The sequence below is a fragment of the Molothrus aeneus genome, chromosome 6 (genome assembly GCF_037042795.1).
Source record: "Molothrus aeneus isolate 106 chromosome 6, BPBGC_Maene_1.0, whole genome shotgun sequence".
Classification (NCBI taxonomy): Eukaryota; Metazoa; Chordata; class Aves; order Passeriformes; family Icteridae; genus Molothrus; species Molothrus aeneus.
Genome location: NC_089651.1, coordinates 25,429,942 through 25,666,034, shown reverse-complemented (window position 1 = coordinate 25,666,034; position 236,093 = coordinate 25,429,942). Strand labels below are relative to the sequence as shown.

Here is a 236,093-nt window from a genome sequence, read left to right as displayed (position 1 = left end):
GCTGAGACCTGAGGCATTAGTTGATGATTAAGGCTGGAGGAAAGTTTTGTGGAACAGTCTGGGTACTGGGACCCCGTCCTGAGGGGCAGCAGCTGTGGGGCTGGGCAGGTAACAGGGAACACCTGGGCCCAGCACTGGCCCTCAGGGAGTGTGGGGAGGGGCCAGCAGCAGCATCCACGGTGGGTAAATGCTGTGATTCGTGCCTTTTATCTGCTTCTCTGGAGCGTGGGTGCCTGGCCAAGGGCTGTGGAGAACATGGATCAGGTTGGTAAAGTTAAACTACGTGTGTCTTGAGCTAGGACTGATTTGGTTGTTGTCTTTTTGGGTCTGTGCTGACAGCACTGCCTCACGTTTTCCCTAGGGAAGGAGGGAGGCCTGCCCGAGTCCTGAGCCTGGTGGCCATCCTGCCCTCAGCAAGGGCTCTCTTTGGAGTGGTTTGGGGGCCCTGGGTGCAATGAGGGGGCTCTGGCAGGATTGTTTGCTATGGAAAAAGGAGGCAGGAGAAGCCCAACCCTTGTGGTAACTGAGGGCACAGGAGTGCAGGTGCTGGAGGTCCTGCCACAGCACAGTCTTGTTCCCTGACCATGGTGACCGGTCTGAAACTTTGGGCAGGGCCAAAGAGAAGGACCGAGAGAAGGTGGGCTTGTAGGGTGACTTGGCATTTGCTTCTGGGTCTCTCAGGTTGAGAGGAGTTTTGTGGTTCCTCTTCTCTCTTCAGTTTCCTTCAGTACTCCACAGTGTTCCATTTTTCTTGTCCTTCACTAGACTCTCCTTCCCTTGGTTTGCCTTTTTATTTTTAATTTTCCACTGTTATAGCAACTCCTAGTTCCCTGTTGGCTTTTCTCACTCTTTTGGCTCTTTGCAGAAGCAATCAGTAATTCAACAGTTAAACTGGAGAACTGAGATGTTGTTACTGAGTTTGAGGTAGAAGCTCACATCTCTTGAGTTGTTCATCTGAAGGTCTGGGCAGATGTCCATAAATAACATGCACAACATGCCCACTTGGAAACCTCACAGCAAAGAAGTCTATAACTTTACTTTAAGACTCAAATTGCCATCTGGTATAAGCACAGCACACCATTTGGGTCTGATCTGTCAGATATTTGATGACACTTTAGCAATTAATGTACTGGATTTGTCTTCTGAAAGGGAGACTGACACTTGTGTATCAAGTGACTATTTACTTTACTGCTTCAACCATGGTAAACTTTTGCCTCAAAAAATGATTACATCCAAAACAGTATTCCAGGTTTCCTCATTGCATTTTCTTAGCAGCTTTCAGCGCAATGCATGTTCGGGGAGAGTCTTTAATATCTTCCAAGGAGCAGGAAGTGCAAAGAGCTCTGAATAAAATTCAGGTATCGCATTGCTGGCAGTGAATTGTAGTTTAAGAGGGATGTAACACACCATGATGATACAATGACAATCACTAGGAAGGTATGTTGTTAGCATCTTTCACAAAAAAGCAGCTTGCCAGTCCTGGCATCAATGTATCTTTCAATATAGATTATAAAAAAACAAATTTAGAATGATACAAAAGTTTCCTAAAACCATCATGCATCTCTTGTCTCTGACATGAGTGTCAGCTCACTCAGAAAATGCTAGTTGTGCTGCCACTCAGAAGACACCACAGATGGTGGCTCATTTTTGTTCCTCTTGTCTGCTGTAAGATTGATCATGTTTGGATTGATGAAATTATTTGGGCAGGAGCTGCCATTGCTGTCCTCCTGTCTGTCCACTGTTAAGAGAAGTGGGAGGAAAGGGGATATAAAATATACTTTTTAGTGTCTTTCTCTCTTTGGTAATGTTCTATTAACACTTAAAATATTTATGGAGGAGAGTGTGGGCTTGCTGACCATGCTGCCTTGCAATGAGCTCTTATCAGCAAGCTTTATATTTTATAGCCTTCTCTGGGCTTGTTTTTTTTTTTTTTTTTTTTTTTTTTTTTTTTTTTTTTTGTAGTGCTACAATTTGCAAGTTAAACTTAGGATGCAGAACTCTGGATATTTGTATTCAGCAGTGGCTAAATAACTGCTCCTGTGCAATGCAAGTCAGAGGTTTTCATTCTCACTGCACACTGGTGCCATGAAGACCAACCATTGCATTGTTGGAAAAGTTAGCAGGTGCCTACCTGCATTTTGCAGAGCTTCTCTAGAGTTAGTATCTTACTGCCAACATTGTTTTAGGGAAAACAAATTTTCTTCTTGTATGAGTCTCTTTTGCTACCAAGATGTGATTATGCAACCTCTCAATTTTGTAACTTAACTTTCCCTTTGAAAAAACAACTTTTGCTTACTGCTTTCTGTAGTTACTTATTTTAGTGATTCCTATGCTAGCTGCAAATGGAAGAAAGAAACAATAAGTCTACAGCTAGCATGGGATTTTTGGCCTCTATTTAAACAGAAAATGCAATTTTATAGTCATACTAAACCCTTGCCGTGAACAGATCCTCCTGGGAACAATGTTAAGGTGCATGGGATATAAGTAGGTGATTAGTGACAGCCAGCACATCTTCACTAAAGGCAGATGGTGTCTGATGAATTTGGAGGTCTACGATGGGGTTATGGCATTGGTAGATTAAGAGAAGAGCACTGACATCATCCGCTTGGGCTTGTGCAAAGCATTTGACACTGTCCCAGATGACATCCTTGTCTCTAAACTGGAGAGACATGGGTTTGATGGATGGACCATTTGGTGGATAAGAAATTGCCTGGATGGTCATGGAGAAAATATGATACACTCCAGAAAGACAAATAGCCTGAGGTTAAGGTAATTTTTCATTATGTGGGAGACCCCAATCACTGTGTTAACAGCTCTTCTAATGTGAAAGCTTTCCCAGATTTTCTGAGGTTTTCACTTTTCATGTCACTGACAAAATTGTATCCAAAATGGAATTCTTATTTTCTGGTTCATCCTCACCAGACTGTTTATGAAAAATTAATTGTTATAGGAAAAATGTTCTCAGAGTGTGATGAATGTATTTTGTGGCTTAGTTCAGGCTTGTTTTTTATTAACCACATACTCTTCCAACAAACTGTACTAAATCAGTGACTGGAGGATATTCCCACAGTCTCATTACAGCATGCTATAAGCTAAACTTTACCAGTGCCTTTTTGGCTTGTGAGCCTTTCCCCAGTGTGAGAGGAACAAGAAAGAGTGAGCATGAGAGTCCTGTTGGGGTGATGATCTCTTGATTTTGGTGGGGTTGTGTTCTCTTGACTCCAGTGCACAACTGTTTTACCAGAAAAATATTGAATGCATTAAAAAAGCTGCTGGTGCTCCTGTTCTGTAGGCTCATCAAAGAATCAAGTGTCACTGTGAGTAATGACTTGTTCTTGAATCCTTTTGTATAAATTGGGCTTGGCTTTTGGTTACATAGTCAGACTGCTGAGGAAAATAGATAGTGAAGATCAGGAAAATGGTAATCTAGTACACTTTTTTGGGGAGGAAACCTTAGGTGTTTTTCTCTGACAAGATGGAGGTGAGAGCATCTCTGTAATCATCTGCATATAAGCCTTGATCTCTTTCCCAGGGAATCCAGTCTTAGTTCTTAGTGGGAGTGGAATCATGGCCTCTGTTTAGTAAACCAAAGGATTGTGCGAGGTACCTGCTGTAAGTTCAGGTAACTGTAATTGAGTGATGCTTTGATAACAAGCTTTCATTTTCATTTGCAAAATAATAACATAGTTGCCTTGACAGATAGGTGGGAACAGATAGCTCCATTCGAAATAAACCTTGACTGAGGCACCCTGACACAGGCACTCTTATGTGTGTGCATGCGTGCTTGTGTTAAAACACTATGTCTCTCAAAGCTTAATCTTTCTGGTGACAGATGTGATGTCTTCTTACATTTTTATTACAGTAAAAATCCACACTATTTTACTACATCCATATTTCAAGTCTTCCATAGCTTGAGCTGTATGCCCTCAGGATTTTATTGCTGCTTTATTCCTCTAAGAGATAATTATTGACTGTTTTGGCTAACTCCTTACTGAATAGCACAGTTGATGTGTGTGATCTTGGTTTTGTCTGCTCTCTCATCCACTCTGGATGGATGGATTTCCATATGGAATGCACTCTGAGAAGTTTGGGGCATCTTGTGGTGCTACTTGTAAAGAGTTTTTGAAAACAGGGAATGGTACAAATCCTCCTGGGTGGAAGCTGGAAGCTCTACTTGGAAAGGACTTGTGTTTCCCTTAAATGCCTATCAAAGAGCCCTATATTTAGGTTTTGAAAATTTAGTGGTTTGGACCTCCTATAGTTTCATCTGCTGCCCATTGGTGTGTTCAGTAGCCATAACTGAGGCAATATCCAACTGTCTCAGTCTTGCCCCTTTGAATCTTATTATTCAGTGGCATAGGTATAAAAACATTCTGCTCTTCTGCTTTTTTCATTTATTTGTTAGCTCTCACAATTTGGGAACATCTAATTTCTGGCTACTCTAGTGTGAAAAGGGTTTCATGGAAACTGAATTATGCTGAACATGGTAATAAATGCCTTTTCCATTTGTTGTGGTTTAGGAATGGTACTCCAACATTTAGTGCTCCCACTGAGACTCTCCCAAACCAGATGCTGCTTATTCCCCTTCCTCCCCACTCTGATTGAAAGCACAAAAGGCAGAGATCATGTTTGAGATAAGAGCAATGCTGGAAACAGCCATGAGATAAGAAAACAAACAGGAGCAGCAGCAATATTAATAACAAGAGGTATAGGACAAAGAAATGACAAATACCAACTGGCTCTTCCCTACTACTCAGAGTCCCTTTCTCCACCCTACTAATGATGTGAGGTGGTATCAAATAATATTAGGGTCTGGCCACACCATGCTCCTGGCTACTGTAAAAAATTAACCCTGTTCTGGCTGAAACTAGGACACCAGGGCACTTTGCATGTCCAAGTTCCTTAACACATACTGAGGTTCATAACCCCCATGTAGGAGTGGCACTGAGTGCATATAAAAAGATCACTTTATCTAATGCTGAGATAGGGAGGACTCTTTTAGTATATTATAGCACACAGAAATGCCACAAACTATTTTAGCCTGTAGAACAGAGTGCTGTATTTAGATAAATCTGTAAGATTGATTTAGGTGGTTACCTAAATTGGATTGTCTCCAGGCCAGTTGGATTAAGAACCCGCTCTTTGCAGAAAGTGTTATGAGGCCTTTAATGATCGTACAAGGTCAGGACCCGGTTTTATGTCTCATCTGAAAGACCATGAACTTAAAACTACTGATCTGTCACTGTCTGATCTGACTATCTGTTCTAGAGACTGCTTTATTTTAGAAGAGATTTGTGTAGCCAGGAGTCTAAATGCCGTCAAAGCTTTTAGTCTTTGCTCTGTTCCTTGCCTGAGGAGTTTTCTAACAAGTTTTTTGTTATGAAATATTGTCTTGGATTGTTTTTCCCTTTCCATGGCAGGCCAAAATGAGGCTGCAAAAAATATTTTGCAGTTTGTATGTCTGTCATTTGCTGTACTGTGCACAGAACTGCTTACTGATCTGTGCCTGAAAATTAGTTAATTTCTGGTTGTTCAGGAGGGTATGCAGCTCTCAATACTTTTTCTGGCTAAGTTCATCTTTCTGTCTACATGGCCACCTCTCTGTAAGGCCACTTGTTCCCCCTTACTGTAAAACTGCAGCCACAGCAAACTGCATAAATGTAGCAGGAATGTGTAGACTATGCCAGTCCTGCTTTAGGCATGTCACAGGTAACTGGATTCTATGTTTGTGTCCCATGTTAAAAAACCCTCTACTTATCATATAAGCAAAATTTTTCAGCACAGTAGCTGCACTCTGAAGAGGCATGTGGGAGGAGGTTAAAGAAGCTCTCCTTCCCCACTTTTCTCATCATATTATATGTAACTTAACCAGTATTTTCCTTTATGTCAGCACCCAGCTCATAACCTAATTGTTTATGTGGTGTGGCCATCTGATTCCCACCCTCTCCCATACACTTTACCTGTGCCCATACAATTTCCACGTTGCCCTCAAAGACACACTCACTGTAGTGCTGCTTGATAGCACAGGAGTGTGTGTTCCTGTGGTTCCTGTCAAGAGCCTGTTTGGCCTGCAGCAGGGAAATGTGTCTGTGCCAGATCTTACCTGAGATGGGAGAAAACGGACAGAAGATAATGCTTTCCTCTTCCAGAGTGTCCAACGAATGAGCTGTGCCAAGTTTTTCCATCGATACAACATTTTGCCTACGTCAAAAAAGACGTTGCTTCGTGTCATCTTCACTTTTAGCAGCTTCATTTTAGCAGCAGCAGAGGAGATGAAATTGAAATCAGAAGGTCTTAATTTCAGAGAGAAGTAAATTTGTTCAGAAACAAAAGGCTTTTCTCTCTTGAGTCACCAATATATTACAACTCTTGATTGGATTTGGAAGCTAATTAGGATGCTTCAGTTATGTGGCTGGCTGGCAGTCTGGGTAACCTCATCACTGATGTGCCCATGAATGGCAGACTGTGAGTTGGTCACACCATACTGTTTGACTCATGAATTCTGAAGGTCAAATGCAACAGCCTTGTTTGACGGACTTGGTTGGCACCAGCAGTGAAAAGGGACACACTACAGGAGTTCATAGTGAAATGTAGCAGCAAATCAGTCCTTTCTGAAGAGGTGGGTGGAGAAGGAAGCCAAGTACACAAAATGAAAATATAACTGGTGGTATTGTACATTAGTCAGAGTTTCTGAATCATCTGGGGAAGTTATGCCAGCCAAGCCTACTTGTCTAGAGGAAACTTCTTGTCTCAGAGCTGAGGTCGTAGAGCAAACCTGAAGGGCTTGTTCAAGATTTTGGGACCTGTGCATTCTGCTGTTTGGAACAGAACAGAGTAATCAAATTTCCTGACCAATTCTGGGCTGACCAAAGTAAAGCAGTTTATTAAGGGCATTGTCCAAAGGCCTTTTGAACACTGTCAGGCTGTGGAATTGAACACTTCTCTAGGAAGCTTGTTCCAGGGGTTGACCAAACTCTCTTGGTAAATCAGTGTTTTCTAATGTCCAGTCTAGATCTCCTCCGGTACAGTTTTGAGCCATATTCACATGTCCCTGTCTCTGCATCATAGGGAGAAGAGCTCAGCACTTCCCCCCTGTCCCTTCCTCAGGAAGCTGTAGAGAGCAATGTTGTCACCCTTTGGCCTCTTTTCTCCAAACCAGATAAACCCAAACTCCTCAGCTGCTCCTCAGGACATTCCAGCCCCTTCACCAACTTTGCTGTCATGCCCTGGACATGTTTAAGGATCTTCACTTTCTTCTTAAATTATGAAGCCTAAACTATGCACAATATTCAAGGTGAGGCTGCACCAGTGCTGAATACAGCAGGGCATCTATGTATATTCCCCTGCAAGGCCTCTTGTCCTCCAGGAGTCAACAGCACCTCTCAGTTTGGTACCATTAGCAAACTTTCTAATGGCACATTCAACTCCTGAATCCACATTATTGATAAATATATTGAGCAAAAGGGGGCCTGGAATGAACCCTGAGAAACACCTTTAAAGCTGATGCCTCAAAATTTGATCCTTGACTTGCCCACCCTCCCCAAGTTTTTGTTTCCCCCTGTGCTCAGCATATCTTGAGGCAGACTATAAACACTAATACACTGAGTAACTTGTTGCCTGTTTGGAATGGTTTGCTTCTTTCTCTTGTTTGACAGATGAGAAAATACAGCACAAAATGCAGGGACTGCTCTTGTTCAGTCTTTAGGATCCTGATGAGGTGCATCTGCCACCATGACTGACCCTCAAGTCACGATTGCTGCAAGTGCACACAAGTGCATTCCAGCTCAAGTATGTTGAAAGACTAGTTCCTTCAGGAAGGAGTTCTGGGGACTCCTGCAATCCAGTCAAATTGAAACTGTGTGACAGAACAGAAAGCAAATGTATGGAGTGCTTGTGTGTTCCATGGGAAGTGGGGAGTGAGTAGAAGAGAAGTGGGCCTCTATTTGTGTCTCTGCTGAGACAATAGCTCTGCTATTTCTGCCATGTCTGCTCAGTCTGGTTGGAGCCAGCTGGCCAGTTACACATCCCTACTGGCCACGGAGCATCCTGCTCTTCTGGTGTGCCCCTCCATAAAACAGGAAAAGGCATGGGAGCCTGAAATTGACAAGTGGGGGATGTCTGTGTAGGGAAATGGTAAATAGCAGCAATGTGGCTGAGGAGCAGAGTCCTGGACAGGCACAAGTATTGCTGAAGGGCTTGTTCTGTGCAAGGCCTTGACTAATGACTGGGGAAACAACAAATAGCCCATTAGTTCACTGATGCTGCTAATGTGGAAAGTGGTGTTGAATACCACATAAATACAAAGGCAACTAAAATGTTGAGATCTGGACAGAAGTCAATACAACAGGATTCTAACAGGGGAGATCATATGAAACGTGGCTTAACTAAAACAATAAATCTGTTCGAAAAGGGGTTGAGAGTGGTCAGCCTGGTCTCCTTAGGAACAAAATGCCAGCTGAAGCCATTGGGCTTGGGTGTGCACACTGGCCTCTTCCCAGGGATTGAGGTAACAATAAGATATGTTATTTTATGCAATTTGGAGCTTCCATCCAAATGGCATTCCATGACAAAACTCCCCTGAGCAAAATTGCTCTCTGATTGAGTAGAGAGAGCTTCAAGTACAGAGTCCAGTGCAATATTTCAAATGTGATGATGTGGTCTTTTGGGTAGAGTTCAGAAAAGAGTCAGAGAGACTGTAGAACAGTGAGGACCAATTTTGAAATGCTGAAAGGAGTAAAGTAGGTAATTGCTAGGCTGTACACAAATAATGAAAATAAAATGAGCAATTTTGTAATAGCTTGTAGCCAAAAGAAGAGGAGAAATAATAAAGACAAACTGTTTCGAGAGAAGTGTTCCCAGAAGAGTAGTGGGGATTACTGGGAGCAAAATTTGCACAGAAATCATCCCTACTGTTTGTTGTTTTGTTTTGAATAAAGGACTTGCACAAAGAAGGCCTAAGGCATCTTACACTACAGCAGTCAAAGTTCCAGAAATTCTCTGATTAGTTAGAGAGACTAGAAGTAAACTTGAAGATGTAATTTCATTGTGTGGAATGTGCTTGGAGGCATTCCTCTCTTCTGCTTGAGAATAAAAAAGCCTTAAAGAGCAGTGACTCCTCTTGGATCCTTCCCATTTCCACTTTGATTGTGTTTGTTTTCATTCTTTTTTGCTGGAATGATACCTCCCCTTCAGTGTATATTTTGATGAGGTGTTCAGGTACAAATGTATTTTCCCAGAAAACCTCAGGCACATCAAACTGCAGCAAAGGGACATGTTGTGGCACTAGATTGTGTGGCACTGCCAATCCTCTCTGGACTGAAGTGCACAGTTCATGCTGATTTGCCTGAGTGGTTCCTGGAGGCAGTCCATACACTTCAGAGGCTGTGCTGGTAAATAACACCACTTCATCTCTTCAAAGGATCATGGACATATTTGTTTTCTTAACAAGTTATTTTCTCTGACTAGGAAGGGCAATGCTTTCTTTCCTTTCAAATGTCCCCGAGCTTTTGGTTGATTTTTTGGCCATCTGTTTTTCCAGAGGTGATCTTACAGCATTTGGCCTCTCCCATTTTTCTCTGTTCTCTGTAACCTGCTCTGTGGAGTGCCAGGATGCAGGGGTTGTGTCCTTGTGCCCCAAACACCTTTATGTCAGTCTATTCCACCTAATTGGTGCAGTTGGTTTTGTTTGATGGAATAATTGCAAACTCACTTACTATGCCTAGGGCAGGGGCAGGAAGAAATCCATCTTTTATGTCATTAGAAGTACAGACAAAAAAACCCAATCCAAACCAGATTCCCTTGAGGGTATCTGTGGCTTTTAATGTCATTTACATGTAGCTTGATTTTTGCTAATCAACAAACTGTTTGTTTAGGGCTCTTAAATGAACCTTCAGCTTCAAGGGCTGCTGCTGAAAGAAGGGAGAAAGGAAAAGGGCAGAAGAAGAATGTGTAATGCCATGAGGATATTCATGTGAATTGTTCTTTTTTTTTTTAGCTAGAGGAGCTGCTCTACTTTGTACTCCTCAAGCAGCTCCTCTGTCATTTGCAAGGTCAGGATTTTCTGGCTCACTTGGAGAGGATGCTCTCTGACCAATGAGGCATGAAATAGCAGTTGGAGAAGGGCTTGATAAATATTGATTCAGAAATTGCCATGGCTGCTGACTTTGCGATTGGCTTGTTTACCCAGCAAAAGGAAGAGGAATGGAAAGAAGTTGTCTATTTCTCAGTGATGGTGGCACATGCATTTTTAACACCACCCTAGATATTTGAGGGGAAAGGGTTTGAAAGCTCAGCCCAGTAAGTTTTTTTAGGACGGCATAAATCCATCACAGCAGATTAGACTTTGGAATCCTTCCTGCTGCCAGGAGCCTTCCCTTCTTAGTTTCATTAGACTCTGTGTAGATGGCTACACTGTCCCTCCAGGAGGAGGAAAGTTTTCCAATGCAAGCAGGACAGGCATTTTGCTGCTTTGGGGAATACCTGTACAGTGTTCGGACTAAAATGGGTACACACTATCTGTGCTCTAAATTGAATGAATTATGTCTCTCTTAGCCAGCTCTGAGCCTGAATCTGTGGTTCCCCTTCGAGTGGTTTATGTCTCTTACCCTGCTGGGTCTCAGCAGTATGAAATGTGAACCAGCAGAGTGTTATCAGACCATTTCAGTGTTCTGCATTTTGCTGTTGTGCCACTGCTAACCTGCTATGAGGGACCCAACATTCAGGTTTCCTGTATTTCCAACCAAAACCTGAACTGAAAGGCAGAATTATGGTAATTAATTCAAGCTCTGCGCTATGGCAATGCTATTGCCAGGTTGTTGGAATGTCTCAGAGTACAGGTGAAAATGAACTCAACATCTGATAGCTGTACTCAGCAGAGGCATCCCCTGGGTGAGCTGTTTCCAAATGCCACCTGAGCTTATGGCAACCCTGGCCAGTGTTACAGGGTAGCCCCTTTCCCACACACTTGAAAGGAATCCTATGCTTCTGCAGTGCTTCCTATCCATACTTTTCCTGTTAAATATTAAACTCACACACAAATTGTAAGAGGCTATCACTGAGTCTCTTCTGCCACAGGAATTTTAACACCTTCTAATCCCTCTGGTCTATACTTTCGGTGTGTTCAAACCTCTGAAAGATTAATGGGTATGATTTTGTTTCCATTTAATTTCTGCTTCTTGATAAAGATGCTTCGATTAGAGAGGTGGCTGGGGACTTTTGTCAGAATCAGGAGTTCTCCAGATTAAGTGTGTTGAATGCATGTAGTGGTACAGAGAAGGCTGGAAAAAGAAAACTTTTGTTCTGAGGGGCTTGTGGTCTAGGCAAACAAAAATGAGAAGGAGAAACCAAGCACTGAGTTCAACTGAGGGGAATCTTTTTGTAAATAATGAGCCAATCAAAAAAAAAAACAAACATTTTTTGTAGTATTTTCATTAGTCAGTTTGAATTTTCTGATGTGTTTTGACTAGATGTGTTGTTTGAAAGCCCTAAATTCACAAATAACTTACAGTGATGAGATGGAGAGCTTGTTCCTCAGCACTTTCCTGTCTGGTAGCTCAGTTGTCCTATGACAGTGTTAGATTCTGTTCCCCAGCTCTTCATATTTGTGTTCTCAACACCAGAGCTCAGGACCCAGAGGAAAAGGTCATCACTAAGCTCTGTGTAGCCTGTCCTATGACAGCTCCCAGGCCCAGAATCACCATCATTTGACACACCAATCCACCAGTGTCCTCCTAAGCCAGCCCTGCCCCTTCACAGCTGGGACAGCCCTGCCCCACAGGGACAGAAACTGATGTCAGTTCCTTTCAGCACGAGGTATCACTGTGGTCTGGTCACAGAGTTCCCTTTGCTTAGCCCCTCTCACCTGGCACACAGGTGTTTCCTACTGCTCCTGTATCCTTGATGTTGTCAGCAAGGGCTGCCAGTCTTTCTGGCCATGCACCTTGCCTTTTGCTGCCTCTGGGGAATTAACCCTTTTGTACCCTGCTGCTGTGTGCTGTGGGACACCCCTCACAGGCCAGGAGGTAACTGCATCCTGACCCTCTGGGGAAGGAAGGGAATTGAGGAACAGAAGTATATGAAAGCTGGTATAGGCTGCATAGTGACAGGGCTCTGCTCTGCCACAGGCACCTTCTCTTGCACTCGCTCCTCATGACTGCTCTTCTTGGATTAATAACCTTCACAGGTCACTGTGCAGTAATACCTAAATCCTGATAACCTCCTTCAACCTGCTTGGGTAGTGAGCTGCTTCTAGAGAAGGACACCTTTTTATTAACATCCAGCTATAAAGAAATATGGCTGTGGGTTGGGGCAGGGCTGAGAGGGAGCGGGGCAATGGCGTATGGTGAAAACATTCCAGAGGCTTATGGATGTCTCTTTAAGGAAGGGAAGGGCATACAGAATTACCACTGGAATAAATTACACTGATACATTTTTGGAAACCTAAGCTGTTAAAACATTGATACAGTGACACTGCCTGTCTTTTTCTTGCTAAGAGAATTGGTTTAGAAAAAAAAAAGTCTATTTAGCATTGCCCAGAGGTCAGAGCATGAAGATTTTCAACTGAGTTATCAGTTTTATTCGAGCTTCATATTTAAGAAGGAATGATTCTAGCCAACATATTGTACTCAGCTGTGAGAAAAATGCATACAGTACTGGCCTCTAAGATGACTTGTCAGTGCAGGCTGAGTTTTCAGGTGGTTTAAAATTACTTTATGTTTTTTTAAAAAAAAGAAAGTCTAATGTAGAAACAAATTTACTTTCAATGAACCAGCAATAATGTAGTGGTGTATTGCTTTTGAAATTGCATAGCTGTTTTTTTTTTTTTTTGTAGTTGCACTAATGCAGGTTTTCCACAGTTAGTGGGTTTTGTACACCAGCCTGTTATTACAGGAGAGACATCTCTTAACTGGATATTTCTGCAAACCAGCTTGGTGGTGTTTTACAGCTTTGTAACATTGCTTATCAGATACTGTAATATTAAGAAACAACTTCCTATCCAAAAAATGAATTCTCTGAAATTGAAAAGAGGGGTTTGTCAGCCTGGCTGATATGATGTTATGATCATACAAGAGTGGTAGGAATAGATTAGTCTATTTAAGACTTTCTGTTGCAAGGCTTTGAAACTACAGACTAAGCAGTAAAAAAAGCTGAAGAAATGGCCTCTGTCAGAAAGATGTTACAGGTGAAATGTAAGACTGTAAGATAAATATGGTAATACAAGAAGTGATAGAACTTTTCTAATATCTTAAAACAGGGGACTAGGTGGTTCTTGTCTTCATAGCTGTGACATTGTCATATTTATTCTCAGAATCTTAATTTTTTCCCAAGAAGTCCCTGTCCCTTAGGCTAAAGATTCACTGGAGTTAGGAAGTCCTGGCTACTGCCTTTCATTCCCATCTTTGGAGTTGTTAGTTCATTATGAACAATGTGCTGCTGTTTCCTTGGCAGATGAGAAGTGGCCACATCTGGTTTGTCTCAGAGGACTCTCAGTATTGGGACCTTGCTCAGGCTTTTAGTATTAGCAAAGATCAGCAACGCAAGGCTGAAATGGTCACCTCCAAGCAAGACATGCTACAGGAGAGTGAGGGGGTCTCTCTTCTCTCAGTTCTAGCTCAAAATCTCATCAAGGCACTTGATTGTTCCACATTTTGAGCTCATTTTAAAACCTGGTATTTATTGTCTGGCCTTAGGGCAGTTTGAAACACCAGGTTTCCCATCACTTGCATAGGAGCACTGCTGTGGTGTATACTCAGTGCCAGTTCTGCATCCACAGTGAGTCCTGTCTGAAGGGTCTCAGCAACTGCACTGGCTCTGAATGCATAATGTGCTGATTGGATGCAGATGCAGCTACTGTGTGCTCCTCATGTGCTGCTGTGCATTCCTGAATACTACCTACCTTCCACCCTTAGTATATACACATGAAGAACACTATACATCTGAAGGGAGACTGTCCTGGATGTATTTCCCAGGAGTACTGTTATTGGCCCTTTATTATAAAATACTGGTTTTGAATGTAATTCAAAGCATTTTACAGAGAAGATCAGTTTCATCATATTTTACAAATGTTAATTCCCAAAGGTAAGTGCAGGAAAAAGACGTACCTATGGTTACAGAGGTAGAGGCCTAGATTTCCAGTTTTCCACATGCAAGAATGCCACTTGATCCAGCAGGCCTTGCGGCAATGGATGGTGTTTTCTATAGATCAGGGTTTTTTGGGATCATCTGATTGTTGTGATGAAGATGTTACATTAAAAGGAAACACTAATTAATCTAGCTCCAAGTTCTAGATGTTGTTCACATCAAGGATTTCATAGCTCCAGCATTTCTGATGCAGCTGTGACATGTGCCTGTGCAGTGCTTCTGTCTGTACTTTGAAGGACTAAGAAACCAAGGCAAGGAATAACAAAGTGACTTCCAGAAGTCAGGTGTGGAGGAAGTAACAAGTCAGTGGATTTGTTTGGAACGGTTTGTAGATGTAGTACGATGATGTGCTTCTTCAAGCCCTGCATACACACATATCTCCACGTACCAGAGAACAAAAACTGGCAGATGGTGATGGAGAACACATGCATCCAGGCTGTGACAGTGTTTCCCAATTGTTCTTAACACACAGTGAAGAGGAAATGGTGGAAGGACAATGAGAACAAAGGCAAAAGACCCTGACCCATGTGTGTATCAGAATAACCCTCTCCATGTGTCCAGTGGGAGGGGACTGCTTGTGGCTGTACTTTGGGACAAGATGGGATGGGGGTTCCCAGTGTTCATCAATAGTGTACAGCAGCTGGTTCAATGTGGATCTTTGATTGCCTGTAGCCCTGGAGCCCTTCAAGCGTGTGTATGTTTGCATGCAGCCTAATTAGCGCCATTATCATTGTCATTAAAGGCTTTTAATGAAGAACAGATGGTCCTGTCAAGGTTTCAAGCTGTGAAGTTCACTGACCCATTTGTGCTAAAAGGAGGGGAAAGAAAACAAAAAACCCTCTCTGGTTCCAAACTGATGGTGGTAGACTGAAAATGAAGATCACCCAAACATAAACCTTATGTTTTCCTATACAGCATGATTTGAAGGCATATGCAGATGCTGACCAAAACCCTGCTTTCTCTGGGGAAAACAGGATTTCCTGGCACTTATCTTCACGAGGCTTTGGCACATCAGTTATCTTTGTAATGTTTGAACTGAGACTTCACCATAAAAATATGGAGGAAGGAAGGGATTGAAATGATACACTCAGGCCTAGGAAAGGGTCATTAAGCTTGGTCAGTACTATGGAGGTAAGGAAACAGAGAAAGGGAACATAAATTTGGAATGATTCTCACTAGTGTTCAAGTAACCTAAGTGAAGACTCCTAAAGAATTTTCACTTTATTCTCTTATTCTCTTTAAATTTTTCTAAGGCTTGATTATCACTGGCTGTGAATGACATTTCTCTTCAGGGCTATAGTTAGAAGGTTTTCTTCCAGAAGATGGAATGCTGCTGTTCTTCGTTAGGAACTCAGATGGTCAGCAGTAAGTATGGGATCTTGGTGGAGAAAAATTGGAAAAGATGAATCCCAAGTGCAGATCGTTTGCTAGGATGTAACTGTCTACCCAGGTAGCAGCTTTTCTTGTCTTCTAATTTGCTTAATCATTATTGAGCAAAAAGGGATGTGTAAATTATAAACTTATATTGATCAGTGCAAGGTCTGGCTTAATGAAAAGAAACTCCTTTTCTCTTTTAATTGTGAAGGAAGTTTTTAGTCTGCCTATGATTCAGGATTAGCTATCTGCTTTTGGCACGGTGCTCTTGATCTGAATAAACAGCATGCAGATAGTATGGAGTGTGCTCTTGGTGTTTACTTTTGTCTTCTGTTACTGGACCCACCCCATTTATATGGATCATTCAAGAGTATCTGCAGAGCACAGGAAGGGCCCGATCAAAAATCTTATTATCCTGATCATGTTCAAAAGCTTTCCTATCATAATTCCAGTTAGAATTGCCAGTGTGTTGAATGCAAGTTGTGTTATCACTTTGTAGAGGAGTTTCACACAGGATCATGTGTTTATCGCTTCAGATCCATGTAGGTCCTACTCTTCAGTGTGGACAGGTGAGATTTGGAGCTTGAAATAATTATTGGCTCAATTGCAATGTCCTCAATTTGAACTTGCAATGTGCTCATTTCTTAAAAAATTTAGAAACATTTAAAGACATTGGTGAAAAGTATTGTAAGTAAGAGTAATAAATAATTTTATCCTGGTGTTGGAGGAACACACCATAAGAGTAAACGGTAGATGTAAATACATCTTCTCCCCTGCCAGCCCTCTCTTCTTTCCCCTCCCCTGGCTTCTTGTTTTTACTTCATACTTTCATTTGGAAAAAGGAAGACATTAAATCCATTAGCACTGATCCAGTGCCATATTTAATTAGCTGCACTATGGGGCACTCCTGTAATCTTGTATACTGAGTTCTGTGAGTTAAGAGGTTCTGTTTAGTTTGGGTTTTTTCTCTTTCCCCTGCACTAGCATCTATTAAGGATTAAGTAGTGATATATCTGATTAAGTTACATTGCCTTTATCAGGCAGCAGAAATAATTATCTCTCACTGTGAGAGTTTTCAAACAAACTCAGTCATATCCATGAAGTAATTTCCCAAGGAGTCTTTCTGGAGCTGCGAAAGAAGACTTAGAGCATTAACAATCAAAAATTCTACTGTTCTTCCCTGAGTCCTCCCCAGCTGTTTTACAAAGCTTCACTGCCTTCCTGCCTGGTTCATGCCTATCAGGAAGAGCTTAGGCTCATAGAAATGAAGACCTCTTATTTCATGAGATGATTTCAAGAGCTGTCTTGCCACAATCCCTTAAGTTGTGTTTTAGATGTGTGCCTGGGAGTAATGCACTTTTTGTTATACTCTGTCCTGTGGAATTTTAGAGAGGAGGGATTGGGAAGGCCTATGGAAGTGGCTTCAGCAGAGCATCCATATGCAATGGCTTTAGGTGCTTAAGCTTTCCTACATAATGTGCAGAGGAAAGGCTTTTTCATTAACTCCAATACCAGGCAGCAGCTGAAGACCAAGGGTGAAGAGGAAGCATGGCAAGCTTCACTAGATTGAGTGGAAACATTTTCACAGGGATTTATGGAGAGTGAAAATGTCACGCTGGTGATCAGTAGAAAGTTTAAAAGCTGCAAATGTCTGCCCTAATTCCATCTCAAGCCAGGCTGGAGGATCCTTTTTTTCCTTCCTTCTCTTTAGTTAATACTTCATTATTTACATATACAGCAAAGCTGTTTAAGGGTTCTTTTTAGTATTTTCTTTATCTTAATTTCAGTTTTCCTGGGTTTTGAGGTGGGTCAGGTGTGTGTGTGATTTTTTTTTTTCAAGGTCTGTAACCCATATGGGAAAGTGAAACATTTTCCAGGTAGGAGCCTGCAGGAGAGACAGGGATGAGGAGAGCTTGACTGGCTGCAGCAGCAGCCAGCTGTTGAAAAAAACACTGACCACCAATAGCAAGTTGAAGCTTGGCAGAAGGAAGGGTGCAAGTCCAAAGAGAAGGTCTTGTCTATGCAGATGGGAAAATACTCTAGAGGCTGCTGAGAGACAAAGTAGGAAAACACTCAGGTATGAGCCAGTTTTGAGAATCATCTACTTGGATGCTTTGGAAAGTTCAAAGAGATTAAAAGAAAGAGCAATCTCTGAGCAACAGCAAAAGATGTGGAGGCCTTCTAGGAGGGTGGCTTGGGAAGCACAAGAGTGAGAGAGATGACTGAAAAGGGATTTAAGGAAAGAAATGAGGGGAGAGTCAGGACAGGGAAGGCTCTTGCATGGGGCAGTCTAGTGCTTGGAAACTAAAGTATTTCCTGAACAGGTTTGGATGTATCAGGGTAGGAGTCTGAACATTTGTTTTTGAGAAATAGGGTAGCTCTGTTCACTGGCATTGATGCGCTTCTTTATTTCCAACTTGGATGCTTTTGCCAGGCCTTTTAATGTACTAACAACTTTCTTTTGGAAGGCTTTCTCACCCCTGATTAATACCTGTATAAAAAAAGCACAATTCTAGTACACTCAGATTTGGTCCAAAATGTGGTTTTCAGGTTTAATGTTAATTAGTGCATCAACACCTGTTGCAGTCTTAATTGGTTTCTATCTGTCCTTTAGTACCTAAACATTTAGACAAGGGTGTAAATACAGGATCTTCACAACTTGCTCTTCCAAGAATTAGTCACTTTTCAGTGCTGGCAAATCGCTGTTCCAAAGTATATCCTGGGGCAACAATTGTCAGTTAAGATCTAGCTAAGTTAAGCCATTTATTATTTTAGATCTTTGATTTCTTTCAAAACTATGCCATCACCACTGTTTTCCACACTTCAAAAAGTATTCAAATACATAATTGCCTGAATGAAATCTCTCACTTGTATTTTTCTCCTGTTCTGAGATGCACCACATCATTAATTTTAGAGGGGGAAAAAAATTCATGAAAAATTTGTGGCTGTATAGCAGTTTCCATGGGAACCAAGTATGTGATACAAAGGCTGGGCACATGGCTCATCCACCAGCTCTGCCCAGGGAACCTGTGCAGGTGACAATGAACAGATGATGCCATGTGACTGTCCTCACATCATGATTTAAGTTATAACTGGGCACATGCAATATTTACAGAGAAATTTGAACCCTGAACCAGTTCAGTTGGCTTTGTATTCTGTTACAATTTAAATCACCAGTTTAAACTTGCCAGTACAAAAATGTCAGGTTACAGCCATGTTTGCAGAATTGCAATAGGAAATGGCACAAATAGAGCAGATACCGAGGGTGTGTAACTGCAAATATTACTTGATATGTTTAAGACACTTGACATTTTTTTAAGCCATCTGTAAAGTGCATCTGAATGTTCACTTAAATTTCAGTAATCTCTGGAGAGTCCTAGACTCAGTTTTCAATGCAGTCCTATTTTAGGGTGTTGTACCCTAATTTACATGCAAATAGTATCCGCATACTATTTTGAAGCAAAACCCAGGGAGGATCTGGTAGAGGTCAGAAAGGTTGAGCATATGGCTTGTATTTAGAAATCCCTGAAGTTTCATTTAGCTGTACTTGGTGCCTCATATGACTGTGAAGTGGGTAAATACAAATACAAATGTACTTGTAAAAGTGATACTTAAGGTTGTGATGTCAAGGTTATTCCACAGTGAAGAACAAGGTGTACAATGAAAGAAATTTTCCTTTTTTTTTTTTTTTCTTTCAAGAGGGAATATATATATTTGTGGAGAGTCTTGTTTGTCAGCCCCCTAAATATCCTTGGTTTCAGCTGCTCCTCTTTGGAGTGCTGTATTTGTTGAAATTTGTTGAAAATCACCTGCAAGGCAGATGATATTCAACAACACTACAACAAACAAGCTTTGTGGGCACCTAACTCCAAATTCCCACGTTTCAAAGTAGGAGCCCTGAGTTCAAAGTGGGAGCCCAGAGTTTGCCCATTACTAGAAAATTGAAGTATGTGGGATACAACAAATAGTGAGTGTCCAGTATGGGGAGGAAGAAAACAGGTCTAAGGCAGGATTCCTCCCTGCTGGGCACAGGCTGAAATTATGGCAAAAATGTTGCAGGGCATTTTGCTGACCAGCTGAACCCGTGGGTACCTGTGTGACTGATCATTTCTGATCAGCTTGATATTCAAACTGATTTCTGTTACAACTTAATTACTACCAAAGCTTTGAACCAGCAGTGTTCATGCTGTCAGCCCACAGGACAAGTAGACATGGCAGCTGTTATGTCTTGATTTTAAGTAAGGCTTGGCACAGTGCTGCGTGGCACTCTTGTATGAAAACTCAGGAAGCAAAACCCACACAAGATTGGCACAACCAGTGGAAAAACTAGACTGAGTAATCTATCAATAGTTCCTTGTCAAGCTGAGAGAACATTCAAGTGTGGTCATCAGAAATCTGTCCTGAGTCCAGAACTATTCAATATTTTAATTTGTTATTTTGACAATGGGAGGACAAGCATGCTTATGGGATTTGCACATAATACGAAGCCAAAAAGGATTGTCAGCCTTTTGGAGGACAGAATTAAAATTCATAATGACCTTTGTAGACTGAAGAAACTATGTAAAATTCAATGAGTTAAAATTCAGTAAAGACAAGTGGTTAGAAAAAGGAAAAATCAAATATACAAATACAGAAGTATCCAGTTTTGGCACCATGCTTTGAGAGTGATAGACAAATGTGAGAGAGATCAGAGTTGTAGAAAATATAGAAAGGTGAAAGGAAACTGTGTGAAAAAGAAAGGAATAATATATATATATAATTAATATAATAAATAACACATAATAATGTGTTATCTAACAATATAGTAATAAATATAGTTAATAAATATATATTATTATGATTGTTGATATATGCCAGGTAGTTGCAGTGAAGATTAGATATTCTCAGTATCTAACAAGGTAAGAATATGATGAGTTTTATTTGCAAGGAGAGTTTAGGATTAGATTTTAAGGTAAAGCTGTTTGTACCTTTAGGAGATAAGAGTGTAAGAAGAGCTGCCTTGAGAGGTTGTGAAATCTGAATTTTTCAAGTATTGGTGAGATGAAAATCTGTTAATGATGGTTTTTGTATACCAGTTCTACCTCATGTGAGGGAATGTAAATGTATTAGGTGGAAGCTTTTCAATGAATCTGTGCTAGACAAGGATGTAAAGGAGAATGTGTAGGTATGAGTGTGTGAAAAATTGAAGTATCTGTCTTTTTGTTCTGTAGTATAGCTTTACCTTTGTATTCTTGCTGGTCCTCATGGGAGACCATCTTATGTCTGTGGTCTTCAAATAACATGGGCAAAACCCTGTGCAATTTTATTTAGCTTCAGAGTTATTTCTGCTATGGGAAGACTGGCAGAGTTGACTCCAGAATTGTCTTTCACCTTCAGTTAATCTGTGAATCTGTTTTATATGGCCTAAGATTATCAAAGCTCTTGTTGCAAAAATTTTAAGGAAAAAGGTTTGACAATTTCTACAACCAAATAGATAGGAACTTCTGAAAATGTTGGTCTTTCTTGGGGTTGATAGAACAGCAAAAGAAAGATTAATAGATGCTTAGTGTTTATCTCCTTTGTATTGTATGCTAAATTGATACATTTTAAAATATGTAGCTAACTCCATTAGGAAATTATAATAAACATTCTCTAAATATCACAATCCAGAAGCTGTATGCCATATTTGCATAAAAATGGGCAGGTTCAAATTAATTCAAAGATCTTTTAAATATTTGGTAACTTTGCCAGTATAGAGAGAGCATGGCAGTGGAAACTATGAGTAAAGCATGTCTACTTGCAGGTATAAGAAATTCGATGGCATTCACTTGCTTCTATGTGCAGCAGGTCAGGCAACTATGACAACTCTATGATAATCATTGTACTCTGCAGCAACTTTTTCCATTTAATTACTTGAAGCTGATCCCAGAACAAGAGGATGTATATTGCTGTGTTGGTGGACAGCTAAGTGTCTCCCATTCAAATGTAAATACAGAGATTAAATTTATAGCAGGATATGGCACAGTAGACTGTGTCATGAGTCAGAGTGAGATAATGTATGAATAGCTTCAAGGTCAAGAGACAAAATGTGATGGGCTGATCTTCGTGTTTAGCTTATAGATAGAGAAACTTGAAACATTTGTGAACATGGCTTTTGTTTCTAAAAAGCTGTTTCATGGAGCTGGTTGAATGCCAGCTTTGCTTGTTGCTTCAGAAAGAAAATCGAGTTGCCTGGTGACCTGTGTGTTGTGCATTCTCGCACTGGTCTTCTGGCCTGTCTTTGGTGGGGCAACTGGCTGATTTCCTGGACAGCCTCATGACTTCTGTGATTGTCTGGTTCCTTCTTACCAAGGTACAAGCATTGAAGGTTTACTAGCATGTTGATCCAGTTGCTTAAGATTTTGAAGTTCTGAACAATGACCAACTGAGTGATTGTCTCACAGTACAGAATGGCTGCCTTCTTATGCTTCCATTGGGGAAGCTCCACTGTAGTTTCCTGGGAAAGTTCAGATATTGGATAACAATATGATCCTTATGAAGGCTGGAATGAACACATCAGTTAGTGGACTACACACCCAGGTGCATAGGCTGGGCAAAGGAGACTTCATGAATTCTATTGTCACCCAGCATTTGCACACTGGTAGACAGCACAGCCTGAAAGAACAGTGGAGCTGGAAATGCAAGGCAGACTGTGAGGTACAGAGAACATGGACCACAGGAGCACTGAAAAGCTATGTTTGCCTTATCATATACAACCACACACTAGTTTCCTCTTCCCACCCCCATCTTTTTTCCTTCAAGGCAGATTTTAGATTCTCAAAGACCTTTTCAAGCAGGATATGACTGAATTTCAAATCTTTTCTTTATTGTGCATTGTGAGAAGGGAAACTGATGGTAACCTCCCTACATGACTTAGTTCAAGCAATACTTTTCTCTGGCTCTGTGTGATATTTCCTGCTCCAGTTCTCTATATGAGCTTTAATTAAGCTGTAGCAAGTGGGACAAGGCATGGGTCCTTTATTTTCTTGAACAAATGGCTGGCCTCTAAGACAGTCTTCACTGTCCTTTAGCTGTGCTGCTCTAAATGTCTGTTAAATGTGGAAGTGGCATGTACAGTGTACATTGAAGTTAAAAATTTACTAAAAAGGTAAGAGGACTGTATTTATTTAGTCTGCTGGTCCACTTTCAAAAACTTGCAGTGCTTCCTTCACCCTGACACACTCATGCATCTCACATGAGCGTCAGGACTGTTAATCAATGCAGACTGACTTTTTGAAATTACAGACAGCTTCTTTGTATTGTTTTTGCAGGCAGTGACAAGCATCTCTTTATTGATTTCACAAATGCTATGTACAGTACCCAACATAAAGACAAGAATAAATCAGTGAGGGATTTGCCCCAGCTTAAGGGCTCAAAGTTATGAGAAGGACATTGCCTTCACAGTCTGCCCTACCCATGCTGTGGTCTACTGCCTGCTGGTAAGTTTGCCAAATCTCTGTATCCCAGTTACTATTGCTATTGTTTGCCTGTGGGAAGTTGGTGATTTCAATGGCTGACCTGTGAACTGCAGTGATTAGAATAATAGAAATGTAGAATGGCCTGGATGGAAAGGGACTTTATATAGATCAACTAGTTCCAACTGCCCTGCCCTGGGCAGGGACACCTTTCATTAGGTCAGATTGCTCAGAGCCTCATCCAGCTTGGTCTTAAATACCTCCAGGATTGAGGCATCTCCAGCTTCTCTGGGCAACCTGTTCCAGTCCTCACCACCCTCATAGTAAAAAATTCAATTCTACTATCTAATCTAAACACACCCTTCAGTTTAAAGCCATTCCCCCTCATCCTGTCACTATATGCTCTTGTAAAAGTCTCTCACCATCTTTCTTGTAGACTCCTTTCAGGAACTGGAAGGCTGCCATATGGATAGCTTGAGGCCTTGTCTTCTCCGGGATGAACAATCCAATTTCTCTTCACCTTTTCTTGTAGGAGAGCTGCTCTATCCCTCTAAACACCTTAGTGACTCTCCTTTGGACCCACTCCAACAGGTCCCTGTCCTTCCTGTGCTGAGGACCCTAGATCTGGATGCAACACTGCAGGTGGGGTCTCATGAGGGAGGATTAGAGAGGTGGAATCCCCTCCCTTGCTCTGCTGGCCATGCTGCCTTCAATGCAGCCCAGAACATGGTTGGCTTCCTGGGCTGCAAGTATAAGTTGCCAGGTCATTGCAAGGTAAATTGTTTAGCCCCTCATTCACCAGAACCCCCAAGTATTTCTTGATAGGGTTGCTCTTGATCTGCTCACGACTGAGAACAGAAGGATACACTAAACATTTTGTGGACTCTCCTGTGGGAAAGGTAATCACAGGTAGGAGCCCAAGAACTGCTGTCTTTGTCCTCACAAGTGATCTCTAGATCAGTGAAGGTTTGTGAATCAAAGCCCTGTGCTACCTAAAAGGCAGTTCAGTTTTCTCGTGTAGCAGAATGTGTAGGATTGCTCACTTAAAGGCATTCATGACAGCTTTCAGTTGAAGGTGTTCATTGCAGGAAACTGAATCCACTCTTGGATTTGCTAATTCAGTGCTAATTTACACGCCAGTCAGTCCAGCCTAAGTAATTCTTTACTACACAGCCTTAATCCTGTGGGATACTTCAGCTCATGAACTGTCTGTCCACTTTATACAGAACACATTATGCCACAGCTTCCAGTGGTACTGCTGATTGCATTCACTTGTTTGCATTGCTGTAATAAGAAAATATGACTTCTCTCCAGGACTCTAGGTAAAGACATGCATTGTTAACAACTCTGGAAATCAGCTAAAATAGGTTTGGTGGGTGGGTTTCTTTTTAATTCTTTTCATGTCTACCGAAGCTGAGATGTAATACTGCCCCTGTGTAACAGAGTGAACTTGAGGGCACAGATTCCCACTATGGCTTCTCTTGCATTTGCTACGTCAGGTTTGAAACCCAGTTTCTGTGGGAAACATAAAAAGTGCTGAGGTGATATGCTGTCAGAATGCTGGGGCTGGTACAGATACACAAATTCCCAGCTTTGCTGCTGCCTGGGTAGTCTCTGACATGTCATGCAAACTCTGTGTCTGCTTTGTAAAGCTGTGCAACAAAGCTACTGTTTCCATGCCCCCCGTTGTGTGCTTGTTCCACTTGTTTGGCTGTTGCCTTTTGAGATTCTTTCAGTTCAGCTGAAATGCAGTTCAACTTACTGTGTTCTTTCTGACTTTGCGTCTCGCTGACGTTGATTGGTCATCTTCTTTCCTCCTTTGCATGTCAGTATGTACATAGTATCACATCACAAGAGGATTGGCTGCTCAAGGTAATAGCAAATGTTTTTCAAAATATGCAGCTAGGTAACAATTTTTTAATGCATCTCTGCTTCTATTATGCTTCACAAAGCAAGCTGAATTTCAAAATGCGCATGCAGTTACTCTGATATTTTCTGGTGATGGTGAAAAGAAGTTTTTCTATCCCACTGACAGCAAGTGCTTCAATTTGTCAAATACTGTATTATGGATAGACAAGTTGGGTGCTCAGCTTCTCCCAGGAAGAAACTAGTTTGGAAGAGGTTAATAGTTGTTGCCATAGATATCTCTCTCAGTGATTCCTCACAATTGAATAAAGGTGTGTTTTTCCTTTGAAGTTCAGGTGAGGATACATTTTACAAGTAAGGAAACAAAAGGACAAAGAGGGTTTTCTTTCAAAGATCACATTTTGATCAGGAAATGAAATTAAATCAGAAACCTGAAAGCAAGTTAAACTCCCAAACTCTCAAAGGTTTCAATTGATGCTAATTATAAACTAATTTTAAAAATTTTTTTTAGGTCCAAGGGTATTTTAGGGATTAAAAGTTAAGACTTGGGGTCAGGGGGTGGGAGTTCTGCTCCTGCTTTGATCATAGTTGAAAAAAGGGTTTATGTACAATTCTGTCTAGAATTCGTGTTAGAAATACTACTTGGCTTCTTCATGTGGAGAAAAGAACTGCCACTCATCCAATGTTTCAATTCCGTGTAGAAGCCTTACATGTAACCACATATTTCTGTGGTTTTTCAGCATTGCTTTGTGATTTTCTTTGGGAAGTATTTTGAGATTATTGAAAGAAGAAAGACACCAAAGGGAGGCAGATGCAAAGCTGTGAATTTAACTTTCACAAAGGCCAGTTTTTGTTTGGTCACTCTCTGGGGATGACTGGATAGAACTCCTATTGGGTTTAGTTCGTAACAATCCAACTGAATCAGTAGTATGATGTTTCAGCACCTTTCCTTCCTCTGTCTCCAGAACGTAGATGTGCTACTTAATTCAGTAGACCTATGCTTGTTACCGGCAGGAGGATGGGACAGACCCAGGAGCAAAACATGGCTGGACAGAGGTTACAAAAGTTATTTTGAACAACTCTTAGTGATGTGTCTTGGTTGTAGGGGAAATACACACATCACCATTGCTTGCTATTCAAGACAGCAGAAGTGAATCTTTTATTTAGCTTAGTCCAATGTGCAACTCTGAATGGGCTCTCTCATTAGAAGTGAGTGACTTAGTAATGACATTGTACAAATTAGGAAGAAGGATGGATCACAGGTGCTGGAGGCCAAGGCTGCTAGGAAGTGAGGGAGTGTGATTGGTGTGGAAAAGGGCAGGCTGTCAGCATCCTGGTGTCTGGCTTAATACCTTGTCCAACAGTGATTTCTGGCAGGCTGCCAGGTTTCAGTGAAAATGAACATCAAGTTGGTGATTCATAGCCAGTGCCTTTAAAAGAGCCTGTTTGCTTCCAGATGGAGTTTGAGTCATGGTTCCTCTATGCTTCCCTACCTTGCTTGCAGTCGTGTGCTTCTGAACTTCTCTCTGCTGGTGCCCGCTGACAGTGCAGTACTTCAGTCCCAGTTCTTTAAGCCATTTACTGCCCCTTCTCCTCCTGTGTTCCTTCCTTAGCCAGCTCCCAAGCTGCAGGCAATGCTTCCTGCAGAGATCTTGCTCTTTGAGTACTGTGGCACTTCCAGAGTTCAGGTTCTGGCTGTTTTTAACTTTGTTTTGGAGAGGGACTCCACAGCTGGACAACACTAATCTTTCCTTCCTGCTCAGTTGGGGTGAGACGTGTTTTCTGGTAATGGACCAACAGATTACTAAGGGATGCATCTATCACACAGACAGAGAGAAAAGCTGCAGGTTTTCTTACAGGGCTGAAGATTTCAAAGGATGCTGAATGCGTCAATGCTAATCCTGCACTGGGCAGAATGCCAGAGTCTGCCTAATGCCTTTGCTGGTCTGACATTTGAGCCTCCATCCTAATGGATGCCAAAGCGGATCCCTCCACCTCGCAGAGCCATTAATTAGAGCTTAATGACTTTCTGAGAGAAAGGCCTCGGAAATGAGATTCAGAGAATTTCCTACTGATAATGTGTGGCGTAAGTTCCAGGTTGGCTTGCTTTGGTCAGACTCTGAGGTCTTTTAAGTCGAATGGTCTGTGCTTCTGTTTACAGTATCCACCTTTTTTTCTGTCACTGTCACATAAAACACAAAATCTATTCTGTGTAGAATGCCACCTTCTCTTACTTCTGAAGCCATTTTAGGTCTTCTCTGGGCATTAAATGAGTTTTAAGCTCTGCTGATACTGGCATGGTTTTTGGAATGACAACTCTGTTTACACCCAGAACTCCTTTCAGTCCCAGGTTCCTGCAATTGTGGTTTCTATAGATTTTTGCTTTATCTGAAGTTGGGTCTAAATGTACAAAGATCCCGTTTTGGTTTTTTTTGTTTTTTTTTGGTTTTTTTTTTAGATAACATTACTGCTTTTTTTTCCCCCTAGACATTGAATTCAGTGTCCATTTTCCATCAGTTTAATTTTGAAATTCCCATTTTCTTAACAGAACCAAAATGTGAGCTCTCCAAGGACAGGAAGCAGTTTCCCTTCCTAAATATTAATGCTTTATGTATATTCTAAGATTCTTAGGCTTTAACCTCTGGCTATGAACTGTACTTGTGTGTTGATGGTAGAGTATATGAATATGAGGTGTCTGTTTTTTGAGAAGTCTGGTCACAATTATGAGGGCTGGACGTATCAATATTTTCTATCAGTCTCTTTGTAAGGTGACTGGAAGTTCTGAGAAGTTCAATTCATACTGGTAGCAATCAAATATATTTTCCCAGTAATTTTCTTAGAAGTACTTGTGTAGTCTGCACAATCTACACAATGCTTTTGTCAGATACTCATTTGGTGTTGCTACTGTGGGATTATTGTGCAAGGATTGGCTTGCACAAGAGTTGGAGGAAAAAAGCTCTCTGAATTTTGACTTGAAGGCACAATCATGTAATTTTTCCAGTGTCACCAGCAGCTACCCTGACGTCAAAATGGCTTTCCAAGAATTTGGTTTCAGTTAATGCAATCAAGTTTTAACAGAGACTTGGTTCTGAAGACAAGCCTCTCCCATTTTGTTTTTCTCTGTTGGATACATGTATCTAAGAGCTTGGATCCCTTCTAGAAGGTTATTTAGGACATATTACATGTCAACTGCTATACCTCTTATATAAGCCTTATACAAGAATTTTGAAGTATAAGGCTTTTTTTATTTTTTTATACTTCAGTGCTTCTACCTGTTTTATTTTTGCCAAGTCAGGATCTTTAATTTCATTATAAAGTGAACCAAAGCTGAAGAAAAGTTGAATGAGTATGGCTTTTTATTTCTTCATCATTGTATTTTTTAATGTGTAAATTAACTGTTTTCAGATTTTCAAACTTATATTGAGAGTAAAATGTATATTTAGCTATATTTAAAATCCTAGTATAATCTTACAGTTGAAAATGCAGGAGAAAAGAAATGCCAGAAAACATTGCCCTTCTACTGTGCACTTTACATTACAGGGTGGTGCTAAACTTCAACTCATAAAAGGGAGAAAAGCTGTGTGGGAGCCATGGGATGTGCATGTGGGTACCTGTGCAAGTATGAGGCAGGGGGCTGATTTAGTTAGAAGCAGGATGGGAGATATTAACTATGGATGGAAGAAGAGAGGGGTTCTGGGATGTTTCTGAGGAGGTCTGCACACCAAATCCTCATGGAAGGACATGGGAGTTGTGCCTTCTGTAGCTGAATGGTTCACAGTGTGTAGTGCCAGGAGCACCCTTCTGTCCCAATACTGCTTCATTATCTCAAGGCTCAGTTTTACTGTCATCTTTGTTTCTCTCACCCACTTATTTCCTCTTTTTTGCATGAATTATCTTTTCTCTTTTGAGCTCAGGATGCCATAAATTTACCAGTGTGACTCACAGAAATAATGTCCCTCTCAATGCTCTAAGGAAGAGATTGGCACCCTTAGCTCCAAGGCAAAAGTCCAGTTGGACATGACTTCATGGTGTCAGGACATTGTGACCAACCCACTGTGTGATGGCCCAGCACATGACTGACTGGGGAGGGGGCTGGTTCAGAGAGGCCTTTGGCTCAGGCTTGGGAGGGAACACGGGATGTCCAGGCTGTGCTGGGATGTCCAGGCTGTGCTCACTGGCTGCTTTAGCCATTTTGTTGTCTGCTGCATTTGGTAGCAGGTGCACTCACTGTTTCTTTCAGTTAAGATAGCTTGGTGCTGGAACAAGAACACTGTTGGTTTTTTGGACTCTGAACTGATTTCTAGGATGGGGAACTGTAAATTTTATTTTGGTATGTAGATTTGATAAGGACAGGGGACTGATTATTTGAGAGGCATGGTAGTTTACCTCTTACTGTGTACCTACAGACCTTTCAGCTATGTAAGCATAACATACGTAACAGCCTGAGTTGTTCTCATCAGAATCTAAGGAATCACTGGGCTCAATTTTACCAGATTGATACTGTGTCTATCCAAAATGCAGTCGTAAGCTGTGTCTGACCTGTGGACTCTGAATTTCTCAGCCACACAATGTGAAAACAAGAAAACATTCAAATTTGATTTTTGAGGGCTCAGATCTATTTTACTCCAGTGATAGCAGTAGTGGCTGTTGCTGTGCAACATTTTGTTTGGACATGCAGAAGTCAAAATCTTTAAATTATATCTTCTGGCAGAGGGGAGGGAAGAAGGAAGAACAGATTGTTTAAATGTATGCTTTTAATCATGTAGGAAAGTGGCAGGAGAGGAGGTTTCGTAAAACCCCTAACTTTCACATGGCTTCATTTAAAGATTGTAGATTTGACCAGACTTCTCCTTCTTCCTTTTCTCTTATGTCCTAAAAAAAAAAAAAAAAAAACTTGCCTCCTTTTCATAGCTATTTCCCAGCAAAAAATTTGAAAAATTCTCTGGTTTTGTTTAAAAATAATTGCCTAATATTTTCACTTTGCTGCATGATTACAAAACCACAGATAATGATTTAAGTCGTATCACTTGCAGGGATTGATGTCAGAATGGAATTGTCTAGTACCTCGGATACAGATGGGAGCCTGGGTCTGGCCTCAAGGCTGGTGCCTTGTAAGAATATGGCTGCAGCACAAAGGCTTTCTTTGGGTAACATTAAATTATTAGAACGTGAATAAAATACATGAAACACATATGTGTTCCTTTGGTGTGGGGTAGGAATGATGGGAGCATATAACTGCATACATACAAGGCCCTAATTCTTGGACTTCCATATCCCTTAACCTTGAGGAAGCTAGGGTAGATATAATTTTGGAGGAGCATATAAGGGAGCATTCACCAAGGACAATTTATACAAAAAATTCAAAGGAGACAGGTTGCTGGTTCCCCTTTGAACAGGAGGGGCTGGGGATGGGGAGAAAAGTTGAGAGAGAATGGCATGAGAATAAGGTGAAAGAGGCCAATTCAGCAGTCAGCACTTTCCCATCTCCGGAGGCTTGCATTTAAGCACATCCATCCAGTGCAGCTGCAGCTTCATTTTAGGAATCAGGAAATAAGCTGAGTGGCAAAGAAAGATAGGAGCTGACAGCTCTCAGTGTTCAGGCTCTCCCCTTCGCACTGGGAGAGCAAGTAGAGAAGAGCTTTTCTCCTGCGGAAGCGTGTACCATTCAGCAGTGGGATCATTGCTTAGTGGAGAAAATGGGATAGAGAGAGAAGGACTTGGGAAGTATATGGTCCCAGCTGCCTGGGTGAATTAAGCACGGTGCCTGTGTGAGTTTTGCTGACTCTGTGCCTCCACAGGATCGGGATGGGGAGATATGGGCTGGGAGAGCAAATGACAGGTGTGAATCTGCTGACATTTTGTTTCCAGTGGCTTCACCATTAACAGCTAAGCTCATGCTCTCTGCTCTAACAAAACCCTTTTAGAGCCCCATTAGCGCTGTCTTTGTTTCTTCTAGCCTGTTTCATATATAATCGTATCTTGTTTATGGAAAATCCTGAGGTGAAGTGGAAGCAATTTCTCTTCATTCCAGGTGGCAGCAGAGTGGAAGCCAAATCCTGCTGATGCCAAAGACCAGTGCATTCCTGAGCCTTAATGCTTCTTCCCTTTTCCCCCCCTCTCATTATATTTATTCCAGGACCAAAAAACCACCAGCGTGGTGAGCTGTTTTTCTTGGAATTATTGAAGATGGCCTATGGGCCCTTTCACACCATATTGAATTTCACTGCCTTTTGTGGAGCCTGGGGTGTATGCAGGCAGATTGTGTCCTTGACTGTGTCGCAGCAGGGTGCTTCCATCACATCTCTTATGGTAGTGCTTTTGGCAACTGTACTTTCCAATAACAGAGTGTCTCTCCCAGCAGCTTCTGGTGTTTCATGATTGTCTGCCAGAGGCTTTTAAAAACTACTTCTCCTATCAGAAACCAAGACTAATTATGAATTATGTCCCCAGTGGGTAGCAAGTAGAAGTTAGCAGTCAGTGGTATCTGCAGATGTGGTGGGTAGCACTAACTACCCATCCAGCTGTCAGCTAGTCCATAAATAATACACATGTGTAGGGCACTGAATGAGACACTGAATAAGGAAGCTGCCTGAAGTGTAACCCCTGCCCTAAAAATGTTTGGTCACAGAAGTAGCAGAAGAAATACTAGATTGAACATATTTTTTTCCTTGTGATTCTTTTGGTCACTTAGTTGGCTTCTTTTCAGGGGTGCTTGTGTAACTTGTGAGTTAAAAGATCACAAGAGGCCAAAGTAATGTAGCCTGCTCATCATTTCTATAGTGCAGTGGGCTGTATGTGGTGCTTTAAAAATAAACCTACATAAACTTGTAATTTGTAAGAGGTGTATAGAAATTGGCCAATTGATTTACACTTTTTTCAAATCCTAGGTCTCATTAAGCAAAACACTGGATTGAAATAACTTTTATTTTTGGTTCTCCCTCTACCCCCAAACTAGAACTAGAAATATTTTAATTTGACTTCAATTTAATGTTTCATTTAGAATTAAGTATTTTCATTTCCAGGTAATTACAGTAAAAGCCAGTGAAAAGTAAACTTAACATGTCAAAGAATTGCCTGATACCCAATTTTTTCATGTTTGGTATTTGAATTGTTCAGGTATTTTCTCAGAATATGGGAAAGAGAAGTTCAACTTGCTCTTCTGGATCAAGACCCGGACTCTAAATTACATTCTCTTTCTGTCACCAGGATTGTGTTTTTAAGTTTGCTTGAATTACTATTGCAGTATTTTGTTTGTAAGTCTCATCTTCATTCAAATGTGATGTGTTCTGCGAAGAGGTTTGCTGAGCCCATCCTAATGGCTTGTGAAAGCCACAGTACTCTGCCTTGCTTTTGTGCTGCTGTTCTTGTTTCTTATAGATAGTCCATCAAGAACATTTTCTCTTGTGACTTCAGTGAAGGTAAAATCAGAAATGGAAAGTGACTGAGGAAGAGTGATGGAATATGCTGCAGTTGTTAATCTACTTTAAAAAACAAATAGTCCTTCCATACAGACTCACTGCAACTATACCAACATCTACTTATCACCAATTCTCTGCAGTTCCTTCAGTCCTGTTTGTTTCTTATTCTCTTAGACTTTAGGAGCACCTAAAGTCAAAGAAAATACCCTGGAAGGTGTGCCTTCTTTTTTTGCATCATTTACTCATACCTCACCACCTCCTGTTGCTGATTAACTTAATATCATCTCAGTAGATCTTGTTGCGGGGCAGGTTACCCTGAAAGGTGGCCTGATACCACATATCAAGTTGTTAAAACTACTTGAATGAGAAACAAGGAACCTTTCCTGTCTTTGAAGGAGATCTCTGCAAGGGCTTCAAAGCATGGACTGAATAACAAACAATTTCCAGAGAGAAACCATGTGTAGAGACTTAAACATTTTGCCATATTATGGAGGCTACAATTCATAAAAAATTGCAGATAGGATGCATAAATACATATGTAAGTATATGCAATTGCAGAGTATTTGAATGAGAGAAGAATTAACTTCCTTAGGCCAAGTGAAGTGCTGGTGTGTGGGCAAGAGCACATTCCCACGTTCCTCAGCTGCGACAGTAGCAGAAGAAAGCTGTCATGCAATGATTTTAAATTTCTTTGTGTGAGAAAGCTATCTAAATTATTGATGTTTCACCTTGCCACCAGCAGCTTGTGTTATGGAGATGTAATAACAGCTTCTGCTGTAGGTCACAGAGATCAAGTAACTTCATCCTCGAGAGATGACTTTATTGGTTCTTTCTTTTCCACGTTATGTACAGATTGTTCAGTTCATGTGGATGGCTGTTGTGTCCCTTTGATTATGTGTCTGATTTTTGAGGGCTACCTTTACCTGAATTTTCTTTTTTTTTGTGAGGCACGTATGAGAGTGTATGAATGAGAGTTGTGGCTTTGCAATTGTGGATTTTCCTGGGTTGGTTTTCCAGTGCGTATGTGTGCCTCTTTCTATAGCTTACAACTATACTGCTGTTTGGCTTGCAATTTTCTTTTACTGAGCTTTTCTTCAGTTTTACCTTTTTTATGTAACTTCTGGAACAGTCCTTTCCTTGACCTCTCATCCCACTTTGTATTCTTCCATGCCTATGTCTGCTTTGCACAGTCTCCCATCAGTTTCATCTCCCACCAGATTCTCCTGCTCTTGAAGGATATAATTTCTGCTCACGTTTTTGCTCCTGTCCACTGATTTTAACTTAAAATTACTCTTCCCCCTCTGCCAATAATTTTTGTCTTGATTTCTTGATTCGTATTTTTATGACTTTACTTTGGATTTACGTTGTGTTTGCTGGAGTGTTTATTTTCAGTCTGTAATTATATTTAAGGCAGAAAATATGTCTGCATTTAAACCCAACATGTAAATCCATGGTGCAATGTATATCTGACTTCAAGAGTTACACAGAATGCATATCTGACTTCAAGAGTTACACAGAATAATCCATGGATTCAACGAAGGGAGGCAGCACAACCAGTGGGGTAAGAGTTGCAAAAGAAGTATTCTACTTCCAAGGCATATGGGCCTAGGAAAGGGACAAACTTAGTACTTCTGTGCTTCTTTCTAATTTTCATTTATGTTCCTTAAAAGATGTTCAGATTCATGGTACAGCTGGTTAAGGGAAGGATTCAGATATAATATTGGTGATAGAAAAGAAAAGGTGGTTCTCAGATACTTCTTTTGCTGTCTTCTTTACTAATTCATCATGGAGCATCCTGCTGATGGCAGCTAAGACCCTACACATATACCCTGTGCATTGGGTAAACCTAGAGACAGACCTGTGCTTTGTTAGTGAGCAGAAATTTCTTCCTATCAAAGTTGAAGAGTACTGAGGACAGCTCAGACACCATCACAGGACCAGACCACTTGACCTCATTTGGTGACTGATACTCCCGCAATTGTAGTCCCTAGACTCCCTAAGAATCTCCTACAATTGGCAGTAAATAATTCATGACACAGGTTTTCATAGCTGAAAGTCTGGAGCGTGAACTGGCTTATTTAGGATTTAGATTCTACTGTAGTTCCCATTTAAAGTGTCTTTTTTGTATTGTGGCTCTTTGTACTTTGGGTAACTCATCGGTGCTGTTCCCCCAAGGCCAGATAGAGAGGGCTTTCGATTGTCATTAACCTATCCTAGATGTCAACTCAAAATGAAAAGTGAAAGCCTGATAGCCTGTTAATGGTCTCCTGGGATGTCCATTTATTCCATGTGTCATTTTCTAGTCCTTAAACACTTGAGTATCACAGAACAAGTCTTGAATGTGTCACTGGCACCACTCAGAGAGGATGCAGCAAGAGACAATTCTGACAAGCACTGTGGCATTTACAGCCCTGCTATTGTGACCTAATCCTGTGGTAACATGAATCACTTTAATGGAGATGCCATCTGCAATTTGAGTCCTCAGAATCCAGTCTGACCCATCATTACATCCACCAAATACAGCAACATAACTTAATGATGCTGCTCAATTTATACCAACAAAAATGCAAGGCATTCATCCTGCAGAATACACAGTTACAGCCAGAAATGTTTAATTAAGAGCTGGTGCTAAAGAGTTGAAAACTATTTCACACACCTTGTTGTGATCGTGTTGGAATGAATTAAAATTTCTGTCCTTGCGTGCACATTTTCTGATTTATATTCCTCGTCGCAAATAAATCTCTGATTCTCTTAAATGCATGGTCAGTAATGTCAGAAAAATATTTTAATGGCATTGAAGTAAAAAAAGAAGGCTTTTTCTAAAGCCTGCTTTCCTTTAGGGTAGGCATGTGTGAAGTCTTAAACAGCTATTTTGTTATTACCATTAGCTGTTTTTTCTGTATGTTTAGCATAGAATAGCCTAAAAGATATCTATTCAAAGGCAAAGCATGTGGCTTTTTGTTGAGGTATTTTACCTATACTAGTTTGTGTTAATAATAGAATTCATGTTTGTTCACATTATCTTGGAATAAAATTCCCCCATTAGTTCCCATAACTTAAAAGAGCATAAAAGACTTAAAAACTTAAAAGACTGCATGGGTGCTGTGGACTGGCACTGGTATTGAGTGAGACATGGCTTTAGGCTGAGTTGGAGCTGGTGTAGGTCCCTCAGATGTCATTTCGGCCACTCTAACTTAATGTTAACTTGCATCCCAGCTGTAGAAGAAACTGTTCTGTATCCTAAAGCAAAGTCTACTTCAGGATTCTGACAGTGGCCTGAAATTTAGAAACATTCTTTTCTTTAAATCAGGTTATTCTTATTTTGTGTCCTCAACTGCTGGTGAACTAAAGTTTGGAAAACCTTGAATCCTAGAGATACTTGAAATGGGGTAACTTACATAAATTGCTTCTGAATTCTTCTCCAACAGCTTGAAAACAATTATAATTTAGAGAGTATATCAGAGGGCTTTCAACTGTATTTGTATTTTCCTTCTATTTGATGCATTGTCAACAGAGAGGAAAGTAATAGAATTTGTTAATGTAAGTATTAAATTATTAGGAAATGTTCTCCAGTTTTCAGGAGTTAACTGTGCTCAGGTTGTTTCATTTATGTCAATGGGATTATTTAAATCAGTAATAGTTTCAGATCTAGATAGTCTTCGAAGGATAAAAGATAAAAAGAAAAAAGATAAAAAGAAGAGGTTAGGAATAGACGAGAGTGGTCTCACACTGCGATTAGCAGTGAATGGGCCAATCATCCTGAAATGTGGATGTAAAGGATCTGTTTCTTAGAATGCAGAAGAGAGGGCTTTTAGCACTCACACGTGTGCACACACAGACAGGGAAGAAATAATGATAAATAGAGTGGAAGCAGCAGAAATGTGAGACAGAAAGTGAGAAAGTCAAGCTGGCTGTTCTGTGTACTCCTTATGGCTCCTCCTGTCTGTGGATAGCCAAGAGAGAATGAGACAAGTGGTGTAGCTGAAGACTTGGGGGAACTGCCTGAGCATTGCAATGTGCAGAGCTTTGTAGGATTTACCTCTCCTTGTGTATCCTTATCTGTTCATGCAAGACACTATTTTGAGCTGTGGAGTCCTTTGGAGCAGTAGTGTGTTGAAAATGTCCCATTGCTAAATGTCATCTCTAAAGCAGGGAAGATGGGGTTGATTTAACCCAAACTTCTTTACCTGTGTGTTGCTTATTAGTGAACCTTTTAAAGGAGATGTTAAGGGTAAATAAGGATCTTGAAATATGCTATTGAATTTTTAGATGACCTCTCTTTTTATGGCCCCTCTCTGGGGAGAGTAAGAGAATGAGAAGTCACAAAGTTTTCATCAGTCTTAGTTTCTTTCTGTGATAAGAGGGTAAAATTCTGATGCTAACAGAGACAGAAACCTTTAGCTGATAATGAGGTTTATATTTACCTGTAGTCTTCCTCAGGTTCCTAAGGTATATATCCTGAAGGCTAGATGTTTGGCATACCTACTCCTGAGTGCAGCCATGGTTTTAGATCTTACTGGAAAACGACAAATGAGTTTTAGCACCATAAAATTAAGGAGGGAAAAAAAAGCTAGCAATGTCTTTAGCTGTACCGCTATCTTTGTCCAGAAGGTTGCAAAAAGGCAGTTTGGTTCAGCCCCTGCAGGAGCTGGCACCTGTATTTAAACATTTCTGCACTTCTGTCTCTTGATACAAAGCTAGGCCTTGAGCAGCTTCTGTACAAACAACACCATAAATTCTGCTCTTACACTGCTCATGTAAACTAATTGAGACTGTGAGGTGGTGCCAGCTTGGCTCAGGTACTGCTGGCATTGAGGTGGCTGTGTGGATGGGTAGAATTTCAGGTTGGTGGGCAAACTGCATGCCTGAGTAAATCCTGGACTTCCTGGACACAAGAAGGACCACCCAGGTTATCAGGGTGCATCGATTCACAGGCATTTTGTTCCTGTCTAGCCATATTTCTATGGTGATGTGTCCAGGACATGCATCTTTTCTTCCCATAGACTCCCATGTGGACAATGCTGCTCAAAAAGTCTAGCAATAAATGGGGTCTAACTTCCACTGATGCTGATAACAAAAGCTGATCAGGTAAGATTAGAGTCACTATAATTATATGAGGCAGTGTGGGACCATCCATCTCAGTTAAGGCTGAGAAGCTCTCTTTCATTAAACTCAAAGGCTGGCACTATTGATCCTGATAATTTTTTTTTCAAAACATTTATTATGACAAAGCTTTCTCACAGATGTTTTCACTTGCATGGTAGGGAAAACAAGACAAAACAGGATGGTATTCTGCAAAAAAGAAAACGTCAGGAAGAATAGCTCCCTATTATCTTTGCTAATTTACATGCTCATCAACATCCAGTTTGGCCTTACTTCTCAAACCAGGGTAGTGAGAAATGACACAGCATGTGGAAGGCACAGCTCTTCACCTCAGCTGCTGGCTCCAATTTCTCTGTCAGCTCTTGTTATAGCTTGGATTAGGTGCTAAAGGTTTACCTTGACAGTATGTCTGTCCTTTTTCATTCACTGAGCCTCTTGAGAATGAGCAGCAAGTGATGTTTGTGGTGCTTGTGTGATTCAAGGCCAGTAGAAGAATTGCTCTTTACAAGATATTATTCCAACAACACAGGAAATACAGAAGCAGTGGAAGGGAGAGTGGAAACCATTCTCTGTTTCCTGGATACATTAATCTCAGGGAAAGGAATCAAGAGAATAGCTGTTTCTACATCTGTATAGAAAATGGTCCACTGATTTGCAGTGATGTGCTTTCAGCTGTCTGCTTCCTGCCTTGGACCTCTTGTGTTAGTGGAGTGGTTTTATTCTCTGCACTCCCACTTCAGCTCACAGATGGAAGAATCTGCCTCTGCTGGCACTGAGGCCATGTTTGGGCTAAGAGAGAAATTTGCACCTCCTACACCAGGAGCATGTTCTGCCTTGTCTAATGCACTGCTGCTTAGAAGATCTTGCCACTGGTTGTCATGCTTGACTTTGTAACTGGTACCATTGGAGGGATATTTGGAAAGCATTCCTGCCTTAATTGCTTTGGATGCATGCAACTGGACAATTGCATCAAACACTAATCTTCTTCACAAAGTTTCACAGAGGTCACATCAGTTTTAATTTTTGTTTAATTTGATTTTTTTGAAGATCATTAGATGCTCTGATTTCCTTCTAATTCACTAAGCTTAACTGTGATTATTTGTGTGATTTAGCTTAATTGCTTTTTGCAGGGTGTGTCTATATGGATAGAAAGAGGGGTCAGTATGTAGTGTGAGCTGAGGCTTGCTTCAGTTTTTACATTTTCCACATTTCAATTTCCTAATATTGTTCAGTTGCCAAGAAAACAAAGGAAACTGGGTTGTGCCTGAATGAAAAAAAAAATAAATTAGTAATTGATGTGTGGCTTGGGCTCTTATTTAATGGGTTAAAGATCTCCATGAAGGATTTAACAATTGATATAGCCAATATTAAATAAAGCCTATGTTTGAAGAAAGCTCCATTACTTATAATGGAATATAACCACTGAGAAATGTCACTGCTCACTTCTATTTGTCATGAAGATGCCTCTAGGGACTTGGACAAATAGCAGAAATGTCTTCTAAAGGGTGAAGTCATACACATGCCAATGAGAATGTGCCTCTCTGAAGGCAATTTTAACTGCAATGTGTAGTAACTGGTTAATTTTAAACCTTGCTAAAGAGTAACTTTGAAATGAGTATATAAAAGAAACAATATTTTGATATTTGCTAGAAAGAGTTGACATTTCAAACCCACAGGACACAGTCTTTTATGATTAAGAGCTAAAATAACAGCATGGATAGCTTTTCAGGTAACAAGATAATTGAGCATAGCATCAACTTAGATATACATTTTTTAGGGAGAACCCTATTTGAAAAAGAGCTTTCTTAAGAAGCCTTTCATGATAGCTTTTGTCTTTTTTGTGTGTGCAGATCCACTGTCAAACCAGGCATGATACTCAGGGTACAAGATAATATACTGGTTTTAGCCAGTCCTGCAGCAGAAACACACAGTGCTGGTTTAGTCTCAAAATGATAAACAAATCAGAGATAGAAAAATTCTCCTTCACTGAATTTATGGTTGGGAGAATTTTGCTTCCTGGAAGTGCATTTGAGATATGCACTCCTCATGGCAAATCTCTGCTATATATAACAAGTACTTTTATCAGGGTTTCTTTTTTTCCTCAAGGTCCACAGAACTACCCTGTACTTAAACTGTGCAAAAGATGCAATAGTCAGCATGACAAGAAGCTCAAAAAGTAGCTGTCTGGAAAATCCATGTTTTATATGAGCAGATGAGGATCCTGTGATTGATTGTTAGGTTATGGGTATCCAAGGGTAAATATCAACAGGTTAGACTGTGCAGCAGCTTAGAAGATGGAAGACCTAATTTATTTGTGTTCTGGACACCAATTTTCCATGTGCCTTTGGGACAAATGTCAAACTGTGTTGCCTGAACATGTCCATTGCTCTGAGTCAAACTTGACTTTGTACCAGCTAAAGCATTTCCAATTCAGAAACTGATATTACTGAGCACGGGGGAAATATCAGAGTTGAAGTGTAACTTTCTGCAGGCAGTTTTCCATTGTTGGAACACCCTTAAGAGGTTTGGGTTTTTTGAGGACTGGTTATTGTATTTGTTCAGTTTGTGTGGTGTACTTTATTTGATGTCTGCAAGCTATTGAGCTGTCTGGAGTTTCAGCCTCTTCTACAGACACATCTGCTAGTGGAAAATAATTTAGTGGAACTCCCTCTTCTGTTGTTTGTATTTTGAACTATGACTGGTTTCTGGTATTAGAATAGCAGCACTGTGCTCACCACTCTGTGTATCAGAGAATTGTTTTTTCATAACCGCTTCAACTGTAGTTGGCTTTGGAAGTTGGTAGCTTGTGGAAAGCCTTAGATTTTGTACATTACATGTAGACATTTCTTTGTTTGTTTATTTTACTTGAGTGATAGGAACTTTCATTTTTGATGTGTCTTTTAAAAAAAGTTGATACAGACAAAATGTTAAAAATTAATTAGACCTGGTCACAAATGTTTACTAAGAAAACAGAAATAATGCCACAACTTCAAAATTGAATGACCTTCATTGTTGTGTTGTTGTAAAGAAAGAAGAATAGACTGTATCTCACTTTGATTAATTGTGGTTAACTGGATTTTTAAATGTTAGCAGTGAGGTTGCATTGATTTTTTGAGCTTCACTAAGTGAACATGTTGGCCAGTTTTAACAGTTGTCCTGAAGATAACAGTAGATTTTTAAATTAAAGAGATTTGTAAGTCGTAATTCCCTACAGTTGTTTAAATGAAAGCATCTTATTTCATTAGGACTGCTTTTGTAAGTGGGGATTTACAATTGTGTCTAACATACCTGTGGCTGAAAAATGTGTCCTCAGGTAGAAACATTGTTTTCAGCTCACAAACTTGGTTTGCAACTTAGTTTGATGTTGAACCTCCGTAGTCTCAGAATTCTCCTAAAAACCGCGTGTCTCTGGAGCACAGACTTTCTGCAAAGTATTCCCCCGAGAGTTTTGTTGTACAAATGTGTTAATAACTTAAATGAATAACAGATGAAGTTTTTGGAACTACCACTTAATGCAGATTGATACTGGGGTGAAAAAGGAGAATTTATTTGCTTGAGAAACCATGTCAGTATGTTGTTAAAGCTCCATAAAGCTCCATTAAGTTTTTTTTCAGAGCAATGACATAACTGAAACAGCATTTCTGCCTTAGAGATTAATTTCAAGTAGAAGGAGGACCTGTGAGGTAACAATAACTAAAGCCGCGCAAATTCTTTGCAATTTAACAGAGTTTTAAAGAACTGCAAAAATTTGTAAAGTTTGATGACAAAAATAATTCTTTAATGAGTGGGATAATCTGTAAATACCTTATATGAGGAGAGAGCTATGCTTTCATGTAATTGTCACAAAGTTAAGTGATTTCATTTGTCCCTTCTGAGCTCATAATTGCACATTTCACATGCAAATACTACCCTACAGCAGAAGTAATTGGAAAAGGTATGCATTAAAAGAAAAAGGTTGGAGGATTGTTTAGAATGATTGATTAAATTTTTTGCTTATCTCCTGCTTATTATGAATGATAATGCTTGCCCTACGCTTTTCACCTGCAGGTGTCTTCACCTCTGTAAAGCCCATTTAAAGGGAAGAGATACCTTAAGTTGCAGGCACAATAAAGTCAAACCTTCAAACTTGGACCCCAAAGGTTGATTCAAGTGCTTAACAGCTATAGTTCTCTTGTATACGTGGCCTTAAAATGGAATTTGCAGTCAGTGGGGGCTCTGTTGGCTTCTTTTCTCAGAATAATGCTATTTTATTTATTTTTCCCCACACCTGGCACTGGCTGTACACATGCGCTTTGCAGAGGGTCTGTCTGGAGGTGTATGAAGCACCTGGCAATTCCACCAGTTCCCAGAGGCTTACACAGACTCTTGTAAGTTGCAACACAGTCTTACAGCCCTTTGACCCCAGCAGTTTTCCCTCCTGCCACCCCTTGAACTCTGCCACTTAGGACTGCTCTGCCCTGTTTGCCAGCACTGTCAGGAGCACACACAGCACCCACAGCTGTGATTTCTGTCTCTCAGGGCTGATGAATGCAGTGCTGCTGTTACCTCTGCCTCCTTCTTTGGGTGGCTGATTTCAGCAGTGTTTGTGTGCAGCCTGCACTGCTCTGCTGGGGTTCGTGACAGGCTGCTGGGGAGCCTGGGCTTTCAGTGGCCACAAGTCCATTCTATCTTTCTCAATTTCTCAGGCAAATCGACAAGGTCTGACTTGGGAAACTCTACAGCCTCCAGTGCATGCGACCCATGAATATTTGCATGCTGTAGGTTTCTAAGCCCCTTCCCATGGATTCAGGATCTTCCTTTTTGGACATGGTTATGTGAGCCCAAACTCGAAGTTTTTGGGGATTCTATTCTAACTGCAGGTCCCAGGGCCATAATTGAGGTCTTGGCTCCAAATGTGATTTGAAATTAAGAAAGATGTTAGAAAAACAGCTGTAGGGTTGGTAATGTTTTTCACATCTATAAAACGAAGGATTTTAAGTCCACAAAGATGGAAGACTGTTTTGTGTTTCTAATATATTTTCCAGTGCCTATTGATGCTAGAGTGATCTGTGAAATTCTTCATCACCTGTACTAGCCACAGCCCTCTTTTTTAGGTTCATCTTTGAGATTGTTGTCATACATCATTTCAGGGTAGTGTTAGTGGTTCTAGGGGCTCACCCTGTGTTTGCCGCAGAACTTCATTTAAAGAAATGGTCCTAAACTTGTGTTCTGGGGATTGCACTGTGGTGTCAGGAAAAGTTACAGGCTCCAGTGTCTATGTCATGGAGTCAAAGCTGTCAGTGTAGCTTTCTTTGCAAACAGGTGTGTTTGCAAATCTGAGACCTGAGAAAATAAATGAGTTAAGGCTCTCTAGAGAGATTTCCTCAGTCCTTTCCTTTATTCTGTTATTTTTTGATGCCTATTTTCAGTGCAATTAAAAGTGAAAAAATTTTCTGGGAAACTGAGGCACAAGCACACTTCTCCGTGTCTTGAACTTTCCAGAGGGGAAATCTGGAGGGGAGAAGGGAGATGTTATCAAGGGACCCTTCCCAGCCATATTGATTGACTCTAACACCAACCCTTTCAGAATGTCTTTACCCTCCTTGAGAAGAATATTGTATACATTTAAAAGCTTTATTTTTCTTTTATATTTCTTGACAGTGTCTGCACTATTATATTTTACTTTCTCTGTGGACTAATAAAACCATACAAAACTGGGCACTAGAGTGTTAATTACTTCTTAATTAGGTTGATTAATAATGTATTGAATGATGAAAGCTTTCCATATTCCTTCTCAGGCCTGTTTCCCACTTACCCATTCTTTTTTAATTGGCTATGGTTAATTTTCTCTCCTTTCATTAGCTAGAGTGATTTTATTTTTAGCAAGTATTTTGTTCAACTGGGAATATGTCTTAGGTTTCCATAAATAGCAGCTTAGCTTCCTAATTATCTTTAATCTATAAAGAGAGATTAAAAAACAAAGGTTGAACCAGTCATAAAAAATGAAATCAGGCAGTCTGGAGGAAGAAATAGATACTAGAGGTGGTGGTATTGCCTCTCCCCTTTGAGACATTGGAGACCCAAGTCCAAACCCTGTATTTGCCTTTGAAAGTGTGACTCTGTTTCCCACATGATTGTTTTGACAACCAGACTACAAAATATTTGGCTTTCTTTCTCTCATTGTTTCTCTGATACTGCTGGTATCTAGAGGAGGAGGGAAGCTGTTGCCTCCTCAGAGATTCTGTGGCTATTATGAAAGATAACACGAAGTACACAGAGTTAAGAGAGGGCTAAAATCAGAGCAAAATGCTTTTGGAGCTAGTTGTGCAAAATGTTTTATTTTTCATAAAACAAAAATGCTTAAGTTCACTGCTCTCCAGCACTGATGTTTTCTTTGATGGTGAGAAATGGGGGGGATTTTCTTTCAAACAAAGGTTATTCAATATGATCCACTCTTAGAAACACCATGCTGTGTTTTTTTATATTACTGCAACCCACTAACTTCTGGAACCATGGTGATACTCTGGTTTGTCCCTCAGTGCTGTCTGGAGAAGCTTGGCATTAGACTGGAACCTCAGAGCTGCACTCCTTCCCCCTGGATGATTAGCCCTAGGCACCAAACCCAGATGTTTCTGCAGTCTGGGAAAATGCTGATAGCTGCATCTGAATGCTGTAGCAATGAAAAGAGCCCTAGTATGCCATAAGGGTGCATTTGTGGACTTGTTACACTTGAGAATCCAGCTGAAAGAGAAACAATATTTGCCAAGAAAGTTGTCTCACATGCTGCTGGTCTGTTCCTACCCAATGATATTGGAAGCAAATTGTCACAGGTGAACCTCTTTGATGAAAAGTTGACAGACCTGATCCTAAGACCAGGTTTTCCAGGAAGCTAGCCACTACTTCTTGGTGCAGGAAAAATCACAAGTCAAACATTTCTGACAGGTGTTTGGCATTTTTTTCTTCTTAATGCAAAAGTACGTAGAAATAAAATTAGCTCATTTGCAGAGATTAATGGAATTCATCAAAACTGCTACAACTTGTTTATGTAGGATTTGAGCAAATAAACAGCCTAAGTTCGTTCTACTGAGGATATAGAAGACAGTACTGTACTTGCTTCTTAATGCACATGTTTCCTCACCTGGCTACCTACATCAGATAATTTTTTGAGGTAAAGTTATTGTTTGTGGTTCCTCTGTATGAATTGATGGTCTGTTGCTTCCTGCTAATCAGATGGTCACCTTTAACAACTATTATTAGTGTGCACCTAAATCCAGTGTAACTACACTTGTAATATCAGAACCCTGTAATGGCTGTGAGTATACAGAAACTTGCTTTTTAAAAATTGGAGTTGGAGCGGGCTTTCCTTTGTGAGAGAATTCCAGGGAGGCAGCGGGGTGGTAGTGTATGGTCCTCAAAAGAGAACACATAGTAACCCTATTATAAAATCAAGGTTATGCAAATTTGAAAAATAATTTTTGTTTGCTGTAGCCAGAATCTGTGCCAAAGCATTTCTTATGCAAGGCATCTTGCTCTTTGAGGAGAAAGACCTGTTGAGCATTTGACGCTTGGCCAAATGATTTCTTGCTTTATATTCACAGCTTTTGGGAAAGACTCTGGCTGATTATTCTGTGCAAAGTACAAACCAGTCTTAGCACTCATTTTCTACAATATATCTGAAAATGAAGCTGAATAGAAAATCATGAAAAAACAGACGTTATAACAGAAGTTGGCCTTATGGCCAGCTACATTTTCTTTTTGACACTTAAGTCTTTTCCTGGTGTGATAGAAAATTCTGGAATTTATTTAATGAGCTTGAGAATCTCATTTTGGTAAAATAAGTACGTAGAATACAAATGTATGTCATTATGTTCACCAGGCTTCTGAAATCTAACAGTAATTACTGGTGACTCTTGTAATTCAGGAGAGATGGCAGGTTGCTGTAATGATTTACCTAAAGAATATGTTACAATAATCTACACTAATAGCTGATTTTCCATGCATTTCCTGGTTTTTCCTCTGGTTTGGGAGCGATATACAGACAATGTCATTATCTCTGAAAACTGGAGGCCTACAATGGAGAACAACAGTCATCAGTATTTGCAGCCCACTTGGAGGATGATGGTAAGTAGCTTTTGACAAACTGGAAAGTTGCTGAAGAAAAGAGAGTAATTATAGAGAAGAAAGTAGATCCCTGAAACTTGCCACTATATGATTTGTGTGTATAAATAGTGACAGATACATCAACTGTCAGTCATTTATATTGCATTTCAATATCTATTTTTGTTGTCAAGAACATCTATATTGTGCTATGCACACTTGAACTCGAGAATTGGAGTCCATAGGGAATGTGTGCTCACATAGGATTATTTCTTCCAATGGGAGTATTGGAAGGGGGCCAGGATGAGATCTCTAACACAGCACAAAGCTTTGGGAGAGCTTTGACAATGCTGAAGTAAGGATCAACTGAGAAAAGATGTAGAAATTCAGTCTTGAAATAGAATATCTTGCTCTTTCTTGACAGCATATTTAGCATGGAGTCATGTGATGCAGCCTGTAGTTTACTAGCTGTGTATCCAGAGAGTACTGCTATGAAGTTGCTCCTTATCAAAGGGAAATACAGAGTCCTCAGCAGCTATGAAAACATCTATTGTACATCAGACTGAATTTCTGCATGGTTCAGTGTAACATTAATGAAACATTGACAGCTCTGTAACAACAAACCAGCAGAAATGCAGTGCAACTCAGTGTAATAGAGGCATAAATGACAAGCTGTAGCGTAACCTTCAGGCCTTTGTTTATGTAGCCTAAATTTTTTTGCCTCTTTCTTGCCTATCCTTTCACCATCCTGATTTATCACAGCATTGCTTGGTGGTGGCTTTCCCATTTGCACCTCTATAAACCAAAGTGTTTCAGCCTACCTGTGTGCTGCATAGAACATGGACAGATGGAGTGATGGCAGCTGTTATTGCTTTTGGATGTCTTCCTTAACTTGAATTTATCCTGCTGCCCTACATAATTTCATTCTGTGGAAAGTTTCTTTAATCCATTTCTCTGGATGCACTTTCATGCTGGTATATCACAATATTCAAAATGGGGTTGTCTCTGTGTTATGTTTGTTTCTGCAGTTCTTAAAAGACTTCACACTTCAACCAAAAGTATTCTGTCTAGTTTGCTTTTCTATGCAATCCTATTCAGGGTTGCAGGTGCCACTGTATTGAGATGAGAACATCAAAGGCTCTGTGTAAGTCATTATGATTGCATTCATGATGATCACGGTGCTTATGTTCACGGTATTTGGATTAATCTTGATCAGTAGTATTTTGGGATCTAATGCTTGTATTCATTGTTGTTTACCTGCTCACAAAGCCTAGATATGCAGCTGGGCCCAAAGAGGTCTTGTGAAGCCGAGGCCACAGACAGTAAGATCCAAGACCATTTCTGCAGGGATTAATTCTGATTGTAGATGAGAGCATTTCCATAACCATACCAAGCTGTGAAGTTCACCAGGAACCTCTACAGTCCTTCTAAGCCCCCATGTGATTGTTGTACTTGTAGCAGATGCTTTAGGAACTAAAAAATGACTCAGTGCTACAAGGGGCAAGTGAGAGTGTACACTAAGAAATCAGTAGTTTTAAAGGCAACATTGCCAGAATCAAGTGTAAAGCTGCACTCACAGGCTGCAAAAATAGCCCTGTGTCTAGAATACTATCTTATGGAAATTCTGTAGGAAATGAGATGTATTCTCTGTAGCGGTGTCTCTCAGAGGTAACACAAACAACTTAAAGGAAGATGTACAGAAGATGGCTTTGAACTGACTTGAGGACTGACTGAAATCTATTGACATCTGATGTCTGCTCAGTGCAAATAGACTCACACTTTTCTATCCCTTACCCTGAACCAGGAGATGAACTGGACACGTCATGTAATGGCATGGCTGGGTAGGATTTTATTCCTCACCCCTAAATGTGCATATTTCCCTGTATTTAATTTCAGGTTGCAGAGTTTCAGGTGCCTTACATTTAAGATGGAAAGTATAAAACATATCTATGGCTGATTAACAACAACACAAACAACTCAATATGATACTAAAGACAACAAATTTACAGAGCAGGCAGAGAGAGAGAGACCAGTGGCTGGATGGACGTAGAGACTACCAGTCATTCTTAACAGCTGTGCCTTATTGTCACAAAAATTGTAAGATGCTAGTGTTGTTCAAGTATGTCTAGGAGGCTACATCCTTTTTCAGGATTTCCAGAGCTACTCTTTCTCAGGCTACCAATCCACCATCCTTCAGTTCAAGATCTGGCAGAAGCTGGAAGAAATCTAGAAGTCCTTCCCTTAACTGACAATAGCAATATCTGAAGGTACCATTTTCATTGCTTGCCTTTTCTAAGGCCTAAGTCCTTTTGATATTAAAGAGACTAGTTGTGTATCTGTCTGCCTAGGTATCTAAATGCCTTTAAGACTTGCTTGTTCATATCTTTGTGCTTCAAGTTTCTATTTCTTTTAAGAAAGAACAATAAGCACTTTCCTACCACACATATAAAAACCAAAGTTCCGGAGGACTGTGAATATTTATTCTCAGTGGTGGTATGAGGGGAAAAAGGAACAAGGGAGAAAACAAAAGATTTTGAAGGAATCTGCAGAGCTAGTAAATCTCTGCCTATGCAGATACTAGGTTTATGATATCATGAGGAGGTGACTGATGAGCAATCTGAGGTAGAAACTGTTATGATGAAAGCCTAATATAATAATAGATGCATTAACAGTCTCTAGAGGAAAAAGGTTGTAAGGCCTGAGATATTTGTGTGTAACCACACACACATTACCAAAGCTGATGAAGGAATTTGTTTGAGACAGGGTGTTCTAGAGATCTCCAGGAGTCACCTGAAAGGCACCCTTGAAAGTCTCAGTAGTAACAGGCAGGCACCACTGTTAGACATGTTGCCCTAGCTCAAGAGGTGGGAGTGACATGGAGAAGGCAAGGGCATAACTAATCCTTGCCCTCACTGCTTTCTGCTGGGCTTTGTGTTTATCCTCAGCAAAGCAAACTGTGAATGCTGATCATCTGCAACATCTGTCTCTTGGCACGATCATGTGCATGATGATGATGCAGCAGATTGAGTGCTAATGACTCAACTAATTGAGCCACATACCTAAGAATGAAGCAGCTAGTTGCCTCCTCATAACCCAGAAATGAAATATTAGAAGAATTTCTGGAGCAATTCAGATATGACAGAAATTTATAGTGGTTCTTCAAGAAAACTTTGGTCTTGATTCCTTAGAACGGTGCACAATTACACACCACTTAGCCACATGATCAGTTCAGAACAGCAAGTATATAAAATCCTTTCTCTCTTCCTGCCCTTTTTCCTACCATCTTTTGAAAGTGCTTTTCTATCTTTCAGTCCCCAATTACCAGAAGCAAGTGAGAAGAGCTTTTCCTTAAACTCCAATGTGTAAATGTCAGTCACACTCATAGTTTTATTTTTCAACCAGGGGAGGCAGACAGACAGGTGAACTCATAATCAAATGGGCTAGAGGGAAAAGACTTTTTCTGCCTTCAAGCTGGGCTTGTACAATTCATTCTTCCATGGCACTCTGAATTCAGGCATAGCTACTGCATGTCTGCATTAATTCTGGTACTTTGTTATAGATATTCTCACCAAGAAAGTCGGAACTGGTGAAGTTTGGTTTGATCAACTGCTTGGACTTTGTCAGTGCTATCCACCTGTAATGCATAATTTTGTGGGCTTTTCAGTATAGAAGCTGAATCTTGTATGTGTTGTTAGACCTAAAGGAATATATTAAGATTAAAACCATGGGCTTTAATAAGACATTAAAGGGGCCTGGAAGGCCACACATTGAATACTGTGCTCAGTTTTGGTCCCTGGCATGCAAAAAAGATGTGAACAGGCTAGAGAGGGTCCAGAGAAGGTCCAGAAAGATTATCAAAGGACTGAGAAGCCTACTGTGTGAGGAAAGGCTAAGAAAGATGGGTTTGTTCAACCTTGAAAAAAGAAGTCTTAAGGGAGACCTTATCAGCATATTCCAGTATTTAAAGGCTGGCTAAAAGAAGAGACTCTTTTTACAAGGCAGCACACAGAGAAGATGAGGGGTAATTGGTACAAGTTATTCCAAGAGAGTCTCATTAGACACTAGAGCAAAATTTTTCACAAGAACAGTCAGCCATTGGAAAGTGGTATATTCCCCAGCACTGGAAACTTTTTAGATTTGTCTGGACAGGGTGTTGGTCCATCTTGTCTACACAGTGCATTTTCCAATAAAGTTTGGGCCAGGTGATCCTTAAGGTCCCTTCCATTTGGTATTCCATGATTCACTTACCTGCATAAGTAGTAACATATGGAATCAACTCAAGAGTATCCAAAGCTGGAACAATAGAAAAGCATGCTGGAATGTTAAAAATATGCATGAAACATGAATAAATTATTATCTTAGGAGGGTGATGGCACCACATCATCTGAAACTGTCAAAAAAATATATTACTTGGACAGTAATATGGCTGATTATAGAAATGACTGACTCTGAATTTGAATAAAATTTTGTGGCTATATTATAGAAAATAAAAATGCAACACACATTCTCTTTGAACTCATTTAACCTGCCTAATCCACACTATCAATCAACAAGACCACTTGAATAATGTTTCTATTAAAATGCCAGTGTTGTTTATAATCACTCTCTTCTTATTTAAATGTTTTTACAGCACATCTTGACAGTTTCTTTAAAAAAACCTAAGGCAGGTAGTGAAAACATCAGGTGAAGTGGTCTCTTGGTTTAAGAAAAGGTTGCATATTGATTCTCATGCCACTCTTTGAATCCCCTTACAGATCAATGAAGAGTTGCTGTGTGGCTGGGCTGTAGTACTTTACTGAGATTCAGCTATCCCTCATACCTGGTTTCTGTACTAGATAACATCAGGCCCTACTAGGAAACACTAAGTGCCTTCTGTGATGTTGCTGCAAGAGCAGAGGGTTCAGCCATTACTGTGGAGAATGACTTGTGATTTAAACTCAGGATCTCAGTAAGAAATTGTGAGTCATTCAGGTATCTATGAGCTTAAGGTGCTATTGAAAGAAGAATGCTTTTGCATCCATAGGTGCTTAGGAACTTCTGGTCATATGTGTTGCCAGACAGCATCAGTAATTCTAAATGTATGTAGCAGGGTCTTCAGAAAATGCAATTTCCTGGGAATGTTACACAGCAACTGATTCGCAGGGTGGCCTTCCTTGTGTGATGCACTCCTGTGACTTTTGAACTGTCTTGGCATCCATTCTGTTGTTTTGCCTGTTACGCTTTTGCATGTGTAAGTTTGCTGTCTTGGGCAAATGGCATGGGCTCCAGGTACTTCAAGTAATTTTTTTCGATTGCTGTTTTTCCTCATCTGTCTCCTTAGATAGCTACAAGTCCTCAGGGGCTCTTGACATCCATTCCTGTTAGCGCAGGCACTCTTGTTTTCAATTTTCCATTGAATGAAATGTCAGCAAATGACACGCCATGTTTTGCTGGCGCCATGCTCTGATTTAACAGGGCTGAATATAGCCTCTATCATCTTTCATTAGTAGGTGCTTTCTTATTTTGACACTGCTTTCTACTGACTTGTTGTGCTGGAAATAATGGGGACTTATAGAGACATGCCTCATATGTACTTCGCTGCAAACTGCTAAATCTCATGTTCATTAAAGGTGTCTTGTTGTCAGACATTACTAGCACAGGTACTGTAAAATGCAGCAAGGATAGCACTTTGTCCATGACATTTGTCATGGACAAATGACTTAGCTTTTCTTCTATGTAGGAATGAATTTGACAGTTGAGGATGCAAATAAGTTTGTTTTCTCCCTGCAGCAGTGAAAAATCTATGCTGCCTTTGCTCTGGGGTATTATTAGGTAAATATCAGGATATTTTTGCCTTTTTCCACAACCTACATCTTTACCTCTCTTTCTGTCCTGTGCAACAAGCATAACAACAATATCTTCAAATTTGCTGTTCATCTGAGGCTAGTGTAAAATATCATTGGTCCTATTTTTAGATTTTAAATCCATAAATAGTTCTGTGCATGTCCTTTTAAAAACTTTTGTTTTGCCTGATGTCTGAGGATTTAATTTGCATTGAAATAAAATCATACTTAACAGTTAAATTTAATCCTTTTTTTGCCTATTATAATTTTAAGGGGTAAAGCCTGACTTTTAGCTATTATGCACCACTTGGAGCACTGGTGTTATCTGTGGCACTAGCCCCAATCACTTTTTGTAGGGGTACGCCCCCAGCGATGTCTGTAGCACTCAAAGTTCACATTTTTTCTGACCCTAGATAGATATTTTTTCTTTAAGAGCTTGTGTGTGCAACAGATATAAAATCTGTTACTGGGTATATTTTCTTCATAGTTCCTTTGTAAAGTACTCCAGAGATCATGTGTCTAACCATCATCAGATCTTGCTTAGTTTTTATGGAACATTGAAATCATATATTTGAAACCAAAATACTTTTGTAGCTTTTTTGCTTGTGGGAAAGGTTAGGCTGAGAATTTCCAGGTCCCTTAGGTTGTAAAGAGTTTTATGATCAGTTTCAGCTCACAAAGTTCTTCCATGCATGAAGACATGAAGCTTTAATGGCTATGGAGTAAAGCCAAATGTTTTTTTCTTTATTCATTTACACTAACACCAAGTTTATTTTATGGATAAGTGACTGGTTTCAAAATCTGACTATGCAATTTAAAAAAAAAAACCACAATATTCTCAGTAGAAGAATACAAGGACAAATTAGTCTTGTGCTTAGATACCATCTCTGTAGCTTTGGTCTTCAGGTTTCCAGATGTTTTTGTAGTAGTCAAATCCTATGTCTGTCAAAGAGTTTTGTGGACCAGTATTCAGGATGTTAAGGCAGGCTGACTGAGCACAAATTTCTTTACATTCTTTGTGTTTGTTTCAAACAAATCTGTACTCTTTCATTTTAGTGTGCCCAGTCTGTACCATCTCACCCCAATCACCTTGCTCTGCTGGATATTATTTCCATCGTAAGGAATATTTTTTAGCTTTTGCCCTACAGCTTTTTTCTCATACAGGATTATGAAATCTCTGACTGCATTTTTCTCATATTTTTCTCAGATTAATTTATCATGATACAGACTTTTGTCCTGGCTATGCTATCAAAAACATGCTGTATATTTCTATGCACCATGTAGCCCAAGAGAGAACAGTATCTTTCAAAGATGGTGTTGGAGCTATGTGAACATTTGTCTTGCTTGGTGTCCCACGTAGAAATGCATTTTGGAGCAATCACCAATCAATGCTTTTTTCTGTTATATGGGAAATATTTCCCACTGTTTATAATTTTTGTCCCCTGAGTGTACAGGTAAGTGAAAACCTTTTTTATGGCACTGACCAGACCTCCATTGCGGAAGCTCTGCTTGCTTAGCAGCTGAGTGTCTCATCTCCCTTCAGTTCTGAGGCATTTTCTTGGTAGCATGGTTGGAACTTGCCTTGCAACCCTATTCCAAATGTTTTAGTGGATGCCCTCAGATGAATGTAAGAATAGCATAAGCACATCTTCTTCCCTCTCCTGGGCTCCAGTAAGTTGCTCCTGTGCTGCTGAGCCAAAGATGGTATCATTATTTAAGACTAGTGGGTTTTTCAGTTGCCGGTCTCCAGAATTTGGCAGTGCTCTAGTGCATAAGTGCCCAATTTAAAAGCTTGTAATTGTCCCAGTTCCTTCCAGACTGGCAGTTCAGCTCTCTGATGATGCAGCATTGTCCACTGCTCCTAATTACTTCTACAGAGGTTTCCTCTGCAATAGTTGTGTTGCTGCCATTTTCTTGTGCTGTTGTTGGGCTTTTTCCCTTTTGATGCATGCTCTTTTATCACTTGCACACTGATGGTGAGTGGCACTTGCTTTTAATTCCTATCCCACTTCCAAATGCTGGGCATTGTTCTGACTCCTATTGTTTTCATACTCGGTATATCTTGTAATACTTTTCATTGTGAAACATCTGTTTTTCTGTGTTCTGTCCTTTATCATTAAAATCTTTAATTCCCTAAAATATCAGTTTTTGTCTGGTCTGGGTGAATCCTTTGCTTGACAGATGTGGGTCATCTTGCTGAGGATTAATTATGGACCTTCCAGTAGACCAAGGTCTACTTTGCTTATCCAGGGCTCAACCTCTCAAAAGTGTCTAATGAGGCAGTTTGTCAGAGATTAGTCACCTTATTTTCTGCTTTTGCCCTCTGCTTAAAAGCATCACATGCATCTATCTATTTTTTATAGAATGCCTCACATTTCTGTAATGAGCCTCAGAATTCATCTGTCTTTGCCAAACTAAATGAAAACCAGTTCCATAACCATGGAAAATACAAATTTACTTAAAACAGTATTAACAGAAACAGTGTCTGCTGCTGCTATGTGTTCCTTGAAGATGCAGACTGTTTACATTTCTGTTCATGGGAGGGTTTAGGTAAGTATGGAAATTTCCTGAGGTGCCCCTACTTTTTACCAATTGGGAGTAAAAAATATCTGCTTTGTAATCCCAGAGCTTCAGCCAAGATATTTATTTATGAAGAGATGGAAAGCTGGCAGCTTTTTTTTTTTTTCTCTCTCTCTCCCTCTTTTTTTTCTTTTCTTTTCTTTTCTTTTTTATTTCTGGTCTTGGTCTGTTACTTTGCTTAGGAGACATTTTATATAAATTTAACTAGTAAGCAACTAATAATGTCTGTCCTCTTGCTACCATACTTTTGTAATTGATGTGGCCATAGAGGAAAGCCTCAGAATGATGTTTGCTTCCAAATCGTCCAGGTTGTGTTAAAAATATGTTTCTCTAAATCTGCTGAAAGTAGCAATATGTTGCTGAACAAAAAGCAATTTTCTAGATCCAGATAAATTATTAAGATACAAAAATAAAATCTACCCTTCAGGGCTGCATAGATATTGGTAGGAAGACCCAGAGAAAGTTAAGTAAATTAAATAAATTTTTAGTCTGTTCTGTGAACCAGAATTAAACATGGCATGCACGCTTCTGCCTTGTAAGTGCCAGCCCCACCAGACATATAAGGGCTTTAACTCAGGTCAGCTCCAAATCTCTCCAGTTCCTACAATTTTGAATGGTATTTCATTCAAGACTCAGGTACTACCTGTTAAATTCACAACAACCACAATGAATTATGCTAATTTGGACTAAAGCACCCCTATTTCAGAGTAAAAGTATCCACCTGGAGAATTAGTCATAAAGAATGCATTCTGATTATAAAAAGAACATCAATTTTAGAATAAACTCCCCATGAAGGAAAGACACACCTGCAAAGAGATTGAAGGTGGAATGAGCTAGGGCAGTTGAAATGCTGATGGTCCTGAAGAAAACGGAGTTTGGAGTGAAGTGTTTAAAGAGCAAATGCCCAAGCTCGCAAGGGGAGAGCCCACACTTGGCTGTGCTGCGTGTCCTCACTGTGTGTCTCCAACAAGGGGCTGTCTTGCTCGGGAGCTAAGAGGTTATAAGTGACCCTAGGGGAAGAAAGGTGGGAATCTAGGTTGTGTATATAGCTCCAATTTCTCTTTCAGGTCAGTCGGTGAACACACTTCCAGGCCGTGGGAATCCTCTCTATCATCTTAAATATGAGGTGAGCAAGTCCGGGGGGATGCATGAGTCTCGTGTGTGTCATTGGGCCAGCCGCAAGGGAAGACGGAGAGAGGGGAACGACCCACTTAGATTATGAATTCATCTTGTCCTGATGAATACTAATGCCTCAGAATTTATAGATGGATGTGTTCGTGTCTGAAGCAACTGCCTTGTGAATTTGCTGATCGTGCAGGAACGGTATGCAAAACGGGAGGAGGAGGAGGCAAGGAAGAGAGGGTGGCTCTAGGACCCATACGAGCCTTCCCGAGCAGGAGGTGGGAATTTTCCTCCAAGGCAGCAGGAGCCCGAGCCCGGTCTCAGAGCTCCAGCGGAGCCCGCAGGAAGAGCCTGGCACGTCCCCTCCACAGCCGCGCACCCGGGTGGGACCAGCCCGCACCCCGCAGAGCCATGAACCGGCTACCACAGCTGCTGCTGTGGGTCACTGCAGTGGGTAAGGAACTTATTTTTCATCCCTATCATCTCCTTATTTTGCAAAGTCTATCTTCTACCCAGAGGCTCAGACTTATTTCATTGCCCCTTCTCTTTTACCTTTAAAACCAGAAAATCATTATTTTCAGAGCAGTAGGGAAAAAAGGAGGGTTGGGGTTTGAAAGTGCTGGCATGAAACATATGTGAAGCGGGTGACATGGAGGAAAATAAATCTTGATTGTAAGTAAATTTTGTTCACTGAAACGAATAGGCAATCTGTAGTTTTAGAAAAGCTGCTGCTCTCGAGGCTCTGAGGCTGGATGCAGGCAGTCGCTGTACAAGGGTTTGGCATGAAGCTAACAGCTATACCCCAGGACCATTTTGCTTCTCTGGCTGCGGGATTGTTTTCTTAGGGGCTGTTTTGGAGAGGGGGATAAGAGTAATGCTCCAGGAGCAGTGGAGGTTGCTTACAGGAAAAGGTGCAGTTTGGAGAGGATGCTTTGTCTAAGCAGAGAGATTAGGGACATGGATAAAGAGAGGAGTAAGTACTGGGACTATGAAAGGGGGACTTATGAGCTCCCACCTAGAAAGTGGTTCTCAGGCTAAGTTTTGAAAGGAATCTTTGTGCTGCTCTGCTTGTCACTGTCAGCTTTGGTTCTGAAGTACAACAGAAGAAAAGAAGTGACAGTAGGAGAGAAGAAGAGGGATATTAGGAGGGAAGCTGCAGGAATAGGAGAGAAGTTGGGGGGTGGCAGTATGCAGGCGACCAATGATGGGAGAAAAAGGTAGGAGTGGGACACATATACTTGATGTGTACAGCGGCAAGAAAATTTGTTATGAATATTAGGAAAGAAATGCCTCTATCAGGACATGCTGAACTTCTCAGAGAGCTGCAGTTACAGTAGTACCCCCAGTGTAGATACAGTGACTACAACGTGACCCTTAGACAGGACCAGGATACACTTTGTATTTCTCAGTGTAACAGAGAAATGTAACTCATGTAACTTCCAGGCAGGAAAGGAAGAAAGGCAAACAGGTTGTTGGGTGCTCTTGCTAGAGCAGTGCACTTCCTCTCTCTGGCTAAATGATGAACTTGTATATATTTACTTTTATATGCAGACACACTGCGATGTCAGTTTCTAAGCAGGTTTTATAATTTATTTCTATTTACAATTGCATGCCAAGGCACAGCACAGAGTTTTTGAGTCCAGGCTTTTTCTGGCCTTTTATTTCTGTTGGGAGGAAGGAGGTTGTTTTACTGTCGAAGGGTCCCAGGACAAGTGTACCTCATGCAAGCAGATCTGTATGTCCCTACCTCAGCTTTCATGGCATGTGGTCTCATCAAGAATTGCTGAGTATCTTTCCAGTGCTTTTGGTGGAGTGGCTTTCAACATACAAGAAATGTTAATGTAAGGAATAATAGTTATATTTGCTGCATATCCAAGTCTGTGACATGAAGCATGTCTGTATTAGGAAAGAGATTTTAAAAAGGGTGTGTTACAGAGAGAGTAAGTAAGTCAAGAGCTACATGAAAATAAACGTACATTTTACAATCTCTGCCCAAACTTCTGCCAAAAATAATCTCAATCTCTCGAGGAGATTTCAATGCATGAGCATTTAACTATGTAGCTACTGTCATAATCTTCACATGGAGGTTGCTTGCCTCGCTATGGGGGCTATTGTAGTCAGCTCTCAGACTCTATAGTCTATTAGTTTAAAAACCACTTGTATTTCCACTGTACAATTTTTACTGGAGTGGCTTTACATTTCCTTCTTTATTTGGAAAGTCCAAGATCTAAGTGATGAAGGATTTTGCAGGTCTTCTTCTCACTCTTTTATTTTCCTGGCTGGCATACATATTTCTAATGAGCTCTATAATAAAAGGATGATTTCAGAGTTTCTATCCACCAACAATTTTTGGCACATGGAAACACTGGAGAATGTTGCAAGTTCCTCTTGGTGCAAAAATTAAGACACTATGAGAAAATTCAGAAGGTTGTAGAGAACAATAGCAGGAAAAAACCCTCTGAAAAAGAAGCACCAAACCAAAGGTAACAAAAACAGGAAAATACTTAATCCACAGGTATACATTGTTCAATGTCAAAGCAACTTCACAATCTTTTTGAGGCTGAAGTTGCACACTAGCCTCAGGTCTCAGGAGGTGGTTGGGAAGAAGGTGATAAAAGCCACCAGATCAATGTCTGGGAGAATTTCCTTTTCATTTTAAGCACAAGTATTACTTTGAACCTTCATAATGGACTATATTCTTTTGATTGCTTGAGCTTGGTAAGGGGTGGGTAGGTCAGTCCTTTTCTGCTCTGTGAGAAACCAGGCTGTGCTTGGCTAGATGTCATAGTCTTGACTTTGAATGTGGAGAGCCAACTATCTGCAAAATTACAGCACAGCATACATCCTGAGCAAACCTCAAACACCTTTCCAAATGTGTGGTCATGTTTATGTCATTGCTCAGAGTGTAGCTATTGAGTATAACCACAGTCCATGAGATAATATTAGTAGAGGCACTTTGACAGGATTTCTTTGCAGTCCCTTCCAACACTTGCAGTGCAGCCATCACAGAATAGGGTAACTTAGGTTTAATTTCAGCCCAGTGAATAGTTATGGTTTTGGGTTTTGTTGAATCCTTTCTGAGGCAGAGAAGCATAGGAAGGTTGATGGCAGGTTTAGGAGTAAGACAGTCAGCTTCTCTTTTGTTTGTGGAATGGTATATCAGCATGGCAATGAAGAACGCCTCATTCCCGGGTGCGTGCATTTGTCTAACTACCGGTTTTCAGAAACCCCAAACATTTTGTTTCTCTCCCTGGATTTATATACCTGTCTGGACTGAGTTTGCCTGTTTTGTAGAAGGAGTATAAAATGGCTTAAGTTTAGTCAGTCCACATTGTACAGGAAGATACAGGAGTACCTTATTTTGTTGTAAGCCAGCTTAAGATAAACCAGTGCATCTATTTCACTTAGACAAACCTTTAGAGCTTTGTGTATCCCTTTGTTGGAGGAGAGCATGCCAAGCATTGGAAGGGATGAGACCCTGTGTTCACTTTTGTCTCTTCATTGAAGAACTTTTTTCTTATTTTCTTCTTCTTGTGCCTATCTCTGCTCAGGTAAAGTAGCACACAGGTACAGTAGTGATTTCACTTAAATGGTTCCAACCAGAACATCGAATGATCCTTGAAATTTGTCTTAGGAGTTCTATCCACAGTCCTTTATTGTGCAAATGACAGCATGTCTCCATATACTGTGCCTAGTCTGAATATCCAATTCAAGGCACTATGGCTGTCACTGAAAGTCAAATATGGGGCGGATGCCTTGAAAGGAAAATAAGACAGTTCTTTTTAAGTTACAGACATTACAAAGTTATGGACTCTTTGAAATACAGTGGAAAAGGATATGATAAATTTATGGGAATCCCACCGTAAGGGAGCACATGCAGAGAAACACCAGTGATTTCTAAACTGCATCAGGAGGGAGGACTAAGCTGGAGGAGGTAAAAATCAGATAGTTGTGGAAGGATAGAATATAAGAAAATAAAGGTAGTGCAGAAGGTAGTCTCACACCTGAGGAGTTGCAGCTGTACTAATCACCAAAGATTAGGAACAGGCATGCCCTTAATAGGCCACAGCTGTGTCCAATAAGAAGATGAGTCCTACAAAAGAGTGGGTTAGCTAGGTGAGAAGAGAGTTGGAGTTTGTTCGTTGTGCTGTGAAGGGGGCTGGAGTTTGTTGGCTGTGCTGTGAAGAAGAAGGAATCACCCAGAAGGTATGGAACTTTTGCAATAAGATGACAACAGATAGTGAGTCATGTGTAGTGTTACTTTAGTGCTGAAGTCAATGTCTTATGAGCAGCCATAGAATAAATCAATCTTTCTATCCATGCTATGTAGCTACATAAATTCTAATTAGCCCATAGGATTAAAGTCAGAGAAAAGGATGCCTCACTTCAGTGAAGTTTCTAAAGCATTCTCCTACTCCCTGGAGTCCCAAACAGATCCACAGGAGGGTCCCTGTCTTCAGCCTGCTTGTATATATAAAGGAGCTCATGCTGGCTGTGCTGGTGTGTAGAAATGCATCAGCGATATCTGTGACAAGAGCAGAGAGAAATTTTCACCTTGAATTAATTTTATGAAGACTGCTGATGTTTGACACTAAGGTGCTTCATAAAGTGCTCTAGGCTTTGAGCTGTTACATTTGGTCATTTTTTTTGTGTGTGTACCAGTTAGTTTATACTGAGACATTCAAACAAACCTACACATTTAAATTTTTTTAATTTCAAACTTTTGCTCAGAAAAGCCTTGCATTCAGAAATCTGGCATATTTATTTAAAAAGCATAAAACATGATTTAATATCACATGCTTAGTTTTTACATTAACTGTTCTAGTCCCGTACTCCCTGAAATGGGTTGGTCTTTGCGATTTTATAAAACTTTTGATTCAGAAGATTTTTAGGTTAACCTGCGACAGGTTTTTGTTTGTTTTGATTTTTTTAAAATTTCTTTCGGCTTGCCAATGACTTGGAAAATCCTGTATTAAAACTTCCCAGTTATCTTATAATACCACATTCCAGTTTGTACTTAGATTTGTGCATGCAGGTGGTTGTCCTTGGGCTGATGCTCTTTACTCTACATGCACACTGTTTGTAGCTTGGTATTGGATCAAATTACTCAGAAATAAAAGAAACAAAAATAACTTTTTACAAGTCTTTAGTAAAAGAAAAAAGAGCAGCTGCTGAGAGGAGAGGCAGGTGAGCTCCTTCCAGAAATAAATGGAGAGGAAGGAACCCACAGAGTTCATAGTTAACATAATATGATGGATATCTATGGGAATACAGTTACAGCTATGCAACATCTTGTCTTCTGTATCTGGAGACTTTTATCTGAGACTCCTATGAGTAAGCATGATTCCTGTATTGAATCCTTAAATCAGAGGAGGAAAATAATGACATTAATTATGTTAATTAATTGGATCAGGCTTATAGTCTTTTCCTGCCTCTCAGCATCAGTCCTTCCTCTTACAATTCCTCTTCCTCCCATTCCATTATAATTGCTCCTCTGCCTCTCTCCTCTACCGGCATGTAACAAACCCAGTGCTTTGATGTAGCCTGCTAACAGCACGCACAAAGGTGAAATCCATGGCAGGTAGGCGAGCAGGCCAGCTTGGAAAAGGGGGAATTGTAGTGTTTGGTGAGGGGTGACTTGTAGCTGACAGGTATGCTCTGAGTGTGTAGGGACAGCAGGTCCCTTAGGTCAGTGGTGACAGGTCACGCTGGTGAGCAGGAGGAACATGTAGCGCTTTTGTTTCAGGTTGTGACTCGTTCAGCACCACTAGGTTATGGAGGGCTTGTGCCTGGAGAATGTCAGGTTCCTGACTTTTTATGCTGCATGCACAAGAGGGAAGTCAAGGTGTAGAACCTTCATGATTCAGTAAATGCCGTGTCAGGACCTCCTCGGACCTCTGCAGTGCTTAGAGGATTACAGCTCCCAAACAATTGGCAGGGTATCACTGAAGCATTTTGCTTCCCTCAGGTGTGCTGTTTCCAAGAGCTTTCCTCAAGGTGCTGTAGCTCCATGTGCTTTCTCCCAGTTATGTCATACCAACACAGCTGGACCCATAAGGAGAAATGGAAACAGAGGGAAATGACATAAAAGGAATCAGAGGTGACATTCCAGTTGTCTTCACCTAGAAAAAGCAACTCAGCCATATGCACTGAGTAAATAAAGAGCTCAGAATTTCAGTGAGTTGTAGAGTCACGGGCCAAATGTTACCTTTTTAGGAGAATTTCGGGTTGGTCTTCTATACGTTTTCTTTAACGCAAAGCTGGCTGTAAAAACATGAGACTTTACACAATTCTCCACTTGTTGGTGTAAAACTTCTTAAGATTTCCAGTTGGCTTTTTGTTTATTTTAATTATTTTGACTATATTATTGTTGTAGATCCCTTCCAACTGAACTATTCTATTCTCTGTGAAGGTATAAACATCCCTGGCATCGGCACTGATTGAATTAAAAAATCTATTGTACAGCAGCCTCATCAGAGTTAGTCAAGAATGAGAGTGAAATATGGAATTATAATATAGAATTATAGAATTAAATGCTGAAGTCTTTTCAAAAAGCACAGATTTATCCTTGCAATTCAGATGAACTTTTGCCCTGTCTAATTGGAGAACTCTGTCTTTTAATACGGCATCACAGATTTTCAGTTAATTGGTATCTGAAATCCCATAAGATTTGGCTTATCAGCCAAGAATGATGCATTTATTCATGCATTTCAATTGCTCAGTTAGGTTTTTTTTCCCCAGTTTGTAGCACAGCATGTGTTTGAGGGCATAAACAGCCAAACTTTCTGGAGTTAGAGCATCCACACCTCTCCTCTGTGTCTATGTTTGTGGTGATACATATTTATATATTAAAAATATAGGAGTTATAAAGTAACTGAATGTGACAGTAGGAAGTGACATGGAAGGATGTGATGGTGTTCTGCTGCACAGAATTAAGTACAGGAGGTGAGAAGAACCTATTCCTATATTGTTCTGGTGAAGAGTTTTTGTGTTATTCAGGAGCCAGTAGAAAACCCAACTGCAAGATTTTCCTGCCTTGAAGCAGAACTGACCATCACATTGGAACCTCAATGAGAATGGAACCAGACCAGTTACTGGTTCAGAGTCACAGTTTGCTGGAATCACAATTTTCACATCAGAGGTGCTGTTGGAAGCACCTGCTTCCCTGCAGTGGTGCAGGGATGTTTTGAGTGGCTCTGCAGCTGGGACCAAGCCCTTTTGCTATTTGCTGAGGGTGAACTCAGCCCTTGCACTTTCCCCCTTGTAGCTCTGCCTTACAATATCTGCTCTGCTCTCCTGGCCTTAGGGAGGCAGGAGGAAACTCTGGGGATGCACAGAGAGGATAGGAGGTGGCCAAGGCTGGGTGGTGAAGCAGGATGAAGGAATTCTGTTCCAATGGAGATGAGGAGCCCAGCCAGTGTGGTTTTGGATTACCAAAAGAAGGGTTAGCAGCTGTCAGCCTGAACTCAAGCAACCTCAGGCAAAGCTGAATTCACTCTGGAACAGAACTGAAAAATGGCTTTTCTTGTCTCAATAACTAATTTGGTGGTTTTGCAGATCCATGTGCCTTGACTAATATTTTAGACAATGTAAGGGGCATGGATGATTATGCTTAGGCACTTTTAATAACTTGGATGTCATGATATTTTTTTTTAATTTTCTGTTTCTGTTGTTATATTTAACTGCAGTTTAGATTTTCCAAGTATTTTCTGTTTATATTTTTTTTCCTACCAAGCTCTGAGTGATTAAAGACTTATTTATTACTTTGACTTCAGCAAACAGAATCTCAGAAAAGCATGACTGCTTAAAATTTCCATGTTTTTTAGCATGTTTTCAGAGTTTTCTCTGTGGCATTTTGATGTGTACTGTGCTGGAGTTCAGATCTCTTCACATGAGTAACACTTTTAAAGTATGTAGTTCACAACGGGAGTATTTTCTGTGTTTATAGTCACGGCAGGAACCCAAATAGTATTTAAAACCTCTGAAGGAAGCTTTCTTTAACCCCATGCAGGCAAACAGTTCAGCCTAGAGCTTAGTGGGACACTGGACTTTATGAATCTTTTAAGCCCTGATAGCATAGTAATCACTATCACTAACTTTTTTCAGCTTTCCTGAAGTCCCACATACCTCCTGGCCCTTCAAGATCTATCAGGTTCTTAGAAGAGTTTAAACTTTCCCAGAGTTTGACATTGTGTTTGTCAGTCTGTTGCAGACCTAGAGACAAAAGTTAGTAAAATTTGCAAAAATAAACTTGTGAATTAACTATAAGAAAAACAAGGTGAGTAAACCAAGCTGGGGTTTATTTAGCTGCGTTAAAAGGGCTTGTGTTCCAGCTATTCAGAGGGACATAAAACTGGGAGATATATGCAAATCTAGCTCTTTTCACCTCATTTAGGGCTGTGCTAGGTTAGTCTGATGAGACTCAAATATTTAGCTTCCCTTCCAAAAGCTATTTTCATTTTTCATTTGCAAAATTTTGGAAAGGGCATAGGTTTTTTATTTCTTACCTTCGTATTTTTGATTCCCACAGAATTTTTTTCCTCTCTTATGTGCCTTCCTGCATGCATATATATATATGTGTGTATGTGTGAAAATTAATGGAAGGAAAAATAAATGGAAAACGTCTTTGCTTTAAACATGTTGTCTTCCCTCAGTGGATACAGTTATCCAAAACTGTACACTACTCGGGGGTTGCTTGTTATTTTGTGTGATAATATTTTAATTACTTATTTTATATAGAGATTACCATTGTTCAGGGATTTGTGCTGCATGTGGGTGCACGGGTTATCAGCTTTGGTAAATCTAGCCAATAGTTATTTTTCAATAAAATTTCAGAAGAAATTACATTCATTTTTGTACTAAGAAATATGTAGAGTAAGCTGGAGAAGTTATTTTATTATTGGTAGGAATTGCTTTGTGGCTGCAAAAAAAAGGATTGATGAGAAGCAACATCCCAATTAATACTATTATTGATATTCTTCCACTGAGAAAGGTGAGGGGAAACTTATATCAAGTTGTTGAACTTTATTCCCACCCAGCAAAAATGTCCCATGCAGCCATTCACTCCCCCACCAGTCAGAGTGGGGGGAGAATCAGAAGGGTGAAAGTCAGAAAACTCATGGGTGGGATAAAGACAGATTGACAGGAAAACAAAAGCTGTGCACACAAACAAAACAAAGAATTTGTGCACTGCTTCCCGTAGGCAGACGGGTGGTCACCCATCTCCAGGAGAGCAGGGCCCCATAACATGTAAGGCTTACTTGGGAAGAAAAACATCATCACTCCAAACATCTTCCACTTACTTTTTCTTCCTCCCACTTTATATGCTGAGCATGATGCCATATGGTCTGGAATATCCCTTTGGTCAGCTGCGGTCACCTGTCCTGGCTGTGTCTCCTTTCAACCTCCCATGCACCCCCAGTCCCCTCACCTCTGTGGCAGCATGGAAAGCAGAAAAGGCTTCTACTCTGTAAGTCCTGCTCAGCAAAAACCAAAACCATCTCTATATTATCAACCCTGTATTCAGCACCTATCCAAAATACAGCCCCTACCAGCTGCTGTGAAGAAAATTAACTCTGCCCCAGCCAAAACCAGCACACAATTAAGTGCAGAATTTCAGAGATAGAAGTGCTGATTCTTCTGCTGGTTTCTTAGGGCTCTTGAGACAGAGTGAACATGGAGGTCAATATCTGGGTGATGTTTAGCTTGTGTCTCCAGCTTGTATGCCCCTCTCAACCTCTCTAGGCAACCCCCAAGTAGTAGCATGGTCTCATCTCAGCTGTCAGTCGTACTGCAGGGATGCTTTGCGATGATCTAGAATAAAAGCTAGCTTTCTTGGTTTGTACATCATTTTAATGTTTCAGTTATGATGTGACCCTTTTCAGCTTGTGTTCAGTACAACTGAGGATATGGTGATTGCTGCACAAGGACAAGAAGGGCATCAGTCTCAGAGTGGGGTTGAAAGGACAAGAAGGGTCAGTCTCAGAGTGGGGTTGAAAGGAAGGCCAGCTGGGGCAGAAGGAATTGTTCTGGGAAACACTTAGTCTGCTGGGTTTTTTCTAAATTTCTCCCAACAGTCACTGAAACAAGTATCTTGTGAAACCAGCCTGTAGGATTAGACACCTGAATTCAGACTATGTGAATACACCCCGATCTAGCTTAGGGATGCCTGCTTTCCAATCTCTGCAAGGGAGCAAGTGCTCAACGCCAGCCTTGTCAGCTTGGAATCAGTGAGTTGGCAACTGCCTTATGAATTTGTACTACTGTGAAAACACCTACGATCCCATTGTACTAACTAAAAAATATTTGGTTTAGCTGTCATTTAGTTCTGCTTTTGACGGTTTCTTATTTTTGGAACCTGTTAGTGTTTTTGCATATAGTTAACAGAACTTGTAACAGTTTTAGAGGACAAATTTGGGCTGATAGTCTGAATCCTATCATTGATGCTATGATGCTGAGGAATAAGAGATACACCATGATGTTGTATGGTGTTCAAGTCTCCCCTTTAGCCCTTCAGGTAAAATAGTCTGTTTTCAACTTTGACCCCTACGATTTACAGAGTGTTCTTAAGAGGAGGTGCTCTTAAACATTTATGGATAGGACTGAATCTGTTCTGAAGGTGAAGAGTGGGGGTTTACCTTTGTCATCTTAAAGGTAGACAGTAAAAAATGTTTTGAACCCCGGCGTAAATTTTGTGCACAAAATATTTCATACTCTCTAGTATACACAAAGTGCTCCCATGAGCTTTTAAAGAAACATCAGCTACATATAAGATTATTCTTCAGTGTGTCTTTTCATTCTTTGTGACACTAATACACAAAGGGGTAGGAAATAGAGCTGGCTAAAGCACCTTTGCATAGTGTTTCTGAGATTTGCAAAGGGAAAACGTATAGCAAGCACCATTTTCCTGGTTTTTAAATTCTCCAAGCTCAGGTTTCACAGATAGGGTTAAAAATCATCAAATTAAACATATTTATGAGCCATCTGGTTTCTGAGTCTTTCCAGTTTGTGTTTGCTATCCTGGGTAACTATTAAGTCATTTTTGTTGCTGTAATTTTCATGTCATTACATGGCTCCAGAAACTGCATGTTTAAGAAAAACACTGTAGAGAACTGAATTCAGAGTAAAATTATAAGCACTGGCAGCACTGGAGACATTTGTCATTCTTTCAGTCAACCTAACATACTACTAAAAGTAAATGTACAAATTAAATCAATTTTTTCTTTTAACGTTTATCTAAGTTAGGCAATGCAATCTTTCAGCTCTCTTTGCATACCTTTCTTACAATATGGTAATGAGAGTCAGATTTTCTAGGGCTAGTTTTCAGCCACAAGTTTTCCCTATGATTTCAGGAAGATTCCTGAGCCTTGGTGCTGTAATCCTTGTCCTAATTTACCTATTTTATCTCCCTTATTCAGATGTGGTGAGATATAAAGCAGTATATGTTCTAGTTCCTTCAATTAGGTCCAGTGCACAGAATTACAGAATTTTTTTCCGTTTTATAGTAAAATAGAATTAAGAAGACTCTATAACTCCATTTCAGTGGAAATTTGCTTTGAAAAAAAAATACTCTTTCACATTGAATGTTGGGTTATTGATTAAGTTTTCTAACAGCATTGGCTTTTCTGTTGGTAGAGGGACAAAAGTGTTTTCCTTAAAAGGTGTACATTGGTATTATTCTTCCATAAAATATCCTTATCTGCTCCTGAGAAGGCACAGCACTGATGCATAGTTGCAAAATACCTTCTTTTTTTCTCTGGTGACCTGGTTGATATTCTTCATGCCAGCTTTGTCATTTGTGACACTGAGTCAATTTTCAGAGTATGGTTTCATCTTACGACGAAAGAGAAGGGAGGAGATGTCTGTAATTGCTGGTGTTTGTTTTCTACGTGCAACCAAATGCTTATGCTATTTGAAGAAATTTTGTGAATGCTACTAAAATACACTAACCAAGTTCTCTTTCTCACTCTGCCTTATCATTTTGACAGTGCTGTGTTCTGTTATCAGTTTTCCAAAGTCAAATTCCGTTTTATGGGTTTTGGAACCTTTCTGGCTATTTTGTGTGCTGTGCAAAGCATTCCCAATTCCCTGCACTTTATTATCCCTGATGTTTGTCTTGCTCTTTTGCATGTGTCTTGGTAACCCTTAGACACAGTGGATAGCAGTACCTGGCGTGCTGATCTCAGTGAAGGATGGACTGGCATCTTTAGGTCTTGTAAGATGTACACAGCTTATTTATCTCATTTTCTTACTTGCACCTGGCATGAGCTTTAAAAAAATGCAAAACAATCACCTCATGACTCTATGCTTTTACTTTCAAAGCCCAAATTCCCAGATGCACAAAGAGGAAGGAATAAGCATATGCAAAATAGAGCACACATTACTCTGGCTCTGTGTGCTTTGGAGCCAGGAGTTCCTTACAGGAGCAGAAGGTGCCATGATGCAGAGAAGGCATTTGAAATCTTGGCTGACAAACTGTTTAATACACTGCTTAAACTTGTGCTCAGTTTCACATTCCACCTCTGAGTGTTTGTTTGACTGCTTTCCTCTTCTGGAGTCCAGCTGGCATTGAGAGGCTCAGGTACTAGGAAGCACATTTGGGAGTCTCATCTGGCACTGGCAGACTCCACATGCTGCTGGAGTACTTGCTGGCAAAGCTGTGGTCCCTACCTTGGAAGCTGTCAACAATTTCTAGCTGAGGCTGTGAGAGAGATGTCAGAAAGGTGTTTGACTCTAGAGCTGCAAGGCTGGGGAGCTAATAGGAGGGGAAGGTGTTTGTCCACCTTCACTGGCACAGCAATGGCACTCTCTTCAGACACACAAGCCTGGGCACTGCACTGTGTGCTCTCAACATGTTGGTGTGCAGATACAGCAGTGTCCATGACTGCCTTCAAAGCCAGGTGCAGGCCTCCCTGTGCCCTGCATGCTTCAGCCTGCTCCTTCACAAGGTTGTACCAATGAGGCCTGTCTTTGTAGTGTCCTGGGAATGGAGATGGCTTCCCACTATCCCTGAGAGTAACTTCAAAAGCTAGTCTTCTCTCAGAAGGCTCTGAGTGTAGAAGACAGTGAAGTAGATATTCAGTGTCCCAACAAAAACTACTTCTACCCAGACATCCAAAAATACCGAGATATAGGAGGATAAGGTAACAGATTCTAGCTTGGATTTTTCAGATATGGTTATGACATAGGGCAGGGTATGCAGCAGTTTTTTCTAACATGAGATGGAATTACTTCCTTTGTGGAGGAACACATGTAGATATAGATGTATACATTTCTTTGCCTGTGTCCATGTGTGTGCCTTGATTATGTATGAATGTTGTTAATGTAAATAATTAAGTCACTCTTACAATTATTGTAAACCCTATTGAATTGATTACTTTATATTTTTTAAATCAGTTAATGATTAAATGCTGCTAAACTCTTCTGCACCCTTATCTTTTGTGTTTATAAATTTGATTTGATTTTCCTTTTTTTTGTTTCATTCATTTGGTAAGTAATAGAGTGAAGCTTGTCACTGAACTCTGTTAAAAGTTACAAATTCATATAAGAACTTGCTTTTTGCCAAAAGATTTAACTCTGATTTTTTAAACATCACAAACCACTTACTTGCAACAGAAGGCAATGCAAACAGAATCACAGAATTATTTAGATTGGAAAATATCTTTGAATCCAGTTGTTAATCCAGCACTGCTAAGTCTACCACTAAACCATGTCCATGAGTGCCAAATCTACACATCATTTGAACACTTTCACGGACGGTGATTCCACCACTTTGCTGCACAGCCTGTTCCACCCTTTCAGCAAAGAAACTTTCCTAATGTCCAGTCTAAACTTCCCCTGGCACAACTTGAGGACATATTTTCTTGTCCTGTCACTTGTTATCTATCAGAAGAGGCCAACCCCACCTGACTAGAATCTCTTTTCAGGTAGTTGTAGACAGAGATAAGGTCTCCCCTCAGCCTCCTCCAGGCTAAAACCCCAGCTACCTCAGCCTCTCCTTGTAAGACTTTTGCTCCAGAGCCTTCACCAGCTCCATTGCCCTTCTCTGGACATGCTTCAGCACCTCAATGTCTTTCTTGTCTTGCAAGGCATCAACACGTGCTTCCAAAAGAATATACTGTTTACTCTTGACTGTGCAGTTCCCTTAGAGTGCATATGTTGTGCTCTGTCACACCTCATTACTGTAAATAAAGTGAGGTTTGTACTCTGGTTGCAAAGAAGCAATAGCTTTTATTGCAATACCAGGTAACTGGCTATTGTGGCAACAGGGATTCTTGGAAGTTCTTGGGACACTTCTGGTATTTACAGTGTCATTTGCAACTTCCTGACCCAGAGATGTTGAGGCTTTTTCAGGAGAAGCTGGTACAGAAAGGATGTTTTGAAATGTGTGACTCTGTGAGAGATCTGGAAGAAGTTCTGTTGAACACTCTCTCCTCTGTTGGGAAGATATCTAGTTGAGTACCAAGTGGCCAATGAGAACACTTGACAAACATACACAGAAAAAAACAGTACTACTCAAATATGTATTTGATCTTTTCGTATGGGTTATAATCTGCCAATTACAGCTACAATTTCAGGCTGTTTAGAACTGAAAAGGTTAAATTATATGCTGGATGAGTAGTCTATGTGTGGTCTGAATGTACAGAAACTGACAGGTGTGCTGCATTTGGTGGGCATAAATCAAGAAACCCATCCTTGGTCTGGTAGTGCCTTTCTGGATATCAGAAGAGTGTGCACTGGAAATGTAGGAATTGTGTGGAATTAAAGAGCCTTTCAAGCAGTGTCTGTGTTAACTGTTATAAACTATGTTCTGCTGTGAGTAAAGGACTTAAGTCTTTTATTAAGGACTCCATGTTGATATACTGCACTGGGGGCAGATTAACTTTAGGACTTGTGATTCAGGCTTTTAATGAGGATGAACAGAGAAGGAAAACTGCACAAACTCTTGACCTCATGTTGTTTGTTTTCCTCATTGTGCTGGCTGGTGTCCAGGGAGCAAAGAACAAAGGCTGTCTGCTGTTCTTATGTTGTTCATTTGAGGACTGAAGAATAGAAATCTCATTTTTCTCCCTTGCATGGACAGCTCTGGACTAACCCTTTGCCAGTGAGGAAACTGGCAGCCCTAGGCCAGCAGTAGTCAGACATTGATCTTTAGGGACACTCTACTGGAATATATAATATCCTCCATAATTCTCTGATAAAAGCCTGGCTAAAGCTGAAAGGAGCTGATGATCTCCTACCGTTTCCTCTCCTATCACCTCCAGAGACTGAGCGCTCTTCTCGTGAACCCAAAAGAACTTAGTACATCACAAGGTAAGTGGTGGTGAAAGTGGTCTGGCCTCCAGCAGTCACAGTGTTTCATGGATTCACTCCAATAGAATACAGTTTTATTTTCTCTTGCACAAACCTAAGAGCTTGATATGAGATATCCAGAGAATTCAATATTTATGTGTTCTGTTTGTATCTAGTGGGTTTTATGTTCTTGTTTCTCATGCAAATAAGCACTTTCTAGATATATCCAGAAATGCATCCAATTATGTTTCCTTACTGCCTGTAAATTAAATAGCTCAGGACTGTCCCCAGTCATTTTCTTTCAGGCACTACTTTTTTCATTAGTGCTTAATCAAATTACCCATGGTCTGAAAGGAAGTCAGAAATTTTTCCAAGAATCTTTGTTTCTTTGCAGACACCCATTCTGGTTTCTCTTGTTTTGTTATATTATTGCACTGATTTCTCACTGAGGTGGTGGGTTTTTTGTGACATTCTCATCTCCATGATGAAGCTTGAGATAAACTGAAACATCATTGAAAGCAATGAAGGACAGAGACCCCCTTGTCTTAAAATGGATCAGATCAGTGCTTGTGTTGTCTATGACCTATCAGCCATTTGGATTTTCTACTACTCATTCCCTTCCATGAAACCATCTGAATGTAAGAACTGGAGGATATTTTCAAAGCAGTTCATGGGTGTTAAAAGTATCAGAATAGCCACAATATTGTTGGCTGTGCCACCCTCTTGAGTAATGCATAAAGGTGTCAAACCCTTAAGCTCACGCTCGCAGTAATGAGAGACAGTAATCTGAGGTCCTCTTCCTTGGCAGGATAGACATTCTCAACTTCACTGTTTTTGTTTTGGGACTGATTCTGAAGGGCTCCTTTAAAGAAAAGGAGGAGCTCGTTATATTCAAGGATTTTGTGTCAGAAATAAAGTAAAAGCCTTTATAGGAAATATCCCTGCTTAGCTGCATTCCAGTCAGAAGTGTGATATTGTAGCCCAAAGATTTAGTCTCTAAATCACATTTCCCTCCCTAAACTACACCTTACTCTCTTGGAAGCCAAAAATAAAACGAAATGTAAAGGATGCTTTCAGTCCTAGTCATTATTTACAACACAACTGTCTGTCTTTTGTTTTGTATGTTCTGAGAGCAGTGGAAACATCTGGCTTATCATCTTCACTGCCTTCTACATTTCTTTACTAGGGGAAAACAAATGATAAAACTGAAATACAGGTGATTGCTTTTCTGTTTGCAGAGTCAGTTTCCTACCAAACACAGAGTGGTACAATCCATGCATCTTGGTTATTTTGTTTTAGGCCACGAGCAAAAGCTGTCTTATTTTTTCAACACAAGGGTGACTTTTTTGGATCAAAAAAAAAAGTTCAGGTCTTGGCACAAATTACAGAAGTGCCTTTAAAAATAAGGAAATAGTTTGCCAAAAAACAATAAGGTAGTCTAAGTCATCCCTGACTTTTAGATCTTTCAGGAAGTTCTGAATTCCAGGGCTGTCCCACCCACTTGAATTCTGTTACACAAAGTTCATTGCTCACAGCAGTAATTCCAATTGTAGTTTGAAAAAAGATTCTGCACCTCTTTCATTGTACTGGCTGTGAGTGAAGACACTAATACTGGAGAGTCATCTTTCAGATGGTAAATGCTTTGAATGGTGCTAATGAGCTTTGTCCTAATATTTTCCATAAGAGAGCTGTACAGATCTTAGGAGACTGCCCAGACTCGCTTTCTTCAGGCTTGACTTTCTGAAGCAGTGGACAATGAAACCATCCCTCTTTTTAATGTTCAGCATACCGTCAAGACTCCATGCTTATTAAACTGTCTCACTATTAAGAGGACTGTTTATATTGGTGCTGAGACTCACATTAACATCCCAGCCCTGTCTGCACAGATTGATTTCCTGATGACTACTCCAAGTCTTACCTTTTTTTCTCAGGTCCCTGCTAGTTCACAGTTTTTCTTGCCAAAAGTGGTTTCACCAACCTCATAAGTACTATGCCCTATAGCCTGCCAGGCCTCTCATTGACAATGGCCATCTACCCCTTTCTGTACTTCTTGTCCTGTTGCTGTTGAGGAGGGCCTTCTTGGTCTCTGATGTCCTTCCTTGACATATTCATCTTTCTTTTCCTTTACCTTCTTAATTTTTTGACCTCCTTGGACTGGAACTGGTGTCTGTCTGCCCCAGCATGTCCTTGTCCTCAGCTTTGCCTGCACTGCTGAGTCTGAGGTTACCCGTAACTTGGTTTTCCTGTAGTTGCCACCTTTTGCCACTGATTTCTGTAGCTGTGCATGGGCCTGCTCCCCTACATGCAGTGCACTTGTGTCCAAGGCCACAGCAGCATGGCCTTGGGCAGCTTGTGTACCCTGGCACTTCCCTTTGTTACACTCTGCTCAGCTCATCTTTTTCCCTTTTGGGCTGTGGCACATTATGACCATGTGGAGCTGTCTAAATACTTTGAGTGCACTGATTTCTGCTCTCTACTTCTGAAAGTGTCTATTGTGATGATACAAAACTGCCAACTAATAGTTCATCCTCATATCTCTTTTTGCCCTATGGTCATTGCTTTCTGGTGTTTTTAGTTATTTGTTGCCTTTCAAGTATCTTTTTCTACCTCTCTCTTGCAGTTAAATCTGTGGCACTTAAGACAAATGTGACATGGTCTGTAATTTATCCATGGTGCTTTTTTCATTAGTTGTGCTGGACTGTGCAAAATATTCCTCCAGTTTCTTAATTATAATTCATGTAAACATGCCCACTTCTGGAGAATGGCTGAAGTGGCGGGCCATGGTGCTAAGATAATTTCTGTCATTAAAGAAAAAAATCCATTCTTACTTTGCCAAGCATTGGGTTGGGATTTAAAAATTGTGATCTGTCCTCTTGTTTGAGAGGTATATTGTTTGCATGTCTTGCATTGTTTCATTTGCACCTCTAATTAAGTACATGCTTTTACGTATAAATAAAACTGGAAAATTAGTAATTCTTGTTGAACTTCAAACAGCTCCTCTCACTCTTCTTTAATTGTATCTTTACACCCTCCTTCTCAATTCGCATATTTTGGTTTAGTCATAGCCTACCTTGCAGTGTTCCTTCAGAAATCAAGAGATGTCTGATGCATGGAGTCTTTATTCTGACTCTCTTCTGATTTTCATCTTATGCACATGTACTTAACAATTACTTTTTTATGTCTCTTTGTTAATTGTCATGACTGGGTCTCATGATACAGGTTTGTCTCCTCCTTGACATGATTTCTGTTCTCTTATTTCCATTCAATAAGCAGGAATGTCCTCGGCATTAGCTGGTTAGGGGTCAGTGCAGATTAAGTGGAAACACTTTTCACTGCAGTTAGCCTAGTCACAGTTGAATGGACATTATGAGAGCTCTTTTTCTTCCACATTTGCTCATTTCTTTGCTGGGGACTGTGCCAGTGCTGATAAAATTCTGCATTTCCCTGGGCTGCATGTAGAAATCTTTTTTTAACTTCAAATTGCTCCCTAGAGATCCATTTTTTTTGTAAACCATTCTTTTTATGCCATGTGACTGCTTGACTGGTTCTAGCCCTTCATCTGTATCTTTTATCTTCAGGATTATTCTTCAAAGTTACTAGTTGATGCCAAAGTTCTTCACAGTATAATATAAACATCCTCTCCCTTTCTGACGTCCTGACTCTTTTTGTGGGGGAGGGGAATGCAAGGAGTAAAAGAATAGAACGTGATCCTAAAGAATTTACAGGAGACATCAAAGGATGAGCAGGATTATAAGTTCTTCTGCCCTCTTCTTACAGTAGTCTGGACACTAACAGATGAAACCCCAGGTAACAAGTGTTGGGAATTTAATCTGTGGTCTTGATCATGAAGAATGCAAGGGATATTGACAGAAGATTCAGTTTTTAGTCTTGTACTTTCCTGCAACCTAGTTTAGCCATTGAGGGGCTTTTTCAGGCATCTGTCTTTTATTGTCATGTCAGAGGTTCTTAACACGTGTTAAGAGGTATGCAGTGAATGTGTGACAAATCCATTCACTGCATGGCACTGACAATAGAGGTCCTTTGGGCCAACTTGAGCCATTCAGAAGTGAGTAGTTTAAGTCAGTCTTCTCTATGAACTGGCTTAGTGTTAACACCCAAGTAGTAGATGCCTGAAGTTATAAATCCCACTCTCATGTATTTGCTGGACAATTTATGGTAAGACGTAGTTTAATCTCTTACCAGTATTCTTGTGCATCCTACATTTTAACAATTTATGCCTATGAAAGCTAAGTTTTGGCATGGAGCAGTTGGAGCCTCTCCTTCTGGAAAGGAATTTGGCAGATACTGAGAGGAGGCTTGTGGCAGTGCTTCCATATTTTCCTGGCGGTATTGCAGAGAAATTATGGAGGATGGAATCTGTGCTGCTCCACATAGCTGCTGCCAAGGTGCTGCTGGTAGGCATACTGCAAAGTATGAAGTTTAGCAAAAAAATCCTGTATTCATAGTCTCATATAAAAATATAATTTGAGAAATACAGTGCTTTCTGATGAAGGAAAACCACAAGACTACAAGATCTTATACAGCTTGTAAATCAGATATGTTAACTGGAAAGTTAAGCTGAAAGTTGAAATACTTGTGTTATAAGGGAAAAGTTACTGGGGAAAATATATTGGGCACCTGTAGGAAATTAGTTGTTTGTAAGGTTATATGAGCAGCATTTCCCTGGTATTAGAATCCATTGGACACCTATTAGTAACCTGTGTCTGGCACAGAGTGTAAACAAGAGTACATAAATGTCAGTGGTCAGATCAAATTGTTTCTGATATGATGACAAAGAATTCTCTTATAAAATTAGGAAACAGAAAATGCAAAGTCTGTACGCTTCTGAAACCCGCTGTCCATGAACAGAGCTGGAAGGTCCCTATCAAAGGACATCAGTTTATTATTTGTTTCTATTACATGAAAAGCTTCTGAATATCATTGTGAAAGGCAGGAGCTTGCTACCTTAACACTTCCTGATCTATTCCCTGGAGACCTAACATGTTCTTTAATATCTGTACCAGACAGTGGATCATAAAGAATGCAATACCAACAAATGAACTAATAAATGCCGTTAAAAAGAAAATTCACAAAGTAATCAAGAATGTGTTTTCATATAGGTTTAGCCCAAAAGATCTCAGAAGCAATTTCTTTGCCATATTTGGAAAGCTGGTGGAGTAAGTCCCTAAAATCACCAACTGCAGATGTGGTTTTAAATTGATGGTTTGTTGCAACTTTAGGGGATGGGAAGACCGCAAAGAGTCTAGGATCTGTAGGATATGTTCATGTGGACAACACCATTATAGTCTCCAAAGATTAGGGTGGGTTTAAAAGAAATTTTTATTCCATGAAACATTGTGTTTTTATCCATATTTCTGTTGTTAATTAGTCAAACATAATACAATATTCCCATTATTTTCTTCAAGATTGTGATCAGGATCTGGCAAATCATTTGGCTCCCCTTTTACCCTTTTTTAAATGTCAAGCAAATATTCTCTTTCTTTGCATACTGTGATACTTTCAGCATTTTGAGACTTTCTAAATTGAGTGTTAATGCAGAAGCACCACCAGCCAGTTTGCGAAGAACTTTTGAGTTCAAGCTCTGGATTTTTAATCTGTTTATGCCTAAGGAAGTAGTGCTCTTACATTCTCATATGGCATTGATGTACTGTGGGTTTTTATCCCCTTTTATACAGAATCTTCTGTTAATAGAACATTTGCCTTTTCAGCATGATTGAGAATTTTATAATTTCTGTTTAGTAAATATTCATATCTTTACTTCCTCTTGTGCTCTGTGCTACCTAATACTAAACCAAGTACATTCAAGTCTCCCAGCTCTGAGGCACCAGTGATGTAACATAGCATGTCACTGATTCATCTCTTCTCTAATAGAACCTTTCCTTCCTATGCAGGTTTATAATCTCACAGCAGCAGCTTCCCTAATATCTCAAGGGTTCTGGAAAGATGTGTACCCAGGAGCTAATTACAGAGACAGACACACCAGTTGCTGGTTCACTGGATATCTGTTAAGAATTTGATACTTCTGACCTTGTTGAATGACCTCAGAGTCTCTTTCTCCTCTGCATTGGAGAACATGTATTCACTTCTTTTATTTCTGTACTGTGGTTATTTTACTGCTCATCTATATCCTTGTGGTTATCTGATATACATCACTGTCATATGAGAATAAAAGCATCAACCATGACTTCTTAAAATCAGTCAAGGAAGATTTGTGCATGCATCAGCAAAGAAAAGAGAATAGAAAAAATGTTAGTAGATATGTCAGATAGTACTTACAGCTGTTGTATATGTGATCACACAGATCTTGGAGTTGTGTCTGTCACTAAGGTGCATAAAACACCAGGTGTCTGATCACTACAAACTGTGCAACACAGAAATGAATGTTAATTTTTGACTGGGAAGAATGATGGGAAGAGGATGAATGTTGAATTCTGTGCTGCAACATGTCGCCAAAAAAGCTTGAAAATGACCAGGTATGGTTAGACATCATCTGCTATATTTTGTGGCAGAAATATTGCAAAAAATACACAGTTTATGTGGAAGCAGATGAATCAGCAGTAAATGGAAAAGACAGCAATACAGAGCATGTTAACATCTAAGCATATTAATTTTTAGGTTAACATAATCAAAATTATATAAAAAGAAGTTCTGGTAGTGCAACAGGGCTTTGATGTGCCTGATGAAAGAATAAATTAAGCAAGGTTTTTAATTATTTTTCACAAAACCTGTGGAATTGGGGTAACTTTGAAATTAATGGAAAGCATTGAGTGGAACATAGAGTATTAACTGCTGGATTCATGAGGATAGATTCATTGAGGACAGCAAAATAGAATTGCGACCAGATTGAGGAAAGACAACGTTAGACTAAGTGATACATGTTTGTTTATGGGTAGAAATCACTGAGTACTCAAAGCCTGTGTTACAGATACTGTAACAGCATCTATGTTTCAGGAAACAAACATAATGTTGCAAAAGTACTTGCTGAGGATAGAGATCACAGGCTGTCTTAGAAGCATGCTTGGAAACAAACAAGCTATAACATAATGGAAGGGTTCACGTGAATTTAAAGTTTGGGGTTAATTAGGCTGATGTCTAGTTCCAGGAGCATCATGTAATGAGGACTGCCCCCTCCTGTCCTTCTCAAGCCCTAGGCCTGCCTCTCCCTCCCAAAATAAATCTGTGTCAGAAAGATGGGAACAAGTTTAAATATAAGACTTTGAAGACTATTTCCAGCAGCACCCGTTTCCGGAGGAAATGGCAGCATTAAGAAAACCAAATGATCTAATATATACATTTAAGAGTATTTTATGCAACTGGCCAAACTTCCGAGCATAAAAATGTACTGTGTATAATAATATAAAATTGCTGAATATTTAATGACAATGTACATATGATTATATGAAAACATAATATAGCATGCAATCAGAGATTTCAGATCTTAGCTTCAGCATACAACTTACTACTGAGAAAAAGAAAGAAACCTCTAAATTTCATCAGTGTCAGTTCTGTTGATGTTACAAGTAAATATCAAGGTTAAGAAATATGTAGCCAATTCAGGAAGCTACAATAAATTCCTAGCAGTGTTAATCCATGGCTGGTGTTAGTCTACTCGGAAGAAACAGGAAAGGTTTCCTTTTATTAGCTGTTACTCCAGTTTATTTTCAACTGAGTTGGAGCAATTCCTATCCAAATGCATCTGGATAAACTTTAATTTACATAAATTAAATGACATACTGAAAAAGTTGAGAGCAAAATTTATTCTCTCTTAATTCAGATGAGGCTTTCTCTACTTCCCTCATTTTCTCAGTGCAGTGATGGGGTAGTGGTTAAGAAGTGTGTGAATATGCATATGAGATTTTTGGAAAGTTGTTTTATTTATTTTCAGAGCTGCTAGTAGGCTGTATGAATTTAGGTAAGGAATTGAAAGCAATGGTTCAGCTGTGAGTTGTAGCTATGAACATTCTGGGATCCTTTTAAATCAAGTTCATGCTGTCTGTACTGTCCAACTCTTACTCCAAAGAAAGAAGAAAAAGAGCATCCTTGATATTATTTTCTGTTCACCCTAGCTGAATAATGCTTTAGTCACATTCATGGTGCTGTGGGCTCTTTTGACAGTGTCATTGGGGTTCTCTGTGGAGAGCCAGGCCAAGCTTTGACAGGCAAGTGCCAAGGTACCGTGGGTTTGTTTGTTTTAGATGTGTTTTAAAACTCCGGCTAATGTAGCCAAAAGCAGGATCTTACAAGAAAATTAGATCACACCACCTCTTTCTAGGGTGTGAAAGTCACTTAGCTGTCCCTGGATTTGATATAACAAGGTTCCTAAATCCCTTAGCAAGTGGGAGTCCATCGCAGTATTGATAATTTTTGTTTATTTTTATTCTTCAAAGAAAAATTATGCTTATTAGGCAGAGGGCTCCTTCTCATGATTGACCACTTGTATCAGCAGAAAAATATCTCCAGTTCACTTTTGTTGGCTGGGACGTTAAGACACTTGTCCTTGGCTATATCAGTGAAACATTTCAGTCCTGAAACACTGAGAAACACTTCATCCCACCTAGCCTGTCCAGAGAGAATTCAATTCTGTCACTAACCCACAGCTGGCAGACATGCAATGAACTGCTTTTTTTTTTAGAGAGACTGTTCTCTGCCCAATATGTGTACAGGGGGCCTGTAGATAGACCAGGTGCTTTGGACACTTCTCTGTCTATAGAAAAGAAATCTCATTTTATTTCTAGTTCTTTTTCATCACAAGCTGCTGTACTGTTTGCTGCTGTCATCTGCATCTAAGCTTTCAAGGCAAAGAAAAACCCTCCAAACCTAAGTCTCATTTTCCCTTTGTTTAACCTTGAAGGATAGAAACTTTCTTGTTCATTACCCTACAGAAATATGTGGAGTGTCAGGATGGTTGAAGTGGTGGGAAAAAATGTTGTTAATAGTTCCCTGCATGTAAATGAGAACTGGATAGGACTTTTGGAAACACATGAGGAGGTGAAGGATTGTTATTCAGAGCTAGTACTGTGAGCTAATGGCCTGTTTCAATAATGACTTCCATTAAACGTTCAGGGTTTTGTATACAACATCAGAAGTAAGGCCAGAGGAGTAAGTCTGTGTAACAACAATGTAATACAAGAAAAAAAGCTTGCTGCTCTCTCTTAAACTTGTTTGACAGTTTAAATTCATCCTGGAATGTTGTGTTCCACAGCAGCTGCACCATGACCACTGTGCTAGAACAGAACCAAGGTGCAGCTTCAGATCAAAGAAAAACAGCCATCACTTCCAATCTCCTGGTGGAGGATTGATGAAAAGCAATTCTATGTGTGTTAATTTTGTGATTTGATTTGATTAGCTGATGCATTCATTCGGTGATTTCAGAATTTGATTATCTAAGACACCAACATTAACCTATTTGATTTACTGATCCATATTCTTTGTGACATGGCTATAGTTAGATTTTAATTTACAAAATTTAAACTAGTTTTGGCCTAGTAATATCTTTGTTTGTTCCTAATATTTCCTTACTAATTTTTAGAGAGAAAATCTCTGCAGAGTGCATAGGTCTATGTTTTGTGTATTATTTGTTCTTTAAAACCCAGAAGCCTTCAGGGAAAAAATGTAATTTAGTTCTGGTGTTTGAAAGATATGGCTTTCTTTAAATTAGATTCTTTGTTCCCACATATTGCACAATATTTCAAGCAGCAGGGAAGCAATACCCTGTAAGTTGCAGTTTGCTCATTATAAAATCTGAAATTAACTAATAGCTGGTAATTATCCACAAACTGTCAGTCATTCATTTCAGTAAATCTCTTAAATACATCAGTTCATATGCATAAATCCCAATCCTTACTGTCCTGTGAACTGACTTAGCAGAAATATAATTAGCTAAAGAAAATAGCATCCAAAATCTCAGCATTTAGTTCCACTGAAATATCATAATGATGCTCAAAATGAATCATCAAATTCACTTATTTGGAGACCTGGTTGGAGGTCAAAAGCTTTTATATTTAACAGGCTTCTTTAGTGAAAGTCAATTAATCCTGAGATGGTTGTGAGCGAATGCAGTGTGCAAAGGAGCCAGAACAGAGGGAGAAAGCCACAAAAATGTCATCTGTGGGTGGGAATTGATACTGGATTTCAGTGGAGAGGTGAAAGGCTCCTACAGATGAGGGCTGGCTCTGTAGGAAGTGAGAATATGTTCTATGTCTAGGAGGACACCTTGACTGTCTATTGCTTGGAAATATGAAGAATTGCAAAGTGTAGTTGTGTCACTAATGCTGAAGCAACCTTACAGCTTGATTTCTTTGTGGCTCTGTTTGGTTTGGTGTTCATGCCAGACTACATGGTCTTATGTAATTGTGCTGTAGCCTGCCAAGGCAAGGAGTCCTCAAGTGTGTGACTTACTGATAGCAGATTTACTTGAGCAGCCAAGCCTTCTGCAAAAAAAACCAGAGGACTACAGGACCCACTGAGTCCCTTGGGTTACTGAGTACGAAGTGCCGGAGATCCAGGCAGTCCTGTCATGAGAATTTAGATGAGAAAGGACCACAAAACATTCAACCTATGCCAAGAGTGCTGAAAATTAAAAAAAAAAAAAAAAAAAAAAGGGGCAAGAGCTGGCTGAGACACTAAACTCAAATCTGAGGCAATGGAGCACAGCTGCCTGATGGGTTTTCTGACCCAGGCCAAGTGTCAGAGCCAAAGATTAAATCTGATTTCATTTTCATGTGCCAGTTGCAGCATTCCACCTGAAAAAGATGGTTGCTTCATTAAATAGTGATTTGAATTGTTGCAAGGACTGCTGTAGTATTGCAGCAGTGTCAAATTAGGTAAGAGGACATGCTCTGATAGTGGGAATAAGAAAAAATAATTATAATAGAATGAGTTCTTTTCACTAGCTTGATTTTTCTAGACATCTGAAAACAATTTTGGGAAGCTTAAGTAAGAGTACCCCACAAGCTAAGATTCTTCCTGTTTAGTGGAATATGCTGAAAGGAGATTTCTTTGCTTAATTTCTAAAAAACTGGTTTAAAACATCTCAAGAAAATTGTTCTATATACCAGTCCTACCAGGAAGGAAACTAAGTACTAACTGTGCAGCATGCCTGCTACCTTGGTTTTTAAGATAATAAAGAAATTAGGGTCATCAGTCTTTGTTCCTCTGTAACTCAGTTATTAGACTGATTTCTAAAGAAAGAGCAGGCTTAGGATCTAATACCAGTAGCAATATTTTCCATTAATGTCTGTGCTAATGGCATAATACAATGAAAAAGATGAGCTTTTGTTTTGCTGATCCCCATCCTCTGAGCTGCACGTTCAATTGGATGTTCACTGATCTGCCTCTTACCTTCCCAGGGTCAAATAGCCATATTACAGGAAATAGCAGAAGCAGCATGAGCAGAAGAACCTTTATTCAGTCTTGGTTTATATGTTGAATGCAAAAACCATCAAGACGGGTTAGAGAAAATTGATCACATGAATAAAATTAGCCTCTGCCTAACTACATGTTTTCGTTACTTTCTGTTTTGCAAAAAGCAGAAGTGATAGGATCTCAGTCACTAGTAGTGCTGACCCACACATAGTTATATTTACAGGTGTGCTCAGTGATACCTCTAAGTGAAGGCTAGGAAATGTATGAGCTGCAAGTAACAATACATACTCAGATACTGCCTTCTTGTATGGAAGCCCACCATAATTACAGTGTGGTGTATTTTTCCCTCACCAGTGGGTTAATTAAAGAGTGGTGGGTAGGGCTTCTGAGACAAAGAATTCTGAGGAAGTCAGTATGGCAAAAAGCAGATGCTGCTGTTCTAAAAAGGCATAGGTCTTGTACTCCTTTACGTGGTTCCCAAGGTCTAGCAGCTACAGCCTTTGGCTGCCTGAAAATGAGATCCTGATGAGTGCCTGCTTGTGAATGAGAACATAGCTTTGCTATCATACAGCAGTTTTATTAAGTACACTTTGCCACTAACACTCCTGGTATGTTCTGTAATTTTCAGCAGGTATCATATCTTCTGCTTGGCAAAACAGGATGGCACAGCTTGTGACAGTTGGAGACTATTCACTTTGGGGCTCCAGTGATGTATTCTTAAAACAATGGGCATTACCTGAGGTCATTGCTCCAGGTTCTTAAAATCAAAACAAAGCAACTCCAAACAAAGACCACAACAACAACAAAACAACCCACAAAACCCAACCAAACAAACAAACCCCAAAACCAAAACACAAAAAACCCAACTCCCCCCAAAAACCAAAAGAGAAACAATGTTTTAAATATTTGAATGCAATTCAGTTGGGTATGCTTCTTTTCTCATATGAGTTTATTCTTCTTCTCTCTATGCAACTTTATTTGCGGTGCTAGTTCTTCATTGTTACTTATCTAAGAATGTGAGGTGTGAGCTGGGAAGTTGGCTTCCTCTACATAGATAGAGCCTGATTCTAATTATCTGTGTTATCTCTGTGGAGTGTATTGTTGATCAGAGCTTCTGCCTATGCCTAGACTGTCAATAATCCATGGAAGAGCTGAGATTGGGACCCAGTTCTTCAGGTCTTAAGAGTTTCTCTTCCCATCCTGAATTTCATAACAGATGTTTCATACAGCTCTAAGAGACCACAGTCTCATATAGCTTAAAAAGAGGTGGCCAGCAGCCAACTTCCAAATAAACAACCTCTGCTCTTTCATTAAAAGAAAACATTATCATAATATTAAATTACATGTCAAATGGTGAAGGTATCTTTCCTTGTGTACAAGATGTTATGCTTTGAAGTCACAGAGCCCAGAGTGATTTTCACATGAGGGTGACCAGATAGGAAAGAGGGAAAAAATAAATAAAACAGTAACACTGGCTGCTTTTCACATTCTTCTTCTGGTTATAGAAACACATGTGTTTGGATAACAAGTTTCTTGTTACCCACATCATCTTCTTCCCCTGAACTTTAATGCCCAATATTCTTTATTTTTTTATCTAGGGTGTGTTACCTTTCTGGTATGCTTCTCCTTATTGACAGAAAAGGTTTACTTTGCAGCTGTACCTTGGTGAAATATTTTGAAGTCAGGTATTCTATCCAAACTCTAGTTGCTGTTGGGGGAAAGAGTAGGAAGCTTGCCAATGAATCTAGCTGAGATAAAGGAGAAATTTCATGAAAGAGCTGATGAAAGGCTAATTTTTATCCTGGTGCTAGGTAGCAAGCTTTTAGATGAAAGAGATGACTAGCAGCTAACCCTACTGACTATTACTATTTTTCTTTCTTTTCAAACGATGCAAATAAAACTTCTCACTCATAACACACCAGTTCTTTGTAGAATACAGGAAAGTCAGGAAAGTGACCTGGCAAAGCAGTGTGAGAATCTGCCTCATTCTTCATTTGCACCAATAACTTATTTGAACTTTGGTTTCACACAGTTTTTTGTCCCCTGACCCCTTCCAGCTCAGTTGGGGACTATTTCTGGGGCTGACAAGTGTTTTTGTTGGCAGCTACTGATTGACAGTCTGGATCACCAAGTATTACAATGTATTTAGCATTCTAGATGCTACAAGAAAAACAAATCTGGTTGTCCTTGAGTTTATTTTGTCTTTTTTGGTGCCAAATGATCTCTTAAAAACTCTGAACACCTGCTTTTAATCCGATTGTACGGTTGCTGCCCTTTAAAGTTTGCTATTGACTGTGTCTTTAGAATTCTGATACTCACTTCTGCTAACTGGGAAACTGAGTGACATTCTTAGTGAAGTCTTGCTGTTCTGGTTTCCCAGCACATTAATATTTTAACTGCCTCCCAGTTCATTTTTCTTCAGAGGTAAAGACATGAAGTATAAGCAGTAACAACTGCATTCTCCTTTGTTTTGTGAGTTTGAATTGGTAAGTCATGAATGATATATTGCAATAACTATCATGTCAAAATAGTTGTTATTTGTTCAACTAACCTTGGCACATTTGAAATTATTGTTCAAATTAATTAACTAAAATGAGAGTGTAGATATAACTATAGTAATCAAAATGTAGTTTACAGTCTTTTGCTCTCTTAATAATATGAAACTTCACTACAGAAAACTAATTAATCAGACTAGCTCAGTAATAATAGGTACCATTTCTTAACAGATCTCTATTCGAATCAGACCAAAGACAATCAATAATGTCATGGTTCTAGCATGTCTCTCATTCTACACCCCATGGTCTGTACATACTGCTGACTCCTCCTGTGGATGGTTTTTTAACAATAACACAATATTTGTGTTATTGTTATGATAAGAGTTTTAAGCCTCATTCTTACACTTTCATACTCAGATCAGTACTTTAAATCACACATCGTGCTTCTGATACCAGACTACATTTCAGTACTGTCAGGAGGATTGTAGCTGTGAGCTTTTCCCATTGCAAGATTTTCTGCCTTCTTTACAGAAGTTCATGTACCAGCACAACATCAGGTGTAACCATTTAAGTATTGTTAGAGAGTTGATAGTTTAACAGCATTTTCCACAGTCTCCTAAGAAAAAAATCAAGTATCTGGCAGCTCTACATCTCCTCCCCGTTTATTAACCACTCTGCCCAAGCTGAGTGTGGAGGGGTGGGCTGTTGGCTTCTTTTTTGTTTTAAAGTTGCTTTTGGGGAGGGAAGGGGTTTCTTGAGTTTGATTAATTTATTTGCTTAATGTTGAATTGCAATACCTATGAGTTATGCTTTTGCTAGGTTTATTTAGATCCATCATAAGCAGTTGTTCCTTCTTGGATTGAGATGAACATCATCTCTGGGTCAGTCTCTGGAGTGATTAAATAAAGATGAGTAGAAGCAAATAATTAGCAGGCTCTTTCAGTCTTTGGTCTTTCTATAGGGGTGGTATAACTCTTTGTTCTTCTTCCCTCTTTGTTTCTGTTCTTCAGCAGTGAGTGGATTTTATTAAGTCTTAATGAAACTAGGAGATGATGATGTTTCTGATACAAAACGGATGGATTTATCTGCTACATACAAATTAGTTTCTGATCCTTCAGCAATCTCCAAACAGATTCATCAGAAATTGAATGTTGGAGAAAAGGTTGTAGGTTTTATTGACCAAAAGACCTGGAGAAGGAAATTAGTGTTGGCTGCGCTAGTTGGTTCCTTGTCCAGGTGAACCAGGAGAGCTGATAGGACAACAGCAACGAAGTCTTTGCTTCACAGTTTTCCTTTTTTTTTGCTAAAAGCACCTTCCCCAAGAGTTTGATCCCATCATCTGTATTATTGCACACAGTGGCTCAGAGCATTAATAGTAGGATGGGAATGGGGACTCTTCTCTTGAGTAGTGTCTGCTCAACAATGCTGTACCTTGAGAGCCTCTGTTCCTGTCTGGGAAGAGTTACCAGACAAAGGAATGTACCAAAAAAAAAATCTTTTAATGATATATGGGCATCTTTGTAGCTGTCCTGCACTGCTGTGCAAGGGTTAAGTACTCAAAAGGGAATCCTTAGATGATGAAGAGCTGTTGACAGTCATCCTTGTGTAAAAAGTAGATCAAGGAAAAAGAAATGCAGGAAATGTGCCTTTATGCTAGGATAGCCTCTGTGAGCAAAGCAGCCCCTGAGGGATTCTTAAAGCAGTGCATGCATTTTGAGCATTCCTGAGGTTCTTACCAGTAAAACAAGGATGGAAAGGGACATTAAGTAACCTCGAAGATCAATGGAGCTCAAGGACAGATTAAAGTCACTTTTGTCCTCTCCACTTATGTTGTGTGAAATCAAGTAATTGAAAATAATTTTATTTTTACTAAACTTAATTCTGCAGGATCAATTGCATATTCATTGTAATAATTTAATCAAGACCTGGATCTGAAAATCATATTTCTTTCACTTTCTTGCTGGCACACAATTCCTCTTTTTCTGTGAAATGTTGCAGTGCTGTTATGTGGAAGTTGAAGAGTGGGGAGACAGAGCTCCTGTACACACACTACAAAGTGCAGAGGCATCCTGAAGCTGGAAGCTGAGCATCTCCTGAAGGACAGATCTCTAGCAATTTCTCTCTCACCTATTTTTGCTGGTTGCTCTGGGCAACTTGCAGATTTTTTTTTTTTTTTTTTTTTTTATCTTAGCATACGAGGTTGTTAAAAACTAGATATTCTCTTTCATGGGAAACTGATTTTAGAAATCTTTTTTCATTCTAATGATGATGAAGACTCATAATCGTAACATTTTTCACAAAACAAATTGTTGCATTGACTTTATTAAAAGTAGTCTTTCAGTATGGCAGTCTGTTTTGAGAACATTATTTTCCTTTAGCTAGATATCCTTTTACTGTATTAATGTTAACTCTAAACTCAGAGCATATTACAGAATGAAGATGACATGCTTCAACCTTAACAAAATGATGTAATATTTTCCACTTGATTATTTGGAAGATAGTAGTATTTCCTATTAAGTAATGGAACTGACATTTCCATACAAAAACATACCATGAGAAAATGGTCACTCAGCATTTTGCTATCATCAGCAGAGAGGGAGGCTTCAGGTAACCTTTTGAGGGATCCCATCCCTTCTGCTTTTGTCTCTGCATCCACAGGCTTCATATCTTCCTTCACCTTCTATTGTGCCTGTCACCCCTGCATGTGTGAATTCATGCATGCCTCCTTTTAAGCTGCAATTGAAAAACCCTAGAGTGCTGTTCTAAAGGAATAAACCAATTACATTTCTTCCTCTACATTTATGTGCAAGAGCACATCAGTTTGGAAGTGCTGTTCCCTTGGAAGGTAAAATGTATTTCAATTGTGTATTCTTGGTTATTTGTAGCTGCTTGAAGTGCTTCATTAGGAGTTGGACACATTCCCTTACATTTTATTCATTTCAGTGTAATACGTTACGTAAGTCAGTCATCTAAGTTGCATTCTCTCTGGGAGGATGGGTCTTTGGCAATTTGCTGTAAAACAGGTGTCTTAGGGTGAAATTTCTTATCTCTTTTCTCAAATGACAAAGGCAGATTGAAAGGCTTGAGTCCTTCCACTCTCCCCATCTTGTCATCCTTCTGATTTTGGCAACAGCCAGTGTGGCCTGATGTGAACAAGACTGAAAATATTGAAAGTTAATCTAAAACATTTAACCAATGAGAAAGGAAAATTTTCCTTAAGAATGGATAGTATTTTTATTGCAGAAAAATGAAAAAGTATTTTGAGGTTTGGAAAAGAAAGAAAAGTTCTTGAAGAATCAAAGAATTTCATGGTTTTTGTTCATTTAACACTTTTGATTTTTTTCTTTTTACTTTTCTTCTATTTCCCATTTCTGTTTTTGGTCAGTTTTCAAGAACCCAAGAAAATCCGTATTCCTTTCAGGGAAAGCACAGTTATGCATCTCTTAAATGAATTTTTTCCCCCATTAATGTGAGTGGAGGAGGAAGGGAGGAAGAGGTACCAGATTAAGAGCTCAGGATGTGGAATTCTGCTGTCCCTGACACAGGTGTGCCTTATACACGATTTCATCCCAGCAATGTCCAATTTTCAAATGCAAGTCTGTAGTAATGGCAATGGAATCCTACCAAGAAGAACAGAAGTTGGTTGACAGTGAAGCTGTAGGTGATATGGAGAAATCCCTCTTTTTCAGAACTGACATTGATACAGCCTTTGATAGCTGTCAGGATCAAATCTGGACACAGGTAGCAGGAGGGCAGTAGGTGCTTCTTCTACCACTCACCCCAGCCTGAACAGAGGAGAGAAAATAAGTGGAGCAAAATGAAGTTCCAAACACTACATCTCAAATATCCTTAGAAAACCTTTGTGCTGTCGTGCAGCACATGATTGACTCTGGGCAGCCTAAAAAGAGGTGAGACACAGTGCAAAATCCAGCCCTTATTACCTGTAGTGGTAATGAGTAGTGAACAGTTACTATTATAAAAATAGACATTTCAGTATTGAGCAGCTTAGCTATAAAAAGAGAAATCTTTCCAAGTTAATGTGGCAATATGTGCACACATAAGTATGTGCATGTGTACAACACACAACCAGTAGGATGAAGTAGATGCCGTATTTTTGGATTTCAAGAAGTGGTTTTGGCATCCTATTTCTCAATAGTAATTAAAATAGTAATTCAAATCTAATTCAGGAGGTTTAGATATACACTGAAAACTGAGTAAGAAATCATAATTAGCAAGTTGCTATTCAAAGGCAATATGCCAAGTTAGGGAAGTATTGAGAGGAGGACCCAGGAATTTCACCTTGCATCCTATTCAATAGGTGAGGTTTGTGAGAAAAATACAGATGGCATGGGCAAAATTTTTTCTGGGTGAGTTCTGTCTAGTGGCTGTAGCACAAGGGTGGAAACCTGCAACGTACTGTACTTAGTGCCAGAGCTTCACAAATCTTTGCTTTTGAAGGGAGACACAGTGATTTTGTTAGAAACAAGTATTTGATGCACGAAGGGATGAGGATGCACTCTACAAAGTGTTGGGGAGAATAAAGAGTCGTTGCACAAAATGATTCAGGAAACACCACTATCCAGGGAAGGAACTGGCCACTGAGTGACCGAATAAAGAAAGCGAGGAAATGTGAGACAAAGCAGCATTTTGTGTATCCAGGGGCAGCCAGGAAGTAGCTTGCTGTGAACAGCAGGAGAGGGGACTGGAGGAATTTCATACAACCCTAAGTGTCTAGTCATTCAGTATATCATGGAAACTGCATATAATCTTTGGCAATCCAAGTGAAAATTATAACAGGGACTTACTGGTTGTGAAAATCCCTTTGGATGGATTCACTTACCACCCCTCATGGAAGATTCTAGTCAGCAGGTGGGCAAGGAGGTGGTGCTCTGTCTCTTGGGATTGCAGCATCTGAGAAAGTTCTCTGAAGAAAATATCTACCAAGGCAGCTACCAAGTATAGTCCATAGCATAAGTGACTTGGTTTAGTTTTGCAGAATACAACTAACTTTTAGAAATTTTGTAATGGTGCCAAAGAAGGATGGACAAGGTATGTTTTTAGATACTATTCATGTTCTGCATATAAAGCAGGAAGAAAGTTAAAAACAGACCAAATAAATAAAGGTCTTCAAGTATTCTTCTAGTCAGATAAGTTGTATAAGACTCGGGTCAATGAAATGCATGTCTATACTCTCCAGTGAGAAGAGATTGTGCAGTTTGACTGGCCTCCAGCTCACTGGAGAGGAAGCCAACTTCCAGACTTGTTAGGACAGACTTTTTCACATGGTTAAATTAACAGCCAAGGGAAATGATAGAAAAGGAAAAAATAAAAACACTTGCTTAACAGAGAGGCAAGATATTGAGAATAAAATTAAACAAGACCCTAAGGACTAAAAGAGGAGTTCTCCAACTGCCTGTGATCAACGTGATGAGGCTGGCTAGTAAGCAAGTAGCAGTGAAATGCAATTAATAATTTCTAAACCTACAGTGATGATAAACTGGAATTTCTCAAGCTAGGAGGAAGAATTCCTGTAATTCAAAGGACAGAAGTAAATTTGGAACAGTGTTGTATGTAAAATGACATTGCCTCTTTCCCCAGCCATTGAACAAAATGATCTTGAAAGTCAATTAATACCTAAACTAAATGTCAATGGGATTGCTGATGATTGCTATACACTGTCAAACCAAACTAAAGATCTGGATAAGATAATGACTAGCCTGATGTGTATAAGGGGAGGGAAAAAAGTATTTTTTTTCCTTGTGTGTGCATGTGCATGTGAAGCCATCAACAAAAGTGGCATATTGGTGGTTTCATTCTGCTAGCGTGGGAGCAGATTTGCAGACATTGAATAGATGACACTATCAGAATGAATTCCATTGTCACTTGTTGGGATAATACCTTCCATCCATTCTAAGCAGATTAAGAATTGAGGTAAGAATTGAGTTCAGAACCAAACTCAGATGTTCAACAAGTGGAAGTGGTTGTGGCTTGAGTACACCTTTCTTGGAAATAGAATAAAAATCTTAAGTGATCTGATGTGTACCTCAGATGAGGTATTCAAATAAAGGGACTTCTGTGCCTAAATAACATCTGAAAGTGGTATATCTTGATAGTTCCAGAAGAGCTAAATCTCTCAGAATTTAAAACAGTGCCAAAGGAAAGTGCTCAGTTGAAAGAAAGTTCATGGACAGAAAGATTCAGATAATAATTGAGTTGCTTGTTTAAAGAACTAGAAAGCTACAAGCCTATAGCTGACAGGGGAGGCTATGCTGTTATAAAAAATAAGGAAAATACTACATTGCTTGCACTAGAAGGAAGTTGAAAAGTTCAAAGTTTAGCTATAGATTAAAAAAAGCAAAAGAAATTAAGAAGAAATCAGCAGGAAGTCTAAGGAAATTTTCCAAGTACATTAGTAGCAAAAATATTTTAGCAATTATGTGAATCTGTCATAAATGTGTGTGGTAGGTTTGTCAATAATAGAGACACAAAGAAAGATTATTCAGTAAACATTAGTATTCTAGGAAAAAATAAAACAATTGATTTTTCACTGTCACATAGAAATTGTGCAATGGCTTTCTTAACAATGAAAAAAATATTGTGACGAAAACTGTTATTAAAATGCCTACTTTGTAAAACAACTGGTTGAGACAGCTTGTGTTCAAGAATTTTGAAAGAACTAGTTAAGAAACTTTGAAACACTTCCATGTGTTGATATTTACAACAAGTGTGTCAGGATACTGAGGAAATTCTGCAGAACTGGAAGAAAACTAATGCTGCATTAGTACTTTAAAAGGGTAAATGGAATAAGCTGGATGACAATACTTAATTACATCTGCTCTACTCCTGCAAAGTAGGACTGCTTGGTAATATGAAGATTGCTGCCTTAACATCAGTCTGAGTAAAAATACCATAATAATATATATAGGATCAAAGAGCTAGAAGAGGGTTTATAAATACTTGTCAATCTAAAGGGCTTATTTGAAGAGTCATCTTGTTGAAGCATCAGTTTGTCAAATGCATTTACCAGTGTGACAAAAGTCCTGTAGGACATTGTACCTTCAGTCACATTCTTAAATTGATAACTCCACATGTGTACTTAAGTGAGTGTCTGGTGCAAATTGCTGTGTCATGTTTTTGGTTTAAAACACAAGTATCAACCAGAATTATTGTCAATTAACTCTACCTGTAAGTTTCCTGTAAATGTAAGTTCTGGATTATGTTCTATTTGGGAGTTTAAGAATAAGTCAGAAGACAACATTAAAACTGTACTGCTGATCTGCTGATAACTTACAGGTTAAGGCAGGAAAAAAAAGGCAGTGTTCAATGGAACTCACCCATGGAATTAGGTATCTCAAAGAGAACTACAGTAGAGGTTGGGAATACTTATCGTAGAAGGAAATATGTCACAGGACACTTGATGTCATGGTAGACAATCAGCTACAATAATTTATTTTGGCCAAAATGTTTTATGAGATTGGTGCATGGATTAATAGGGAGATCTCAGGAGAGAGAGAATGGCCATTCTGCATAGCATGACATTAGTGTGCACTGATGTCTGCCTTTCTACCTTTTTCCCTGAAAAACTGGAGAGGCCTCTAGAAAATTCTGAAGTAGCATCTTGTAAGCCTTGGGAAAATTGTATTTTGTTGTGTTGCTCCCTTTTGACCATTACCTGCAATCTGTCCAGACAGAGTACAACAAGAGTGATCAAGTAAGCAAGGGACTTGGGGTAGAACCAACTAATGAGCAAAGAATAAGAGAGATTAATAACAAGCAATAGGAGATCCCAGTGATATTTTCAAAGAGCAAGGTTAATAACTTCAGGCTGTAAACGCTCATGAACAAGAGAGACTATTTATTGAGCTGAAAGTGGAAGTTTTAGGATCATTAAAAAATGCTTGAATTTTTAGCATAGCAAGCAAAGAGTCTTCTTCAGGCTTAGTGTGACTTTCTGACAGAGCTATTAGTCTGTATATTAATCTTCTCAGAGAAACAGTGAGAAACATTAAGTGGCTATTTTGACATTAGATGGAGAATACAACTAGAAAGTGCTCTAAAGGAAATTCCTGTTTTGTCAGAAAGATGCCTTGGCTCGTCTAGAATTGATTTCCCATCAGGAGTTCTATAAGTATTTTCTGGAATTTTCTTCTCTTCTGCAAGGTAACAGCAGGATGCAGGATAAAAATCACCCCTGCAGCTATCTTATTGTTTTTTTTTTTTGTAAGATAGTGAAAGAAATGGAATTACCTTCTCAGCACTGGAGGTTTCTTATTTTACTGAAAAAGAGATGGATTTGTGATGGATCTTTTAACAAAAAGATCCCGTCTTTTTCCTGCGTCAGTTGAATATGTTATACTGTTTCTTCCTGATCATTTTATGTCCCTTAATTACAGACTTAGCTTAAAATCATTAATCTCCTTCCTCTCCATTTTATATTTCTTTTCACTTAAACAATTGACTTTTGCTGATCAAGGTAGAGAAATCATAGAGGTGAAAAGTAATAGTCATTATTTTTTTCAGGCTAAAATTTATGTAATACAAAAATTACATGCAAATATGTGTGAGAGGACATGATGTGGGATTATCAGAAGCATCTTAGCGACTATGTATGCTAGATTTTTCAATTCAATCAAAGAAGTTGAAAAAATTAGAATGAAAAATAATTGGGAGATAAAGTAAGAGCATATGCTGGACTAGAGGCTGCTAAGCTGCTACTGTGAGTCTTCTTCTGCTCAGCCATAGCCAGACATTCTTTGCTCTGATGAAATGAATTAATGGGGACCTATTTCTGTGGGTGCATTGTCTATCACTGAGTCTAGGCTCCTCTGTCCAAGTATACTTTGTCAGTGAATTTGGCTGTAATGACTGCCCTTCCTTCCTCTCAGATGTCCAGTTAGGTAAGTGGCATCTTCCCAGGACAGGTAAATATGGTTGTTACACTCATTAGAATGAACTCTTGCAGTTTTTTGCCAAATTGAGTAGGGTGTTACCATTGTTTTGTATCTTATTTGTCTCAACTATCACCAATGGCAATGGAGGTATTTTCCACACTGAGGGAGTAAATTCATGTTTCAAATAGCTTAGGGCTTCTTTGCTGGTAATATGCCACTGGATCTTGTGCTTGTTAATGAAAAACAAGAGGAACATCCCAAAGGTGCTTCTAGGGGAGGGGGGTGGGGGTGTGACTGAGTCAAATATTTTGTGTAAGTTTTAGTTGTATCAGGAAAATTGTCTCTAGCAGAACTTCTGCTATGACTGTACTATGTTTGTGGGTCCCATGATACTCAGGCTATTTCCAAAGTATACAAGCAGCTTGGAGTGTGTGAGGAGACGAGTGGGTGGAACAGACTTTACATAAAACCCTGAGGGAAGTAAATACTGAAGCTATAGCAGTGCTGAGTGAAGACTGGGAGATAGAAAACTGAGCAGTATCTCAAAACACACAGAACGTAAGTTGGGAGGAGCAGACTTCAGTTGTCAAATGCCCTTTACATAGCAGAATTTCTTTTCATATAATGAAATAGATTTGTTTGCAATATATGATTGTTCATAAGCATGGATTTTTCATAAGGCTGGCTAAACTTTGGCCACATAATTCCCATTCTTTCTGAGGATTTCATCCTGTTATTGAAGATACTTTGCTTATCAGGGCAGCGCCTGTGTCATATATGCAGTACAAAGTCAACTTTTCCTATTTTAATGTCCCTAAATATTTGGAAACAGGAAAAAAATATAGTGTTTGACAATTGATCTGTGGAGACCCCAAATCTGTCACCAGTAGAGCATGTGTCTGCTGCAGCATAATGCTGTTCTGTTCTAAAATTGCTCTTCCTTGGAACCCCTTGAATTACTACTGTCTTTAGTAACATAGTAAAAAATGGAAGGATGCAGCATTTTCGTGCTATGAAACATTTCACAGCATTTTACTCACTGTGTGATGCATTGTCATATATACTAAAATTAAAATTGTAACAGCAATTCAAAATCAGAGCAGATATTTCTGAAAACTTATATGGAATAGTGAGTGAACATATGGACATATGTTCAAGTTTGAGGGGTTTTTCTTTTTATAGATATTGATGCAAGTGAATTCTTATTCATGTGAATAAGATTCCTGTCCCCTCTGACATGATTTGACATTTTTATATTGCTGAACTCATAACCCAAATGGCCAAGGTTTGAAAGTAATTAATTTTGCTTTCTGCCTGTGAACACCTTTTGGCAACAAATATGTTTGTTTTTGCCAACTTGTTTATGACTTCTAGAAAAGACCAGAGATAATCTTAGACACAAACTATTGCAAGCTTAGCTCAGGACTTGTGTATTTTCACATGTACAGGTTAAATAAATAAAAGAGCTGCTCTTGGTATGAATTGTTCTGGAGACATCAGGATGGTACTGCCCCAATGCACTGCAATGAAGGTGAGAGTGATGTAGCAGGGCTTTGTTATATATATGCACATGCTTTATAACATGGGAGCAGAGTTTTGTAAAGCAACATCAAACACATCCCTTCCTCTTTTTATTTTGTTATAGCTGTTGCCTTCTGCTCTGGATCACAAGAAGAAAACTCTTCTTCACCAAATCGAACTCAGAAGCTCTCCCTGACAAAAAATAGGATGGTTTCATTACATCAGCCTTCTACACCAGGTACCACACATCCTCTTCCTTACATCCTCCTTATTTCTCCTTCAGAATCTAGGTGTAAGATAGGTCACAAGCAGTCACAAGCACCTCTTACCAGAAAGCTATGGCACTGTATTTTTGACTGGAACTAGAGCAATGACTCAGAAAGGCCAGTGTAAACTGAAAGGAATTACTTATTTCTGTATTAAACCAAAACAAAAACCCCCACCAAACCCAAAACCTAGCAAGCAAACCAAACCACAAAGAACCCGAAACAACCCTCCACAGAAGAAACTTACTGCCTCCCCCCTCAATAAACCAAAACAATCCCCAACACAGCAGGAAAAGGGAAAAGAAAGAAAAAGGAAAGAAAAATACAACCATGTCGATCAGCACACTGAAATCCACCAGATTTGAGACTGGGCATTCTTGAAATAAAAGCTAATTAGTAGAGCTGCTTTCCCACTACTATAGAATAATTTTATTTTTTTTAATACTGAATGAAGCTTTTTTCCAAATGGACTTTTATTTTCAAGGCATTGTGAAAACCAAGTGAGCTGTGAGGTTTTTTAGCATGTGTTCACTGCCTCTTGTCCTGTCATTGGACACTACTGAGAATGCCTAGCTTCTGCTTCATTCCCTGTCATCAAAGTGTTTGTACACATTGATAAAATCCCCCATACCATACTTTTCTACAGACTTAACAATCCCAGCTGTGCCAGACTCTCCTCTTATGTAAGATGCTCCCGTCCCTCAGTCAGGACCTGTGCTGGACTTGTTCCTGTAGGTCAGTATGTCTCTTGCATTAAGGAGCCCAGAGTTGAGCACAGATCTCCAGCTGTGGTCTCACCAATGCTGAATAGAGAGGAAGGATCACCTCTCTTGATCTACTGGCAGTGCTCTTCCTGATGCTACCCAGAAAGCTGTTGGCTGCCTTTGTTGCATGGGTGCATTCCTTGCTCACAGAGAGCTTGCTGTTCACCACGCTCTCCAAGCCCTTCTCTTTAGCTGCTGTCCAGCCACTCAGCCCCCAGTACATACTGCTGCACGAGCTTATCCCCTCGAGGTGCAGCACTGGGCTTTTCCTTCAAGGAAAAGCCCATTGAGATCCCCAACCTGCTGAGGCTGCTCTTCGTGGCAACACAGCCCTGTGATGTGTCAGCTGCTCCTCTCTTTTGCAACCTCTGTGAACTTGCTGAGAGTGCACTCTGTCTCCTTGTTCAGGTTGTTAATGAAGATGCTAAACAATAAAGAAAGGCCTCTGGGTGTCAGAAAAGGCACACATTCCTCCCAGGGGTGGCAAGGTGACGTAGCCTTGCCAGATGAATGTTCCTTACAGTAACCTCCTCCAGATGGTATCTAATTCTTTAAAGTCCTTTCTGACAAACCCTGGACTGTCCATGAGCTTTATTCAATCCAATCTTTGGAGCATTTTTGTAATATCTTAAAATATGTTCTTTGCTGATTGTAGTAATACAGATCTATTTCTCTATTATACCTTTTTTTTTTTGCTTTTAATTTGTCATATTCTTCCTTTTGCTGACTTGTACTTGAGGTTCTACAAGTTCATAAGCAAAGCTGGATAAGAAACACCTGTAAGGTGGTACATTAGTGGTGTTAGAGGTTTCAGTTTTCAGTGTTTCTTTCACTGTAACCACGAGTGTACCCAGTTCTCTTACTCTGTGATTTGTGCTAAAAACCAGCTTATTGTTAATCCATCACAATGGAATGCATATAATCTCTTCCCAGAGAAAACAGTCTTTTTTCTACTGGATGTCAAAAACTTTCCAGATCAGTTTCAGACTCTTACAGGTATTCAGATTTCTTCAGTGTCAGGTTGTGGCAGACAGACATTATAAAGCTCAGAGAACTGGGAATTAGGTGCTTTTCAAGGGAAAAGTTGTGTTCACCTATCTCAGCTGGGAACCACCTTGTCATGTATGACACACCCAAAGGACTAAGTCTGCATCGTTACAGTCCTTGCCACTGCAAGCTGAGGTATTAGTAAGGTTTGATGAAATGATTTTGTCATAAACAGTAGTTTCAAGTAACTGTCTACTTGAGAAAGGAAATTTTTCTTTCCTGAGCTTTCACTTTGGTCTCTTTCACTGTTATTCTCTTGTGAGAGAAATTGCTTTCTGGGTTTAACCACCAACTAAAAAAAATTATCTGATAAAAATATTATTTCTACTAACAATAAGTCTGTAGGTACTGACTTAACCTGTCAAACCTCAATAAATTTGAAACAGCACAACAGGTTTGGGTCAGGACTCTGCTTTGTTTCACATATCTATGGAGTTTCTGAGCTACTGAGATCCCTTAAGTTTTTTTATTGGATCATCAAACCATAGCCCAGAGCTGTGCACAGACATTTCTCCCTAGATCCAATAGAGCCAGGAGTCCTCATTCCTGTGTGCTGCTGGTATCTAGCATTGCATACACACAGGCATACACAGTTTGCCAGTTCATCTGCTTGTGGCTTCCACGTAAAAATGATGGGCTGAACAGTGCCCAGGCCTTTCCTAAGCTGTATGCATTTCATGAACTGGGCAAGGAAGGCATTTGGATGGTTGGCCCAGGTGACAGTTTGAGAGAGGCAGCAAACTCCAGTATGAGCAGTCCAGAAAGAGTTGGGGAATATCCAAAGCAAGGGAGGAGAAGTGTTTGGGCGGGAGACCACATTCTATGCCAACCCAAAGTTATGTGCAACTCTGTAGCATCTGTGTTTATTTTTCCCCTGCTTACTGGATGTTGTTTTATAAAAATGAAGTTAGAATTAACTTCAATAATTAGGAGAAAGCTTGTCTGCTTTTGTTGTCACATTCAAAGTTTCCTTTTCTCCTTTGTCTAAAAGTTTAGTTGAAATATAGGCAATCTTCTGGAGGCTCTTATGTTTTTATTTTTGCCATACCTGTGCAGCCACACTTCCTTGTTATATCTCTCACCTTAATTCTGTCCTTCCTACCTGCCTGTTCTCCTCCACAGGAATAGGACTACAAAAGCATTTCTTTGTGTCATTTGTGTTTGCAAGGTTTAAATACCCTCTGAACATCAGGTTCCTCAACATGAATGTTTAGTCTCTTAATATTTCTTACTTGGCCTGGGGACACTCCAGTTATTATCGTAATATTATTATTACTACTGAAAAATATCATGCAAATTAATATCAGCTCTATTCAGCTCCACTCTGTGTGGGAGAGCTTTGTGCAGCTAACATCCCTCTAGGGAGTTTATATTAGATTGATGAGAGAACAGTGAATTACTTCTTGTCTGGTTTATAATATGCTGATCATGAAAAATTCTGGCCAAGATGATCTAGTGTTTTTAGTACTGCGAGCGAACTCTGGAGTTTGTTGAGAAGGTATTCTTATCTATCCTGCTAGAGGAAAGTAAAACTATTTTAAAAAGACAAAAATAAAAAAAATGTGTAAAGCTTGCATTGCTCATCTATTTAGCTTGAGACCCTGTCAGGCTCTTTCTATTGCTAGGAGAGGGTTGCCCTCAGAGTATCAGTTCTTTCTTTCTGCCAAAATGCTAAATCCATAGAGTTTCAATATCCTTGTTGATATTATTGGTATTATTCTCATTTGGGACTTTGAATACTTGTGGTCTAGACCTTCAACTGATATAAATTCATTGTTGATACCAGTGGGAGGAATGACTGACATTCTGTCAAGAATTTGCAGGTTAGTTTTTCATTCTTATATGTTCCTTGACCTGCTCTGGGGGAGATTCTGTTGCTATAGCTCAGGACAAAATTTTCTTTTTCTCTTCAATTCTTCTATTTCTTGGGAGATACAGCCCCCATACACTGTACATTCAGTCACTCATGTGCCCCTTGAGCTGGGATAGGCCTCACTGAAACCTTTGGTTTCTCACAACAGAAATCTCTTGTGTCATCGGCTCAAGCTGTTCATGGGTGACGTCCACAGACAGTTTTGGAAAGCCAGACTGGGTGTTATCTTCCATTGGTGTCCTGGCATCCCAGGAGAGGCAGCAGATGCTTCTGGAAAACAGTTCCTCCCATGGAGATGTTGAAGGTAGGCAGAGCTACAGTTCCCCTTGAATGGATCCTGGCTGCAGCAGGAGTCAGCAGGCTGAGGGCTCAGGCCCATGTCACTAGAAGTGCCACCATGTGCTGCTTCTGGTGCGAGGCTCCCAAAGGCACAGTCAGTGCCCAAGAGTCAATGAGAAATTACCTTGTAATGCATGTGTGCTACCTTGGTTGTGTATGAATGTACCCTCTAAGGAGCCAGCCCCTTTATACACTTATTTCCTGTCTCCCCATTTCGGGATAAGCTGCTTTTATTTATGGGGTCTGCATTTTTCTTTGGAAATTCAATCCTATACAAGCCAGTGCTGGCTTCACTTGTCTGCTGTCTGACTGGCAAAGTCTTTGGCTTTTGGTCTGTTGGACATGTCTTCAAGCTTTTTTTGGTTTCATTTTCCTCGTATTATGTCTCTTCCATCCATGCTGTGTGTCTCTTGTTTTGTTCTGTTTTTTTTTTTTTTTCCTCTTCACAGGGGCCATTTTCCTCCTGAACACCAGTAGACTTCCAGATAGATGTGAGTTCAGCCTGCAAAGCCCCATCCTGCCTGGGAGCTTGGATTCTTGCTTGCTGGAGCTGTCCATAGGTTCACAGGATGCTGTTCCTCTTCTCCAGAGATTCACAGTTGAAATCAAATATTCAGAGACAAACAAAAACACAGTACCTTCTCTGAGAGCTGGCCATGAGGAGAATGCCGGGTAAGACAATCAATTTTCAACTGTTGAGCCTTTGAATTGCAAGGCAGAGTTCCTCCAGGCTGCTGTTTATCAGTGTCTTTTGCCTTCTTGAGATCATTACTGCTATTACAGCAGAAAATAAAGGTATGACTTTCAGGACTAGAGCACACAGCCTCTTGACAGGATGCCTGTAATAGACACAGGTTTTGTGTGTCCCCTTTGCAAAGAACACACTAGCTTAGGTCTTACTCTGCTTCTCTCACATTTGGAAGGGTGAAGAGTGATTAATTTTTTCACTGATTCTAGGACTGCAGCTGTAAAATGCATTCAGTCCAAAAACTGCCTTGGTAACATGACTGATATCTCTATAGATTCAGTGGATTCTACCAATGCTACAAGGGTCCCAATTATCATTTTGAGGTGGGGTTAATTTTAGTTCTTTATTGATTTCCTCCCTTCTAGTAGGTTCAGTAGTATCCACTTCTGCTCCAATTGTAGAGTTCAGGGAGGGAAAAAACTGAGGTAAGAAGAGGTGAAGGAAAACAAAAGAAAGTGTAACAACCACAGATCTTGTCCTGTATTCCCTTTGATGTGCCAATGTTTTACTTCTTTATCCCTGTGTGTACCAGAATGCAGTAAGGAAGAGAAATGGGTAAAGGGAACAAATCACAACGGAAAAGAAAGAGAAAAGTCGACATCTCATCTAATTTTTCCATTTTCCATGTGCTTGTTTTTCCTTTGCTGCAGTCCAACTTGTAAGAACCTGGGTCAGACACATAATAGAGTTTTTTATTTCCATCACCTGACTGACTCTCAGGGAGAACTTAAGCAAGAGATCCCAGTTCTTGTTTTCTTTGAATTCTTTGGCACTCCCCAGGCTGCCATGGAGATCTGTAGCGAAGAGTCCCCGTCAGCCAAAGATAGCAGAGTTTGACTAAAAAACCTTTTTTTTTCCCCCAGATCTCTCTCTCCCTCTTTCTCTCTCATTTTCAGCTGTTGCTCAGTTCCTTCCTGGCTATTCCTTTCCCATCTTCTTGCCAATTTCACTGGGAATGTGTTGTGTTTTCTGGAATTAATTTCCAATATCCTTTTTTTACTTACTCAAAGCTGCCCTTGCTGCTTTTTGAATATTTGACAGGCCTCTGCAGCTGCAGCTCCATTCCACAAAGTAAACTCATAAAATACCCTTTTGCTACACCTTACTGGTCAGACCAGGCTTTGCTGGTAGTCACTGCAGCATCTCTGGAACAGATCATAGATGTTGTTTAGCAGCTTATTTGAGCACTGCAAAACAATTCTATGTGAAGTCAAGATTATCATCTCTCTAAAAGTGATGGCATTTAGATTTATTAGAATGAAGTTAGCTTTATTGGAAGCTGGCACAGACACTGGTATTACTTTTTCTTACTGAATGAAATGAAGCACTGGTAAGTTCAGAGAATTTACTCTTAAGATTTTAAATAGGGGAGGAGACCAAGTCCTGTTTGAAATCAAGATAGAAAGGAGGATAGAATAGAGATAAAACAAAGTTAGGAACTATCAAATACCCTTCCTTTCCTCCCTCATTACCGGGGAACTTTAAAATCTTGGTACAATTAAAAAAAACCTGACCATGTAGGCAGAACAGAATTTATTTCTAACACAGTGATTGACTTGCTTCTTGCTAGGCAGGTAGCCTGAAATGAGTATTCTCTCTATGATTAAGATTTTAACAACATGAGGTGTTAAGGAGAGATTACCCTGAAGGGTTCCCACCTTACAGGGACTTTCCACAGGGAGTAGGAGTTCTACAAGCTTTTCTGTCTTAACCAAACCCTGCTGCACAATTTAGAGCAGAACACGGGGGCACAAAGAGCAGATGACCTTGAGATAGATGCCTATGTGTAGTACCTAGTGTAACCAGTGAAAATTACTACCAAGGGTTTGCCTTCAGATCAGAATAGAAACCTGGACATAGAAAAAAAGTCTAGGCGGCACTTTTTTCAGATAATCAGACACACCAGGAAATCCTGCTTCAGACCCTTTTGTCACCTCTCAATTCCATGACCAGGCTATACTACATCATAAACTCCAGCTGCACCAGATACTTCAGTGAATTCTCTTTCTGGACCTAGAAATATTCTCCTGATGGTGTTTTCTCCTTCAGGATCCATCAGCTACACAGTTCCCAAAAGCTTAGATATATGTCACATGTAAGAGAAAGTTTCCTGTTCACCTCACCAACTAGTAGGACTTATAATTAAATTGGTAGTATTGAAGCTTTTTCGCACATAAGCCTTAATGAAAGAAGAAGAAGCAGATAGACTTTTGGTACCATGTTCTCTGAACAAGTAGGGCAAGGTCACAAAGTCATGTTGTTTATTTTTAAATACCACACCTATAGATCATGGGTGTTCTGAGCTATTACTGTTAGAAGGAGAACTGCTGAGGGAGTGAGGTGTTTGAGATTCTATGTATTTACAAAAAATATATAACATTTAATTTCTCATTATATCAGTAAAGCTCAAACATCAGGACCCTGTAGCCTTGCTTGCAAGGCCAAGCCTTCTTTGTCTGGCACCTAACTCAGAAAACTATTTTCACTTCCTCAGGGTTATGGTTATGGTGCTTATTCAGGTCACATCTAATATATGTTTTCTATTTTTTTAAAAAACCTTTTTTTTCTTAAATGCTTTTACTATTTTGCTTATCCCACCTTTTCATCTTTACCACACAGACCCAGAATCAGCCACAGTTGAAAATTCTTGAGTCCTGTGTAGTTTTGAGTGTTTTCACATGCTTGTGTTTGTTGTGGACCACAATTATTTCAGTGTTCTTAGCCAAAACTGTTTCAGTAAGAAGCTAGTTTCTTTCAGCTCTAAGTACTCACACTTCATTTAAAATAAAAAAGCATCATTTGGGGCAGGGATGATATTTTCACTTTCTGTAGTCAATAAGCTTAGCTAATTTTGTTCTGTTTTCATTCTGGAATGACCATGGTAGTCTCAGTAGATCAGAAAACAAAGTTCATGGCCATGTGCACACATGGGTTTTCAGTTAGCCAACCTCACAAAACTGTTTTGTGTTTTCTGGGTTGCTTAGTTTTTTGTGTCTTCCTCCTTTTTCTTGAAGGGATGGTGATAAAATGCTCCACCAACTTCTGAGACACTAAAAAAAAAATTTGCTGTCTTTGACACTTCTACTAATGTGGTTGTTTTTTTCCACAAAAGTTATTTAACTTCTCCTACTGTATGGATGACAAGGGAGTAGCCTGGTAAGTCTTCTCAGATAATGTCTAAATGTGTGCTGACAACAATGAGCAGGACTCTTTTGATTAAAAAATGTATCTAGAAAGGGTGGGTCTGTCCAGCTGCTATACACGACTATGAATTTTGAACACCAAGCTGGGAGTATGATTCAGTTAGTGCCTCTTGTGCCTCTCTTGAACTTGCACCCAAAAATATACTGTGTCAAAGAATAACCCCCTAAGAGTTTGGTGAAGGCTGGAGTGGTGGGCATGTGTTTTGCACTCTCTATTTCCTTTTAAGTCCAGTGGTTAGCACTGGATGTATGTGAGGACATGCAGAAAACAACTTCCTGTGTGTATAAAAGTAAAGTACAACATCTAATCTTTATATTCACTGATTGAGTCTAGAAGCATCTAGCATACAGAGCTTTGTGCAAAAACCCATGCAGTGGGACCCCCTAATTTAGAAAATATTTCAGCTTTCATATTCTGCTTTATTGCATTTTTCAGTCCTAATGAAGAAATCGTTATTCTTTACATAAAATATTTCCTAAAATTAATCATCAATTACCTTTGTTGGATATTAAAAAATCACATCATAGAAAGGATTGGTAGGAAGAGGGTGGAAAACATCTGTTCAGCAGAGAAGATTGAGAGGCTAATGAAAACCCGAAGTAAACCCTACAAAAGAAGATTTGGAATTAAATTTTTCAGGTGAATCTTGAATTTTCTTGCATTAAGCATTAGATAGCTTGCAGCACTAAACTTTCTATCCATGCAAATTTCTCCAAATTATATCAGACCCTAATAGTTCTTCCATGCATACAGATGAATTTTAACATCTCTTTTTAGGAGAAGAGTAATATTGCCTCAATACTTAAGATCTGGTTTGACATAAAATCAATAGTGAAGTTATTGCCAAGTCTGGTTTATCTGGAAGCCTGCTGCAATGACCCATCTTCTGCTGGATCAACACTGGGCTTCGTTCCTGATTCCATTAAGAAAATTACATTGGCTCTGACGAGCTTCCGTTTCAATGGTGGGACCAAGCAAAGAGGTGTAATTATTTACAGTGTTAGAAATCTTGCTGCAGTTGGATCTAGTGGAGGAGGCTTTCTCTGAAGGGGAATACCTTGATGATGAAGAGACTTTATATACAAAAGCACTCTATGTAATGCAAAGCCACTTGTCATTTTTGCACCCTTTGAATGCTAGACAGCTTCTTCTGGCATGTTATAAATGGAGAAAATTTCAGTAGCAGAGATAGTTCAGAACTGGGATGTTTCGTGGGAACTTAGCAGCTCTTCTGAGCCAGTGCACTAATTCACAGAAGTAGTGGCTTAAGATGGTGGCCTTGTTCTTCCACCAGATACCACAGCTCTCCCAGCAAAGATGGCAGAATGGGCAATCTGTCTTCCTAAGTCATGGCATTTCAGAGCTTGCTTGATTGACTTAGATGGCTAGTTTTATTTTGATGTACCAGTCTATAAACAGCGAGTTCCAAAGTGTCTGGCTCATAAAGCATATAGTATTAAGGTGCAGCAGCTGAAATAGTCATTGTTTTCAGCTGTGGGGCTCTTCAGTTGCTACTGCTAAATGTACCACTGGCTGTGAATCAGAGGCTGTGTGCCACAGGTTCTGCACTGAGTGTTGTATTAACACTGGCAATACTGTGGTGTCTCAGCTGGAGTGTGGGTTGTAACTTGGTAGAGGTACTAGAACTGTGCCTTATAGCTAAATTTGAAAGATTGTCCTTACCTTTATTGGCTTATTGCACCAATTTGATTATGGCTTGTTCATTCTTGTGGTCAACAGGATGCAATGGAGTGATGAACAAAGCTGTGTCATGTAGCAGAAGTGACTCAGTTCTGGGTCAGTGCTGGATGGTCTTGGATGTTGTCCTACAGTGTGGCAGGGGGAATATTTATAAGAATATTTATGAGATATTAGGTGCTGGATGTTCTAGAATATTTATAAGAATATTTATAAGAATATTTATGAGATATATAGGTGCTGGATGTTCCTGAAGCTGCACTGCAATACAAATTGAAAGCAAAGCAGTTTTCTTCCATGTTGGGAAGTAGAGATTGTGCTGTTGCAATTCAGGGCTGTACCTTTCTGAAGATGAATTAAATTATAATGAGCTATTGAATATATTATGATGGGACAGGAAATAGAGGAAACAGGGTCATCTTCATGTAAGAAGAGCTCAGTTTCATATGAGTTCAGAATATCTGTGGGTATTTATGTGTGTGTACAATTGTGAAGTGAGAGGTCGGTGGATGCCATAGAAGGGATAGTAAAAAATTGTCCAGACAAAATTATATAATTATGAAGGGAAAATGCAAGAGAGGGTGATAAAAAATTAAAGTTGCTCTGGATTTTTTGCAAGTGACAAATACAGTCCTGTGATTTTTATACTGAGTCCAGAAGAGATGTGCTTATACTCTAGTGTTGCCTTCTAAGGTGTTTCTGGTGCAGGACTAAGGCTACATGACCACTTCAAGGCAGCTGAAGGCATTTCCTACATGAAAAAATAATCCTAGGAGCAGAGCTGATCAACATGTCTTAACACTGTGGCCTGGCCTTCTTATTACTCCATTGGCAACCACTTCAGTCACTTGTCCAGAGTAACATCAGCAATGTGTAGGATGTGGGTAAAATTATCTCTGTCTGATACTATTTTCAGAAAAAGAACTTAGAGCAAGGATTCCTTTCTCACCAGCCTTGCTCCAATCTATTTACAAAAAAATAACACATATATTTAACTGTGCTTTGCTGTCTTGCTAACATAAGATATAGGAACATATTTGGAAACAAAAATAAAGTAAAAAATATTTTTAAGAATTCTGCTGTAGTTTTTAAATGATACCTGGATACCCTGACTTCCATCAGACTTAATCTGAGTGAGGTACTTCAAAAAGCCCCTTTTGATATCTCTCTCTAGCTTGTGACGTCTGACAACCATCTTTAAAATTAGGGTACAGGGATCATTTGTTTTTCTCCAAACTGCCACAACTGCTGCACAACTGAGAAACCTTTGCAGTCTAGATTTGCAGGTTATGGCATTTGGTCTGTAGTGAAATGTAAATGGCACAAGTAATGTGCATTTCCTGGAACAGCACTTCTCTTCTATCCCTTGCTTTATGGGTGCACTGTGGTTTGCTAAGGTGGAAAATCAGACAGGCAACACACAGAGGTTTTCATTCAACACCTAAAGGTTTTCATTCTTGACACAACCAAGAAACATTCAGGGTCAGACATTTGCTTCCAGAACACACAATGTCAGTGTTGGCTCGAGGAGATCCAGAGTCTTGTGCAGCTGCTTGGTTGATCTGTACTTTAAAGAGTAAACAGAACACAATTATATGTGAAAAGCACATATTGGGGTAGTGTGTCACCAAAATTGGAGATAATTTAGGATCCGTTTAAGAATCATTGGGAATGGTTGGATCTCTTCATCATTGGCAATAGGCTCTGCAGCAAAGATAACCTTACATGAGCTTGCTAGGCTGAACATCACTTGTTTTATATTAACACCCATTTGTTATCTTGCTATTTGCATTCATTGATCCATATCCCACATGGATACTATTACTTCTCTTTGGTACAGTGCAGAATCATTATGCTGGAGACTCCATGGAATCCGATGTGCTGTGTGTATGTCTGATAACATTCTGTTGTCCTCTAGGATGAAATGGAAACACCTGGTGGCCCAGATTGGACGAATAGAAAGACCTTTCAAAATCACCCTGGTGTATTCAAACTGTGGAGCACAGGAGGTTGGAGTACTGGCAGTGGGCTCCTTGCAACTCAGGAACTGCTTTCATGGTATGCTGCAACACAGACAGGTTTGGAATAACGAAACACATTCTCACCAAAATGGGGGACAGGATAGGATTTAGAAGAAAGATGAGTAACTCAGAATTATAGAACTAATTCTAGTGATCCTCTCTGCTTTTGAACTTTCTTTGCTTTGTTTGATCTTTATATGGGAAAAAACCAAAAACAACTGGACTTATGCTGAATCCAAAAACAAGGATGAAAAAGTCTTTATCTAGATTATTTTAGCATTTAGTATTTTTCTCTCTTAAATAATCAAGAACAGTCTACCTTGTGTAACCAAAGCCTTTTCCATACTTGGGCTTTATCGAACAAATCTATGAAGAAAAGAAACAGTTATCTGCCCCTGATGGGATCTGTTTGTTACTGCTAGGCTGAGAATTTCTATCTAAAATGAAAAGAATCGGAATGCAATTATTTTCTTTATTGTCCTTAGTGTTCAGCTAAGACCTCAGTTTTACCTGGAGCTTACAGTTTTGTTCTGAATGTCATGCAAATGATCCTCAGCGGCAGTGCAGAACCTAGCTAATGTCATTTAGGCTTCTTGGAAGTGCAGGAGTCTGTCAGCACAGGCAGTCTTAGGTTGGGGACATAATCATCTTCAGTTCCTGAATTTCATGAATTAATATAATGTTATTGTTTCCATTTTGCAGACTCTGTAGAAATTGCCTGGAATGTAATGTAAAAAGAAAACACTATTGTGAGCATGGGTTTGATCATATTAGAGCTTTAATTCTAGTCATTATTCTTTTAATTTAACATGCTATATTTTTTATGTAATTTTTTTGACAGTCCTAGAGTTTTGAGGGGATGCATACAGCCTGAAGCACTGTGCTCTCAGTCTCTAAATAACCTGGTGCATGTATCTGGCACAAAACAGTGTCATGAAAAATTATTATTTCAGAGTGTGTACCTGGATTGCTGCAGAGGTGTTCTTTTCTCTTTCTCCTGCAATTGGTTCCCTAACTTTTGCATTTTTTCCAGAGTAGTAGCGGTCCCAATGTAACTTCTGTGCAGAGCTCTGCTAAAGGGCAGCATGTCCCTAACAGGCCTGGGCACAGGCCTGCATCCACAGAACAGGCTGGGTGCATTGAGAGTTATGCTTTTGGGAAATATCAGACTTAAAAATCATGTTCAGCCTGGTTGATGGGTACCTGTGAAGTCAGTCTAATGCTCCCAGACTAGAACTGACTAGACTAGTTAGGGTGCATGTATAAAATTTGTGTACAGCAAGCCAGCTTGCTGGGGAAGCAGCTTCTTCATGGGCTGGATGCCACAGCTGGAAACTGGCACAGAAATGAGTCAACAGCCCAAGTGCTGGTTAAACTTGAGCTTCAACAGGGCATAGCAATGTATCTGGAGATAAGTGGGTGTCCCTGCCTCCAGCAGCAGGGTGCCATGCAGCATGTCACAGCTGCCTGGCAGGTGCACAGTCATGTGCGCAGAACTGAGGAGCGCATCACAGTAGGAAACTGCTAGGCCCTTCATTAAAAAAACCTAAAAATTATCTAAAGATAGAACAAACACAGCAAAAGCAGTACATCAGAAAGAGGAGGGCAAAAAATTTGGTCCAGGAATCTCACGCTGGATAGAAACCTACATGAAAATAGCAGAGATTTATCGTACAAAGGGCAAGGTCCTACATGTGAAAACTAGTACACACAAAGGGTCATACATGTTCTGTCAACTCATCTCTAGATTTAGTTCTCTTTTTTTTTCCCCATTAGATAAAGAAAATCAAGACCTTTTTGTATATGACAAAGGCTCAACCTTCCCCTGCTTTCATGGAGGCTGTGTCAGCCACCTACAGATCTGTGAGTTCGTCAGTGATTGCCCTACCAAAGAGGAAGGAGTGAGGTGTGGTGAGTATGTGGCATGACATTTCATGGGAACCTTCATTCCATTAGAAGAAATAATTTAGAATGCAAAATAAGTTAAATTGATTCCATCTTTAGATTAATTCAGTATTTCACCTCCTGAATTAATTTGTCCCATTTACATTAATTGGATACCAACATTCTCTTTGAAAATTCACCCTATAAAGAACAAAATGGATTTCTTTTTTAAAATTGGTTTGGTTTCTTAAGTATTGGTGGTAAGGAGCTCAATGACCTTCCCTTCACAGTTACTGCTATTTCAGAGAAAGGCAAAATTTTATTTACATGTCTGCAGGTGGGTGAAAATTTCCTTCTGGACCCAAGATCTAAGCCTTCCCTTCAGGGAAAGGTATTAATCATCTTTCTACTCTTAGTTACCTACAGTGTCATAAATCTGTTCTTCCAAGATCCCAGTTCAGGAGTTCTTGCACACCAGGACAGAAAAATCCACTAACAGTGTATGAGCTGCTAAGAAGTAATTTTAGCTTTAGCAAGTACAGTGGTGTTTTAAAATAATCTGTTGATTTTCCTTCCTTTAAGTGGACACAAAACTTTGTGATGCCTGCAATTTCATATGTAGCAAGACCTTTGCCAAATTTGTGGCTGTGATTTGCCATTCCTGAGGTTACAGGGGCTGCAGTTTTGCCCAGAATTTAGAGTATGACAGCACAAAAAAGTCTCAAATGTTTACAGAGGCAAAGCGTTGGCTTTCTAACGGTGACCCTTGAAATAAACAAATGAGACCTATTTTGATAGTGTAGCATATGTTGGATAACTTGGACAACAATGGATTTTAAATTTTGGTTTTGTTTGTGTTCTTCCATAATCAAGTTGCTCCTATTTTCCTACTTTTTCTTGTTCTCAATTGTAGACAGTCTCCCAGAGGGTTCACATTGCTCATTTGAAGAAGGTCTGTGTGGCTGGACACTGAATGAAACTGCAGCATCTCCTTGGTCTATTCGGGGCTTTTCCAAAATGATTCAAGAGGACTCATTTATAGGGTCTACTTTGCAAGCCACTGGTGGTAGGTTCTTCATTGCTCTCTCTCCCACTCTCTGCATGCATGTACACAATAGCCTTGAACTTAAGTTTATTTAAATTGGTTTAAAAATTTTGGCATCATTGCCAAATGAACTTCAGCATCAGTATTATGTGTAACAACTTCAAATGTAGCTAAAATTAACTTTTGAACATGACTCAAAACTTTATAATAAACAAATTCTGCAAAAAAGTTAACTCAAAACTCTCAGAGATAAGGATTCTCCTTCACCTTTAAAACATTGTATAAAGCATATTCTTCCCTCCTCCTTCCTGTTATGAGCTGTGCAGTTGCAGAGCACCTCAGCAGCAAAATGATAACTGCTGCATCACAAGGTAAAAACTGCCCGACAGAACTGCAGAACTGTCAACTTGCTAAATAAGAAGGGGGGAGGCCAGACCCTCAACTGTTCAGGCTGAAAATCAGAAGTGTTAGCACATATGAGTCTTGCCTCAAAGTTCCCTGCCAAAATGAAGGGCTTCCACACAAGTATCCTGTTTGTCTCCTGAGAGCTTATGTAATCTCTCCCTGGAAACAAAGACTGCAAACAAACTCTTCCAGCCCAGTGTTTTACTCAGCAAGAGTCATTGATGCTAATGGTGTAGGAATTAGGAGTGTAGATTGGTGTGCACCTCTGTATGGGAAGACCTTGAGTGGTCTCTGAAGTTTATCCACTCACATTCCAATAGGGGGTTTGGGATGATGGCTTTTGTGCTGCTGAAATCTACCAGAGTGTTTACTACAACCTCACCAACACACCTACATATGCTTACATACCTAGAGAAACATTAATGTTAAATTGTTTCAAGTGATTACACAAAAAATCAAGAGATCATTTTGTCTTTTTCACTTTTGTGTTGACAGGACACTTCCTCTACCTGCGAGCAGACAGCACTCAGACAAGTGGTATGGCTAAAGCTTACAGTACCAGCTTGCCAGCCAGTCTTGCCACTGAAGACTACCAGGTGTGTCACTCTAAGCACCTCTGTGGAGTAAATCATCAGGCTGTACCTGACTGTACCACATAGGAAGAGTTACTGAGAGGTAACTCTGAGAGGTGCCAACAGCTAAATTGTATGGGGCAGCCAGTGTTTGCAGAAAAGGGAGCTGTCTGGCTGGGCCATTCAGTCTTTTAGTATATCTGCTGCTGAGATTTTTCTTCATAAATTCTGCAATACTTGTGCAGGAGTTAATAAACTTGATAGTTTCACTGAGAACAGGAGTGTGAAGTTAGAATGCATTGGATTTTCCAGAAATAGATGAATATAATAAACTTCTGTTCATATTTTTCAGGAATTTCATAAGGTTAATGCAACCTGGCCTTGATAAAATCACACAACTTGCCTTGCAGCTCTGAGATGCTGGAATTGAAAGTAATAAGTAATATTGTAATCACAACACTTAGGAAAATTAAGTTGCAAGTTTGAGCTGGAGTCCAGTCTTGCTAGGGGAAAAAGAGAAAGTTTGATGCCTCCTAATTAGAGCTGGGAAAATAAATACAGTGCTGATGCCAGAAATGTAACTTTGGCATTTATATTTATTTATAAATCCAGCTAAAATATGCTGGGTACAACATAAAGAACAAAATAAAATGTGATTGGAGATAGGTTTACAAAACCAGGAGAGGAGAAGCAGTAGCTGTTGGATATTGTGCAGAAGCCACAGGAGATTTGGATCCATTCTTTCCTCCACTGGCAAGGATTTGAGGCCACATTGAAGGATCAAGGAACATCTGTGGTTGTTCTTTGCAGAACACGTGTGTGTTCCCTTTCCTGCTGGTACCGGAGCTCTCTCTAACATTAAGAACAGCTGAATATTCACAGTGGAGGTAGAAATGACAACTTTCTCTTGCTCTGTGGCAAACTGGAAGTGGTTGCTTCAAAGAAAGAGGAATAAGTCCTGCTTCAAAACATTCTTTGGCCTGCTGATTTTGCTGTTCACTTGTCTTAGAGGTGCTACAATTCAGGTGGTGCCTATAAATTCGAGCAGGTAGATGGACTGAGGTTTCCTGCCTCTAGAGATAGTCCTTGTTTTAAAGGTATTCAGGGTAGGACAGCTCTCCCCTCAGAGAAGGCAGTAACAAGGAAACCACTCCTCTCACGCAGATGGTATGAGAGGCTGTAGATATTGTCATCCGTGGTTGAAGAACAGCTGCCCAACAGAAGTGTCGTCAGTTCGGGTCTTTCCTGAGAGAATTCTGTGCTAGTAACGGTGCTGAGTCAAATACAGTCAGTGAGTGGGGGCTTAGTGATTTCTGTCATTAAAGAATTTGACCCAGACTCGGAGGTTTGGTGTCTCAAATTCCCAGGGAAGGGAGAAGTGACTACCTTTCCCTTTTGTCACATTACCATTCTTTTTCTTCTCTTCCTCTGTTACAGATTCAATTTTCAGTGCATGTTTTTGGAAGCTACAATGGTACAGTCTCCTTCTCTCTCAGGGAAGAGATAAAGGGAGCTCCAATCACCTTGCCAATGTGGGAAAGGGCAGGGAGCTGGAGCGACCACTGGTTCCTCATCACCTTACCGATGCCAGTGCTTCAGAACCGGTAAGAGCTCCACTGTCAGCAGCCAGGGTTATCCCTATAGATTTAGTAAATTGTTCCTATCTTTGTTGTGAAGTGTCACTTTCATTCCTGCCTTCTTTCAGAGCTGTTTTTAAGTGACTCTGCTTGCTCAGGAAGTATTCTGCCATAAGTGTATATCTTTGTGCACATGCACAGCTTAGCTCAACACAAGCCCACACCATGTGACTGCACTTCTGTGCAGCCTCAAACAGTACTTAGGTTTTGGGAACAGCAAGCATCCATACTAAAAACCTTTTAGCAATCTGAGCAAGCCAGTGTACTTACAGGGGCAAAGTGCTCCCAGCAGAGAAACAGCTGCATTAGCATAGCTGCACTTCATACTCCCACAGTAGAAAACACTCACATGAGTCAAAGGGATGGTAATCCCACAATTCAGCCAATAGAGCTGTCCAGTTTAGGATCTATGTCAGTGTAGCCTGGGCAGCTGGAAATCCTTCATTGCCACTTACTGATGCAATGATTTCAGAAAAAGACTGTTGCCCAAATGAGCTTTACACTAAAGTTTTCATGGGTTTAAATGTAGAAATGCAGTGCAACATTGGTTTTCAGATGAAGTGAAATATTGAAGATTTAAAGAATTTCAATGCAATCAAATTTAATTCATGTATTTCTTCTCCCTTACTTAGTGCCACTCAATCTCAAGCCATGTAGCTGGTGTTGGTAGCTGGTTTTTTTTTTTGCATGTTCCTGATGAAGGCCTGTTTCACATGAAACTTAAGGAAAAAAAAACCCTCCAAAGTTATACAGTGAATATTGTAAATGTTGCTCTACCCGCTTTCTGGTTTAATTTCCTGATTACTATCTTTGGTGTCAGTATTATCACGTGTTCACCATGCACACATTTGCCATGAATGATTCCTTTAGGGTAGGATTGGTCTGTCTGCTAGCACTGCGTTTAAAATTCTTGTCTGACACAATCTGAAGCCCTGTGGATTAGTATCTGTTAGTTATGAATATGTAAAGTATGGCCAATATGTAAAGAATTAGTGCAGAATAGCTCATTTCTCTGGGCACTCTACTGTGGACCTGTCTGCAGCAGAGACCAAGGGGCTCTTCAGAGCCATTTAAGACCTTCTGCCTCCTTGATATACAGTCCCTTATGCTTGTTCCTTGAAGCCTCCAATTTCTGTATTGGCCCTTAATTCCAAAGCAAAATGGATCTTATGTGGCAGAAGGGAATGGACAGCAAGACATTTTTTTTGAGCACTAGCCAGGATGGCATGAAAAACAAATTGATATTCAAATGTTCAAATATGGTAAAGTTTGAAAAAGTTGAGCACTTAGGCAAAATGAAAGATGTAGTTAGGTTATGCATGCATTAATTATTACAGTCTGTTTCAAGTAGCTCTGTCTTGTTTTACTTCATGTAACCTTTCTGCATGACATTTTCAAATTTAAAACTGAGTGGCATAACAGCGATGATCACAGTGAGTAAGGATGGGACTGTTCAGTCCAGAAGGCAAATCTGTACCAGCTGTGATAGCCAGGTAAATGGCAGAAGTAATAAGTTGCCATTTGCTACATTGATCAGTAACAGACACAGAACAAGCACACACTGAGTTGAAGGTGCTGAAGCTATTTCCCTAAGGGAGGAAACCCTGGTCTTTGTGCTCCTAGGACACAGTCTCCATCCCAGTCCTCTTGTCTTTCTGTTTCCATGCTCTATTCCTGTCCTGTTTTATCTGCTACTGTGGGCACTTGTTGTCTTTCTTCCTTGTTTTCATATACTTGGTCTCTCTTTCTTTTGCTTCAGCCTCCCATTTGGGAAACCATTTTATCTATCTCATGCCTCTGGTTGTAATTTCCTTTCTGAAACCCTCCCTGCTTCTTGTTTCCATCTCTCTTCTAGCAGCTGCTGTCTCTGTGTGTTGTTTAGTTTTTTTTTTTTTAATTAAGAAGTCTGAATCCCTTCCCTGCACTTCCCTTCTCCTTCTAGCTATCTCTTGTGTGCTTTCATTTCAATGCTCCCTACAGTAAAGGTTTATTCCCAGTACTCCTGTTTGATTGGCTATTTAATTCTCTCTGTAGATCTTGGGCCCAAATCCCCTGCACACCAAGTCTAAGCCCCTCTGCTGTAAAATTCCCTCCTGCAGTGAGCTCCCACAGTGAGCTCCCAGCCTCTCTCCAGGTTAACACCTTGTTAATGCTGGATTCAGTTTAGGCAGCTTTTTTTTTTTCTTCTGTTTGGCCAAAATCAGCAACAGAAAGAAAGGCTGGGGAAGAAAATGTTTATCCATTAATTTGGAAGGGTAGTTCTCACCTCATGTAGCTGAAGCAGGACTGACATGGATCATAATAGCACTGCGTGGAAAGTACCATTTTGCCTGAGACTTTCAGATATCCAGGGAAGAGGAAACTGCAGGATTAAAAAAAATACCAGTCATGGAAATGTCAGAGATTTAAAAATTTCAAAGATATTTTCTTAAAATTTTAATTGATTCTCATTCATGTGAAAAAAAACCACCTCAGGCCTGCCATTTGACTCTCTTCCTCCCAAATTTCAGATCCCACTTCCAACACCTAGTAGCAGAGAGTGCTTAAAAAGTTACCAGCATTTTTGAGCATGGTCAGAATCATGAATCTCTGCATTGCCTCATCCTCAACACTCAGAAAATGTTTTGACTGCTAGAAAAGCCATACCAAGTCATCCAAAATAGAAAAGTTCAGTCTAAGTGACTTTAATGTTAGTGAAGTTGAAAACAATTGTGAACATAGGTGTGTGATAAACATTGCTGGACAATTTTACTACAGTTTGGTATATAACTTCATGAATGACTATTCTGTGTATTTATGGATGTTGTCAGCTTTCCTTGGTAATGCAAGCTCTAGCAATGCTGTGCTTGGGTTCATTTTTAGTGCAGATTTTGAGCTGGGATGCTGTTTTTCTGTATCCCAAATCTTTGGGAAACTCCTGTTCTTCTCTTGCTATAGGAAAGTGCTGTACTTTTCCCTGGTTCCTTAAGGGGATGGTAGGCAGTAGTAAAGTGGGCAAGAAGGGGACAGACCACACAGGGGGAAGAGTAGGCATGAATTGAGACATAACAAGTTGCAGGCCATGAGCTGCTTCATGGGGCCAGAAGTAGAGAAACCTCAGCAAAAAGAACAAGAAGGACACAAAGGCTCTATTTAGGTAGTTTTAAGCAACACCTTCATCCAATAAATTTATTTCTTAGGAGAGAAGGAAGACACAGTTTGCTGATCAGCCTCCCAGCTGGGCATCTTGCTACTTTGAAAAAATGCTTCTGGTGATTGGCTGGCAAGTTTACTTACTTGTTTCACACACACAAGGAGAAATAATGCTACCAGAAGAAAACCAAACAGGCAGAAGACCAGACAACAGGGAGCTGGAGAACATAAATTGTTGGGGTCAGCAAAAAGAGATCAATGAATAGGATATCTGGAAACCCCTCAGGCTAAGACAGACTGAGTTCAAAAGACAAATTCCTCCCCATTTTCTGAAGTTAAGAGGAAGGGGAGGCATACAGAGCCTAGAGGTTATGAAATGTCAATTCTCATGCACTGGGGATGGGGAGGGGCTGTCATTCCTCAAGGTCCCCCTTGTACTGTTCTGCTCCTGTTTGTGGAGCAGAAACCTACCTTGTAGTGCAGTGCCAGGGACCCTTGTCTGCTCTATCTCCATGGACCAGACACAGCAGACTGACCTGACCAAGGGTATAATGCCATATGAGTGCTGTAAGTAAGGGGTAGGATGTGGTGCTGTGCCCGTGCCTGTGGGTCCTGCAAGTGCCCTGGTTCTGGGGTCAGGGTGCTCTGATTCTCTTCCATCAGACAAATTGGGGAATTATTGTCATTTGTCAGTGGACTTATATACAAGGTTTGAAAATGCTCTTGCTAAGCCTACTGTTGAAGAGGAGGGTTTCTGTAGGAAGGGGTCTAATGAAAAATTCCTCCTCTAACACCACAGATAAAAGGTCTTTCAAGAGACCCTTGATCTGCATTTGCTGCACTTACTCTGAGTGCTCAGATCCTGAAGGTGTGGATGCTTTCATTTAAGCACAAGGGGTCATTCTTGAGTTGGTGTAAAAGCAGTTTATCCCTAAAGATTTTTGTGCAGCCATGCAACTAACTGTGGATATCAACCAACATTTGGTTGGTAGGTGGAATGCACACACATATTTTACTGCCACTAATTTGGGACAAGTGTGTTTCTAGGCTGAATGATTAATGTGTTAGGCAGGTCAGTGCTTGATCTCTCATAAATCATCATTGAGCTTTACCAGAGACAGCAATAGAGGTCTTGCCCATATGCTTTTAATAAGCTCTAAATGGACTGGACATCAGACATCTGTTTATTATTGAAATGTAATGAAAAACAATTCAGCTCTATCCATTAGAAGGAGATCCTTCAGCTCATTTTCTTTCTTCCTTGTGAATTCAGAAGGTAGCAATACACATGGACATGACTGAGCTCCTAGATAAGGAACACCTGGTCATAGTGGAAAGAGATGAGACAGCCCAGGGAGTTAAATCTTCAAGGAATTATGGCTGAAATTTATAATGTCCTACCCTTCTGAAATAAACTCATATCACCTTCTGAGTTAACTGGCTGAGGAACAGGTCCAAGACATTTGGATATTCTGCTCAGTGTTTACTCTATCTCTTTGGAGGTGGAAAGAAGGAGATATTTTTTCCCTCAGTCTGACTCTCTGACTGTTTCTGGTAATGAATATGGATGGTTGTTTGTGTATAAAAATTAGTGGGGGTCAGTTGCTTGTATGTATGTGCGGATAGCAAGGGAAGTAGGGCTCTCATTCTTGTTCCCCATGAAATGTGAAATTGTATGAATGTTGTGGCACTTACAAGGGGTTTATATGTGTCTAAGACTTAGAGCAAGCCCTTTTGGCTGCTCAGCTGGACTTGTCTGGAGGAAAAATTCTAAACAGCAATGATGTTTTTTCCATCATAAAGGAACATTGTATTTTTAGGGAGGTTGTTTGTTTGTTTGTTTTGTTTTTCCCTCTCCTTAGTCCTTTGTCAGTCTTTAAAACATCTGTCTTATTGCAAAGGTTTCAACTGGAACTCCTGGCAACCTGGGGCTGGAATTCCCAAGCTGACATTGCTATCGACAACATTACATTTGGCCTGGACTGCTTCACTGACGGTGAGCCACAAATGTCACAGAATCCCCCAAAAATTTAGGTAGTGTAATCAGCATCCCACAGGTCCAGGACATATGTTCTGTTCTCCCCACAGAGTGTGTATGGATCATTTGTGTCAGCTTTGTCAGCACAATGCAATTTTATCTCAGACCTACTGAAGATTGCAAGTAGAGGCAATTTTACTCTGTGTCAGTCTCCCAGTACTCTTTCTTTTTTCTCTAAGCTGGGATATTCTGTATCACATAGTTGAGACTTGTCTGTGTGTCTTGGCAAGAAACACTAAACTTATTCCTCAGCCCTAAATGGAGGGATTACATCACACTCTTTTTCCACAGTCCCTGCTGATCTATGCACCCTGGTAATTGATACCTGAAACAAATCTGTTGAAGTCAAAGGCAAAAGTCACCATATTTTTGTGCAGAAAAGGAAGAAAATGAAGGAGTAAATTGACTCTCTGACAATAAAATTTAGATTACTCCAACAAGTTTGTTTTAGTCTGTAAGGAGGTGCGTTAGCTATCACTGCCAGATATATAACAGCTTTCCTTTGCTTCATTACTGTGAACGTGACTGACAACTATTGCAGAGAAAAATGGAGCCAGTGCTACCCTTTGAAACATGTTAGCAGGAGCTGTAGTGGATTTTCTTAGCAGACAAGGGGAAAGAATTTAGGTACTTGGACTACTTGCAAATATTAGAAACTGCCTTCTTTTGTCCCTGGGGAAAAAAATGCTTGGTTGCAAAGGAACTGGAAGATATGCAACACTTGAATGGTGAATTCTGTTGCAGACAAAATGTGGATTGGTGATATGGTGCCACTCTACGTGTCACCACGCTCAATATGTCAGCATTTAGGGTCATAGCATGTCCCTGCAGTCGCTACCTGTAGCCTAACATAACATGTGGGAAGGCTTATGTCAAAACAGATGTGTTAAAAGCTCATCAACAGAAGCTACTATTTCTTCCCATCTTTTTCTGGTTCAGTGTCCTGTTCTCTGTCCCTTTGTTCTATGGGCACTGAAACCACTCTTCTATAAAATGCTGAGTATGCACAGTTTCACTTGAAATTAAGAGGAAAAGCTGATCCTTTATGGTAATTTCATTTTTTCACTCCAGCTCTTTACAGTCCTCTCTCCCAACTTCCATGCTAACAGCTAGTTTTGGAATCTTGAGAAAGATGGAGTGACTCCAGATGCACTTGGGCCAGCTGATGGGCACCCAGCTGCTGGAGTTTACTGCTCTCAGATAGACCCTCCAGTTTATCCACAGACATTTTGCTGGGAGTGGTCCAGGTATGCATCCTTTGGCAAACAGGTGGGGTGTAAATGCCCCTGCAGCAATTTTATCAGAGCTTGTCCATTAGACCACCCAGGCTACTCCTTATTTTCAATTGGGATGAATTGCACTGATGTCCAGGAGCAACTGGACTTAGCCGATCTGAAGGCACAACCCAGGGATGTGTGAGTCACAGAGATGAAACATAGCACAAAGGAAACATTTCTCAGAAGCCTTGCACTTGCCCCTCTTCCTTGAATCCTCTTTGCGAATTGACGTTTTCTCGCCTCTGAGAGCAGCCCCCTTGTATTTGTCTTCTCATGACTTTAATTCAGTTAGGTTACAGAGAAGCCCAGCAGCTCTGCTGTGTTTCCAGTAATGAAATTACTTTTCCCTGGCAGGGACAGGTTTCAGATGTCAGAGACAGAGCCAATTAAAATCCAAGCAGTGAATTCTTTTCATGAGGGCAGCAGGAAGGATGTATGGCAGGAAGGAAGGATTTGCTGCTTGCTAGGATGTAAATATTATTTTCTTCATCTATTTAAATTTTGTAGTTCAACTCTCTACAAAATCCAGTGCTGAATGAAAGCACTGTTTCTGTATGCAAGATGGGAAAGAAGGTGAGATTTTCCACAGACCTTAAAATTGAGAGGAAAGGTTCAGTAAGATTAAAGTGAACAACTGAGTAGTGAGGGCAGCTCAAGAGACATCAATAAGGACAAAATCCAAACAGCCCATTCTTTGGATGGCAGCTCCTGGGTATTGACAGATGTTTTTCCCTGTGGAAAGGGTGAGGTGAAACCACATTTTGGCTTATACCATCACCTTGTGTAAGACAGTGTCACAGACTGGATGGCATGTCTGGTTCATTGTGAGAACTTCAGGCAGGCAAGCATAAAGATACTTCATAGTTTTAGTGAAACAGTGCTTATATAAGAAGAGGTCTGAATTTTGAGTGTTTTAACATGAAAATGTGGAGTAGCACAGCAAATAGAATACTGATAGTTGAGTTGCCCTTCTCACTGCCTTACTATTATGTTTTGGTGCTCTAAGCATCTAATTGTTCCAATTAAGATCACAGGTCTGTGGTCTGTCAAACTATACTGCCCTGGCCTAGAAATTTCAGTCTGTGCATCATTTTCGATTTCCCAGAAGATTGCTTTATAAATGGCAAGACTGTCCAAAGAGAGCTTTTGTACAGATTACCTCTACTTCTTGATTTTAGAGTCCCTGATCCAGCAAAATCTGATTTTCAGAAGTATTGCAATCATCATTAGTGAGGTGAGATCTCTGAGGAGACCATTCACACCTTGAGGATCCTGTGAGGCATCTCACTCTGATTAATCTCAGCCACCAGATCTCTATCTCCATTTTCACTACAGTCACAGAGATATTGAAGCAGTGAATGAATGAATTACTTTAGCTCTCTGCTTGCAGAAGATGTCTCTTTCTCCTTTACACTTCCCTCTGTCTCATTTCAGTGGGGAAATCAGTGTTAGCTAAAACCTGGAAAGAGGAAGTCTGTGCTTTTTGCATTTTTTTTATATAGATACACCTTAATATGGATTAATTCTTGTTCCCTTCCATTCACTCTACAGTCAACATGTTGGCTGTTAGAAGAGGAAGTGGAAACTAAAATAGACTGAAGCACCAGCCCTTGGGTCCCAGGCTACACTAGGTCTGTAGAAAATGCCACCTTACAAGTTTGTGTCTCACAGTGCATAAATCAGCCTTTAAAGCCTTAGCAGCTGGTGTGGACAGGGCCATGCTCAGCCTGTGGTGGAGCTGATCTGCTGCTTAGCACGGAGGAGACAGAAAGTTTCTTCTGGAGAGCAAGGGTTTGAGAATGTTTGGAAAAGGAGGAAAGACTGTTTGTTTGGAAATGAGGCATTGCCTTAGGATACTCATTGGGATGGGATGCCACAAAAAAATCCATGCAGACACAAAGATCAACTCTCTGTTTCCGTGACTGATTTACATTCCTTTGCTCTGGCAAACATAACCAGGCTTCTGGTACATCGCTAAGTGCCTGAAACTGTTGTGACCTTTGGAATTTGCAATTCAGTGCAGGCCTTGGGGAGCATCTTTTCTGGCCATGCATTGTATTTTTCATTCTCTTTCCTCCTTGCATTTGATTAATTTCATTTGTTTTGGGTTAATTTCATTTTTCACTGGCTTGACAACTTCATCCATTGAAGTTCTCCCTCTCAGTATGAGCAGAGTGTGTTAGTACAAAGCTTTCTTTTGTTTGCATGCATCAATGTGCTTTCAGTCAGACCTGGGGGGAATATTCTCAGGAGTAAAAGCTCAGCAAGGTCTCCATGCTTCAATTAGTTATTTGGCCTTTCTGACACAGCTAACAAGGGTGTTAATTATTGCTATTTAGAGCAATGGCTTTGTGGCAGAGATAATTGTCCATCTGGAACTGAGTGAGTCTCTTTTCAGTAGAGCACCAGACAGCTGTTAGATTCTCACAACTGGAACAAATTGAAATATTTGTAATGTTTTTCCACTGATGAAAAATGTTCAATATTAAATTAACTGAGGGCTCACAAAAAAGAAAGAAGCCTGCCCTTTTTCTTAGACATTTTCCAATCAAAAAATTTGCATAAAAATGGGTAATTTAACTCTTGATACAGGATGCTTGCAGATTATGAGGCAAGGGTTCATTATTACTTTTTCCTGCTGTAAGGCAGCATTGGTGTTGCAGTGTTCTCAGTGCATTCAGATTATTTGGATCAGCAATTGATTTTAAATTCCTCCTCTCTGAGAAAGGGCTGGTTTTCAAAGGCCTATCTCAGTGGTCAGAAGTGTACGGTTTTGCTCTGTGATTTTCAAAAATGTTTGTCCAAAGATTAACAGTTTGTGACAAGGGTATTTTTCTGTTACTTAACTGTGTATGTTAGTGAGGCATGTGATTTTATTTAGTTATTTATTCTCTAAGTGAGCTCTCAGGGGCTCAGAGTTGGTTGCTGAGGTGGGAGTGATCTGTTAAGCTGGGTTACTTGCCATGACACTATTCAGAACCAAAGACAGTGATTTATGTCACCACTTTCCTTTACACCTCCAATCATTTGACTGTCCAGAATTGTCACCTGCCTGTTTGACCAGCAGAACATCAATACCTGGTATCTGTTCTCCCACACTACATTTTTCCTAAAATCTCCTGTAATCACAGCTATGGGAAATTGCAGACCAAGGAGCTTATCCTGCATGGAATAACGTGGAGGGTCTGTGTTCATGTGAAGACCCACTGCCTTCAGCATAGATACAAGTAGCTTACCTAAGACAAGGGCTCAAAAGAGTAATACAAAATTATGATTGTTGAAAACACCTTTTCTACCCAAGGTAATATTTACTTATCTTAACCATACTGTTGTATTTAATTAATTCATGTAATCTTTAATTTTCCATCACTCTCTTCTATCATCCTCCCACCTCTTTCTCTGTTCTACAAACTATTACAGGAAAACAACTGAATCATTTTGGTGGGAAACGCCAGTACCCACGTGAGATTAGTATCCTGGATGAGCATCTTCTGAACCCCCTGGAAGAGCCCTCCCTCCCAGGTACATGATTCAGTACTGAAAACCTGTCTCTTGGCCATAAAAGGTGGCTCCCTTCCTGACTCCTGTGTGTGATCTGCCTGCCTACAGCAATGAAGCAACTATATATAATCCAAAGATGTTTGGCTATAGGCAAGCAGTTTGCTGGAGCCCAGCTCACCAGCCCTGAGATGGCAGGTCCTCTTTAAAGAAAAGCAGAATCTCTTCAAGTGAAAACTGCATGAAGTTTGTATGAAGCTGCATGGCTCAGATTTGTAGTACATGGAAAGGCAGCTTAGGAACAAAAGGCATAACTCTGTACAGAAAGTTGGGAATAGAAAGAGTGCTGAGCACTGAAGCTGAATAAAATGAGTGTAGAAAAGTGGTGCAAAGATGAAAATCCAGAGAGAAGAAAGTAAGCATGAGGAAATACACTGAAGAGAAAAATTGGATGAAAAAGCAGGAGGACAAGAGAACACTGACGACTAATTTACTGGTAGTGGTAGAGATTGCTACTCTGGAGGACAGATAAGGATTGTGTGGGTGAGAAGAGCTGTCTAAAGGAGAAGGTCAGGAGGTGAGCTTTTCTTGAGGCTGTTTTTTCAGCCAACAAATACCAGCATGTGACTGTCCCATCTCCTGAAGGCTGTGTCCACCTAGAATGTGACAATCTGTACTGCTGTCTGTTCCCATTAGCTCAGGGGAGTGCTGTAATGCAGCTGAAACTCATACTGCATTGATCCATCTGCATGTTCACAGGATGATGTCTGTTGGGGATAGTTTTGCTTGCCTTTTCCTTTAAACAAGATTGGAATTTTTCTTTTAAAAGTTTTTAATTTTTACTTCTATTTTAATAATTCATCTCTTAAACAGTTCTACTTTTGACTCTGGCTTTTGTGCACAAACTGTATCACACATTTTTTCAATATATTACTGAAAAGTTTTATTCTTAGGCCTCATCTAATTCAGCGGAGGAGATGGATTTGTTTGGGTCTTAGAAAATGGTTGTGAAATAGAAAGCATCCTTATCTGCTGCACTGTTGTAGAAACAAAAGAATAATGCTAAATGAGAACCAGGATAGAAATTTCCCGGGGAAGAAGGGTCCCTACAGATGGTAGCAAGAGGCTGTTCCCTGGCAGTTTCTGCTGCCACAGGCTTCTTGTGCAAGCCTGAGAAAAGTCTCTTCAAATGTTCACTGTGTTTCATAAATGGTCACTAGGTGTAATGACAGATATTTTCAACCCTTGTCTCTGTGTACATGGTTTAGTTCTCATTTGGAATGTTGAACATCTTCTTGCTTCAGACTGGCACTGAGAAGAGGAATTTGATCATATCTGTGAGACACTCCGATAAACCCCCTCTTAGAAGTTCAGTCTCTCTTCCCTTTTCCCTTCCCCCCTCACACCCAACTGATAAAGTTTATCTTCAGCCTATGATTTATCAAATAGTGTGCAGGAAATAAGGGGAGAGAGGAGAAAAGCAAACAGTAACCATATGAAAGCAGTAGTTGTGCTATGACGAGAGGAAAGTAGGTATAATCTAAGTTCTGAGAAATGCAGGCAAGCTCACATCTGACTCAACTCTTGCTGTTTTGCTCACAGGGGACACAACTGTTGTTCTGTGGTGGTTCTCAACATGTGGTGCCAGTGGTCCCCATGGGCCAACTCAAGCTCAGTGTGACAGTGCCTACAAGAACAGCAATGTGTCGGTGACTGTGGAGAAGGAGGGCAGGCTCCGGGGAGTGCAAGTCTGGAGAGTGCCAGCCACAAACAGATACAGGTGAGGATCAGTGTGTGCTGGGGGGCAGCCACCCTAACTGCTTTTTGTTTGTGGAGTTCCAACAAGCACGAGTGTGGGACCACCTGTACTGAGAAGGTGGAGGGGACAGTGAAGAAATAGGAGCAGTAGATATAAGGATATATATCTGAGCTACTGTGAAGCATGGAAGGGTGAGCAGAGATGTAGAAGAGATCAGAAGAGGAGTGAGAGTGGGCATGCAGCCAAGGAGTGCTGCCATAATCTCAGTCCTGTAGCCTTAGACTTCTGGCTGTACCAGCTCACGCTATTTGTTCCTGCAGTCTATGTTTCCAGTACTCAGGTGAGGGTTGGTCTGTCCTCTTGTGCCGCCTACCTACATGGGACTCAGACAAAGAATAGTCACAAGCTGCTACAGCAGGGGAGCCTCCTTGGGAGAAATGTCTGTTTGGAAGTGAAGGCTGGGAGACGTGGCAGAGGGATTTATTTTGTGGATGAGAATTGTGAGAGCTGTGTCTTCATTTATTTACTTTGTCTTGCAGGATTTCTGCCTATGGAGCAGCCGGGGGGAAGGGAGCCAAAAACCACAACAAGAGGTCCCATGGGGTCTTCATCTCAGCCACCTTCCACCTGGAGAAAGATGAGCTGCTGTACATCTTAGTGGGGCAGCAGGGGGAGGATGCCTGCCCTGGGGTGAGGGCCATGAAGCACATGTGGGCAGAGACCTTGCAGATTCAGTGGGTGGCTTGGGGTTTGGTGATAAAAGATAGAAATCCCAGAATCTGGACAGGAGACAGGAAAGACCCAATAAAAGAAGTTAGAAAGAATCTCAAAACAGATATAAAGAACACTGAAAAGAAAAACAATCCCAAAATGCACAAACAAACATGAAGCCCACAGAAACTTTGCTTTAAGCTCCTGGTGTTTGAAATAAGTTCTTCATCAGCTCTCTTGTGCTTATTTTAAGCAGGAAGCTCACAGGCAAGAGATGTGCTCCATCTCTTGTTGGATGAGAGAGATTCTCACTCAAGAGAAATGGAAATTGGTGACATGAACACTTAGGTGTGTGTCCTCAAAACACTATACCAAATGATCTGAAAGTAATTTTGTCACTTAGGCTCAAAAACAATCTCTTTTCAGCATCAATTTTTGATACTGCCTTGTTCCAGAGGTGTTGTTAACCCCTGCCCAGGAACCAAGCTGTTTTGTCCTCACAGACTGGTGTGTTTGGGGATGCATAAACTATTCCTGTAGGCATTTGAAGTTACTATTTACTTTCCCAAAGGAGACGATGTCTTACCCAGATGCTCCAATAGACTCCAAACCCACCCTTTCTTCACTTTATATAATAAAAAATCATATCTATTTAAATAAAAGATACATTTGTGTATCTGCAGTTCCCTTTACAGTGCACTCTCTAGTCTTAGGTCATAATCTGAAAAGTTGTCCATTATTCTCTTACATATCATCATTTGTTCTCCAAATTGCAAATCACAACACAGCACTATCTCCCTTTGGCAGGTGCTACTGGAAAAAGTTGCAGTTAATTTTTCCCACTTCCAAAGCCCAACTTTCTTTGGCTTTGAAAATCGTGATGAATCTGTATATTGGGTGACTAATGTTTGTTTTTCTTTCTCTGGAGTTCTGCAGCTCCAAACTTTGATTCTCTCTCCTCAGATTTACCCCAGTTGCTTTTCCCTGGTCTTTATCTACCCTTGCCATCATTTGTTCTCCTGTTTAAATTAAGCAGACAAATTGCTTCACCAACTAAGAAAGGCTATGCACCATCACTAACAGAATTGAGAAAGAGCTCTCCCTCTGTCAATTTTCAATCAATCTCAGTCTCAGTCTTGGGATGAGATGCAATGGGCAGAAAATGGAACATGTTCCACCTGAATGTGATTAAGAGCTTCTTTGCTGTGAGGGTGACTGAGAACTGGAACAGGTTTCCCAGAGGGGTTGTAGAGTCTCCTTCTCTGGAGATAGTCAAAAACCATCTGGACACAATCCTGAGTTACATGTCCCAGCGAAGTCTGCTTGAGCAGGGAGGTTGGGCTGACTAGATGATGTCCAGCCTTTCCCATTCTGTGATTCTGCATGAATGAGAGGACACAGGCAGTAAAACTGGTGCAGGAATAGGAAACTGGATCTCCAAATTACTCTTCTAAGATGTATCAAGAGATTATTCCCAACTATGTGTGGGTCACCTTTGCTCTATGGATTTATCTCCTTGAGAAATAAACAGTAAATGTGTCAGTAAGAAAGTTCTTAGAATTAATCTAGAATCCAAAATATTTAACTGTTTTGGTTACAAGAAGTTCTAAATATGCAAAACATTAATTATTTAATTAATGTGAAATTAACAATGATTTATTACATTTTTGCAAATCAGAAGTTACAGACAGATCTATCCCTCAGCTGTCAGTCCAAGTAGAAAAGGTCACTTTCTACAAAGATAATCTACATACTGGTTTATCTATGTCTAATATGCATGACAAGTATTATCACATAATTATACTGAAATACACAGACAAGTCTCAAGAGTTGGACTTTGCTGATATCTGACTCCATTTTTTTGTCTCCTTTCAGGGCAATCCTGAAACTCAGAAGATCTGCTTAGGGGAGTCATCTCTCATTGAAGAAGATTACAAAAAAAAAAGGGACCTGAAGGAATGGGCTGGAGGAGGTGGGGGTGGAGGAGGAGCAACCTACATCTTTAGAGTAAGTATTTCCTCTTTGCATCCTGCCTGTGCAGTGTCCAGAAGAGCAATTAGCTCTCACTGTCAGTCATGGCATATGATAAACAATTCTTTTAAAAAGGATTATGAAAAATGAATCTTTCTCTTCTGCCTTTTTCTCCCTCTCCTCTTTCTGTCTCTCTACGGGTTTTGTCTTTTTAGTTGTTGATCTCTTTTTTATATACTTGTTTGTATTTATCACCTTCATTAGGCTAGCTGAACTGTTCCTCAGTCCTTAACAGCTCAGATGTGGGAATTACACCAGGATCCCACTTTAATACTGGCAGCAGTCTTTAAAAAATGTATCACAAAACCTTGACTTTCAGTTAAACAGTTACTTTTGTACTCAGGAACATGATGTGAAATATTTTTGTAATGATTCTATGAGACAAGTAGTAGCATTGCCCTGGCCTTAGGCCACTCTTCTTTGGGATGCTTTCACTATCTTTGATAAGTTTGTATGAGTTGGCATATCCAAGGGATGTGAAGTTTTTCTGATATTTGCTGGGGGGTTTTCCAGCAGAAGGATGGGATTTTCGAACCTTTGCTCATCGCAGCAGGAGGAGGAGGAAAGGCCTACCTGAAGGCTCAGGACAATTCCCTGGATGATGTACCCCTGGAGCAATTTGAGAACAGCACCGCAGTACCTGGAGTCAGTGGGAGGACTGGGGCAGCAGGTGAGACACTAAAACCACATCAGGTCTGAGTCAGGTGGCTGAATACACCCATTGACTTGTAGGCATGAAGTGAAGGGCTTCTTTTTCAGTCTTTTGGTATTTTTCTGTGGCAGTAGTTTTTAGAAATACGCTGCTAGTCTGTAAGGGATATCTTCTTATATGTTGTGTCACCAGATAAAAAGAGAATGCACAGGACAGCTGATGAGTGCTCCAGTAGAGGCCATTCCATAGAAGAGAGGAGGACCCCTCTCTTCTGTGAGCTGAATTGGGGAAAATGATGTTTGGGGGATGGAGCCTACTCCTTCACACTGTAGCAATGGCCTTTGAAAAGAAGACATTTTCCCCTTACTACCCTTAAACCCTAACAACAAAATTGTATTATGAGAATTATACCAGAAATGGAACCTTATTTATAATCTTGTGATGGTTGTGCCTAGAATCCATTACTAAGAGATAAAAAAAAAATCTGGTGGTTATCCATCTCCTGCTGTAGTAGGCTTACAGAGAGGCCACTAAAGTGAGATATAGAAATCCAATTTATTTTTATTTCCCTGAGGAACTCCGCATATTACATGGCTGACTGCCCTAACCAGTTATCCTGAAGGGGAGTGGTAGGCTCCTTATTTTCTTAACACCACAAGAAATTGGTGCTGAGGTGTTGGTTTATTCTGCACATACCACAGGCTGTGCATTAGATTTCCTGTTTGTTATTGCCCATGACAGCAAGGAGCTTGTCTGTATATTCTTTTAAACTTAAAGAAAGATTTACCTTGAACTAGGAACTTAAGAAATTAATATGGACTCATCTCCATCTCTCTGCAAAGCATCTCTCCTTGTGCTTCTCTCACCTGTTCTTGTTTTCTTTTCCCACTCTCTGACCGAAGGTGGAGGTGGTGGCTGGCAAGATGAGAGTCTGCTTCCTCAGGCTGGGAAGTCCCTTCTGGAAGGTGGAGAAGGAGGTCAAGCTTGTCCCCAAGCGCTAGCCAAGCTCCAGTGGACCACCTCTGGTGGTTTTGGTGGAGGAGGAGGAGCTTGTACTTCTGGGGGAGGAGGTGGAGGGTACAGAGGTAAGCCTTCTGGGGCAATAGTCATGGTGATTAATTTTGTGCCCTTCAGAGCCCCTGCAGGTCTCTTAGTGCAGAGGTGCACGACCGCAGGAGGTGAGGCACAGATACTTCAAGTTGAACAGTATGAAACCCACCCTCTCTCCACCATCTCTCCATAACTAGAGAAATCAAGGATAAAAGTGTTCCTATGTGATTTAATATTTGGAAGGTGTGATGAATCACCCCTTCACCCATTTCCAAGTTACCCATGGAAAATGTTCCATTTCTTTTTTCTGTTCAAAACAAATACATTTTTACCTTGCTGAACTGAGAAACCTGCATCAGATGAAGTCACTTCACTAACCTTGATACTGGCTGGGTCAAGTGAGGGTTTGACATTATACCATCCAATATCACTGGAAGGTTGCAGAGTGACCCCAGGTGATAATGGGAATGAATGCAGCTTTCAGAGACATCATATTCTTTGCAGCATGCAGCACTGATCAGCTAGCCATACTCTTCTCTCCCCAGGGGGACATGCCTCTGATAGTGATGATATCACAGCTGGTGGGCAGGATGGCATCTCTTTTGTGAACCCCATAGGAGAGATCTTCTTGCATCCCTTGGCAGGTACAATATGGTTCTTAGTCTCATTTCTTTTCTTCCTCCTTTTTCCTTCTTCCTCTCTATTTCCTCTTTCCTCCTCCCTCTTCTTCTGTCTTTGTTTTTCTGTTCATTCCATTAAAGCTTATTTCAAGCTGCAGGTCAGATCTTTAGCTGTGGTCATTTCTTTAAGTATTTTCATGGTGCTCTGGGACCTTTTTTCTCTCAATCTCTAAGCCAGGAGAGACACCAGGTTCAACCACACATCCTCAGTCCCTGACTTTTCCAGGTCAATTCACTTCAAGGCCTCTCTGTTTGCTCAAAGGACCAAATATCTTCTTCCCTACCGATCACCATCAGGCTTCTGACATGTCCACACTGTGTTGGACTATCTGCTCTCCTGCAGAGAAGGAGAGAAGTTGTAGGTAGCTGCTGGGTTTTGTTCTGTTGGCTTTTTTACCTTACTGGAACAAGATAGGAAAAACTGAACTAAGTCCATCTGTTGTGTCTGATTCCTTGTTCAGCCATGGAGAGTCATGGTGAGGTGGAGGTTCAGATCTATCTTAACTGCAGCCACTGCCACTCAGACAACTGCAAGAGGGACCCTGACACCAACCTGCCAGTGTGCCAGTGTGAGATGGGGGCTGTGCTGGCCAACGACAATGTCACCTGCACAGGTAAGTTTTAGCCTCACTGGATAATATCTCTATTCTTTATATCATATCTCCTTCTGGCTTTTTTGATGTTCAGTTCCTGAGCTAGAGCTAGTGGATCCAGTGGACAAGGTGGTGTGAGAAATGTCAGTCAAACACTGGACTGAAAATTCCTGCTGACCTTTGCTTACATGCTGAGTTGCATCTATGCCACCATCTCCAACATTCACATTTGGATTAGGCAGGAGGTAAAATATCTGTAAAGAGACATGGTGTGAATTTCCTGAATGGGCTCAGTGTATCAGATATTTAAGCATAAATACCTCTCCAGGATAATGTACCACCTACTGCTGAGTTATTTAAGCCACAAATTGCTTCCTTCCACAGCAGTTTCCCACTGTGCCTGTCAGCTGATGCCTTGTACTCACAGTAATTTCCTTTCACAGTATCTTGGAGTTCCAAAACATCAAGGCTGTAGACATTTTCAACTTATGAGTAGTGATGTTACCCATTTATAGAAAACTGAAGAATGGATAAGAAATCTGTGTTTTATCAGTTTGTGTTCTATCTTCACAATGATTTAAAAATTGTTTAAGTACTTTTTCAACCTTCAGGATTATAGAGGGATTTGCTGTAATTTTTATAAAACGCTTTGACCATGATCTCTGTACTGTTTTCTGGAATATAAGCAACCTTCAGAGGGATGCTTTTACAGTAGCTCTTGTTGTTTTCTGATTCATGCTGCTGTTTTTATTCTTCCAGTGCCCCAGGGTCCTATACCAGAGGGACAGCTGTCTCTCCCCCTCCTCTTGGCTGTGGTGTCTGTGATTGTGGTGCTTGGAATGATCCTCACCTGTGGCAGCCTGTCCATCAGTAAGATACACTTACTTCTTATCACCCTTTGACCTGGCTTTTTCCAGCTAAATTAGACAAAAGGAGACCACCTGGCCATGTGCCACTGCTTTGAGTACTTGGAGCCAAAGTGTTGCAGTCTCCCAAGTGGATTGGAGGAACAGGGAAAAAGAAGTGATAGGAAACATCACCACCCACAGTTAGTCACAAGGATAGTCCAAAGGGCAAGGACTGCTCTTCCCCACTAATTGCCACAGAACAAAAGAGCTAGGGAAGCCTTCTTAGCAGGTGTTTCTGTAGCAGCCACTGCAATACTAGATGAAATCACAATCTGTGCTTAAATATATAATTCATTCAAGGAGATGGTTTGCTTTTTTGGATTTGATGTCAGCAAGATGTCTTGTGGAGCACTCTTCCTCAGCCAATGCACAAAGCAGCATAGGAAACCTAAGTTGTTCCCAGGTGATTAGGTGTTTGCAGGAATAACACTTTTTACATATCCGATACTAAATCACTGAAGACTGTGAAGAAGAGCAGGATACAGCAAGCCAGAGTTGTTTCTGGACCTTTTATAATTCTGGGATTGGTGTCATTCTGTTCTGTGTGGCCAGCATTATCTCTTCTGTCCAGTTGTAGATCTTGTTTATGCATTTTTATTAATCTCTCCACCCACAGTTTATCACCTGAAGAAGCAGCAGCTGGAGGGATCCAGATCACGACTGCAGAGCCCAGAGTATAAACTGAGCAAAATCCGCACATCTGTCATCATGACCGATTACAACCCCAACTACTGCTTTGCAGGGAAGGCTGCCACTCTGAGCGAGCTGAAGGAGATCCCACGGAAGAACATCTCTCTGCTTCGGTGAGAAAACAAGGCCCACCTCTCTTGCTAACTGCAAAGCACCCAGTCCAAGTCAGCCAAAATACAACAGATGTGATACTAGTTATATTCTCTAAGATAATTTGATTCCGTGAAGTTCTCAAGCAGAAGTGTAAGTTTGTGAGTCTCCTGTTCCATGTTCCCACACATAGGTATTTCACCTCTACTGTGATTGTGGTTTTATTGCACTTGCCTCCTGGCAGCAGCTCCCTTTCAAATCTATAGCAGTATGTCTATTTCAGCATTTCCTATAACAAGGAAATTTCCTGTCACAAAGAGATACATGCTAAGTTGCTCTTCATCATCCATATGATCCTGATAAAAGTTATATAAGCTTTAGAAGGAACAATTTGATCATTCTTATGTCTTATACAATCTCCTGAAGACATCAGTCTGCAGCCACCTTATTCCATTGCTCTCCCTTTTTCTTGTCTTTCTTTTGCCACAGTTGGTGATAGACCCTAGGATTGAGCAGGCCTATTTTTTGTTCAGAACGATCAAGGATCCAACCTCCCTTTTTAAGTGATAGTGACAGAGAATACTGATAAGCTATTTTCAGATGTTTTGAGCTGAAATCAAACTCTCTTTTTGATTTGTATTGGACTGGATGAAAAGAGGAGCTTGGCCAGCTCTTGGATCCAAGGACATATAACATCTGTTACCCCTCTTCTTTTCTTGCAGGGCATTAGGACATGGTGCATTTGGTGAAGTTTATGAGGGAACTGTGGTAGGCATTGCAGGGGACCCCAACCCTCTACAAGTGGCTATCAAGGTTAGTACCCACAAATTTCTTCTACAGCAATAATTACTCATAAGAGCCATGTTATCCCTATTCCAGCTGGAAATGTATGTGTATCACATATATAATGGCATATGCATATGTGTGATGCAGGCTTGGACACATTGCTGCATCCAGGCATTATCAGCTTTGATGAGCACTTTCTCACAAGTTTTTCCACATGATGTATTTAAAAATCTGTGTTGTTTCTCAATTACTTCCCTTTATATTGAGAGTAGTGCTTTTCTACTGTATGTGAAATTTTCAGGTAGTTTTTTGATATTGCCCAGTGTTAAGGATCCTGTTGTGAATATATATTGCAATTTCACAATAATTTCTCTGTCATTAATGGCAAGAGACAATAGGCTGGTTTTCTTGAAATGACTGCTGTTGCATCAGGATTTGTCAATTATTCAGCCCTGAAGTTAATGATGCTCATATTCTGCTTCTGTTATTTTATAAGCCTGTGACTCATAGAAACAAATCTACTTCTATGAGTTCACCTCAAGAACATAACCTTCATTAATTAAAAAAAGTTCTACTGTTATTCATCCTGTCTTTCATGTCATGAACTTCCCTGTGTCACTGTACAAATGTGGGTGAAAACCCAGGACACTAATAAGCAGTTGGAACTGCCAAACTCAGTTTCACTGGAAGAAGCACCAGAGCACAGTGGAAGAAGCAGAAGGAGATCAGCATGTCATTCATTTGTGGTAATCCAGTTCATCTGTATCAGCAGAAGATGTCCAAATCTGCTGGCAGGAAAGAAAGCTACAGGGACATGTGACACAAGTGTTTAAATCAAGTGGCTGTGTGTGTCATATGGCATGCAAGCATGTGCTGCAATGTGGACACAAAGAAAGGAGAGAATAAATAATAGCTGTCATTTAAAAAACCTTCCTAGGTCTGTATGTCCCTATCTAATATTTTTCTTGGTGTGTACCTGAATATATTTTTGTTCCAGAGTTGTGCATAGAGTTCAATTCACACACACACACACAAAAAATTTTCAAGTAGGTCATTTTTTCCTATCGTGACTTATCTAACATATAGGTCAGATGCAGTGCAATAAACTCAGCACTGAAAGGATGAGCCCCTGCTCTTAGGTGCCTGAGGTGATTTATATGTTACATGCTCATTCTTTTATTTTCTTTTTTTTTCCTTTTATCTCTGGTGGTCACACAAATATTCTCAATTCTTTGGTGGGATGGCCCTCACTGCCTCAACAGACCCTGCCAGAAGTCTGCTCTGAGCAGGATGAGATGGATTTCCTGATGGAAGCATTGATTATCAGGTATAGTTTAAGGGGCTTTTTTACTGATAGTGGGCAGGGGGAAAAAGAGTAATGCAGGTAATCATAGAATCCTTTATTCCCTTGCCTGTGTTCAGAAAATAAATTCAGTCTTATTTTTCACCAGATGGCATTTTAGTAGCATATAAGGTACTACTTGTTTATCTCAAACAAGATAACTGAGGTTCTTTTGTTGCCTGTTTCTGGTGCTTTAATGCCAGTAGGCAACTTGGCTGCACACAGCAGAGGGATGGAGAAGAGAATCAGAAGGACAAGAAAGCTCATGGATGAGATAAAAACAGTTTAATAGGTAAAGCAAAATCTGTGTGAGCAAGCTAAGCAGTGCTGAAAAATTCCTTCCCTACTTCCCATGAGCAGGCATGTGTTCAGCCATCCCAGGAAAGCAGGACTCCATCATGCACAGCAGCTACTTGGGAAGACAAATGCCAAACTCTGATTGACCCTTTCCCCTCCTCCTCCTTTCTTCAGCTTTTATAGCTGAGCATGACACCATACAGAATGGGATGTCCCTTTGGTTGGTTGGAGCCAGCTGTCCTGGCTGTGTCCTCTCACAACCTCTTGTCCTCACAGCCTTCTCGCTGTGGGGGAGGTGCGTGTGTGTGAAAAACCTTAATGCTGGGTAAGCACTGCTCAGCAGTAGCTAAAATATCAATCTGTTATCAGCACTGTTTTGATCACAAATACAAAATGTAGCACCATATGAGCTACTGTGAGGAAAATTAACTCTATCCCACCCAAAAATCATTACAATTTAACAAAAACTTTGGTTGATTGGTTCTGCTGATCCTGTTCAAAAGAGTAAGAAAGCGCAACATTTTTGTACAAGCGTGTTCTGCATTTGATTTGATGTCTTTGCAAGCTTGACAGAACCTTTATAAGGTCCTATGTGCATGACCCTCTGACAGTGAATTATAAGATCTATAAAATCTTCTTGGAAAATATAACAGGCAGCCATTCCTCTTATCTCCTGTACTTTAGGTATTCCAGCCTTAGAATTTACTTCATTAACAGAAATCCATAATCTGAAAACAATAGTAGGATCATGGATGACTTTAAAATAGTAGCATAGTCAAGGTTAATTTTAAGTACCTGGAATTTATATATTTTGAATTTGTTCAATGTGAAGTTCCTCTTCTCATTGTCTGGCCCAGCTTATACTTAGATGCTGGTTTTCTGCTATTAAAGCATGAATCTCATGAAATAGTGCCACTCCCTACAGTCTGCAAGAAATGTGGTAGCTGAACAGGAGATAACACTGATGTATGTTTTTTTAAAGAGCAATTTTAATCAATTAAGGAGTGCGTTGATTCACTTAGCACGACTCTTTCTCTTCCCCAACTTCCTTTCTATTTTTAGTTCCTTTATTATCCAGGTAATTATTATCTAAGGGAAGATGCTGCTGTCTAATGACTGAGTCTTACTGTGCTTCGTGACAAGCTCAGCTTCCTTTTATAAAAAGCAGAATCACATAAGCAGCTGCTGCAGTAGGTATTAGCTGAGTCCCTCTGGCAGACTAAACACTGAGTCCCTAGTCCCAAACTAGACAGCACTATGTCTAAAATAACCAACACTGAATTAAAATTCCTACTAGCCAGGACATTGTATCACAAATGCCAATGAAATTTGCATGCTTAACTTTCTTATCCCTCTCATGTCACTCTCATCTTTCAGTCAGTGTGTCCATTAAATTCTGTCTTCACAGACAGAAGACTCTGCTTTGCTTTTAGCTTTTCATACCTTCTGTTGAAGACTTTTCTTGGACAAAGCCAGGCATAACCCTGTTCTTGGGGCTGTCATAACCAGAGAGGTATTTTGATATGGCTGAAGATTTTTTTTGTAACCACATCAGGATTTGCTTCAGTCCAGATTGTCAAATATCAAGGCAGAATGAGAATGGATGGATGTTGGCCAGGTACTAATGCTGTGTTTCTCTTCCATGTGCTGTGACCTTGGCTTTCAGTAAGTTCAATCACCAAAATATTGTGCAGTGCATTGGTGTCAGCCTACAGACATTGCCTCGCTTCATTCTGCTGGAGCTCATGGCTGGAGGAGACATGAAGAGCTTCCTTCGGCAGAACCGACCCAGGATGGTGAGAGAGCTTCCATGTGAGGCTGTGGTTGATTTTAGTATGATTGCTTTTATGTTTTTATCAACTGGATAAAGGCACTGAAGCCAAGCTAGGCTGTGTGTGTGTGTCCCAGCTCCCACAGACTTCTGGATACTTGTGTTGGTTTGCTTGATGCAAGCAGGTGTCAGTGAGACAAAAACCAAGCAGGGCAAGAAACTCCAATAATTGAGGAGGTAAAATCCTGTCCTGCCATTGCAGACTTCACTGACAATTAGACCAATTATAAATAATTGGTCTTCTTTTTTTCAATACCTGCTTTGTTTTCCATGTACTGTGATGGCACGTGAGGAGCTGAAGTTATAATCAGAATTCATAGCACTAAGTCCTCAGCAGGTGTGCGTCGGCACCATATGGAGAGGTACAAATTTATACCAGTTGAAGAGCTGAGCCTAATTTATTTGATATATCTCAGACTTCCATTAGCAGTGTAGTAATTTCTCTTCACCCTTCCTGAGAACAATAAAGAAGTTCCTAGAGAAAAACTGACAAAAATTTCCCTATGGAGAATGATGTAAAGGGAGTGAAAATAAGCAGGGCTCCTGGGAAAAGTTTTCTTTATTGTTCTTAGGGAAGTGAAGATGGTAAAGGGTTAGTACCAGTCCTGGAGTCCTGTAGTAAAGCATTCCTTTTTTGCATACTGCTTCTGAGGGTAATCACTGTTCTTCTACCAGGTACAGATAATCTGATGAATGCTGATGATGGTGTAAAGATGTGCACTTGTGCATTTTTACTCTCTCTCTCGCTCTCTCTTGTTCATGCACTAATTTCTGTTGATAATTTACTGACTCACCCTTTAAAAGTGGGTACTTTTACATTCTCTTCTGTCTCACTTTTTAAACCTGCTTGTCTTTTGACTTCACATAACACAGCAGGGAGTAGTTCTCTCCCACCCCCTTTAACCGGCCATTCACACCAGGCCATAAGTCTCTTGCCAGATTGCACTCATGTACAGTGCTCAAGAGAGGTGAAATCTCCTGAAAGTTTTTGGGATTAAACAAGAGTTTACTCATTTTCTAATTCTTTGCTTTGACCTGCTTTATGTCCCTCTTTGCTCCTGACTCATTTAACCCTTCCCTCATCCTGTATGTATATCTCTCCCTTTCCCTTCTTCTGTCCTCTGACTATACCCTGCCTGAATGATGTTCTTCTGCTTCACTTTCCTTCCCTTACCATTTTGTGTCCTTTTCCAGAATCAGCCATCCACACTAACAATGCAGGACCTGCTGAATATAGCCAGGGATATTGCCTGCGGCTGTAAATATCTGGAAGAGAATCATTTCATCCACAGGTGAGGAGAAACAGTCTCTTCTGATCTGTCTCAAGGTGCATCAGGCTCATATACTTTCTATTTGCAATGGATTAGACAGGACTAATCTCCTCAGGGGAGACAGATTATTTCCTCTACCCCACTGCAGGCTTGTGCTTAGATGACCAAGTGGATCTCCCTGGGTTTTTTTAGGAGTTAGGCTCTGCACTGCTCTTTGCAGTCCTAGAGGGAGGGCAGTGGTCTGTTCCAAATGAGAGGCCTTAAGTACCAGTTTGTGGGTGTCTGCAACGTTGAGACAGTTGAAATTAGCCCTGCAGTCCACTAGATGGTAGTGTCACTCTGTGTTGGCTGATAAGACAATAAGGTATTTACTTCCTTTCTCACCTCCCTATCTTGACTTAAATGCTTTCCCTATCCCACCAGTACAGGACAGTCCATAATATTTGATTCAAAGGCTAGAGAAGGGTAGAGCAAGGGTGACAGGAGATAAAAACACATCTCAGGCTTTCTTCCCAGCTCAGTGTCTGACCTGCTTCCATGGTTTTAGGAAGCCCGTATTTGTTTCTTCAAATTCCTTTTTGCTCATTTGTTGAGCAAAAAATGTTGATATAGCATGCTTCAAATAAGACAAAATTATTATAGAAGGGATAAAGGTTATAGTTACCCTTTTAAAAATTCTGGTCGGGTACTGAAATCCTTCATTTTTTATTTAGAATTATTTCAGCTCATAATGTTCCTAGGCATAGTGGGCAACTGGCTTCCTTACTGTGAATTGCATGCTGTGTTCAGTGCTTATTTGTAAAGGAGAGGAGAGCCCTTGCACACCAGAGGGTCACAGAGGCTCTAAGCAAACCAAGGTGCAGCCTGGAGATGTGCAGGCAGGCAATTGGGCTCACCCACATGTGCAACACATGTGGGGCTGCACAGCACAGAGATAGGAAACAGTGGGCAGGGGCTGGAGAAATCCAGGGAAACAATGGCAAGCAGCCATTGGAGCAAAAAGCCAGGAGGTTGAGATATGGAAATATGTTATATGGCTTTATTATTAGAACATCTGAAACAGATTTCTACTGTTTATATTGCAACAATAAGCAAGTTCTGGTGGAAAAGGATTAGAGATTTCTGTCATTAAAAAAGAGCAGTAAGAATGTGCAACAGGTTGTGGCTCTTAGATCTCTTAGATCAGTATTCTAATTGGAAACCTCTGAGTTAATCACTACAGCATTCTATTTTAGAATCCTTACTGTAATAGTAACAGCAGTGTGTGACTTTAAAAAAACAAACCTCTGAGTCAATCTTTGCACTGTTAGATGTCTAATATAAGCAACCTGGGAATGGATTCATTTTGTCTTAGCCAACAATCCAATAAATCTGAACACAAGGAATTTCCCTCAGGTTTTGTATTAGTATTTGTTAGTGATGTCAGCATTGCTTAGAGTGGGTAGGGAAATGAAGAAGGCTTTCATTACAGATATTAGGAATCCTAGGGGTAGTGTAGTGGGGTTGTAGAGAGGTTTCTACAGAGCAGGAATTGTCATCTAGGAGTCACAGATGATAATAGAAGAGAAAGTTGAACCTGACCTCCAAACCTCAGAGATTTTTCAAGGTTGGCAATGGAAATAAACATATGAGTTGTTCAAGGAGCTTATTTTTCTTGGCAGTTAACAGGACCCCCACAGTGCTATGATTCTAATGACTTTCTTTTCAGAATGCATATTTAAAATGAACAGAAATATTTTAGCCTTGGCCATGAAAGCATCACTTCCATTTCTCACAAGCTAAACTTGCACCCAGCTAACAGCTGCTTCCACGTGGAGCTTTGACTGATTCCATGGGAGATATCCAGAAGTAACAAAGCAACAGATAACCAAATCTGGTTGTACATAGCTTTTCAAGCAGTTTACTAAGACTGTCTAATAGCATCACATCCGTAACTGATGAGGACACTGCTGAGATGTCCCTCTTAAAAAAAAAAAATAGAGCAAGAAAGAAATCTGTCATAATGTGGTTGAAGCAAAAGAGGTTAGGTCTGTGCTGTTTTCTGCCTTAGTGAAAGAAGGTGTGAATGGGGAAAGCTTGGCAGATGCTGGGTAGAAGATATAATTCAAATGCAGTTTAATAATTGTGGTTAACAAAAACGATAATATAACTGGAATTCTTTCATATTTTAACAGAGCTCTTTACATTTGTTTAAAGATTACTCAAGTAAGATTTGTAGGACTGGGTCTAATACTTTTTTTTATTCCTTTAACTACTTGAGAATTTAGAATTATAATTAATTTTAATTTTTTTAAGAGATATAGCTGCAAGGAATTGCCTTTTGACCTGTACTGGAGCAGGACGAATAGCCAAAATTGGTGACTTTGGAATGGCCAGGGATATTTACAGGTAAGTGAAGGGCAATTTCAGTTCTGTGAGTAACTCAGTAATCTGCATAATTTTGACAGGTTTGAACTGTTTTGTTATATGTGAAGCAGTGGATTAATCCATTAGAGATCTGAATTCGATGAGCAGTTAACTAATTTGTGTTAACAGACTGTAAAATAACAGATTTACGCTTATGAGCCAATCCACTTCAACTGTGGTCCCAGGAAACTACAAACACTTGTGGACTCTAAACCAAACATAGGCAAATTTATTAGCTGTTTGATCATAAATAATCTTAAATTAAAATTAAAAACCCCCAGCAACCATACTTATCACTTCATAATGTCAAGAAGACTTGCTGCACCAACACCCTGTGCAAAGCATTGGCAAGTTTGATGCCTTCAGCTGTGCACAAGAACATCCTCTGTTTCCATCTCAGTTGCAAAGAGGATATAAAATCCTGCTTCAATGCACTGTTGTGTTGATGACTTTTCCTTTTTCTCACTTGGCCCCCACTGTTACTTGCAATCCCCAGCTGCTGTTACTGTGGTGATAAGATCTTTTCTGTACCAAAGCCCATTCAGGCTGCGTGACATTCTCTGTGTATTTCATCTTTCCCAGAGCAAGTTACTACCGCAAGGGAGGAAGAGCCATGCTTCCTGTCAAGTGGATGCCACCAGAAGCTTTTCTAGAGGGCATTTTCACCTCCAAGACTGATACCTGGTAATAAATGTCTTTTAATCACTTCTGCTACTCACTGAAAAGCATCAAGAAATGTACTGCTCAAGGAACAAAAGTGTGCTCAGCAGTAACCTTAAAGTCAGAATTTCCCAGAAAAATATGAGAAGTCTTCCCACTGCATTCAGTAGAAGTATGGCTAAAGAATGCAGAATAAGAATTTAAATGTTGAATGTAAATAGAGGTCATAAAAATTTGCTGTTCATAAAAGTAGAATATTACAAAAAGCCAATCAAGAAGTAAAAGGCAAAGCAGATTAGATTCTCAGGATGTCTCAGTTAAACATCCAGACAAATATCATCAAATGCTTCCCTCAGCCTTCAGAAACTTCCAGTTTCCATCAGTGACAGGGTCTGCTTATATCTCTTGTAAATTACTCTCTCTGTACCACCCAGGATTACTTTTTTGGATATTTTTTCTTGTTGCCTATAAAATGACAGCAGGTTTAATTAGAAGTCCTTGCTGGTTGCTGAGGAAACAATATTTATATACTGATTTCTCATACGACTTGATCTTTCTTTAAAATAAGCACCCCCTCAACAGTAGCGCATTCATGCACAGGTGCTGGGGTATGGAAGCTTTCCAGTTGCTTAAGAACACTTCTTTCTCTGTACAGCAGATCCTTCAATATGCTGTACTGAGGCATTCCCTCAAATGCCACACTGACCCAGTTTCCTGAAGTTGTTAGCGATGCCGGAAGACAAGGATTGCTTATCAGTGCCTAGTTGTGAGCAGCCAGCACTAAATATTTTGAAGGAAAGTGCTACAGTTCCTGTAATAGGCTATTATAAGTAACATGCATATACTGGAAATTTGACCTTTGTAGCAAAAAGTGACTGAAAATTCTGACCCTGCTGAAGTCCTGGCAGAATTCTCTTGACTTCAATGAGTCTAAGTCATACATAATTCCTAGTGGCACTATCTGACCTGTGGATGTAGAAAAAAGCACAACCATATCAGAAATGCTGCTACCTTTCAGTTTCACTGGATGTCTCTCCCTTGATTTTATACTTGAGCAACTTGTTCTGAAACACTGATTCAGATATTTAGGAAACATTTGAAGGTCCCTGTCTGACCATCTAGGAGCCATTCCAGAAGTCACACTTGAACCTCTTGAGCTGAGTAGAGGCTCCTTCACAGCTACAGCCCCCCACACTCACAGTCAGACCAGGTTTCCTTACCAGCTTGGCACCAGCTTTCCCATAGCAGGGCCTCAGAGGTCGGGATACTTAAAATAATTTAATCAAGACGCAGTAACAAAAGAACGACTTGAGCTCCTTCCTCTGAGGAGGGGCCCCAAACAAAGGAAGCTCTGGGCTTTTATACCCTCACAGGCTAAATGTGCCAAAGTCTGGAGTCATTGGCTCCTGCTGTGTCTCTGAGTGTCCGGTCACCTAGCAATGCCACAGGTCCTCGTCCCTTGTTTTGCAGAGGGTCCCTTGTTTTGCAGAGGGTTGGTGCCAGGTCACAGCCTCTTGCCTTGGGCTTCTGCCACCCAGAGCTCAACCTGCAGCCAAATTACCAGCACCAAATGTATTCCCCAACACAAAAATCTCAAGTTTTCCCAACTAAGGCAAGAAATATCCATGCCAGATCTAACAGTTCTTTATGGTTAGACCATACACAGCCAAGGGTGCTTTGGCATTTCCTGCTCTACTAATAATGAATGCAGCAGAAAGAAAGCCTTCAGAGTTACTAAATATTTTGAAACCTCTGCAAAACTTGTTTTGGAGCTTGAGCAAAGGTTTTGATTGACTGGGGTGTCTTCTTATGTAAACATTGACTCATTATCACACTAATTGCATATTACTGTAATTGGACTGCAGCTTTGAGAGGTCATTGCTGTGGTGTTGCCTACACAGCTACAAGCTGGGTTTGTGGAGTACAAATGAAATCTGACTCGTATTTTTGGCTGGTTTCTGACACAGGTCCTTTGGAGTGCTGCTTTGGGAGATTTTCTCTCTAGGCTACATGCCCTACCCTTGCAAAACCAATCAGGAAGTGCTGGAATTTGTCACAAGTGGAGGAAGAATGGATCCACCAAAAAACTGTCCGGGGCCAGTGTAAGTATTTCCTTACTCTCACAAGCCAAGGTGTAGTACATGTCAAAAATGTGGACAAAGACACCTCTACTCAGGGAATGGTGATTGCCCTCTGTGTTAGGTGGGTACTGCTAAATATGTCTTGAGCTACTGCCTCTTGTATACAGGTTAGAGCAATACAGGATTTGCTTTAAATAGCAGCTCCCCAGTCAGGCAGGATCCAGGGATCTAGAAATGATAGATCCACTTTTGCACTCCTCCTTTGAGCCATGTACCAAGTGTGATCCTTTGGACCCTTGATCACTTTATACTGAATAATCTTGATTAATTTCCTTTTTTTTTTTAACTTTAAGGTACCGGATCATGACACAATGCTGGCAGCACAGTCCAGAGTATCGCCCAAACTTCTCAACCATCCTGGAAAGGATCAAGTATTGCACCCAGGTACTGGTCTTTGGTATCCAGGTGGACGATAATCCATTGAATGCCAACTATTCAAAGACATTAGCTTTAGACCCTAAGGCAAGTGAAGGGTCATGTCAGACTGACATAATTACTTTACTAGTAACGTAATGAGTAACATGGTGGTGCTGTTGGCTCTTTTCCAGTGTTCATCCTCACTCTCCCATCTTCTGCCCAGCCATAATGAGCATATACTGTGCAAATGGATGCTTTTAGCTCTCAGCTTGTTCAATTGCAAAACGTCCTTCATTTTGTGATGGAAAGGTATTTAGATCTCTCTCAAGGTCCATGTTCTGACCTTGCCTAATGTTGCTCAAAAGCCACAGCTGAATAGTTATGGAGTGGAGAGGGGGAATGAAATGGTACAGTGAGTTCACTATCCAGTAACATTTAACAGCTCCAGGTCTGAATCCAACCTCTCAAAAGAGAAATTTTATACTACAGCTTAGTCACTGATTTCAACGAAGCACAGTCTCTTCTCAAAGGAGACATGTAAATCTCAACAGCATGTGATGTCCAGATGGACCATAGCACCTTGTTTGATGTGCAGGAGTATTGCCCAAACCTGTGACAGTCACCCTGAAGATGTAACAGACTCTTGTCTCTCTTTTTCAGGACCCTGATGTGATCAACACTGAGCTGCCCATGGAGTGTAGCCCTGCACCAGAGGATGAAGGGAGTATGGTCATGCGCCCAAACATTTCCAGTGGGATAGTGCCACTGCTGGTAAGCCCTTCTCTCACCCCTCAGACAACACCTAAGACACTGGAATCCCACCATGCTGGGCACAAACTTGTACAATGTCCACAAGAGCTACTGGTGGAGAACCTGAGCAACCGGACTGCCCGAGGGCCCAGCTTGCCATGCCTCAGTGATTGCAACAGTGGGTCATGGTTCCAGCAGACCTCAAACCAGAAGCTGGAGCCCAGCAACCCATCCGCCCACAGACTTAAAAACAAAACAAAAAATCTTTGGAATCCAACATATGGATCATGGGTGCTAGAGAATATCTGTCACTTCAGCCCCAGCTCCAAGCTCAAAGCAAATCCAGAGCGGGAAGATTCAGGCTTTGATGGGAATTGCAGTTCTCCTAGCTCTCGGGCATCTCCAGCATCTCCAAGTCAAAGTAATTGCCCTCACCTGGATATCAGTGGGATTGAACTGGTGAAACTCCAGACTTTCCCCTGTGGCAATGTAAATTATGCTTATGATGACCTATGCTATAGTGCCGAGCACCAGCCATCAGCCTTGGCAGAGGTCAGAGCAGCTGTGCTAAGGAGCTCCAGTCTTCACAGAGATGAAAAGCCTTTTTGTAAAAAAGAGAAAACATCAAGAGAGAGAGACTCTGGTCTGTCTTTGTCAGATGACCTGAGTGTTACTCCAGTATAGTAGAAATGGTTCTTCCAAAGATCAGGGAATGTGTGTGTCTGGAAGGACTGCTTCCTGTTTCACTAACTTCCTCCACTTTAGCTCGATCAGATGGGTGAACTCTCAACATCAGCAATGTTCTGCTTCCTCTGTCTACCTGCTGGATCCCACATTGTTAAAGGCACTTGCATTTCTATCTCTGTCCTTCAAATGCATTCCACTGAACCAGCTTAGAAGTGGAGAACAATGGCATTGTTTGTCTGATTCAGAATACGGTTCCTAAGGAAAGAACTCCTTTTCAATCTGCTCAGGTGAAAAGAAATGGACCTGCCATCCAGCTGCAGTATTTGGCTGGAAATAATGGCCAACACAGGTTGTGCTTCTTTCTGAACCAAGAATCTAAAAACATGTGCTGTGCCAGCAGCAACCAACTTGCGAAGGCTACTACATTCCTGAGAGCTTTTTACGGTCCTGGTGAATTACTAATGCTTATGCACTATAAGGGAAGTAAAAAAAAGTAGCAGCCACATTTGCATCTGTTTTATTAGTAGACCTTGTGGAAGCTATTGCTCAAACTGGAAGCAGTAGGAAGAATGAAAAAAAAATCAGGCTCCTCTGAGCATGTGCTTTGTAAACAAGCAATGAAGAGGAAAACATTTACCATTAAAAAAGCAGTAGCTGGTGGAGCTGATAATATTCCTTTGAGTAGTGAAGGAAATGTGCTGCTTGCCTCATGGTGTTGCTTTCCTCACAGCTCTTGTCATCGAAGGGGCAGGTGGTTTTTCAGAGAAGGGTGAGCTGCATGGTGTGATGAGAAATGGACTTATCTTTTAATGGACTTTACTTAAAATGAACTTCATTTTTGTAAGTACTTTGATATTCAGCATTAATTCTCTATGCTGTGTTGGTAAGAACTTAGCTGAGGTTCTTGGGTAACTATCAAGCATATGGTATGATGGAGTTCTTGGTTTTAATACTCTGAGGTAGAAAGTAATGCAAAGGAGAAGAATAGTGAAGGGAAATCTAATGCAAACCGCACTTACAGGAAAGTTGAATAGCTCAACCATTTGAGAAAGGTAAAGCCATGACTTGGCTTCACACAGCTGAGCAGGTAGCAATTGTTCCTTGCCTTGCAAGTGCAGACTTGTTTATAAAGGTAGTCATTTGTTTCCAAGACAGCTCATTTCTAAGGCTTTCTTCAGTTATTTAGGATCTAAATTCATGTTTACAGATTAAAGCTGCAAAATAAGGAGACTGAAAAGGCAAATAATTTGGATTAAGTCTGAACAGTCTTGGAAGGATTCTGTTCTTGTACCACTCCTGAATGTCACACCTCCAGTGGCAAATTACATGCTGTCTTTGTGTGTAATCAAGCTGTGTAGTGAGATGCCGGTTGTAGACTGCTCCAGTTCCTTTCTGAGGCAAGAGGTTCTCTGGTATATGCTTAGTGATCAGCTGCATGTCAGTCTGAAGGTGCAGGCTAGCAGGTGATGGCTTGCTTAGACCACAGACTTCCTGTCCTTTACATCAGTCAGGGTGGACATTACTGAGCTATGGTAAAGAAAATCACAGGGTGAGGAGTCTGAATCCATCCTCAGTGAAAGACATCTTCAGCACAGGTTTATGCTTCATTGGTCTGACTTTTTATCTCTTCCATGCTTTGTATAGTTTTAGGCCTTTGACTTTAGAATGGACAGTTTTATACAATGTCAATTCAGAGCATACAAATACCTTAGGAGCAGGTGTCAAGAGGATGGGAGCAGACTCATTTCAGTGATACCCAGCAACAGGACAAGGGACAACAGGCACAAATTGAAACATAGGACATTCTTCCTGAGTATGAGAAAAAACATGTGTTTACTTTGAGGGTGACAGAGCACTGAAAGAGGTAGCCCAGAGAGACTGTGTAGTCTCCTGCTCTGGAGACACTCAAAACCCACCCAGACATGATCCTGTGCAACCTGCTATAGGAGAACCTACTTGAGCAGGGAGGTTGGACTAGATGATCTTTGGAGGTCCTGTTTCACACCAATCCTTCCATGATTTCCAGACATAAATGGTGATGATGGTCACCTTTCAGCAAAGACCCATGGTGTGGAAATAATTCTAAATCTATGGTGTTGTAAAACCATTGATAGTCAGAAGAGAGGGGTCCCTCTGCGTGGGGCAAATTTCAGTACAAATGTGGGGACTGATGGGTTTAGTGACCAAGGGAGATGAATGACTTTGCCTATGCCCTTCTTCCCATTTCACCTTTGCTTTAGCTCTCTAGCTTCTCTCATATTTAGTTCATTGCCTGTCCTGCCTTATATCCAGGAGTTGTTACAGCCCAGTTGGATGAGGCAGAAGAGCCCATTTAGCAGGAAACTTTCTCATTCTCTCCTCTTGCAAAGGCTAACATTTTTGATCATATTTCAGACTGGCCACCTCTGGACCATGCTAGTCAAAAATAAATGCATTTACTTTTAACTAATGGAATTTAATCAGTTTGTCCTTACCTTTCAGATTGTATTGCTTTTATGGTTCATATATTAGTAGGTTTTTTCCTCCCAAAAGATGACCTATAAAACTTTCCAGTAGTTGTGACTTGGTGCCAGCACCTTGGCCCCTTCCTCCCTGAATATGAGATAAGGCCACAGCAGAGTGCAGTGATCGTGGTTCAGCTGCAGTGGAGGTGATGCCAGCTCACTCTTCAGCCCTTGTCTGTCCTGAGCAGAGAACTGGTGGTCAGGGCCATGCTTTTGCAGGCCCATTATGACTCTGCTTTCAATTCTCCTTAGCCATTAGCAGGGGCTGGAAACTGGTGGCAATAGGAGTGAAATACTGGCTGGTTCAGAAGCCATGGGAAGTTAACTATACTACCTTCTCTTCCCAGAGACTTTTAATAGCAGAGAGAAGACAGTTCTTCATATTTTTAAATGACTATAAAATACCCCAAGATTCCAGTGAGAAGCAGGCATGATCTCTACTGTCCAGATAGTTACCCAGCTTTGAGCTACCACTGTTTTCCCCGTGAAGCCCTTGCCTCAACATAACTCACAGATATAGAAAGGCCAGTAGTGACAAAACCAGGGAAGCTATTGAAAAGTGAAGTGAGAGGAGAGCATAGTGCTATTAGGAGTGCCACGGCAGTCTTTGCTGTAGCTATGCCTTCATTTTATAAATAAAGTGCAAGTCCAGCACATCGGACAAATACCTGATTTTACTGAATAGCTGCATCAAGGTACTCATTTACAGGAAGCACATAAACAAAGCTGCACTGAGACTGACCAGAATTCTATCTTGACCAGGATCTTATCCCTAAGAGTGATCAAGAGTGGGATGTTGAAGAGCAACTCTAAGAGTAGAGTAAGCATATATGGATTATTTATTTCCAAAACAGACTCTGATGGTTTACAACAGCATTTAGCTCAGGGCTGCACTGAGCCAGATGCAGTCTTTTCTAAAAAGACAAGACATGGAGATGCAGGCACCAAATGGGCACTAAAAGAAAGAGCTGGGAATTTTAAAAGAATCTGCATTAGCAGCCTCAATGCTCTTAACTCTCCCAAATGGAATGATCTTCTGTCAGCATATTGCCATGAATCTTTGACCCGTAGTAATCTTTTTTTAGATGCTATTTAAAAACCCTCACAGATAATTAATTTTTAATTAACATCCTGGAGGAAATATTGTTAATATTTTTCCTGTTGTGAAGTTGAATGCTACATGCTGTACAAACCATTTTATCTCAAAAAAAAAACCCAAAACAATTGCAGTGATACATTCTACAACCTTCAGTCCTTCAATTCTGAGACTGAAACTTATTGTTTTTACAATCAGAGATTTCATAGTGCTCAACTGCTAGCATTGCAAAACATAACTTGTGTGAAACTGCTTTTTATTGAGGAGACATTTTTAGGGCATCATCAATGAGTTAAACCCATACTGTCAAAATTTGATTAATTTGGAAACTGGAAGCCAAAACCCAATTCTGTTTCCTAGAGGAATGACATGAGCTGGAGATCTGGGATTAATTTAGTCTATAATCCATGTGAAATCTTCCACTACTTCCCTACTGCAGAATCAGCCATTTATAGGGTTGTTATAAATTGCTCTTCCTGATAGGTGTCTGTTTTTTAACATTACCAAATTGGTTTTGTAATTGTATGTATATAGTTGGTTTTTGACTGTGTTTAGCATTAATATTTATGTTGCTTCACACAACCTCATCCTTACATTTTAAAGAAGGGACTGATTAACAGGAGATGAAACAATAATGGAAATTTCAATTTGTCTTTCTCTGCTTTTCCACATTTGTTGCTAGTCCTGCTTCTCATTTCTTTGTAATCCTTGCTTCTCATTTCTTTGTAATCCGTGCTCTCCTAAACAAACAGAATTTTTAATTGCACAGATCTAAGGCGTCCCACTTCATATCAACCCTTTTCCTGAGCTAAGTTCTCATTTAATTTGCCCATGGGCTGGTGTGCCCTAAGAAAGCTTTCCAAGGGTGCTAAAATAGGTATGGGCTTTTGCAAGTGTAACTTCACCTCCAAGACACTCTCCCTACTTTCCTGAAAGAGAAGAAATTGCTGCTACTGGGAATACTTTTCCCCCCACTGTATTTGCATCTCCACAGCAGTGTCAGAAAGGGACCAGACTTCCTTAGAACCTTGAGCTGTGTGAGACAGTTTCTCCTGTAGGCTTGGCTGTGCTCTCTCCTCCTGGCTGTCCACCCTTCTCAATCCCATGCAGAGACCTTAGTGATGCCATGCCTCACATCTTCCCATCACAGCACACAAATGGAAAAGTCACGTGAACAGGTTTTGATTTGTCATTGCCTCTGACCAAGGCAGCACTTCAGCCAACGTTCCTTTCTGAGTGACTACTGTACATAAGTAGATGACACACCTGCTTCTATGCAATTTAAAGCTAGACAAGTGTATACTTCTATATTTGCAACACAAAATAAAGAGACACTAATGGTGGATATTTCTTTCCCTCTCTTATAAGTACTTTTTGCACACTCTCTATGATAAGAATACACTCTCTCTTGCTGAGAAGTGCTGCCAGTCCTAGAGAGCTGAGTGCTTTTTCCCTGTGTCCACACAAAACTGCCCAGGGTAACAGTTTAGTGCTCTGAGTCTGACAAGTGCCTCTTGGTGCACTTTTTTTTTATAGGCTGTAGACCATTCACTGAGATTTCTGAGACAGAGCTTACCTTGAAGGAAGCTGACAAGCTTTGGGTGAATCAGGTTCTAAAAGTAACACCAATAGGTTTTGGAACCAAGCTCCACCATTTGGCTTCTGGTTTTGCTTTAGGAAGTACCATATGGTAAAGACTAAAAGCAGTGAAACATACTGTTTTTCTCCCTTCCCTAAAGAAATTCTTGAAGAAAAGATATTATTCTCACATGACCAAATCACAGTAGATGTCTTTTTTTCCTTCAGTCTGATTTATTTAGTAGCATACACACTTCAGAGTAACAAACACTCATCCAATACAGTCAATGTCAGCATCGCATTGTAGTGTTCAGAACAGATGCATGTGGATGATACAGGCCATTTGATCTCAGTACCTTAAGAATAACAAATAATAACAACAGCAATAAAAAAGTAGCAAAAGCCCTCTGAGATACATTGAAATCTTTCCCTTTAACAAGAACTGGATCAGATGTTAAGTGAATTCCTCCCTGTACAAAATTTAGAGGGATTTAGGTTTTACCACTTTGGTTAAATTTCAGCCAAATTTATATCTCTGTGGGGCCTCAACATCCATAATTTTTAAACTTATCTGATCTATGTCTGTGAATTTTTCTCTATATTGCACCTTCCTCCAAAGAATCTCACAGCAGCTTGCAGGCACTAATGAAGGAGAGCCTCACACCATTGCCACGAGGTAAGTAGGTCTGTTCCCATCTGTAAAACTGGAACAAAACAATGCCTAGGAGAGTTGTCCAAGGCCAAAAAAACCTAAGTCAATGATGAAGCTGAGGGAGAGAAGTCCTAGTCCTACTTCTTGATCTACACAGGAATGCAGCAGTTACAGCACTGCTGCACCTAACTAGTGTGTTTAAGGACCTTGGAGCCTAAGTCAGAGGTCATGTGTTCCTAGCACCAAAGTGCCTCTAGGCCAGCATCTCTGACCCTGCTGTGGAACCACATGTACTCAGTGTCTCCAGAGTGAGGCACTCTCTCAGCAGATGCACTAATGAACGACATTCTGGACTTGCATGTGAACAAGTTCCTTGGTTACCAAGCATCAGCTCCCCCTGTGTTACATGCCTGTGCACGTGCACCATGTCGACCCTCTGGTAAATATAAGCTTATTCAACACAACTTACCCAACAGTGAAAGAAGGCCATGCTGCTTCCTCACACTAGCAACTGGGTGTCCATAGACAGGGGCTCTGGGCCACCTGATGAGAAACAAGGAATCTAAAACTTACCCTCAGTTTGCTCCTGAGCGCACAGCCTCAGGTCCTTAGAGTGCTCAGCTGAAGTCCTACACTTGCAGTTTGCTACGAAAAGCTGCCTCCTTCTCTCCTTCCCCATAACAGCAACAGATGATTGTGATTTCTTTCTTTCTAATCCCCTAGCAAGACAAAGATCCATTTCAAAACTAACATCCTAGAACTTACATCACCTAGAATGAGTTTCCGGATCAGTGTCTGCTATAGCAGAGATTTTCCTTTTTCCCTGACCTTTCCAGCTACTGCAGTGGAACAAACCCCAGGACCACCTACTGAAAAACCAGCCAGGTGCTACCAGGATTTGTTTTCTTTGAAGCTATTGATAACACTTTGTTCCAGTTCTCCTTTAGAACTGACCAGTTATTCTAAAATTTTGTCTTAAACTCTCAACTGACATTTGAGCACCAACCTCTACTGTTTAGATCTCCTCTCCAGAAAATAGTTTACATTGGTGCAAAAGATCCACATATGTGGTAACAGAAGAAAGAAATTTAACTCTGAAGATTATTTAGGCAAACCATTAATTGACTTCTGTCTTTATCTTATTTCTAGCTTTAATAATTATTTTTAGTTATGGTAGGACAGCTTGCAATTTCAGTCTCATAAAAAAGGCAATGTCATTGAAATCCTGCCTATGAGACCTATTTACATGCTATTGTCCTTAGGCACTGCTGTCCATGGCTTACCTGCTGGCTGCAGAAAAGGGGAAATACTTTTTTTTTTTAACTGTATGGAATTCACTACAGATTCATTTGTCATCTCACAGCAGTTCAAAAGTTAGGAGGCATCTGGAATGATTTCATCTGTGCTGTCACTTCTAAAAACCTAATGTAAACACTCTGAAACTTCCAAGTGAAAAATTCATTAACATACTACCATAAATATAAAACAGAGAAACTCTGGAAGGCCACAGAAGTTGTCTGAATTTGCAGCAAACTGCAAAAATAATTACCAGTTTCAGACAACTTCTGGTTTAAGATGAAATATTTCCACATGTCATTACTTCCTGCAGAATACCTACTCTATGTCATCTAACTTTTACATCACAACTGAGCTTCAATTTTCAATACTCCTGTTTTAAGTTTATGAAAAAGTAATTAAATCTGACTGATCTTTTAGTATGCAACAGACTCTAGTGTGTTACACAAAGTAACTCCTTTTAGAAATTAAGTCTGTCCAACTTTAACTACAAATATTGCAGATTTCATTCCAGATCTGCACTCTATAGGGTTTTTTTTGCTTATGATTTCAACTATTATTGAAACAGCAGTTTCCCAAAAGTGCAGTCACCTTCATCCAAAGTTCTCAGACTCTTTCCTGAGCACAGGAAACCAACAAAAGACAGGAATTTAAGATCAATGTGCATTACTACCTCTAGATGTTGAAAGGGCTTTAGCCATCAACTGGCAATGTAACTCTTACCTGCATTGTGAAAACTACATCACCACATTATTCACGTTAAAACCTGGCATGTGAGTCAACATGTGACTAATGATAATATTTATATTGCCAGCATGTAAAAAATTGTTCCAGAGACTAGAGGCAACCACCAGAGAAGGTATGTGAAGCCATTGCAAGAAAACAATTCAATCTTTCTTGATTTTAACCTAGAAACTGGTTTTGCTGTGGCTGTGCTTGGGTCTCAGTAAAATAATGAAGAACAGATCACCCTGTGATTCCAGATAGGGAGTATAGGATGTAATATATTGACATTCCTCCACCCAAACTGCATGGAGTTAAGAGCTGATACCTTGGAGGAAGGATGCCTGGGAATTATCTCATTCTTGTGTAATGCTGTGAATGCAGAAACATGACCTCCCTGAATGCTGTGCCACTTTATATGCCTAAGTGGCAGCATCATATTTGAGAAGAGGGACATGGCCAAGAAGTCACATGCATTTAGAGACAGTCAAATCATGATCTTAAGAGATCACACTGGTTGCTGACTGCTAGTGTGTGCATGTGTATAGGGGTTTTATCTTCAAAAATAAACAAGCCTTGGGAAAAAAAAAAAAGTTCCCTGTCGAGTTTGTGAAAGATCATTAGTGATTTTCAGAGCTGCAGTTCAGCTGCAAGAGGCCTAAGTCTCCAACTTAGCAACATGTCTAACAGCCCACCCAGCTGGAATGTTTTTGGAGACAATAGGCTGCTATTCTCTCCCTAGAGTGTTTGTAATCTCCTGAGCGGCTACAGAAAAAGCAAAGGCCTTTCTTGGATAGAGGCAAGGCTAGGGTAGGGAAGGGGAGAAATGGTCAACAGCAGTTAGCCACATCAAGCCACTATAAACTGCTGTCTCTCTTTGCTCCCAGTTTCTTGTGATTAACACCCATTTGCACCTTGCTCACTCTGTAACATAATGTAGCAGAAGTTGCTGGTCCAACCTATAGTGTACACAAGAGGACTTGGTATTAGAGAGGAAAAAACACAATCTGGTTTCAAAACTATGCAGTTCCCTGAAAAATCATTTTTCCTGCCCTGAGTTCCCAAGCATTTGTCCTGGTTCTCTAAGAAGCAATTTGTAGTCCTATTTTGCCAGAAATCATAATCATTCTGGCTTACCACACAGACCTCTTGACTCATGCTGGTGTGATTCCCGAGTATGGAGATCTTCATTCTCTGAGGACCAGTCTCAAGTTCATCTGGTGCAATACAGACCAATCTGGAATGATTCATTTAGGTTCATAGAGGGCTGATGCAAAGTAACTTTGATCACTGACTGCTGGGTTCTGGATGCAGCTCCCTCTGCACTGAAAACCTCAGGAGTTTGGAGTTAAAGGTTTCCTTCTAACTGAGTTTCCTTCTACTTCAGTAAAGCAGAAAGTTACAGAGAAGCCCTGCAAGTTTTGTGCCTTTCTCAACTCATCTTTCAGTGATGCTTTCCAAGATGCCAATCAAATTGTCCAATCCCAACAAGTACCCATCCTCCCTGTTGCCTTCCTGCCAGGGGATCCGGTGATCCAGTGTCTGCCCATCAGGAAGAAGGGTGGTCTTTCCAAAATCGATCAGCCACACATTGGCATTCCCACTGCCATCATGTACAAAAAGTAGTGAACTTCCTACAACCTGGAAGACAGATTGAGACAGTCTAGTTAAAAATACATCTTCAGCCCTCCCCCACCAATTAACACTTCCTGCTAAGAAGATGATCTCCTCATCTCACCTGTGACCCAAAAGACTTTTGGGCTGCACTTATAAATTGATGATTTAGATGCCCCAGTAAGGTACAAATGGGAGAGTAGATAATAAATGGGACTCAGCAGAAAACAGGAAGAAAAGCAATTCTTCATCTTAGCATCAGGTCTCAATTTGAGCAATTCAGCAAAAGCTAATAACTCCTTTCAAAGACACATCATGACCCATGATTAACAAAAATATCTCTAGTGATAAGAGAGCATCAACAAGATAAATATCTAATCTCAAAATCTTGAGCTGTTAACAAGCAGAAAATACAATGCTAACGATGCCTTCTGCACAGCAAAGCACACTGAGAACATAGACATCAGAATTAAATGGTATTTCAACATAAATCCATTATAAGTAATACAGCCTTCATTGTCAATCTATAACTGAATGCTACTGTACCAAATGCAAACTTCCATGATGCCATTCCCCTGTAAATTTCACTGGAGCACATCCAGGTTAGAAAAACCATATGAAACTGGTACTAATAAACTACTCCATGCAGTGGTCCAGAGCTATAAGTGCTGGGATGTCATAAAGACAGGAGGATTTATTATTGCTCAACTAGTTTAATCTCCTGTACCATCGTGGTGGAGGCTTTGTGGTATCTGTGTTGTAAACATGTATTAGCTTTCTTCTACAAAACCCCTTATACAGCAGGCTGTTCTGAAGTACACCGGAATGACAAAGAAGCAATGCACCTCCAGAGCTTTGCAGTCACTGCTCACCTCATGTCGCTTGAAGAAGTCCGAGGATTCCAGAATGACATTGATTTCCTGCAGACGTTTGAGGTATTTTTTCTGGAAGAAGAGAAAAAAAGCCCAAAACAACCCATAAACATTTCATTGAAAACTGAATAATCTGTTTATGAGAGTCAATATAATTAGGAGATCATATTCATTTTAGGCTAGAGGTCCTTCAAAACGACAGGTTCATCACTTGAAAGTCAATCTGAAAATACATTTCAAGCTTTCATAGTGAATTAAAAGACTGGAGTTCATCTGCTGCATGTGTTACACCAGGCATACTTATCTCCCTTGATTTGGATGTCATCAGGCTTTCTGCAATTTTTTTTTTGTTTGTTTTTAATAAAGAGAAAAGGTTTTTAAGGAATTAAAAATCTTCCAGTTCCCCAAAGTGAAAAGAAAGAAATTGTGTTAGAGAAACAAGGAGCTCCAACTGTGGTGGGGGCAGAGGGGGGATAAAAAGAATCAAGGCCTAATATACAAAGTTCTAGTGCAGATTTTTAAGGCTGCCCTGAGCTACCAAGCACACTCCTCCTGCACGGCTACTCTGCCTTCATAATGGCTTCCACACTGCAGCAAAACATTACAGCATCCTTTGAAGTTCCAAAGACAAGAGATGTGTTATGCCATCTACCACATGCCTGTTGTGCTACCCATGGATTAGCACACAGGAATTCCTCTTTGAGATGAGTTTCACACATGGGAACACAGCTAGTCACCAATCTCACTTCCTGCCTCCACACTCTGGTTTAATCTTCTCCAGACCGAATTCCCAAATCACAAGTTTTCCTGCCAACACAATCCTTGCTTAGATATCACCCATCTAATGCATCTCACACCCATGACTGAAGCTGATGGCAAGCCACAAGTTAGTTAGTTTGAATGACATTTTGATAGCATGAAGCATTTGGGGTCAACTCATGGCAAGAGCTGATAAAACTTGTCTCAGTCAACTTCTCACAACCCACCAAATCCCCATGTCCACCCCATCTCCTGAGAGCAACTGGAAGTCAAAACCACTTACCCCCTTGGTATTCTAATTCCTATTTCCTGTACCAAAGAAAGCATGGCCCTGGAGCAAGAGCATTGGTCCAAGATCAGTGCACCTGAAGAGCTCAGACTCACCAGAATAGTTGTGTTGCCCTCAATGAATTCCGCAAAAACCTGTAGAACTTGCTCCTGTGTCTTTGTTGTTTTGAAGTTTGTGTTACATGTTCCATCCGCCTTCTGCACAGAACCCACACAGAGAGAGATTATTTATACTGCACTCATATCATTCCCCTCATCACTCAATCCTCTTGAACCAGCAACAGCTCAGCCCTTGCTAACCAGATGAAAGTAAGCAGCTGAACAGGAAGAGAAACCAAGCAAGAAGAAGAGAAGAGATACAAAAGCTGATTGGATAGCTTTAAATGGCACTGGCAGTTCATTTCCTGTTGAGTACAAACAACAAAAAAAGAAACAATTCATGATATTACCAGCTTGCAGGAGGGTTTTCTCACATCAGTGCTAGCAGTGCAAAGTTCAGTGGGGAAACCACAGAGACCTCTTTGGTTGTACTCTTGTCTGGCTAGTGAAACCCTGGCTGAGGGTGTGAGGGAACATTTCCAAAACCAATTTTACTAGTCCTTTAGTTTGGGGGTTTCTTTTGGGTTTTGGTGTGGATTTTTCTGTTGTTATTTGGGTTTTCTGTTGGTGGTGGTGGTAGTTTTTGTTGTTGTTTCTGTTTTTCACTGGGAAATCAAAGAATCACAGTTAGGATTCAGTTCCAAATATAGCTTTGAACATATAATGTGACCCAGAAGTCACAGAACAGAAATCTGTTGCAGATAGGAACAACCTGGGATTCGCAATGCTAGCAATGACAAAGCAGGTGAATGAATTTTGGCAAAGGACAGTGGAGGCATGCTTGTTCCAAGTATGTCCTGGAGAAATTCAGAGTATTTTTGTGCTAGCAGTAAGATTCAGTACAGAAGCATCCTGCTACTGAAAAAGACAAGTATTTTTATGTGCTTCTGGAGCTACAAGCAAATAAGAGCAGTGCATGAATTGGAGGTATTTGTAAACACAGAATATATGAATATGCATGTCCCCAGGAGCATCCCTGTTGCTTCAAGAGACACGAATAGGAGATTTTAGGATATGGGTGTAAAATACAGCAATTATTACAATTGGCAACAAAAATCCACTAAAAGCCTGCAGGATTATCAAACTGTTTTCCTCTCCATTGTTTCAGTCCAATCCCTCGTTTTCATTGTGAGTAAATCAGCAGGTCAATACAATATGTTGTCTCCTACATGTTAAGTCACTACACCAAAACGCCAAATTCACTTAGCAGGTGAAACACCATTTATTCCACAGCTGAACTTTGTTTCTAATGCATACATGAAAAACATTCAATAATGCTAAAACTCCAGATCTCTCATGCAAAAGAATTTTATTCCAAGGCTGTTGGACAGACACAAGTGCCACGTGTCAGCCTGATGAGACGTGCAAGTTATGCCAGAGCAGTTCAGCAGGTAGGCAGTGAAAGTTAGAAGCCATGTGATCTGATGTGTGATAATACTCAAGAGCACATAGATATTTGAAACTTCATCTCATACCTCGTCACTGGAGAAAGGCTGTTTTAAAAATAATTTCTCCCTATGCTGCAGATTGTAGAGCAATGTCTAGAATAGCTGCTTGGTGTTTGTTCCCTTTCTAACCTTTCGTGTCTGGACAAACTAGTTGCTTGCTTCCCTTTTTAGCACTTTTATGATTTTGCTCCTTTCCAGTGGTTGGCAGGAAACATGATTACTGTCTTTACTTGCTGTAAAGAACATCCAGAGTTTGAATGGCACCGCCCCAGTATTCTAAACCACGTTGGCTCTGCATGTACCTGATCCTCAGGAGGCACTTGCCTGACTCACTCCTTGATGTCATACCTTTGCTAAGGACTCCACATACACCCCTGCACAGCAGAGTAGTCTGTCACACAGTGCAGCTCGTGGGCCAGTTCTTATTAGATGTGACAGTGACATGGCTCACCAGAGGGCAAGTGTCACAGCTCCATAAAACAGTGCTATTCATCTTAAACCATGGGGTCTTGCTCAGAGCCCTCTGCAGACTTCCCTTAAAGGGCTCTGGGTTAACTTAATGGATTCACAAAGATTTATGAATCAAATCTGATATCCTCCTGGGAAAATGGCTATCCCTGATCTACAGCTAAAGGAATGGTACCAAAGGAAGAAGTCACTTTTCAAACTGCACAGATATTCACTGACAGAAGGGGAAGACAGAAATCCCAACTCTCAGCCGCAGGCATTAGCTTAGTATTATAGAGAAAATGTTTGCAACGCCTGGTCTTCAGACAGCCTCTGCCAGAGAGGAAATGTGCATTTGGAATCAGGCAGGCACAAGATACTGAGCAACAGGTTCCAACTGTAGGGAAACCAAATGGTTCAGATTATTTTTGATAGGAGGAAAAGTGACAAATCCCATAAATGAACTTGACTTGATTTCAGAGATCCAGAAGCAAGGCAAGGATAAGAAATGGATCAACCCAAAAAGATACCCCATTACTGCAGGAGTGCATATGGTGAATCAGATCTCATTTATCAGCAGCCAGTTCACAGAAAGGTTTATGATTTCACTTTCTTTGCTTTTGCTTCTTATTCAGGCAGCCACAGGGCAGGAATAACCAAACCCAACATACCTCATCAGCTAACTCCAGGAGTTACCAGTCCAGTCAGGGAGAGCATCCCCTTGTTCCCATCAACCACTAGCTGGCACCACTGACTTTTACAGGCTTTCTTACCAAAATGGGGATCCCTGCAGAATGGCTTTGCTTTTCTGCAAAAATACAGAACTGGATGTACAGTTCAGCTTCAGTGGAACAGTGCAGGCAGTACTGACTACCTGTATTGCCTGAACAATTTAGTTTCTGCCACCTTTTCTCCATCTAAAAAAATTTAAAAATTATACCTACATTCCTCATAACAGCACAGGGAGATAGAGAGAAAGGGAATGTGCTCTAAAGTATTTCCTATACTTAGTCAAGGATTAAGTATTCTTTCTGTGCACAGTTACAGCAGTGTCTCCACAGAGGGAAACACTACACAGTCTGTGTGTCATACTGCTCCTACTTCTGACAAGAAACAAATCCACAAAGAAAAGCCAGGAGGTTTGTCTGAAGCACCCATGTTCTCCTTTAGCTCAGTTACTCTCTGGGACTGTACATCTTCACTCACCAACTATCTTTCCAAGAACACACATGAAAACTCTCAAGATCATCTGGGTTTCTGATTCCGTTACACAGAGGAGCATACAAAGACATAAGTTGTACAGGAATAAAACAGGTATCTTCATAACATCATTAGCTGGCTAAAGGGCAAGGCAGGATCCTGTGTTCTGGCTGGACTGGAGCCAGATCACCTACTCAGCTACCACCCAGACAGTTCCTGCATGAGGATGCCTGTGTCTAACAGCCAGGAGTGGGTGGACAGCACACAAGGGGCCAGCACTGCATGAGCTTGGAGCCCCAGTTCCAGTATCACAGCAGGAGAATCTGTGAATAAGGAAGGGAGAAGACACAAAGCAAAGAGAAGAAAGAGGTATTTAAAGAGCCTCTGTTCATCAGCATCACTGTCTTTTATACCTTATTTCTATGTGCTTGAATTGTGAAATGGAAACAAAACTAATCCAGGTTCTGGAGTGGTGCAGTTGACACACCTGAAGGATGGGATGCCATCCAGAGGGACACAGGCAGGCTCAAAGGTGGGCCCATGGGAACCCCGTGCAGTTCAAGTGCAAGTGCTGCACGTGGGTCAGGGCAGCCCCAGTATCTATCCAAGCTGGGGGATGAACAGATCAAGAGCAGCCCTGCTGAGAAGGACCTGGGAGAGCTGGTGAATAGGAGGCTGGACATGACCCAGCAATGTGTGCTCACAGCCCAGAAAGCCAGCTGTGTCCTGGGCTGCATCCAAAGCAGAATGGCCAGCAGGGCAAGGGAGAGGATTCTACCCATCTCTTCCTCTCTCATGGAACCCCACCAGCAGTGCTGCATTCAGCTCTGGGGTCCCCAACTTAGGACAGACATGGACCTGTTGGAGCAAGTGCAGAGGAGGCCACCAAATTGATTAAAGGGATGGAAAACCTCTCCTATGAGGAAAGACTGAGCAAACTGGGTTTTTTTTTCAGCCTGGGAAAGAAAAGGCTTTGGGGTGACCAAACCATGGTTTTCCAGTACCTAAAGGGAGCCTACAAGAAAAATGGAGAGTGTTTTTTTACAAGAGCAGGCAGTAAGAGAACAAGGGATCCTTTAAAAGGGGGAGTAGGTTTAGAATAGCTATTAAAAAAAAGATTTTTCACTGCAAGTGGGGTAAGGCATTAGAACAGGCTGCCCAGACAAGTTTTGGGTGCCTCATCCCTGGAATTTTTCAAAACCAGGTTGGATGGAGCTCTGAGCAACCTGGTCTAGTGCAGCATGGGGGTTGGAACGACATGATCTTTAAGGTCCATTCCAACCCAGTCCATTCTATGATTCTATGAAAGATAAGTAAGTAACAGGTAGGAAAGCACACATGTTGCAAGAAAATTGCCAAGGTTCTACTGCGGCTGTAAGGTAGTATCCTAGGAATGGTGCAGGGACACAAATTTATCCATCAAGAACAGCAGATAAACTTGGCTGATGGAGAAATTTCATTTTGGATTGCTCTGGCTTTATTCCAGCTCCATCTAAACTGGATCTCATCATGTATTTAAAAGGAAAAGTGGTTTCCTTGATCCCAAGAGTATCTAAGCAAATGCTTTTAACATGCCTTGCCAATAAATGTAACTGCAACAAAACCCCTTTACTGTGATTCACTTGGAATAAATATGTATAGTTCCTGGATAAAAAAAGTAATTGCATGCAGAGAGGGAGTTAATACTTCTGTTCTGAATTCCTCCTTACAAACAGTCTCATTTTCATTCTATCTGCACTGCATACCTCCTTGTGTCCTTCCTGTAAGGTCTCTGTAGTTGATTCAAACGTGGCTGATGTGTATCTGAAGCTTAAATTCATTGACACTCTCTGTTGCAATTAGAATGAATGCTTTAGAACTGCAATAGAGTGAACTCTGTGGTTTCAGCAAGTGCATTTTCACATGATTCTTTGGAAAAGCTGGCTACTGATGTGCACAAGCTTGTTTGATAAATCAAAAAAGTTCAGTCTTGAGGAACAGGCAGAGGTGAAACATTTACCTTAATTCCTTCAATCCTGAAGCCCAGGTTGGCACTGGAGCTGATGGTTTCTCTCCACTGCATGTACCGGGGTTTGGTGACAGCATGCTGGGCGTTCTCTTCTGCCGTGGGAGCAAGAGGATCCACTTCAATCATTTTCTTGTACATGTCCTTACGCAGCTTTGGTTTCTCTCGGGCCTTAGTCAGCTCTTCCTCCAGGTATGTTCTGCAAACATCACATCCCAACACATCCTTAAGGACTTCCTCAACATTTCTTTTTACAGCTCACAAACTGGCCTCAAGAAACAACAACCAGGAAAATAAGCCTTATCATTGCCCCAGTTCTGCATACGGGGAAACCAAAGTACACAGAGCAATGACTGGCATATTTAGTGTACACAGTACACAGGCATATTTAGTGAAACAGTCCCAGGAATCAGGAATTCTAATTCACTTCTTGTTCTAACTATATCTTTACTTGCTGTTATAAGTTATGATTATTTCCTGGTTACAGAATAGGAGGAAGCTGAATTCCCACTGTGCCATAAAATAGAACTGCATTTTCAAAGGACAGGTAGGAGAGATCACTTATAATGAAATTTTTAAAAAAATAGGGCTATTGAAGACTTACTGCATTCTCTCTCCTCAAAAAACTTTAAAACAGTCATGGGTAATTTTTTTAGGCCTCAGTTTAAGTTTTACTTAATGCATCTCAGTGAAAGACAGCATCACTCTTCATATAGAAAAAACTAGAGTAAAGCAGCTTATCAGAGTAGTTCCAAACCAGAAGAGGTAACTAAGAACAGGGAGGTGAAGAGACACAAAACTCCCACATTTTGCTCTTATCACTCAATCTGCTAATCTGGTAGCCATTAGAAAGGCACTATCCATGTCTTCTACATTCCACTGGATTCCTAAAGCTTGCACTTTGTCAAGTGCCTGAAGTTTACTTTCTTCATCACAGCGTAACAAACCAGGATGGCATTTAGGAGATGATGTCACTCACTGCCAGAATGTCACCTATTTTCAACAAAATGTGTATGTATTGTTGCAAATCCGTCTCCTATTTCTTCTGAACGTACCAGTTCAGAAGAACTGCTACATCTAAGTAATTTAAAATTTTGCATCTATTTGAAAAGGCATATCTGCACTCCTGTAAGTAGAGTAACTAATTTATGACAATAACTCTTGAGCATCTGAGCTGACATCCCAGCTGAAAGATTACTGACAGCTCATACTTCTCTGTACTGTTACCTTACTCCAGGATCTCAAGAAATCTCTATCTCTTTGTTATGCTCTTATGCTACATAAATATGAAAGCATATTTTTGATGCTTTCATCTTAATCACAGACAATGAATGGAAAAGAAAGTAAGAACCTGGAGAACAAAGAGATGGCAACACCTCAAGATGTCAGAGTAGGGAAAAACACAGGTCAGTCCTGAGCAAATGGTCGACTCTTTAAAGAAAAGATCAATACCAGCAAAGACTCATTCAAGCATTGGAAATGGGCTTTCACACTGGTATTCCATCATTTGCATTGGGAGATGGAAATTTTGCTTTGTGAGGCTTTCTGAATCACTGCATACACAAAGATTCAATGAACTGGCAGTGAATAAATCATGTCATTTTTTTCCCACATATTATCAGGCCATTGCAGAGAAACTTTGTCTTAAATCCGCCCTGAACATTTCTTGATGTGGATAGTTTTTGAGGATATACATCAGCTAGTTTCCAGAATCCATGTACAAACTGGCAATAATGGGACATATTGTCCTCAAGTTGTCCAAGGTGACTGTGAACATGACCACATCTCCCCCTTCCTTCAAATGCAGAGAAAGTACATTCTCTTTCATTCACCCCACCTGATCCCCATCTTGCAGTCCATCACACTTGGCCCTTCAAAATCAGTGAGCAAGTCATCCAGCTGGATGTAGCTCTCGCCGTCTCTCTCCACCACGCCATGGAAGCAAGGGACGCAGGAGCGTAATGGATCCTTCATCAATCGCTCAAAACACTCCTTTTCATTCTCTGAGAAGCGTTTCAGAATCTTCCCACTATCAGCTGCCTTGAAATTCCCTGAAAAAGAAAATCAAACACTTGCTGACAAGATTGACAAGCAAAAAAAAAAACCCCTTCCCCCACCATTCCAGTTTCATCTATCTCAGTCTCATAGCAGCAGTTAAAGATTTCCCCTGAAGAGGAGAGATAAGATGCTTTCCATAAAAAATAAAACACACAGGACGAACAATTGTTAGCAGTGAAAGTCCATTTGGATACATTCCCATGTCAGAATTTATGGCTTTAAGCAGTGCAGTTCCTTCAGGCCTTTGGGCTGTTTGGATTTTTTTCTGTGCTAATCTTTGCTAGGTTATTAAACAGTACTATACTTGCTAAAATGCACAGGAAGAAGCCACGAGCCAGAATTCATCATTAATCCTCTGACAGGCTATTTTAAAGCTGCATAACACTGCCAGCACTGGCTTTGTCCTTAATCCTCACCCAGGGTACATACACCTGCTGAGCGTGTCCAGACAGAGGCAGTGCATCAATCAGTGATACTTAAAGAGCCAGAACCAGGCAGAAGCCAAGCACTGCCCTTTCCACACACACACACACACACACTCTGTGACTACACCTGGGCCTGCCTGCAGGTATTTCCTCTCCTCTGGAAACCTGCTTATCTGCTAATGCCCTGCAGGTACAGCCTGGAGGACGAAGTGCTTTTTACAGCCCTGTGTCTGAATACTATCCAGGACAAATGACATCTGCAGAGGCCAGAATTAGCAGTAATCAGCCTCCACCTGTCCGGAGTTTCCAAATGCTCTCCTATCCTTGCAACCTGCCAACAGTGTCTGAGGAAAGTGCACGTTTCATTCAGAGGCACCCTTTAATTGAGATAAAATCAAGTGAGCACCAAAGTAAGAGCCTCACTAACCCTGGGGATAACACTCAATCTTTACCACAGCGGGATCCTTCAGCCATTGCAAACTGGTTCTTCTCTGACAAATCCCAGAACAGGCACTGCTTTGGCAAAAGGACAAGGCTGGTAACAGCTCAGGTTCTAGTTCAGAAAAAAACTGTCATATCAGAGAAGAACAGCTGCAGAAAGGATGGAGTAAACCCAACCACAGAACACTGCTAAAAGGAAACTGGAACAGTATCTCTCCTAGTCAGCTTCTATTAAACTCTTAACTCTCCTCTTCCACCCTACTATGTGAGTCTCCAGAAGGGTGATGATTACATGACCAGTGCCTCACTCTACACAGATGAAGCCAACTCCACACTTCTGTGACAAAAACTGCATTAAGACTGGGTCATCTTGGCCCTTTGTGTGATACAAATCAGACACAAGAACAACACTGTGCAAAATACAGTTACTCAATTTCTAGGGCTCAGTAAATTTCTCAGCACAGCTTTGAAGTGCACCATATTAGGGCATCAGCATACACAGAGGTGGTTCACGTACTGCATTACAGCACGATGCAGCGTGGGTGCCTGCCCACATGTGTACTAATAAACCCCCACCAGCACTGCACAGGAATTATATGAAGCACAAGAGACACAAACCCATTGACTTCTCTTTGTTGTTTTTTTGCCTTACAAATGAAACTAAGCCTCCATCAGGAGGACACCTACCAATTTTTACCGACACAAAACTAGAACCAACCAACTGAGCTGCTTCTTGCACTTGTACAGTGAACAATGACAGACTCACAACGCAAAAACATGGTCAACAAGGCAATTTTCCCATTTGTTTTCCACCCAAGGACCTACATTCAGATGAGGGGTTTGGAGTGGTGTTAGAAACACTGTCCTTTCCAGGGCTGAAGCACATACAGGCATGGACAGGAATCCTTCCACCTAGAAAACTAACTACTGGCTACTCAGCCAGGAAAAATGATCCCATACTGCAACCAACAGCACCAGACAGATTAGGGCTTTAGCTCTCCAACCTCTTGTTTCCCTCTAAGAAGTATTTTACACATATCACCTTACAAGCCTGGCCCTTCTCCAGAGTCTGACCATTGCTTCCCTGCTGATCTCCTTATTCAGGTATATCACTCCCACTTCCCTATACACACCACAACTGAAATATGTTTTAGGTCACAGATTTGTGTGATATTGCCTGCTTCCTTTTTACCTGAAGGAAGGAACTAAACAGAGAAAGACTGTTCTCCATGCCGCAGTCATCCTCACTCCAGAGACAAACACACTGAAGATACCCCTCTCACCTGTATGCCCAGCCAGCTGCACCCATGAGTAGCGTTTCTTGAAGGGGCTGATGACTGGTAAGTTAACCATGGTTTTAATTGTATGCCATGCTTTTTTCTGGAAAAGAAAAGAAATCTTAAGTTGGGCAAAAGCTGAAATCCTGACACGCCACAAATGCATTACATAGCTTCATGCACATTGAATTGTTCCTCACTAATGTGTAAGTGCTCCAAGGTGGAACCACAAAACAAACACTATCATCATTGCTGGAAAAATATGCACACAAACCCAAGAATGGACAAATAAAGATAACGTCCTGCCATGCACAAGAAAGCTGCCTATAAGGAGGGGGAAAAAAAAAGTCATAGTGCACGTCACAGGCCTGTTCTTAGCCACACCTTGCCCTCCGTGTGTGAGTCACAGAGTATGCGGACAGCAGATGCTGAACGAACACACACATGCACACATACGCACGTTTAAGTTTCCATGAGACATGCACATAAGCTGCTTGTTACTGTCAGCAACACTTCCTTTCCCAGAGAACTTCGGCCTCACCTCATGATTAGCAGCTTTCCCCAAGTCAGCAGGTAAATCCTACTGGGACACCTGCACAGAAAGTGCATCTCCAGCTGGACACGGAGCTCGCCCAGGTCCCTCAGCACCCACGGACAGTGCTGTAGAATCTACTCCAGGTCATGAATTTTCCTGCTCCCTCCCCTCTTTCCCAATCCTGTTACTTTTTAACAAAGCTGGGCATTGCTCTGGCAACATTTGGCTGCAGCTGTCTGGGTACCGCTGCAGGCAGACAGGGAAACAGAACAGCTGCTCACAAAGAGCAGCTGAGTGCTCTGTCACAAAGGCAGGAAAAAAAAAAGTAGAAAGTGAAAAAGTCTCATGCTCTGGAACTGAAACCCAGATGGGAGAGAACTACAGCCCACCAGCATTCATGTTACAGTTGGAAGGATCCCAAAGTGCTTTACAAACAAGGAGAGCCGGCTCAGTTCTTCTATCACTAGAACAGAACACCCTGCTGGAGAAGAAAAATGGAGCTGCATTATACTTATGGCATGACAGTTTAGTGCTGAGGAGGTTTTGTTGAGATCAGGTGTAGGTGGGGATTAGGCAGCACTTACAGAAGTGTCTATCAATGGCTCAATTGGAAATCACCAAAATCAATGTGAGGTATTAATGACACTGAAAACAAGTTTAGGTGCTTGCTCATCAACTGGAAAATACACATTCAAAACAACTGTCTTCTCTAGCATGGATATTGATCTGGAGATTTAGATGCTTAGGATAAGTAATTTTTATTGTCTTCTACACTCTAAGTGTAAAACAGAAAATGTGAAATTGCAGGAAATGATACACAGGCAAAATGTTGCTCTCCAGATCACTCTCTGACCTAGCCATGCTTCCCCAAACTTATTAACTTACACAACATTTCTTATAAGGTACCCTCCAGCAACACTGGTCACCATGTGAGGGCAAAAACCTGCAGTTATCTTAGAATATATCAAGAACATATATGAACCACAGACACAAGTGATTTTTTTTAAGGATTTGCCTTCACAAGAAAGTTTTAAGTAATGCTTCAAATTAAACTGACATAACAACATAATTGCCATATGAGCATACTTACACTGAAATGAGATTGCTTCTATCTATTAAACTTTGGGTTTTAATGGAGTTTAAGCTGAAATTAATCCACTCTTAGTCAGATATGTGCCCCATGCAGCAATGATACTTTTGAAAACATACTGTGCCAGTGAGAGGAAGCATCCAGAGAAAATCCTGGATGTTTGAGAATTATGAAGACTCAGTTGCACTTATTAAAACTCCACAGATGTTACTAGCTCTAGCTAAATTCCAATTGCATAAATAACTTCTGCAGGTTCATATGCTATATTATTTGGATTTAATATTTGTTAAAATTTGCCTTAAGCTGCTCCAAACTGCAGCCTTGCAGTGTTGAACAGTGACTTGTGTCTATTGCAGACCCAGCTGCTGTTCTGTGAGGATGAGCAAGACTCTTGAACACCACTTAAATATGTCCATAGCCTCCTTCTGGAGGAAAGTGCAATGTAAATACTGCTTTTCAAGTAGCAAAGAAATAATTTTTGTCTAGTTTATTTGTGAGATTTCACTGATAGCAGAAGCTCTTCAGGCTACTGTGCTGTTTCTACTTCAGAAGGACAGAATCCCAAGTTATTTAAACAACAGTTGAAAAAACTATTATTATGAATTAAAATGACCTCTTTGAATGTAGCCCCTGCCAAAGATTTAGTTTTTTAAGATTCCAGACCAGTTTTCAGGGCAACACTGGTTTTTCCCCATCCCTTAATCAGAAATCAACATTGCTCTATAACTGCCATAAAGACCCCCCACACATCATAAAGTTCCACTCCTAACAAACTGCATCCTGTCTCCCAGTGACTTGTCGTACTGCTGCACGCACCAGTAACGAGAGGCACAGATTCTCAACGAATGCACATCAACTGTCAATGCAACATCACACTCCAGTGGCTCTCCTGCCTCCTCCCTCCCACCAAATGCTAAGAAGCTGAAGCTTTTATTTGTACTGTGGGCGTGAAGGAGAGACAATGGGCCAAATTCAGCCCCAGCTCAAGTGGACTTTGGCTGCTTAGGTTATGGCTGCCTCGGATAAGGATGTTTAAGCTACTCATCCAGTAAACAGACACTGACAATTTTTATTTACCATTTTAAATTTTAAATAATCTCTTCACAAACCTCTCCTCCCCCTCAAGATAAGGAAAGCAGAAGGCTCAAGCTAGGAGGGAAAGGACTGCCTTCAGACCTGTCCTGTGGGGAGTGTTGCCATCAGCAGGGGTTCAGCAGTTTCACTTTCCTCTACCTCAATTTCTAGTCTCCCAGCTCACTCAACCCAGGGTACAAATTGCCAGGATGCAAGCAGGGCTGCATGCTGGTAGAGCAGTGGTGTGAGTGGGAAGATGAAAACTTTGTGTGCTTGCTGTAGGAGGAATCATTCTCACTTCTATTTCTAAAGCAAGATCTCTTCTTCTTTGTTAGCAATGGCATTATGTGCTTTTCAAATCACTGCTTTATGCTGCAATGGCAAAGAGGGCTTCTACCACTGCCCATCTGTATTTGCAGCCTTATCTCCCTCTGCTCCTGTTTCTTCTGCTAGTCTTCCTTGATTTTTTTCTCTGCCTGAGTTTCTCTAAGACCTCACTTCTTCTAGATTCCCAGGAGAAACTCAGGTATCTCTGCATTCAGGATTTTCTGAATTGACATCACTGATGCTGTTTTATATGCCTCAACATGCTCAAGAGTTTTCCAACAGTAAGAAGAAAGGCATTCCAAAAGAGTCAAGAAGCAAACCCGAAAAATATTAACATTCTTAGACTCAGCACGTAAGTTACTCGATGTGAACTTTAACTGACACATGATATAAACACCCCTGAGCAACACACAAAAGGTGTGGGGCACTAAGGAGGGAAAAGCAAGTTTTCTGCCAATGGGGCAGACCATGTGACAGTCTGTGCCATGGCATGTGTGCCCCTGGCAGCAAATGGACAAAATTTCAGGGAAGAGAAGGGGAGAAGCAATTAATGCAATGCAGCCACAGTGCATGCAAAGGAACTGTGGTTTGGTATCTGATCTGCTACCTGGATTACTCTCTTGACTCACTTTCCTAAATTTGAAGCACAGCTCTGAAGAGAAGCACACATCCATGCAGCAGATGTAGAGACCTGCTCAGTGCATATGCAGACAAGATGCTGGCTGGGTGAGGTATTCCCCACCTGTTCTACCCTGGATAAAGGCGGCTGCTGCCATCCTGTCTATCCTTTAAGGGAGAGCAAAGGGCAGCAGTAACCAAGCACCACTGGTTTATGTGAGCCCACATTTGTCCAGGCCTTTTCTCATGATAAGCATGCAACTTCACACACAACCAGTGTGCAGACACACAGCCATGATGAGCCTGTACAAACACACCAGAGGATGTATGCCTTGCCTGATGAAAATCCATTGAACTCTCTGGGAGGTATTTCATCCATTTGAAGGAGTTTGGCCTCAGACCCCACTGTCCCCAAGAATAAATCTCCAGGAACTGCCAGGCTTTCCTGAAACCCTCCCATCACTGCAGGACAAGAGCTGTAACATCCTAACAAGCAAGCTCACTGAACAGATTAGTGCAAACTCCCTGAATTGGATGGGGCTTTTTTAGTTGCTACTGTTGTTTTACAGGCAGTACAGAACAACTAGCATGTCTCTGAGCATATGCTGAATTCCTCAGGAACAGGAGAACCACTCTAATTCTAAAGACAACAGTGCATAGAGACCTGAACACTCCTCTGCTGTTCTATGGAAAAATAAATAAAATCTCTCACTTATTTAAGGGTAAAAATAAAACAATAATATCTCAGTTCTGTGAATGTCTGAAACACATGTAACTACCCTCAAGCAAGAAATAACAAACAGGTAACATACATAAGAATTTGTTTCACTTAGGAATTTCAGCAATGACAATAATTAAAAACATCAGTCACATCTAAATTAGGAAGCATTGGGGGAATAAGAAAAACCTTTTTTCAGAAAAATGAAGTAATTTAGCTTTCATAATTCTGGCATATTACTTGAAACTATAATGAGTTGAAGAACAAAAGAACACTAAAATTCAATATAAATCAACAGGGTCTCTTAAAATATCCATGATTCCATCAGCAGCAGAGTGGAGGTGTAGTTTCTTGCCTGAGCTGGTAAATCATCATGGAAATTCTGTTAGGCAAGTGTAAACAATGACCACTGAATCATTTCACTGGGTAAATTTCAGCCATTTCCTTACCCAAGATCCTGTTGTCTTTTTTTGTCTTTGTTTTTGTGCATAATACAAAGCCTACATAAGAAAGCTATTATGACAGCAAGAAACAAAAGGATAACGAGAAATTTTTTTAGTAATCATTTTTTTCCTAGAAGGCTTTAAGAAAGAGTACTTAATCGTCAGTCATCATTACCTACTGTTCTCCTAAAGTCTTTACATCATTTAGGCTAAATTCTGCCACTCTGGGACATGGGGGCTGAAATCTAATCTGTTATGCTGGTTGCCACTGCCTACTCAGTGTCTCACTAACTCCTAGAAGGAACAAAGTTCCTCCACAGGGACTTGTAAGGAGTACAGAAAACTATAATTATCAAAAAGTTATTATGTGCATTTCAGAACAATCCTGTAAGAGCCATGTGCCCAAAATGCAGGAGCACTGAGCAACCCCTTGCCAAGGGATCTTGGCCAACACAGTGAGCAGCAGGCACATGAGAAGGTGATGAGCGTTGGCCTCCTTTGGGGCACAGTAACAACAGCAACAGTGTCTGGAAACGTAAAAAGTGTGTGGGAACTTGTCAGACCAGTCAATGGCTGGAACTGCCTTCTATGAGGCCCAAAAATAATACCAAGAATTACTAAACTGGGTATCAGTTATGACTTATCCAGGCACAGAATTAGTCATTCTCCAGTGGCTCACCTTTCTGCTGGGTAGGCTTTTTTGCCCCTCTTCTCTTCCTTCCTGGTCACACATTAGCAGCCTTATTACTCTGAGTGACACAACAAATCCTCAGGAGGTCCACAATATTACACACGATATTACTCACACAGGTGGCTTAAGTATCAGCGTGAGCAGCTGGTCACTTGATGTTCATAACTGTTTCTTTTAAACTCTGTATCTTCTACAGTTTTATTATTGTTTCACAGAATGGGTCAGGTTGGAAGGGAGCACAGCGGGTCATCTGGTCCAACCTCTCTGCCCAAGCAGGGCCATTCTAGAGTAGGTGGCACAGGATTGCATCCAGATGGTTCTGGACTATCTCCAGTGAAGGAGACTTCACAACCTTGCTGGGCAACCTGTTCCAGTGCTTGGCCACCTGAGAAGTTCTGCCTCCTATTCAGGTGGAACTTCCTGTGCTTCAGTTTCTGCTCACTGTCTCTTGTCGTGTTGCTTGGCACCGCCTAGCAGAGTCTGGCTCCATCCTCTGACACCTTCCCTTCAGACACTGATAGACATTGATGAGGTCCCCTCTCATTCTTCTCTTTTTGAGGCTGAGCAGGCCCAGCTTCCTCAGCCTTTCCTCGTAAGAGTTGCTTCAGTCTCCTAATCCTCTTCAAAGCCCTTCTCTGGACCTGCTCCAGGAGCTCCATGTCCCCCTTGTACTGAGGAGCACAGATGCAGCCTCACAAGGGCTAAGTAGAAGGGTCAAATCTCTTCCCTAGACCTGCTGGCAATGCTCTAATGCATTCCAGGATACCATTGGCCTTCTTGGCCTCCAGTTTTACTTTTTATATACACTTTTTTTACTTTTATATACATTTACTTAAAATGTTTTATAAAACCTCTGAGTTAATTTTATTTACAAAACCATTTACTGCTTTATTTACCATAGTTTATTAAAATTGAAATCAGTTTGAAGGCTAATTTGTTTCCCTAATTATTTATGCCATTTTATTAAATTATTTAAATAATTTAGAAAATTAAAATATATTTGTCTCTGCTTTCACTACTACTGTTTGCCACTTTATTTGAATTGGCTTTCACCTGACATATTGGACCTACACAGGTAAGGAACTTAAATGTAGGTCTAAAGCTATTAACCATATTATTTTAATGGACTAAACCTAGCTGAAACAAAACTTTCTTTTCATCTGTTTCTACACAGTCAATACCTGCCACTATTATAAAAAGCTTTCATGAGAAATAATTTTGAGCAAATCACAACCAAGAAAATTGGTGGTCTAATTTAATTACTGAGTAATTAGATCTGATTCTTTCTCTGTTTGAATGTAGTCAATAACAACAGTACTATAATTACAATCTACTAAAAAAAAAACAACACATAACACTTAAGCAAAATATCTAAAGTATCTACTGCTTTGTAAAATCACAATACTCTACCAAGACAAGTTATTATCAGCACAGTTTCCCCAAACCAAAGACTGTTGCATAGGTGCAGCTTCCCAGCAGCCAGCTTCAATGGTTATTAGGGATTTCATTTTCTCAAGGAGTATAGCTCTGGGACAGTTCACCATATGGTTTCACCTCAGGGAGAGAACTGAGGATCTGAGTGATGTCATATAAGGAAAAAAAAAATTAAAAATATAGTGATAGTTGCTGAGCAACACAGTATCTTTCTGGTTACAGTCACAAAATCTGCCTATCAAGGGATTCTGGTTTTGAGTTCTTTCAGTTTGAGGCTTAGTATAGTTGTCTTTGCAGATATGAAACAGGCAGGCAGTCATCTTGGTCAGATCCAGATCCTGAACCAGCTGACATTTTTATGCCAAATGTAAGCAAAACATAATTATCCTCAGTGTTTCTTCTAGTAATATATGCATACACATTCATGCATGCTTTTAAACACCTAAAGCAGATTGTAAAAGACTTTGACCGCAGATGATCAAAATTCCATTACTTTTTTTTATAATTATCCAGACTATAACAAGTCCTAGGCTTGAGATCATCTGGTATTTGAAGAAACTTAGAACACCTTACAAGACACAGAGCAAGTGAGGCATACATGACATTTTTACCGTATTTGCTGGGAGAAATATAACTGAAATATCCACAAAGGCTCTGTGTAGGGAAGTAAGGTGCAAGATTTTCCCATAGCTAAAACAAAAATGCCCCAAACAATGACAGCAAATCCCTGAATTTATCATAGAAGGCACTTTATACTTTCAGCAGCCAGTTTCTGTGCTCTTGTCCCCTATTAAAGGTTCCTGGAATCCTCAAGCTCAGGAGATTCTTGCTGCCAAGTCTACTACCCACTTGGCTGAATCAGACATGAATCACAAATCGAGACAAAGATCTCAATGGGTGGGAGGTGAAAGAGCAAGTTAAGTAGGAGAATGCTCCCCAAACGTATGTGAGTGAACCCTCACACAAACCTTTATCACTGAGCTCCTGAGTGCAACACTTAATTCAGCTCCCAAGGTAGGGCAAGGCTTCTACAGCAACTCAGCCCCATTATTACCACATTTCACCTTCTCTTGGTCCTGGGCAGGAAACAGGTTCCTGAAGCACCAAGCACTGATCCACAGAGCAGTCAGTGTTTCTGACTAGACAAAAAACTGTTTGGGGCCAGAATGCTGCATTATAATAACTGCATTATGATCCTGGTCCAGAGTCCGGAGCTGCAAGCATGGGCTTTGGACAGACTGTGCCCTGACAGGCAACAGCATCATTCTTCACACTGAGATCTATGCCAATCAATGCCAACTGATCATCTGGCCAAATCACAGCAAATGGCCTCCTGCCAGGGAAGTGGTGTCACTTCAAATGCTGTCAGCTGTTGCTCAAGGAATACAGTGTAACCACATCCCTGGTCAAGGATATCCCTGAGTCCTCTCCACCTAAGGGATGCCTTGGCAGCCGTGACCATCCCTGCATCTAAGTTCCCAAGGGAACTTAACACTCCCTGCTTTGTCACACAGTTGATCTTCCCGTGATGTAGGAGTGCCAGCTGGAGCTGTAAGACTGATAATCGACAGCAAGGGAGAACATGCACTCCTAAAGAGCAGCAGTTTGCATGCTACACAAGCAGCCTCCTGATCAGCACCTCTCATCAGACTGCCAGGCAAACTGTGAACACACCTTCAACTCTCCCTCCCTCTCTTTCTCCCTCCAGCCTCCAACCTTAGAGAAGAAACAGTGCTTAGACTGTTCTTAGCCTTGATGCTTCTGGCTTTGCACTCAGCCACGGGTGAGGGCCACAGCTGCTCAACCAGCATTTGGCAGGTGGATCCTCTGACTGCAGGGTTTCCATTTCCTGTTTGTGCTGCACTCAGGATGGGCTGGGCTAAATCTTCGGAGTCATGAGAAACACTTAATGCAATAAGCAGAAACAACACTGCAAGTCAGAAGCCTCAGGTTCCTGTGTTTTCTCCCCTGTGGTGCCTCACCATGCAGTGAGATGCACACATAATTTGGTTTTGCTACTCTTTAGGATACGTGGTAAGCCTGCTGGATGTTCATTATGTCTGGACTAAAGGAAGAAGTGAAGGTAAAAGAAATGGATGGTCAGTATCAGACTCAATTACTATAGGAGCAGAGAATCTCATGTCCCACTCCATAGCTGGATTCTATTTGTACACTCCAGGATAAGTTCCCCTCTAAATCAGAGGAAAAATAACTACAAAGAAGCAAAAGCCTTGTTTGTCCTCCTGCAAAGAGCACCAAGAGCCACAATCTGCTGACTATTCTGCAGGGATCTATGTTGGCATTTTGTTTCTGGTTATTACCAGTTGAAATTTCTGCAACCTCTACATTATTCCCGGGCCAAAAGACAAAATAATAAAGTTAAATGGCTTCAAAGGTGCGTTGTCACAAGGTTTCCTTCATTTATCTCACAGATATGTTGTAAACACTGATACTGTTGACTGAAAGATAGATTTTAATTCAACAAGAATAAATGTTTTCTGTTCTAAGGGATACTAAACTGTCTGCCTTCCATAGCAGGTATTAAATATGGCCATTACCCCTACTCTCACATCTTGTGGTCTGCTCTGAAAGACACTGGGTTTCTAACAGGATGGAGCTCTGCCACCTGTCCCTACCAAGCACAGGAAAGCTGAATCCACGACATTCTGCTCCTACCAGGTTTCTGCCAAAACATCAGTCTTGCTGGAAACTGAAATGTTACTATCCAAGAAGTAAATGGAAAGTTCCTCACTATAGGAAAGTTGACTCAGAGCCCAAACATTCAAGATTTATTCAGGCTGTCCATCACCCAGAACAGATATGTGGTAAATCAAACATCACTTTAACAGATGGTGTGGCATAAGGAAAGAAATCTTTCTTAACCTCCAAAACAACTGCAGTTTAAATATTCAGAAACAGTCTAGCAAATTGACAGTTCTCTGCCTGTCTTTCACATCTCATGGGTCACTGACTGACTTCTCCAGTCATGAGAAGGGTACATCTAGAAAGACAACACTCTTTACATGATAAAATAAGCCCAGCATCCTATCAGGTAGGACACAGAATTATCAGTTCCAAACAGGATGAATATTTGGTAATACTTGATATCCAAACAGATCCACATTTCTCTGTGCACAGACCAATAAATAGGTTTATCCTAAAACATAATCACAACTTGTTAAGGCGCAAACTTGTCATTTGTGAACTATGCATGACCTCAAATCCAAATGTGCTACAAGTGCCAATCAGTTTAAATCAGGTGTGGTTTCTGTGTAACATCAAGGGAGACTGTGTTCTGGCAAGAAGCCAGGAAATAACTTCAACAAGCTAATCTCCCCTGAGTGAACTTGGGAAGGAAGCTGAGCATGTGCTGCATCTCATTTGCAATGGTGGTGCAGTCTGTTACCTGGAGACACAGCTCCATCCTGTCTGCCCAGCAGCTCAGGGCTAGGCACACCACCACTTCAACATCCCAGTGACTCAAGAGGCCACAGCGGAATCTCCAGTCTGGACAGACAAAGAGAAATAAAGAAAATTTTAATACTTATCCTTTCTTACACTTTCCTATTTGCCAGAAACCACTACTGTCCAAGAGGAATTGCAAAACTGTTTTCTACTAGTTGGTCAAAGATCCCTGTCCTTCTATCCCCAGCAGTTTGGGTTAAGGGACACATGTTGAAAGCTGACCCTGCTTTCAGCACATCCTCATGTAACAGCCCCAGAAACTGCATCCCACACAACTTTGAGATTCTGCCTGAAAGAAATGTAACAGTGGAAGACTATTGTACTGTAAATATTTTTTCTATAGGAAAGGATAGAAAGCACAAGGACAGAATTAAGATTCCTGCATGTATATATCTACATACATATAGAGAGGTTACTGATAGATATTGATTTTTAAAATGTTTTCACTTAACTTTTCTTTCCTACCATGATAATTCAGCTTCTAACATCCTAAACTGTCAGACACTCACTTGCAAAAGATCTTAGCAAATTTCACTGCTTCAATATGGAATCTAGGTCCAGATATGTGCCCTTTCTCTGCTCCAGTTCCCACAACTGCAGGTTGTAACAACTCTACCTCAGAACACTGTTGAATAATTTAGGTAATCAGTGCTTGTAAAGTAAATTAGAGGCACTCAAATAAGACAGTCAAGTACTCAAATAAGCAGTAATTCAATGTTAAGTGAAAATGATTACGAAAGTCTAAAAATACATCATGTAAAAACAGACCACACATATAATACTAGCAGTTTGCCAACTGCTCTTCCATCTATCACAAGACAAAGTCCAGTACTCCACCTCTCCTGCCTTGTCTCCTCTGAATTGCCTCTTCCATTATCCTCTAAGGAAGCATAAGGAGTTACTGCCTCACCTGCAGTGCACGGCACTGTTCAAACAGGGCCCACCCCTGGCAATGGAATGCAAGTGTCAACATGCAGCAGGCACTGCTACTGAGTGGGGTGTGGTGTTTACCTAGGGGAAAGCCACATCCTTCAACCACTTTAATAACTCCAAGCTTCAACACAGTATAACCCTGAGATTATTCCAAACCACTCTGTTGAAAGGATTTTGAAACAAACAAACAAAAAAAATAACAACCCCAACCAAACAAAAATCCACGCTCCTATTAATGGAATGTGGCAATGATTAAGAAACCTGTAATTCTATGGAAATTAGTACTCTTCACCTTATCCCATTGGAGCAAGAGGCTTACAAGGTTTGTTTTTGACACAAACCTGAGATTAGAGAAACTCTTCCTTCCCCAAGTCAGCCCTAAGAACTATGTAAGGAATACAGAGAAAAGATGACATCTCCCTTGAGCAAAGACATCTCCCTTGAGCAAAACTACAGGATCAAAAGATAATTTCTGTCAACAGAAGGACGTAAGAGAAGTGAGTTGAATTCCTCCTCTGTATCAGTAGCAGCTAGCCCCAGAGACAAGGGGTTATTTAAGATTTGAATTTCCATAATGTAGCCTTAAGAAAGAGAATCAAATTCCAACCTTACATAAGCATGAGTGACTCAACTAAAGACTGAAACTGAAACAAGGCATCTGTCTTCCTGAAGAGTTGTGGGTGTTTGAACAATAGCAAATGTGTTTTATGGAGCATGCTTCCTCTGCCCGGAAGGTAAACCTGCGTTCACCATCAGGATGCTGGAGATCCCACCTTTGTAGAAGCATAAACATCAATTGCCGATTATTAAGATGTAAACTCACCTAAAAATAAAGTAAAATAAACAGGGTGTAGTTTATAGGGGCAATTTATCTACCAAAATTATTATCTCATGGTAAAAGAGATTTAAAAACCCCCATAAAACTTCAAAGAACTTCATACTGTTGGCTCCTAGCAACAGAACTGCAAGCCACACTCCCATATCTTGCACAACCACCTACACCAGCCTCCTGGTATATGGAGCAAGCAGCAGCTTCTGTGCCACATTGGACATGGGTAGCAAAACCCAAGAGCAACCAATATCAATTTACCAGGGTTCAACAAAGAGAAGACAGACATTTGAAATGTCATCTGCAGATGGGTGATGACCTACACTGGACACAGAGGAACAGGCCATGCAGAGAAGTTACTTCACAAGACAAGACTGATTTTGCTGCCCATCTACTCTTTTTCTTAAAGAATGCAATGTAAAAAGAATATTGGTGATTTGGCTACATTCATCCTATAGTCCCAGACAGCACTGTTTCCCGTAAAATCAGAGGATTGAAAAGGCAGACTAGGATCAAATCACAGAACTATAGCAATGGAAGAAGACATATTTCTAGAGATCATGTGGAAAATCCCAATGAATAAATAGGGACAGAAGACAGATGATTAATTATGTGTCACTCCAGTTTTAATATTGGAATGAGAAATCATAATCAGGACATCAGCCAGTCCTATTACTGGAAAAAGACTTGGAGACTGTTGGCATAGTGATTAACTATCACTGGACTGTTACAGAGCTCAGGACTTGCTCCCTTTCTTGGCGTCTTTGCTGAAAGCAATAATTTTCTGTGGTTTTGCTATAAATTTTGAGAAAACAACTCATGAAACTCTTATAGGGGCCTGATTAGTGCCCAAACCCAAGCACCTGAAAGTCAGGAGTCTCCACTTTAATATCCTTTTATAGGTTTTTCAACAGAATGGCAGGATCTGTCCTGAAATGAGTAACCTCAGGATAACCCTTCTGGGTTAGTACAAAGAAGGCAAAAAAGTTCCTTATTTAAATGCCACTGAGCAAGACAATACAAACTATATCAAATTATCAGCTCAAAATTCTGATACTCAGCATTTTGCACTGTGAAAAGTGAGAGCTGAAGCGTAGGAAGGTTTCTTAGTTTCTTCAGATTATATTTTCCCCCAAACAAAGCTGACCCTTTGTGGGGTCAGTGACGCCGTCCCTACAGACCATACATGGGTGGCAAAGGAGGGAGCCCACACCAAGCAGAGCTTGTCATTATTAGAATATTCAGGTCAAGTGCACTTAGCCAACAACCCACTCAAACCCCACACAAGATAACAGCTGATCTGCATGCAAAAACACTGTTCACACAGATTTTTATCCTTTCTGCTGCATCACATAAGCATACAATGAAAGAGAAGAGTCCAAAGGTGATACAGTCTTCTCTAGCTCTGCCTCCTTCAGAAGACCAGGGTCCCAAAACCCAGATTTCCTGCACAACCAGGAATGCACAACCACCAATGCACAAGAATTCTTTGTAGGTGTTTCATTCTCTGGTGATTTGCTCTAAGTTAACCACCTCAAAAAAGAGCTAAAACTGTTTTTTTCAGATTGAACAACTCTTAACAAAAACTTGAGGTGTTTCCAAGGCTAGAAAAAGACTCATATTGACCCCACTACAAAATTTCTAGTCAATCCTCTTGAAAGCTTTTTAACTTTGAATTTTGAGGAAGGAACCCGAAATCTAGGAAGAGGAGCGTTTTCAAAGCAGGAGTCAGCAATGTGAGGAACAGAAGTCAACCTGACAAAGCCTGGCAAATTGTAAGAACCTCAAATTAATTTGCAGTAGACTGTCATTAGTAGTTAATTACCTTCTGTGGTGACTGCTTGGCACAGCACAAACAAGGGATCAATGCAGCTCAGCTGTGAGGGATGTGTTCAGCCATACACAGGAGGGAATTTGAGGAGGCTCAGCTGTGCACCAGGGAGCTGTGAACTAGGTGCTCCCCACAACAGAGGGCACCTATGATGGTGCCTGAAGAGCCTCTCCAAGTGCAGCCCTGCAGTGAGTTCCCTCTCTAGCATGGGCACCTCACCCGGGCCAGGCAGTGCTGCCTTGTTCCACAGGGTACACTTTGGGAATGGAGAGAGGATGAAACATCACTGCCAGATGTCAGCACCTTCTGCTCCTGGAACATGCTCAGATCCAGAATTACATTTGAGCTGGAACTTTAATAATGCCTTAAATGCAAAACTGAGTACTCAGAAGTTAGAAATTTTCAGAATTGAAGTTTTCGGTACAAACTTAAAGACGACCGTTACAGCAGCAGTACACTGTTTTCCAAATGTTAGTGAATTTGTTTTCACAACCTGTTAAATGAAGGGGAAAATAGTGAAGGAGAGATAGGTTAATGTGAAAAGTACAACTAATTTTGAAAGCTTAAACTGAGGTGTCAACCTTTGCTTTTCCTAATAGCCAGTGTTATACAATACTGTAGGATACTGTTGTAGAACAGCTCCCATTAACTTTGGCTGCATGCACAAATGTTCAGTGTTTCTGCTAGTAAGGCTCACTCTCAAGTTAGTCAAAAGGAGAATGAAAAAAATACAGTTATTGGCCATGGTGAAAGTCTCCCTAAATAACTTCCCTAGTCTCTTCCCAAGCAGAGAGGGACTGTGAAACTGTCAAAGGCAGCAGCTCTCCACATCAGCATTCAGCCGTGTTAAATTGGGAAGTCAGCCTTTCCCTTCTGTGATCCACTGCAGAGCTATCTGTGAATAAACAGAGGTTCTGCAATACATTACATCAGTGACTGTGGAACTGTAACTTATCCTTTGAGTTGACTGAAAATATAGAACTGTGAAAGTCATGAATTCTGTGCATCAAGTGCTATGCCTACTTGTAATGAAAGACAGTAGAACATTAACATACCCACACTGCAGGCACGTGAGTTCTTTCATTACATATACTTTCAATGTTTGACTGATGATTTCTTAATATAGTTGTCACATGTTCTCCTGGGGTTTTTTTGAGAATGTATTTTCCTTGATTTTTAAAGCAATAATCTGCTTGCCTTTTAAGTTTTGCTCTTCCCCTCGCATTTCCAGTACCCTTCCCAATCCCTGTCGGGGACTCCCCTTCTGTCTGATGGTACATAACCTGAAGCTATTACAACCCTCTTACCTCCCTCATCTCCAAAGTTTTGCTCTTTACCTGCATTAGAACCTTGCAGCTGCCCTTTGCAATATGGGTACCCATAAGACTGGCCATTTGAAAGCACATGACAGTACCACTACCTGTGCCACATGCTCAGATCTGTGCCAGATGCTTCAAAATCTTTGAAGATTTTCAGCAGAGGTGGTGATTTCAGAGCATTTGAAGAGGTTCCAGTAGTGAAAGGTCTCAATATACGGCAACAATGCTCTCTCCATTTCCAAAGTACATGCTGCAGAGTGAGCCAGAGCTGGCTGGTTGGTGAGAGATGCCTTCTTGTATGGGAAAACCCAATTCACAGTTGCCTCGTGCACAGCTGAGCCTCCTCAAGCTCACCTCCTGTGCCTGGAGGGGGATGGCTGCACACATCCCTCACAGCTAGGCTCCCTCCATCTCTTGTGTGCCCACAACACACAGACTCTGACTAGCACCAGCACCTCAAAGGTGAGAAGTAGAAGCCTGCATTTGATTCAGCACTCCACCACAGGAAGCAAACGAAGTAGAGCACAGAAAATAGTTCTGCCTCGAGTGAACATCACTAGAAAGAACCACGGCAGTGTTCTCACTATATGGAGCTGCTTGAAAAGAGCTGAGACGCAAAGAAAGCTGTGTTCTCTGTAGCAGCTCAGAGTAGTGAATGCAGCTGTAACTAAGACTGGATCACTTTATGATTGGATGTGGTAGAGATCAGGAGACAAAATCAGTTATTTTGATAATTAATGATCATTTTCTACCATCACTGAAAACAAAGACCTTCTCTCTATGCAGTGTTCAATGCAATTTATCAAGAGACGTTATTCTTATCACATGAAAATTGTACAAAGTAGACATGAAGTTGTATGAAGCAGTTTCTGCTGATACATCCCAAGTGAACTATGCCATTCCCACTAACTAACTCATACAGTTCTACAACATCCCAGCTTCCTGTTAATCCTCTGGATGAATCAGACACATTTTCGTACCAATGACAGCCAGACTAAACAAGTTTCTATACATATTCTTTGTCACCTGTAACCACACCTCTGCTAGAATGTGGCTCACGTACAGATGAGGTCAGAAGGCTGAATAAAGCAGCAGACTGAAGCTGAATGTGAGTAAAATAAACGTGGTAATAGTGGGCTGAGGTAAACAGTTTAAAGTGTTTGCATCACTGCATCACCTTACTTGGATATTTCAGCCTGTAAATACGGAGTGCTCCTGGATTCTGGGTTAATGCTGAGCTCCCACAAAGCAGTGTCTGTGCTCTGCTTGCTATAGTCACCAACTGACTTGGAGAGTCTGTCCCAAGCTCTAAATCTGGATCATGTCAAGTCTATGATCACTGCTTCACATGAGCTGTCGATTTGTCTTTGGCTGACTTCTTACCAAGCTTGCCAAGGAACAGAAGATTTGCTAACAAGCAACAATAGCCAGGCCTGATGGGTTCAGGGTAGGTTTCTGTAGAATCTGTCTCACACCTACATGTTTTGGAATGTAAAAGATTTCATCCCTTGTGAGAAGCTCATCATTCATCAGTATAAAAATCCACTCAAATGCTGCTGGTTATGTTATCCCAGAAAGCATTCTCCATTACTGACAGGAATGAATTACTTAAGCATTGGAAACAATACACCAATACACCACCATTGGAAACACCACCACCACCACGCTGTTATCCAGTGCCAGGCTATTTGCTAGCCTGACTCTGGATGAACAGGTAGCCTCTCCCCGTTCCCTACACTTTTATTCAGAAGGAGTTGATGGACACTAACACCTGCTCTCACTCCCCTCCTTTTTTTATTATACTTTTCCCCAGGTATGCTATGCTTTGGACAGACAATGCCACCTTACCTAATTTGTGAGCTTTTGAGATGAAGCTCTGTTGGTAGAGAAGAGCACTTAAAAATTCCATTTAAACCTACACTATGCAGGATCCAAATTAACATGGACTGACAAGCCAATTTTCTCTGCCTCAGCCCCCTTTCACTGCAAGAACTACCCTGACTGTGAAGGAAGAAGAGAGATAGACTTCACTGCTGCTGTACATAAGATCACCTTTTCCTTCCAAGATGTCTAAGGTTAACATTATTTTTTCTACCACCACATTTTATAGATAATCACTACAAAATGCCATATGATGATCCTTAGTTTTTCTCAGCCACTGCTAAACAAAACAGCTATTTACCACATAAATACAATGTGCATTCTCAGCTTCCAATATTAAATTGCATCACATTGTGAGCATTTAATCTAACCAATCCACTTTACCACATTCCATTTATAATAAACTTTAGATGTGAGTTGAGGTAATTTTTGAATATGTTAACTACCACACTAATTACACATGGTAATCAAATAAACCAGTTAAAAAATATTCACTCTAATCAAACTGGTCTAACAGGGTAATAGTGTCAGAACCCAAAAATACACAGACGTGCAAAATTTCCAAACTATTGCTCCAACCACTACCCTTATTTCTTTTAAGACTGGCATGGGTTTTCACGAATAAATCTGCTGAGTCAATGACAGCGTGAGAAAAATACACATAGGTATTACCTCTTTAAATATGCATCACCCAGTGATGAGGAGTTGCTGTTACTTTTTTCTCACCTTTCCAGTTGAAACAAGAATTATAAGGAGGTTTGAACTATAAAACTGGACATACAAAGAAACTTCTACAATACACCCAACACAGCAGGTCCATAAGGAAAAAGTTATCACAGAGTTCTTTCAACTTTAGACTGTATGCCCAAACAACATGTCCTTTAACATATGAAAAATGAAAACTATCAGAGTGGAATTGATTCAGAAGAGAAGAATCTTGTAATGTCTAAGTCACCATTTCAGATATATCCATAATTAGAAACTCTTATCTGATAAGGCGTTTAATTGCCTCTCTCTCACCTGATTTGGGAACAGCTAAGTCAATCTCCTTACAGACAAGAATCCACACTACTAATAAAAAGTCACCATTAGACCTGATACTGCTGATGGTTTGATATACTCCACCACTGCAATGTACAGTGGTGAAGAATTCATCCTCAAACTGAGAGATGGCTCTCAGTTCAGAGTTTTGTTCCAAGTACTGTGCAAACATGGAACATTACCACTGTTTGCCTCAAACTTGTTCAGTATACAATAAGGAATATTTCAGTATTTAGGACTGTCATTACAAATATGCATGTTTTTAGCAGCATGAAATGTATTCCATCAAAAGCAGCTCCCTGGTGAGCAGAACACTAGAGAGAGAAGCTTAGTTTCTACTTGACTGGTATCTACTGTCCTGCACCCTTATCAGAGTATCTACAGCTGGTCACTGTCCTCTATAAACTTGTTCCAAAAGCTCTCCTAGCTCCCTAACATTTCCACACCTCCTCATAACTTCCTCCCTTTCACCCCTGTGCCTCAACAAGCACCTTCCACATTGCCTAACCTCACCAGCCCACAGCAATGTATGATCCCTCCCACACCTTCTGCTAATTACCCTCAGGAGAGGAGACACTACCTGCTGCAGCTGGATTCAGCATGGAAGCACCTATGGACGAGCCAGTGTGCACATGGCAACTTGCCAGTCAACATGAGAAACAGAAGACAGCTGTTTATCTCCTCTGGTACCTTCCCCCCAGAGAATAAAAAGTATGCACTTATTTTGGTATAAAAAGTATGCACTTATTTTGGTTTCCTCTCTTCCACCCAGTCTGACCTTTCTGAAACTTTAAAGAGCTCTTGAAGAAACTTTGAGATGTCTATGCCGCTGCCAAATTTGGCTAAAACCTACTAAAGCAGTTGAAATTGAATTGATAGAGTGATTACACAAGCTTTCTTTCCTTTGGAGAGTAGGCTAAAATCCCATTAACAGTCTTACTTATGTCATCCCATCATTCCTATTCTTCATTTAAAAATAACAATTATATGCTACTGCATTAGCTTATGTAACCCACCCCTGAGCCAAAGTAGTTAAAACTTTCATCCTGTATTTATTAATTTATTTAGTTAGTTAGCTATTAAGTGTGTGTGCCTTTCTATACGCTTGTCCATTTTGAGGTACTTGATGTTATGAAAAATACAATTAAGAAGATCAGTGAAACCAAACCAAATGCACCTCACTAATAAATATCCCCCAAAGTTTCTGGTATCACTGTAGGCAAGAACTGAACTGCTTTTTCTCTAGCAAATTGTCAGCTGTTCTCATGGTTACAGTTCTAGGAATTTGGAATGACAGGTCACAGCTATGAAAATGAGTAGATTTATTTGGCATGTTTCTATCTAGTAAATAACATTCTCCTATAAGGAGGACAAAAGGCTGCTGTACATTATTGTGGTATTTATTCTCTGTGAAAACCACTCTTTAGAGTCCCTGTCCCAACAAAGAAGGTGGTAACCAGACTTCGTACTTCTTAAAACTGCTCATTCACAGAATTAAGACAAAAATAGATAAGTCTTGTATCTTCTCCATTGCTATAAAGGCACCACTGGTGTTTTCACTGCAAGATTCAGCTGTGTATATACACCTCCCAATGGCATGAAGCAAGGCTACAAAAATATGCTTCCCATTTAAATGCAGGAATGTTAGCTTTTGCCATAGGGTAAAATCTATTCTGTCAATTGGCTATTTGAAAAATAACCAATATTTCTTAAGTTACTGCCAAGAGTTACAAATATCCAAATATGGCATTATGCAGTTTCCATTATCACAGCTTTGCACCCTTGGCTTTCACAAACCCCAAGCTGAACCAACAGGACAGCAGCAAAATCGGCTTCTCTCATATTTCCATCCCTTCACTGTTGGAAGGGTCTTCTTTCAGGAAAGCCTGGATAGCCCCATTTCAAAGCCTCTGCTAATTACTGCAAAATGGCATGAATAACTTATGCAGAGAAACTGGAACACCACCCACTGAGCTGCTCTCAGAGGTGGGCCTGCCCAGATGTGAACTGTCTCAGTGGAGCCAGGCTGGGACTACACTGTCACCGTCATCAGCCCCAAGGTATTCACTGCCCCCAACACTCCAGGGACATGCCCACGTACTGTGCTCAAGAAGAAACAAAAATTTAACATCATCATGATATGTCAATCCATCCAACCCCAAATGCTCTGTGAAATACTTAACTGAATCACTCATCCTCTTGGAAAATAGTTTGCCAAGTGAATTACCAAGGAGAACTTTCCTCCAAGAAATACAGTCAGAGACAGCACTCCCAGGCATATCATCCTGGGATTTAAGTCCTGAGAACTCCAGGACACTGGACACTGAGGCTCCTGAGCTTCCCATCTCCCACACAGTCCTACACAGGTAGCTTGAGAGCCCACAATATTTCAGACTCAGCTGGGTCTTGATCTCCAGATCAACAGTAGAGAGGTCTGGGAGGGCCTTCTTCAGCTTAGGTCTCAAGTCCCTGGGTCTCCAGATGGAAGCCTTGAAGCTCTGATAACAGGAACATTATCAGAACTTCTACTCCCACAGTTGAAGACCTGGGCAAATTTCCAAGGTCCCTGGTAGGCACTGGGGAGCCTGGTAGGCTTGACAACCCAGCAGTTCTCTGAGCACTGGTCTGAGCTTAATCATAAGGCACCAGGCTCCAAATTAACTTCTAACATTTCCAGAGAAAAGTCTCAGGGAATTCCCCAATACAAGAGAAATTTCAAAATGTCAAAATTTCCCATGAATTAGGAAACAGAAAACTTTGGCCCACCTCTGATTCCAGTTTCCTTCAGAAAAGTCTCTATGCTTTGTGTTCCACTCTTAGAAGAAGCCTTCACCTATTAAAATACACTGAAAACAATAGATAGAAACAAAATGTTCCAAATTGCCTCTAAATCAAATCTTCAAAATATAAAACCATTCCACAGAGTATCCTAAAATTTGTAGTTATTTTCACCCGCATGTTTGTGCCTTTAACCCAAAGCCTTCCACTCTAAAATAAACATTCATACTGCCTCAAGATTTACAAGTTGAAAGGACACATCCTGTACAGTTGAACCTCCAGAGGTTCAAAGCATAGACTCCGACTTTGGCACAGTATGAGGTCACTGTTTTGCTGAAGAAACGACTGGACAGCATTGTCCAGTACCAAAAGACATCAATGACAAGAACTGTCCTGGATGCCTCCAGATATTGCCGAGCAAACAGTGCAGCCATCTGAGATGAAGGGCAGTGCACCTGACCACAGGAGAAACAGCAGATTCCTGGGATTCCAGCTCTTGGTGGGTAATGCAACAAGGAAGGGAAAGATGAGCCATGTAAGCAGTCACTGAGCAGGTGAGCCCATTTAATTTATTAGGTAGTGCCATGAAGTTCTGATGGTTTAGAGTCCTAGGTACCAGTCCCTGCTCTGGTTTGACAACTTGCCACAGAAGGGATAATGAGATAAAGAAAATCAGCCAGAATGCAAGCTCCTGGGTGCAGTTTGCCCCATCTTCCCCTACACTGCAGGTATGGAAACATAACTCAGCCTTTTAAAGCATCAAGTATTTCACTTGAGTTGAGGAAATACTTACTTTACAAGGAGGAATTAAACAGTCCTGCAGCTGTGCTAAACTTCGGAAAACTGCAAAAACTTTTTCAAAAACTGAATTATTATAATACTATCGAAGTTCTCATTTTCCCACACACCTAAGTGAACAGGATGGTCTCAGAGTTTAAAACATTTATAATATGGATGTTTTTAGTTTGTCTATAAATCAGTGTTAGAGATCTTCTTCTTTTACTATTTTATTTTCTTGTAATTAAAAGGTGACTATAAAGACTTCCTAAAAGAAAGTAGTAGCACTCACATTATACATGCATTTCAGACTATAGGGAAGGATACAGCCCCAATCATTTAGGTCTCAATACTGTATTCAGTACCAATGACTTCAGAGAATCAGAAGCATAAGCTTTGACATAGCACAGCTTCTCATCTGAAGAATCAGTTTTGCTTCAGTCTATACTCACACAGTTTAACCAGATGCCACGATGCCATCTCAGAGTTCTCTTACCGCTGAAACATCATCACTTAATTCTTGCTGCACACATATTGCCACAGCAGGGATATTGAGTCAAATGATCCCATGGCCTTTTATTATCTTTAATTTCTGTTCTCCTGCTACTTTCACAAAATCACATAGCATGTCTTTTAGAAAAGAAAGCAAAACAAGTGATTTTTTTTTTGTGCAAACCAGATTCTATCTCAGAATCAAAAGTACAAACTAAGACTTATAATTAGATGTTTCTTTATACTCAAAATGACAAAATACAAAACTCTTTTTTTTTCTCTTCCAAAATCAGGCCACAAGTTGATGCAAACAAAACCAATATTGTGCACAGCATTTTAGTTCCTGGACTATGTGTCCTTTAAAGTAGTAAACCCACAATTACCATGAGAAAAGTCCAGCTGGAGGTATCACCTACAGGTTGCATTACTTCTTCTTTATACCTTTTTTATCAAAGCATATGTTGTGCTTGAAAACAATTCAGCACCAATGAGTTGGCAGTAGAACAACAATTTAAGCAGCAGTATCAATGAAGGTGGGAGGGGGAATTCACTAAAGCTACATTTTTCAAGTACAAAAGCATGAGAAGCACTCTGTATGGAGTCAGGGAAATATACATCAAAGACTATGAAAAAGCAACTAACTATATGCCTTTAAAAGTGCACTTCATGGATGAAAGCTGCCAAATTACAGAGGGGATTTACTGAGAAGAATGTGTTGCTGCCAGAATGGACAAAAGCATGCATTCTATCCATTCCAAGCTCCTCCCCATCTCCTGTCATGCTCACAGCAAGAAGTGGCTCAAAAATTGACAACCACAGACTCCAGGACCTAAAGAGACAAAAAATACCTGCTGGGAAATGCCTGGTAAAATTTTATTTTGAGCATCTGACACAGGAGACTGGAAAAAAGAAAAAAAACAACCCACTTATGATCAAAAAACACCTCCCCGTATTCTTGGGACGTAAAGTACAACTCCACAGCAGAAAGAAACAGCGCACACCTGGCCGGGTTTTTGAGGAGCCCACGTGCAGAAGCGCTTTTCCAACAGGCACAGCAGCCTGTGCACCGCAGCGCACTGCTGCCGGCCCAGGACAGGAGCTTCACGGAGCTTTCCTGGACTTGGGTCACGGAAACCTCACTCCAAGCGGGAGCATCTGTTGGCCCCTGAGGAGCCCAGCGGGTGCCCAGCTGCCCGGCCAGGGGGCAGCGCGTCCCGGGCGAACCGCTCACCCCGCACCCCTACCTGGCCGGTGTCCTCGCCGTGCTCCAAGTGCACGATGCCCTGGCTCCTACACTCCGTGTCGCTCAGCACGTCGTCCTCCGAGTCCTCCAGGAGGGACGAGGAGCCGGTGGAGGAGATCGAGGAGTTGGACAGTCGGCGGGACTGCAGGTGCAGCGAGCTGCCCGTCCTCAGCCCACCGCCCTCCGGCCGCGCCGGCCGCGCCTGGGGGCTGCCCTGCGCCTCCTCGCTCTCCTCGGCGGTGACGGTGAGCCGGGGGATGACGGGCGGCAGAACCCCGTTCGGGGGTCGGCAGCCCCTCTTCGGCCGGTCGGGCAGCTGACGGGCGGCGGCGGCGGCGACGGCGGCGCAGCGAGCCTCGAAGAGGGAGCAGAGCTCCCCCACGGTCAGCCGCTTGGCCCGGCTGAGCTCCGGGCTGCTGTGCAGCCCCGCGCGGGGCTCCATGGCGGGGTCGGCGCCGGGCGCCTGCCGAGCTGCGCTCCAGGAGCGGCGGCCGGAGGCGCGCATGGGGGAGCGCCGCGCCGCCGCTGCCGGGGAAACTTCTTTGTGGATCAGTCAGTCTCCCGCGGCTGCCCGGAGCCCGGCGGAGAGGCGCATCGCCAGCCCACCCTGCCCGGGCAGCTCTGAGTCACCCGCGGCGACAGCCGGAGGCTGCTACCGTGCCCGCTGACCCGGCGCCAGGGCCATGGGGGCGCGCTGAGCCCGCCCGACCGCCCGCCCGCCGCCACCGCCCCGCTCCGCCTCGGCGCTGAGGGGAGGAGCGATCGAATCGCATCGAGCCGAGCCGCGCCGCGGGAACCCCTGCCCGCCCCTTCCCGCCGCCACCACCATCACCATCACCGCCCTTTTGGTTTCGCTTTCCCTGCGGCGGTCCCCGGGGAGCGGCCTGGGGGTGTCCCGGTGCCCGTCCGAGCGTGCCGCCTTACCTCCGCGCCGCCGCTCCCGCCCGCCGCCCCTCGCCCGCCGGCCGCGGCTCCCCGGGCACGGCGGCTGCGCAGCGCGGCGAGCCCCGGCCGCCCGCGGGCCGGAGGGCGGCGCGGCCCCACAGCCCAGCCTCGGCTGGAGGCGGCCTTGGACCCTCCCTGGGGATTTCGGCCCCCTCAGGGCCGCGCGTGGCGGTCCGGGGTCCGTGTGTGAGCATCCCCTCGGTGCGCGCTGACACCGGCGGCCACCTGCAGGCCGCCGCGGCTGCCGTGGAGGGACCGCGACATCCTGGGGTGGCTCAGCGCGCCCCGCGGGGGCGGGGATGTGACTGGGCTGTCCCCAGCCCGCGGGGACCGGGTGACGGTGCGTGAGTGACCGCGCGGTGCCGGCAGCTGAGGGCGCTGCCCCGGCCGCGCTGCGGGTCCCCACGCCCCGCTGCAATATCCCCGGCGGCTGCGAGCGGGACAGGGGCTTGGGGCAGCGCCGGCCTCCCGGGAAGCCCGAATTGCCTGTCAGTCAGCGCGTTACTGCTGAGCAGTGCTCAAGCAGGCTGCCTTCAGCCGCCGGTTGCTGCGATACCCAAGCCCCCTTGAACGAATTTCAGCGTTTGACACCCCCTGCCTTGGTACTTCTTGCCTGCTAACTCCCACTCTTTACCTAAAATGTAACCCGTGCTGGGTTGCCGCATGTGTTGTAATTGTAGCTATTAAGACCTTTGGAACGGGAAAGGCGTTCTACCATAGGGTTACATCAGCTGAAATGATTACTAAAATTAATAATTTTTGGAACCAAATGCTAAAGTCTTCAGCTGAGTTTTTGCTCATTTATCTCATTGTTTCCTTGTACTGTCCCATCTGTCTCTCACCATCTGCTCTCTCTTGCCTGGTGCTTGGGCTCGGAGCTCCTTGCAAAAGGGGCTGTGGAGCTCCACCGCACCCAGCGCAGTCCCAGCCACGGCTGGGACTCCTCCCTCCAGTGATGCTATAAATGATTTGTTAACCTGTCTTGTGATTCGGACAGATTATCTGTAAAATAATCAGTTGATTATTTTACAGCTTGATCTTTCAGGTTACCTTTGAAAAAACTTGTTCCAAAAGGCACCGCACAATGTGCCTTCCCTTGAGGTGGCTGCTGTGCTTCTCACAGGGCCCACAGCTTGTGAATGCTAAGGAGCAGACAGAAAGGCAGCTGAGAAACTTAAAAAAAGAAAAAAAAAATCAGTCATCTTTGGACACTTTTCTGAAACTACATGGTGCCTAGGCAGGAATTTGGGAAGTCTGGATTTTTGGCTTAAACGGCCAAGCTTTGTGGTAGACTTAGTTTTGTGTAGAAGCTGTGGTGGGAGTTCTCCCAAGGTGTATGTGATGGGGGAGGCAGGGTTGACAGCAGCTGCCAAATTATGTGAAAACACAACCAGTAAAGTGCACAGTAAAGTGGTTGGCAGTGCAACTTTTCCCCAACAGGCCGTGAGAACACCAAAGCACCTGTAGGAGGGTATTCCTTCACAGTAGACTGTAATAGATTTACGTTCTTTCTGAAAGAAGATAGTCACTGCTTTTATTACTAATTTTACAATCAGTTTCAAATTTCTTGGAGCAGAAAGGCAGTCTCAAAACATGAAAATTGATTAAACCTAATATATACCTAAAGTCATAACAGTTTAATCAAAAGCATGATTTTATAATTGATGGTTTTATAAGAATACTCACAGTAATAAATTTATAGATAGAGCAGAAAATGCAAAGGGCAGTTTTAAATGGGTATTCAAGATTATACACAAGGTTGGACCCATGTAACTCTTTTATGTCACTCTGGCAGCTTTTGTCTGTAGATAAGCAAGCTGGAAAAACATATTTATTCACAGAAGAGGTGTTACATGTGAGCTTTCATAGGGCAAACAGGAGCCCTTCAGGAGATGGCCTGCTGCATGTGGAAGGACATTTCAGTTTCCAGTCTCTTTTAGCCATTGCTCTGTCTGCTGATTCTGCAATTACAAGATTATGTGTGGTCTATGATTAGGAAATCTTATTTAGGAAACCTTAACCTTGGCAACGGTTCTGGGACTAGCAGCTCAGTTCAGTTATAAAATATAATTTAAAAGATTTTACTTTCAAGTAATGAAGATGAAAACAAAAACATGCAATACATTATCATTTTAATAAATACATGAATAAAATTGCTATTTTATAATATTGATTAGTGGTGATTTCTTGGATAAGGTTAGATAGGTTTAATTGACCTCATTTATAGTATATCACTCTAGAGAGCTGAAGTTTCTGTAAGATTTAACTCAAAATCTTTCAAAGGTACCCGGGGAATAAAGAGATTCTTCAGTCAGTATCACCACATTTCCTCATAGGTGTACAGCTGTTTTAACAAATGGAATGGTACTCTGTGTCCTGACAAAGTGTTGGTGACTTGTACTTTTCACTTGTGAAATCCTGCATTCCTGATAGGACAGGGCTGCCCGCATCCACCCGTGGTGCTTGCCAAGAGCTGGCTCTGATAAGATACAGATAAATATGTCCCTGTTGTACAGATGGGTGAACTGATAGACAGTACATGAGTTGACTACAGAAGTTGGGGGCAGGAGCAGGGAGCTTCAAATTTGCTCTGTGCTACTCTAACCACCAGATCACATTCCCACCTCCAGGGGTGAAGCGTTTTGCTTATCACAGTCATTCTGGCTCACATCGGCACTGCTGCGCACTGCCAGGGTTTCACATTTCACACATGCCTGCTACAAAAACTGCTTTCTGCCTTTATTTGTATTGGCAAAAATAAAAGTCTATTTCATTCCCATGAAATCCCTTTCTAAACATTGTTATCATTAACATATTGCTTATTTCTACTTCCTTCCAGTTTGTGTTCCCATAGGGTGTCTAAGCCTTGACGATACAGAGACAAAGATGTGACAGACATTTCTAAATAGATTAGAAAGATTTCATTAAGACAACGGTTTAAATATGATCTAGAGAGGAGCCTTGGGTTTAACTTGGCCTGTGTAGTACATGCATATTGTTCACTGCCCACATGAGATTTCTCAGAGACCTTAGAGCATGATAGCTGAGAAACGCCACCTCTTTCAATGCCATGCTGAGCATGACCTCAGAACGCCTGAGAAGTACTTGAGTGCTGTGATTTGCAAGTCTCTCTTGGATGCAACAAACACAAGCATTTATTAGTAGTTACCATATCTCTTTCAGGATATAACTAGGGAGGAAAGGAGTTGGGTGTGTTTTTATACAGAAAGGCCCTTTTTCCAGAACTGGAAGAAAGGCACATGGCCCAAGTGCTGGCCACGCCTAAGGGAAGATCCCAACTCACCCACAGCCATTCATGCCTGAGGCAGAGTTTCCCCTCCGTGGCTGAGATGAAGAGCACATCCCTTCCTGGGAAGCCAAGCGGCAAGCAGTGGGTGGGCTGCCTGCCTCTCAGGAGTGGTGTCAGGAGCAGCTGTGCCAGGGGATGGTGCTTCTCTGCACAGGGGAGCTGGGAGCAGAGCAGGGGATGGTGTGACCAGTCTGGTGCAGCTGGCAGAGGAGCAGCAGCGGGGACAGCAGGCAGCCTCAGTGGCTCATCACCAGCTCCAAAGGGGCTGAGCACCCTGGCCACGTGTTTTAGTTATTCTGTCTTTGCTGCTCATTAGAAAAAGTGAGAAAGTTAGTGCATGTTACAATCACATCCTCTTTTTGTCATACAAACACAACCAGATCAAATTATGCAAGTACACAGCTGCTGCATGCAAGAGGAGAATGAGACTCCAAACACAGGTCCTATGATGTGAAAACAATTGCTGCACTGAGAGCTCTTTACTTTCGGGATTAATTTTTGTAGGCTATTTGCCAAATTTCTCTATGCAAGACATTTATATATTTTTGATATAAACTCTGGACACCTAATAAATGAATGCCATATTAAAAATAAAAAGGGGGGGAATGATTTTTTACCTAAGAAGAAGCAAAACTGTAACTGATCTAAGTGTATGGATCACACGAACCTGCAGGAAAGAGACAAAAAACTATGAAGGTCCCCTCGTGGCTGGAATTAAAATTGCATTTCCAAGTCACGCCTGCACAAAGTATCTCCGGCTATTCAGCTACCTCGCATACCTAAACTGGAGAGAGGGAGACAACACACCTCGGGCACAGTCAAATGCCAATGTCCCCTTGGAAAAATGGGTGCTAGTGTTTGAGATCATGAGGTGATAGCTATGACAGTGAGGAAGGACACAAAGGATAAGGCCACAGGGGAGGAAGGAGAGTGCACAGCACCCCTGCTAACAAAATGTCTGCTGGTGTATAGGGCATAGGGTTACTCTATAAGAAAGGGTAGGGAAATACTCTGGAAAGAAAGACCTACGCAGAAGGCGAACATCACCAGAGAGAAAAAAACCTGGGAGAAAAATAATTTTTCTCCCACATCTGCACCACCTCATGCTGCAGGCAGTTGCTATTCTTCATCATGAAAGAGGAAGAGAAATGCCTTTTCTTGTCACTTCCCTCTCACTAGTTTTATCCCTCACATTCCTACTGCTGCCCTGGGGGCCAACATATCCAGGGAATAACATAAAATGGGGGAGGAGAAAGGGCCCTAGGTATAGTATTCCATGACAGGAAATGTGTGCTGAAAGGAGCAAGCAGGTAGCAGCATCACTGGCTGCAGGTTGTTGGTTTGGCATGTGGATTGTGCTCTCCCTCCTCAAATTTCCTGTAGCTCCACGGAAGAGCATCTGAGATACTGTCATGGTTTCTGCTAATGTTTTTCCTGTTCTTGCCTTAAATAAAGGATTTATCTTCCACAGCTGGCATTTTAGCAGAAAAACACAAAAATTTTGTAATTAAGCGTAGTAGTTATTTTTGACTAGCCATATGTAACCCCTCAGAACACTGGGACGTATTTGCCTATATTTATGGTGACACATCAAATTTTGTGGACTTACTCCTGGTTTATAATAGTGTAAAGAAGAGGGGGATGTGTCTCCTTGTGAATACAGACAGACTGTTTCAAGAAGTTTAATTTCACCTGTTCATCCTTCAAACTGTGGGTGTGCTTAAAGAACAAATCATGGTTCTATTGTTAAAAGACATCTTCAGCAAAAGACTATTTGACTTCTGAGACATTTAAAGGAATAAACTATTGTGGTGGTTTGGCCCTGGCTGGATGCCAGGTGCCCATCAAAGCCACTCTATCACCCTCCTCCTCACCTATACGGGGAAAAGAAGATATAATGAAAAGTCATGGGCTGAGGTAAGGCTTAGGAGAGATCACTCACTGATTACCATCACAAGCAAAACAGACTCAACATGGATAAATTAATTGGATTTATTATTAATCAATATTGGACTAAGACAATGAGAAGTAAAACAAAACTTAAAAATCACCTTTCGCCATCCCTTCCTTCTTCCTGGGCTTTATTTTATTCTCAATTCTCTACCTTCTCCCCACCAGAGATGCAGGGAGACAGGAATGGGGATTATGGTCAGTTCATCACGTGGTTCCTGCTGCTGTTTCCTCCTTAGGGGAAATATGCTTCCCCTGCTCCAGTGTGAGGTCTCACCCACAGGAGACAGTCCTCCACAAACTTCTTCAACAGGAGTCCTTCCCACAAACCACAGTTCTTCACAAACTGCTCCAGTGTTGTCCCTCTCCACGAGTTGCAGTCCTTCAAGAACAGTGTCCAACCTGGATCTGCCACAGGGCCACGGGTCCAACCAGCAAACCTGCTCCAGCATGGGCTCCTCACTCTGTGTGTCCTCAAGTTCTGCCAGGAGCCTGTCTCAGCCTGGGCTTCCAGCAGATCACAGCCTCCTCTGGGCATCCACCTGCTCCAGCCTGGGGTCCTCTGGGGCTGCAGGAGGATCTCTGCACCCACTCCATGGGCTGCAGGGACACAGCTGCCCCACCAAGGTCTGCACCATGGACAGCAGGGGCATCTGGGCTTCGGTTCCTGGAGCACCTCCTGCCCCTCCTTCTGCACTGACCCTGGTGTCTGTGCAGTTGTTTCTCTCACATATTCTCACTTCTCTCTCCTCTGTCTGCAAGTACTTTTGCACAATAAGACTTTGTTCCTTCTCAAATGTTATCCCAGAAGCACTTCTACTGTCACTGCCTGGCCCAGCCCCAGCCAACAGCAGATCTGTCTTGGAGCTGGCTGGCATTAGTTCTGTCAGCTCCTCAAAGAAGCCACTCCTGTAGCCCCCATATATACAATCCAAATAAAATTATAAAAACCTCAGTAGATTATGGGAAAAAAACCCAACAAAACTGAAAGCCTAAAATAACTAGATTTTAATGAAGATTTAAGCTAAATATAATATTTTCCACAGAAACCATCACTACTATTATTTTCTACAACAATCTGGCATAGTAGCTGAATTGAAATAGTCTTTTTAATGCTGTTACTACTCAAATGGGGCCAAAAATTTATATCTCAACAGTCACAGGCTTTTATTTCCCTTTGCAAGAGGGATATCTCTGAAAAACTCATAAAACTTTTTACTGAGCAATTGACTACCTGGATGCTGGAGAAAGGGGAGCTAAGTACACTAATGTTTCTTTGTCCGCACAATTTGCTTTGCCAGTTCATTTGAAAGTGCTGCATTAAGAATCAAACACATCTTGAAAGGTCATAGACACACCCTAGTGAGATGAATGATGCCACATGAGTGTATCTTTAAGAAAAAAATCTAAGCAGGAGTAACTACTAAGCAACAAGCAAACAGCTTTATTTTAATGTAAAGGGTCTGGTTTGTGCTCGTGCAAAAGAACTCCAAATGGTTTGTAGAGGGTTTTTTAGGATATAAAGGTGCTCTTTGGCATGGCCATAACTCCAAATTGGTGCCGATATGTCTCTTACAAGGTCATTTTACCCTCTGTATTCCCAGCATTTGTTGGCACACACATTTGCCCAGCTTTGTGGACTAGACCACAGTACGACACAGAACTTGACAGAGATTTTTATTCACAAGACTTGACAGTTTGTCTCTGGAATCAACTCAAATATAGAATAAAAACAGTAATGCAAGAGAGAATAAAAAGTAAAATAATTTGAAAACAATACCAAGAAAACTTTTTCTCTGGGGTTTTTGACATTTCTATTTCACAGAATCAAATAGTGTATGCTTTATGTTTATTTTCCTGGGAGAAGTACTTTCTTCACTTGAGGTCGTAGAACCGATTTTGCACTAATATATGTCCACGTTGTCACTGTCTTCAAGGAGTTTTTAACTACAGCTATTGGAATTTTTTCAGGCAGAGAGTGTTGCAAAGGAGTGCATTCCATTCCAGTCGATCATAAAGGTGTCAGGGAAATGAGTGGCCTATGAAACTCACCAAAAGCAGAGGAAATGAGGTATAGGCAGAGAGGCAGGCGCGCAGCCCCGCCGGTAACGCAGTGGCCGTGCCGGGCGCGTTCAGCACCGCGGACAGCTCAGGGCCGTGCCCGGGCCCCGGCCTCGGTACGGCCAGACACTGTACCTGGGACACGGTAGGGCCATGGGTGCCGCAGCAGAGTTTAAAACCAGCACAAAACCTAATGTTTGTACTCAGTTAAATCTGTAGTTCTGTCTTCAAAACAGGGAACCCATATTTTGTCATCATTTTGAAATCCCCAACACTACTGTCACTAGTAATGCCTTTACAAAATGTCTGATAAGGTTCTTAAACAGTGTCCTGGTTTGGGCTCGAATAGAGTTTGTTTTCTTCCTAGTAACTGGTACAGTGCTGAGTTTTGGATTCAGTATGAAATTAATGTTGACAGCCCACTGTTGTTTTGGCTGTTGCTGAGTAGTTCTTACCCTAAGCCAAGAGTTTCTCAGTTTCCCAGGCTCTCCAGTGAGGAGGTGCACAAACAGCCAGGCAGGGGGGAAACAAAGCCAGGACAGCTGACCTGAAAGGGCCAAAGGGATATTCCATCCCATAGAACATCATACCCCGTATATAAACTGGGAGGAGCTGGCCAGGAGGTGTCTTCCACCATTGCTAAGAGCACACAGAGTTCTCTTCAGTAACTAAACTGGGATTGTAGATCATTAGATTGGGTTTCCATCTGTTTCTCTTTCCATGTGAGCAGATTGCTAGAAAAAAGACACTGAAAACAAGACAAATAAACCAACCATTCTTCCTTGTAAGGAGCTGCATAACCATGAGTCAGGGGTAGCCAATATTTCACCAAATTCTTCTAATTCCTCAGAGAGAGTAAGTGGCACAGCAACCAAGCATTCCTCCAGCCTCCTGAACTCTAGGTGCTTTCCACTGTTTTGTCTTTTCCATGGGACTAGTAGCACAATTTGTCAACAGTGATAAACAAAGTAGCCCTGCAAAAGTAACAGGGGGAAAATATTCCATGCTTTTTCTGGCATAAAAGATATTAACGTAGCATTTAACATCAAGGAAAAAATACAGCAAAATGAAGAAAATTGTCAGAGGTGTTTTATTCATGGCATCCAATGTATCATTACCTCAGGTAAGTACAATTTTGCAAGGCTGCCCGATGACTAGACAGGAAGCAAAGAGAAACAAACCTCCTCTTCAAAAATGCAAGCAGAAAACCTCTGCTTCCCTAATGAGGTTGTTATCAAGCTGAAGAAATGATTTTTGGGTTTTGCTTTACAAAGCTGATAAGTATGGCTATTAGTTAGTTATGATATTTACTAACTGGAAGATAATATTTTTGTAGCGAGTTTTTTTCTGTATATCAGATGGAGTAATAATGAATTCTATTTCTCTTATAATGTTATCAAGGTTCTTGCCAAAGAGCTTAAGAAATTTGCCTCTGAGAGTATAAGCACCTTCAGAAATGGAAAGACTAGGCTGAGATGATACAGGGAGACTGACTGCAGTTTGCTGGATTTCATTTTTATTCCAGAAATTGCATTTCTCTCATAGGCAGCTGTCTGTAATTGTCATGAAAACATTTTCACTTTGATATAAATGCATATGGATTCCTGGAAAACAATGTTATTTCAGCTTTCATCATGTTCAGCAGAACTTTGGCTGAAATCAATAATGGAGGTATTGAGTTGCACTTTATACAGAAAATGCCTAATGACAGGTTACATATTCATATATCCATGTACCATACCTGTTTTTCAGGTCGTCAAATGAGAATAAAATTCATAAAGAGGTATTCAGAGAGACTGAATGGAAAAATGTCTTCCTGAAAAAATTACAGATTTGAATCACAGCACACAAAAGAAAATGCCTTTCCAAATATAATTAAGTGAATATTAACTGTCTTCATAAATATTTTTATATAAAATGGAACCATAAAGTTCAGTTAGAGCTTAGTTATAAATCAAATCCATAATGCCGTATTTTCCTGCCCAGTTACAGGCCAGAAAAAATTTTTACGAAGGTAGGCTTTCACCATGGAAGAAGTTAAGAAGATCTTGCTGGGACAGCAGAGTGTAACTTCCAATGTCAGCAGCTGCTGAGTCCTCATCACCAGGCAAGTTAGGTAGGAAAGCTTGTAGTGAACCTGTAAAAAAACTACTGGGACAAGAAAGCTTGACTAGTGGTCAAGTTGAAACTGAATTCTTGTCCAAGGAAAGAGGAAGATAATCAGGGGGAGAAGGGGAGAGAAGAAGAGGGAGAGAAAGAATAGGCATGAGAGTCTTGAGATGCAAGGCTTCAGGAAAAAAATTAGTAGAATTGAAACATAGCACCCATCAGGGACCTCTGCCCAGGAGAGCCTCCCTTGCCGAGCCCCTTTCGCCACCAGATGGCCCCATATGGACGCGGATGGTAATTGGATGCCTGCTCCAAAGACTTCGGGCCTGGGTTTCAGTGCCTAAATTCCAAGGATCCTAGCTGCCAACAGGGAAACAAAACGAAACAGAAACAAACCCCAACGTCCAAAACTCAGGCTGGAGAGTTTGAACAGTCCAGGTTCAAGAGCTTGGATTAGAATACACGTCTCAAGTCCTGGGATGTTTTTCATGAAGTATCATGGTTCAATTTTTAAATCACAATAAGTGATTTGTTCCTACAAGGGTTGGCATTGAATTAACACTGAACTGAGAGTATAAATGGGAACTTAATAATATGTGACGTACCTGGGTTCATACTTTCAATCTATGTGGCATCTATAAAGTCACGCGTTTGCATCCAGCTTGGGTGCTCCAGGAGAGCTGGAAAACATCTGGAACTGTAGAGAATTCAAAGGAGAGCAGCACAGATGAACAGAAATGAAACATTGCCAGCATGCAAAGCCTGAAAAATTGGCTTGCTAAGCTGTTTGACAAAGAGCTTTGTTCGCCAGTTGCAGGCAGCAGCTGGCATTGTGGGCAGGGTCCTGAGTTAAAGTTCCTAGCCAGAAGTTATCATTAGGATAATAATCTGCTTATATTAATTTTTTTGCTTTTCCCCTGTGTTTGTTTCTTACCTGTGCTGTCTTTCTGAGATAGACTGGACCTAAAATCAATTGTTTAATGTCAGGTGTCAGGTGGATTCTCTCTTAAATTTGTCACTCTACTTTTCCATGCTTATTTCAAGCTAAAAATCTTAAGGGGCTCTTTTGCCATGCAGGCATCCCTAAGGACCAATCTTAACAGATCTCTGAGGGTGAACAAAACTTAACCCTGCAGAGAATGATGGCCCCTCATGAAAGAAAGTTTCCTGGAGCTTTTGGTTTATGATTAACAGAGGCCTCTGAAACCTGATGTAAATCCCCAAAAAAGCATTCTTCCTTGACCACTAAACCTATCTGAATAGAAGATGAATTTATTTTTAAGGGGGTGGATTGCCTTCAAAACATCCTTCACTTTATATTTACATCTCAGCTTGTAGTAGCTAATATCTTGCTGGTGGAGTAGGTGCTTGAAGAACTTTCTGACATAAAAAGCCTTCTGAAAATAGTTGTAATAATGCAAATTCACCTGACAACAATCTGTGCCTGAGTAAGTTCGCATCTGTAGCACCTGTTTGGAGGCTCCCAGCTGTGGGAACTCAGCAGGAGTCCCTACATGAAGCTCAGGGGAATACTGAAGAAGGGATCTGGGAAAAAATGGAGGACAACACAATCAAGTGAGGTAAGAGTCAGGATATAGTCATAGATTTGTACATAAAGAGCTTTCCCCCTAGTTCTGCTACAGAACAGAAATATAAACTGGAGTATGCCTACCTGAATTTGGGTACTCATGCTAAGTTCTGCTCTGAGCCATACTTGTGGCTGGATTGTTGCTCCTTTGATGGGACTCTACAAATGCTGCATAGTCTTGTTAACAATGGCTTTACAGGGTTATGGGGAATGGGACTTTTTGAGAAAACCTTTTCATCTTGCTGATCTTTGGTACAGCTCCAAAAGAAGCCATAATCAGGGTCCTGAAGATGTAAAGGAAGCGATTTTGTTGTGGTGAGCAAAGGTGAGGTGTACATGGGTAGTGCTGAAACAGTGTGAAGCCATTTCCTTTTCACAAGCCTAATGCTGTTATACATCACTCATTTTTGCTCTGCTGATTCATTTGGAATATCAGCCTCAGTATACTGACTGAGATTTATGATCACTTGAGCTTTTTCTATAAAAATAGTTCTTACTAGAAGCATCATTGCAACTGCCTCGCTGTGTACATTTGATACCTGTTCAGAACTTGCAAGAGGAAGTTCCTGAAATTTCAGACATTTCTATCAGGTAAATTCTCTGCCTGTTTTTATTTTATTTGGTTTACATTGATTCATGTCTGTCACCCAATTCAATAACTTTTTGTTTTATACTAAATCCTGTCCTAAATTATAATTCTGGAAGGAAGGGAGGTGAGAACTGCTGTGACAGAGGGAAATCATGTCAGGCCAAAGGCAGGGTCGTGGAGTGTTGGTGCCTTTTTCTTTTCCTGTTTAATTTTCTTTTTCTACTTCTATGACAGACAAGCCAAAAAAACCCCTGGCTATCATCAAGGTAAAAGCTTTTGACTTTTTAACACTCTAAACACAGAAATGGAATCACCTTGTAGCTGTGAGTTCTGCAGTTTGTCTGGTGTGTAATATCTTGCATGGGTGCTGTTTCCTCTTCTTCCCACTAGTCAGAGAGACTTCTGTGGAACATCAGACATTTGAAGTTTCACCGCTCACACCTTTTATTCTGTTCACAGCTGTCCTGCTCTTTGAACTTCTCTGAGCAAGAAATCACTAATCACAGTTTATCTGTTAAGACTCAAGTTCAAAACTGTGTGAAAAATTAGGACTGTTTGCAGGCAGAATAATTGTTTTTAAAGTGGAGGGAACACCTGGTGACGTGGTCTTCATTGCTGACAGACATGGATCATCCGTTAGATCTGTTATACTTCCACCAAGAAAGTGGGATGTCAGGTTTGTGGACACCTAGCCTGAAAGCATGTGTGAGGATTTCTATGAGAGTGGCAAAAGTCTCTGCAAGATTTTTTCTTTCTCTTTCTTTTTTTCTACTTATTTGCGTTTTTTCTCCAAACTGGAGCATGCATTAGTATTTGCTAATTCTTTCAATTCTTTAAAATTTCTGTGAGTCAGACATATTAATGTAGCAAAGCAGAGGCAAGCAGCTTTGTATTGATTGTTGCCTAATAGTGTGCAGCCTTTGTTTTGATTTGATAGAACAATTTGAGGTAGGTTTGTTTTTCAAGCAGATGTTATTGAGAAGGATGAACAAATAGATTAATGTGTTAACTCTACAGTTTATTAAAGTAATCAGAAATGAACATTGCAATGATTGTATTGCAGGCATATAACAATAAATCAGAAGATTAATTAATTAATTAATTAAGAGGGCACTCCCTCCCCATTCAGATCCTCCCCAGGGCCAGAGCTCACCACACTGCCTCCACCTTTGCTCCCAACTGCAAGAATCCATTTTCCTCCCAGGAACACACCACCAAGGGTTAGCATCCAAAGGAAAGAAGCTCCACTGAGGGTTATTCTCTGGGCAAAAGTCAGGAGGGAGCCTAGCTCAGCTTAGAGCCTTATTCTGGACAGTGCACTTGTAGGAAAGACAGTACACCCTGTTATATGGGCACACATGCACACATATGTCCTCTGCTGCTTTTTTTTTTTTGTTCAGACCCACAGCAGCTAAACAGCATTGCAGCAGCCAGTGAGCTGAGGCAATGTGCTACTTACAGTTCACTGTAGGCAAATGGCAAAACTCAAAGCCTGCTGTGAATAGTTACAGAGATTTTTCTGCTTTAATAGATACCCTTCTGCTACTGACTAATGCTTGTGATGAATGAATTAGCCATCATTTTTCTGCAACCACTGTGGGAACAATATTTGAACCTGTGAAAAAGGAAATAAGAATAGAAAGCCACTCACATCTAACAGCAAGAAGCTGGAGGGGGGTGTTAACACTGAGTGCTGATAGCAAAGACATCAATAAAACTCTGTCAGTAACATTTCTTCAGAGCTTTCCTAGGCTGGATGAGGGTGCCAGAGTACTCATGAATTTTTAGATATTCTTACAGCTTCAGATATAGCTCTGGAGAGATCTCTCATGTAGAAGTGAGTTATGAAGCAAATCTTATTCCCCTCTACCTCTGCATGATCTGAAGCATGTAGCTGTGATTCAGGAAAGAGAGACTGCATCCTTCTGCATACTCTTAACTTTGATGGGAGTAATTTCCAGCTTCCTCTGACTAAACAAAACTAACAAGTAAAGAAAAAGAAAAACCTACATGAACTACAGAGTTGCCAGGGTGGCACGAACAATCCGATATCAGGGGATAGTAGGTTTATGGGGAGACCAAATACGGTGATGGTGAGGGTAAGATCCAGAAATATGAATCATTCTGCATAAAATATAAGCTTTTTTTTTTTTCCCAAATTGTTTTGCTATTCTTGCTTGGTCTTCTCACTTTGAATCTCTCCTTGTTCCAAAGGTGCCCCATTTAGGAAACAGTCAGCCAGGCAAGACCTGCCAGATGCACAGAATGCTAGTCCTGCTTGTGTGCAATCTGCTGTCAAGGGGGATAGAAAGCATTTCTTTCTGGGCCTCTCCTGTCACTGTGGCCTGATCACTGTCTTCAGCTGATGTCGTATATCACTGCACCTTCCCACTGGAGCAGATAATTCCTGCAACTCACTTCCTGCACTGGAGGGGCTCCTCCAAACCCTCCATTGTGTCAATTTTTCACAGTCTCCTTTTCCCTCTCCCTTGCCCATGCTGCTGGCAGCAAAGGTTCTACAGATTGGTGACTACTCTGTGGTTAATTTATTTTGTATCTGTCCTTTTCTGTGTGATGAGAAGCTGAGAGCCAACTTTGGGTCCAAGACTAGTCTGCCAGCCTTTAAGCAGCTGCAGATTTAGCTGAGAGGAACTAAGTGCATTTGAGAGATTTTCAAATAAGCTGCTGAGAGACTGACATCCCCTAGAGGTGGTGCCAATAGTCACAATTAGTTGCTGAAACTTGTTACAATTAATATGGTCACAAATTAATAGTTGAACTTGACTAGACAAAAGATTTTTTTTAATGGGGACAAATCTCATTCTTAATATAATAGCAGTTATAGACCCCTCAGTGATCTCAAACCAAAGTCACCTAGGAACATAAGAAGGGGGTAATGCTTTGAGTTGCTCCTCCCATGTTCCTTGTTCCCCTCACCATAACTCCACAATTTATTTGCAGTCATTCTCTTGTAATGTGAGAAAGCAACAAGTAGAACAAATGTATTGTCTAAGGTTACCCAGCTCCTCCCAAGCGCCATGCTCAGGTAAGTCCCAGGAGCTTGTGGATTCCAGCAGTACAAATGGGAAAGCCCAAACATTGTCCCCATTGCACTCACTGCCCTGTCCATTGTCTGGGTGTTAAGTGCTTTTGGAGAATAAATAAGAATCACCTTTCCACTGAGATTTTAGATCATGCACCACCCTGGTTGAACAGTTTAGAAGGTACCTCTAACTACTTCTCTAAACAAACTCCAATGCATTTTTCAGACCTTCTGCTGAAATGCTTACAAAACTGGTGAAAAGAGTTTGTAAGGTCACCGTGAATGCCAGATCTGCTCATCAGAAGATTTTTAAGAACTATAATGCTGACAACTATGCTGCTTGAAGGATGAGGCTGATGGGCTGTGATCAGAGCACTGCTACACAGGAAGATATCCTGGCATTAGGTTCTGTGTAATGCAGCTTCAAACATCTGAAGCTATTTGCTTCTTTCCTACAGCATTTATGACCAAGGCTCTTGCAGACAGAGTGGTTTAACTATCAAGCAGATTATTTATTGCTTCTTATGCAATTTTCTAATTAAAAAAAAAAAGTAAAAATGGTGTTCTAAAATATTCATTGTGAAATACAACATTCTTCATCCTTCCCATGTCTTTTACCAATGGACCAAAATCTATAATTTATGAACAGTTTTCATGAAACAAACATATGCTGTTAAAGATCAATAGGAAGACAATCATTTTAATAGGTAAAGGTCTGCATGGAACAAGAGATCATGGCAGGGATTTTATATAAGAGTGCTTAGAATGATAAACCATATCTACAAACTCCAGGATAACCTCAGCAGCAGCCACCAACCCACTGATCAAGCACCTGTGAGGACAAGTTCTGCCCATTTTGTACAAAGGAAACTGTTCTTTGTTTAACCTGCATTAGTCATTCAGGGGAAAATAATCCTCATATTTCATAGTATAGTTGAACAAAAAAAAATCCATTTCATACAATTTTTTTATCTTCTCAATTTGTTCTGAGGTCAGCTGCCTGAGGTACTCTAAGGTGATATCACCATCTGTTCGTTTCTCTGAGCTGTATCTCTTCAAGCTGGGGTATTGCAGGTTCTCTGGTGCACCAATCACCTTCAGAACATGCTCAGAGTCCAAGCCAAGGGTTTCATACTTACCCACAATATCATAGTGAATGTTGCAAGGATCACAGAGCAGAAACATCGGTTTCCAGTGAATGTCAAGAGTATGTGGTGGTTTTGCTATAATGAAGTTGACAAACTCCTGGAAACTCACTTTTTCAGGAGAATTTTTATTTTTCCTGAACATTGCCCTAATCTCATTAGCAATAGTGGTGCTGTAGAATGGTTCAGAGTGCAGGAGTTTGTCTCTGTAAGCTGAAACCAGCCGTTCCAAGGGATGTCTGGTGAACATAATTTTGGTGTAATTGCTTAGAAATTCCTTTTGTAAGGCAGGAGGGTAAGACACCAGCCTTTTAATTAGTGAGGTATGGTGGATGTTGTCATGCTCAATTTCAGAAGCTTCTGCATTCAAGTCTGACTGAAGAAGAAAAATAATTCTCTTCCAGTTGGAGCAGCCTACCTTAGGCACCTCACAGTAGATAAATTTATGCTTGTGCTCCACAAAGAGTTGATTTGCAACATGAGAATCCAATTTACTTCTTGGTTTATTGAGGTTATTCTTCAGGCAGACAGAAGCCAGTGTGTTTTTCCGACCGTTTTGAATTGCCAGCCAATTTTCAGTGGGATTGGAAAAAGCATCTGTAACCAAGGAAGAAATTGAAACCATTTCAGTGAAATAGGCTTGTATGAATCTCTTTATCTGTGACAATCATAGCACTCTATCACCCTGCATACAAAATCTAACGAGGATGCTAAAATATTATTTTTTTTACTGTAACTGGACTAGACCATGGCAAACATGCAATAAACTATCCTCCCTAGTGAAACATTTATTAAAATGAAAACTTTCAATATGTTAGCAGTACTAGTCTAAGCAAGTTTGGTGTTCCAATATCATGCTTTTGTAGTGCTCTCCTCTCATATATTGCTGAGATAACTACCATAGTGATAAGTGACTAGGCCTTGAATATTTTCATAGTATTGTTTATATCTTGGGCTTTATAGTTACTTTCTAACACATTTGGAAAAGGTGTCTCTCTTTCTAAAAAACATTAATTTTTTTTGGTAATTTCTTTACTCACCTGTTAGGGTTTTTTGTCTCCTACAGAAAAACCCAAAAAGAAATATTCCAAATACAAAATTTGGGAGAAGGAAAACTAACACCTTCTGGTTCATGTTATTCTCACACGAAGGAAAATGATGTGGTGTCTAAAGTGGAAATCTGTCTTTCTGTCAACAAGGAAAGATGATTCAGGTTAGATTTTGTATGACTGATATAACAAAGATAACATGTATATCTTCTACAGAATTTAGGGCAGCAGAAAGCCTTTTCAAGCCCTATAAAAATAGATTTTGCTAATAAGAAAAAATTCTCTCACGGAAAAGACTCATCACAATTATATTGTTAAACCAAATAGATAAGTAATATGTTCATTTTGAAGTATTACAAAATTCTTCCTTTTTTCAGAACAGTGAACTGCTTATGAGCAAATACTACTCCCTTGTCTTTTAAAGCTGTTGGGGAACAATAACTTCATTTAGAATTACAAAGTTGTATTTTTTTATCATCTTTGGAATCTGGGAACACAAAGATCTTTATAAAATGTAACAGGTGTATCCACAAAGACCAGGACATATTCAGGATGAATTTATTTCCATTTATTGCCCTGAAGCTTTGTACTTTGGACAAATACATCATTGTAGGAGAAACTCTTTCCTATTCCTGCAGAGAATCCACACCACTAACTTGAATTCTCCCATTTTCCCTCTCCAAAGACCCTGCATGGCATATATGTTTGTTGCCATTGCTGCTGCAGCAGGAGAGCCCCAAAATGGCTCAGTATGATAGGAAATGCAGAAAGTGGTAAACAACAGAAAAGGAGCTGTTCCATGTTCCCAGACAGAAGGAAAGAAGGCAGTCCAACACAACATATATTCTCTCTTGTGCTCACTCATTTTCTCCTGGCACTTCATGGAGAGAGACCTATCTAAATCCTCTGTGCAATCTTACTCTGTTTCCCCCAGTAGAGAGGTCTTCATAAGCATGCTTTTATTGGAATTTGCAAAATTAGGTGCAAAACAATAACTACTGGCAAACATATCATTCTCTTTCTGTTCCATGAAGTCTGCACAATCAAAAAGTCAAACAGCACTGTCTTCCTTTCCTATTTCTCAAGTTTTCACCCTGAACCTGCTGGCAACAAACACATCATTGTCTAGATTCCTCTAGGACATAATTTATTTTTTTCCCAATTTTTCTTATTTTATTTTGTTTTTGCAAGATATGATAGGAGCACTTCTGGTTTCTGGTGTGTTCTGAGACAGCAGTGGAGGCAGTACCAGTTACACTGCTGAAACTGTACTTGAGCCCAAGGGTTCCTCCTTTCAGGGCTGATATGTGATTTTGATATCACACACTTTTACCAGAATATCTGCAGACTCATAGAGTTAGCAGCATTATGGACAATTAAATCTCTCTTAGAGTAGGTATGACCTAGGGAATGGAGAGGGACACTGTTCACTAACTCTGTATTAAAAATTTACTCATATTTACAATAAAATGTTACAATAGTAATACAAATTAATGCAGCATTCTTAGACACAATGGCATTTAGCCTTTATTTTTTTTCATTCTCTTGGCTGTATAAGATCATTGTAAGGGAAGATTGCCTTTCTTTCACTGTACATCAATTCTCATTTCATGATGTAATCCTTGAGTCCTAATGCACCAGAGGCCATTTTCAAGGCCAGATAAAGTCAGTCAGGCTGTTCATTGATCTCACAAGGGCCAAGATTGAGTGTTCCCTTTTTTTTCTTTTTCAGAAGCAGTTTGAAGAGACAACTTTACACTGTGTAGCAATTAAAATCAATATGAGTATAAACAATTCTATACAAGGACTCCCTGTTAGAGTATGCCTAGGAAAAAGATGTTGGGCTTCATTCATTTTAAATGCTGTCACTTCAGAAAAGAAATGTTATCATACCTGTCTCAGGAATCAGAAAATGAACTAGATTAATTTTACCCTATTATTATACTTGTATCATGCATATTTAATAATTACACTACCAGTAGAGACTATAAGATCTGCTATAAGACATATTTCATATGGAAACATGTCAATGACTCATCACAGGGAAATAGAAGAAATTTGCTTCCTTGGGGGAAAGAAGATGTTTAAGAGCTAGTTACACACAGAAGACAACTCCTCTTCAAAGACTTATGCATAATTGTGGAAACAAAAGAATCTTTAATTAAATTCATGAGAACAATCAGACCATTAGAAGGCATAGAACAAGCTCCAAGCTGACAGGTGAAATCTTTCTGGACTCCTTAGAAAACTTCACAGAGCAGACTGGCAGTAAGAGTTAACATTGTCCTCAAGTAATGAGGACAACATGACATGAAGCTACCTTAAGGTGAAGTCCAAAGCCTTCTTCGGAAGATGTTTTCAGATGTGAGACCCCAGTATGGAGTTCTGTGGAATGCAAAGTTTCCACTGATGAAAATCACCTAAGGGAAACCTGAGGAAGAGGAGGAAAGAAAATTCTGAGATCCATTTTGTCAAAGAGGGACAAGTCACCTGGAAATTAAAAAGGAGGGAAAAAATCAAAAATGGAAAGCACCTTTGCCCATAGGTGTCAGTGTCAGTAAATCAGATGAACTTTTCCTTATTTTTTTTAATGGCTTTCCCATGTAATTGTGTTTGCTGTTTAAGATGTAATGAGTTAATACTTCTCTTTGCATTTTCCCTCATCCTACTTTGAATTAAGTGTGATTTTAGGTAACTTCAAGGCATTCATCAGTAAAGGAATGGTGAGTCTATTAACACAACAAGTTCATACTGAATAGAGTATTTCTGCTGTAATTAAAGGGCAGCAGTATGGGCTCCCCCAGGCAAGAAGGAAAGACAGCATCATAAGACTTATGAAACAAAAAAAGCAGAAACCTCTTCTACTGAAAAGTAACAAAACAGGAGACAGGGAGACAGGGATCTAAATATCTCTTTGAATCTTACATATTTCCAGAAAAGAAGATCTTAAAAATTAAATATAAGTCATTAATCTGCACTGTTCTTGTTGTACATAGTGGAGGGAAGCAGAGAGGGAGATGGATTTTTTTTAATTTTTTAAAAAAATTTTTAATTAAGCATAAAGTCTTCCAGATAAGAGCCTTACGCTGCACTGTGGTTTTTTCCTTGTTCTTCAGATCACATAGTTATAAATTAATTATACAGAGCTATGGCTTGATATTTTTAATATCTGCATGTCTTACTGGATTCTGCAAATTGCATCAAAAATAATTTTCGGACTTGTTTTTGGTCATTACTAAAGAGTAAGCCAGGCCAGGGAGCAAGAATTATCCTTGCAGTATTCTTTCAAAAGGATTGCTATCAGGAGATTTTTTTGAATCTTTCTTGCAGGAGTCTTTCAGAAGGATTGCTATCAGGAGATTTTTTGAGGCTTGTCAGTTAATTAGTGTTTAATTTCTTCATTGTGTGTCCAGCTGTTTTGATGTCTTTCTAGCACCTAAGCCAGAACATGCTGTCATGTCAAATGCTTTATACAGCTCTAAATCCACTACATCAGTGCTATTGCCTTAATCAACCAAAGCCAAGCAAAAATAGTAAGTCAGTCTGGTGACATCTGTTTCCTGTAACATAATCCAAAGTTTCTATATGAGAACAGCCAGAGCAATTGTTCAAGCAAAGAGTGGTAAGAAATGGGGAATAGATTACTGGAGAAAGCAATGCCAATCATCTCATGTGCATACAAAATGGCAAAAAGGCTTGAAGTCCCCATAAAATTAAAAATATTTACTGAATTCAAGCCTTCTTTGCACTGCTGATAATTCCAAGGCCCTCTATAATTCCTTTTCAAAGATTCTTTTCTTCCTGATAAACACACTGCAAGTAACGAAGCCAAAAACATTGTATCCTGTTGTTCATATCTTTGTTGTCAAGTTTGCTGACCATAAAATATTCTTCCCATCCTGTTTACTTCAAGAAATTTCTGACAAATTTATGCTTTTAATTACTTTCAACATCTCCCTTTTCTACATGGTACACTGGGTATGGAGGTGGCTGACAACCTACTTGCACATCCCATGCATGGCAGGTGAGACTCATTCTATCTCTGACACTGCTCTCTATCTCTGTATTGTACTTTTCCGGGGTGTCAAAAATCGTCATATGATGACATTATTGGAATATTTTTTTCTGTTAAATTGCTTTTTATTGGTTCATTTGTCTCATTCTTGCTTTACATTTTGTGATACTAGACCTTCCGCAACCTTCCTCTCTATGTCTGTTAGTGGTCTGTACTTTAACTGAGCATGTGTAGCTACACCACAACCAGTAACACTTGTCCAACCACCAGCTTTGGATTTATAATGAGTTCCTTTCCCCCTGACCAAAACAAGGTCTGATAGAAAATCTCTAGTATTCCTTCAATTGGGAAATACTCAGTCAAATATGTTTTAATAATAGTCACACAAGTACATGACCCAACACATCCACACTCAGACTGAAGTTCTTCCTCCTGCCATGCAGATTTATTTCCAGAACACGCACCAAAGGAATAGGTTACACTGCCTTGCATAGGTAGCACTTGTACACTGCTCTGTCCTTGAACTGCTGAAATAATGATTCATAATATGGCATTCCCTAATCCTTCTCCTGGAGCTTCTGAACCATTGCAATTACAAAATCTTCAGTATTCAAAGAAATTTAGCAAAAAAAAAAACTTTAAATATTTTTATACTTTCATAAACAGTAAGAAGTACCATAGCTGGAAATGTTGAATAATGTTAAGTCTTTTTGTGTGGCACCTATTACCCAAGTACAGAAACACATGTACACACACATGTGTACATATATATACACACACATGAATAGTTCCAAAACACATTAATATCAGTTACACTGGCATATTATTTGCTCCAAGTAAACTAACTAAGCAGGCTGATAATGATTTAAAGTATTCTGATAAACTTAGAAAGGTGTGTCTCAAGCTGGTTTTTCACAGACATACCTTGGTCAGAGCTGAGCATGTGGGGCAATCCTCTGCACCCATTTGATAAGTGGAACTTTCCAGACTAAAAGAATGAAATTACAACAGTACTTATTTGTGTTCCTGATACATTTGAAGCCAGAAGAAAAAGAAAGTACCAGTACAGCAGCTCAGTGGAAGGTAGGGAAAAATCTCTGAAAACAGATAACATTCTCAATTGCTGAACCCCATTCTGTACTTAAGCCCTTTCAAAAAGACAACTGCAAATACATACATACTGATATGTGCATGGGTACATAGAAGGTGAGGAGGGGATGATGGGTAGAAAGCTCCCAAGAACAGCCTGAACAGGAAAACCAAGCTCTGGGTGCAGTTCTGCATGTGCTGTTCTATCAGAGTGAATTGCAAGGGCAAGACTCTTGTTTGACCAAATCTGCAGCACCCTTGCTTCTGTACAGTTTGTGATGGGTGGACAGGAGGGAGAAGGACCCCAGAAAGTGGAGCTTTTGCAGCCAGGCTGGCCTGTCCATGAAGTGGAAAATCAGTAAGGGGTTAGGAAACTCATGCAAGTTACAGACAGCCAAGGGCTAGAATAAGTGTCTTATCTGGGTCATTTTGCCAATAAGAGACAGCATTTAACATCATCTCATTTGCAGCAAGGGTTGAATGGTGTCAGGTGAGAATGGGTAGAAGCTCAGTGGGGAGACAACATATGGGCTAGGCTGGGAGCTCCTGAGGAAAAGGCTGACAAGGGCGGCCTACAGACCAACACAGCCCTGAGGTGGGTATGAAGCAACAATTTCCATTACAAGCACAATCTAAAACTCTTGTTCTGTGGTCACCTCAGCCCTCCATTACTGCATCAGACTTCCTTCTGGTCTCAGCAACTGTAGTGATACCTTCCTTGATGCCATCATTAATCTGTTTATTATTCTCATTATACCACTTATGCCTGCCTTTTAGCTTTTCCTTTTCTACTTAATTCCATGTAATCTCCTTGTCTTACCTTCCAAGCTTTTTTGTTATCTATACTTTCTCATGCAGTATTAAAAGCTCAGCTTTACTTTCTGATATATCATATTGGTAGCCCCTCTTGTCATTAGCCCTTGATAACAAAGGAATAGTTTCTGCTTTCTCCTCTGCTGCCCCTGCTTTTGGATTAAGTTTATGAAGCACCTACAGAGCCGTTACATTTTTCACCTAAAATCACTCCTAAAAGTTTTCCCTTTCAGGGATGCCAACACCAGTTATGATGCCAGTGTGCTAAAACTGTTACCAACCAGTCCAAAAGAGCAAGTGAAAGGAAGAGCCAGTTTGGGGATGAAAAGGACCAAAGTGAAAAGGAAAAAAAAGAGTTCATGGGGAAAGGCAGCAGCAAGTCTGACAGAAAAGCTCCCAGAGAGAGGCAGGAAACAGAAACCCAAGGAAAAGTGGTAGAGCTGGGGCCCAAGGGAAATAGAAAGTTTCTGTAGCCTGCTCTAGGTTGTGCAAAAGGGAGGTTGAGAAGTGGACTGAAAAAGACACAAAGTACAATTCAGTGAAGAAGAAAAACAAATTCAAAGAAATGAGTACAGAAAGCAGTATGCTAATTATCCAATAAACTACCAAAGATGTTTAAAAAGGAATGAGACTATATGCACTGCAGTCACTCTTGCACTGGAACCCAGCCCTTAGTATGTGATCAAAATTGTATTTCTTTTCCTTCCTGGAACTTCAGACAGAAAGGCCACAGACTTTTGATTTTCTTAGAAGAGATGTGTTCAGTGAGAAGACCCAGCTCGTGGGTGGGCCCAGCCTGGCTGGAACCTGGGAAGCTGGATGCCAGCTCTGCTGCAGCATCACTGGGGCAGGGACTGGTGGCCTCAGGAGGCTGACATGGGGTCCTGGACTGTGGGCAGGGGAAGCAGCCCCAGGGGACTGGGCAGTACCCTGTTACTGCTTTTGGTGCCTGACATCTGGTAATGGGCTGTGAGGCCTTTTTATCTAAACACTTAATTCAAAATTCTATGCACTTGTCAAGTGCCATTTAAATCTTGCAAAACCAATCACAGAACAAACTTCACTGCTTTCTTTTATGGAATCTAGATAAGTCTAAAAAACTTGGAAAGAAGGAAAAAGGAGAAAAAAGGAAGCACGGAAGAAAAGTTTAGAACAGTGCACTCTGGCCAGGGTGGCAGTGAATGATCTCCCCCAAGCTAGTTTTGTAGCAGATGGGCCTCAAAATCCCTCTGCTTTGTCACATGTATGACTAACTCTCTGTCTTTGCATATGTCTCAGTGTCCCCTCCCATGTTTCTCTTCTCAGTTAATGTCAATAATAGCAATGTTTCCCTTGCCATTCAGGTCTACCTGCCTTGTCTCAGCCCTAGATCCTCTTTGTCTCCTCCTGCTTTTCACCTCCCTGTGCAAGCTTGATTCATTTATTCCTGCCATTGCACACCAAATAATACTGCCAAAACTGTTTGTAAAAGTCCTGTTTACTTAGCACACCACCCCCAGGCAAACTCCTGTTTACTGTTCACCTTGTTATACCCTTGTGTCCCCACCCCTAGTACCCCTTAACCATAATTGATGACAGCTATGACCTCTCTTTCCCTCTTTACACTCCAGTGAATACAAAGCATTTCTGTTTAAATGGTTTTCCTTTTTGCTCCTATCTCTTCCAGCTTCTCCTGTCATTTTAGTCTAGATTTTGAACCTTATTTTCAGGATCCAAAACTAATTTTGTCTGAATCCATACCTCTACTCTCATTAGCCCCCACTCTTTCTTTTTTATACTCCTTCAAAGACTCCCTTACAGGAATCATGTGCAAGTCCTATCACCAGTGATTTGGTGTCTGCTCTGTTATTACAGAAATAACCTCTTTGCCTGAAACATCCTGACACTTACTGACAAAATGTGTGTACACCTTTTTCTCTCTTCCTACATGAATCTAGGCTTATTCTTTCTTTCCCTTCTGCTCTCCTGTGTGTTGCAGGGCAAGCTGTTCAGCAGAAATGTTATGTTTAAAGTCTGTTTCTATGAAACATGTTTTTATAGCATATTATGACACCTGCAGTATCAAAAATTAAGAAGTTTGGAGACAGTAGAATTAAACTGATAATTTAAATCATAGAGAGTATAAAATGAAGTGTCTGCTGGCTTTTGGCAGAACAGTCTTGAAACTAAAGACTTGACATTTCAGAGCATTTGATGTTACACTACACTCTAAGTTCAAAATAGTCTTTTGGATTCAGTTACAGATAGAAATGCTTGAAAAATCTGCAAATCTGGTTTCCAGACTCTGCTCAAGTATCCAGAAAATGGAGAATGGTCAGTCAATGAGTCTCTGAAAAGGTGGGTACCACACACCCCATGGGATTATCATAGCAGACAAAGAATACAAGCTCTCCTCCTAAAAACTCTTGCCTGATTCACTGCACACCTTCCTTCATCTGACACAGATAGTGGGGATCCTACTGGACAGCCCTTGAGTGTCTCAAGAACATGTTCATCCTCTGAACCAAACATGTCAAGTTGTGTAGAGTATTTTGTTTCTTTAAAAACTAAGTGTTGAAAAGGTACTCAAAAAAGTATTCATGAAGTATCACAACAACATGCACAAAAGTAATTTTCAGGGTTGAATCAGCTCCCCTGACCAGTCTTATGATACTCACTCTAATGGAATAACCAATAGTGGCAGCAGATTGCTATCTTCTGAACAAACCCAGCATCAACAGTGATAAGTCTCAAACTCTCTCTTTACCTCCTGGCAGCAACAAAACAGTGAGACTTGGTCATGTGGGATGCCATTCCAGGCACTGAAGGAAAATGGTCCATAGCACAGCTTGTCCCTGCTTCCCCTGCTCCCAGCATTAGCATGGCCTGCCCAGACCCTTCCTCTCCTGGTACCCCACCTCTTTGCACTCCACTGTCCAGCAGCACTCCCACACTCCTGCTCAACACATATTTATTTGCATGGGCACCAGAGCTTTTCCCTTAGCCCCCATCCCAGGTGTGACCCCATCTTTCCCAGTCTCTTCTTCTACTCCTCAGGCAAAACTTTAACCCAATCTCCAGCAAATTCTCACCTCCAAAAGCCTTCCTCATATCGTCCCCAGGCAGCTCGCCCAGCAAATCCTGTTTTCCAGCTTCCCAAACACTCATCAGATTTCACCCTGATTCTGCTTTCAGCCTTCCTCATGCACAAGCTAGTTCTTTGCTGGCTCCCCCTGCCAGACTCCTCCCTTTGTCTCCTCAGTCAGCCTCACAGCCCCCCCTCCAACCACCACACTTCCGAGCCCAGCTCATCAGAACTGTCTCTCCTTCTACTTCCAAGATTCCCACACAGCCCTACTGCTTCTCACTCTCAGTTCTGTTCTCAGCTAGTTCCAGGCTCTACACTTCAGCTTCTATAGTTATTTTAGTATCTGCCAAACTAAACTGATACATTTTCCTTTTCTTTCCTTCCCACATCAGTTTTCTCACTAGCCATCAAGGCACATTTTCCTGCTGATTTTGTTCCTTGAATCTATTTTGCCAGCAATCCCCAACAATTTCTCCCTAGAAATCTTGCTCATGCTTGTTCTTTAAAATGAATTGTTTATTCTCCTGTGCAGAAGAGGTTCCACTGAGAATGTACAAGAGGAAACTCTTAACCTCATTTTTGAAATGCTTTTTTCAAAATCGGCAATGTACCTGAACTTCTTAGAGAAAAGGTCGCTGGAATAATTTAAGAGAAGAAAAAAGAACGCAGATTTCCTGTATAAAAATCAATAAATTATTTTTGTTCAAAGGGATTAAAAACTATCCTCAGGCAGATATCTGGCCTGAGGATAAAACTTCTGCTGAAATGTTTGAAATTTGACAAAAACCTATGTAGATGCAAACTGTATTGAAATTAGAAGAATCAAGATGCATACCACCCTTAAAAAAGTCAGAAAGTGAATGAAAGCCATTGTCATTTCATTTCAGGCACCAGAATCCCTGTAACATCAACTTCTTAACTGAGGAAAGCCATAGCAATGAATAATAGACTGCCAAAAAAATCCTCTGTAGATTCATTTCATCACAGTGTGATTTGAAAAGCTAAACAATGTCTCAGTTTATGCTTCAAAATATTTGATGTCAATTTCTAAATATATAAACAAATAAAAAACCCAACCAACTCTGCAAAAGAAATCTCTTTTTGCAGAGATTTGCCTACACTTACACAATTATGGTGACAGGAAAAGCTACTAACAATCCAATTTTACTAACCAATCAGACAGCCTCAGTGGAGATTTCCCATGCCTCTGAGTGATGCTAAACAAACAACAAAGATTCAGACAAAGAAATGTCAGTCCAGAGAAACATGTCATTTTAATTTTATGCTTAGGGATGGAAAGGAAAGAGGGGAAAGATTTTGTGTTCTCCTTACCTGATCTTTAAGGCTGGGCAAAGTGCTTCTGTATCCACACAGATGCTTTCACAGGAGAGCATTTGAAACACTTTGTGCACTTTATATTTGTCTCTGTTTTGATTAAAAGCCCCACTAAAAGTTGCCAGCGTTTCCCTGAGAATCTTTAGGTGAGCATCTCCAGTTGCCCTTTCCAAAGCACTGTGCTGTGTCTGTCTCTAGGTATAAGGAGCAGCATTTAACCACTCCCCGCGCAGGGTCTACAGCAGCTGTTAGAGACTGCCAAGTGCTTCAAGAGCAGCCTGCCAAGAGGCTGCCTGCTAAGCAACCAAGAAAGGGGATGGTTGGGAATATGAGGGCAAAGGTAATTTGGTTGAGAGTAATTGTGTTGTGATAATATGCATTATTTTTAGATGGAGAACAAGAGGCAAGATAATTCAAACCCAAAGAACTCTATACAAGAAGACTCCAATAAACTCTGGGAACTGGAAGGTAAGTTCTCATGAGAGACATGGCTAAAGCAGAAGGAATTCAGTAGAGTTGGCACTTCCTTAAAGAAATTATGTTTAGGGTACAAACACAAACAGTCCTACACAGTAGGAGGATAGGAAGTATAGTCAGAGACCAACTTGGCTACTTGGCTAAGCAGCACAGTCTTCAGTGACCTGAAACACAAGAAGGAAATGTACAGAAAATGGAAACCAGGTCAAACTCCTAAGGACTAGTATGAAAGAATAGCAGTAGATGCTGAAACCAAATCATAAAGGATAAAGCACAAATTTAACTGCAAAAAGCAATGGATATAAGAGGTAGCAAGAAAACAAATCTGGAAGGAAAAGAAAAACCTAGTGATAGTTCACTTGCAGAAGGCTGATGTACATTTTCCATCATTCTTCATAAAAGGGTGAACTGTAATTACATGACTAATAACTAAACTCAGCAAGAAAGAATCTATCTAAAATAGGAAAGGAACAGGACCAAAAATAATTTGAATATACTGCAGTTCACATCATCCTCAATTATACCACTACAGCATGTCTCCAGGAGAGCTCTCTAGTTGTGGTTGATGTACTAAGTGTCCCTGGACTGATATAGGAACCTACATCCCTGCACACATACAGGAGGCTCCTTCATGGCCTGCTGAAGAGGTGAAGTGAGTACTATACAGACTGGCATCTGAGCCTGAGGAAGTGCATGTTAAGGTACCTTGGCAATGGAGAGAAGAAAGGTCAGATCTGTTGGTTTTGTCTGAAAACCCTCAGAAGTTGTATGAGAAATGTGTGAAGTGGTGAACACAGTGCTACATTGCTTTATAAAGTCAAGAAATGAAGAAGAGATCAATTCTGGAAAAAAAACTAGAAAAAATGAAAATATAGATTATTCATAAAAGGTTGGAGATACTCAAGCTACGTTGCATTGTATTTTTTGGCATGTTGGCCATTAATTTCTGTAACATGGCAAGTCTCACAAATACAGATGCAGTAGGTCACATAATAAGTTTTAATTTTAATAATGGTATTGACATTATAGCATTGACTCATAACATTTTCAAAAGTATATTAAAGTGAAACTATTTCTAGAAGAGTGAAAAACTAGCTGGGCATAGGTAACAAACAAGGAAAACAAATCCAAGCAAAACCACAGACTAAGATTAGTTTTTCATCATTCACTATCTAACTTAAAAAATATAATAAGTAAGATTCTAGCTGGGTCCATTCTGGGCAGAGTAATGGTGCAGGTCATTAATGATTTGGATAAAGGAACAATCCTTCCATCTCACAGATAGCAGTAAGCCCATGTGAACACTAAACTCATTGCATGATACATTAAACTCAGAATGCTTTTGACAAATAAGATAAATTATCTGTAGGAGAAAACACATTACAATGCAGTTGTGTTTACATGTGTTAGGTTCTAAGGGGGGATAATAGTTCATAAAAATGTGGCAGCCATTCTGCCAAAAAAGGGATAAGAGGGGTACTAGTCAGTCACAAGTTATTCACAATAAGTAGCATTTCATCGTATCAAGAATGCAAACTGCATATTAGGAAGAGAAGCTGCTTTGATTGTGTATTTGGTTGATACATTAAGGAATGCCTCCTATTATATTTCTGTCTAGCACAGCAACAAGTAGCACTGTGTCCTGTTCAAGCAAAACTGTTCCAAGAGAAGGCAGACCAACTGGAAAGAGTCCAGAGCAAAGCAGAGAACATGGTCAGTTGTCTTGGGAAAAAAGAAAAGTCACAAGAAAGAGAGATTGAAAGAATTTGGGTTACTCAGTTTAAAGAACAGAAGGACAACTAGACATATGAGAACCATCATCTACAAAGGTACCTCTAGGGAGATAAGGAGGAATTATATTTTTTTTATCTGTAGCAGACAAAGTGATGGGTTCAAAGTACGACACTGAAGGTTATGCTAAATATTCAGCAAATCTTATTAATAGTAAAGACAATTAGATCCTTTTTCATTTCTGAGATACTGTTGATTCTCTTTTGGAGATTCAGAATGCACAAGATGAAGTCTTGAGGTCTTTCCCAGTCTCCTTTTCTTTAAGTCTGTGGTTCATCCTGCTGTATAATTTAGACACCCCATCATACCTCTTTACAAAAACTACATTTACCAAAATTTTCATGCTAAATTATACCAATCCAGACTGTTATTTCAATATAGTGACTCTGAACCAATGGAGCCACTATGGGGCTTAACACAGCCCAGACTGGCATGTCACTTTTTTTTTCCTACTATAAATCCCATTAGCTCTCATAAAAAATGTGAAGAGTTTTGGCAAAAGGACCGCTATCTTCCAGAAAGTAATGTATCTGGTATTTGATGGTGGTACACTGCTATTTCAACTCCCAAAAATTTGTTCTTTCCTCAGGATTCCAATGGAGTCTTCTAGAGAAGTCTTCTTATCTGCTGAAGCCTGCCCTTCTGGTAAGCTACTCCACCAACTGCTAACAAGACACAGAGCTCATTTGCCTCAGAGGCCACTTATTATGATCAGAGATGAAAGACACAGAACTGAGTGAAATGAGATGTGTGCAGAAAATATGGAGACACACCTTGTTAGAGGGCTGCAGAATCAGGTTACTTCAACTAACGATTTTTTCATGTGCTCATTCTTTGTATTAATCATAATTCCAGATCACATGATTTTAATAAAGTATCCTCACTCGGCAGAAAAGATTGAATTCCTTTTGCCTGCCTTCCGCCAAAGATCCAATTCTGTAAAAGTACAAACATTCTTGGCCAAAGAACTGTATCATATAGATGACCAGCTGTCCTGGTTTAGGGCAAATTTGGAAGGAAACTCAAAGAAAATCTCATAGAGGGATGTTGCATCTAGTGCATTACAGAAGCTCCAAGAACATGTGACTCCATTGCCAACAAATACCATTGTTGGTCATTACCTGTATTGCCTCTTCAATTTGCTTATGGACACATGTTCAGGTGATTTTGTACAGAAAAAATTCTCCTTGAAGCAGTTTTAATCTTGCAGAAAAAATACATTTCTCACATTTTACAAACTATTGGAACCAGGAAAAATCAATTTGATACTCCTTCCTGGTCTTCTGAATTTCTATTGAACTCTGCATTTGTCTAAAATATACAAGATAATCTGTTTCTGTGAAACATACTTTTCAAATTCAGAGTAATACCCAGCATAGCATTAAATTCATGCTTACTCTGTAATAACATACTGGAGGAGTCATACAAGAAATATTTTTTCCATAAATTCATTAGCCTACAATTTTTCTCTGGGTAAACCTTTCAGATTTTGCTGAAGTAAATTTTTGGTGAGGGCTAGGTATTTCACCTCAAATAAGGCTGAGAAGAAAAGAACAAATAAACTAAACCATTCATTTATACTATTAGAGTTTAAAAGCTTTATAAATCAGGGAAAAATTTTACATCTAAAAGCAATGTCTGTCCCTCTGTTTAAGCAACTATTTTGGCCACATCCACCTAAACCGAAAGGCAACATTAGTGACTGAGTCCCAAAGGATCTGCCAATAGCTGTGCTTCTGAACCCATGTTCCATTGAAATTAAAATGTAATAAAAAGTTTAATAAACTTAATAAACAGAGTTCCCAGAGCCAAGTTCCAGTACATGAAGCAATGGTTATCCTGAGAGAAAAATCCTGTTTCCTCAAAGATAAGAGATGTCAATGACATTTTTGGATATGAGATAGATTTTTTTTTTACCATGTGGAATTGTTTTATAATATCCGTGTTCTTATAAGGCTTCAAAGATGAGAGACGTTGAACTATGTTAATCAGTAGCAACACTGTTTAGAATTAAGTAATAAGTCAGATAAACTTCAGTTTTCTCACAACTTCTACTCTTCCCAAAAGAAAAGTAGCACTAGCAGCATCCAGATTTCAGATAAATAATGCAGCCTCAGAAAAGCAGTTCTGAATGAAACCTTGTAATGGAACTGTATGGAAAGATCATAAATTTTTTAATTATTGACTCTTCACTGCATTCTCTTCCCCCTCGGATCCTACTTTAGCCTGAATGTAGTAAGACAAATAAAACATGGCTTTTTATGGCCCTTTTAACAGTTCTTTAAGAAACAGATCATGGTACCATGTTGTGCAACCATAGCATGGGCTATACAAATGTGGGTAACCATGCCTATGTCCAGCTGTGAGCCAGGGCTCACTTACCATGGAAGAGCAGAATGAGGAATGTCTACAGGAAGATGGCAGGATGCCCTTTGTGCAGTCACAATTCAGTAGCACTGGTAGAGCTATCCCTTGCTTTGTCCATACAGGCATGACTAAATGTCTAAAGCATGTCTCTGTTACACATTTACATGCTGACTCAGAAAATCTGCCAGTACTGTTCACTAGAATTTCTAACTAGTGAAGCACTTCTAGTATATGTGAAGCCCAAAGGGGAACAAACCCACAAGGTGGTCCTTCATTTCAGTTTTATTTGCTTCAAATTTAGAACTATTAGTACCTTTTAAAAGGCCAAAATTAAAAAAAAAAAAGCAGAGTGTGAAATAGAAGAAATAGAATAATCCATTAATTTGTATATTCAATTTGCAACCCCTATTCAAATGCTATAAGAGCTGAAAAAAATAGCAATTTGCTGCTTCCAAAATAATGTAGTAGAACCCATCCTACAAGTAAAAGTGCTCAGAAGTTTAGGATTTTTACTGGGGAAAGATTTACCAAGCAGCTTCAGATTTTGGCAAGTAAGAAACCAAAAGGAAAGAGTTTTCTAGAAATAATCTCAAAAATAAAATGTCAATAAAAGAAACTTGTGAGCACTTTTGTATTTTTTGTATGTTTTCATGAATAAGAGTCCTTGCACTACTAAAAAATAGGTTCATACATCACCATATCTATCATATTGATAGATAAAAAAATTCAGAAATTTGAAGGGGCAAAAAATCTCTTGCATTAAGAGGCTTTTCTAGGGTTTTGAGGCCAAGAGTTTGAGATATCAGTGAAGAAAGAGAAGAAGTTAAATAAGATTGTGTTCTGGTTTTTGATCAAAGCAGACAGAACAAAAATACAGAAAACATAGAATGTAATAACCTATGAAGTTCAAATGAGTCTGTAAACAACATAAACATTTCTTGTTTAAACTACTACTTTAAATCTATTATCTAAAAAACATTTAGCTTCTTATGTGATTTATGTGTCTCCTTTACACGGATAGTTACACATAATACTTCCCAGATAATAGGAATTAATCCTGGACATCTGGCTTAAATTCTGCGCTCTTTTTTTCCTCCCTGAAATTAAGGCAACATAACAAAAAAACTAGCAAACCACATGGAAATGTTAACAACTGCAAAATTATTAAAATTATTTCTGCATCTGAGGAGATCAGTTGAAAAGCCGATTGCCTGTGACATCACTAAACATAAATCAGAGCTCAGTGTCTTTTAAAACACAAACAGGAAACACAAAAGTTTTAATTTACTAAGAAAACACCTAGAAGATTTTTAAAAAAATCCTACTACTCTTCTAAAAGGAATAGATAAAAAAATAAGTACCTCTACAACATTTTCTGTCTCTGGAGGTTCCTGCTGGATACGTCTTTGTGCATGTCTGGCTGAGTTTACTGCTTTCTGTTTACTTAATACCTTAGCTCAGATAAAAAAGAAGGTGTATCCTTGAATACTATACGTACAGCACAGCACAGCATGGTCTTTCTTCAGCAAGCAAGTTCAAATTTTTTTCTTAGCAATGTTTGACTTCTGAAAAAAGGGAAGAAAGTATTTATGCTGAGTGACCTTCACCTTAATTTTCAAAACTTCCTCGATTTTAAACAATTTCTTTCATCCATACCCTGTCCCTGCACTATGTGACCTTTCAATTTCTACTTCAAAAATGTCTGACTCAAAGCTCAGAGAAGTTCTTCTGACACATTTCAGTCACTGATGTCAAATACATTGATTTCTACCTCTTCTGGTGTGGTATGCAATCATTTCACTTCTAGCCTGTCTGTGTGTCAAGATCTGTTTGGTGACGTAAGGATGGATAAAAGTGCATATGTGAAGTACTCAAAGAGATGAAAGTGTATGCATTGGATTCACTCTGAGACTGACATTGATTGAAGGATTGAAGAAGATGGAAAAAGGAATGAAATACTTGAATAGAATGCATTTGTAAATATTTTTAAAATATCTGTCCTTAACTCTCTCACAGCTCACTGACGATACTATGAAATAACCCTTGTCAAGGGGATGCCTGAAGCCCCTCCATCCAAAGGGACATGGCAGACTTGAAAAGTGGGCCTTTGAAAATGTCATGGGTTCACAAGACTGAATGCAAGGTCCTGCTCCTGGCTTGAGGCAATCCCAACCACAAAGGCAGGCTGGACATGGAACGATTGAGAGCAGCCCTGAGGAGGGCTTGGGGGTGTTTGTGAATGTTAAGCTGGGCATGAGCTGGCAATGTGTGTTTGCAGCCCAGAAAGCCAATTGTACCCTGGGCTGCATCAAAAGCAGCGTGGCCAGAGGGGTGAGGGAGGGGATTCAGACCCTCTGCTCTGCTCTGGTGAAACCCCACCTGCAGTGCTGTATTCAATGCTGGAGACCCCAACACAGAAAGGACATGAACCTCTTGGACTGAGTCCACAGGAGGGCCACAAAAATGACCAGAGGGCTGGAGCATCTCTCCTGTGAAGACAGGTTGAAAGAGCTGGCATTATTCAGTGTGGAGAAGTGAAGACTCCATGAAGACCAAATTGCAACCTCCCAATACTTAAAGGGGGCTTATAAGAAAGATGAAGACAAACTTTTCAATAGGGCCTGTAGTGATAAGACAAGGGGCAAAGTCCTTTAACTGAAAGCAAGTATATTTATATTAGATATAAGGAAGGTGTTTTTTATTATGAGGGTGGTGAGACACTAGAACAGCATGCCCAGAAAAGCTGTGGATGCCCCATCCCTGGATGTGTTCAAGACCAGGTTGGATGAAGATTTGAACAACTTGATCTAGTGGAAGGTGTCCCTGCCCATAGCAGAGTGGTCGTAACTAGATGATCTTTAATGTTCCTTCCAACCCAAATCATTCCATGATTCTATGAAAACAGTTGTTCAACTCTAACGAATACATAAATAGAACATGGGCCTGTCCTATGCACAGCAACTTGTGTATTGTGACTGCCCCTTTGTCATGGGCAGCAAGGGGATTGGAAGAGGTAAGCTGGACTTCAAGCCTAACTTAGTACCTACTGAAACCAACAGCAACTTGAGCTCATGAGTGTTAAGTCTAATATGAGTCACAGTAGTGCCCTGTAGTCATGCATCAGCAGCTTTGCCTAGGCTTATCTTTTAGTTCACTTCACACCCTCTTTGGACCTCAAAAGTGAGACTCTGCAGTCTGCAATAGAGTTAGATGTTCATTTTGGAAGAAGAAAATCAGACCACATCACTAGACCACAGTGACTGCCTAAAGACCTACATCACCAGTACTCACCTATCCAAAGAGAAGAGCAACACTCTAACCAAGTCCACAGCATGAACCTGATCCCTTCAATTTCTGTAAAGCCTAAAAGTGGTATAGTTTCAATTAAAAATGCAAAAGTGCAAGTGACTTTCTTGATAAATTTGCTGATTCTGTGCTTTCTGGAGGTATAGCACTATGTTATCTAATGTACATTTAAACAAAATGGAAGAAAACCAACAGAAGTTCACTGGAAGTTGCCTCCCAGTATGTTTCTTTGTTGTCAGTGACTTAGAAATCCTCTGGTGAATGATGGACTTTATTGACTTTATTAGCCAATCACAATTAATAAGATTATGAGATCTAATAATTTGCAGATAATCTTTGTCAAGGTTATACCCTGAGGCAGAACAACACCTTACCAAATAAAATCACAAGTGGATCAGTTTTACATTATCTTTAGAAGTTAAACTGCCAACAAAAGCAACTGTGACATAAGTATGATATACAGGCAATTATTTTCAGTTATGACTTTTTTTAGGAGAGCAATACCTAGAGAAGAATCAGAATGTAATTTTTCTACCCAGAAGACCTAAATTACAAAGGAGGACTGCTGATAGAACAAACTAATCTTGATGGCATATGCTCATTATCAAGGAGGCTAAGCAGAATGTTTCAGCAAAAGTGACTTTGGTATTAGAGAAATAAGGGGAGGTTCTTACTCTCATATTTTTATTAGAAGAATGGGGCAAAATGTTTGTGGTACAGGAAAGGAATAAGCAGATCATGTTGCAGATGTGAAGGAAATAAGCAAATGCTGGTATTTTTACAGAATAACATGGTGCAAACTGAGGAGAATCTATCTCAGTCTTTTAAAACAACTCTCTGGTGGAGTTTTTTTAAATTTACTTCTGTTTCTACTTGTGGTGGGAAAAGAAGGTATAGCAAAGGGGAAAAGTGCCTGTTCAATTGTGTTGCCTTGTGTTACAATGTCCCACAGCTTCTGCAAATTTGGAAAATCCAGCTTGTCACTGACTTAAGAGACTTTTTAGAGAGATATAAAACACCCCAATACAGATGTTGTATCAGGAAGCCCTGTGCCCAGAACAGTATTTGTACCATCCTGGTTCACATCACAGATTTATGAGAGCTTCTTAGTGGAATTACTGAAACCTTTAGTTTGGGGAAAGCTTTCCTAGATGTAATGGGGCAAGGGACTCTGATTTTCCAGGCTAGTCTCTTGCAGAACTCACATCTGACTTAGTTACCACTTGAAACTAGATAAATATGTTTGGGCTAAAACACACTTCTCCAAAAAGCACCCAACCCTGGTTTTAATGATAGTAAAATGTGCATTTTTAATGATAAGAAACCCATCCTCTGTTCTTCCATCTTAACACACCACCACTTGAGTCTTCCCTAATAAAAATTGCCACCTTTTTCCCAGCTTGAATTTGTGAAAACTCAGTCACCAGCCCCAGAATCTTGTTAAACACTTCTCCAGCCAGATTGAACCAACTTCTGCCATCAAGCTTTGCTCTGCAAAGTAGAACACAGACAGGAATAAAAGGAAACTAAGAGCAGCTGGTAACTTTGAAATGTACTCTACATAAACACATTTCAGTTATTTTCGTTATTCTTATGACCCTTCCCAATCTTCAATATCATCCATAAAGTACGAACAGAAGTACTGGAGCTGGTACCAGGAAAGAGCATATATCATTATCACAGAGAAAAGTTTCAGTTTCATTTAATCAGTATTTGAAATGCAGTATTTCAAATACTGATTAAATGCAACTGAAACTTTTCAGTTATATATATATAACTGAAATATAACACACTCAAGCCTAGAGGGCTGGATGCATGTTGTCTTGTCATATGATGGTTTGTAGCAGGCATTAATCATTACAGTCTTTTATCCTTTTTCTTCTAAAACAGTGACCTGTAACATAGTACATTTGATCTTGCTTTGAAAATACCAAATAAACTTAGTTATAATTGGAAAAAAGTAACAAGTGAAAATCAAACGAATGTTTTCATTCTGAACAACAAAATTTGGGAAAGATTATAAGAAAAAAAATCTTAAAACACTAAAAAGTTGTACAAGTTTAAAGTAGGAGTAGCTGTATACCTTTTACCTCCATACATGGATAAACATTAACATACTTACATGGTTGTTCGGAAACATAATAATATCAGTTACTACTGGTGAGCACTGTAGTATTTGTCCCAAGTAAACTGATGAAAATGGTTGATACATATTTAAATCTCCTGGAGATAAATTTCTAAGTGCAGGTGTGTCTCAAACAAACATTTGGTGGGTAAAAATCTTGGTCACAGTCAAACAGAGTGATCTTCAGCACTTGATCTAGGGATAAGATTGTCCATGTAAAAAATAAAATTACAATAATACCCATATATGTTACCGATATGTTTGAGTGTTGAGGCAAACAGTTGAAGTGACAGGGTTTTCTCATAAAAGACCAGCAAGACCTCTGGAAGCAGAGAGCAAGAATAGTCATTGGGCTGCATTCTCTGCATAAGCTCTCTTAATCATTGGATGGTTGATATGCCAGCTGGATTTTCCATAATTCAAAAATTTCAATTTGATTATTTGAATAACCAATGCAAAATAAGGTTTGCTCTCATTATTTTATAATCAAATTCCTTCAAAAGTCTTGAAAAGAATCTGAACCAACCAAAGAAGCTAAACACACACACACACACACACACACACACACACACAACCCCAAAACAAAACTGCTGATGCTGTGATCTGAATTTGGAAGAGAAATATTTTCTCTCCTGATGGAAGAAAGGAAGGAAAGTAGCATATACTTGCTATGCATAAAAAAGCAATATTCAATAAGGAACACAAAAATGAAAGGAGAATACGCATAGAAACCCCCATGGTCCCTCTGTTAATATGGCTTAGAAAAATAAAACTCATAATTAGACTGTTGCCCCCCCACACACCAGTTATTCACAGTGCTCTTCTCAGACCTTAATAACTGCAGTCTTACCTTGCTGTAATCACTATATTCAGAAGTCTGATATATTACATCCAATGTTTACATCTCCTTTCAATCCTTCATTTTGATCACACCACACATCAATTGCTTGTCTGGGTTCTGAAGATTCTGAATGTCTTTGCTGTGTTCACCAGAAATGCTCTCTCAGCTGCAAGACTGCCAAACTGGTACTGTATTACTGGTTCTTCTGGAGTTGGAGAAAATTAAATCAATAGCATTCCTCTTAACTAGACAATAACTTTTATCAAAGGTAACAGATCAGTACAGTGTGATCTACCTTTGGAATAATTTATGTTTCATTTATTTTTCTGCTTTAATTACTTTCTTTCTTTAAAATCTTGGAAAAGAAATGTAAAAGCTGAAGTTGTTAGGCTTAGAGAAGACTGATGTGAAACATAACAGTCTTCAAGTAAAATAAACCTTTGCAAAGAAAAGGAAATAATCTCTTGAGTTTGGAAGAAATGAGAAATAATGTGTGTGTACTACAGTGAAAAACTTCAGTTAGACATTAGAAATAAACATTTTATGATAATGCTGTTAAGCTCCATCAAGAGGCTGTCTAAGCAGGCTGCAGTTTCTCTGCCAGCTCAGGCTTTTGTGGCTGATCTGCAGGTGTCCCTTCTCTACTTCTCTGTCATTCTCATGATGTGGCTTTCTTGGTTCTCAGTGCTTCCCCTCCTGCAAGACCAGAGTTAATGAGACCCAGCCCTCTGCATGAGAGGGTCAACTCTGGTTTGCAATTTTTTAAGGGAGAAAGAGGGGTTTTTTTGCTGTTCTCAACCCCAGCCTACACAGTCACACTATACAGCAGCCACAGAGGTGCCTCTGGAGCACCATCATTATCTTCTCTCACAAAGAAGGTTTGTTCTGCCCTGGTAACCTAAAACAGGGACCAAAATTCTGTTCTGTTGTGGAAAGTCTATGCACAACCCCCCACCCATGCTGGGGTTGCTGCCTTTTCATGCTTGACAGTGAGTACCACACAATGAGCACATCAGTGGCCACGGACAGACAAGAACAATGACTTTCTTTCTTGATGGAAACAACTGCTAGAAGAGTGCTTCCAAAAGCCCAAAGTATACACATTAGGGTCCCAGAAAGAGAGAGAAAGAGAGAGAGAGAGAAAGAGAGAGAGAGAGCAAGAGAGAAAGAAAGAAAGAGAGAAAGAAAGAGAGAAAGAAAGAGAGAAAGAAAGAAAGAAAGAAAGAAAGAAAGAAAGAAAGAAAGAAAGAAAGAAAGAAAGAAAGAAAGAAAGAAAGAAAGAAAGAAAGAAAGAAAGAAAGAAAGAAAGAAAGAAAGAAAGAAAGAAAGAAAGAAAGAAAGAAAGAAAGAAAGAAAGAAAGAAAGAAAGAAAGAAAGAAAGAAAGAAAGGTAAAAAAGAAAGATCATTTTTCCTGGCTTTATGAGCATTTCTCAGTCAAGTCAGGGTCATGAGATTTTGTCAAAGGTCACCTGTTTGCATGCTAAGATGATTATCTTGTCACATACCTCTACAGATGTGGATATACCTCCAGGGGTGAATTATGCAACATACACGTATGAGAAAATGCATTTGTCAACTAGGCAGAAAAATTGGGATGTGCAGGTTATGAATGCCAAGGGAAGAAAGGACAGATATTCTGTAATTGCCCTCAGACTCCACAGAAAGCTTAATTGAGCCCATTGCAGTGAGGTTATAATATGGAATAATGTGTTTTCTCTTGTTCTAAGAGATCAGACCAGTCTGAAATTTTCTAGCCACCAGAGCAAAGGGTGAGTTGTAATAGAAAGCTATGGATGCAGTTCAATTCTTAAAATTCAATCATCTGTGACTCAACTGCAATAATTAAAATAGTGCTGGCACCAATCAGTATAATAATTCTAGAAAGCTTCTGACAGTGCTCCTCTAGCTGTAACAGAAATGTAGTCATCAAGAATGGGGCTGTCAGAAGTTAGTGCAATCTTTTGTTCCTTCATTTTACTTATTGACTACTGATACAGTGTAGGTGAGCAGTCCTTGGATCCTAGCCTTCAGACCACAATTCTTTATCTACCCACAAATTGGTTCATTCTTTTAAAAACTAGTCTCCTCATTGCCTCAACTCCATCCAAGTTGTTTTTTTTTTCCATAAACAGAGACCAAACTTTCCTGATAGCCTGTATGCTTTATTTGGAATATCACATTCTCTGCTCAAATGCTGCCATTGTGCTGGTAAGTAATAGTCAAAGACTACTTTATTTAAAAAATGTTGGAAGAGTCCTCTGAAAGTCACCTGGTCCAACCCCCCACTTAAAGTGGGACACTCACCAATATGAAACCACATCACCCACAGGCTTGTCAAGACTTGAAAAACTGAAGCATAAGAAGGAAGAAGGTCCTGTAGGAGGGTACTACTACAGCTTGCACAGTGTCGGTGTTCATTCACAGGGAATGTTTCCCTGAGATGCAGCCATGGTAAGGAGACAAAAGCCTTTGGACACTGTTCTGAACACACACATTTCTATGCTCTAGTCCTTGTAATATAACAAAAGGGTGTTTGAAGACATCTGAGGTAAATAATCTCTTTGTTTACCTTTTGCAATACAGAATGAATGATGGTTTCCATTACCTGTATGTTTATGATTGCTTTGACAAAATCCCAGAGTGACGTTGATCATTTAACACATATCTGTCATGAACGGCAAGGTGTATTAAGTTAAGCAACACTAAAAAATAGTTGTCTTTTTCTCTGTTCCACAGTAAAGTTTTCACCCAAACAATTGCTCCAAATTAAGAGCTAAGGCCTCACGAAGAGTCACAGCTGATGTTTCACTGCTAGTAGAACTGTTAGCTGTGAAAATAGGATAGTGGGGTTGGGAGTGAAATCAAAGATATTGTTGTCACCTAGAGCTATCAGGAAGTTTTCCCTGACACTCAGAATAAGTTGTCCCACTGAAAAGGGATCAGTGCATACTCACTAAATTCAGACCAGTTCAGAAAGGAATTTGGCCTAATGAATCATAAAATAGTTTGGGTTGGAAGGGATCTTTAAAAGTCATCAGGTCCAGCCCTCATGCCATGAACAAGGACATGTTCAACTAGACCAGACTGGTCAGAATCTGATTAAATGAAGTCTTTCGGATAACCCTAATACATAAGGAAAGTAGTGCTCCCATACTATCTCTGATAACAGTTGTATAGGCCTTGGCTCCTGACTACCTCCCCCTGTCCCCATATGAGAGGACAGGTTTTTTACTAGAGATACCTCCTCTGAAGGTTCCTGCAATCTTCTTATGTCTCTTTCAGAGGCAGGAGAATATCGGCATATCTGACTTTCCTGGGACCCTTTCCATAACCTCTTGCTGTAGAGCTGAGAACAAATTGATGGGTTAAATAAAATTTTATTTACATTGTGCAATGTCAGCACTTACAACCAGCTATGCTGACTGGCTTTCAAAGAGTGTGTCTTGATTCCTTTCTTCTGCTTTGTAGTAAGAGTAAATTTACCACCAGCTTTCTGATGGTATCTCAGAACAATGACATACAATATAGCCATTGTGCAACCTATTCTCCAATTCCACTATACATTTACAGATTTTTACATTTACTCAGATTTTTGATAACTTGGAAGGAAATTTGGATAAAGATATTTGTCTTAACTACATTCTGCCAAGAGTGATATGATTTTATAAGGGTAAGCAGTGCTTAAACAGCACTGGAAATGTACATTTTCTGAGGAGAGATGGAAGGGCTCTGGGAAGGCAAATCTTAAGGGAGAGACTAATATATTTTGGGCTATCATCTCAAAACTGCCCTAGAAGCTAGAATATGTTAGGGATAAGGGACTGCAAGAATCCCTTCAAAGAAGTGCAGAGAATGCTTCCTCTTTCTATGAGCGAAAGCTTCACAAAAGTAGTATTTTTTTCTCTGCCACACAAAAGACTCCAGCCTTTGCAGAAGACTGGAAAAGGTGTGCAAGCACTGTGTAGTCTAATACATAAGCAACAGGTAATTGGGGAAGAAGAATTTTTTTTTTTATTATTATTTTGTTTAAAGGTTATCTTCCAACACCAATAATTGAGTATCTCACAATAAAACAGAATAACCTGGGCTTTTGCCAACAACTTGCAAGAAAGCATTAGAGAGACTTGTCTTCAAGAACTGCTGGTTCTTTCTTCCTGTATCCTATTTTTGTTTACATTTTTGAAAACTAACAATAATGGTTAATCAGGCAAGACATTGCTGATTTTAACCCCTGACCTCTCTTTAAGATTACCTCCTTAAGACATCTAAAAGGTTTCCAACCAGAAAAAAATTACAGGAAGTCTGAATTAGATTTCAGACTCTCTTTGCAGGGATTTGGCTGAATATTGATTAGGGTAGGCAGATGAAAAATACAGAAACAATGAGAGGAGAAACAACACTAAACATGGGCCCTCCATATGGCAGGGAAAATCCTAAAGTCGTAAAACACTGTAAGTGCCTACTGAAAAATACTAGCTGTGGAAAGTTACCTGACAGTCTTCCTGTACTCAGGAATGCAAATTCTGTCTTCACTCACAGAACTAGGCAATCTTCATATCTAGATCTTCTGCCAGTTTTTCTTCCTCCTACATGACTCTTACTCTGGTATCTGCCTGGAGATAAAAAGTGAGATTTCAGGCATCTTGCTTTTCTGAATGTGATACATGTTCAGAAACTGCAGGTTTTTGGTTTCTCCTGATGTAGGTATTCCATAAAATTCCATATCATATGTAAAAAAGAAAACGGATACATAATTTTAAAAGGTTTTGTACTGTAAATAAAACATTTGAACTGGTAGACAAAGATGTGCAAGAACTGACTAATGGATGGTGACTATTGTGTGTTTTTCTGATCATGCAGAGCTTGGCACTGTATTTTCGGGAGAGTGAATCAGAAAAGTAGTTGGTACACTCCAAATGGGCCTTTGTATTGCTGATCACTCTTATCAGACAGTCACTTCACCATTGTTTTCTAGAAATCACCTGAGTTGGATCCTCTGGTATAAGACTGACAAATGATTGAGATTATTTGCAGACACTAAAATGTTAGATTTAAAGCTTCCCTGATTAATCTAGGGGATATTGGCTACTTTTTGAGGGAAAAACCTAGAAATTTCTTGTTAACAGAAGAAATAGAAGAATTTCAGGTAAAGCAATCTATCTGTAGTTTCTTGGGAACCACCAATACCATCAGTTAAAAAAGAAGTAGGAAAACAAAATCTCCATCTTTAAATACTGTATATGTAGTAATTTTACCAATCAAGGCTTTTTACCTAGCCTGGGCCAAAAGAGAGCTAAGGGAAGGGAGGGAGTTAAGAGACAGCCACCCCACCAGAACAGGCTTGAGCTCTGCTCTGCATTGGTGCAGCCTCACCTGCAGTCCTGTGTGCTGCTTTGGGTGCCACAATATAAGAAAGACATTAAGCTATTAGAGAGCGTCCAAATGAGGCCATGAGGATGATGAAGGGCCTCAAGAGGAAGCCCTTCATATGAGGACTGGCTGAGGTCACTTGGTCTGTTCAGCCTAGGGGAGACCTCACTGCTGTCTGCAACTTTCCCGTGAGGGAAAGAGGAGGAGAAGACATTAATCTCTTCTCTGTGATGACCAGTGACAGGACCAAGGGAATGGCCTGAATTTGTCAAGAAGTTTAGACTGGATATTAGGAAAAGGTTTTTCACTCAGAGGATGGTTGGGTACTGGAACAGACTCCCCAGGGAAGTGGTCACAGCACAAGCCTGACAGAGTTCAAGACTATTGTTTGGACAATACACTTGGGCATATGGTGTGACTTGTGGATGACCCTACTCACCCCAGAAGCTGGACTCAATGATCCTTGTGGGTCCCTTCCAGCTTGGCATATTCTGTGATTCTGTGATTTTACCTTCCATGGGCAGAACTGAGAGCATGAGAGAGCAGGGGGTTCAAGTGCCACAAAACAATCATGAGGCAAAGGTGTGACCTGGCTGGCATAGAAACAAAGTCACAATAGATGCACTACTCACCTGCTTGTATGTTTGTCATCCCACAGCTTTGCACTAATGACTAGAGACTAAAGCCACAACCCTTCCTCAGGGCAGCAGTCCTGGAATGAAAACTGAGTGCATGGAGAAGCTCCTGAATCCAAGATGGAGAGCACGATGGCAGCTGCTCCTGCAGCACTGGGCCCAAGGAAATGCCCAGGATGGCGGGGCCTGTCCCGCTAAGAGAGACAACAGCTGGGTCCCACTGACAGGACCAGGCTCATGGTCCTGGGCCAGGGCTGGATAAAAAGCCAACGCACAGGGCTGGGCTCAGCTCCATCATGGCCATGGGGACAGGCCATGCCAGGGCATTGGCCCAACACAGGCCCAGAGCCAAGGTGTTCCACAGATACGGCTGAGCTGGGGGACAGCATCCGGCAGGGCAGGCAGAGGCTGAGGGCCCTGGGCTGGGCTCACAGCGAGCCTCTGGGCCTGTGGCTGTGGGCAGGCAGAGGCTGGGGCAGGTCAGGCTGGGTAGAGCCCCCAGAGCTGACCCTGCTGCTCTGGGAGGCCCTAGGGGTGACATGGGAGCTTACAGCAAGCTGTGGACCTGGGCCCCCTGACCACCTGACAAAATAACAGTGCTAAGGTTCTTCTATTTCTGCTTTTTGGACTCCTATATCTCTTCTTTTGCCATCTTTTTTTTTTTTGCATTATTTTCACTGGTTTGCTGTACTTTGTGAAAACCACTTTTTAGTAGATTTCCTTAAACTCATTCCTTTGTTTGAGCTGATTGGTCCTCAGGAGGATGTAGCTCACCTGTGGAAGCCACAGCTTCCCTAAATCTACGGCTGAAGAGATCCTTGGGCTGTTTTCTCACTAGGTCCCCACACTCATGTTGGAGACAAACCATTGGTCCCCTCTAAGCCTTGGTGAACAGCAGCTCCCTGGGGCTGCAGCAGCCTCCACAATGCTCTCCATGCCAGTTCCCCCTGTTCTTGCAGTGCTGCAGCCACAACCACACGGATGAGGCTCACAGGGATTTGGTTTCCCATGGAATGCCCATCAGCTCTTGTTCTCTTGTGTGCATGTAGTTAATCATTTTTGAAAAGCAACCTTCCCACAAATATCTGCTGTTAGAGCTTTAATCTCATTTGCTGGAGAAAGTCAGATAAATAGTGAATGGAAATAATCAAACTGCTGTGCCATAACTGCATATTTTCTTTACATTCAGCTTCTAACAGACCCTCACCCCTCTGAAGTGTTCAGTTCGCAATTCAAGTTTAAAATATTTATTTTTTTGTTCCTCATCTTGTTTGCTCAGTGCCTCACTCCCACTGTTCTGCTGAAAAATGGGCGAGTGTGAGTAATTAAGCCAGAAATAACACATGCACCAAGCTGCTACAATTAGTCCACCAGTTAGACTAATGCAGTCCTATTTTAAACTCTAGTTTTCCTGATTTTTCTGTATAAAATGCTGCACTTTTTAATCTATCACACCAAAACTTCTGCTTTGAATCAAAAAACTTATAAGAAGGGTATATTTTTACAGAGTTAAAAGACTGTAGGGGGTAAACATGGAGCTTAAGACTGAATGAATAAGTGACAGAAATCTGGTACATCTTGCACTTCCACAGATCAACAGCTGATCTGGGTTGATTGTGCCATTTTCAGAAAGGAACAATTATCTTTACAACCCTCTCTTCCATAAGAAAAAAGATTACACAAGGCATTTTCAAATGTCATTTGATGATTTCCAAAACATCTCCTACCATTTGCTCTCTGCAGTGATTGGCTCACTCCTGTTCCTCAAAGATGTCAAAATTTAACAGCCTGTTCTGCATTTTCACTTAAAAACTCCTACTTCTCTTTCCCACACCTTCCCCTTTTTATGCAATAATTCATATTTTCACTGTTGCTTTTATATACCTGATATTGTTAGATAATAATTTTGTGCCTACCTGATGAAAATTTAGAAATGCCTCTAGTCTTTCCAACTTGTTTGCCACTGTCTCAAGATTGCTTTTTTCTAGAATATTTTCAGTTTTATTTTTTGCTTGTGCAAGTAGCAGATCACAATATTTACATTTTGAATATTGCCAATTATATTGTAAGGAAGTTCAGTTCTCAAATTTTTTTTGAAAACTACCTGAATTCAAATATTTTTAGCTATGCCAATTAAGAGTTTGGGCTTAACTCACTAGTTTAAACATATCTATACTTTTTCTTCCATGGTAATATTGGGTAGTGGATACTCTACACTCAGTAGAAAATGGACACTGTTGTATAATTTTGCAAAACATTTGAACTTATGGTAATCACATTGGGTACTATTTAAAAGCAGTTATCACATTTAGCATGGCATCACATACATACCAGATATTACTTATAGCTTTTTTAAAAATTACATTAGATATTTAGTACTTGAATTGAACTGTTGCTGCAAATTGAGAAAATAATCCAAACTGGAAGAGAATTTCAAGTATGTGCCAGCAAATCAAGACCATTTTTCAACTACAGATCCGAAGCCTCTGCAGTTATCTTTGCAAATTTTTCTTGGGTATTTCTGGGTTTTTTCACATTTCCCATGCTTTGATATATTTCTAAATCTTCATTCCTTTGAGTCTAATAGTGTACAATTTTAGCCATTTTTAGTTTGCATTATTCCCTGGAGCTAAACCTAAATAAAGTTTTACATCCTCATTTTCCATAATTACTACAGAATTAATCAATTTGATGGACTTCTCTTTGCTGTTCTATTTATCAAATTCATCTCCACATTTCTGCTGGAGCACTAAAGAAACATTTGTTGGTGTGCTGTAGGTTTTTGGCAATACTGCCACATCTTGTATTACAGCAATTTCCTTCTAATATGTTTTAAAACATTTCTCCATTGATCATTCTGTCTGTGAATATATGTCTACCTTATGTACACCTTCTCCTAACAAGCCCTGGCACATTTACAGGCATGGAATAAATATTTTCCATTCTAAAACAATTGAAAGCTATGCATTTCCAAGATTTTATATTTACACCTAAATTATTTATGCCTGGGAACTTATTTATGTGCAATATATTCTGAGTCATGTTTAACAAGAATACATTTTTCTCATTTTTTTCTTTATGTACATTAATATCTCACTGCCTGATGAATATGTAT

The 236,093-nt window shown here is 40.6% G+C and overlaps 3 protein-coding genes across 6 annotated transcripts; 1 reads left to right on the top strand and 2 right to left on the bottom strand.

Annotated features, from left to right (window-relative positions):
- Positions 1 to 55,278: 55,278 nt before the first annotated feature.
- Positions 55,279 to 144,850, top strand: LTK (leukocyte receptor tyrosine kinase). Its single transcript, XM_066551991.1, has 29 exons — positions 55,279 to 55,387; positions 94,641 to 94,754; positions 98,615 to 98,770; positions 99,255 to 99,477; positions 106,374 to 106,513; positions 108,253 to 108,387; positions 109,274 to 109,426; positions 110,306 to 110,406; positions 111,820 to 111,986; positions 117,053 to 117,147; positions 121,887 to 121,988; positions 123,567 to 123,744; positions 124,263 to 124,413; positions 126,310 to 126,441; positions 126,979 to 127,135; positions 128,020 to 128,202; positions 128,713 to 128,811; positions 129,309 to 129,461; positions 130,200 to 130,310; positions 130,965 to 131,151; positions 131,851 to 131,941; positions 133,177 to 133,241; positions 135,220 to 135,349; positions 136,579 to 136,676; positions 138,951 to 139,043; positions 139,644 to 139,745; positions 141,689 to 141,823; positions 142,156 to 142,246; positions 142,880 to 144,850. Exons 1-29 carry the CDS (start codon positions 55,345 to 55,347, stop codon positions 143,651 to 143,653), a joined length of 4,359 nt encoding a protein of 1,452 aa, XP_066408088.1. The 5' UTR covers positions 55,279 to 55,344; the 3' UTR covers positions 143,654 to 144,850.
- Positions 144,851 to 149,046: 4,196 nt separating this feature from the next.
- On the bottom strand, positions 149,047 to 188,606 carry ITPKA (inositol-trisphosphate 3-kinase A). The gene is made up of 8 exons (XM_066552195.1): positions 187,959 to 188,606; positions 187,563 to 187,613; positions 164,445 to 164,541; positions 162,075 to 162,288; positions 160,232 to 160,436; positions 155,135 to 155,236; positions 153,992 to 154,063; positions 149,047 to 153,146 (listed from the first exon to the last, which is right to left on the bottom strand). The coding sequence occupies exons 1-8, from the start codon at positions 188,460 to 188,462 to the stop codon at positions 152,943 to 152,945; spliced, it is 1,449 nt and encodes a 482-aa protein (XP_066408292.1). The 5' UTR covers positions 188,463 to 188,606; the 3' UTR covers positions 149,047 to 152,942.
- A 7,217-nt stretch (positions 188,607 to 195,823) lies between these two features.
- On the bottom strand, positions 195,824 to 216,278 carry LOC136557927 (carbohydrate sulfotransferase 8-like). 4 transcript variants are annotated; one of them, XM_066552144.1, is made up of 7 exons: positions 216,063 to 216,278; positions 208,067 to 208,177; positions 205,738 to 205,885; positions 204,692 to 205,294; positions 200,824 to 200,911; positions 199,760 to 199,877; positions 195,824 to 199,029 (listed from the first exon to the last, which is right to left on the bottom strand). In XM_066552144.1, the coding sequence occupies exons 3-7, from the start codon at positions 205,829 to 205,831 to the stop codon at positions 198,976 to 198,978; spliced, it is 957 nt and encodes a 318-aa protein (XP_066408241.1). In that variant the 5' UTR covers positions 205,832 to 205,885; positions 208,067 to 208,177; positions 216,063 to 216,278; the 3' UTR covers positions 195,824 to 198,975. The 4 variants fall into 4 exon arrangements, with proteins under 4 accessions (XP_066408241.1, XP_066408237.1, XP_066408239.1 ...); XM_066552140.1 differs by lacking the exon at positions 195,824 to 199,029 and having other exon boundaries at positions 199,230 to 199,877; XM_066552142.1 differs by lacking the exon at positions 195,824 to 199,029 and having other exon boundaries at positions 199,230 to 199,877; positions 205,738 to 205,881.
- Positions 216,279 to 236,093: the final 19,815 nt, after the last annotated feature.

What these genes read in the sequence shown, in the direction of transcription:
- LTK (XM_066551991.1), top strand. Translation starts at nt 55,345, where the DNA reads ATGAACCGGCTACCACAGCTGCTGCTGTGGGTCACTGCAGTGG. An exon ending in ATGGCCAGGGATATTTACAG is followed by an intron (nt 139,044 to 139,643) that starts GTAAGTGAAGGG and finishes CATCTTTCCCAG; the next exon opens with AGCAAGTTACTACCGCAAGG. An exon ending in AAAAACTGTCCGGGGCCAGT is followed by an intron (nt 141,824 to 142,155) that starts GTAAGTATTTCC and finishes TTTAACTTTAAG; the next exon opens with GTACCGGATCATGACACAAT.
- ITPKA (XM_066552195.1), bottom strand. Translation starts at nt 188,462, where the DNA reads ATGCGCGCCTCCGGCCGCCGCTCCTGGAGCGCAGCTCGGCAGGCGCCC. An exon ending in TCAGGATTGAAGGAATTAAG is followed by an intron (nt 155,237 to 160,231) that starts GTAAATGTTTCA and finishes GGTTCTGTGCAG; the next exon opens with AAGGCGGATGGAACATGTAA. An exon ending in ACTTCTTCAAGCGACATGAG is followed by an intron (nt 153,147 to 153,991) that starts GTGAGCAGTGAC and finishes TCTGTCTTCCAG; the next exon opens with GTTGTAGGAAGTTCACTACT.
- LOC136557927 (XM_066552140.1), bottom strand. Translation starts at nt 205,831, where the DNA reads ATGAACCAGAAGGTGTTAGTTTTCCTTCTCCCAAATTTTGTATTTGGA. An exon ending in GAGACAAAAAACCCTAACAG is followed by an intron (nt 205,295 to 205,737) that starts GTGAGTAAAGAA and finishes CCTTGGTTACAG; the next exon opens with ATGCTTTTTCCAATCCCACT. An exon ending in CATTCACTATGATATTGTGG is followed by an intron (nt 200,912 to 204,691) that starts GTAAGTATGAAA and finishes GATGTTCCACAG; the next exon opens with AAGTCTCTCTGACTAGTGGG.